This window comes from Chelonia mydas, chromosome 5, assembly GCF_015237465.2.
Source record: "Chelonia mydas isolate rCheMyd1 chromosome 5, rCheMyd1.pri.v2, whole genome shotgun sequence".
Taxonomy (NCBI): domain Eukaryota; kingdom Metazoa; phylum Chordata; order Testudines; family Cheloniidae; genus Chelonia; species Chelonia mydas.
The window spans coordinates 121,400,163-121,687,009 of NC_051245.2; the positions used below are offsets into that span (position 1 = coordinate 121,400,163).

A 286,847-nucleotide genomic window follows, 5' to 3' on the forward strand; every position below is an offset into this window, starting at 1 on the left:
TGCTGCCTGCCTGCTGCCCGCACCTAGCTGTGGGAGAGCTTCCCTGGCCAGCCGCCTCCTGCTCTTCCCAGCTAACTGCCCTCTCCTACTGCAGATCAGCCATGCCAAGCAGGCCGTAGATCAGAAGCTTCACAATGGCCAGGACCGTCTGTACCAGATGTGGCTCCAGTGCTGCAGGGGGAAGTTGGAAGGGCAGGAGGAACCAGACTCCGCAAAGGTATTCTCCTCCTTCTTGCCCTCACAGCCTTGCTCCAGCCAACTCTCCACATCTGTCGGGGTGTGTCATAAGTATAAAAGAAAGGGTAACCACCTTTCTGTATAGAGTGCTATAAAATCCCTCCTGGCCAGAGGTAAAACCTTTCACCTGTGAAGGGCTAAGAAGCTAAGGTAACCCCGCTGGCACCTGACCCAAAATCCCCAAGGAGGGGACAAGATTCCTTCAAATCTGGAGTGGGGGGCAGGGGAACAAAGGTCTTGGTCTGTCTGTGTGATGCTTTTGCTGGGAACGGATCAGGAATGCAGCCTTACAACTCCTGTTAGGTTAGTAAGTAAGCTAGCTAGAAAATGTGTTAGATTTTCTTTTGTTTAATGCCTTGTAAAATATGCTATGCTGGAGGGAATGTGTATTTATTTATTTTTTGTAACTTAATGTTTTGATAAGAGGGATTCTCCATGTTTTGAATCTGATTACTCTGTAAGGTATTTACCATCCTGATTTTACAGATGTGATTCTTTTACCTTTTCTTTAATTTAAAATTCTTCTTTTAAGAACCTGATTGGTTTTTTCTATTGTTCTCAAGATCCAAGGGTTTGGGTCTGTGCTCACCTGTACCAATTGGTGAGGATTATTCCCAAGCCTTCCCCAGGAAAGGGGGAGTAGGGCTTGGGGGGGATATTTTGGGGGAAGACTTCTCCAAGTGGTCTCTTTCCCTGTTCTTTGTTTAAAAGGCTTGGTGGTGGCAGCGTACGGTTGAAGGACAAGGCAAAGCCTGTACCTTGGGGAAGCTTTTAACCTAAGCTGGTAAGAATAAGTTTAGGGGGTCTTTCATGCAGGTCCCCACATCTGTACCCTAGAGTTCAGAGTGGGGAAGGAACCTTGACAGGGTGACTTTTGCAGATACTCCCATCTCTCGCTTTCTCCTTCCAGCAGGTTGAAGCTCAGGCTCTAGCCATGTCCCAGAGCCTCACCCAGCAACTGAAAACCACCTGCCTTACTCTCCTGGGCAGCATCCAGGGCCTTCCCAGCACTATCCAGGACAAGGGCCAGCAGGTCTCGAGCAGTATAGAAGAGCTCCAGGCCTCCTTCTCCAGTGCCAGCTGTTTCCAGGATCTCTCCAGCAGTGCCCTTGCCTGGAGTCGGGAGATGGTAACCAAGGCCCAGGAGTCCCTGGAGGAGCTGCTGGAATACATGACGCAGAACATTCCCCTAGACTGGATCGTGGGACCCTTCACTCCCGCTGGAGACTCCACACTGTGTCCTGATGAGATGGTGGAGGAAGGAAAGAAGGTGGAGGCCTGAAGGTTCCCCCTCCTGCTGGAAGGAATCCAGCTGAATTGCCTGCATAGCTAGTGTGGGGTCTCCTCACTAAGGCTGCAGTTCTGCTTTGTCAGATGGTGGACTGAGGTCAACTCTTTTGCAGAATGTGAATGTCCTTTCCCATGCACACTTCCCCAGAACAATGTATTACCAGTTACAGGGTGGCATCACTAGTCATGCAGGACTGCATCCCTTGCAGGGCTAGTCTGCTTCTGTCAGGACATACATACAGCTGTCTTCCCCTGTGTATATAGGAAGTGCTCCTGAGCTTGATCTTTTTCCTAGCTCTTTGTAATGTGTAAAACTAGGGTTTAATGTCACAATAAACTGCAACTGCATTCAAATTCCTGTCTGCTTAATGTGATTCCCTCCCTGGCTCATGCTCTGTAGAAACATATACTGTACAGGTGACCCCATGCCCATCTTCTTCATACACACAAACCCCCTCCACCCACTTTTTCTCTGGAAGGACTCCAGAATGGCTGAGCTTGTCTCCTGCGTGAAGGCATCTCTTCAGGTGCCTCCATTTGACACACTTCCATTGAGACTTTTCTCAGGTAGGAGGCAACAGCCCATTGAGAACACTCGTCTGGCTTCCAGTGTGTAGCAAGGCAACATTACAGACTCTGAGACCAACTAACAGAGGGAAAGACCCAGGTTGTTGAGATAGGGCACTATGGCCTTGAGAGGAAATGGGGTGTGTGGAGAACTGAGAACCTACTACTGGTAATGAGCGAAGTTAAAAGGGTCACATACAGTGGTGGGAGACTGCCGGGTCTTGTCTCTAGTCCAGTACAAGAAGCTGAACAGGTTAGAAGTGTCTCGGAAAAGATGGTGAATTGACAACCCCAGGCAACTGGGATTTAACAAAACGCACACGGGGAGACTAGCTGCAAGAGAGAGCAGTAGATAGTCTTGCTGAAGCATGGACATCAGCCAGCTTGTCCGTCCTTCCTGCCATTAGCCAAGCACCTGCCTAACCTTTCCTACTGCCTAGTGTAAACCTAGCCAGGCCAATAACACTACAGGCACATGGCTCAGGGTTGTGGGAGATCCATAATAGGACCAGTGCTGGGCTTGTAATGCATTTTCCTGAGAGCTTGTGTCTAGCCTTGAAGTCACAAGTGTGTAGTGTCATCTAGGCAGCTCCATCACTGTTGCTTATCCTAACTCGGGCTTGAGCTATTAAAAAGCTTCAGGCAAGGAAATGTCTCTCAGGTTCAGTACTGCAACAGGACCATGACCAGGAATGGGTGTGTAGCTCTCAAGGATGGAGACTAGTAATCAAAGTGGTGATGGAAGCAGCTCCCAGGGCTGGTTACTCCTGATCTCATTGGACAGGGCCTGTCTTGTACTCCAATGGACTGGGTATAAAAAAGGTTTTCATAGACTCCAAGAACATGGGGGTTGGAAGGGACATTAGGAGGTCATCTAATCCAACCCCCTGCTCAAAGCAGGACCAATCCCCAACTAAATCATCCCAGCCAGGGTTTTGTCAAACCCGACCTTAAAAACACCAAAGGAAGGAGATTCCACCACCTTCCTAGGTAACACATTCCAGTGCTTCACCACCTTCCTAGTAAAGATTTTCCTAATATCCAACCTAAACCTCCCCCGCTGCAACTTGAGATCATTGATCCTTGTTCTGCCCTGTGTACCATTGAGAACAGTCTAGATCCATCCTCTTTGGAACTCCCTCTCAGGTAGTTGAAAGCAGCTATCAAATTCCCACCCACCCACCCCCCCCTCAGTCTTCTCTTCTGCAGACTAAACAATTCCAGTTCCCTCAGCCTCTCCTCCATAAGTCCTGTGTTCCAGTCCCCTAAACATTTTTGCTGCCCTCTGCTGGACGCTTTCCAATTTTTTCACATTCTTTTTGTAGTGTAGGGCCCAAAACTGTACATAGTACTCCAGATGAGGCCTCACCAATGTTGAATAGAGGGGAACAATCATCTCTGTCGATTTGCTGGCAATGCACCTATTTACACAGCCCAAAATGTCACTGGCCATCTTGGCAACAAGGGCACCCTGTTGACTCATAGCCAGCTTCTTGTCCACTGTAACCTCGAGGTCCTTTTCTGCAGAAAAGTCAGAAACTCCTTAATTGACAGTGAGAGATCACTGTCACTAATTTGTCTGTGTAACTGGAAGTGTGTTACATACCCTGCTGTGTTCTGGATTAACAGAGGCCCCTCCAACACACTAGCTAGGTGGAGCCCTGCTGGGGTGAGTAAAGGTCCTAGCCTGCTCGTTTTAGGGATATGGAAGAGTCAGTGCAGACTTCAGGAGTGCTGGTCAGCTAACGTGACTTCTGTGTTCAAGCCCAGTGAAGCTCTTTCCTCTTTAGTCCAAGTCTAATAAAATGTGTGATGTCAATGAGTGGATTTCACATCAACAGATATTAGCTTCAAACTTGGAAAGAAGCTGAATTTTCTTTACACCATGAAGAGCATTGCAGCCTACATTTCCCCAGCACAGCCCCTACAGCTAATCTTTCCATAGGGAAGGAGTGGTTCTAACACATCCCCAAGCCAGGGTCAGACCTAAGAAACCCGATCGAAAATGTTGCTGGGCCAGTCTCAAGTTATATAAAGCAAACGCAGTGACTGATTAACCCACCGGGTGCAGTATTCATGGCACAAGGAGCAGTGAGTTATTTCAGCAAACCCCAAACCAACGGGCTGGAGTGTTTAATCCAAAGGCCTGTTGGAGGATCCAAGGTGTGAGCAAAGAGATCACACCAGCTACAACCCCAATGGTCTGAATATTAGAAGGAGGAATGGGAAAAGGAAAGAGATGCTTCCTGCCCCCAGCTGGCTTTCTCTCCTGGGTGGCACCCTCTGGATAATTAGTGATTGTAGCTGTAGATCCCAAGTAGGAAAACTTGTAGTGTGCTCTGAACATGGTTGGGCTTGCTGCTTCTGCTGGCTGCCTGTGTGGGAGGGCTATGGATGGGAAGGTGGTTGCTAAGCCCTGAGCATGCAATGGTCTCTCTGTGCTGGTGATACTTGCACCTGTGCAGAGCCCTCTGGAACTCAGCTACTCTTCCCAACTGCCTGTTGAAGTTACTGGGGTCTGAGTAGATGCAGGGGCTGGTTTGTGCAGGGCTCATTGTAGAATCAGGGCCTAAAACTGCCCCGCTCTGGCCCTGGCAGCCACTGAAGCTGAAGATCGTGTGTCTGGATGGAGGCCCACTCACATCCCTCTGTGGGACAGACACATGGGTATGAACATCTAGGCTTGCTTTAAAGGAGTGAGGTGAGCACATGCCTCAGCCCCAGGCCACTGTCACTCTGCTCAGCTGCTCCAGGCATTTGCACTCCCTGCTTTGATTTTACTCCCTGTGTGAAGGGTGATGGGGAGGTTATGGGACGAAGTTATGCCTGGTGTGATCTGCTGTCACTCTGGCTGGGAAGGACCCTGGCACTGAAGTAACTAGGCCAGGAATGATAATGGGGAGAGGGCAGAGCCGAGCATAGTGGCTATGACTGACCCCCCCAAACTGTTCCCTGAGCTTGTCTCCCCTCTTAGTCCTTCCCTTTGGCTGTGTCATCCCCGTCATTTCCCAAATGCTCCCCTGATTCCCCCTGAGCCTGGGGGTTCCACGTATCGAACTGACACTTATATTGGAACTGCTAACTGCACTCAGTCTTTAACCCCTTATTGCCCAGTGTGGGGCAACCTAACTCTCTTTGAGGTTCTGGGCCTAACTCACTTAGGTCTTGCAATGCTGAGAGGAGCAATAGCTAAATACCTTTAAAAATCTGTGCCACGTTCTCTTCCCTGGACAAGTCAACTAGCAGGAAAGCTATAAATGAACTGAGGAAGCAACTTGTACCAGCGGGGCCGGAGAAAGTGCCCCAGCCTCTTCTGGAGTGGGCAAGAAAGCAAAATAATACAACAGCTATCAGCACTCTCCTCTCTTAGATTGTTTTACTGACAAAAAACCTTCTACACTGAAAATGTTCCCAGGGAAAAGGAGCGTAAAGGCGCTTTTCAGAGAGAACAACTGGAGCACTCTTAGAATATGAAGCATTTTTATTATTTGTATGACCGTAACATTTCAAAGCCAAAATCAGAACTGGAATCCCATCATGCTAGGCACTGTCTTAACACAGAGTAAAAGGCCTGCCCCAAACAGCTCATAATCTGAAACTAGGTTTGCCAGCCCTCCAGGATCGTCCTGGAGTCTCCAGGAACTAAAGATTGTCATGTGATGAGACCTCCAGGAACACATCCAACCAAGATTGGCAACTCTGAAACCCTGTAACTTTTGAGAGGCTCACAGCCCTCACTGAGCAAAGTAGAGAATGCAGCTGTGTGATTGGTCTCCTGAGCTGTCTGTCAAGTGTATCCAGCCCCATGATGACATCATCACAGGAATATAATGGCTGAGGGGGGGTAGATTCTAGTACTGGCAAAGGATTAGCAGTGTGGAAGTTTGGTAAGATGTGTGTTTAACCTCTATGCTATGACTCTGGTTCCTGGATTCTGCGTGTGTTTAGATGGGGGCTCTTTTCTTACACAGAGTGTGACCCAATGTCTTGCCTGATGGCCAGTAGTGGCTAGGATTGAATGACCAGAAACTCTTAGCTACTTTCAGTGCTTGGTAGCTGTACTTGTGTAAAGCATTTTGAGTTGAGTCTTCTGAGCAAACGGTCCAGGGAAGGAAACTATCTGCCTTCCAGACTGGGAGGCCTTGATTTAATGGTATGTTCTAGGAGGTGGAGGCTTCCCTAGAGAAGAATAGAATATTTAACAAGGAGAATTAAATTAGGGTTTGGACTACAGGAAAACTCTCCACTCACCTCTCCACCTGAGCAAAGTTATGATGTTCCCACTCAGGAATGGGGATTGGGACTTCTGGCTGTGGTCTGAGTTCTGGCTTGTCTTAATGATCTGCAGGTGGAAACACTTGACTAAGGTGGCTGATTCAGCTGAGACTGGAGTACTGGGTAACCAATATGTATCTGAAACACTAAAAGAAAACAGGCCTGGTGCTTTCCCATAAGGGAAATGCTTCCTGGCCCTAGCTTTCTAGTTAGTGGTCTCACTCTTGCCTCCAGGGTGATGGTGTAAATGTACCTGAACTGGAATCTGTTTCTTTACCAGACCAGTCTTCAACTGACAATAGAAAATATTTGTGTTTTTACCAGCTTAATTGGCTTTAAAATAACCAGCCTGCCATAGTGGGCATCTCCTATGTAGACTCATAGATATTAAGGTCAGAAGGGACCATTATGATCATCTCCTATGTAATTCAATATCCAGGGAGACTCCAACACTAGTCACTCTAGAGGTCCCTTCTCAATTCTGTGTTTCGTGTGTGTAGTCAATGGCTACTATCTTCAGCAGGTTAACTTCTGTCAGTGATTGTACTCTGGGACAAATGGAATTAGCCCTGGTATTATCTGGGAAAAGACTAAACTAGGAGGGTGCCTCTAAGCTTTGCAGGTGTCCTGGTGCTCCCCTTGGGAGGCATTGTTGGGTCTAGAAGTCTGAGGAGAAGCTTTGGGAGTGTGTAACACCGACAGACCCTGGTGATCGGCAGGATCAAATCTGGGACCTCTGGAGCTAAATGCATGAGCCTCTGCTGCATGAGCTAAAAGCCATAAGGCTCTTTAGCTAAGACCGTAGAGCCGATGTGTTAATCTCTGTCTCTAACTGGTCCTGCTGCCACGAGATGGGACAGAAGAACACACCCACAAGGTGTGTGGATTACAAGTGCATCCCTGGGCTTGAGGAACTGGCTGTCTCTAAGCCTGCCTTAGATCAAAGGTTTAAGGCCCTGGCCTGTTCTCTGTAGAGAGACACACTTACTGCAGGGGACAACCTGGTCTCCATCTTAGAGAAAATGGACTGGGAGCAGCTCTCCTGGTGTTCCTACACAACATGGATTTCATTGTTTCCTGCTGTAGCCACTCAATATTCCTTTTTGGGTCTTGCAGGGACATCTCACTCCACCATGTCTGCTAAGGAAAATGAACCACAGGTGGAGATCCAGGCAGAGGAGCAACAGGTGGGTCTCTCCTGGGGAGGCAGGTGTGCTTGGCAGCTGGAAGGGCTGTTCTAGCTTGAATGTCCCCACTGCGGGAGACAGGGACTCGTAACCAAAACACTAGCTAATGCTCCAAGTTCTAGTTCTCAGATTGCCGCAGACACTGCCCACAAGTGCCTCCTGAAGCCAGGAGGAGCCCCAGCACTGGTGACCCTGTGAATGCTGTCTGCACTAGAACACCGGCAAATCCCGTTGATTGCAATGCCCAGTGGAGGCATTGTACCGGGTGCTGGACCGAGACATGGCTCCTGATCTGGAGTGACTGCACTTGGAAAGACAAAAGGTCTCTCCATTCCTACTCTCACTGACGGAACGAGATCGTGACACAGATCTGTTTTGTTGGTGGGCGTGCCAGGATGGAAATGGCGTTCCTGAGACCTTGCTGAATATAGGCAGCTGTTCCAATGGGACCAGGCTTCTGGGTGTGTAACAAATGTCACAGGCAGGCCACTGAACCCCTGCTGACAGGGACAGGAGACTGTCCCCAGAGCTAGGCAGTCTCCTACAGAATCAGTAGCTGCAGAAGGAAAGAGACAGGAGGGGCACCTTGACAAGCCAGGAACTCTTCCCCAGCTGACTCCTCTTTCCCTCCCTCAGACTGCAGGGGACAGGGTCACTGGCTTGCCCTTGGTCAGCTCTGCCTGTGAGATGGCCTCTGCCAGCTACGCTGCTACTGAAGAGACCCACCCAGCCATCAAAGGGGTCTGTGAGGTGGCAGAGACAGGGGTGAGGGCCATCACCTCTGCTGCCATCAACGGGGCACGGCCCCTCCTGGACCAGCTGGAGCCACAGCGTGAGTAAGAGAAGGGAGGCAGGAACGCTCCTGTGTGTGTGTGGCGGGGGAGGTGGGTCTGGGGGCAGGCTCAGCCTACAGTGGCTCTAGGCCCACTACTAAACTCGGCCGCAAACAGAATCCACAGACTCCCTTCTCCTGCTCCCCTGAACTTGGCTAGCTCCTGGATGTGATCTGGCCAAGGCATTGGCATTGTGCGGAGCGGCTCTGACGGCTGCAGCAGCTGCTGTTGGGGACTCTTGCTCAGGTACCAGCGGTGAGCTGGGCCAGCCTAGAGGCAGGCAGTGCCCAGTCACAATCCCTGGTGTGCGTGGCTGGCCCAGTTCCACACAGCCACATGCACTGTGTATGGCACCGAATGCCATGGAGCAATACCTGCTAGAGGGCACAGGAAGCAGCTCCAATGCTAAAAGGATCTGAGCCCATTGCAGGCACTGGAGACTCCTGAAACCCTCTAGGAGAAGCTGGGGGTGGATGAACAGATGACTGGCAGCCAGATCTCCTGAGTGCTAAACCTGCGCTGACCCAGACTGGCTCCATAGCCTTGGGGAAGCCAAGGAAGAGGGGTTGGGCAAGTTGCCCATCAGTAACCTGGGGACACTTGATTCGGAACACCAGTCCTCCAATGTATACGGATTAGCAGCCCCACGTGATCTGTGCACATGAAGGAATTAAGGGAACGAGTTCTGTGGTTGTTACAGTTGCAGCAGCCAATGAATATGCCTGTCGGGGTCTGGACAGACTGGAGGAGCAGCTGCCCATCCTGCAGCAGCCAATTGAGAAGGTAACCACACGAGTGTCACGGCTGGTCCTGGAGCAGGATGAGGCTGTGGGCCCTTCACTTCCGCTAGGTGTTCAGTGACCTCTCTTCTGACCCCTTTTCCTCTAGGTGGCTTTGGGTGACCAAGACCTCGTGGGTGCCACAATGGTGGGTGCCAAGGATGCCGTCTGCAGCACGGTCACTGAGGCCAAGGATGCAGTGACCAGCATGGTGGGCGTGGCTCAAGGGGCTGTCGAGGAGAGCGTGGAGGTGACCAAATCCGCCGTGACGAGCAGCATGAGCAGAGTGATGGGCTCCAGCATGGGGCAGATGGCTGCAAGTTTCATAGACACAGCATTGGGGAAATCTGAGCAGCTGGTGGACCACTACCTCCCCATGACTGAGGAGGAGCTCGGTAAGATCCCCTCTTCTGAATAAAAAACCAGTGTGATCCTGGTGTCTTGGGGTGTGGCTTTGAACAGCTGTGAGTCCGTGTTCACAGCTGAGCTTGCAAAAGAGCCACCTCTTCTTCAGGCTCCCTTGCAAACTTGATAGACTACTAGCCCTCCCCTTGTTCCTTCATGCTGGAACTCAGCTAGCCCTGTCGTCTGCTCTGACGCTGCTCCCTGTGCAGCTCCCCGCTGCCTTACTGGTCAGTGCTGCAGGGCATCCAAACGTGCCCTGGGAAAGATTGCATCAGTCACAAGCTTTGGGAGGGCTGAACGCATCCCTGCCTTGTATCCTGGCCCTGCCAACTGGTGGTGCAAGTAGATTTGAACTCTCTTACCAGTACGGCAACTCATGGGAGGGACCCAAAAGAGGGGGGCGGGGGCACATGACCCCCACATGTAACTCGACCCACCCAAACGACCCCACCCTGCCTTGTGTGGGGGGCTCTACAGACCCCGGACAGGAGATGCAACTACATGGAAGGGCTGGCAGAGGGCAGCTGGGGGTGGTACAGCCACACCGGAGGAGCTGCCAGCATTCTGCTCTTTTCACTACAATTCCTGAGAGCCCTGCAGTTTTCAGTGGATACCGAACGTCATTCCAGTACGTCATACAAATGTCTTAATGGTGCGGTGTACCTGACCTTACTGGCTTGTTTGCACCACTGTTGCCAACTGACCCATTCCCCCTTCCAGCTGAGCTTGCCACAACTCCCGTTGAGGGGCCTGGAGAGGCTCCCGCAGAGCAGCGGAGTTACTACGTGCGTCTGGGTTCCCTGTCGAGCACGCTGCGCCAGCGAGCCTACCAGCACGCCCTGGGCAAGATGAGACAAGCCAGGCAGAGCACCCTGGAGGCCCTCTCCCAGCTCCAGCAAATCATTGACCTGGTAGGAACACGACCCCTCTCCCCTGCCCTGTAGCTGCTGTGGGTCACTGTTTCTGCAGCTTCCCATGCTCAGTGCCATTGGCACTGTTTGTTCCTGGGCCCAGCTGTGTCGCTGCAGTAGTGCTGCCTGCCTGCTGCCCACACCTAGCTGTGGGAGAGCTTCCCTGGCCAGCCGCCTCCTGCTCTTCCCAGCTAACTGCCCTCTCTTCCTGCAGATCAAGGAGGCCGTAGATCAGAAGCTTCACAATGGCCAGGACCGTCTGTACCAGATGTGGCTCCAGTGCTGCAGGGGGAAGTTGGAAGGGCAGGAGGAACCAGACTCCGCAAAGGTATTCTCCTCCTTCTTGCCCTCACAGCCTTGCTCCAGCGAACTCCTCCCATCTGCAGGGGAAACTTGCAGATACTCCAGTCTCTTTCTTTCTCCTTCCAGCAGGTTGAAGCTCAGGCTCTAGCCATGTCCCAGAGCCTCACCCAGCAACTGAAAACCACCTGCCTTACTCTCCTGGGCAGCATGCGGGGCCTTCCCAGCACAATCCAGGACAAGGCCCAGCAGGTCTCGAGCAGTATAGAAGAGCTCCAGGCCTCCTTCTCCAGTGCCGGCTGTTTCCAGGATCTGTCCAGCAGTGCCCTTGCCCAGAGTTGGGAGATGGTGACCAAGGCCCAGAAGTCCTTGGATGAGCTGCTGGAATACGTGACACAGAACATTCCCCTGGACTGGATCGTGGGACCCTTCACTCCCGCTGGAGACTCCCCACCATGTCCTGATGGGCTGGTGGAGGAAGAAAAGAAGGTGGAGGCCTGAAGGGTTCCCCCTGCTGCTGGAAGGAATCCAGCTGAATTGCCTGCATAGCTAGTGTGGGGTCTCCTCACTGAGGCCATAGTTCTGCTTTGGCAGATGGTGGGCTGATGTCAGCTCATCCTTCTGCAGAATTAAAGAACCTGAATGTCCTTTCCCAGGCCCACTTCCCCAGAACCATTTGTTACAGGGTGGCATCACTAGTCATGCAGGACTGCGTCCCTTGCAGGGCTAGTCTGCTTCTCTCAGGACATACATACAGCTGTCTTCCTCTGTACATAGGAAGTGCTCCTCAGCTCGATATATTTCCTAGCTGTGTAATACTAGGGTTTAATGTCACAATAAACCTCAACTGCATTCAAATTCCTGTCTGCTTAATGTGATTCCCTCCCTGACTCATGCTCTGTACAAACATAGACTGTACAGATGACCCCATCCCCCTCTTCTTTACTTAAACACACACGCACACCCCTTGCACCCACTCTTTTTCTGGCAGGGCTCCAGAATGGCTGAGCTCGTCTCCTGGGTGAAAGCATCTCTTCAGGTGCCTCCATTTGACACTCTTCCATTGAGACTTTTCTCAGGTAGAAGGAGGCAACAGCCCATTGAGAACACTCGTCTGGCTTCCAGTGGGTAGTAAGGCAACATTACAGACTCGGAGACCAACTAACAGAGGGAAGAACCCAGGGTGTTAGGGCACTATGGCCTTGAGAGGAAATGGGGTGTGTGGAGAGCTGAGAACCTACTATTGGTAATGAGCGAAGTTAAAGGGGTCACATACAGTGGTGGGAGCCTGCCAGGCTTTGCCTCTAATCCAGTGCAAGAAGCTCAACAGGTTGGAAGTGTCCAGGAAAAGAGATGGTGAATTGTTAAATCCCAGTTGCCTGGAGTTGTCAAAATGCACCCCTGCACGCGCGCGCACACACAGGGAGACTAGCTTCAAGAAATAGAGCAGCAGATAGTCTTGCTGAAGCATGGACATTGGCAGGGAGGAAGGACGCAGGATGGCTATTAGCCAAGCACCTGCCTAACCTTTCCTACTGCCTAGTGTAAACCTAGCCAGGCCAATAACTGTACAGGCACGTGGCTCAGGACCAGTGCTGGGCTTGTAATGCATTTTCCTGAGAGCTTGTGTCTACACTTGGTCACAAGTGGGTAGTGTCATCTAGGCAGCTCCATCACTGTTGCTTATCCTAACTCGGGCTTGAGCTATTAAAAAGCTTTAGGCAAGACCATGTCTCTCGGGTTCAGCACTGCAACAGCACCAGGAGCAGGAATGGTTGTGTTGCTCTCCAAGATGGAGACCACTAACCATAGTGGTGACGTAAGCAGCTCCCATAGCTGGTTACTCCGGATCTCATTGGACAGGGCCTGGCTTGTACTCCAAAGGACTGGGGACAGCAAGCTCTTCCAAGTCAGAAACTGCCAAACTGACAGGCTAACCTGCCTGTAGAACTGGAGGTGTGTTAGAAACCCTGCTGTGTTCTGGATTAACAAAGGCCCCTACAACACACTCAGGGGGAAGAGTGAGTAAGAGCACTCGCTAGGTGGAGCCCTGCTGGGGCGAGTAAAGGTCCTAGCCTGCTCCTTTTAGGGACAGGGAAGAGTAAGTGCAGACTTCAGTAGTGCTGTTCAGCAAATGGGACTTCTGTGCTCAAGCCCAAGGAAGCTCTTTAGTCCAAGTCTAATAAAATGTGTGAGGTCAATGAGTGGATTTCACATCAGCAGATCTTAGCTTCAAACATGGATAGAAGTAGTAGCTGGATTTGTTTTACACCATGAAGAACATTGCAGCCCGCATTTCCCACGCGCAGCCCCTGCAACTAATCCTTCCGTGGACAAGGAGTGGTTCTAACATATCCCCAGCTAGGGTCAGACGTAAGATACCCTATAGCAACTGCTGCTGGACCAGTCTTAAATTATATAAAGCAAACGTAGTAACTGACTAACCCACTGGATGCAGTATATATGGCTCAAGGAGCAGTGAGTTATTTCAGCAAACCCCAGCATGATCCACCAACAGGCTCAGGTGTTTAATCCAAAGGCCTGTTGGAGGTTCCAGAGTGTGAGCATAGAGATCATACCAGCTACACCCGAATGCTCTGAATATTAGCAGGAGGAATGGGAAAAGGAAAGAGATGCTTCCTGCCCCTGGGTGGCGCTCTTTGGATAATTAGTGATTGTAGCTGTAGATCCCAGATAGGAAGACTTGTAGTGTGCTCTGAACATGGTTGGGCTTGCTTCTTCTGCTGGCTGCCTGTGTGGGAGGGCTATGGATGGGAAGGTGGTTTCTAAGCCCTGAGCATGCAGTGGTCTCTCTGTGCTGGTGTTACTTGCACCTGTGCAGAGCTCTCTGGAACCCAGCGACTCTTCCCAACTGCCTGTTGAAGTTACTGGGGGTCTGAGTATCATAGAATATCAGGGTTGGAAGGGACCTCAGGAGGTCATCTAGTCCAACCCCCTGCTCAAAGCAGGATCGATTTCCCTAGTTAAATCATCTCAGCCAGGGCCTTGTCAAGCCTGACCTTAAAAGCTTCTAAGGAAGGAGATTCCACCACCTCCTTAGGTAATGCATTCCAGTGTTTCACCACCCTCCTAGGGAAAAAGTTTTTCCTAATATCCAACCTAAATCTCCCCCACTGCAACTTAAGACCATTACTCCTTGTCCTGTCATCCTCTACCCCTGAGAATAGTCTAGATCCATCTTTTTTGGAACCACCTTTCAGGTACTTGAAAGCAGTTATCAAATCTCCCCTCATTCTTCTCTTCTGTAGACTAAACAATCCCACTTCCCTCAGCCTCTCCTCATAGTCATCTGTTCCAGTCCCCTAATCATTTTTGTTGCCCTCCGCTGGACTCTCTCCAATTTTTCCACATCCTTCTTGTAGTGTAGGGCCCAAAACTGGACACGCTACTCCAGATGAGGCCTCACCAATGTCGAATTGAGGGGAACAATCACATCCCTCAATCTGCTGGCAATGCCCCTACTTATATATCCCAAAATGCCATTGGCCTTCTTGGCTACAAGGGCACACTTTTGACTCATATCCATCTTCTCGTCCACTGTAACCCCTAGGGCCTTTTCTGCAGAACTGCTGCCTAGCCATTCGGTCCCTAGTCTGTAGCGGTGCCCTGGATTCTACCGTCCTAAGTGCAGGACTCTGCACTTGTCCTTGTTGAACCTCATCAGATTTCTTTTGGCCCAATCCTCCAATTTGTCTAGGTCCCTCTGTATCCTATCCCTACCCTCCAGCGTATCTACCACTCCTCCCAGTTTAGTGTCGTCTGCAAACTTGCTGAGTGTGCAATCCACACCATCCTCCAGATCATTAATGAAGATATTGAACAAAACCGGCCCCAGGACTGACCCTTGGGGCACTCCGCTTGATACCGGCTGCCAACTAGAAATGAAGCCATTGATCACTACCCGTTGAGCCCGACAATCTAGCCAATTTTCTACCCACCTTATAGTGCATTCATCCAGCCCATACTTCTTTAACTTGCTGACAAGAATACTGTGGGAGACAGCGTCAAAAGCTTTGCTAAATTCAAGGAACACCACGTCCACTGCTTTCCCTTCATCCACAGAGCCAGTTATCTCGTCATAGAAGGCAATTAGATTAGACAAGAATGACTTACCCTAGGTGAATCCATGCTGACTTTTCCTGATCACTTTCCTCTCCTCTAAGTGCTTCAGAATTGATTCCTTGTGGACCTGCTCCATGATTTTTCCGGGGACTGAGGTGAGGCTGACTGGCCTGTAGTTCCCAGGATCCTCCTTCTTCCCTTTTTTAAAGATGGGCACTACATTAGCCTTTTTCCAGTCGTCCGGGACTTCCCCGGATCGCCGTGAGTTTTCAAAGATAATGGCCAAAGGCTCCGCAATCACATCCGCCAACTCCTTTAGCAGTCTCAGATGCAACGCATCCGGCCCCATGGACTTGTGCACGTCCAGCTTTTCTCAATAGTCCCGAACCACTTCTTTCTCCACAGAGGGCTGGTCACCTCCTCCCCATACTGTGCTGCCCAGTGCAGTAGTCTGGAAGCTGACCTTGTTCGTGAAGACAGAGGCAAAAAAAGCATTGAGTACATTAGCTTTTTCCACATCCTCTGTCACTAGGTTGCCTCCCTCATTCAGTAAAGGGCCCACACTTTCCTTGACTTTCTTCTTTCTTCAACGTACCTGAAGAAACCCTTCTTGTTACTCTTAACATCTCTTGCTAGCTGCAACTCCAGGTGTGATTTGGCCTTCCTGATTTCACTCCTGCATTCCTGAGCAATATGTTCATACTCCTCCCTGGTCATTTGTCCAGTCTTCCATTTCTTGTAAGCTTCTTTTTTGTGTTTAAGATCAGCAAGGATTTCACTGTTAAGTCAAGCTGGTCGCCTGCCATATTTACTATTCTTTCTACGCATCGGGATGGTTTGTCCCTGTAACCTCAATAAGGATTCTTTAAAATAAAGCCAGCTCTCCTGGACGCCTTTCCCCCTCATGTTATTCTCCCAGGGGATCTTGCCCATCAGTTCCCTGAGGGAGTCAAAGTCTGCTTTTCTGAATCCAGGGTCCGTATTCTACTGCTTTCCTTTCCTCCTTGTGTCAGGATCCTGAACTCAACCATCTCATGGTCACTGCCTCCCAAGTTCCCATCCACTTTTGCTTCCCCTACTAATTCTTCCCGGTTTGTGAGCAGCAAGTCAAGAAGAGCTCTGCCCCTAGTTGGTTCCTCCAGCACTTGCACCAGGAAATTGTCCCCTACATTTTCCAAAAACTTCCTGGATTGTCTGTGCACCGCTGTATTGCTCTCCCAGCAGATATCAGGGTGATTGAAGTCTCCCATGAGAACCAGGGCGTGCAGGGAGTAAATGCAGGGACTGGTTTGTGCAGGGCTCACTGTAGAATCAGGGACTAAAACTGCCCCACTCTGGCCCTGGCAGCCACTGAAGCTGAAGTTTGTGTCTCTGGATGGAGGCCCACTCACATCCCTCTGTGGGACAGACACATGGGTATGAACATCTAGGCTTGCTTTAAAGGAGTGAGGTGAGCACCTGCCTCAGCCCCAAGCCACTGTCACTCTGCTCAGCTGCTCCAGGCATTTGCCCTCCCTGCTTTGATTTTACTCCCTGTGTGAAGGGTGATGGGGAGGTTACGGGAAGAAGTTATACATGGTGTGATCTGCTGTCACTCCGGCTGGGAAGGGCCTTGACGCTGGAGTAACTAGGCCAGGAATGATAATGGGGAGAGGGCAGAGCCGAGCATAGTGGCTATGACTGACACCCCCCCGCCCAAACTTTTCCCTGAGCTTGTCTCCCCACTTAGTCCTTCCCTTTGGCTGTGTCATCCCCGTCATTTCCCAAATGCTCCCCTGATTCCCCCTGAGCCTGGGGGTTCCACGTATCGAACTGACACTTATATTGGAACTGCTAACTGCACTCAGTCTTTAACCCCTTATTGCCCAGTGTGGGGCAACCTAACTCTCTTTGCGGTTCTGGGCCTAAGTCACTTAGGCCTTGCAATGCTGAGAGGAGTAATAGCTAAATACCTTTAAAAACCTGTGCCATGTTCTATTCCCTGGACAAGTCAACCAACAGGAAAGCTATAAATGAACTTAGGAAGCAACTTGTACCAGCTGGACCAGAATAACTTCCCCAGCCTCTTCTGGAGTGGGCAAGAAAGCAAAATAATGCAACAGCTATCAGCACTCTCCTCTCTTAGATTGTTTTACTGACAAAAAAACCTTCTACACTGAAAATGTTCCCAGGGAAATGGAGCGTAAAGGCGCTCTTCAGAGAGAAAACTGGAGCACTCTGAGAATATGAAGCATTCTTATTATTTGTATGACCGTAGCATTTCGAAGCCAAAATCAGAACTGGAATCCCATCATGCTAGGCACTGTCTTAACACAGAGTAAAAGGCCTGTGATGAGACCTCCAGGAACACATCCAACCAAGATTGGCAACTCTGAAACCCTGTAACTTTTCAGAGGCTCACAGCCCTCACTGAGCAAAGTAGAGAATGCAGCTGTGTGATTGGTCTCCTGAGCTGTCTGTCAAGTGTGTCCAGCCCCATGATGACATCATCAGAGGAATATAATGGCTGAGACTTGGGCAGAGGTCTGAGTATTGATGAAGGATTAGTAGTGTGGAAGTTTGGTAAGATGTGCGGTTAACCTCTGTGTTATGTCTCTGCTTCCTAGGTTCTGTATGTGTTTAGATGGGGGCTCTTTTCTTACACAGAGTGTGACTCAATGTCTTGCCTGGTGGCCAGTAGTGGCTAGGATTGAATGATCAGAAACTCTTAGCTACTTTCAATGCTTGGTAGCTGTACTTGTGTAAAACATTTCTAGCTGAGTCTTCTGAGCAAACAGTTTCCTTCCCTGGACTATCTGCCTTCCAGACTGGGAGGCCTGGATTAATGGTATCTTCCAGGAGATGGAAGCTTCCTTAGAGGAGAATAGAATATTTAACAAGGAGAACTAAATTAGAGCCTGGACTATGGGGGAAAAACTCTCCACTCAGCTCTCTACCTGAGCAAAGCTATGCTGTTCCCACTCAGGAATGGGGATTGGGACTTCTGGTTGTGGTCTGAGTTCTGGCTTGTCCTAATGTTCTGCAGGTGGAAACACTTGACTGAGGTGGCTGAGACTGGAGTGCTGGGTAACCAATATGTATCTGACACAGATAATGCAGGAAACGCTAAAAGAAAACAGGCCTGGTGCCTTCCCATAAGGGAAATGCTTCCCAGCCCTAGCTTTCTAGTTAGTGGTCTCTCTCTCGCCTCCAGGGGTGATGTAAATTTATCTGAACTGGAATCTGTTTCTTTACCAGACCAGTCTCTAGCTGACAATAGAAAATATTTGTATTTTTACCAGCTAAATCGGCTTTAAAATAACCAGCCTGCCATAGTGGGCGTCTCCTACGTAGACTCATATATATTAAGGTCAGAAGGGGCCATTATGATCATTTCCTATGTAATTCAGTATCCAGGGAGACTCCTACACTACTCACTCAAGAGGTCCCTGAAGGCTCCCCCGTGGTACCTTCTCAATTCAGTGTTCTGTGTGTGTAGTCAATAGCTACTACCTTCAGCAGGGTAGCTTCTGTCAGTGATTGTACTCTGGGACAAATGGAATTAGCCCCGGTACTATTTGGGAAAAGACTAAACTAGGAGGGTGCCTCTGATGAGCTGTGCAGGTGTCCTGGTGCTCCCCTTGGGAGGGATTGTTGGGTCTAGAAGTCTGAGGAGAAGCTTTGGGAGTGTGTAACACCGACAGACCCTGGTGATCGGCATGATCAAAACTGCGACCTCTGGAGCTAAATGCATAAGCCTCTACTGCATGAGCTAAAAGCCATAAGGCTCTTAGCTAAGACTGTAGAGCGGATGCGTTAATCTCTGTCTCTCTAACTGGTCCTGGTGCCACGAGATGGGACAGAAGAACATACCCACAAGGTGTGTGGATTACAAGTGCATCCCTGGGCTTGAGGAACTGGCTGTCTCTAAGCCTGCCTTAGATCAAAGGTTTAAGGCCCTGGCCTGTTCTCTGTAGAGAGAGACTTACTACAGGGGGACAACCTGGTCTCCATCTTAGAGAAAATGGACCGGGAGCAGCTCTCCTCATGTTCCTACACAACATTGATTTCACTGTTTCCTGCTGTAGCCACTCAATATTCCTTTTTGGGCCTTGCAGGGACATCTCACTCCACCATGTCTGCTAAGGAAAAGGAACCACAGGTGGAGATCCAGGCAGAGGAGCAACAGGTGGGTCTCTCCTGGGGAGGCAGGTGTGCTTGGCAGCTGGAAGGGCTGTTCTAGCTTGAATGTCTCCACTGCTGGAGACAGGGACTCGTAACCACAACACTAGCTAATGCTCCAAGTTCTAGTTCTCAGAGTGCCGTAGTCACTACCCAAAGTGCCTCCTGAATCCGGGAGGAGCACCAGCACTGGTGACCCTCTGAATGCTGTCTCCACTCGAACACCGGCAAATCCCGCTGATTGTAATGCCCAGTGCGGGCATTGTACCGGGTGCTGGACCGAGACATGGTTCCTGATCAGGAGAGGCTGCACTTGGAAAGACAAAAGGTCTCTCCATTCCTGCTCTCACTGACGGAACGAGATCATGACACAGTTCTGTTTTGTTGGTGGGCGTGCCAGGATGGAAATGGCGTTCCTGAGACCTTGCTGAATATTGGCAGCTGTTCCAATGGGACCAGGCTTCTGGGTCTGTAACTAATGTCACAGGCAGACCACTGAACCCCTGCTGACAGGAACAGGAGACTGCCTAGCTCTGGGGACAGTCTCCTACAGAATCAGTAGTTGCAGAGGGAAAGACAGGAGGGGCACCTCGAGAAGCCAGGAGCTCTTCCCCAGCTGACTCCTCTTTCCCTCCCCCAGACTGCAGTGGACAGGGTGGCTGGCCTGCCCTTGGTCAGCTCTGCCTGTGAGATGGCCTCTGCCAGCTATGCTGCCACCAAAGAGACCCACCCAGCCATCAAAGCGGTCTGTGAGGTGGCAGAGACAGGGGTGAGGGCCATCACCTCTGCTGCCATCACTGGGGCACGGCCCATCCTGGACCAGCTGGAGCCACAGCGTGAGTAAGGGAAGGGAGGCAGGAACACTCCTGTGTGTGTGGTGGGGGAGGTGGGTCTGGGGGCAGGCTCAGCCTACAGTGGCTCTAGGCCCACTACTGAACTCTGCCTCCAACTGGCCACAAACAGAATCCACAGACTCCCTTCTCCTGTTCCCCTGAACTCGGCTAGGTCCTAGACGTGATCTGGCCAAGGCATTGGCCTTGTGCGGAGCAGCTCTGATGGCTGCAGCAGCTGCTGTTGGGGACTCTTGCTCAGGTACCAGCGGTGAGCTGGGCCAGCCTAGAGGCAGGCAGTGCCCAGGCACAATCCCTGGTGTGTGTGGCTGGCCCAGTACCACACAGCCACATGCACTGTGTATGGCACCTAATGCCATGGAGCAATACCTGCTAGAGGGCACAGGAAGCAGCTCCAATGCTAAAAGGATCTGAGCCCATTGCAGGCACTGGAGACTCCTGAAACCCTCTAGGAGAAGGTGGGAGTGGATGAACAGATGACTGGCAGCAGGATCTCCTGAGTGCTAAACCTGCGCTGACCCAGACTGGCTCCATAGCCTTGGGCAACTTGCCCAACCCCTCTTCCTTGGCTTTCCCATCAGTAACCTGGGGACACTTGCTTAGGAACACCAGTCCTCCAATGTCACACGGATTAGCAGCCCCATGAGATCTGTGCACGTGAAGGAATTAAGGGAACGAGTTCTGTGGTTGTTACAGTTGCAGCAGCCAATGAATATGCCTGTCGGGGTCTGGACAGACTGGAGGAGCAGCTGCCCATCCTGCAGCAGCCGATTGAGAAGGTAACCACACGAGTGTCACGGCTGGTCCTGGAGCAGGATGAGGCTGTGGGCCCTTCACTTCTGCTTGGTGTTCAGTGACCTCTCTTCTGACCCCTTTTCCTCTAGGTGGCTTTGGATGCCCAAGACCTCGTGCGTGCCACAATGGTGGGTGCCAAGGATGCCGTCTGCAGCACGGTCACTGAGGCCAAGGATGCAGTGACCAGCATGGTGGGCGTGGCCCAAGGGGCTGTCCAGGAGAGCGCGGAGGTGACCAAATCCGCCGTGACCAGCAGCATGAGCACAGTGATGAGCTCCAGCATGGGGCAGATGGCTGCGAGTGGCATAGAAACAGCATTGGGGAAATGTGAGCAGCTGGTGGACCACTACCTCCCCATGACAGAGGAGGAGCTTGGTAAGAACCCCTCTGCTGAATAGAAACCAATGTGACCCTGGTGTCTTGGGGCATGGCTTGGACTCCCAGTGTTCACAGCTGATCTGCCAAAAGAGCCACCTCTCCTTCAGGCTCCCTTGCAACTTAGCTTGGCTACTAGCCCTCCCCTTGTTCCTTCATGCTGGGCCCTCTGCTCGCCCTGTCTGATGGCTCTGACGCTGCTCCCTGTGCAGCTACCCGCTGCCTTACTGGTCGGTGCTGCAGGGCATCCAAACGTGCCCTGGGAAAGTTTCCATAGGTCACAAGCTTTGGGAGGGCTGAATGCATCCCTGCCTTGTATCCTAGCCCTGCCAACTGGTGGTGCAAGTAGATTTTAACTCTTACCAGTACGGCGACTCATAGGAGGGACCCAAAAGCTGGGGGTACATGACCCCCCACATGTGACTTCCCCCAAATGACCCCACCCTGCCTTGTGTGGGGGGCTCTACAGACACCAGGCAGGAGATGCAACTACCTGGAAGGGCTGGGCGGGGGCAGCTGGGGGCAGTACAGCCACACCGGAGGAGCTGCCAGCGTTCTGCTCCTTTAACTACTAGATTCCTGAGAGCCCTGCAGTTTTCAGTGGATACCAAATGTCTTTCCAGTACGTCTTTCCAGCAATAAATGTTTTAATGGTGTGGCGTACCTGACCTTACTGCCTTACTTGCACCACTGCTGCCAACTGACCCCTGCCCCTTCCCCCTTCCAGCTGAGCTTGCAACAACTCCCGTTGAGGGGCCTGGAGAGGCTCCTGCAGATCAGCGGAGTTACTACATTCGTCTGGGTTCCCTTTCGAGCACGCTGCGCCAGCGAGCCTACCAGCACGCCCTGGGCAAGATGAGACAAGCCAGGCAGAGCACCCTGGAGGCCCTCTCCCAGCTCCAGCAAATTATTGACCTGGTAGGAACATGACCCCTCTCCCCTGCCCTGTAGCTGCTGTGGGTCACGGTCTCTGCAGCCTCCCGTGGTCAGTGCTGCAGTAGTGCTGCCTGCCTGCCTGCTGCCCACACCTAGCTGTGGGAGAGCTTCCCTGGCCAGCCACCTCCTGCTCTTCCCAGCTAACTGCCCTCTCCTCCTGCAGATCAGCCATGCCAAGCAGGCCATAGATCAGAAGCTTCACAATGGCCAGGACCGTCTGTACCAGATGTGGCTCCAGTGCTGCAGGGGGAAGTTGGAAGGGCAGGAGGAACCAGACTTCGCAAAGGTATTCTCCTCCTTCTCGCTCTAATAGCCTTGCTCCAGACAACTGACACACTCTGACAGAGTGTGTCATAAATATAAAGGGAAGGGTAGCCACGTTTCTGTATAGAGTGCTACAAAATCCCTCCTGGCCAGAGGTAAAATCCTTTCACCTGTGAAGGGCTAAGAAGCTAAGGTAACCCTGCTGGCACCTGACCCAAAATGGCCAAGGAGGGGACAAGATTCCTTCAAATCTGGAGTAGGGGGCGGGGGAACAAAGGGTTTGGTCTGTCTGTATGATGCTTTTGCTAGGAACAGATCAGGAATGCAGCCTTACAACTCCTGTTAAGTTAGTAAGTAAGCTAGCTAGAAAATGTTAAATTTTCTTTTGTTTAATGCCTTGTAAAATATGCTGTGCTGGAGAGAACGTGTATTTATTTATTTTTTGTAACTTAATGTTTTGACGAGAGGGATTCTCCATGTTTTGAATCTGATTACTCTGTAAGGTATTTACCATCCTGATTTTACTGATGTGATTCTTTTACCTTTTTCTTTAATTTAAAATTCTTCTTTTAAGAACCTGATTGTTTTTTTTTATTGTTCTCAAGATCCAAGGGTTTGGGTCTGTGCTCACCTGTACCAATTGGTGAGGATTATTCCCAAGCCTTCCCCAGGAAAGGGGGAGTAGGGCTTGGGGGGGATATTTTGGGGGAAGATGTCTCCAAGTGGTCTCTTTCCCTGTTCTTTGTTTAAAACGCTTGGTGGTGGCAGCATACGGTTGAAGGACAAGGCAAAGCCTGTACCTTGGGGAAGCTTTTAACCTAAGCTGGTTTAGGGGGTCTTTCATGCAGGTCCCCACATCTGTACCCTAGAGTTCAGAGTGGGGAAGGAACCTTGACAGGGTGACTTGCAGATACTCCCATCTCTCGCTTTCTCCTTCCAGCAGGTTGAAGCTCAGGCTCTAGCCATGTCCCAGAGCCTCACCCAGCAACTGAAAACCACCTGCCTTACTCTCCTGGGCAGCATGCGGGGCCTTCCCAGCACTATCCAGGACAAGGGCCAGCAGGTCTCGAGCAGTATAGAAGAGCTCCGGGCCTCCTTCTCCAGTGCCGGCTGTTTCCAGGATCTGTCCAGCCATGCCCTTGCCCAGAGTCGGGAGATGGTAACCAAGGCCCAGGAGTCCCTGGATGAGCTGCTGGAATACATGACGCAGAATGTTCCCCTGGACTGGATCGTGGGACCCTTCACTCCCGCTGGAGACTCCCCACCGTGTCCTGATGAGCTGGTGGAGGAAGGAAAGAAGCTGGAGGCCTGAAGGGTTCCCCCTCCTGCTGGAAGGAATCCAGCTGAATTGCCTGCATAGCTAGTGTGGGGTCTCCTCACTAAGGCTGCAGTTCTGCTTTGTCAGATCGTGGACTGAGGTCAGCTCTTTCTTCTGCAGAATTACAGAATGTGAATGTCCTTTCCCAGGCACGCTTCCCCAGAACCATGTATTACCGGTTACAGGGTGGCATCACTAGTCATGCAGGACTGCATCCCTTGTAGGGCTAGTCTGCTTCTGTCAGGATATACATACAGCTGTCTTCCTCTGTACATAGGAAGTGCTCCTGAGCTTGATATTTTTCCTAGATTTGTAATGTGTAAAACTAGGGTTTAATGTCACAATAAACCTCAACTGCATTCAAATTCCTGTCTGCTTAATGTGATTCCCTCCCTGGCTCGTGCTCTGTACAAATATATACTGTACAGGTGACCCCATTCCCCCTCTTCACACACCCCCACAACCCCTTTTTCTCTGGCAGGGCTCCAGAATGGCTGAGCTCGTCTCCTGGGTAAAGGCATCTCTTCAGGTGCCTCCATTTGACACTCTTCCATTGAGACTTTTCTCAAGTAGAAGGAGGCAACAGCCCGTTGAGAACACTCATCTGGCTTCCAGTGTGTAGCAAGGCAACATTACAGACTCTGAGACCAACTAACAGAGGGAAAGACCCAGGTTGTTGAGATAGGGCACTATGGCCTTGAGAGGAAATGGGGTGTGTGGAGAACTGAGGACCTGCTACTGGTAAGGAGCGAAGTTAAAAGGGTCACATACAGTGGTGGGAGACTGCCAGGCCTTGCCTCAAGCCCCATGCAAGAAGCTCAACAGGTTGGAAGTGTCTAGGAAAAGAGATGGTGAATTGACAACTCCAGGCAACTGGGATTTAACAAAACACACACACAGGGAGACTAGCTGCAAGAAATAGAGCAGCAGATAGTCTTGCTGAAGCATGGACATCAGCCAGCCTGCGTCCTTCCTCCCTGCCATTAGCCAAGCACCTGCCTAACCTTTCCTACTGCCTAGTGTAAACCTAGCCAGGCCAATAACTGTACAGGCACGTGGCTCAGGGTTGTGGGAGATCCATAATAGGACCAGTGCTGGGCTTGTAATGCATTTTCCTGAGAGCTCGGGTAGTGTCATCTAGGCAGCTCCGTCACTGTTGCTTATCCCAACTCGGGCTTGAGCTATTAAGCTTCAGGCAAAGAAATGTCTCTTGGGTTCGGTACTGCAACAGCACCATGACCAGGAATGGCTGTGTTGCTCTCAAAGATGGAGACTAGTAACCAAAGTGGTGATGTAAGTAGCTCACATGGCTGGTTACTCCTGATCTCATTGGAAAGGGCCTGCCTTGTACTCCAATCAACTGGGATAAAAACTCTTCATAGAATATCAGGGTTGGAAGGGACCTTAGGAGGTCATCTAGTCCAACCCCCTGCTCAAAGCAGGACCAATCCCCAACTAAATCATCCCAGCCAGGGCTTTGTCAAGCCTAACCTTAAGAACTTGTAAGGAAGGAGATGCCACCACCTCCCTAGGTAACCCATTCCAGTGCTTCACCACCCTCCTAGTGGAAAGTTTTTTCTAATATCCAACCTAAACCTCGCCCACTGCAGCTTGAGACCACTGATCCTTGTTCTGTCATCTGCCACCACTGAGAGCAGTCTAGATCCATCATCTTTGGAACCCCCTTTCAGGTAGTTGAAAGCTGCTATCAAATCCCCCCTCATTCTTCTCTTCTGCAGTCTAAATAATTCCAGTTCCCTAAGCCTCTCCTCATAAGTCATGTGTTCCAGTCCTCTAATCATTTTTGTTGCTCTCTGGATGCTTTCCAATTTTTTCACCTCCTTCTTGTAATGTGGGGACCAAAACTGGACACACTACTCCAGATGAGGTCTCACCAATGTCAAATAGAGGGGAACATTCACGTCCCTCGATCTGCTGGCAATGCCCCTACTTATACAACCCAAAATGCCATTGGCCTTCTTGGCAACAAGGGCACACTGTTGACTCCTATCCAGCTTCTTGTCCACTGTAACCCCTAGGTCCTTTTCTGTAGGAAAATCAGAAACTCCCTAACTGACAGGGAGCAATTACTGAAGCTAATCTGCCTGTGGAACTGGAGGTGTGTTATAAACCCTGCTGTGTTATGGATTAAAAATGGCCCCTCCAACACACTCAGGGGGAAGAGTGAGTAAAAGCACTAGCGAGGTGGAGCCCTGCTCCTTTTAGGGATATGGAAGAGTAAGTGCAGACTTCAGGAGTACTGGTCAGCTAATCTGACTTCTGTGTTCAAGCCCAGTGAAGCTCTTTTCTCTTTAGTCCAGGTCCAATAAAATGTGTGAGGTCAATGAGTGGATTTCACATCAGCAGATATTCGCGTCAAACTTGGAAAGAAGCTGGATTTTCTTTACACATGAAGAGCATTGCAGCCTACATTTCCCCAGCACAGCCCCTACAGCTAATCTTTCCATAGGGAAGGAGTGGTTCTAACACATCCTCAAGCCAGGTTCAGATGTAAGATACACCATCGAAAATGTTGCTGGATCAGTGTCAAGTTATACAAAGCAAATGCAGTAACTGACTAACCCACCGGATGCACTATTTATGGCACAAGGAGCAGTGAGTTATTTCAGCAAACCCCAGCATGATTCACCCATGGGCTCAAGTGTTTAATCGAAAGGCCTGTTGGAGGCTCCAAGGTGTGAGCATAGAGATCACACCAGCTACACCCCAATGGTCTGAATATTAGAAGGAGGAATGGGAAAAGGAAAGAGATGCTTCCTGCCCCCAGCTGGCTTTCTCTCCTGGGTGGCACCCTCTGGATAATTAGTGATTGTAGCTGTAGATCCCAGGTAGGAAGACTTGTAGTGTGCTCTGAACATGGTTGGGCTTGCTGCTTCTGCTGGCTGCCTGTGTGGGAGGGCTATGGATGGGAAGGTGGTTGCTAAGCCCTGAGCATGCAATGGTCTCTCTGTGCTGGTGATACTTGCACCTGTGCAGAGCTCTCTGGAACTCAGCTACTCTTCCTAACTGCCTGTTGAAGTTACTGGGGTCTGAGTAGATGCAGGGGCTGGTTTGTGCAGGGCTCATTGTAGAATCAGGGACTAACACTGCCCCACTCTGGCCCTGGCAGCCACTGAAGCTGAAGATCGTGTGTCTGGATGGAGGCCCACTCACATCCCTCTGTGGGACAGACACATGGGTATGAACATCTAGGCTTGCTTTAAAGGAGTGAGGTGAGCACCTGCCTCAGCCCCAGGCCTCCGTCATTCTCCTCAGCTGCTCCAGGCATTTGCACTCCCTGCTTTGATTTTACTCCCAGTGTGAAGGGCGATGGGGAAGTTATGGGAAGAAGTTATGTCTGGTGTGATCTGCTGTCACTCCGGCTGGGAAGGGCCCTGGCACTGGAGTAACTAGGCCAGGAATGATAATGGGAAGAGGGCAGAGCCGAGCATAGTGGCTATGACTGACCCCCCCAAACTTTGCCCTGAGCTTGTTTCCCCACTTAGTCCTTCCCTGTGGCTGTGTCATTCCCATCATTTCCCCAAATGATCCCCTGATACCCCCTGAGCCTGGGGGTTCCATGTATTGAACTGACACTTATGTTAGACTGAGGGCAGTTAGGGGAGATGGGAAATGCTATCAACAGCAAAGGTAAAAGGTTCCTAGGAGAGTCTGCTGAGGAAATGCCTGTTGCTGGTACAGTGCTCGTGATGGCATCAAGCATATAAGAGCCAGCCACCAAACCATGGCAGAGAGATTGTCAAACATTTCACAGGGCTCCCAGGAGAAAGCAAAACTCAGGTAACGATGCTGGATGGAGTTGTTAGTCTGATTTATTGTGTATGAATGGTACTGGGGTAAGGGCCAAAGGCCTCCCCCGGGACTGGAGCCCCACTCCGCTGAGCGCGACACAAAGTGCTCGCCCGCTTGGAGAAATACCACACAGCATGAGCCAGCCCTGGGACAGAGAACGCACCCAGCCTCTGCCAGAGTGGACGGGGAAGCAAACAGCTGCAGCAACCACCCTGCTGCCCACTGACCTGAATGACTGAATTGAAACATGCCAAGGAGCCGGGGTGGAATTCCCTGGCTAATGGGCACTTCCAAAGTGAGGGTGATATTCATTGGCAGCTTGGTGGGCCTGATGCAGGCATCTCACCTTGTCTATGCCGGGGGGATGCTAAAGACTTTAGCCCCCCAGCCCGCTCCAGGAGCAGCCTGGGTCCTCTCTCGGCTGACTGCAGAGGCGTATTACGCTGCTCGGCCAGCACTGGGAGCCAGAGGGTTTCCGAAGGAGAAGTGTCCACATGCAGTGTGTGAGGATGTCCCTAGTGATATAGACATACCATCCCAGGGGTAACCCCGCGGTCCCGATCCTACACTAGCTCTGTGCTTCTGTGACCCAGAGCCCCTGTGGTGGAGTTGCCCTGGAGCCCATGCTCCTTTCCTGAGGTCAGCAGATCTGCACACCGGCAGGGCCTGCCCCTGGGCAGTCAGGTGCTGGATGTGGCCTACCCTAGGAAATGTCCCCTCAGCACTCCACAGGCATCCCATCACCCTCTACGCCAGGGGTGGCCAACCTGAGCCTGAGAAGGAGCCAGAATTTACCAACGTACATCGCCAAAGAGCCCCAGTAATACGCCAGCAGCCCCCCCATCAGTACTCCCCTCCCCCTGCTCCCAGCGCTTCCCACCCACCAGCAGCCCCACTGATCAGCACCTCCCGCTTCTTCCCCACACCGCCTGATCAGCTGTTTAGTGGCGTGCAGGAGGTTCTGGCTGCGGAGGGGGAGGAGGAGTGACGGCACGGCAGGCTCAGGGGAGGGGGCGGGAAGGTGGAGTGGGGGCAGGGCCTGTGGCAGAGCCAGGGGATGAGCAGTGAGCACCCCCCGGCCCACTGGAAAGTTGGCCCCTGTAGCTCCAGCCCCGGAGCTGGTGCCTATACAAGGAGCCGCCTATTAACTTCTGAAGAGCCGCACGTGGCTCCGAAGTCACAGGTTGGCCACCCCTGGTCTACAGGAACCCAGGAGAACTCGGTGCTGGGGAAGCAGCTTCCCCTGTCTCAGATATCTTCGCAGTGGTCAAGGCCCCCGCCTGGAACAGCTGGGACGCTATATAGGCAAACACCCCCCATGTCAATTGTTACACTGCCATTTTCCAGGGCAACAAGCTCCACCCCGATTCCAGACCTCAGTGGTCAGGGTAGAGTACACCTTCCTGATTGCTTTGATGAGCTGTCTGTCAAGTGTCCCCGCCCTGTGCTGACATCATCACTGGGCTATAAAAGCTATGCAGGGGGTGGTTTGTGTATGGCTGAGGGAGCTGCAGGGTGCAGGCTTGGTGAGCAGTGGGCTGCGAGCTGCCAGCGCACTGTGGCTTTGGGGTCTGAAGTGTTGAGTTTGGAGGGGATTGTTTTGTTTGAGCTTGTCTGTCATTGGAATGGACCTTAAAGCTGTGTTTGCCTTGCAGTGTTTGGCTTTCAATTGTGAGAGTTGGAACCGCTTTCAGTTCTTGAGGGCTGTTAGTGTGGGAAGTTGTGGGGTTAGATGACTGGCCTGCTCTCCATTTCAGTTGGCTGCACTTGCATGTGCATCTAGCTCTGACCCAGATTAATATCTGGCAGGAAGGGAGACGGGGGGCAGAAAGACACTATCTCTGTTTAAAGAGAACAAAATCACTCTTGACCTTGGCTGCTGCCATGAGTTCAGTGGGAGCTTAGAACAAGCAACAGCCAAGATCCTGGCTCAGGAAGGAAGAGCTCTGCTCCCTCAAGAGGAAACCTCTTCTCTTGGGATCCTGGCTTCCCAGCTGGGCCTCCTATGCAGCTTCTCCCTGGCTGGCCATGACCACGCAGTGCTGGTGTTCAGGGGGCTGCTGGAGCTTGTCTCCTCGCACACCCTGATGCTAACTCCCCATCTGTTAGGGGTACTGTGCTTGGCAAAGAGGCTCCAGCCTGGCCTGGGGCATGTCTACCACACCTCAACCATAGACCTCTCCTCCCCTGCCCCCATGTCCAAGGAGGTGGGGCTCAGAGGAGCCCAGTCTGCTTGTGGGAAGGGAGGGGGGTCGGACCCTAGAAACACCCAGGGCTGCTCTGTTCTCCCATCTCCGCCTAGCCTGTATTGCTGAAGGGGCGCTGTCAGCCCCTTCCTACCGCTCTGCCAGGGCTCGGGTCCTGGCTTGTAGAGTGCATGGGGGAGAGGGGGAAGCTGACTCCTCCCTTGGTGCAGTTACTGCCCTGACCCTGCAGCCAGGCTGCAGCTCCCTGTCATGGCTCTGACTCCTGCTGGCAGGAGGAATTTCCCCTGCCTGGCCCTGTGTCCTGCTCACTGAGGTGTCCAAGACCTGCGATACATTTCCTTGGTCCCAGCCACCAGCGTAGCTAGGACGAGCCAGAAAAGAGAGCTGAAAAGAGCGCTCTTGCATTACCTGGTCCTGCAGCGTGGCTTCCCTCCCTGGGGAAGCACATGGGTGCACTACTGTAGCAGCTGTTAGAAATGAGTGAGAGGCTGCAATCTGTGGTGCAGCTGGAAGCCTGAGGCTTGCTGATCCCTTAAGGGTCCCTCCTGGTTCTTGCAGTGACATCTCCTTTCCGCATGTCTGGTAACGCGAGTGAAATCCAGGCTGCCTGCCCTGAGCCCCAGGGACAGGAGCAACAGGTAGGTCCATGCTGGGGAGCTGGCGTCCTGCTGTCCTTCTGACAGAACTTCACTGTGTCAGAAAATGCTGAGTGTGCGGGAGTGAAATGTTTTGCCAAATCTATTGCCCAGTCAACAAAACTTTTGATGAAAGGCAGGCAGGCTTCCCAGGGAAACCTGCCAGTCTGAGGGGGAGCCCCGTAGAGTCCTGGGAAGCCTGTCTGGAGCAGGGTATCTGAGGTCTTGGAGGCTCCCACTCCACAGAGCAGCTAAGTGAAATTGATGTTGTTTTCACTCTTGCAGTTGCTGTAACTGAAAAGGTCAATTCCCCAAAGCTTGTTTCAAAACCTCTTGGTGTTTCTGATTTGAACTGTTTGGCAATCTCCAGTTAGCAGAGAAGTTTTTGTTTGCTTTTGTTCCAAATTGGCTTTGGCGAGTGCTAACTAGAATAGTTCTGGAGCAGCCCGGCACTCGTCCCTGCTGTACTGATTGCAGATGCTAACCCTGGAGCACAAGGGGATTTGTGCAGAGGCACTCCTCAGGCAGGACTTTTCCCGTCCACTAGTTCTTGTGAAAGGAAGCCCAGGACTAGCTGTATTAACCCTGTCAGCAGCAAGGATGGGGTTAGAGCTTAGCTGTGGCATCCCAGCTGGGATATAATAGATGGATATAGCCCCCTACACTGCTGGGAGTGGAGCTCTGCCATGCCGTACGTGTGCAGAAGGAAGCAAGGATCATTCTGGGGGTGTCACTAACTATTAAGGCTGAGCTAGCTGGGTTATGGTGTGGAGGAGCTAAAATGGCCTGGGATGGGGGAGCGCTGAACTCTTTGGCACCCAGCTCTGTGGCTAGCTGGGTACAGAGTTACCCTCTTGGGAATGTTAACAGACCGAGGAGTCACTCAGTCCAGTCATGTGCCCCAGACAGCGAATGTTCCCCAGCTGACTCCTTCCCCTCCCTCAGACTGCAGCGGAGAGGGTGGCTGGCCTGCCCTTGGTCAGCTCTGCCTGTGAGATGGCCTCTGCCAGCTACGCTGCCACCAAAGAGACCCACCCAGCCATCAAAGCGGTCTGTGAGGTGGCAGAGACTGGGGTGAGGGCCATCACCTCTGCTGCCATCACCGGGGCACGGCCCATCCTGGACCAGCTGGAGTCTCAGAGTGAGTAAGGGAGGGGAGGCAGGAACACTTCTGTATGAACAGCTTGGGGTGGGTACCTGACAGATCTTGCCTGAGTTCACTCTCATGTCCTGGCAAATGAGTGTTTGTAGACAGTGCCCCCTTCCTGGTGTGTTGTCTGCTTGCAGCTGGACACAGGTCCTGGGACAAGACACTGGGCAGGTAACACTCCATGGGGACTAGTGCCGCTCTGCAGGGATTGCTGTGGGGCAGGGCACGGTTCCCCCTCTCCCAGGACTGGGAGAAGCCAGCTGAGAGCGAGCAGCGTCCAGCATCCAACCCTGATCTCTCCATCCCCATAAAGAGAATGGGGCACGAACCAGTCTAAAAACGCTGGCGTGAGGCTTGCAGGAGCCCATGGGAATCCCTGACAAGAGCTAGAGTGCAAGAGAACATTAATCTCAAGAGGTTCTGGTTGCTTCGGGGGGCTGTCTTGTTCTCCTGAGGGATCTTGGGGCCAGCACTCTGAACCCGGAACTGGTAGCCAGGACCTGAGTTCTTAGCCCCACACGACACATGGGGAGGCTATTTACATCAAAGGGACATCGGGGCTGGGGGTCCCCCTGCCCAAATGCTTGCTGTGATTGAACACCTAGGAAGGAGTTGAGGGAAACCACTCTGATCCTCTTGTAGTTGCAGCAGCAAATGAATGTGCCCGTAAGGGACTAGACACCCTGGAGGGGAAGCTTCCAGTGCTGCAACAGACTGTGCAGAAGGTAAGAACCCTTCACCCTGGTTACAAAAATCCCACTTCCTGGTTTGTGGGCAGACCACAGAATTACTGCCTCATCTACTCCATTGATGCTGCCAAGTAGCAACGAACACTTTCTTGAAATCCAGGTTTTGTCTGGGGCTTCCCACAGCTGTAACACCTGCACAAGGAGGCCAGGGGGTGGGGGGCATGTATGCTAGAAAGCTTCCACAGAAGAGCATTCTCCACTTGGAGGGAGAGATCCTGCTATGCTTCCCTCCTCTTCTCCCCCCCTGCCCCCCCCAAAAAAACCCACCCATCTTGTAGCTCTGGCATATGTGGCCATGACCTCTCCTCTGACACCTACCTCTAGGTGGTTTCAGATGCCCAAGACCTAGTGCGTGCCACAATGGTGGGTGCCAAGGATGCAGTCTGCAGCACGGTCACTGAGGCCAAGGATGCAGTGACCAGCATGGTGGGTGTGGCCAAAGGGGCTGTCCAGGAGAGCGTGGAGGTGACCAGATCCACAGTGACCAGCAGCATGAACATGGCTCTGGGGAAATCTGTGCAGTTGATGGATGACTACCTCCCCATGACAGAGGAGGAGCTCGGTAAGTATACTGGTGCTGCCTCTCCATGGCCCAATAGCACAATGGGGCTTTAACCTCTGTATCCTCCTAATATGCTCCCTCATGCTCTGTGGGGTAACGAGGGCCATGCAACCCACCTTGATCACATAGGCCTGCTGTCTCTTGCAACTTGAGAATCTGACTTGTGTTCTGCCCATTAGGTGGCAGCTAGTGGACATCCTGCAGCAAATGTTGGCAGCTGGAAACAGTTTACCAGAGATCCTTTCTTTACAGAAAATATGGTATTGGTGGGTGGAGGGGAATCTCCCATCTCATCTGGGAGGCAGGGCTGGAATGAATACTCGTGTCCATGTCTCTGCCTGCTCCCTCATTGTAGTGATCCTCACCTTGTGTGTTTGATACATCAGTGCCTGTAGCTAGGAGTCCATAGCCTGGAACAGAATACCAGACCTGGGGTCTGACTCTGCAGTTCAGGTCTCATCACAACTGACCATTTCTCCCTTGCTGTATTCCAGCTGAGCTGGCAACCCCTGTGGAGGGGTCTGGAGAGCAGAAGAGTTACTTTGTGCGTCTGGGTTCCCTTTCTATCAAACTCCGCCAGCGAGCCTACCAGCACGCCCTGGGCAAGATGAGACAAGCCAGACAGCACACCCTGGAGGCCCTGTCCCAGCTCCAGCAAACCATCGACCTGGTAGGACCTTTTGTCTTATTGTATTTTTCCCCTGTAGCGGCTCTGATCACTGAAGATCAGACAGTTGCTTGCCAAGCTCTGCATGTCTCTGAATGACCATGTGAGCGGGTCGGGGGGAGGCAGTCATGCAGTGTCTGCACAAAACTATAGCTCAAAGCCCAGCTGAGTGCCATGTAGTCCTGGGTGCATGATACCTGCATCCATGGGAGTGGGTGTACTGTGACACTGGTCTTTGGTGGCTGCAGAAGTCAACAGCTCCCTTCCAGGTGGAGGGTCTCCAGCCTAGTGGTATCACAAGTGTGGCACTGTCTGCTTCACTCAGCTTCTGCTGCTCCCCTGTACACACTGGGAGCAATATTGGGAGGAGCTCTTGTGCTCTGCTGTCCCACATAGTGACTGAATCCCTGTGTCCTAGATAGAACATGTCAAGCAGGCCATGATTCAGAAGGTTCATGATGGGCAGGAGAAGCTGCAGCAGATGTGGCTGGAGTGGCACAAGAGCCAGCTGGGAGGCAGTGAGGATGACCGCTCACCACAGCCAGAGGTATCTGATGGGGTTGTACCCCGGGAGCTGTTGGAACCACAGCTCCCAAACAACTCAGCTGGGTTGGCCTTTCTCACCTTGCTCTGCTGATACACAGCCTGACTCTCCAGGAACTGTTATCACCCAACACAACAGCAGGTGGCTCCACACACCCAACTGAGTTACCTGAGTGCTTTTATCTAAGCCACTCATGGACAAACAGGAGGCCCTCAGCCAATTTCCTAACTCCCCTGCCTTGCACCCCTACTGCAGCAAAAACCCAGAATTATACCATCTTGTGCTGCACAGGGATCTGTAAAACATAAGTTCATTAATAGTTTGCTTCTCCCCCCCACCCCCCGATGTAGGGAAGATATGCAACAGCTTCTGTTTAGAGCTAGGATTCCCAAACACTTCACTTAAAGACACACTGGTTAAGATAAAACATAAAACAAGTTTATTAACTACAGAAAGATAGACTTCAAGCAATTAGAAGTGATAGCAAGCAGATTACTTAGGCTTAGTTTGCCTTTATTTGCTAATATACTAGATATGGTTTGAATTAGCAATATCTCACCCTGGTTGATATGAGCAGTCCACCAGGCTTCCATACATAGGCTAAAAATCCATTTAGCCTGGGGCCAGAACTTCCCCCAGTTTAGTCTCTGCCCCTCGGGGGGAGGGGGGGGGGCATGTCCAGGAAACCTCTTGTGTGGGGAGTGAGGCCAAGAGATGTCTCTCAACATAGGTTGGAACAAAGGGTTCCTGGCAAGTTTCCAGCCCAGCTTGTGGGGGAAAAATATGGTGTCATGCCCTTGCGTGCCTTGCTAAGTCATAGCAGCCATGACTCATAGCCTTCCTGTAAAGGTTTCAGGTAGCCAAGCTCTTCCATGGGCCATTGTCTTGGCTGAAGGGCCATCAGCACTGTAGCTTCATTGTTCCTCAAAGGCTGCTTGTGGGTGTTTTCAACATCTTTCAGTAACCCATACTCAGCAAAACTTTAACTTCATATAAAACAATAGCGCACACAATCTGAGATATTAATGGTCAACAGATTAAGACTTTCAGAATGATACCTTACAAGGCATACTTTGTACAAAATGCCACATAACCATACTGCTGTTGTGAATGTGGGGTGCAGTCACAGTAGCATTGTCCTCTTGCAAAGACTCAATGTGACGGTGCTGTACAGCACATCCTGACAGTGAGCTTCACACACCTAGTCACTCTCCCTCCTATCTCTCTCTACAGGAGATGGTGTCCCAGGCTCTAGCCACTTCCCGTAACCTCATCCTGCAGGTGCAGACCACCTGCCATAGCCTCCTGCCCAACATCCAGGGGCTCCCTACCACTCTCCAGGAGAAGGTCCAGCAAGCCTACCAGAACATGGGAGAGCTCCAGACTTCCTTCTCCAATGTCCAATCCCTCCAGGAGTTGTCTGAGGGTATCCTGACCCAGACTCGGGAGAAGTTGACCAAAGCCCAGGAGTCCCTGGATGAGCTGCTGGAATACGTGGTGCAGAACACACCTCTCACGTGGATCGTGGGACCCTTCGCTCCTGCTGGAGACTCTGCTGGTTCTCCCACTGGCTCTGCAGAGGAGGCCATAGCCTGAATGTTTCATATCCATATCTGCTTCTCTTCCCCCACCCCACCATGCTGCAGTTGTTTGTGGTGAACAGCATGTCACAGGAGTTATTGCAATAACTCTCATGGAATGGAGGCAAATCTTTTCACCTTGAACTGCAAACCCAGCACAGGTGGGCTCATCTAATACCTTAGTTTTGTCACCTCCCCACTATAAGTGATGGACAGAATAATTTCTCATGAGTAGCCAACTGTCTAGAACACCCACCTATTAAATGGACCTTAGCTGGAAGCCTTCAGAAGGCATGTGTCTCATGGTGACTTGGCTTCTAAGACTGTTGATTGGTCCTACTGAGCTGGCTCTCCCCTTCCTGCAAGCCCAACTTCCAGGCTGGAGAAGGTTGGGTCAGAGATGGGACCCCCACTACCTTGGGAATCCTGAGGTGTTGAGCACATGCTGGTTACAGGGGGCTGACTCCAGTCCACCTAGAGGTTCTAAGGTATGATTTGTCCAGTGTGAGGGCTCCACCTGGCCTTCCTCCAAACAGCATTCAACCAATACTGCTAGTTCAGTTATGGGTGTTCCTCCCACCTCTCGTTCCTGTACTGGATTTCTCTAAGGTAACTGTAACTGAGCCTTGTTAAAGTGCATAGGGACTGGTAGATATAAAAGGTCTCTGCTGGTGACTAAGCACTTCTGTATGTTAACACAACTAGCCTCTTCCACAATAAACACGAGCTGCTTTCAGACAAGTCTCGTCCTTGTGTTCATCTGCAGATCTCTTCCTGTCTTGCTATCCCACCTTGAATATACCCGCTGACTGAGCCAGGTCCTGGAGACCAGCTCTCCCTGACTAGGGCAGCCTGACTTTGGTTCCTTTGTTTGCTTGCTGTCCTGGGCTGAACAGACTCAGTGCTAACAATGTCAGGAAATGCCATCTCTCATGGATGTTGTTCTGCCCCTCCACCCCACTGAAGACAATGCAGGGTGGGGAGTATTGCTCGGTCCCTGGCCATGGGAATGATGCTCTGCCCTGGACCACTCAGATTTCTGGGGCTTGCCATTCTGCCTTCTCTTCCCCATTTCTTAGCCTGACCAGTTACATGTTGCCTTCCCTGAGTCCTGCCCCTCAACCTCTCTCATTGGCTTTATAGTCTGACAAAGGAGATGCTTAAAGCCTTCATCAGAGAAGCTAATCTGGCACTGAAGTGTTTCTAGTCAGGCAGGGTTGGGGAACTTGATCTCATGCAGGATGATGCTAAAGAATCCTCACTGCTACAAGTACTGGTGTAAAATGTTTCCCCTGAAAGGTGATTGTAGTCTCACCTTCAACAGTCACCACCTGCCCAGGAACCAGACCAGCTTGTAGACAATGCTCAGATAACTAGGTCCTTTTGGTTTCTACTACACTCAACATCCCTGCTTGGATTTCAAAGAAAGCAGAACTTGTCCCAGTATATTAACACAGCTAGAAAAGACACTTGAGAAATGACACAAGGGAATTTGAGGGAACTCCTCTTCTCTTCCCTTCCCTTCCCTCAGAGTTGTCACTCTGACCAAAGTTACTTACAGAATTTCCCTAGCTCAAGTATTAGGTGTCTTTGCTGTGGATGATCAAAGGGGGTCAGCGTGGTTCCACTTGCAGCATTCCTTTTCCAGATTACAAGAATGCTATTAAGACTCTAGTCTTGTTTTAGAAGTTCCTGGGCTTCAAAGAAACCAAATCAGTCAGGCCTCAGTTAGTATAAACCACTCGTGAATATATGCTATGGCCTCCTTTAGCTCAAGATGTAGAAGCTTATACTTAAGCATCCCTGGTTCAGTTGCTAGAGTTTCATTGAATGTCAGTTCTGACTGAAAAAAATTCAATTAACCCCAGATGTGTGGCTTGCAAAATCCTCTGCAATGAACTAGTGAACCACTTATGTAAAGTTTTGTGAAAATGTCTCTCCTGTTCCACACCACTCACCTGTGAGTATGAGAGCGTAGAAAATACACCACATGCACAAGAAAATGAGAACTTTTTGTGCTATGCCAGTGTTTCTCCTCAGGAAGTCTGCACAGGTGCTTCCTGGTCCATGTCACACCAGGCAATCATGTAACTCTCAGTTTTCACCAAAGGGAAAATTGTCACAGCAGCTGCAGTACCAAAATGTAGCCAAGCTGCCAAGGAGTACCAGAGACCTGTGGAACACATTTAAAAGTATTCCTAGACAAGCTGGGGCTAGTGAAAATACAGGCTAAAATTATAAATGGAATCCACAAGGATAGCCAGAAATTAAATAAGGAGAGAGCTTGGCTGGTCCTGGACCAAAGAAAACATGCTGGCCTTTCCCAAAATAGAAAGTGAAGCAAACAACCACAGAAACACTGAACAACAGGGTCAGCACCCTCGTGTGGAATGGGGCTACAGCCTCAAGCTAAGCTTACTCTGGGGCCTCCTATGGGAGCCAGGGAGACCTGAAATGAGCTGATCGCTTTGTCCAAGTGCCATCTTTTAGCTATGCTGCCGTCTAGGAGCAGAATCCTGCTGTGCTGAAGTGGTCAGCTCTTCTGGGCAGGAATCATGAGTCCTAAGCATTCCCTGAGAGACACTGTCTCACTCAGTGGTTGTACTTCTCAGCCAATCACACTGATAAAACATCTAAAATTATGGCTCTTACTATTCCCCTGATAGCCCTGCTGCCTGCACTCCAGAGAAATCTCTGATTTATTTTAATATCCCTGTTAAAATGAGCTAGCTGATGGCATATGATTAAAAACTGGCTAACTGATAGGTCTCAAAATGTAATTGTAAACAGGGAATCACCATGGAGTTGATGTATTTCTAGTGGGGTCCCAGGGGGATCAGTTCTTGGCCCTATACTATTTTAACATTTTTATCAATGACATGGAAGAAAAAAAATAAAATCACTGATAAAGTTTGCACATGACAAAAAAATTGGGGAAGTGGTAAATAATAAAGAGGACAGGTTACTTGGTAAAAGCAAACAATATGCATTTTAACATGGCTCAATGTATATGCCTAGGAACAAAGAATGTAGGCCATGCTTACAGGATTGGGTTGGGGACAGAATCTACCCTGGGAAGCAGTGACTCTGAAAAATATTTGGGGGATAATCAACCAAACATGAGCTCCCAGTGTGATGTTATGGCAAAAAGCGTTAATGTGATCCTGGGATGCATAAACGGGAATCTTGAGTAGGAGGAGAGAGGTTATGTTATCTCTATTTGGCACTGATGTGACTGCTGCTGAAATGCTGTGTCCAGTTTTGGTGTCCACAATTCAAGAAGGATGTTGACAAATTGAGGAGTGTTCTGAGAAGAGCCAGAGAATGATTAGAAAACCAGCCTTATAGTGATAAACTCAAAGAGGTCAATTTATTTATCTTAACAAAGAGAAGGCCAAGGGATGACTTGATCACAGTTTGGAAGTACCTACATAGGGAACAAATATTTGAGAATAAGCTCTCCAATCTAGCAGTCAAAGGTGTAACACCATCCAATGGTTGGAAGTTGAAGCTAGACAAATTCAGATTGGAAACAAGGCATACATTTTTACAAGTGACAGTAATTAAGCATTGGAACAATTAACCAAAGGGTCATGGTGGATTCTCCATCACTGATCATTTTTAAATCAAGGCTGGATGTTTTTCTAAAAGCTCTGCTCTAGGAATTATTGGGGGTGGGGGCAGATCTCTGACCTGTGCTATACAGGAGGTCAGAGTAGATGATCACAATGGCCCCTTTTGCCTTGGAACCTATGAATCTATAATATCAGGGCTCCACTAATACCTGTTGTTTTGTTAAGATGGCTGAAGGGGAAAAGGTGTTTCCTACAAAGCTACTCATTGGTCAGGGTGGAGAGCTCTGATTTCTTTCTGGTGCTGTCTGTCTAGGCCTGCCCTCCGATGACATCAGCACTGGTATATAAAGCCTGAGCAGCATTTGTATACTGTACCAGTGCAGGATCTGAGAACTGACTGGAGAACCTTGCTGAGGTAGGCTGTGGTTTTTATTGAAATAACTATGCCTGCCTGCCTGCCTGCCTGTTGGAGAGAGGGGTTGTTTGGCCAGTTCTGAAGTGTTTGGTGGGGTTTTTTTTTTGTTTTGTTTTTTCAGCTGTGAAATGTGTGGTCTTAATTTAACCTATTTCAGTGTGTGGCATCTGCATTATTAAGAAACAAACTTCAGACCTTTCAGTACTGGCCTAGAAGGGAGATGCTTAGAGATGAAAGCTCTTGAGTTTGTCTTGTGATCTGTGAAACTCTGGATTAGTGAAGAGGAAGGAAGGGGGAGTTATGAGACTTTCTTGCCAATCCTGAATGTCAGGCTAGTCCTAGTGCTGCTCAGTCACCCTTCCTGGGTGAAACCCAAGAGTGTTTGGGGGCTGGGGATGAGTGGGTGGATTTTGTTTGTTTTTGTTGTGTGTTTTAAAGGTTTATGGCTTTGTTATGAGGTCTTGACTAATCAGCTGCAGATGGGAATTACCTGCCTTGGGAAGCTGAATCAATTAACCAGGTTTAATCAATGAGCTTAGTAAGGCAGGGCTAATGAGAAACAGGTGGAATATGATCATAGAAAAGACAAATCTGCTGCTTTAGGTGAAATTCTGATGGGGCTTTAAATCTCTGCATCAAGTGGTCTGACTCTCTAACCCCTGGTCAACAACTCTGGTGCCTCTAGCAAGGGGAGCTCTCATGCTGTGCAGATGGGAGTCCTTAACCACTTAGAAATGGTCCCATGATGATGGTCACAGGGTTGCCGTCTGTCTGCAGGGGGATGTTTACCTTCATTAGGCTTGTTTTCAAGCTTAGTAGCTAGTATCTCATGTACTTGAGGAAACTCCTCCCTTCAAGCTTCTCCTCCAACTCTAAACCTGTCTTTCTCTGAACCCCACATGAGGGGAAATGCTATAAACAAGGCAAACTGCTGGGTCCCCATTTTGACTATTTCTGTGTGCAGTGTAAGAATGAAATCCTAACCCTTGCTCTCCTAGCTGCTTGATGGTCGGATGGTGAGCTTGGTTGGCTGTATCCTCTCATTTCAATCTCTTTAATGATGCTGGACAAAGCAGTTATCAGCACCTGCTGAGGGAGCCGGGGGAAGGAACTGTGGGCTTCTTGCTGGTCGTGTGTTGCAGGAACACTCACTAGCAGTTGCTGGATTGTAAAGCAACTGTTGTCACTATAACCTACACAACCATCCCAGACCTGCCTGTGCCCCTGCCTCTGGGTTTGGCCACCCCTCTATGGCAAGCAAGTGGCATGACTGAGCTGCTGCATTGGTTGGCTCTAGTCTCTTGGCATAAACTAGAGTGGCTGAAAAGGTAATGGTTAAGATGACTCTGCCCTCAATAGAACTGCCTTGGGCACTTGAGGAATGATAAAACGCACTGTCTGCATTTAAGCTGTTAGTCTGGGCACCGCTTGCCTCTTGTTGTTAGGCTAACCTCTGTGACGATCTCTTCCCCAGCAGCATTTGGCTTCACCATGTCTTCTAACGAGAATGACGTTCAGGATGCTCCCTCAAAGAGAGGGGAGCAGGAGCAACAGGTGAGTGTGTGTGCTGGAAATCTGGCGGGTGAGAGCCTGGTTTTGGCTGCTCCGACTTCTAGCCAGTCATCCTATAGTGACTGCTGCCGTGGCTCTAGCCCCAGGCATATGGTGGTGGCAAACCAGCCTATTCCTAGACCTAGGTAGCAGAACAAGAAGCATCAGCCCTCCTGAGGAGTCCAGGTTCCAACGTGGCTGGTAAATCTAGATAGCTACCGTGACCTACAGTAGTAGCTAACCATCACTCTGTCTGTGATGGGAATACGGTGCGGCTCCTCAGCATGACTGAGCATGGTTGCACTGAGGCCTGCCCCATCCTAGGAAGTCACTACACCATTAAAGGGCTCTCTAAGAAGTGGCTGACAGACTTAATGCTCTGGTGTTACTGTGTCTGGCCTCCTTTGCCCAGGAGGCTGCAAGCCTTCAAATCTGAAGGGGGTGATGGAGAGTAAAGGTAGCTGGCCTACCCATAGTCCTTCATACTAACTAGCAAGCAATGGTGGTCATGACTCTCCTTTTCGTTCTCCTGTTAGAACTTGGTGAGCAGAGTAGCCGGTCTGCCCTTGGTCAGTGCTGCTTACGACATGGTCTCCACCACTTACACATCCATCAAAGAGACCCATCCCGTCATCAGATCCATCTGTGATGTGGCAGAGACTGGAGTGAGGACCATCACATCTGCCACAGTCAGTGGGACCCAGCCCATCCTGGACCAGCAAGAGCCTCAGGGTGAGTGAAGGAGGGGGGATGATCCCATATGCGGGGGAAGGGGAATGAATTGCCAAGTGAGTCCCAAGACGGAACTGTCCTCCCCGAGTGAGAAATGGAGCCTTCCTCTCCTGTGTAGGTGCATGACACTCCTTCATCCTGGGAGAAGGGCTCCCTGCTTCACCGGGTATCCCCACTGACTACATCATGGGTATTCTGCAGCACCCATCAACATAGCACATGAGTACCAAACACCACTCTGAACCATGGTCCGCATTATTCAGTTACATGGGGTCCACCATTTTATACGCCAAATACAAAGAACTGTGAACGAAGCTTCCTGATTGCTGGGGGTAGCACAGTTTGACACCACCAGGCCAAAGCAGTTACATGTCTTGGGCTTGACATGTCTCCATGATTTAATCTGCTTCATACACAGCCTTGTAATACTGCTATTGACTCCTCATATTGTTCCAGCTCCCCTGCTAGACCCTCTGGTACCAGCCACCAGAGACGTGTCCAGCAAAGCTTAGTGTCAAGCAGTGCTTAGCTGGAGCCTCCTACACAACTCCCTATGCCTGCTGCAGTTAGCCGACCCCATTCTCACAATCCCAACTCTGTCTCCAGGTAGTGCACTGGATGCCTTCTGTTTTATTCCACCCCAGCCTGCTGGTGAGCAACACAGTTTCCTGTGGGGTAAGGCTGAGCATTGCCAGCCAAAAAGACCTTCTCCAACAATCCACCCCTGGCCAGCCGCGTAACTCCACTGGGGTGCAAACAGCACCACGTTCTGGAGCAGTGCTGGTGTGGCAGCTAGAACAGGTGCTGGAATGAACTGTCTGGAGGAGAGGTTCTTTTTCACAAAGTGTTCTTCTCCCACCTGAGGGTCTCTCTCAGCAGAAGTAAAACCACTCCTTCACATGGGCAGCGTGGTCTAGTGATTTTGCTCACAAATAGGAACAAGAACCACTTCCTGAGGTCTAGTCTTACTCCAACACAAACTTACTCCAGCCTCTGACTAGTTCACCTCTCTACCCTCTCAAAGAGTACATGGGAGGTGACCTCCCATGTATAGAGGGTGCAAGGAACTCGGGGAACCCCCCTGAACATGCATGTCCTATTGAAATGGAAAGGCTTTTGGTATCTAATCCTAGAACTGTTAGTATCAGCCAGTGACTACGCCTGCGAGAGCCTGGACAAACTGGAGGAGAAGCTGCCCGTCCTCCAACAGCCAGATGACCAGGTAACTCTAGCCTTTGTTTCAGGGCTCCCTGTGGAGGGGAAGGGCTGCAGCGGTTTGAGACCTGGTACTGCCCTAGCTGAGGAAGGCTCTGACCGAGCACAGCTGCTAGATTGTAGAACCAAAGTGTTCCAGGGAGGGGAGAGGGGCGGTCCATGCAGTCTCCACTAGGAGCATTGCATCAGCCAACAGAAGGCTCTGTCAGGCAGAGGGAGTAGTGGAGTTTCAGGTGAGTCAATGCTTGAGTTATGGGGGTGTGGGGGGGGATTTCACCACCCCAATTTGGTGCCCAAGTGTAAGTGTCTATTGCTGTTTTGAGTGGACATAAACTGACCTTTCTTCTGCCTGCAGGTGGCCTCTGATGCCAAAGAGCTAGTATCATCCACACAGACGGATGCCAAGGATGCCGTCTGCAGCACGGTCACTGAGGCCAAGGATGCAGTGACCAGCATGGTGGGCGTGGCCAAAGGGGCTGTCCAGGAGAGCGTGGAGGTGACCAAATCCGCCGTGACCAGCAGCATGAGCACAGTGATGGGCTCCAGCATGGGGCAGATAATCACGAGTGGCGTTGACTTGGTACTTGAAACGTCTGAGTCGTTGGTGGATCACTACCTCCCAATGACGGATGAGGAACTTGGTTAGAATGCTCCTACACTCCTTCATAAACCTAAAGAAACGTGATCCCTGTCTCTGATACCCCTACAAAGGTTTTTGGTATGGCCCTAGGGGTAACTTGGATAACAAGAAGCTTCGTCTCCCCATATCACAGGTGTGCCCAGGTGTAACTTGCTCATCCTGTACCCATTGCTGGTATTTAGGAGTTCAGTGCATCATAACTTGCACTTGTCACATGGGGTTACTTTGTGGTCCCCCTGATGTGGCTTTGTAATGCTAAGAATGGCTCTCTCTCTTTAAACAGAGGCTGGAGGTGCATCATATGCTCAAAACCCAAGTGGTGGCTCTCAGATTCTGCCTAGGGCCAGCCTTGCGTGAGCGTCTGCTCCTGCACAAACTAGCTTTAATCTTGCTGTAGGTGGTTCCATCAAGCCAGGGAGCAGAGTGGTCAACTGCAGCCCCCATTCTGGAGTCTTAGGTGTCCCTGCAGGTATCCCAGATCCGCTCATGTGGTGCTTGTGAGATCTCCTGCTCAATGGCACTGTAGTGAGTGGGGTGGGCAAGACTTGTGCTCATGGTAGGCTGTTGCTGAAATTATGCACAGTAGCGGTTTTTGTAGCTTGGTGAGGCTTGTCTCTTGCACATATAGACAGTACAGCTGCTCAGTTGAGAGGCAATGCCGGCCAGGTCACTGTCCAGTTGAGATGCTGGATAGGAGACTGGAGTAGCGAGTGCTATGCAAGAGCTCGGTGTAAACTGGAATTGGGAACACTTCTACAATTGGAGTCAGTCACAATCTAGAAGTTCGAGTTACCTTCAGTTAACTTCCCCTATGGCAGATGTTTGAACTCTGATAAAGTTTGAAGGCAGAGGTAATATTGTGCTGGCTCCCTTTCTCCAGCTCTCTGCTCTAGTACAGCCCAAACTAAAATAATACAAGAGTGGCTTGCTGGCACACGGTCTGAAAGCATCCTGTGCCTGTCAGCTCCCTGCTGACTAGATCCTGGTTCTCCTGTTCCTTTCCAGCTAAACTCGCAGTATCCCTGGAGGGGCCTGGAGAGGCTCCTGCAGAGCAGCAGAGTTACTACGTGCGTCTGGGTTCCCTTTCGACCACGCTGCGCCAGCGAGCCTACCAGCACGCCCTGGGCAAGATGAGACAAGCCAGGCAGCGCACCCTGGAGGCCCTCTCCCAGCTCCAGCTAACCATTGACCTGGTAGGAACACTAAACCCCTCCCTCCAGGTCTGCTTTGGGTAAAGCCCTCTGTCTTGATAACTACATAACTTGCTGTGTGTCTGTAAGAAGGCTTTTCCTTCACCCTCTCCCTTGGTTCTTGTCATGCAGACAGAAAGCAGAAGTCTGAAGTGCAGGCAATGCAATGTTTATTGGGATTAGTTCCAAGCAAGCGTATTTACACCTCTACACGCTGGCAGTGTCTGTTCCCCAGTGTCCTGTTCCCAGCTTTGATGCTGCAGAGCCTCTTTTGTCCCCATTGCCTCCTTCTTAGCAGGCTCAAATAGACCTGTAGTGGACACCCCCAGCTACACCTCTTGCACGTTATGGTCATGTTCCGTTTTGGAGTGTCATAAGTCTGGAGTCTTCGTCCCACTTTTGTATCCCATGGGTAAGGAGCAAGGTTGTGCTCTAGCCAAGGCCAGGCTTTTCTTTGGCTTTTAGGTTTTTTATATGCCTCCACCTCCCTTTTTTTCTCCTTGCCCCTTCTAACTGGTTGCTTGACCATGGCTTAAAGGAGCTAGGCAGCCTTCAGTGTGTGCTCATATTCCATTCCCACTATACCCTGTAACACTTTAACTGTTCTTTCTTGTTCCCATTATACTAACAAACCCATCTGGCCAGGTAAAAGCAATGCAGTGTCTCTGTCCTTTATTCACACATTCTTATAGAAGACAAGAGTATCAAACTCAAACCCAAAATTCTATCCCAGGCTAACAAACTGGCCTATAGACTACAGTGTCTGCCTGGCCTGACCAGCCCCACTGTAGTGGTAGATGGTGAATTCTGTCCTGTGCACAAGCAGTTCCTCCAGCCACTGTTAGCTATGTAAGTGTGTGACTTGTTGCTGTGGAATCCTATGTTCCCTCTCCTAGATGGAACAGGCCCTGGGTCAGAAGGCTCATGATGGGCAGGAAAAACTGCAGGAGATATGGCTGGAGTGGCGCAAGGGCCAGCCAGGAGGCAGTGAGGACAATGGCTCACCGCAGCCAGAGGTATCCTTCCTCTCTTGCACTGTTGCACTGCACCTTGTGTCTACAGCATGTCATGACAGGAGTGAGCTTCACACGCACCTAGTCACTCTCCCTCCTATCTCTCTCTACAGGAGATGGTGTCCCAGGCTCTAGCCACTTCCCATAACCTCATCCTGCAGGTGTGGACCACCTGTCATAGCCTCCTGCCCAACATCCAGGGGCTCCCTGCCACTCTCCAGGAGAACGTCCAGCAAGCCTACCAGAACATGGGAGAGCTCCAGACTTCCTTCTCCAATGTCCAATCCTTCCAGGCGCTGTCTGAGGATATCCTGACCCAGACCCAGGAGAAGTTGACCAAAGCCCAGGAGTCCCTGGATGAGCTGCTGGAATATGTGGTGCAGAACACTCCCCTCACATGGATTGTGGGACCCTTTGCCCCTGCTGGAGACTCTACTGAGAAGGTGGAGGTACCAGCAGAGGCTGAGAAGGCAGAGGTGCCAGTGGAGGCCTGAAGTAGCGGCTGTATGGTGATCTAATGCAATACATCTCACTACTGCTCAAATGGAGCTTAATGTTCACAGCTAGAATAGCCCAGCCATAGTTGGCTTTGGGATAGGAGTCTGTTACTTTGCACACCGTATGTCCGGCTGTCTGCACATAATGACTCTGCAATGTATATAAGGCTGTCTATCTTGTATTCAAGTCCCTACTTGCTAGAATACCTCTGATGCTCTTCCTGGTGAGGTTTGAGTGGGAATACCACTCTTTGATGCAGGCCCTAAGATTTATGGCCTTAATGTCTCCCCCAAAGGGATTGGAGGTCTGCTCCCATTCCCTTATTTCAGAGACTCCTGTCTCTGATCTTTGGAAGCCCTGGTAGGGCTTCCTCTGGCCTGCCTGTTAAGGGTATAAAAGGAGTGAGGATGGGACCTGGTCTGCCTTCTGGTCTTCCTGCCCCTGCTGTGCAGACATCTGACCAGATATTGCAGAACCTCACTTTCCTAAAAACAAAAACCCACTTCCCTTTGGAGTACAGCCTTAAGCATGGAAACTCAAGACAGTGCATAGTAACTGTCTGTTCTGCAAGTACCATCTCCTGCTCCACTGCACATTGCCTTGTTGTGATGGCTGCTAGCTTTTGTCCTCTTAATAGCCTTGCATTGTTGAGGTATAGAGGCTGGTCTCATGCTGCTCCCCTGACAAAATCCAGTGTCTGCCTCTAGAAAGACCCCCGCCCCTCCCCGTGACTGACTTAAGAGTGGAACACAATGTAAAACAATTGGCTCTTCCACAATAAATACTCATCTGCATTCAGATAAGGGTCCTGGACTCATGGTTGGTTATTAATGAAACTGAGTGAGCGGCAGGCAGGTAGGTCTCTCCTGCCAGAGAAGTATTGACTGAAGCAGGAAGTGGAACTTCAACTGTCAAGTTCTGGAGTAAGGGGGTTATGGCTTCTCCCCTACCCAGATGCTCAGCAGGGCATGCTCCTGGCATACACAGAGCAGAGATGGAGGCAGAACCACCATGCGGTTTAAAACCCCTCTCTCTCTCTTATTTCTGCTGCGGCACTGGTGGGAGAATTCTTTTTGTGATCTGGGGGAAGCAGATGGGTGGCAAGAATCTCTTCCCTCCAACTAGGGAAGGAAGGCTCTTGTAACCATCTTTTCTCCCCCTCCCCTCCCCGCCCCCCCAACTTCCATGGCTTGTGCCCCCTAGAAAGGAAGGAGCTGACTCAGCCAGAGCATGCAAAGTCAAATATACCCTCATATGAATATTCAAACCTGCATCTGGCTGCTGCCTTGAGGCTCTTAGTAGGTGGTACTGGGCTAGAGGCTGAGTTGCAATGATGAGGCTTGTCTGTAAGTGGGATGTTACAGGAATCGTTCCCATTGGTCAGCTGAACTAATAAACTCTACACTGCAAACTCTCCTACCTTAGGTATAGTGGGATACACTTCCTACACAGGCTGATGGTGTCTCTTAAAGGCACAGCTCACCTGTGTGCTGGTGAGGGCCCCAGGAACCACAGAAGCTGGAGGGAGGTGTGGCAGGGAGAGTGGGTCTGCAGGGGCTAGACACTAAGCCGAGGGGGGGAGGTTGCTGGCTGTAGAGGCATCTTGCATATATTTAAGGCTTGATTGCAGGAGGTACTGTTAGAGGGGGCAGGATTCTGCTGCAGCTTGTCTGAGCGGGGCCTGATGTACTAAGTCTCTTCCCAACAAACGCTTGCTACAGCTTCTGGGGCTGTTCCCTGGTGAGAAGGGCCATGCAGAGGGCCCAAGGGAAGGGGCCAGCCCTCCAGCTGCTTTCAGCCCAGTAAGACTTCTGGCACACCACCCTCTTCCTCTGATCCATCAGCTGTCAATCCTTCAGTGCAAAGTGCCCAGCTCCTGCCCTTCACTGGGTCTGGCTGAGTCCTTGTGCTGGCCGGAGATGAGCTATTTACCCTGTACCTGTGGGCCTCGGGCAAGCTTGCTGATCATTTTCCTACCCCTGCAGTTGGAGCTTGCCCCCTGGGGCAGAGTCCAAGAGACAGTCAGGGTCTAGGCTGCCAAGGCAATTCAAGTTTGCAGTGTGGCTGAAGCGCTGTCGCTCCCAGGGGCGTAGAGAGACCAGGTGGGTGAGGTAACATCTCTTCTTGCACCAACTGCTGTGGGAGAGAGAGAGAGCTCGCTGCTGCTCCAAAGCTTGTTTTCAGGTGTGGGAAAGACCTGGATGGTCACTGAGTGCCTTTCCCAGCCCTGGGAAGCCTCTAACTAATGGAAGTTGGGCCAATAGGCAACGTAAGGGGACTGTTGCCCCTTACTAACATTCAGTGGGGGTGTTTTGGTTGCTAGTTCCCAGCACTAAAAGGGGAAGGGTTGATAGGAAATCAGGGCCTGAGACTGATAGGCCCCAGGTACAAGGGGGGGAGGCCAATGCTCCAGGTCAGCCTGAATGACAAGGCTGGCAGGCTAATCAGGGAGTCAGCAGGCCAGGGAGGTTCTGTCCTCTGTGTGAGCTGGGTTTGCCTGGGTCAGACAGAGTGGGGCTGAGCTAAGGAGAAAGCAGGGGCCCAAGCTGAGCTGTGCCAGATCCAGAGAGAGCAGACCCTGGGCTGGGAGCAGAGCTGCAGCCCCAAAGCCTGAGGCACAGCCCAGAGAGAGCAGACTTGCCCTGGGAGCAGAGCTGCAGCAACCAGAGCCAGAGGGGCCAGAAAAGCAGCCCAGGAAGCAGGTCAGTGCTGGGAGCAGAGTCACAGGAGCATCCTGCAGAGCAGACCTGTCCTGGCAGCGGAGCTGCAGCAATCAGAGGCAGAGGGGCCAAAGAAGCAGCCCAGGGAGCTGGAGGCAGAGCAGCAGCTATGCAGAGACCAAGTGGTGGAACTGGGGCTGGAGCAGTCCGGAGCTGGGTGCGGTGAGCAGCTGGGCAGAGCGAGGGGGACCCTGGGCAGTGGACCCAGCACAGGGAGATGCCTCAGGCAAGAGGCTCTGCAGGCCAGGCTTGGATCATAACCCCAACAGGGCAGGGGTGACACTGGGAAGAAGGGTCCTACCACTTAGAGCCTGAGAGCGTGTGGCCACCACCAGAGCACGTGTCCAACCCGCAGCATCCCTACAGCAAAGCCAGGGCCTGAGAAGGCGGCCTGGGACTCACAAGTAACAGACTGTGAACTGCCCTGACATTCCAGAGACACTGTTCGTGATGTTCCCTGCCTCAGAGTGGGGTGATGTTTTTCCTTTAACCTTTCCCATTTTTCCTTCTTTTTTTAAATTAATTGTTGATTAAACAACTTGCATTTGCTTTAAATTGTATGTAATGATCAGTGAGTCCAGGAAGTGCCCAGTGCAGAGAGCGTACCCCGGAGTGGGGACACTCTAGCCCCACAGCAGGGTTGGGGGTTGAGCCCCCCAGGAATCCTGGACCCAGCCTTGTTGGGGTTATGAGGACTCCGCCAGACAGGAGAGTGGAAGGGGAGTCCTCAAGGGCAGGGAGGCCACTGGGTAAAGGAAGTCGAAGCGAGGACCCAGATCCTTTCGCTAGCTCACTTCACCGGGGTAGTGCAGAAGCCAGGAAAGTTCCCCAGAATAGCAGGACTATTCCCCCTTACAGAAAGACTAAGTTACAGCATATGCCAAGTAGGAGCCCTGTGTTAGGGGTTCAAATACACGGGTCCCTGTCCACACTAAGAGGTGACTGCAGGTTAGCAATGTTCATTTCCCAAGGTAGCCCTGCCCCTTAAAAACAAATGGTGTGAGGCATCTTTGCCTTCAAACCACCTGTCTCCTCCCTGCTTAGGGGTAGAGGGCAGCATCTGCACTGGCCCTGGATGAAGAACTACTACATGTCACAATCATGTTAGGTGTTAGCAGGGAAAGCACTGGGGGCAGTGCATTCTCTGAACTATAACCCTGGAGGGTCTCCTGGTCTGGTGGGCAGCTTTGCCACATAGGTAACTCTCTGCCATTGCACTTTGTAGAGACAAGGCAGGCCTTGGGGCCCTCTCCCAGAGCAAAGCCCTACTGTGCCAGGAGCTGTGCAGACAGAAGAAAGTAGGTCCTTGCTCCAAAGCATATAGGATCTATGTATGAGACAAGTATCTGCCCACTTTCCATCATGCCTCCTTCCTTAGTGCCCACTCCCAGCCCCTCCTGCCCTGGAATGGGAATGGGGGGACCCCCTCCAGCAAACCGCCCAGCCTCTCAAAGACCAGTCACTTTTATGGCCTGGTGTTTGCATCCTGGCAGCACCTCCAGCTTGTGAGGCCCATGGTGCGTGGAGCTAGGTAAAGCAGAAGCGAAGAGCAGCTGGGATCTGGAGGAGGTGCCCTTTGACTGGGCACGCCCAGTACTACTAAGGCTCAGTCTGTTTGGGCCTCGCCCCTGGGCTGTGACCACTGTGGGGCAGGGCTGGTGTCTGGTTTTTGGGTTTTTTTTTTATAGAGGGTGAGGCCCGTGGGCTGTGCTGAGCAAATGATGAGCTGAGTACAGGGCTTAATTCATGCCAGGGCAGAGCTGCAGCACCTCTAGGCTTGGCAGTTCAGAGCCCCTGCACCTCTGGGTTTGTCACAGCTGTTATGAAAGTAAAAAAATTGCCTCTTTCATTACAAATTAGGCCCTGTCGGAGCACCTGTGAGCCCCTAGTGCCACAGCTGGGGTAGGGAGGGCGCATTGCTGTGAGACAGCTCCGGGATCCTGCTAGCAAAGTGGCCAGGGACGTTTGCATCTAGCTGATCCCATAATTAGTGGCGAGGGGAAAAGCTGTGCAGAGAGCATCCTGAGTGGGGAAACCCTGGGGGCCTATTCACAGTGTCCCCCCAGCACCCCCGGGAGGAGGCTGGGCACCTCGCCCCCCCCCCCCCCCCCCCCCCCCGGGATGTGCCTCAGTAACCTGCATGCCCCAAGCAGCCCAGCGAGTCTGTCAAACACACTCAGTGGCCGGCTGCTTTGGGGTGGGTGAGGTTTCAAGCAAGGAACTGAGCCGCAATGCACAGGTGAACCGAGCCCCACCAAGGCTGCTTCCTCACCTGCTGGAAACCGCTGGGCCTCGCCCCGCCCGGGCGGTGAAACAAAACCATGCAGTTAGCCCTGCCCAAGCAAACCAGGGCACGCCCGGCCCACGCACAGCGCCCGAGCACTGCTACCACAAGGTGGCTCAACCTCTCGGCTGCTGTAAAGGGGCTCAGCGCCATTGAAGCCACGCTGATTTACCCCACCTGGGGGCTTGGCCCGGTGCTGTTTGGCGCTTCCCCAATGAGGCTCATTGGCACCTTGGAGGGGATGAGCTGCGCCCTCTGGTCACCCATGGCCCGCTGGGGCAGCCAGGCATGCTTGGGGGAGCCATTTACTGGCACAGGCCCAGGCTTGGCAAGAATGGGACACCACAAGCATATGGGGGTTTTTTGGGTGGGTGGGTGGTTTTTTCCCCCCCGCCAGCTGCCTCTATGGAACTTCCCGGAGCCCCCCTTTGCTGTGTGCTTACAGCCGTGCTGCTGCCACCCCGATGGCTCCTGTAAATAACCCAAAGCCATGGGAGCCCTGAGGAAGCGTCACCTACCGGCCAGAGCCCGAGGCCAGGACTCAGGGGACCTGGGCTCTATCCCCTGCTGCTGCCAGTTGGGTGACCTTGGCTGACTCACTTCCCCACCCTGTGTCGCTGAGAAGGCATTATCGGGGCTGGTCTGTCCGTTTCTTTTTCCCTGTAGCTTTTGGTGGGTAGAGCTCAGGGCTCCCGCCTGGGCGTCACAGAGGGGGAGCTATTTGTGTTCTGACTTTGTGACTGTCCAGGGGTCCTGGCCCTCTTCTCCACTCACCCCGCTCTTCCTGGCCAGACAGGAGAGCAACTCTCTCTGGGGTGCCCTGCCATCATCAGAGGCTGAGCAACACTCCCCTGACCTAGAGTTCCTATGCCCCATTTTTGGAAGTGACTGGCTCTAACGTTTGAGCAAGCAGAGTTTTCCCATCCTGAAAGAGAGTGGCTGGTTTAACTGAGCTGAGCAGGACCCTGGTTCTGATGCCAATTGACAGTAGCAACGCAGGAGATACGAGTCTTGCACAAGGGAAAACACCTGATTCTGTCTCGGAAGAGCTGCCCTAGGGGGGTGGTCTCCTGGTGGCCAGCTGGTGCTGCTGCTAAGCTTGTCCTGCTGAATTGATGCTCCCCCTTCTCTCCCACCCCGCATCCACTCGCTACCTTGTCACGTCACACCGCTTTGGAGTTGGTGTCAAAGAACCAGCCCCAACCTCTTCATGTGGGTGGTTTCTGCCTTCAAGGAGCTCGTGTCTGCCAGCCACCAAAGATGGACTTAGCAGCAAACCATCAGCATAGCAAAGGATGCAGCGACTGGCAAAGTGATTGGAATAGGGAGGCTGCCCCAACCAGACCAACCTGCCAGTGAGCAAAGGCTAAGCTAAACGCCTGTCACAAATCCTCCCAGTGCCACTCACTCTCTCTACTCAGATACCATCCCCACTCTTCCTCATGCTTACGTCTGTCAGCAATGTGCTCCTGGGCCCAGGGCAAACCAGTCTTCCATCTGTAGCGGAGACGTTACAGCGCTTCTTGTTACATCTGTCACATTCCAAATGATTTTGTCATTTTCTTTCCAGGGCAGGAAAGCTGCATCCCTGAGTGACTATGGGCTACAGGGGACTCATGAAACTGCTTGCAGGAGGGTTAGGTCATCAATTCTAATTTGATGGCCTTGGAATAAAATGCCTGGCAGACTATAGCGATGAGCTTTTGTGTCTTCAGCAGAAGGTGCTGAATCATGCCCGGAAGGACAACACAGTTGTTTGGTTTTCAAAGCTGCATCCTTGCCAAGTCAGTATTTATACCTCCCTAGCTATGGGTGCGTGAAACTAACCTGACACAGCTGCTCATGCAGAATAGTTGCACACACACATTCGGCATGCAGACCTAGGCAGACAATCGCTGGGAAGACTTCATTTACCATGTATGGTGCAGAAGCCTTGAAAACTCTCAACTAAGGTGGTGCCTTATAGTAGATGACAGGCCCTGCCCCAGAGGGCTTAGCCCCAAATCCTCAAAACTACTTGGGGGCCTCCCTCTAGTGCTGAAACACCGCTCAGGAGCTGGGCCTTACAGGTTTAAGAAAGACGCCCTTAACTTTATTTGGTTTAACTGACGGCCATCTGGCCCTAGTCGTTACAAGAAAATCTTGGCTCATGACTGGCTGAAAAGCGCCATGGGAATCGTTGTGTTATTGTTACAACAGCGTGATACTGGTCCATGGGAACGCAGAGCAGCATCTGGCCCAGCAGCTGGGAAACAGAGCAGCATTAGCTTCTATTCCGTCTCGCATCACGATGAAGAGAAAGGGGCCAAGAAGTACTGTCAACCTCAGCCTACCGGCTAAAAGGGAACGCAGTGCAGAAATTGCTACTCTCAGCCAGCTGCCAAAGTACAAACTGAAGCCTGAATCATAGAATCATAGACTGTCAGGGTTGGAAGGGACCTCAGGAGGTCATCCAGACCAAACCCCTGCTCAAAGCAGGACCGATCCCCAGTTAAATCATCCCAGCCAGGGCTTCGTCAAGCCTGACCTTAAAAACTTCTAAGGAAGGAGATTCCACCACCTCCCTAGGTAATGCATTCCAGTGTTTCACCACCCTCCTAGGGAAAAAGTTTTTCCTAATATCCAATGTAAATCTCCCCCGCTGCAACTTGAGACCATTACTCCTTGTTCTGTCATCTGCTACCACTGAGAACAGTCTAGATCCATCCTCTTTGGAACCCCCTTTCAGGTAGTTGAAAGCAGCTATCAAATCCCCCCTCATTCTTCTCTTCCGTAGACTAAACATCCCCAGTTCCCTCAGCCTCTCCTCATAACTCATGTGTTCCAGTCCCCTAATCATTTTTGTTGCCCTCCGCTGGACTCTCTCCAATTTTTCCACATCCTTTTTGTAGTGTGGGGCCCAAAACTGGACACAGTACTCCAGATGAGGCCTGCCCTATTGAACGGGGGCGGGCCTGTCTTTGTGTTCTGTTTGTACAGCACCTGGCACAATGGAGGGCACAGCGAGGGCTCCTCGGTGCTACAAATAATAACGTAATAAACGTGTATGGCACAAACTCATCCTATTCCGGAGAGAGCCAGCTGTGATGGGAAACAAAAACAAAACAAACTGGTGATGTTTTCAATAAACAATTAGACCCTAATTTCCCCCACCTGAGTATGGGTCCAGTTCACATACTTCCACGTGACTCAGCATGAACATTTATAGCTATAGACACCCTGGGTTAACCTTGACCAACTACTTCAAGGTTAAAAGCTACAGGGTCTTGTCTCCATTAGGATTTTACATTGAGATTGTTATTGTGCCTTATCAATCTCAGTGCAAAACCACAGCGCCCTCTGCAGTGACCACAAAACCAATGTGATCAAACAGCAGGGAAAAGGCCTTGGCCGGCAAGACAGATGGGCTGGGCAAGGGCCAGAAAAAGAAAGGGGAAAGCGTGCGGGTGCAAGGGGACACCCAGGGAGAGAAGTGGATGAAAGTAAGTCAACAGCAAGGGAGTGAATGGGGTGGGCGGAGCGAAACAGAGATTCAGACACAGAAAATCAAGGAGCACCATAACAATGAAGGGCGCAGAGCGGAGGCTGTTTATCATTCGGGACTCAGGGATTTCCCCACGCCTCATTACCCCTCATAATGGTGCACTTGGGCAATGTGATCATCACACAGCTGACTGCCTCTGGAATAATAATGACCAGCGAGGCTAGTTTGTGGGGGGAAAGCAGAGTGTGGGCAGGCCGCCACTCACACAGGTCACTGCACCCAATTATCGCTGTGTACACAGCTAATAAAGAGAAAAGCACTGTCACCAGGCACGTGGGCTTTGACAGCAAACACTGTGTGTGACAGAGACAGCGGGAGGGCAGGAGAACAAGGATGGGGAGCTCAGCCTGATACGGACCTGTAGGAATTTAGAGTTTGAAGGGCTAAAATCACACTTAGGAACAGAGGAACTGCCAAATGGGCTCAGCCCCACCGGCCCTCTTGTTGTGACAATGGCTCACACCAGACGCTTCAAAGTAAGGTGCAGAAAATCCTGCAGTAGGTAGCTCTGGGCTAGTCTATCACAGGGCGAGCCTCTTCCTAACCCTGCGTAGGTCGGCTCATGCCCTGAAGCGGGGGGCGGGAAGAGCAGTTAGGTCCCTGCTAAAGCTCTTGATTATTTTTCAGTATGGCTATTGTAACTCCGGATAGTTTTGTCCAATCATTTTATGAAGTTCGCTCAGGTCTTGGCCTCAATGACCTCCTAGAATCATAGAAGATGAGGGTTGGAAGGGACCTCAGGAGGTCATCTAGTCCAAGCCCCTGCTTAAAGCAGGACCGACCCCAACTAAATCATCCCAGCCAGGGCTTTGTCAAGCCGGGCCTTAAAAACCTCTAAGGATGGAGATTCCACCACCTCCCTGGGGAACCCATTCCAGTGCTTCACCACCTCCTCGTGAAATAAGAAAAAGACGCTGTGTAGCTGAGGGCTGTAACAACTCATGCCCTCTGTACTGATCCACAGAGGAGAACCTCATGTGACAATGAGTTCCACTGGTCAATTGTGAGTTGCATGGGAAAGTTTTGCCTGGTATCTGCTGTATATTGGCTGCCAAGCCATGTCACTGAATGTCCCCTTGCTTGCAGATTGTGCCAGAGGGCAAATAGAAATGCCCCTTCTACTCTCTCTAAACCATTCGGATGGAGCCTGTAAAATGCTGGAATTGTACCTGTCTGTTGCTGAGGCAGGATAGTTGATAGCAAAAACCTCACAGGGCCTTTGGTTTCGCTGCCGTGTTAAACAACATGCCCTTGTAGCACATACCGTCCTGTGATCAAAGCCCTGCGTCCACGTCACCCTTCCCTGCCCTCTCCAGGCTCAGAGCTGGAATTCAATTCTCTTAATAGCCAAGGAACCTAAGTGCTCTGACAGCTTACCGACCAGCCACCGGGGCCTGGCTCTCCTCACCCTCCAACGCCCCAGGATGAACTCAAGTCCGTGAGTCACGGTGTCATTCCTGTCCTGCTGTGTGCGGAGCTGGGGGCTGACGACATGGCACGTCACATCACTTGCAAATAACGTCAGCTCCATGGTACAGTGGCACTCGGTCAAAGCCCTCAGTCTCCCCAGGAGAAATTCGGAGCACGGTGCTGGCTCGTCTGCGGGTAGGAAAGGTGCTTGCTTTTATCCCTCATTCCCAGCTGTCCAGCCTTCTTCTGCCTTGCACTCTGCCTGCCTCTTTTGCTTTCCCTGGGACATGCAATGTCTCTCTCTCTCCCGACCCAGACCACCTCTGCCCTAACACACCCCACGTGCTTCTCACTCCAGTCCTCCCTTCCCCGCAAAGGACCCGGGGAGCAGCTTCCTCCGTTGGGCCTTACAGCAGCTACCCCATGGCCTGCTCCAGCCTCCTCTGCCCATGGCTGCTAGGCTTGCTGTGAGCCTGAATGGCTGTTTGTGCTCAGTGCATCCGCCCTGCCCTGTCCTCCTTGGGGGGGTCACTGGCCAAAGCACCCTGTGTTTTAAGCGGAGCAGGAACAGGACCTTTGTCTCACCAGGTTTGCATCTCTTATGCACCCGACACCCCACCAGTGCATTTTGCCGGGCTCTCTGGGGCAGCGGCTGTGTGAGCACTGCCCCAGCTCAGCGCTGGGCACATCGTCACCTGGCATTTTCTGTGTGGGACGGATGATTTTGACAGACAAGGGGGCCTTGTGCTCCCCTGTTTATTTCCTGGTGTGCACCCAGCTCCAAAGCTAATGCCAGGGGCCCCCCTCCTCAGGGAGGGTTAACTGGTGGACTCCTGATCCCACTAAGCCAAACCTTTGTGAGCCTCCATGGGCTGAAGCTGCCAAGTAGGGTCCCATCAGTAACAAAACAGGGCAAGTCCCCATCCTCCAGCATAACTCAGTTCGAGGGAAGGGGCGGAAGGCTCTGGCTGGCAGAGCCAGTTTCAAGGGGATGGAACAGCTGGATTCTTGCACTTATACTAAGAACAGCAGCCTGGCTGAGAGCGGGTTTTTGCCATCTATTTGCAGGAGAGGGCAGTGCTGCATTCATCAGTGAAATAAAGCGAGCTTGGAGTGGGATGAAGCGGCAGACTGCAGTTTTCTAAAAGTGCCAGCAATACTCCACTCATTGCTCACACTGGGCTTTGCCTGGGACAGCCGGGTTAATGCCCTCGCCACACCTCACTGCAGCCATGGGGTCACTTTTAGAGCTAGGTCCAGCCCTAGTTAGTGCCTAAGATTGGCATCCCCTGCCCCTGCCTCCACCAGGGCTAAGAAATACCTCGAGGAGTTTATGAGAATCGTTACAACTGTCGCACTCCTGGAGATTCTCCCTTTGAAATGCTCCTGGCCTGATTTTCCCCAGTGTAATTACATCTGGGGCCGTATCTGCCCCTGGGGTGAGCCGAAGTCCCAGAGCTTCAGGCCAGAACCTGCCACTAGATCCCGTCAAAGGAGTGACACTGATCAGCAACAGCCGGGGGTCTGGCCCAGGAGATTTACTGCAACTATCGAAGGAAACCCCAAAGGCATTTGGCAGGGCACAGCGCTCAGTTCTCAGCCAGGGTGCCTGTCACTAGTCTAAAAGCACAGCCTCCTTCGATCACTGGTGCTCTCACTCCATACAGCACCACCCTGCCTGCAGCCACACCAGTCCTCGTCCAGGACCTAAAATAGCCACCTGCCCGCCCTGTGGACGGCCTGGGCATCCGAGTGCCCCACTCTCCGGTTTGCAAGGGGAAGAAGCCCCCTGTGCAATGTGCACCCTGGAGCCAGTCCCCTTCTCTGGCTTCCCCTTTGAAACACTGGATTGGAGCCCTTTGGTAAATTAGCCCTTCAACGGAGCTGCCCAGTAGGGTCCCCTTCCGAGGCACGGCTTGCTCAGATCCCCAGACCCAGAGTGCGACCCCTCCCTCGGATCTAGTCCCTTTCCCTCCCAAGATCTCCACACATTTTACATTTATCTCCACTTTACAGATGAGAAACTGAGGCAGCGAAAGAGCATGGTCACCTAGCAGGTCAGTCACGGAGCTGGGCTTCGAACCATGGATGCCGAGTCCCACTCCAGTGTCTGTAGCTAATGGAGAAGATGGAATCACCCCCATCTTACAGCCAGGGAGCTGAAACATAGGGTGAGTTCTCCAGCGTCACGCAGGAAGCCTGTAGCAGAACTGGGAATAAAACCCAGCTCTCCTGAGGGCCAGGCCAGTGCCTTTACCTTCAGCCCACCCTTCCTCTCACGTACAGCTCACACCAGCTTCCAGCCCCGCAGCCTGGGCATGCCACTGAATGAGCCTCCCTTACATTCCTAGAGACTGGTGGGTCTCAACCTACCTATTTACCATTGTGGGCAGCATATGCGGCTCGCTATGTGTTACATGGCTGCATCCACACAATAGATATACTACCGATATGGCCATGAGGATGTCATATGGACCGCAGCTGTGTGCTGACTGGGTTGCAAGTGGCCTGCAGGCTGAGAACCACTGATCCTTCTAGACCCCTACCCTGGCATGTCCTCACCCAGACAAGGAATGTGTCACTATTGAGCAACATAGAATCATAGACTATCAGGGTTGGAAGGGACCTCAGGAGGTCATCTAGTCCAACCCCCTACTGAAAGCAGGGCCAATCCCCAGTTTTTGCCCCAGATCCCTAAATGGGCCCCTCAAGGATTGAACTCACAACCCTGGGTTTAGCAGGCCAACGTTCAAACCACTGAGCTATCCCTCCCCCCATCCTGTTCTCCTCCGCTGCTGCTGCTGCTGCTGCTGGAGAAGCCACAGTTGTAGCCACATCATTGGCTCTGTGGCTGAAGGTAGCCACCTTGTGCCAAGTGCTCATAAAAAGTCCAGCCAGCTTCTGCACATTCGCAGCTGCCACACAATGGTGCAGAGCTCTCTTACGCCCTGGCTGGCTGACAGCAGCTCCAAAGAGGTGGTAGCTCACCCAGAGAGGAAGCATGGGATGGAGAGAGCAGAATCCAGGGATTTTTGGAGTTTGACCCTGTCATAAATATAAAGGGAAGGGTAATCACCTTTAAAATCCCTCCTGGCCAGAGGAAAAATCCTCTCACCTGTAAAGGGTTAAGAAGCTAAAGGTAACCTTGCTGGCACCTGACCAAAATGACCAATGAGGAGACAAGATACTTTCAAAAGCTGGGAGGAGGGAGAGAAACAAAGGGTCTGGGTCTGTCTGTGTGATGCTTTTGCCGGAGACAGAACAGGAATGGAGTCTTAGAATTTAGTAAGTAATCTAGCTAGGTATGTGTTAGATTATGATTTCTTTAAATGGCTGAGAAAATAGCTGTGCTGAGTAGAATGAATATTCCTGTCTGTGTGTCTTTTTTGTAAGTTAAGGTTTTGCCTAGAGGGATTCTCTATGTTTTGAATCTAATTACCCTGTAAGGTATTTACCATTCTGATTTTACAGAGGTGATTCTTTTTTACTTCTATTAAAAGTCTTCTTGTAAGAAAACTGAATGCTTTTTCATTGTTCTATGATCCAAGGGTTTGAGTCTGTGGTCACCTATGCAAATTGGTGAGGATTTTTACCACACCTTCCCCAAGAAGTGGGGTGCAAGGGTTGGGAGGATTTGGGGGGGAAAGACGTTTCCAAACAACGTTTTCCCAATAAACCCAGATAAAGTTTGGTGGTGGCAGTGGAAGTCCAAGGGCAAAGGGTAAAATAGTTTGTACCTTGGGGAAGTTTTAACCTAAGCTGGTAAAAGCTGGTAAGCTTAGGAGGTTTTCATGCAGGTCCCCACATCTGTACCCTAGAGTTCAGAGTGGGGAAAGAACCTTGACAGACCCTGTCAAGGCTGATTCCCCACTCTGGCACTTCAAGTACAGAAGGTGAAGCCCTGCAAGGATTCTAAAAATTAATACTGGCCACTCTAGGCTTGTATTAAACTCCCAAGGTTACAGCTTCTCTCTGACCTTGGATGGGTAGATCCTGCCACCACCAAAATGCAAAAAACCCCTTTGAAACCAGAAAGGTGCACTTGAGAATTCCTTCCTGTGGGGTACCCTCAAGCCCTTTCACCCTCCCTCTGAGGAAGAGCTGAGAAAGAAAACAAAGGAAATCAGCTGTTGCTACCAGCTAATTTAACAACATGGGCACAAACCTCTTGGGACACCAAAAATCCAATCCTGCTCTTTAAAAAGGTACATTTTCTTAAAAAACAAAAAGAAAAAAAAATACATCTGGAACTTCAGCTTTTGCTAGATTTAAAAAACCCATTTACAAAATGTAAACATCAAGATTAACCTTCTTGAGGTCCAGCGTAAAATAAATTACAAGCAAAATAAAAAGCATTTGGGGTTAGCACAGAGGAGTGCTCAAACCAATAAGAAATAAACAGAAATAAACCTAATCGTGTCTTTCTAGACATTCCCTAATTTACTTACTTTTCTGGGGTTTCAGGTAAGCAATCTCTAGGTATGATCTGATGGTTTTTCATATCTGGCTTAAGCTTCTCATAGCATAACTACTCCCTGTTCCCCTCTTTCCCGGAGAACCACAACACACCGAGAAAGGGAAGTTTTTTCCCAATTTTAAAAAGTTCTTACCCTCCCATTGGCTCTTTTGGTCAGGTGCCCACTCCCTTCCTTTTATCTGTGGCTTGTTAACCCTTTACAGGTAAAGCAAGTAGAGAACAACCACCAAGAGGGATACCATAGCCAACTGGCTGGCTGGGTGCCCCCTCTTATTTATCACCAACCCCAAATCCTAGAATTCCACTGGCTTCTGCTAAGCATCCCACAATGCACAGCAAGGGAAATCCCAGCATGCACACAGCTCAGCAGCAAAGCTAAGGACTATGGGATACCCACCCAAAATGCCACGTGTTTAGTGCACACCAAGCCCTGACCACATGTACACAGTGCAAAGGGTTCAGGTGTCCCCCGTGCATGCTATTACTGTGTATTGCACGCTAGTTAGTGGGCGTGAACTCAGTGCAAGCTAACCCCTCTGTGTAAACAAGCCTGACAGCGAGAGACCTGCTTGTCCAAACTAGTTCTGGAGCTGGCAGGCAGAGTCTTCAAAGCGAACAGTTCACGTATTGTCTCAGAACAACCCCACAACATTTACTGGGGTATGGTTTAGCTTGAGCTATTATTTCACTTCCGGCTTGTTTTTCCGGACAGCTCCTCCTGTTCAACTAACCCAACATAATCATACAGCAAACATCCCAATAACCAGGTCACCGGAGTGTTCCTCAGTTATCACAGAGCAGCTCCACCTCCATCACAATGCGCTAAGATCGCTAGGAATAAAACAGCCTTCATTTGTCCCTGGCACCTTTTATCCCAAAGGATCACAAACGCTCCACACATTAATACCAACCTAATGAATGATCATGCCACCAAAGCATGAGACGCACCAAGGGCAGCAGGACATAGCAACTGTCCCCAGTGCCCAGATGGGGAAGCTTGCGGAGAGCTGGGAAAATCCAGCTCTTGCAGAAAAGGGGAGAAAGAAAATCTCCATTCAAATAAGAACATAAGAACAGCCATACTGGGTCAGACCAAAGGGCCATCTAGCCCAGTATTCTGTCTGCCGACAGCGGCCAATGCCAGGTGGCCCAGAGGGAATGAACAGAACAGGGAATCATCAACTGATCCATCCTTTGCCCATTCCCAGCTTCTGGGATAAATCTTGATGAACAAAGGTCTACAAAGAAATTCTAGCTCCCTCTGGTTTTGTCACTTTCACTCAAGCCTTTGTGAGTCAGGACACTTAGCTGCCGTTACATGTGGGGCTAGATTGAGGCCATATTTCTAGCCCTCTACGTGCACAGCTGAGCTGTCCCTGGAGCAGCCAAGGGGAGAACTGTGGTCTGCCCACCCACTTGCCAGTGGACGCTGTGGTGTGGCTCTGCAGAGTCTGCTTTGTCCCCCCGTCCCAGGAGCAGTGGGGTGGTGCAGGTCTTGTGTCCTGAGAGCGGGTGTCACTGACAGACCTGGCTGTGCTGCTCACGTACACCTGGTGCGAGGTGATGACCCTCACGTGCTCCTCCCCAGCTCACGTGGACTTTTCCTTTTCTTTGGCATGTTGCGTGTTACAAATCCCTGCAGTCTCTAGCCCAGGCTGAAAGCTCAGTGCCATCAATCGCTGCACTGGCCATGGGCAGATCTGCGGTGCTTCAGTGCTACGCCCAATCCTCTTCCTGGCTGATTGCTTTCCAGGGCTGCTGAGGCATGTCCAGCCACTGTTAAGCAGAGCAGAGTTTAATTAGTGGTTTTAGATTGGATTTCAGACCCTCTCCAATGCAGACTGACAGGCAGATACCTGCACTGCACTGCTCCCCGATGCACCCTTTCCACCCTATCTGCTCTTGCCAGGCGGCAGTCGTGGTATTCGCCCCAGTAGTCTTTCTCCCACAACACTCGAGCAACGGTGGTGGCCCTCTGGTCATGTGTGGGATATGCCTGTGCATACCATGTAAAATGGTCAGTCACGACTAAAATGTTCCCAACATTCCTCCTGTCCACTTCTAAAGACAAGAAATCAATGCCTAGCAGCTCCAGAGGTTTGCTGCTGGTGACATTCTTCAGATGTGCAGCTCTAGTGGGCAGAGTTTTCCTTTGAACACACCGAGCACATTTCTTGCATACGTCGTTGGCCATCCGGGGCCAGCAGAACCTACTATGAATAAGTTCCAGGGTTCTCTCAATTCCCAAATGTCCAAAGCCATCCTGCAGGGCCCTCATGGCCAGGGCTCTGAACTCTTTTGGTAGCACGCGTTGTGTTTGTTGCTTTTGTAAAGGATCTAATGTGATCTGGTGCAGCACTCCCTGTATCAGTTTTAGCTTGCTTCATTCTCTCAATAGTAGTCTACCCTCGGGGGTACATGGAATAATTGCAGCAGGGTTCCCCCCTCTCTTTTTGCAAGTCGTGTGTCACGAATGTCAGTATCTTGCAGTTGGGCTTTTTCACAGTCAGCAGCATTGAGCATGGACAAGGGAGACTGGTCCAACACAGTATAGTTCACGGAGGCAGATGACACGCTTTCAGGGGGCAGACCCAGAGTTCCTGCAACACAACCATGAAGACTCTTGCGGGCCTCTGACTCTTGATCACTCCCATTGCAAATAGCTCTCACTCCATCCATAAGAATCACAGCAATTTCCAATGGCTGCAGATGCCGGGTCAGTGCATCTGCATCTACATTGCTTCTCCTTGATCGGTACTGAATGCTGAACTCGTAGCTCACCAAGGCGGCCACCCATCTCTGCCCTGTAGCATCCAGCTTAGCACTTGTCAACACCATAAGTCAGCGGATTGCTGTCTGTCCACACTTGAAACCTAGCACCATACAAGTAGTCACAAAACTTCTCAGTGATGGCCCATTTCAAGGCCAAGAAAAGACAGTTACCTTTTCCGTAACTGGTGTTCTTCGAGTTGTCCATTCCACAATAGGTGTGCGTGCTCGCCATGTTCACCGGTGCCGGAAGTTTTTCCCCTAGCAGTACCCAAAGGGGGGTGTGCCCCAGCGATCCCTGGAGTGGCGCCTGCATGGCGTGGTATAAGGGGAGCTGCGCGCTCCCCCCCACCCTCAGTTCCTTCTTGCTGGACAACTCTGACAGAGGAGAAGGAGGGCAGGGTGTGGAATAGACATGAGCAACACATCTCGAAGAACACCAGTTATGGAAAAGGGAACTGTCTTTTCTTCTTCGAGGGATTGCTCATGTGCATTCCACAATAGGTGATTCCAAGCTATATCCGTTGGAGGTGGGTAGGAGCCCTCAGACACTCGGGACAGAGTACAGCCCTGCCAAATCCGGCATCCTCCCTGGTTTGGGAGACGATCACATAATGCGAGGTGAACATGTGAACCGATGACTATGTGGCAGCCCTACAGATGTCCTGAATAGGGACATGGGCCAGAAAGGCAGCCGACGAGGCTTGTGCCCTGGTTGAGTGTGCCCTCACAATCGACGGCAGGGGGACTCCCGCCAGGTCGTAACAAGTACGGATACACGAGGTCATCCAGTTGGAGAGCTGCTGAGCGGAGATCGGCTGACCTCTCATGTATTCGGCCGAGGCGATGAACAGCTGCAAGGACTTCCTGAATGCTTTGTACATTTCAGGTAAACAGCCAGAGCCCGTCTCACATCCAGCATGTGGAGGCGGCGCTCCTCACTGGACTTGTGGGGTTTGGGACAGAGCAATGACAGGAAAATGTCCTGACCCATATGGCAGGCAGAGACCACCTTGGGGAGGAATGAAGGATGTGGTCAGAGCTGGACCTTATCCTTATGGCACACCATGTACGGGGGTTCAGAGGTCAGGGCCTGGCACGCCGAGACCCGTCTAGCAGACATGATCACCACCGGGAAGGCTACCTTCCACAAGAGGTGCGACCAGGAGCATGCAGCTAGCGGTTCAAATGGAGGTCCAGTTAACCTAGCCAGCACCAAGTTCAGGTCCCATTGTGGGACCGGGGGCCTAACACACGGGAAGAGGCAATCCAAGCCCTTAAGGAATCGGCCAGTCATGGCATGAGAGAATATCATGTGACCCTGCACTGGTGGGTGGAAGGCCGGTATGGCGCCAAGTGCACCTTGACGGACGAGGGAGCTAGGCCCTGGGCTCTAAGATGAAGGAGGTAGTCTAATATAAGCTGGATCGGAGCAGCCACAGGCGAGACGCCCCGACTAGCAGCCTACCGGGAAAACCACGACCATTTTGCCAGGTAGGCCTGACGCGCGGAGGGTCACCTGCTCTCAGGAGGACGCGCTGAACCCCTTCCCAGGAAGTCCTCTCCTCCCAACCTAACCATTGAGCAGCCACGCTGTGAAGTGAAGTGCCGCTAGGTTGGGGTGGAGGAGACGATCTTGGTCCTGGGAGAGCAGGTCTGGGCGGGACGGCAACAGCCACGGTGGGGTGACTGCCAAGCTCGTGAAAGTCCCATACCAATGTTGCCTGGGCCATGCTGGGGCGATCAGGAGGACCCAGGCCCTGTCCATTTTTATCTTTTCCAAGACCTTGCCGATCAGTGGAATCGGGGGAAAGGCATAGAGAAGTTGGCCTGACCAGGGCAGAAGGAAGGCGTCGGAGATCATGCCCATGCCAACCTCCCCTTGAGCAGAAGTGGGGACACCGGCAGTTCTGCCGGGTCACGAACAGGTCCACTTGGGGAGTGCCCCATGTTTGGAAAATCCTGTGCACCGCCTCTGGGTGCAGTGACCACTCGTGCTGAGAGGAGAAGTCCCGGCTCAGCCGGTCCGCCCAAGAGTTCTGGATGCCCAGTAAGTGGTGGGCTTCCAGGTAAATGTTGTGGGCTATGCAGGGCTTCCTGGCAGAGGGCTGAGGAATGGGCCCCGCCTTGCCTGTTGACGTAGAACATCGAGGCCGTGTTGTCCATGAGAACCCTGCCTGCCAGGTGCAAGCGGAAGGCTCTGCATTCCAGACTGACCTCCCTGAGCTACTTGACATTTATGTGCAGGGCAAAGTCCTGTGCAGACCACAGACCTTGGGTCTGGAGGTTTCCCACATGGCCTCCCCCCCACACGTCTGATGCATCGGACACCAATTCCACAGACGGGGGTTGGCCCCTGAATGGGACTCCTTGGAGCATGTTCCCCGGGGAGGACCACCATTGTAGGGAGGCAATCATGGTTTGGGCACAATGAGGACTTTGTCCATCCTGTCTCTGGACTGGGAGAACACCGAGGCCTACCAGAGCTGGAGGGACCACATCCTGAGTCTGGCGTGACGAACCACATATGTGCACGCCGACATATGACCCAGGAGTTGGAGACACGCTCCGGCTGTGGTCACGGGGAACCTCGTGACTGAGCTGCTGAGCTCCTTTAGGGTTTCGAATCTGTCCGGTAGGAGGGAGGCTCTGGCTGATGTCGCGTCCAGAATCGCCCCAAAGAACTCTATGCGCTGCACCGGAACTAATGTGGACTTGGTGTTGTTTACCAACAGGCCCCGTGTGGTGCATGGGGACAGGAGGAGTGATACGTGATCCTGTATCTGCGACCTGGGCCTTGACCAGCCAGTCATCAAGGTAGGGAAAGATCTGGACCCCTTTACGTCTGAGGTAGGCCGCTACCACAGACATACACTTTGTGAATACCCTGGGAGCCATGGACAGGCCAAATGGGGGGACAGTGAACTGGTAGTGCTCCTGCCCAACTGTGAAATGGAGGAAATGCTTGTGTCCCTCAAATATATGAAGGTGGAAGTACGCGTCCTGCAGATCGAGGGTGGCGTACCGGTCCCCGGGAATACAGGGAAGGGATGATGGAGGCCAGAGAGACCATGCGAAACTTGAGCTTTGCCATGTACTGGTTCAGGCCTCGTGGGTCCAGGATGGGCCTGAGCCCCCCCTTTGGCCTTCTGGATAAGGAAATAGCGAGAGTAGAACCCCTTGTATCTGAACTTGGCCAGCACCACCTCCACCGCTCCTAAGCCACCGCCTCACCTCCTGCTCGAGCAGGCTCTCGTGAGAGGGGTCCCTGAAGAGGGACGGGGATGGAGGGTAGGTGAGTGGGGTAGAGGTAAACTGGTGGGTGTAGCCCCGGGAGACGGTGTTGAGGACCCATAGGTCCAAGGTCAGCCATGACCACTCCGCGAGAAAAGCACACAACCAGTTGGAGAAGGGAAGTTTTATTGCGGGTGGAACTGGTAAGTCGCCCCCGGGCGTCCCGTCAAAACTGGTGCTTTCCCACCTGTTTACCCGTAGAGGGCCCAGGCTGGGGCGCAGGCCAGGATTGCCTCTGCAGGCGCTTTTGATAGTCCCTTGACTTTTTATAAGGGGGCTCATATCTGGAGTGGGTGGCCTGACTGGGAGCCTGGTGCAGTTTGAACTTGGTCCTGGCCGGAGCCGGGACATAGCGGCCAAGGGTCTTTAATGTCATGCGGGAGTCCTTCAGACAGTGTAACTTCACATCCATTTGTTCCGCAAACAGGGCCTTCCCATCAAACGGAAGGTCCTGTCAGGAGGTCTGTACCTCGCTGGACAACCCAGACAGCAGGAGCCATGACGCTCTCCTCATGAACACCACAGAGGCCATAGATCTTGCAGCAGTATCCACGGCATCCGAGGCTGCCTGCAGGGCCGCCCTGGTGGCAGCCATGCTCTCCTCAACCAGAGCCTTGAACTCTTTCTTATCACACTCCTGGAGAGAGTCTGCAAATTTGGGCAGGGAGCCCCACAAATTGCAATCCTATCTGCCCAGCAGGGCTTGGTGATTCACCACCTTCAGATGGAAGCTTGAGGATGAATAAACCTTTCTACCAAATAGATCTAGTCTCCTTGAGTCCTTATTCTTAGGAGTAGGAGCTGGTTGGCCTTGCCTCTCCCTGTGGTTGACCGACTCGACCACTAGGGAGTTGGGGGCAGGGTGGGTGTACAGGTATTCATGCCCCTTGGCAAGCATTAAATACTTCTGTTCAGCCCTCTTAGAGATGAGGGCAGGGAAACCGGGGTTTGCCACAAGGCGTTAGGGATCTTTGCCACCCCTTCATGGAGTGGGAGACCCACCCTGGCCGGTGCCAAAGCCAAGAGGACATTGAAGAGGGAGTCCAAGGATTCCTCCACCTCCTTGGCTTGTAGGTTGAGGCTTGATGCCACCCTTTTCAACAGCTCTTGGTGGGCGTTTGTGTCCTCTTGCGGGACAGAAGGAGGAGGGGCCGTGAGGATGGGGGTGGGGTACTCTGCGTTCCCACCAGAGCTGCAGGCCCCACCACTTGATCCCCTTCTGAGCTCGGGACCGGAGACGAATGCTCCACTGACTCCTTTCTGGGAGGCCGAGAAAGGGAGGCCAACGGTCTCTCCAAGGCTCCAGCCACCGAGCGAGCCACCACTATGCCAGCGGGCTGTCCAGCCTGACTGGCCTGGCCCATCGACTGGCGACTGCAAAGGGAGGCCGGGCTGGCATACAATCAGCCGCTATCCCGGGACTGGGGTGAGTGGCGGTGTTGGGAGCAGTGCCGACCGCGAGACCGTGGTCCCGGGGCGGAGGAGTGGGAGTACTGCTGGTGGTGGCTGCTCCGCAACCGGCTCCGATGGGCGGATCCACGACGGTGGGGTGCCGGCGATGGACGCCTGGGGCTGCCGGAGCGGTGCCATGGCAGGGACCTTGAGCGAGACGGAGAACGGGAACGGCGTCGATGCCCGTACTGCGAGGGGCTACGGTAGCTTCTCGGAGACAACAACCTCCGGGGCCATCTGTCCTGGTCTCGACAGGACACGCTCTCCTCGCGAGGTCTAAGGTCCCTGGAGGCAGAGCGGTGCCTGGAACCCCTGCCAGTCTGTACCCAGCCAGACAACCTGGTGGGGGTCGACGGGGACTGGCGTGGACTGCTCACGGGGCGGTTGCTGAGCGGGGAACGGTGTTGGGAACCTTCTCTCGACCGAGAGCGGTACCGTCCAGGCGGCGACTGCAGGGGTCCAAGCGGTGGCTTGCCTCTGGACCGGGGAGCTGACGACGGCGGTGCTGCTGGTACCGGCAGAGACATAACGTCTCAAGCCGCCTGCAGGGCCTCCAGTATGGAGGGCACCCAAATGTGGCCACTGGCGTCCGGGGAGGCCGGCTCAGAGTGGGCCGGGCGACTCCGCTCAACTTGAGTCAGAGGCCGCGAGGCCGATGGGGACCGAGAGCTGCCCAACAGGGGTCTAGACTCTCCCCCAGTCTTGCTTCAGTGTCTTGGCAGAGAAGACCTCTTCTTCGCCTTTCTGGAGTGTCCTGTGGACAGGGAGCGGTGCCGACTGGGGGAGGACACCGTTGGGTCGCCGCGCACTGATGCTCCGGTGCTCAGTGCCGACTCGCAGCAGTGAAGTGGCGTCGGGATTAGGGCCGACTCCATCAAAATGGCTCGGAGCCAAATGTCCCACTCCTCCTCGGTCCGAGGTGTGAAGGTTCTGGAAATCTTGCAGTGATCGCTGAGATGCTTTTCCCCCAGACAGCATAAACAGTCCGCGTGTGGATCACTCATGGGCATAGGCCATTTGCAAGTGTCGCATGTCTTAAAGCCCGGGGCATGCCCCGACCCGGGCGCACTTAACTAATTCTAACTACAGCTACTTTTTACTTCTTCTTTCCCCCGCCCCCGCTTTTTTTTTAGACTACAGGCACTGCTAACTGTGAACTAACAGAGTCCAAGAGGGAAGCTACAGCAGAGCTGGAGCAGAGCAATTCCGAAGCACCTTCACTGGCAGCAAGAAGGAACTGGGGGGTGGGGAAGGGGGAGCGTGCAGCGCCCCTTATGCCGCGCCATGGCAGTGCCACTCCAGGGGTGGCTAGCAGCAATCCCTTATGGGTACTGCTAAGGGGAAAACTTCCAGCACCGGTGCGTGTGGCGAGCACGCACACCTATTGTGGAACGCACACGAGCAATCACTCGCAGAAGAACTCCAGCTTGTGGATGGGGTTGGGAGTTTCTCTAGCAGACAGCCCTCGGCTGGCAAAGGCCATAGGTTTACATTTGCCTTCAACCTCCTGGCATAGGACCGCTCCTAAACCCTCCAAACTGGCATCTGTATGCAGGGATGAGCTGCCAAAATCTGAAGAACTGGTTCCTTCAGTCGCTCCGGGTCTTCGGCGGCACGTTCTTCACTCGCTCCGGGTCTTCGGCGGCACTGAGGGACTGGCCGCCGAAGTGCCGCCGAAGACCCAGAGCGCCGCCGGGTGAGTAAAAAGGGATTCTCACGGGAAGCCTCCCCAGCCGGGAGCTCAATGGTCCTGCGGGCCAGATGGGGCTCGCGGGCCGGAGTTTGCCCAACCCTTCAACAGCCGGTTCTAAACCGGCTTCTGAATTTAACAACCGGTTCACGCGAACCGGTGCGAACCGGCTCCAGCTCACCACTGCCTGTATGTAGGATCAATGGCACCTGGTAGCTTGGGGGTTTGGGTTCAGCACACAGCTTCAGGCCCGCGCAGAGGAAAAGCATATCGCAGGGATTTCTGTGCACAGTTTGGCCTCAGCCTCGGGCTGCAGAGACCCTTTGCTGTGATCTGGAATTCCCCCACGTGGTGGCAGCAATGGCCCACCATTGCTCGCCTGCCCCCTCCAATGGCAGCTGACCCTTGGCTCTCCCTTGTGCGTCTCACCCGTCCCCAGGAGCGGTTCTGGCTGAACTCAGGGGCATTTCTGCTGCCCCTAGCCCTCCTGCTCACTGCTGACCGTTCTCTTAGGAGCCAACACTCCACAGCCGCGCACAGGGCTGGGCCACGCACCAGGGCTCCTCGCCCAGATCACACAGCAGCAGGGTGAGGCCTGGGGCAGAGCCGAGGGTTAAAGGCATCCCAGGGGATTTGGGAGCCCAGTTCCCATGGAAGCTGCGTTGGCTGTGACTACCTGGGACTGGCCAGACCGGCCGCGGATCTCCGGTATAAATCTGGACCATCTCCCACTGGGCTCAAGGGGGTTAGCTGAGTGGAAACCGGTGACGGATCACCTGGCCTCACAGCAGGGAGAGGTACGGCGACTCGGGGGCCAGAGCTTGAAATGTCTGAGACCTGAGAGCGGCCGCCGTCTCCCCCTTCAGGCACGCTTCCATGAAATCAGCCAGACACAGACCTCAGTGTGGGGTGGTGCCTGCAGCTCCGAGAGTGCCCGGGAACTGCAGTGCTCATTGCGAGACCCCCTGAGCCTACCCCAACTTGGGGTGCAAGCAGAGAGACCTTGGGGGGACAGAGAGTGCCCCCAGCTCCCTTCAGCTCCACCTGGGGAGATCGGTACCGTGGCTGCTCAGTCCTGGGCCCTTTGGGAGTGTACTAGACAGCGAGTTAGCATTAGCGACGTGCCCGATCCCAAACAGGCAGCTGGGTGGTGTCCTTAAAAGAACTGGAAGAAAACACCACAGCAAGCTCCATGGGAGGGCAGGAGACCCTGACAGAGCGGTGTGGACTTGTTCCTGGACAGAACAGCAGCAGATGCTTTAATAACTCCTATGACAATGAGTTATTGTCAGGAATGCCTTGGGCGTGGGTGTCAGCTGTTGTCCACCCAGGCACGTGGCTTGTGATTCTGGGTGGTTATTTCCCCATGATAGGAACAGCTGACAAATTCTCCAGTCCTAGTTCCTGCCCACCTAGGAGTTCTGCCCGCTAGGACTGCCCAAGCGGACCCCAGGAGAAACTTGACCCTTAATTTCTGGGTCCGTAACTAATAATGCCGGGGGTTGAGAAATCGATCCTGGAGTGAAAGTCAGTACAGACAAAATCACCGACCCACACGCTCAGCAACAGGGTTAACTTCCAACCCACGAGCCGCAAGGCACATCAGCTGTTGGACACATCAGTGCACCTTGGGAAGCCGCTGGGCTGAGCCCTGTGCCAGAGAGAGCAGCGCTGCGTTCACACCCAGTTTATAGAGTAACCACCCTGGGGCGTGACAGCTGTTCCTGAACACAGCCCTCCAAGGGGCACCCTGCAACTGTGGGCGTGACATGGGCAGGGGGTGCAGATGGGGATACAGGAGAACTGAAGGGTTATGGCCCAGATCCTCAAAGGTATGTAGGCACCTAACCCCCAGGGGGCCTATCTGCCTCCCATTTCTTGTGTTCAGGAGAAGGTGACCGAACAGATCCCAAACCACTCCCCATCTGGGGAATTTAGATTATTTCCTTGTTACAAGGGATCATAACACTGCAGTGAGTAAGTTTCATTTCCAATCTCCTCAGCTGACCGCAGATGCTGTAAGTCAGTGGTTCTCAAGGAGGGGCCCGGGGCCCCTTCGGGGGGTGGCGAGCAGGTTTCAGGGGATCCGGCAAAATCTACTAGCTGTGCAGAAAACCAGTTGTTGGGGCACAGGTGGGCCGTGGAGTTTTTATAGCATGGGGTGGGGGGGAAGAGAAGGGAGGCTAAGAAAGAAGAAGGTTGAGAACCTCTGTGGTAAGCGAAACAAGTACAAATTAAACACTGGAAATTTCACATCATGAATATTACTAGTTTCAGGTAACACGCATCACAGCCCTGCACTGGGTCTCTCGGGTGTGAATCCAGGAGAACGTTCCACGTGTGAAAAACAATGTTCTCTAAATCCAGCAGAAGATAAACCAGCGCATCTGATTTAACTCTGCGAGGGCAGCACGTGCTGGGACCCAGCCGCCAGTGGGGTAAGGCTGGCCCACTCCAGTGCAATCAATAGCATTGCGTCTATGTAGGACAGCTATGAAATTGGCCCCTTCCGCCACCTGTGTATGTGTCATGTGACTCTGATCCCAGTTTGTGAAGAGCCCAGAGGGCCTCCACCAATCCTGATAGGCTGTGCTAATTGAAAAGCTAGCAGTGTTTAACCCTGTGTTTTGGGGCTGTACTAAAAGCCGAAGGAAGAGCCCCAGGTGCGGACACACACATGGATTGATTTGGGTATGCAGACACAGAAGCCAGCATCTGAAAATCTGGGGTTATATGTACAGAGACCAGGCACCTGAAATAATCTCTGTCTTTCTATTGGTAACTAGGACTCAAAGGCTTTGTCTAAACAATGCGTCCAATTAAACCCAGGCAAACAGGTGCATCTTTGATGTGTGGATCTCTGTTGGTTTAAGGCTGGTCATAGCTGTTTCGCTTGTGGCTGTGAGTTTGGAGGTAAGTTAAACTAGAATAACCTGCTTTAAACCGATCAGAGCGTCCATGCCCCAAGGGGACCGGTCTGGCTAAACCGGTACAGAATCAGACCTTCAGTGACAGGAGCACCACTCTGTGGGCAGACGAGGCCTTAATAAAATGTTCGTGGATTGTCGGTTGTCTTAATAGACTTTTAAGGCCAGAAGGGACCATTGCGATCATCTGTCTGACCTCCTGTATAGCACAGGCCAGGGACCTCACCCAGGGATTCCTGCTTCCGGCCCAGAACGTCTGGGTGTGCTACAGCCGATCCCTTAGAAAGAAAGAACCAATCTGGAGTTCAAATGATGATTCTTCCACTGGCCCCTTCCCTTCCCTCTTACGAATCTGCCCCCATCTCCAGTCCAAATGAGAACTGTGCTCTCCTTTGCTTTTTCCATCTCCCCCCGCCTCCCAAACTCATTGCAAACATTTCACTTTCAATAGACAGCAGCCCCCAGCCGAACCCTCAGGACCCGCTTTCCTTCTAGCCGGTGTCCAGCCCTGCGTGCTCGTGCTTCGGGAAGGCTCCAGCTGAAAAGCAGGTGCACTAAGCAGAGGTGTTTCCCTGCACTCGGGGCGGTGAGTGGGCCAGCTCTGGATGTACCAGCCGCAGGGCTCACGGAGCGCAGGTGCTAAAGATCTCCCCCGCAGGGTAGATTTCACAGCCATTTCCAGGGTGAATCAGCCTGCCAAGGGCAGTCGACACACCTGTTGCTCAGGATCGTCACACAATTCCGCCCGGACCTCTCCCCTTTTCCACAGGTGTGGCAGGCCCGCTCCATGGCTGATCTGCTCAGGGATGTGCCCGCTCCAGACAGCAGGGCACCGCTCCACAGGGTCAGGAAAGGTCCGTGCTGGGCCAGCGGCTGAGCTGTGCCCACACCGTGCAGCATGGGAGAGTTGGGGTGGTTTTCAGGCACTTTTGCCCTCCCCCAGTTCTGGGGCTCCCCCAGGTTTCCCCACATCAGGAGATACCAGAGCCTTTGGGATTCAGACAGCATTAACCGTTAACCCCCCCATCCTTTTCCACATCCCACGTCAGCGTCTCATGAGGGTTGTCTGCCCTTTAAAATACAAACCGTGCAGGACAACGCGAGCTCGGTGGCTGTATTGCCCTGGGAGGCTGGCTCCAATTCAGGCTGGAGGAAGTTGTTTCCATTAAAAGGTGGGTTTGGATCAAAAAAAAAAAGTTTAATCAAAAGTGAAAGTTTGTGGGGGGTTTTTAAATAATTGGCAGCAAAGAATTTCTAATAAACTCAAAATGCTTCATTTTTTAAATAGGAGAATTTGCACTTCCTCGCCGATTTTTTACTGTTCTCCCTTTCATCCTTACTAGAAAAAGATTCCCCTTCCCGCTCACTGCTCCCGCTTTACCAATGGAAACAACCAATGGTTTAAAAATCACACTTTTCTAGTGGAAGACAAAAAAGCAAGAGGGCGGGGGAGGGGGAGTGAACAATTTTGAATGAAAACAAAACTCTTAGTCGTTCTTCTGAAAACGTTCCCACCTCCACCTCCCCAAATAACGGTCAGCCAGCCCTTGTTGTGTGAGGTCTCTCGGTCAGTTACAGACAGTGCATGATCACCGTGGTCCAGGTGTGTGCGTTATACCTGCCGCCCGGAAGAGAGGGGTGATGCTCAGAATCCCCAGCCCTTGAACTAGTCCTGGGCCGGGAGGAGCCGGGACACCAGCTGGCAAACCCGCAGCGTGTCTGCCAGTCACCGATGGCCCGAGGACTCTGCACTTCCTCCAGCTCCACTCCCGACTGCCATTGCTGGGCCTATCCGCAGCGCAGGGCTCACCTGTCGCTGAGCAGGGGCAGCTCCGTGGCCAAAGCAGAAGGGCGCGATCGCCGTGCGGAGAAGGCAAAGACAGGTACACACACAACAGAGCCCAGAGCCAGGCACGCACTGGGGCTCCAGTAACCCATGCTGGAGCCATGGGGTGAGGCAATGCAACCCCGCCGCTCCCCAACCCAGTGGTTAGTCACACGCCAAGGGGCTAGGAGCTGGTGGCACCGGGTAGCCTCCTGCTGTCCATCACCGGCTGGCTGAGAACTGCCAGCTGCTGGGCACCCTCGGGTGAGGTACCAGAGCCCCATTCCCTGCCCTAAGAGCTCCAGGCCACCAGTGAGAAGCAAAGCGGGGATGGCCCAAGAGACAGGAGGAGGAGGAGGAGGAGGGTAGCGAAGGTCAGGCACTCTTGTCATGTGCCCAAGGAGACTCCAGTGCCCACTGTCCCCTCCTTCCCTGTCCTGTCCCAATCCGATTGGCAGCCACAGCTCTTCCACTCTGCTCCGGGACCTTGTCTGGGTCCTTCTCCCGCCGTTTGGTAGATGTCTTAAGCCACTAAAATCCCATACCCACCAAATTGCCTCTGCCCGCTCCAGCTGCCAGCTTGGGGGGCACTTCGCAGGCCGTTCCTTCTCTCCCTCTCATCGCAGCCAAGTCCCTCCTCCTGATTTACACCCCTGTGCGAGAGAGAATGCTGGGAGTGTGAAGAACTGCCTAACCTGCACCATCATGTGCTTTAACCAGCCAATGGTGGCCTCTTTTTCTATCCTCAGTCCAGAACACTCCCCTACAAGGAGCAATTCCCATCCACAGACCAGGCTCCCGACAGCGTATTCACCTATAGGAAAAAAAGTGAATTTTTAAAAGTGAAGGTTGTCAAGGTTCCTCCCCCACTCTGAACTCTAGGGTACAGATGTGGGGACCTGCATGAAAACCTCCTAAGCTTACTTTTACCAGCTTACGTTAAAACTTCCCCAAGGTACAAATTAATTTTATCCTTTGTCCTTGGAATATCCACTGCCACCACCAAACTCTAACTGGGTTTACTGGGAAACGTAGTTTGGACACGTCTTTCCCCCCAAAATCCTCCCAACCCTTGCACCCCACTTCCTGGGAAAGGTTTGGTAAAAATCCTCACCAATTTGCATAGGTGACCACAGACCCAAACCCTTGGATCTGAGAACAATGAAAAAGCATTCCGTTTTCTTACAAGAAGACTTTTAATAGAAATAGAAGTAAATAGAGGTAAAGGAATCACCTCTGTAAAATCAGGATGGTAGATACCTTACAGGGTAATTAGATTCAAAACATAGAGAATCCCTCTAGGCAAAACCTTAAGTTACAAAAAAGACACACAGACAGAAATAGTCATTCTATTCAGCACAATTCCTTTCTCAGCCATTTAAAGAAATCATAATCTAACACATACCTAGCTAGATTACTTACTAAAAGTTCTAAGACTCCATTCCTGTTCTATCCCCAGCAAAAGCAGCATATAGACGGACACAGACCCTTTGTTTCTCTCCCTCCTCCCAGCTTTTGTCTCCTCATTGGTCATTTTGGTCAGGTGCCAGCGAGGTTACCTTTAGCTTCTTAACCCTTTACAGGTGAGAGGATTTTTCCTCTGGCCAGGAGGGATTTTAAAGGGGTTTACCCTTCCCTTTAGATTTATGACAAGGTGTGATATGTTAATTAGTGATAATTATGGGTGAAATCCTGGCCCCACTGAAGTCAATGGCAGAACTCCCACAGACTAACACTGCCAAGAGTTTACCCCATCATCAAGCCTCATGTCCGGGATTTGATTTAGAACGTGCTTAGAAAGTTACAATCCACCGTTCTCTAACGGGACTTGCTGCCGTCAGGCCCACTTGTTCTCCTCGCTGCATTAACTCCAGTTCAGACGGTGCAGACAGCCAGGATGGGCCATTTCACTTCAAGCCCATTTTCACAGTGGGTTCCCGTGCACGAAAGGAAGCTACAGTGAGGAAATGGCAGCCTGCATTAAGAACCCCTAAGATCTGCATCTTGCTTGGTGGGGCTGCGTTCCTGGCAGCGACATCGGGGCCCATGAAAGGCATCATGGGCAGCACAGAAGGGGATGACCTGATTCTCCCCCACTAGAGCCATTGTTTGTGCCTGCGTGCAGAGACAGTCACACACCACCCACTGTGCGCTCCCTTTGCTCAGCAGTGGGCATCTGCTCCAGCCCCCGGGAAGTCAATGGAGTGGCCATTGGACCAGTCTCCAAGGCAGTAGGAATCTCTCAGTTAGCCCCCGTGGGCTTGCAGGCTCCTCGCACGGCCCTGCCATAAGCCTTGCCCCTTATTCTGCTGAGAAAGAGAAGTCAAGGTGCCGAAGCCCCGTTTCGGAACTGCTCTCTTATTTTGGGTGGCCCACTTTAAAGCATTGCTGAGTTCCCGCAGCCCCAACCACAGTCGCTGGGAGCTGGTGTGCTCAGCACCTCTGAAAGCAGCCACTCGTGGTCTAGATTGGGCAGCCAAAGTCATGACAATTGCTGGGAACTTGGGCCCATTCAGAACCTGCACCTTCTGGGACTGATTTCAGCAAAGGGGCCACGGGTACTGAGGTTCTTGGCATGGCTGGGTGGAGCCACAGCGAGAGCACCACCTCACGGGACACAGAAAGTCCCACTAGCCGCCAGATGGCAAGAACCTGCCTGAGTTCAGATTGAAATGAAGAACAACAACAAACAGGTAGGAATATTAATTGACTGAATTCAGTGCAGTTTCTTTTCTTTATATCAATGCCAAAGCAGACCCCTGCTGGGTAATTGATTCTGCTTTTGGTTCCTTCCAGAAGAACAAGCCTATCCATCCTTTCGCCCCAGAGGTATCTGATAATCATTTATTTTCATTTTAATCAGCTGCAAACTAAGGCAAATGCTGCACAATGTGGAAAAACCCTTCAGGAGCAACAGAGTGCAGGTTCTACAACCACAACCATCAACTCCACGCAAGCTGCACCACGATGGTCCGGAGTTCGATCACTTTTACCCTGCTGCTTTATACAGCGGAGAGTAACCGTGCTGAAGGGCAGTAACACAGGGAAGACAGTGTAACGAGAGAGAAGATTGGGTCTCCCAACACACACACTTACAGGGCATGGGTCTCCTTGCATGTACACCACGGGGTTAAAGTGATGCCTTGAGGAATCGAAATGATGCCCTAGACCGGTGGTCCCCAAACCGTGGGGTGCAACCTCCTGGGGGGGGCACGGAGGAATGTTGGAGGGGTGCATGGCAGGATCTGGGCCAGCCCCCATAGGGGGCAAGGAGGGAGCCCCAACCAGCCCCGCTTTGACCCCAGCTGCAGCTCCACTCTGCCCCCTGCTCCATCCTCCTTTCCTCTAGCCCCAGCACCTTCCCTGCCCCAGTTCTGCTCCCAGCTCAAGCTCCTCTGCTGAGCCAATGGGGGAAGGGGGGTCAAGGGCAGATTCCACTACTGGTAAGGGGGTGGGGGAGCGCACCATGAAAAGTTTGGGCACCACTTCCCTAGATCTTGTGCTGTACCCTCTGCAAAGGGGGGAATTTCTGGGGGTAATGAAACAACTGAAGGTAGTTGGCAAGGCAGAATATTGAATAGGGCTGAGATGCCTGGCAGAATGTGGACTAAATAGAATATGGCATAATAATTATTTTCACTGCACGCTGCAGACACGCCAGCCTTACAAAACCCAAGAAACCTGAATGCAAGTGGCTTTCCAAGAGAAGAATAGCTTCCATTGTTCACTGTTCATGAAAATCTGAATACATGCTGACAAAGAGGAAACCTCCACAATTAGAGGAAGAAAAGGGAGAGGTTTATAATTTTTTAAAATAAACTTTTAATGGACTTTACAGGCATGATTGCTACTTGTTCTCTCAGCCATAAGCAATATCACAAACTGCAACAGACCACATTTTCACTGTACGTTACAAAGGGTTTCTTTCTTTCTTTTTTTTTTTTTTAAACTGGAAAAATATCACACAATCACTTAAATAAACAAAGACAACATTACAGTGCAAACAAACTCCTGGTTTTATTTATGCCGCGGTTACTGAGCAATTTATTTTTTCAAAAGCTCCCCCCCCACCCCCGCCATTAGAAAACACTGGTTGGAGAGACTCTTTCCTTTCCCAAACTCAGGGCTTGTCTACACCTACATGCTCCAGGAGCACTTCAGTACAGCAATACCTACGCCAACAGGAGGGGCTCTCCCAGCAGCGTAGGTGACCCGCCTCTCAGAGCTGGCAGCGAGGTCAACCTAGCACTGCCTACATGGGGGCTAAGCTCAGCTTAACCATGCCGCTCCGGGGGGGTGGTTTACTCACACCCCGGGCTGATGTAGTTAAACCGACCTAATTTTCTAAGGTAGCCCAGGCCTCAGGTTGTTCCTCAGAGTTGTATTACGTGCTACACACATGGCTGTAGGGGTTTGATCTGACTGCCTTAATCACGTCGGCCCAGACCCACAGGTCATGGACGTCACTCCCACCGACGTCAATGGCATTTGGATCCGGCCCTTGTACAAAACCCTACTTGATAATTCCCCCCCGGCTCATAAAAGCCTGGCTAGGCTCTCCGTTAACTGACTCCTGGTCTTTGCACTTCATTGTGGTGAAGACATAGGGATCTAAAATGATTATTCCACCGCAAAACCACGGACAGACAAGTTACAGAATAAAAACAAAATGCACCTGAAGATGCGAAAAGGGCAGCTTGGAAGTTTGGATCACTGGGGAAGGCTAGGCTAAGGTTATGCCTTGGGGCTGGGGCAAGGGGGATTCAGACACACCCTTCCCAGGGTTCCTCCTTGCTCTGGAGGAACAGGGAGTGGGGGTTAGGAATTCACCTCTGGCCTGCTCCAGGGAGGAAGGAAGTGTCCTTATTTATATGCGCTGGGACCCATGTAGCCCAAGTCACAAGCTCTCTCCGGCCCCATCTGCCCCAATGTTAAACCAAAAGTGGCCCCCACATCCCCGTATCTGAGAAGTAACATCTGGGATCCCACTGCCTGCCTGTGTCCTGGGGGAGTCACTGAGGAGCAGATAAACACGGAACCTGTAGGGTAAGTTCAGCCATTTGTAAAGACCACCACACAACCCTCACTTCAAGGGTAAGGAAACCATAGCCACCCTCCTGCAATGCAGATTCAGCTGGAACATCCATGAGCTGACCACGGTATAATACAGAGCTATCCTTGGTATTAACAACCAGCTCACAGACTTGTTCGAACTAATGCTGGAATTCCCTATACCCAATTCATATCTGGAACAGACAGGGTTAAAAAAAACCAGGCAGCGAAATGCATACTATCAATCTGGAAACATCATTATGGAACATCCTGGAGGTTCTTTTCACATTATACAGTACAATGAAGCAGTATTTTACAGGCATTAGAGTAATGATTATCCCATTACACTTCTCAATCAGCACTTATTTCAAAGCATGTATGAGGGGGAGAGAGGTGGAGAGAAAGGTGAATTAAATAACAGACATTTTCACAGCCTTATTGCAGTCTGTAAAGTCTGTAAACTGCAAGTAACCACATCTCCGCGCCAGTCACTGACGTATAAATACACAGTGTTCTAGACGGCGAGGTGATGACAGACCAGGATCAGGACTACCTGGCTACTGGATTTCACCAGTTCCAGCATTCACGTGCAAACACAGTTTGTCAGTTATCCTATTCAGCAGGCGTACAAAGAGCGTGCCAGCCATCTCTTGAGTTGGGGAGGCCGCTGCGTTTGCACTGTGGAGGTAGTACATCTTCTGCATCTGACAGTAATGAGATACAGCTACGCACAGATGGGGTACGACAGGGTTGCTTGTGATGGCAGAGGTCAGGGCTCAACAGCCCTTGGGCTCACTTCCATCTTATGTCCCTAAAGCTCATGCTTCAGGGCTTCAGCTGGCCACCTGCAGCGGTCAGGAAGGGATTCCTCCCCCCACAGCGTATTCGGGATTGGGGGAGGTTTTTGGATCTCCTTCCTCTGAAGCATCAAGGATGGCCACAGCTGGAGATGGGACACTGGGCGGGGTGGACCAGGCTTGGAGGTGGCACCGAGCAATCTCTCTCTCAGGAGCTCAGCTGGCTGGTTCTTGCCCATGTGCTCAGGGTCTAACTGATCACCATGTGGGGACTCGGGCAGGAATTTCCCCCAGGTCAGATTGGCAGTGACCTTGGGGGGATTTTGCCTTCCTCTGCAGCGCGTGGGTGGGGGTCACGCGCCAGGCTCCTTTGGGTATCTCTCACTTAATAATTTCCCTCCCAGGAAACCGGTGCCCCTTGGTCCCTCCTGCACTGTGCCTGTAGCATGTAATAGTCTCGTTTCCAGGGGCGGGGGGGCTGCAAGACCTTGGTCTCATTTCCGTCTCTGGGTTTAGTGTGTAGGCGACCTGTGATGTACAGAAGCTTAGACAGGATGATCTGGTGGTCGCTTCTGGCCTCAGACTCCGTGACTCTGGATATTCTGCTGGGGGAGGAAATACCAGTGACCATAATATTTTCAGATGCAGGGGCACCAGGCTCTTCGCATGAAAGTTTCGAGAATTCCCTGTAACATGCAGTGCCGCATTCTCCTACACTGTGCATCTCTTGGAGAGCTGGAAAACCCATTCATCACATGCTCTTCCATGCCGGAGGTGGAAAGGATGTTGGATGCCGTGGGTCAGTTGCCCCAGTGGGACTATTATTTGCCCAGATAAAATGGACACAAGAAGCGTGGCCTCTGACAGCCTTTTAAGGTCTGAAACCCAGCACGTGGGCACATTCAGATGACGTACTCCCACGGCTGACACATCACCGCACGCTGCACTGGCAGAGCGGACAATGCGAATCAACTGCCTGCCTTGATCTCGGAATGACACTTGCAAAATGAACACAGTAACCCTCAGAGATTTATTAATGTACCAAAAAAGGATAAAAAATATATATTAAACCACTATTTTAATTACATACCCTATTCATAAATAATCAAGCACATTTTGCTATTGTAAAATTACTCATTAAGATCTCCTAGTCACACTGTGCGAGACAAAAGACTCCTGTGTTTGGATCATCCTGACAGACAGTGCATGAAGAGAGACACTAACATGGGGTGAGTGGGCAGAGCTATAAGGACTTGCATGTTAAGCCAGTCATGTGCCGATTTCTCCTTGAGCCCTGAAAGAATCTGCATCCATTTCATTGTCTGTTAAGGACAGCATGTCACCGGTGGAAGATTATTTGATCATACACCGGTATTAAGTCAGGAGAGTGAAAGAACAAATATCCTTAGAGTTTCCTGACCGAAGGAAGAGGTTTGCTTTATTCACCCTTGACAGCAGTTCTTTGGATTTGGAAACAATTTTTCATTCACAGAAACATCCCCCAGGAAGGCTCTCTGTTCTCCTCACATGGAAATAGAAACACAGTAGTGCAAGAGTACCATACACACAGGACTGTCTAACAGTTTTCAGACAGCCAGCACACATCAGAAATGAAAGGCAGGACATCTCCATTTCAACCTCGAGTTTCTGAGTTCTGGTCATCGATGCAGCAGTAATTCCTGCTTCGTTGCTTGCCCGTCACCTCCCATCCACAGGAAGGAGTGAGATTGGAGCGTTATAGGGTCCGGACAGCTACAGGGTAAAGCAGGGACAAGTGTTCTGCGCCCTTGATGGGCAGTTTTTTGGTGGTATAGTAGTGGATGACTTCCGGAACGCTGTCAAACGGGGGGCTGTTCTGACCCAGGATGTATTTCTCTTTGGTTTTTGCCAGTTTCATGTGCATAAAGCCTTGACTGCTCCTGTGAAGGAAACAAAGGAGAGGGTGTTAGAACCTGCACAACCCCCACCCGCGGACACAATTAAAGGGTCGGCATCCAAATGCGGCTCCTCTTTGCTGGCGACATGCCGCTGGCTGCGTAAGAACAGCGAGACAAAAGCCCACCCGCACAGACCGGTCAGGCCAGCCTTTCGTCCCGTGCTAGCAGCTCACGGCGGCGAGCGAGGTCTTCCCTGCACCAGCACAGACAGCCGGTCCATGCCAGCAGGGACCCCTGGCTCTGTGCTGACGCTCGCCCACATGGAGCGGTGCCCGGCAGGCCCCAGAGATAACGGGCCCTTTCAATGGCTTTGAGCCTTCATTCCCAGAAACTTCTGGGGTTTGAGCCCTTTCCTTCCCCAGGGATCCCAGCAAGGCCATGGTCTGGTCTTTGGGGTGCCGAAGCTGCACTGGGGCGGGGCAGCCCGAGAACAGCTGGTGGCCCCTTCCAGGGCAGCTAAGCATCGCCAGCTCCCTGCTGCGACTAGCTAGGGACTCGGGCCGGGAAAAGCCAAGGGCCCTGGCCTGGAGAAGTGACACATTTCAGCCTTTTAAATGAACGCGAGGCCCTGCTCAGTCAGCCCCTGCAAGAGGGCTGGGGAGGTCGCTGAACTCTCCCTGGGGCAGTACCTGGGGGTCTCAGGTGCTGCAGAGGAGTCGGGCTGCAGCTTTCCGGCTCCCAACCCCATGCAGCCCCCACCCCCACCAGCAGGTAACAGGCACCTGTGCAAAACCCCTTCCGAGAGGGGTCCAGCAATATCCTTCGAATCAGCAGGCGGCTGGATTCCTGCTGCTGAGGGCCCAAAGCCCCACGGAGTCCAACCCTCGGAGCACCTGCACAGGGACTGCTGCAGACAGAGCAAGCCCCTCTGCTCCTGAGCCCAGCCGGATCCTCCCAGCACGGCAGGGCCCCGCCTTTCCCTCAGCCTTGACAAGGACAGAGGCGAGTTACGGGCTGGACCAGGGCTTTCTGGCCACAGCCCTGCACAGGGGGTGGTGTGGGACTGCCTTCCCCACCAGGTGACTGTCTCCGGCAGCTAATGTGGCAAGAGGGGTAGGACAAGGAGCCAGAATTCTGCCAGTGCAGCTCCTTGGGCACGGTCGAGGGATGGGAACAGCACCCCCACTTGTGTGCCAGCCAGGATGGGGCGGTGCCGCTGTGGCCCTGCCTCTCCTGGCCCTCTCTTCACAGCTGGCTCCTGGGAGGGGCAGCAGTGAGTCCTGGCAGCGGTGCATGGGCAGGCAGCTTCTCCTGTGCCCCTGCGCTCCTGCCCAAAGCCATCTCGCCACCCGGCCCTGAGCGAGCCCAAGGAGTGCAGGGATTTGCTTTGGAGGTGCCGTATAAAGTGTTTTCTGGCCCTGGCTTCCTGCTCGGGCTCCCAGCTGTATCGATGAGCCTTAATTCCCCTTCTTGAGGGGAGGGGCACAGTGGGGGGAGGAATCAAACTGCAACATCCCCTCTGGTGAATAGGGAGGGGGGCACATCTCAGAGCTGCCCTGGCTAGTCTGCCTGGCGCATTGTCCCAGAAGGGCAGGGGTGGCCTAACTGCACAGGACACAGTGGCTGTATGTAGCGAGCCGCGTCCCTCGTTTCCACGGGCATCAAACTACAGGCAAATGCAATGACCCGGAGGCCGTCCATGCAAGAGGCAAGTCAGTTCCACGGCAACTGCTCGAGCTGCTAAGCATCAAGAGCAGCCGCCAACCCACACCCCACCCGCCTGGCGCAGAGCTGCCGTGCTAGGGACACAAACCCGGAGGAGCCACCCCTGGACTCCAGGCCCTGGGCACCACAGGGCTCTGTTCTGCTCTGAACAGCAGCAAGGGCAGGACAGGGCCACAGGCCTCACCACCTGGCACACAGGGCAGCGGCTGTCATCACCACCTGCGGACTCCAGGACTGAGAACAAAGCACTGCACACGCCCACTCAGCGTATCTTGGATCCCTGCGGGGAGTGGGGGTCGGGGACGACATAAAAACAACAGGCACTGGCTGCGAGACATGGTGCAAAAGGAATCAAGTGGTGGCGTGGCTAGCATTGCTTCCTTAGGACCATCTTGCCACAGCGGCTTCCACTAGGATGCAGCATTACTTTACGAGTAAGATCGACGTTTAATTTATAGCAAAAAACAACCTGTCACCCTTCTGTGAAAACAGCGTTTGGAAAAGCTCTCTCTTTCCATGTGCTAGAAACAGCATCTCCTAGGGAAGAGACGAAAGCTCAGCTTTTCCAGATTTGTTGAGGCAATTCTCTGATTAAATGACCCTTCTCTGTTGAGCAGAAATCACTGCAGGCCCTGTAATTACAGCTTTGCAAGCTTCAAATCTTGATTTAAATTTCCATTTTTTACAGGAATGATTCTCTTTTGAAATTTAATTGCTCTCTAAATGATTTCCTGCAAGCCAAGGGTAACATCTCTAAATACGTTCTTATGAGGAGATATATTGTTCCCTTCCCTTCAGCTCATTGTGGATTTCCTTTGCTGGTAAATGGCTTACAAGTCTGCCATTAAATTAGCAGGATCAGAGAAATTTGTGCATATGAATTTAAAGAATCTGGCCTGAACTGGAGAGCAGGCTGTTAAATGTCTTCAGGTCTATTGCTCAGGCAAGAAAAGTGGAGTGATGTGCTACTTTTAATAATATTAAGGAAGAAAGAGGTGTTAATATTATTCTTCATGTTCCCAGCAGAATGCTCAATACTCTGAAGTCACCCCAGAACAGTTAGTGTCCTCACAGCAACCAACTGACCCTATTCACAAGACAATTTGCTTCTGCACTAGGACAACACATTACCGCATTTTCAAAATCCCAGGCTGGGACACTTCTGGGGGACCTTTTTGAGGCTAGCAGGGTACTCCTAAGACAGCCAATAATTGTTCTCTTTCTCAGTGTGCTGGTGTCTGCAGCCGGCATCTGGCTCACAGGGACATGGCTGGACTGCTCGGAGCAAAGGGTTTATCCAGTCCCTTAGCGCCCGCATGAGTCGATGGTGACACACTGAACGAGCGTCCTTAACATTTGCTCAGAGCAAAGGAGCGGCCCAACAGCGACACTCCTTTCCTCTCCATGCCCTGCCTAGCGCTCACTCCATGGGACGCTGAGCAAGTGCCATGCCACACAGCAGTGCACTGGGGATAAGGCAGATAAACAGGCAGAGAGCTCTCCACACCCACCCCACGGGAGAGGGAGCAGCGGGGAAAGCGCTGTCCTCCCTCCCCATTTTCTTGACATTTCACCTTGAATGAACTCGGTCGTTATAACAGACCCAATGCAATGACTGGTGAAACAAAGCCAGGTCCTTTCAGAGAGCCCGAGAGATGGGAGACGCCGAGGCTGTATGGAACATGCTGGCTAGACAATTCACTGCCCAGCTCCAAGCACCCAGCCACGCATTTGGTGTGATGGAGCCTGTTCTCTGGCGCGTACACACTCTTCTCCGTGCCCTGCTCCAGCGGCACGAGCCTGCCCGAGCCAGTTCACACCAGGGGCCAGAAAGTCACAAGAGGAGTGTAATGAACCAAGGAGCTCAATGGAGCTGGCTGCCAGATTGCTAACTGGCAGCACTGGCCTCCATTAAACCGGAATCTGCATACCTGCACCCAGCTCCGGCCCCGCACCCAGCGACGGGAGGGCAATGGCCCTGCAGATCCATTCAGGGAGGGCGACGCTGGGCAGGGGGTAGCGCAGGGACCTCTGCAGGTTGAGGGTCTGGGGCGCGTGTCCCCGGTGGACTGGAGATGGGGGTTATGCCATGGGATACTGTGGCAGGAGCAGAGCTGGGAGAGCCTTAAAAGCCAGAACAAAGATTGGGTGTGAGGTACTGAGCTAATGGAGGGCTTCCAAGAGCAGCTTACGTGGTCAGAGCACCCCTAAGAGTGGCATTTAAAGTGGAGCGGAGAGGGGGCCTGCCATGGCATAGGGGGTACGAACCGGCCAGCAGTAAATACAGACTGGAAATGAGAAGCAGGTGTCTAACCACCAGAGCGGCGAAGCTCTGGAACGATGGGGGGCAGGCAATCTCACTAGCTTTAAGGTGGAGCTGGATATGTTTGTTGTGGGGATTATATGAGGGGCTGCCTGCGATAGCAGGGATTGGACCCGATGACCCAGGAGATCTTGTCCAGTCTTATGTCCCTATGGAGTCGGTGGGAGATGGGAAGACCCTGGATGCGTGTGAACTCTCGCATTGGGGGGAGGCAGCAGCAGCAGTGGGTTTGAGTTGTGTGGGTCGAGGGAGGAGACAGGCCTCAGCCTGTGTGTGTCCGTGACAGGGTGGCTCTGGAGGAGGATGGAGAACAGAAAGAGCTGGGCCAAGCACACATGACAGGGTGTCGACCAAGTGGCCATGCGATAGCCACAGGGGTCAGGAAATACAGGACTCAGATTGACAACTTCCCTTACTGCTTCCACTTCGAGCCCTCCAGGGCCTCAGCACAGCACAGTGGGGTCCAAGGCACGGGCTGGAGAGTCTGGCAATGAACCGCTTTTCCTCCTGTGCAAAAGGAGGAAGGATGTCCATGAACTGCTGGGTGTGCATCCGCTCCAAAGGAGCAGGCCCCCAAGCAGCCTCTCGCGGTGCCTATGCTTAAGGCCCAGCCTGACCCCAAAGACAATGCTCAGCGAAGGACCACATCTACTTTGGGCTCATTGCAGACCTTCTGCTAATTTTTCATGGTTGTTACATTTCCTGTCAACTACAGACCAGCCGGTCAGACCAGGCCTGGACCAGCAGGGTCTGGCTGGCTGGGGAACGGGACAGAAGGCTGGGAGAGAGCTACCAGGCAGACGGCAGCAGAGGTGAGCTGTGCCACGGGCCATGGCGTCAGAAAGATTTACTTCTGACTGGCACCTGCTGCCAATCTTTTGTTCAGAAGGAGACCAATTGCGGCATAATGGTGGCATTCTCCGGTACCACCCTACATACCAGGGACCCTCACTTGAGGGCAAAGTCAGATTTCTGCAGCTGGTTTTTCCCTTGATTACAAACCCACGGAAACATAGCTTCTTTTAATAGCACTGTAATGACACCATCAGTTTACAACAATGCTAAAGAAGCCAGAAACAGCAACCCTGTTTCTCCAAAAGAGCAGAGTGCTTAGGTCATTTTCTTCTTCTTTGATAAAACAAGCTGAAGGAGCAAGCCACAAATACACAGCCCTCCCAGCAGGTGACTTGCCTAATTAATGCACCAAAGCTTTCAAATAATACAGAATGCCATTCATATCTATGCTAACACTGTTCATTAGCATAACAAAAAGCAATTTCGGATCTAGAGGATTATTAAATACTATTGCCTAGACAGACCCTAATAATAGGAACGGTCCCCCTCCTAATAATCAAGGTATTTAATAATACATTACACGTCTTTGCAGCTGCTGGGACACATTGCCTGCAGCAAGTATGCCTGCCCTATCCCTCTTCCTTTCAGCTGTAATTGCTTAATGCATATTTCATGAAGAATGCAGAGTAACTTATGTTAAATCGCTTCTCTTCAGGATAAAATGACTTAAAAACACTTGCATACAGTACGTGTGTGATTGCAGGCGGAGCAGCTGCCCGCGTGTGCTGGTGATTGTGACCCTATTACGGGAATCCCGGCACTGTCAGCCTCTGCTCCTCTGACCGGGAGAACACGGAGAATCAGCACCACCAATTTCCAAGCCAAGTGGAATAGAACAGATTTCCGCATCAAATCATGGCTCCCAGGCCTCTGCTGAACACACGCCTTTCCTCAGTTTGTACCGTAATTCTGAGGAGCCTGGTCCTGCACTCAGTGACAGACCTTACCGACAGCAGGATCGGGCCCTGAAGGCTCAATCATTGCCCTCATCACATCCTCACTGGATGGCCCCTCCTCCTTGCAACAGGTAGCATGGACAAATCCGTTCTAGTGGGAGGGAAACGCAGCCCATGCTCACCACTGGCTCCATCGAACTGCCCACAGACGGCTGCCTGCATGAGACTAATGCACAGTTTGTGAATGCTTGACTCCACCACGCCTAGCAAATTACAACCAGTCCTGAAATCCCTAACAGCATTGTCCACAGAGCACCCCATGTTACTAGGCAGAGAGACAGGACCAAAAAACTTTCATTAGCAACAGGCTACCCAGGTGAGGAATTGCTTCTGGGCCACCTTTGCTCTCACTGGTATCAGCGTGATTGTTCTGAGACACCCCATCACCAAAACATCTGGTTACCTTCACAATAGACAATAGACTTCAAAACAATAGACTTCCATCTTGGGAAAAGTGCTGGAAATCAGCAGCTCTCCTAACCCATTTCCCACCTGTCTCCACGTTGACACTTCCGTCTCCTCAATCCATTTATTACCCTGAATTTACATTTCTTCAGCAACGCTGTGCTTAGCATAAGGACACAGCGAAGGCCCTGAAAAGAACGGCCTTCAATTAGCTGAAAGAAGAGAGACCGTCCTGACTTTAAATGTGCTATCGTTTGTTTTACCGCTGGTTTATGAAGAGTATCGGAGCAGAGTGGTGGGAGATACACTTCATCACACAGCTCCGCCACTGACCCTCAACCCTGATCTGCAACCCCCCCCCCCCCCCCCCATGTCTGTCCCCAGTCTCCTGTGAAGATCCTGCCACGTGTACAAAGCTGCATGGTGATATACAACATGGAGACAGATTCACTAGGAACTCTGATGAAATTGCTAAACACCCACTCCACCTGAAAGCCCAAGTTGTAACTTAAATCCAGGTCTTTGTAGCTGGAAGGCGACTACATTAACTCATTGCGCCACTGAGCAACCGCTGGGGAATATTTAAAATTAAGAGCGGGCATCACTTTGTTAGTTCCATTTCACTGACTATTTGTAGCCAACTGCAGTGACCGCATCCTTACGGCTGGGTTCAACATTCCATTCCAGCCCACTTTTTTCACTTGTTCATAATTCTCTCCAATTTTTTGGGTCTGGACGTTGTTCTGGGCTCAAATGCAGCCGCAAGGCAAAAGGTTTTGGAAAGCTGGAGATAAGTTGGTTTAAGCATTTTTTCCCTGTAACGTCAGCATGAGAGCCTGACTCCTCCCCAGCCCCTTCCCACTTTGTCTGTGCTCCAGTCACAATAATTGTGCTCATGCTGGCTGCAACTAGAAATACTGGATGACGTTTTTCACCATCCTGCATAAGGGTGAGAAAACAATCAGTGTGGTACAGGGAATGGCGATCTTTGGCACGCGGCCCGCCAGGGTAAGCCCCCTGGCGGGCCGGGCCGGTTTGTTTACCTGCTGCGTCCGCAGGTTCGGCTGATCGCAGCTCCCACTGGCCGCGGTTCACCGCTCCAGGCCAATGGTGGCTGCAGGAAGCGGCGCGGGCCGAGGGACGTGCTGACTGCCAGGGGGCTTACCCTGGTAGGCAGCGTGCCAAAGATTGCCAATCCCTGGTGTAGTACTTTGAAAGCTATGGCTGTTTAAATGCAGCACCCTCAAGCACGTTTGATGGGAGTTTGTTCCCCCTCCCAGCCCCATAATGTTCAGGGCCTCTTGACACATTTGTTACCGAGGTCTTTGCTAAGTAGCTACAGATCCCGAGCCTGCTCCTGCCAGGCCGCGTGGTTTTACAGTCACTTTTTAAGTTTCTCTCCCCCATTGTGCTGTGCCCAAAAATCAAAGAGGGGCAAGTGACTAAGACCCAGATCCTCAACAGGTTTTCAGGCACTTAACTCCCAAAGAAATCAGTGACAATTAGGCAGATAACAACAGAGGTGGGCAGAATGCATGTAGTCAATTGCACACAGTGCTGTTATCCGAGGCCAGCAGATCGAGGGATGTGATCATTCCCCTCTATTCAGCATTGGTGAGGCCTCATCTGGAGTATTGTGTTCAGTTTTGGGTCCCACACCACAGGAAGGATGTGGAAAAATTGGAAAGTGTCCAGCGGAGGGCAACAAAAATGATTAGGGGCTGGAGCACATGACTTATGAGGAGAGGCTGGGGGAACTGGGATTATTTAGTCTGCAGAAGAGAAGAGTGAGGGGGGATTTGATAGCAGCCTTCGACTACCTGAAAGGGGGTTCCAGAGAGGATGGTTCTAGACTGTTCTCAGTGGTGGCAGATGACAGAACAAGGAGCAATGGTCTCAAGTTGCAGTGGGGGAGGTCTAGGTGTATTTCACGAGGAGGGTGGTGAAGCACTGGAATGCATTACCTAGGGAGGTGGTGGAATCTCCATCCTTACAGGTTTTTAAAGCCCAGCTTGACCAAGCCCTGGCTGGGATGATTTAGTTGGGGTTGGTCCTGCTTTGAGCAGGGGGTTGGACTAGATGACCTCGGGGGGGGAGGGGGCAGCATGCCCAGAGTAGAGCGCGGGGTGCAGCCCACGCAACCCCACCACGGCTGCTGCTGCAGGAGCAGCTACAGCTCACAGCGGCACAGCTCACAGCCAGTGGATCCACCCAGCATACAGCTGCTGTGGAGCCGTATGCTATGGTTTACAGTGTGTGTGCATGGCCTCTCTGCCCCATGCCCACCCGCCACAGCAATGGTACCATTACATAGGCGTCCTCGTGCTGGTCTTGCACTCATGGAGCATTCGTAGAATACATACAGGCTATATAATGTGGCTGCAATAACCTGGGCCCCACGTCCTGCTTTGGGTTACTCAGGTGCCATTGGACCAAACAGGAATTCATAGATGACAAGGCCAGAAGGGACTATTGTGACCATCTAGTTTGATCTCCTGCATTGCACAGGCTAGAGACCTGCCCCACAATAACTCCTAGAGCAGAGCTTTTAGAAAAACATCCCACCTTGATTTAAAAACGGTCAGGGATGGAGAATCTGCCACAACCCTTGGTAAATTGTTCCAGTGGTTAATTACCCTCATTCCTAAAAAATGATGCCTTATTTCCATTCTGAATTTGTCAAGCTTCAATTTCCAGCCATTGGTTCGTGTTAGACCTTTCTCTGCCAGATTGAAGAGTCCAGCTTGATGATGATTCCCCTTTTACAGTTACATTTCAAGACCTATCAGTTAGCCAGTTTTTAATCCATTTAATGTGTGCCAGGGTAATTTTACATTGTTCTAGTTTGTTTTTTTTTTTAATTCAAAATGTTGTGCAGTACCAAATCAAATGCCTTCCGCAAGTCTAAGTATATTACAGAGGTGGCCAAACTTACTGACCCTCTGAGCCGCATACAATAATCTTCAGAAGTTTGAGAGCCACAAGACACAAACAACCTTTACACATGCATCTTTAAAAATATTAACATCCTACTTACTGTATCATGGCTAATTACTGCTAGAGCTAGAGGCTTTGCGGGTCTCCATCCTGGTCGTAAATCTTTGGAAATCTGGTTGATATGTTGTCAAGGCAGTATGGAGGAGTTCAGTCAGCTATTGATTTGAAAGGACTGCACGATGTTTCGATTTTACAAATTTTATCATGGACTACAGTGATTCACAGCAGTATGTTGTGCCAAAAATTGAAATGAGTCGCATGCTAGTCTTTTTGAGTTGAGGATACTTCATTCCTGGCATTTGCTTCCAGAACTCGCTTATAGACTGTGATTTATGCATCATCTTTAGAGCCTGATCCTCCTGGAGTTCCAATAGTTCCATTTCTACAGTAGAAGTTTCTGTACCCACAGTTTTGGGAATTGGACAGCCATCACTGGTCACATCAACTATGAATGGGTTTACAAGAAAGTGAAGGAGGATCTCAGCTTCTACAAGCCTTCAAACCTGGCCTGAAAGTCATCCATCAGTCCTTATAATTTACCTCTGTATTCTTCAAGTTAGTGATCTTCTACTTAGATTTCAGGGAAATGTGTTTACCCTACTCTTGACATGGGAAAAGTGGTTCAAGTCTCTTGACACAATGCCTCTTTGCAGAAGCTTTAACTTGTTCTGGAAGCTGAAGGCTATCTGAGTAAGGTCAGAAATAATCTTACCTTGGAGTGCCAAGTTGAGCGTTTGCAGATGCTGCATAAGATCAGTGAAAAACATCAGATCCAGCATCCATTGCTCATTTTTCAGTTGTGGATAGGACTTTTCCTTTTCTTCAAGGAAAGCATTGATAGGCTCCAACAGTTCCACAAACCTACTTAAGACATTGCTGGTTGAGAACTGCCTCACAATATAGTAGAAAGAGACGTCGTTACATTTGGCTTCAAGATCCAGCTCTTCAATGAAACTTTTGAACTATCGATGAGTCTTCCCATTCAAGCGGATGAAATTGACAATTTCCAGGACTGTTTTCGTATCATTTTCCATACTTGAAGTATCTGCCTGTGAGATACTCACGATGGATGATGCAGTGAACAGGGAGAAACTCCAGAAATTTGGGATCGCTTTTCAAAAGTTCGATAAGGCCTACTTTCCCCCCCACCATTGCAGGTGCTCCATCCGTTGCAACACTGACAAGTTTATCCAGTGATACATCGGCATTTGTCAATGCTTTGTCACGTGCGTTCTTCATGTCAACACCGCGGGTTGTTTTTTTTAGTGCCACTAAGTCCAACATTTCTTCTTTCACAATTACATCCACGGACACATAGCAAACAAATATTGCTAGTTGTGGCTTATCTTGTATATCTGTGGATTTGTTGACAGCTTAGGCTGAAAGCTAGAGAATTCTCTAGATAATTTTGCATCTTTCTTGCAACATCAGCACTGATCTGCGAAATCTGCCTCACTGTAGCATGGCGTGAAATTAGAATTTTCTGTATTAGGTTTTGAAATGTTGTGTTATTTGGATCTAAAATGGCAACCACTTCTGCAATATTCTTCTTAACAAATTCACCATCACAATATGGACATTTTGCATGAGCGATATTCCATGCCATAAAAAACTAGCTTCAGTTGTTGTGTCAGCTTCCTTGCTGAACACCAAAAGTACTGTCTGTTGACTGTTGAGGTGTAATTTTAATGTGGTTAGCTTGTTTTTCCTTAATTCTGATGCAGGAGGGTACTGTAGAAGGGCAATGCCAGATGGCTTTAGTAAAGTAATGGGAGAGATATATTAGCCACAGGCTAAACAAATCCCTGTTACCAGAATAAGCAAATGGCAGCTGCTCCAGGTCAATTAAGACTTTTGGGGCCAATTAAGATCTTTCCAGAAGGCAGGGAGGATGCTAGGTTGATTGGGACACCTGAAGCCAATCAGGGGCTGGCTGAAACTAGTTAAAAGCCTCCCAGTTAGTCAGGTGGGCGTGCGCATGTCAGGAGCTGTAGGAGGAAGCTGTGCTGTTGGAGAGACTGAGCAGTACACACCATATTAGGCACAAGGAAAGAGGCCCTGAGGTAAGGGTAAAGTGGATCTTGAGGAAGTGGGGGCTGCTGTGGGGAAGTAGCCCAGGGAATTGTACACATCCTGTTTCTAAAAAGTCAGCTACCATAGCTGATACTATTAGGGTCCCTGGGCTGGAGCCCAGACTAGAGGGCGGGCCCGGGCTCCTCCCTCCCCCCCCGATTAATCACTGAGACTGGGAGACAACAGAGACTGTGCAAGGGAGGATAGCTTTTCCTCACCTCCCTCGCTGGCTTAAGATGAAAATGGCTCAGTAGGCGGTGACCCTTGCCTCTAGATAGAGAAGGGCTACATGGAGGATCACAGTGAGCCTCTGAGGCTAGCAAAATCTGCCAGGAAATGTGGGACCCACGGAGACAAGGACAGGGCTTTGTCACAGTATGTAGAGGAAAAGTTACTGTGATTTGTTGTGTAGTGTCGTTTCAAGTTGCTCGCTTTGTAGCGAGAGTGTGATGCATTGCAGATAAGGCACAGGGGTTTGCCATCTTTACTAGTGAATGCAAAATCTTCCTCTCATTCTGGCTGAAAACTTCAGTTTTCTTCTTCATACTTGCGTTTCTTACATCTTCTTGAAGATGTCACTGTCATCCACAAAATTAACGTAGGGTTAACATTTAAATCTAAAACTATTCAAGTGTGACTTATGAACAGTAAACACCGCCTGTAGTGTGCAGCATGCAAGGAGATCACAGCACTAAAGTGACTCAATTTCCTATTATAATGAGGATGTGCCGCTGAAGCCCCAAGCGCCGGCTCACCCTCTCCTGTGGGGGTGAAGCAGTGAGCCATGGGGCCCCTCTGTGGGGCTGGAGCCGTGACTGCCAGCTCGCTTCCTCTCTCCCACCCCCGGGGGTGAAGTCCCAAGCTTCGCAAGCAGCAATTGACCCCTTGAAGAGCCGCACGTGGCTCGCAAGCCGCAGCTCGGCCCCGCCTGGTATATTACATCAATACTATTACCTTTATCAACCAACCTTGCAATCGCATCAAAAAAAATATTGACTTGCAAAAGCAAGAGCAGAATTTATCCCTAAGTTTTAGTATGTTTTTAGTATTTTTAATATTTCTGGATTTTTCATTCCCAATATTGCTACTTGCCAAGTTGACATCCGCTATACCTAAGAAATTCAAAAACAGGGCTAGGGTCTAGGCATAATCTCTTAAAACCACACTTTTGAAAATCAGACCATCTGCCTAAGTGTTGAACACCCAGCAATGCCTACTGATAACCACAGAAGTTGCTGGGTCTTTGTGAAAATCTTGGCCTACGTACAATAAGGGACTTCTAAAAATACGATCACATTTTGCTGACTGTCTATTAGCACAATTATTCTTCGCCAAGGTCCTGTTTTACTGAAGCAAACCAAAAGCTTCACTGAATACAGCATTTACCTCTTTCTCCTTTTCTTACTTCATTCATCTCCCTGGGCTTTGAATGCAGAGCGTCAATATTTGTAGACACTAATCATTGCCATAAATGCCTTTTAAACACTTTCAGACCCAAACTGTTTACATTGATGTAATGGTTTTTGTGATACAGTTACGCTGCACTGAGGGAAATATGTTGCAGCAAAACTACTGTCATGAAACTGAACCTTTGAATTAAAAGTTTCCTAGGCATTTTTCTTAGACTGAGTTAACTAATTGTGGCGAGAGGGTGCCTGTGGGTGTGGCAGTGGTTGGGGGGAGGATTCTTTATAGGCAACTTCTCAAACTACACTTCATCTTACTTTGCTTTGGCATTGCTCAAAGTGGCAGCACGTGACAGATGTCAGAGTTGTTTCTCTCTCTCTCTCTTTTTCTCTCATTTTTTTTTTTAAAAAAGGAAAAAATAATTTAAAAAATTCTTATTCAAGTTATGGTGACTGGTCAAAAGAGCTGGTCAAAAATTCTGTCCATTTATTTTTAAATCAGAAGATACCATTTAATCAAAACTGGAACTTTCCATGGGATGTGCTGATTTTGATGAAGTCTCGTTTAAAAAATGAAGTGTTCAATTATGTCAAAACATTCCATTTCAGCATTTAAGGACTATTTCCATTTTTCATTTTGAAAAAACTTTCCGCATATTATACAGACAACTGAAACAAAACCTTTTTTTTTTTTTTTTTTAAACCACTTTGTTTCACGGGAGATTTCAAAATTGCAGAATTTCCTGAGAAACTGAAATTCCAGTCCACGGATGGTTCTAGCAACTGGTGTGCCGAATCCTCAAATAGAAGCGTACAGAAATCAACCTTCTGGTATGTGGGGTGGTTTTTTTTGTTTTTGGCTCAGCTGTGTTCTCCAAGAAGAGATGACACAGTGATAGATCATTCTGTACCTGACAGTGACTATCTCTACAGAGCAATTAACAGCATCTCTTCTAGCGCTGGCTGATAACATGTCCCTCAGCAACATTATCAAACAGGTGGGAAAGCTATAGCAGTGTCAGCCTCAGCTCTCCATAAAGGATTTCCATTAGCTGCTTTGAAAGAGGGGCCAGATTGTTAGCCTGTTGGATAACTTCAAATGACAGGGTACTCTGAGGAAAGCCAGTCTGCAAACAGCAGGGGCCCTGTCACTTCTGTTTAGATCGTAAGTGGAGTAGGAACACATTAAGAAACCACTCTGGATAAAATGTTTATTTGAAGAACCATAAAAAATGCCCTAGCTCTTCCCAAAACGTACAGGGAAAAGGAACTAAGATTTTCTTTTGCTATCCGAGTTACATTGCAAGGGCTTAGGAAATGTTTTAACGAGATTTAAGATTTCCAAAACCCAGCTCTGGTCTCACTACTTTCACAGATACACATAAGGTTTCTGGATTCCAAAAATCTGGGCTCTTCTATCCTACAAGCCGAGTCCTGAAAACCCTTAAGCATGTGTGTAACTCAGCTCACATTGATCGTCTCAGCCTACTCGCGCCCGGGGAGTTACATGCATGCTTCTGAGAGTGCATGATCAGGCCCTCAGTAAATATTTTTCTACATGTTGGTAGAAGATGCCAGAGGTATCTTCTGTTCTCACCCAGACTTACACGGATGTGACTCATGACGTCAAGTGGAATTACTCCCTGTGTACACCAGACAGAGCAGTCTGGCCCTGGTTTGACACATTTTTGCAATGTTTAGACGACTTGTAAACTAATCTCCAGCTAAAATAAGCGCATTGCTATAAGCTTGAAATCCAAACGAGCCAGGAAGCTTGGGGCAAAGGCTGAATTCTCCATGCTTGACCGAGGCCAGTGCAGTGTCTCAGGGAGGGTGGGAGGTGGGGAGGCCCCAACTGCAACTGCTTGAAAGGCATATCAGCCTAAACCCTGAATAGCCTGGCTTCTGACAAGTTATCAAAGCTTATACTGACTCCAGGGTGAATATGGATTTAGGGCTAGGTGTTACCAAGGGACTCCCACTCCCAAGACTGTCAGAAACAGACCACCGAGCAAGCAAGGAATATAGATACAATAGTTATGGATCTGAATATGGACTTTTAGATCAAGCTGAAGATTGGAGAAGCAAGTGCGCGGACGAGGTTAAGGCCTGGTTGGGCTGCCATTCTCTTCTGGGCGTCAGGCTGGAAACCTGTAGAACACTAGATGAGCATGTGTTCTGGCATAGTACTAATTCTGAAAATACCTCCCATCCACCCCAGGGACATGGAGCCATCTATCAAGCAAGCATATACTTTAGGCACTTGCACAAGAGATTTTCTTTTTTACAAACTTACTGAGCATCTTGATATGTGAGTCTGAGTTCATGAATTAGCACCCTGCTAGATGGTAATTGCTCCCGTCATGTAAACCTGACTGCTGCTCAGACACACACTAAATTCCACGGGCTGAAGGACTTTGCATTAGAGTTTGTACATATGGACAGATAACTGTGGCTCTTACTAAAATAGAACTTGTACGCTGGGTGTTAAGAGATCTCCTACACCCTCCGAATAGTCACTTCTCATCTGTATTGTGGACTAAACCGCCTGAACGATTTCTTTGAAGTTCATACCCATTGCGGGCCAGGTCCTCTCTTGGAAATTGTACCTAAGTGTTACCACCATGTTACCAAAACATAACAGCATTCAACAGAGTTTTAAAGGCTTATTCTCTAATTAGAAGTGTGGTATTGCTCTCCTCCTTCAGCCACGACTTTACGACTTGGCTCAAATGTAAATATAGACCATTCATCGAGATGCTGTTCAGCTACTGGATTCGGGAGATGGAGCCCAGATGAGCCAGATGCATAAAGAAGGCAAACCTAAGCAACTTCACGCCCTATTATCTGGATATATTTCATAAACCTGCGTGTTAATAAATGAAAGACCCTGTCACAAGGGGCTTACAATCGAGCTGTATGTACAGCACCTTGCATGGTGCGGCCCTGGCCTGGTAGGTGCTATCACAATGTAACGAACTGGAGCGTGGGTCCCCCCTGACCTCATGGAGTCTGCAATCTGTGCTTCAGGAGGGAGTGCAACAGGTGTTCTCCCTGCATTATTCCCTCCCACCACCCTACCAGGAGCCTGCTGCTGAGTGCCAAGCACTGGAGGTGTTACCAACCGGGGAGTGGAGCCCCCTTTCACTGCTGGCCCCAGCAGCATCAGTGGGGCCAGAGCTGGACGAGTGGGTCCTGGGACTGCTTGAGAAGCGCTGACGGCTCTGGCGGATCCCCTGAAATGTCTGTCCTGGGGGGTGGTTCCTTTGAATTCCTCCCCCCTCCAAACACTCTGGTGAGAGCTGCAAAGGGATTCCTCATCTTTGCTACTCCCCCGGGCCCTGCGTGCCAGCAGGACCGGCCCATCTAGCCTTGTGCATTTGTCACTGACCAGACCAGTTCTTGTTCCAAATGGGTCAATCAATAAATAGCAAAGCGCTCACATGAGAGCGGAGACCCTTGCTCAAGCGTCAGCCTACAGTGAACTGAAAGTGCAAATCATGCTGGAGATCACAGGGGCTGACCTGATTACGTGTAGCTGCCTTGACATGTCCTTGCACCTGGAGAAGGCGAGTTTTACGGTGCTGCCCTGTGCAAGGGCCCTAGTCCTGTCTGTGTTTGAGTGAGTGTTCTTGGCTGCCCTGTCGAGCTTCACTTGATGCTGTAGATGTGGAGAGAAGGAAGCCAGGACAGCAACACGATTCTGCTTTATTTCACTCTGCTGAGGAAAACCCAGAAGGGCGGGTTCTCTGCTGTATCCCCGGGGGCAAGGACAGATGTTGGGGAGCTGGTGTCTAGGGAGCTCTAATGCACACCCGCTGGCTATGGCTCCCAAAGAGCCAACCACCATTCAGGGACCTGCAGTGCATTCCAGGCCCAGCCCCCACTGGGCTGGGAGCTGCTGGCAGCATGGTGAAGGAGCTGGCTCAAAGCTTGCTACGGATTCCTCCCCCAAGAGGGAGGACAATAAAAAGTCCAAATCCCCCCCAACACTGGCTAAATATCCTCCCCCACTCCAAACCGATTGGACATGGACGACTTTCCTGTGGCACAAAAGAGAGACACTGGGGGTGGGGGGCAGTTTATGGTGTCATTACTCAATGACATTTGAGTGAAGTTAGGATGACAAGACTGGTTTTCATCACATTTCATGTTCACTTGGCAACGACAGAGAGAGTAGTTTGCAGATTGTTCTTGCCAAATATGGAAACATTATTGGAACTTGTAGGCATAGAGCCAGAGTCTCCCGGTACAGTGCACCCAATGCAATTTTAAAATTCAATAAATAAAAACGAGATGTTGTGAAATAAACAAAATCACCAAGCGATGCCACACACAACTCGCCACACACAACTAGCTTCAGAACCCCATGTCAATGTTTAATTAAAAAACCCAACCCGACATTAGCCCTTTAAAAAAGCAGCCATGTGACATTAAAGAATAGACCTTTCAATCCTAGACACCTAATCTTGATGTATAATCTGGGTGTCATTTTTCCTTTTTCCTGGAATCTGAACACAGTGCACCAAACAGAGAAAATAAATGCAAGCACATTGGGGAAGGTCTCAGAATGGCACAAACGCACAATTTAAAACCCCGCCAAGCCTCACAGACAGTGGTGCATGTTTCATTGAATAGGAAATGCTCAGGAATCTACGCAACATTCAGATGAAAACGAACACCGGTTTTAAATGCATACGGTTGTGCAGTTACTAACTGTTATTTCACCTTCAGAATTCCCCTTGCCCCTTTGAGAGTTCCAACTGCAGGATGACCTAAAGTTCAGCATTTCTCCCTTCCGTAACTATGTATGAGACATTTGTGCCAAAGCAATATAAATGCTAGTCACAAACAGAGTGATGTAACAGCTGGGGACAAAAGCAACTCATTACACTTCAATCCCAATTGAAACAGACAGAAGCAGCACCATTTTAATGAACAAAAATGGGAAAGGTAGCACTCCTAAATGTATTAATATGCAAAGCACCTTCAGCTTCAACAACACTTAAGAAGACTTGGAAATGCAATTTAGAAAGGTCAGTTTCATCTCTTTGTAATTTGGACTTTGGATAGCAAATCCACTCCTGGCTGGTATTCTATCAATTTCTTGACAACCTGTTTCCACAGGGTGAAAAATTTTCTCTAAATTAAATCTCCATCTCTGTGCCCTCTAATGTAATTGATTTATGCACTGATACACAACAAAGATTTGGTTTTATTCTTTGGCCCAGAATGTGCCTACGTTAATTACAGTGTTTTGCAGCATGACTGCTAGTAATACAGTTCCAAAAATTTACTTAATCTCAGAGCTGATTGCCTTTTTTTTTTTTTTAATTCAACACACACATACATCAACACAAATCATCAACATTTATAGAGAGAGTTCATTCACTAGAGTGCATTTGTGAGGAGCTGAATTTTTTACACTGTGCAATACCTATGAAACTGGAGGGGGAGGGATACGGTGGGGTAAAATCCATTTTTATGAAGATTATCTGCCTTTGGATGCCACGGCTTTCCCAGTATCTCCTCTACAGGTTTTGTACCACAATGCAGTCACATCCGTAACTACAACGATGTACTGCTGGAATCCTTCAAATCAGCCATTAGCGGACAACTGCCCCTGGAAGAGCTGAAGGGAACAGCTGCTCCTAGGAGTTCTGGGCAGGAGGCCTGCCAAGTCAGTGGGCAACAGTCTCCTGCTCTTAAGACACGCACTGGGTCCGCCCCCCACCCTCAGGTCCTGCAAACATTATGCTCTTTGGGGCCACTTGTATGGGTCTCAGGTGTTCCTCACTGCCCCCAACCCCCCTCCCACTGGCTTTAGCAGACTTCTCAGCCCCTGATCAGCCCGAACAGGCAGCTGGAGGCCAACAAGCCGCCTACGGTTGCAGGGGGTCATGGGTGGCCCTTAATGAGCCTTTCTGGCTCAGGGGCTGTCACTCTGTAGTGGCCAGAGTGTAGTCTAGTGGCCAGGACACGAGATTGCAGGTCAGAACGCCTGGATTCTATTCCTGACCCACTGTGTGACCTCCAGCAGCTCAAGCGCGTAAAAAGCCATCTCCTTTGTACAGAGCTCCGGGATGGCTGCAGGAAAGCCCTGAGCGTTATGATGGCTACCACATCAGACGGACAGAGAAAAAGGAGCCATGGGAAATCCACTACTGAGTTTGGAAAAGGGACACTTCTAAAAAATCCTCCTTCCATTAATAAACAAAAGATGAACCCTCCTAGTGAGGAGTGTGTCCATGAACGGCCTGAAAAGTGTAAATATTAATTACAGTCCAAACTGGCTATAATTACACAAGTGAATTAAATATGTATATTATGGCAATACCCAGCGGCGCAGAGCAGGTTTTCGGACACACCGGGTGAGCGTAAGATAACCCGCATCAGGCGTCTGCCAGACTCCTCTATGTTCAACGGGATCACGGTAGGAGGAAAATGCTACCGATAAACAGCTTAGTGCTGTACAGAGCATAGTAATTAAAAAATGAAAAGGAATTGCAGTAATTTAAACGCCGTTTCGTTAACAGCATCTCCGTACAGCTGCGTTTATTACGGATATTTCTATCTGGAGAAGTAATCACGTCTCAAATCTATTACACTTAGAAGAAATAACAGCGAAGTGTGACGCAATTAGATAACAGAGAAGAAATTCAATAACTGCCCCCTTGAGAGCTTATTCTAAGGCACTGACAGAGAGAGCCTGTCTGGCCTGCGACTGCAGCCTGGCCTCAAGGGGCTTCAGCCCTGGGTTACTTTTAGAATCACAAGGATACTCTGAAGTTGCATCAAAGGCGTGCAGTCACTGATCTTAGGGCATACAAATCTGGAAAGAGATGGCAGAACGCTGCTAATGACTCAGCGTTAGCGTCAAGAGGATAATTAACCAAAGAGGAAATGAAATAACCACTAATGTCGGCTCTGGAAGAGACGTTCTCGTTAGCTTGGAGCCAAACTGCAACTGGGCCTTGGGGAGTGCGCAGGGGGGGTGCTAGGAGCCTTTCAGAGCCCGCTGTGCTTTGGGGAGCTGTAATCTCTTTGGGTGGCTGGCTTACTGCTTCACGCCTTCCCAAGCACGCAAGGCACCATCTAAAGAGGGGCCGAGCTACCGCCTCAGCTTGCCTGGAAATTCGGCTGCGACACCCAGAACCAGGGCTGCGCTCTCAGGGCGACGATCCAGCCTGTTCGTTTTAATCTCAGGCTGATCTAGCAGCCTGTGTGTGACCACACCGCCTACGTTCTTATGGACAGATTCCATCACTTGTGCGTGGAGTATTAGCAGAAACCACCACTTAGTGATGTGCATAAACAGCCAGGTGCCGCATCAGTGGCCCTTGGTGCTTCCCATCTTTATAGTTGCAGTACTGGCTACTAGTTGCAGACTTTGTCTCAAAATAATGGAGGAACAAGAAAGAACAAGCTATATACAGCAGCTAAAGCTGCTACCTTAGAACAAAGGCCTATGAAGATGAGATGTAAGGCCAGAAATATTTGTGGGATGTTATGTTACAAAGACTGAGCGGATCTTTCCATCTCAGCTCTCACCTTGGAAAATATTCACTTGTGCATTCTCTTATTCCATTGCAGGAATGCGGTGAGGAACCGTACGCCTACTCATCGAGGGTGATTTACGAGTCATGGAGGTTTCCTTGCCTCGAGAGCCTGGACAGGCCGTCTTACCTCAAGGCTACAGTGGAACAGCAGCAGCACTAAATCACAGCCATTTCCTCCTGCTTTAAATGGAAGTTGGCAAAAGACTCTGGATCTGCAGGGTTTTTTATTTTACTTTTATCTATTAAAACCTCAAGCCGTGGCTGAACGTGCATGGTTCAGTATCCATTACCATCTTAGTTACCTTCACCAGGGGCTCCCGGCACCCTGATAAATGGCCCGGCAGACTGATGGCCTGGACTGGTGTCTCTGCCAGTGCCTTTGGGGAAGTGTTGTTTTGTAACTCTGTATAGCAAACATGGGGAGGAATAAATATCCCTCTGCTTCTCCCAGCCTGCTGGCTTCTAGAGCAGTGGGCGTAGGTCTCTGCATTCCCCATTCACCCACTCCTCTTCTCCAAGCTGGCTCCCCCTGGGCCAGGCGGGGAAACGGGCTAGAGAGAGCGGCTGGGCTCCCGCTCTCAGTCGCAGCAAGCGGGTGTATGCACCAGCTGTTACTGCCAATGACCCCACGTCCACGTTACACACCCTTGTCCATGCGACACAGCCCTTTGTGCTAACTGCTCCAGGGCTCGGCGTGCCCACGGCCACCAAGCCAGGTCGGTGGCTAGTGCCGTGGTGCTGCAGTTCACAGACAGCAGCTTCCGGAGGCGTTTTGCCTGCAGGACCCCTCAGGCAGACAAAGGCAGCACGACGCCTGCTAACCCCCAGCCCCGGATAGAGCGCAGAACAGGCCCAGTCTGATGGCCGGCGTGGAGGGGGAGCATGAAACACCCCTTCCCAAGGGGGTGCTAGTGATCATAGATGGCAGGCGTGGCTGGCCCCGGCGTGAGGGAAGCCGATTTCACACCCTGACCCTGCAGTGAGAACGAGCTGTGCTGACTCAGAGCTCCCTTTCTAATGAAGATCACACAACACAGCAACTTCACCACATTGGCGGGGTCTATTCTGTAAAGCAAAACGTTGCATTCTCCATGTCCTGGAAATGGGACTCGACACTAGCCGTGGGACAGCAATCTGCACTTGAGAGCCAACGTTTACAATACATTCCCCGAGAGGAGCTCTGACCATCTGAAGCTGGGATGGGACGACAGGGGATGGATCACCCAGTAATTGCCCTGTTCTGTTCATTCCCTCCGAAGCACCTGGCATTGGCCACTGTCGGCAGACAGGACACTGGGCTGGATGGACCATTAGTCCGACTCAGTGTGGCTGTTCTTATGTTATGTGCTCGGTCTGTAAGAAGAATCAATACCTTATGCAGTGGGGCACAGCTCCCAGAGTGTCTGTGTGCCCTGCAAGTGACCAAAAGCATTTCTGTTGCTGCCCAACTGGAGCATGGGAGGGAAGCACACTGCCCGCTGTGAAAGTACGCGGGAATCAGCCAGCACAGAATTACAGCCATTCTGACGCTAGCTACCCCGTCTCCAGGAAAGGAGAGGACACGTTTCTGCAGCGGACCCCGTTTTCTGACATGACCACCACTGCCTGGCAGGGAACATTGTGGCCCGACACCAGTGCTGGAGTCTCTCACCGGTCTGCGATTGCCTATCAGCTTTGCTGCCCCATATTCATGCAGCTGGGACACTCACTCAGAGCGTGTTGGCACTGGAGAGCTTCCCTGGCCTCTCCCCACCAGCTGACAAACACAGGCTATTTGCATCATAGAAACAAACCCAGAGGTGTTCAACAGGGCCTGCTGCTGTGGCAATCAGGCAGAGCAGCTCTCCCCACAGCCCCTCCCCCATCTTCACTGTGCCCCACTCATTGGGGACAGTGATCATAAGCCCCACTGTTTATGCTCAGGCCAGCACCTAGAGGTTCTGTCCCGACACCCCTGGACAAGTCAGCCAACAGTGATTAGCCTCAAGCCAAGCTGTCCGTCACGGAAGCAGGTCTGAGTGACAAATCACAGCACTAAGACAAGTTACCTTCACCAGGTAACACCCATTCTCTGGGTCAAGCCGGAGAGGCAGCTTTGCTAGGGAAGCCTAAGTATTAATAATATTCCTCAGAACTCTTACATGACAGGAAAAAGCCCTTCCCTCCCCCAGCCTGTCAGCCACGCAGCCCTCCCAGAGGCATCCGGGTTAGGCCCTAGAGAGCACCCCCTTCCCTGGGGTGTGGAGAGAAGGCTTCGCAGCTCACCGCACCGAAGTGGGATGACACCGTAGAGTGACCTAGGAACAATGATACCATGCGTTTCTTTCTGGCACACAGCTACCTGGCTGAGATTGGCTTTCCTAGCTCTATGGAAATGGATTTTCTTCCTTACCGCTTATTGGTTTAACGTCAAATTCTCATCACTCCTTGTTTTAGGTGTTAAATACCCAAAATCCCATTGGTTTCATTGCTCAGCGCCTCTGACAATCAGGTCCTACCCCTTTCCATGCTATTAGTGAATTCTGGATTGCATTTAAATGCATAGAAGTGTTTCCCTGACTTTCAGCATATCGTTTGATCACAGGATGCGTTCATTTGCAGGATGTTTGCATTTACTCATTAGCCCTGTCAACAGCTTCGGAGACATTACCATGCTAACTGATTTCAGAGTGGTAGCCCTGTTAGTCTGTATCAGCAAAAAGAAAAGGAGGACTTGTGGCACCTTAGAGATTAACAAATTTGAGCATAAGCTTTCGTGGGCTAAAACCTACTTCATCGGATGCATGCAGTGGAAAATACAGTAGGAAAATTATATATATATATATACACACACATACATATACACATATATATATATATATATACACACACACACACACACACACACACACAGAGAACATAAAAAAATGGGTGTTGCCATACACAGTATAACGAGAGTGACCAATTTAAGGTGAGCGATTATCAGCAGGAGGAAAAAAACTTTTTTTTCTAACTGAGAAAGTGCCTTCACGGGTAGCCTCTAGCAACATCCGTTCCAGGAAGCCCATCCAGGGAGCACCACAGTGAAGGTGGCCCGTATCATCACAGCAGGTACAAACCCTGTCAGGCGGACTGGCGACACTGTCACCGATGCGGCACGATACATCAGTGATACAGTGTTAACATCACACTAACGATGGAGCGTGTTTATGAATCAGCACTTGACTTAGCTGCTCTCGTGGCTCATGCTTTACTGGAAAGGGCGAACACCCAACTAATCCGCAGGCTGCAACAGGAGGATGTTCTGGAACACCCCAGCCACTGGAGCAGCCGTTGCCCCCCTCAGCACTGGGGGAAGGAAACCCCAGCACCGGGCTGCTGAGAGCGGAAGAGCTCAGGGTCTGCTCTCCTATGCAGTCACTGGCAGGTAAAAGGAGGAAACAGAGGGCGGGGAGCAGAGCACCCAGCGGCAAGGAGGCAGACAGTATGCTGTGGGAAAGGGAGCTGGGGGGACAAGAACCTGCAGTTGAGGCAGGGAGAGCGCCCCCAGGGGAACAAGGAACTGCACCGAGAAAAGGTGAAAGCTGGGAATGATCACAGGAAGTTCGTACCACGGTATCCTATCTCCTTTCTTATAGCAACTGCTGTGTGCACGCGTAGGCTGAGCTACTGCGGAGCTGCCTATGGGGAAGGCAGAAAGCGTCACCCTGCTCCCACAGGAATCGGGGGCAGAATCATCTGTGCCGCCAGCTCGCTGAATGAGACATTGCGACAGGTGCAAACACCCCACCCCACCCGAGAACATAAATACAGCCACATTCCCAGCGCCAGGGTAGCGGGGACAGGCATGCGGTCTGGCTGGAAACAGTTTTCCCCTAACTTTCACAACTTCGGACAATGCTCTGGAATCAGCCAGTGTGGACGTGTCACATGCTAGCATCCCGAGCTGCATATCTCAGCAAATACTTGGTAATGCCATCGAAGGACGCTGTCATCTGCACTGCTCTTTTCATCTGTTTAGAAGAGTTAATCCTTTCAGCCTTGGAGATGTATACACATTTTCAAGCTAATCTTTGTGGTTATGTACTGAATTACGGCTTATTTCCGAATCTACTGTGAACATGTTCCCCCTCCGCACGCTGAACAAAACAGCAGAGAGTCCTAACAGAGCCATCTTTGTATAAACACCCAAACTGAACTGTTTCAGCAAGCAAGCGTGCTAGAATAACGGAGGGCTCTTCACATGCACAGCAAAGGCACCATTTTTGTCTTCACGACTACGTGTAAAATGGCGTTGGCCTAACACTGAATTCGGTTTCACCCCCATTGCACACCTATGTCAGACTGCAAACAGAGAAGTCCCAGTGGAAGCACTGCCTCCCACCGTGAACTCTAGAAGATGTTCTAAAACCCTGCCACTAAGCCACAGACAACAGATCCTCGGGGGGATTTCCTGCCCCTGGGATTCCAAAGACACCACCACGTGCCTGTTCCCACTAAGGGACCCCTGGAGCAAGTAATGGGGAGACAGGCCCTGGTATGCTGCCCTGGCAGAGGCGTGCACCGTTCCTTCCCCGCTCATGGGCTGACTACCAACAGCCCAGTGTAACAGCTAGTGAACAGCAGAGGGCAGAGAAGCCTTGGGCATGACCCGTCTCCCCTCCCATGCCCCCTGCTGGCAGCAGAAAGAGGTGCACATGTGGAGTTCCACGGTACTTCCTTTGATCACTCCACATCTGGGTGACCCTCCTGCGCCTGGATACAGGGGCGCAGAGCAGTGGCAAATGATACCAGCTGTAATATTAATTCTCAGGCACTGTTCCAAGGGGACCTCTAGCTCTGGATGCTCCTCCTTGTGCCCGCCTGACTTTCAGAAGGGCTGCCCCCCCCGTCCCCCGTCGCTCCTCCTGAAGTAAGTGGGAACTTTGGGACTGGGGTGCCCCAAGTTATGCAACAAATAAAGCACCGAAGCCAACGGCCACTTCTGCAAACACTGACCAGAGCCCTTGGATCCAGGCGTCCCCCAATCGCTACAACAGGATATTGCATTTCTACAGGGTCACGGCGGGAAGATTTAGAAATCCCCATTTGGAGACTGGGTAAATAACAGCAACCTGACATGAGTCAAGTGCTTTTCCCAAGTTGCGAGCCGCTCTGGGGGCATTTAGGGAAGGGTACCATGCTGACTTGCTAGATAGCCTCCAGCTTCACACTAGCACTAGACTGGTTCACCCAGAGACTGTTTAAAACCACGATTTACCCCCCTCCCCCATTTTATGAGACGAGACCCGTGCCGCCGTGGTAGGTTTTCTCAAAGCATCAGATACCACCTTGTAATACCTGGTACTTGCACAGCACCTTCTGTCAGACGGTCTCAAAGCACTTTGCCAACATTAACGGAGTAAGCCTCACAGTAGCTCCAGAAGATAGCGATGTATCAATGTCCCATTTTACAGATGGGGAAACTGAAGCAAGAAGAAGTTATGTGCGTTGCCCAAGGTCACACAGAAGTTTGTAGCAGAACCAGAAATAAACGTTTATCACCTGATTCCCAGTTGTGTAGTTTGAAATACAAGACTGTCATTGTCCTCTTAACAAAAGTGTCCATCTCTCCACAATCTCACAGAACCCTGTCAAACACTCTCCCTAGTTGGGCACAGCTGCCTTCTCAAGTCGTTTTCCAACAATTTACTCTTATTCCTGACCACCAACTAGCCACTGGCTCTCACTGCATGCGAGTAAGACAAGTGATGCAGACGGGCAGAGGGAAGCACTTGGAAGAGTTCGCAGCCATGGTGCAGTCTCCTGTCACACCCATTATTGGTCAATTCAGGCCCCTGGCTCAGGAGAGCTGCTCATGGATTCGTCACTGACCCTGAGCTCTCACACAGCAGCATCTGTGAGCAACACTTTCTATCACCTCTGCTTGGCCAGGAGAGATTGTCCCATCCTGGCACACAACGACCTGGCCTGTTATTCTTGGCTGGACTACAGCAATGGGCACGAAGCTTTCAGAGGAAACTCCACCTAGTACAGAACGCGGCAGTGCATCTCCTCAGCAGCACAGACTACCACGAGCACATCCTCCCCTACACACTGACCTCCCAAAGAATAGGGAATCTAGCTCCAAGCTTCAGTCCTTATCTAAAAGGCGCGCCAGGGCCTGGGCCCAGGGCACGTCAAACAGCTTAAAGCTCTGGGATGAAGACCATGGTCAACAACTCTGGTCTCATGGCACAACGGCACTCTCGCTAATAGGGGCAAAGCTCATCTGTGCAGGATATGGGACTTTCTCAGGGCTGGTCTGAGACTCTGGAACGAATCCCCCAGAAGGAACGAACATCACAAATCTCCCCATGTTTCCACTCCAAGGGGTGGACACATTTCTTTGATTTGCCTTCTTTAATATAAATACAGAGCTAAATACGTATTAAAAACCACACTCCAAAAGCAAGACACTCAACTGCACCTACTTCTCTTCTGTGGGAGAGGAGGAGAGAATTAATACCACATGGCAGATGCTACTTATATTGCTTAATGCACTACTGGAAGGAGCTCAGATATTACAGCAATGAGCACAGAAAAAACTTAGAGAGAATAGACTTGAAGAATAAAACAACTCATGCTTCCTCAGATCCCTAGGTCTGTCCAAAACAAAACGGAAGAACATTTTTCTGCCTTGCTCCAGCAGTGATTATATACAGACCAACATCCATCGTTAGCCTCTATGCGCAAACCTTTCGATGCAAAACCAACTATACACTGCAGTTGTTCAAGTTGACATTCTATCTAAAAGGGGTGTCAGAAAACTGAAAGCATCTATTTAATATAGCGCAAAAGAAGTGAGACCTGGAAATGGCTCTCTGGTCCCATATTTATTAACAAGGACAAGGTTTATTCTGTAAAACAAATAAAGGGCTACCGGGTTTTTACAAAGAAACTCTTGTTTCTTGCGCTCAAGAGGGCAGTAGCTACAAACCAAGATTTATAGCTGACTGTCCATAACTGAATGGAACATGCCTACTGTACCCCTTGGAAAATTGTCTGGTCACCGCATAAATCAATGAGGAAGCCATTGCTGGACTACCTTTGAATTCCTGTTGTTGCTCCTTTCTCCCTGAAGCCATACAGCAAATTAGCGAACAGTGGGTGGGGTGGGGATGGGTGGGAAAGGTATCCGAAGATGTCCTTCTAGCATTCCATTGCAATTAAATTGTGAGGTATCAGTAATGAAAAGCACACCTAAGACTGACCAGTCTGAAAACCGTTGTGCCTTGAAAGAGATTTCTTTTTTTTAAATCTTATTTGAAGGGCGTCAGGCCATATTCTTTGTCAAAGTGGAGTATTTCTCAGGGCCAGTATTTTAAGCCAATAACACCAAAGGCAAAACTAGCTCGTTGAGATTAAAGAGACATGTGACTAAATGGCAGTGAAACTATGATGGAGATGTTTGTTTACTGTCAGTTTCACAGTTTGTTACCAATTTAGTACAAAATGAAGCTCACGACTGACAGATGCACACCAAGTCTGCTTTCTTTGATTCTTCCAGGCCAGTAAAATCACTCCCCCTGTAATTCCTGTTCTCTCGCAGTGAGAATCAGGCTCTTACTAGCTATTCTGTGAACTAACAGACAAGAACTTCACCCCACCTCTGAAAGCAGATGGGTGGCCAAGTGTGAATCTGTAACGGTCTACTCTCTGAAGGCAAAAAAAAAAACAAAACAAAACAAAAAAAAACCCCAACAACACGGGCTCCAGACAGCTCAAAGGAGGTCTTTGTAAAATAACATTTAAATTCACCAACTATTACTTTGCAAGCAGAGCTATGACGTGTCTCAGGAGACCTTCCCAAGGACATCCTGATAAGAATTACATGTGCAAGATGTGCCAAAGTAGTGGGCAGGGATGGGTCTCAATTTAGCTGGAAGCCAGAATACAGTCTTAAAACAGAGACTCTGATCGCAGGTACACTAATTACTCTGACAGTAAGCTGCTCCCTGATCAGAGACTCTCTCTTTCCCAGCTAATTATGACCTACCGCAGAGTTGGGCAAACTACGGACCGCAGGCCACATCTGGCCCACAGGACCGTCCTGCCCGGCCCTTGAGCTCCCTGCCAGGGAGGTTAGTCCCTGGACCCTCCCCTGATGTCCCCCCTCCCTCGCAGCCTCACCTCGCTGCTCCTCCCGGGCAGCGCGGCAGGCTCCGGCTGGGCGGCGGGGCTGTGAGCTCCTGCTGCTCTGAGCAGCATGGTAAGGGGGCGGGGAGCGAGGCGTTGGATAAGGAGCAGGGGGTCCCGGGAGGCAGTCGGGGACAGGAAGCAGGGGGCAGTTGGATGGGGCGGATGGATAGGCATGGGAGTCCTGCGGGGATCTGTCAGGGAGCAGGGGTGTGGGGCGGGCAGTCAGGGGACAGGAAGCAGGGGAGGTTGGATAGCGGGTGGAGTCCGGGGGGAGGGGGGGGAGGAGGAGGGGAAGGCGCAGTTAGGGGACAAGGAGCGGGGAGGGGGGGTTGGATGGATTGGGGTTCTGAGGGGGCAGAGGCCAGGCTGTTTGGGGAGGCACAGCCTTCCGTACCCAGCCCTCCATACAGTTTCAAACCCCGATGTGGCCCTCAGGCCAAAAAGTTTGCCCACCCCTGACCTACCAGGTCAACAAACACGGAGCAAGGGCTACACTCGGATGCAACTGATGTACAGAAGAGCTTTTTATTATTAATTATTATTAATAATAATAACTATTTTGGACATCTCACTAATGACAGCAATAAATTAGGCATGGCTTTCGGGAACTAATAATGTACACTGAAGTTGTTTTTCATAAATGGAATATCATCACTAATTACCATGTTTGTTTATACTAGGCTACCAAATGCACTAAAACAAACACGGTAGTAGCTGACAGTTCCTAATTTAGATCTTTATAATTGCAACATTAAAATAATTTACGAAGTGGAGAGGCTCAGCACTGAATCTTATTTGTATATTGTACACATTTAACATTTATTTTACAGTAGCATTCAAGAGCCTCGAACAGTATATTCTGTTTTATCTTATTTTACAACCCCCCACCCCCACCCCACACACCTCCAAGAATGCCTGTGTCTGTCTACCAGGGGGAAACTGAGCATCCTTCCGAATCCAGGGCTGGTTTCTGCAACGGTTGTCCTTACACTGTAACTGCTGATTGCACTCCTGTGGGTCAGCGGGGTATTGAAGTTGTGCAGTGAAGCACTCTGAAACTTTTGGTTTGTATGTGTGGGGTGGGGTGGAGGGGAATGAGCAGCAGGCTGAACTTTATGAAGAAAGGTCTGACTCAGCTGGGGTCAGGGAATGTCCATACAGAGGGTCACTGTGACCACCATCCAGGAACCAGATGGCTGCACTTCATTTACACGTCTTAGAAAAGGAAGGGGAGAGAAAACTCTGATATGATCTTGGTCTTTTATGGTCTCTGACTGAGAAAACAGCTTGTTGACGGTGCTAAGGGCGGCCCCTTCCAGACCAGCTGTCAATTAGTTCTGAACTCACCGCAGGCCCCAGTCTACAAATATTTTTACATGTGACTAACTTTACTCACAGGAGTAACCCTCCTTGGGACCATAACTGTGAGTTACGGTACTTGCATGTGTAAGGATATGCAGGATTGGGGCCCACACCGTTCAAGGGAGAAGGTGGCTGGGACTGGGTTTTAGCAGCCTAGCTCCTTCACCCTTCTTTGAACACCCCAGTATAAAATGTTAGAACCTATAAAAGAGATAACGAGGGAGGAAAAATCAATGGGGTCTAGTATTTCATCTTCTTTACATCAGTCTCAGGGTCCAGATAATTGCACTAAGAGCCACACAGTTGGTCCCCTGCACTCATGCAGTGCCCCACTGAAGTCAAAGGGGCTCTAGGTGAGTGCATGGGTGGGGTCATGTGGTTCGCAATACTGGATCAGGGTCTAAGAGTAACAGCAAAAGTCTACTGGTGGGCATTGGACAAGGAAGGCAAGGCAGTTACGCTAGATGCATGCTACACATCAAACCCATGTGAAAAACAACAACCTATGCCAGGAACACAGAGCAACAAAGTCGCCAGGACTCATACTCCCCAGGGATTCTAAACTACTCAGATATTTATTGGAAAGTAGGAACTGGAAGGCACACAGGACAGCCACACCAAGATTACACAACCAGAACTATAATAGATGAGCGTGCAATTGCAGTGAAGCTTGGTAGGAGTAAAACTGAAAGGAAGCTGCCAAATGAAGCTAAAAATGACCAAACTAAAAGCACAGAATTAGTGTGAGGTTTTAAAACCTGCATTGGGACAGCAACAAATACTAAAGGGAAATACAGAGCTACTGCCAAATACAGAGGAAGTTCAATAATAGAGATGGAAAAGGGCGAAATACTCAGAACACATGCACTTTGTTTCATTCTCCAACAAAAAGAATGAAGGAAGCAGGCGGCACCACAAGATAAACGGTAATGAGGATCTGGGAAGGAGCAGCAGTGAAGTCAATGAGGCAGGTAGGAGATTACTCACTGAACTTGAAGCGAGTGGGCTGTCGAGGTGTAAGTGATCATGATGAACTGGTTACATTTGTTTTGAGCACACAGAATTAAACCAAACAGCCATATATGTTTGGCCCCTGAAAAGGGCCAATTTCCAAAAGCTAAAAATAATTATGGGAAAAAACTCAATGGGAGGAAATAATTCAACAGAGACAGGTGACTAATGCCTGGGAACGGTCCAGAAGAACATCTTACTTCAGGCTCAAAGAGAGACAGTTCCTCACCAGCCAAAGGGCTATTAAGGAGGGAGGGAGCGATAGCTCAGTGGTTTGAGCATTGGCCTGCTAAACCCAGGGTTGTGAGTTCAATCCTTGAGGGGGCCATTCAGGGATCTGGGGCAAAAATTGGGGATCGGTCCTGCTTTGAGCAGGGGGTTGAACTAGATGACCTCCTGAGGTCCCTTCCAACCCTGATATTCTATGATTTTGTTAAACAGCCCTCTTCATTAGGAGGGGATATGAAAGCAGCAATGCAATACAATGAAAGAACACATTAATACCTGGAAAACCAGGGAGGCAGCTGGCAGCGAATAGGAATCCGATGTTAAAGAAATGCAGGCGATTTATTTCAGAAGCTAAAAGGTATCAAACTTTTCCATGGCTAACGGGGCTAAGGACAAAAAGAAGGAATGTTTCTAAATACAATATGTCAGGACAAAAGGAACCCATTCAAACATATAGGTCCCCTCCTAGATGGAGATGTGAAAAGTGACAATGAGGACAAGGCAGAAGCAGCATTCAATAAGGATTTCTGTTCTGTATTTGGGAAGAAGCTGGGTGATGCAGTCTCACCATATAACGATGATGAAATACTTTCCAGTCCAACAGTAGCCAAGGAGGATGTTAAAACCCCGTCTGCTAACGACAAACATTTTTAAAACCAGTTTTTTGCACCCAAGAATTTTAAAGGAGCATTCCAGAGCACTGATGTTAATCTTGGAGAACTGGAGATATTCCAAAGGCCTGGAAGAACGTTGGTGCTTTGCCAATATTTAGAAAGGGCAATTGATATGAACCAGGTAACCTCTGGTATGCTTACATTGCATTTAGACACCCGTGGCTGGCCCCTGGCCGCTGACTGGGGCTCACAGGGCTGTTTAATTGCAGTGTAGACATTTGGGCTTCGGGCAGCACAAGCTCTGGGACTCTCCTACCTTGCAGGACCATAGAGCCAGGGCTCCAGCCCGAGCCTGAATGTCTATACTGCAATTAAACAGCCCCTTAGCCTGAGCCCTGCCAGCCACGGGTTTTCAATTGCTGTGTAGACATAACCTAAAGGCCTGTTTGCCCAGGATCCAATATCAGGCTAAGTCATGGAATGGCAGCTACAGGATCACCATGGAAGAGTTGAAAGGATGATAATACAATTAACCACCACCAATGTGGGTTCCTGGAAAAAACAGTTCTGTTAAAAGAATGTTATTGTTCTCTGACATGAATACAAGTGTGGCTGACAACAGGACCTGTGCTGAGGGAATATCCTGGGACAGCTGACTTAGCACCATGCAACATTCTCCTTGAAAAGGGAGAACTATCTAAAAATCAGCGCGACCCAGATTAAAGGGATTTACAAGGGTTAACTGATCAGCCTCAAACCGCAGTTGTTAATGGGGAACTCTCTCTAGAGGGGGCCAATTCTCAGCCTAAGGCTATTGTGAAGGACTAGGGAGGTGGTATTACCTTGCTAGAGTGTATATTGCGCTACTGAGACCACTGCTGTATTCCCATGTTGGGAAGGGTTTGGAGAATAGCTACAAAAAATTTCCGTGGTCTGGAAAACGTACTTGATCATGACAGATTAAAGGAACGCGAGCTATTTAGTTTATCAAAGAGTAGGTTACGGGGTGATTTAAAACACAGACTAAATACCCACACAGGGAGTTACTCGTAGCAGACAGCTCACTAATGTAGCAAACGAAGGCATAGCAAGATGCAACGACTGGAAGTTCAGTCAGCAAAATTCAAACTGGAAACAAAAATGCAAAATTTTAACAGCGAGGGTAATTAATCTGTGGAACAGTTTCCCACGTGACATGGTGGATTCTCCATCATCTGGAGGCTACCACGGGATTAGTTGTCTTTCTAAAAGCTATGCTCTAGTTCGACCACAAATCATTGGGCTGAAATTCTCTGTCCTGTGTCATACAGAAAAACAGACTAGATGATCCTGGCGTTCCCTTCTAGCCTTAACATCTATTAAATGTATAATTTAAACGTACTTAAATCAGCAAAGCCAGGTGTCATTCATTCCAAGGTTCTCAGAGAACCAGAGGAATCGTTACAGCTGACAACCCACAGAAGACAAGTGAGGATCAGAGAAGGACATCATCTACACAGAAACTGCATTCTAGCTATTCTGGGTGGGTCTCTGCACACGACAGCAAAAAGCCACAGTGCAAGCCTGTGTGTGACAGGAGTGTTGACACACATACAAAGAGGAATTTGAATTTTGATATTCTTGTACAGCATATTTTTAACCTGTAGGGCAGACCCTCAGCCTGTGCACATTGGCACACATCTGCTGAAGGCAACGGAAGTATAAAACCAAATCTAAGAACATGAAGTCAATGGACTTTGCTGAGTATTTGGCCTGTAGCTTTAAGGATAGGAGGTTTGAAACGGGCTAACTGCTAGAGTTGTGTATAAGTGTGAAGTCCTTGTGACACTTTAGGTGCCCCTCCCCCCCAATGGAGTAGGAATGGTCCTACTGCACCATCCCAGAACTTGCCCTAGGAAGCATCACAAATCGGGGTATGCCTACACTGCACTTAAACCCCTGAGGCTGGCACGGGCTTGGGGACTGTTTGAGGCTAGAGACCGGGTCGGGCTAAAGCCTGGGCTCTGGGACCCTGCAAGGTGGGAGGATCCCAAAGCCCAGGCTGCAGCCAGAACCTGAACACCTAGAGCACAGTCAAACAGCCCCTCGCCCGAGCGCCGTGAGCCCGAGTCAGCTGGCACAGGCCAGCCGCGGGGATCTCACTGCAGTGCTGACGTATCCTCCGACGGAGGCATAGTCGTTTACAACCTGCCCATATCACAGACCTGTTTCCCACCGCACCCGTCCCAGGGAGGGTGTAAATAAGCCTCCTTACGCCTGCGTGCCCAGACCCAAGGGCTGAGTAGCCCATGCAGGGGCTTCTTCCTGCCGTACGCAGGCACAAAGGGTTTGGTTGTGACTTTGGTTAACACAGCATTTCCTTAGCTGCTGGAACAGTGACATGAACGCTCAAACCAGGTGAGCCTATGATGAGCAGATATGCACAACTTGAGCATGCTCTGAAGGAGCCAAGCCAGGAAGGGAAGAATTGTTAAGTGAAAGTATGGAAGAGACCAGCACAAAGATAATTACTTAATCTGGGAGTTCCCTGGGCCTTGAGTGTGACCCTTTAGCTGTTAGGAATCTCCTCCCATCTCTCACTCAGTACTGCAATCTACACACCAGCTTCCCCCAACCGTACATTTCACAAGAACATAAGACTGGCCCTACTAGGTCAGGCCAAAGGTCCATCTAGCCCAGTATCCTGTCTGCCGACTGTGGCCAGTGTCCTTCCATCCAGAAAGACAGTCTTTGTGAAAACGGAAAACAAGCAAGAAATGGGTGTCTACTAAAAAGCTGAAACAAAACTGAAAGACCATGAACGTTTTAATCAGAAGCTGGAAAAGATCAAGTGTATTTTGTTAAGAGCACGCCAAGCAAAGACTAAAAATCCCTTAACACCCCAGAAGCGCAATGCCAAATCTAGGAACTGTCACCAGACACAACACAAGCTGACAGTCAGCATTCTACAGTGCCTTTGGGTACATTATCCAGCCTCACTAGCGCCACAAAAGTGACTGAATTCTGATGCGCCAAAGGAAGCCCTGTTTATAAGTTTGTGCCCATCACGTTTTACGGAACTGTACTTACTTTAAGGAAAGAGAATAGTCATGCTTGCTTGTTTGACTATTCCTTACAAGGTAGCTACATTCTTTACACAATCGTAACAGGTTTTCTGCATCTGTCCGACTGATTGCGCCATGATACCATCTAGGAAAAAGGAAAAGCAATGAAGACATAAGTAAACAAATATTCAACTAACAGAACATTTAGCCACATAAGTGCTTTAATTTGAATCAGTGGTTAACAGCTTGAGGATCATTCCAATAAAATACATTGGTTATGTTCTAGAAGGCTGTCATTACAATTTGAGAGAGACAGGGGGAGTGAAGTCATACCTTTTATTGGACCAGCTTCTGTCGGTGAAAAGGACAGAGCTCCCTGTCAGCTTGAAAGCCGGTCTCTCACCAACAGAAGTTGGTCCAATAAAAGGTGTTACCTTACCCACCCTGTCTCTCCATTATCCTGGGATCAAGCTGGCCAAAACAACACTGCAAGTTACAATTTAAGATGATGCTTCCTGGGAGCGTCCGAGAAGGCTGAAACGTAAATCAGGATGTATATACCAGCAGAGTTTATATGAACCTTTTCATGCAATGTTTGGTAACAATCTGAGGACACTGTAAGAAAATGATGGCACAATCTGAGGACATGGTAAGAAAATGATGGCCACAATCCTAGGATAGGAGAGAAGTGTGAAAATCTCTGGTCTCCAACCCACACAAGCTTCCTGCCGCCCACAGAATGGAGCGTATCAGTAGTTTAAATAATTGAAATTATCCAATTGTATAAATCTAACTGGGGGGTAAAAACTGAACAAAACGGAACATCAGGATTGCTATATAATAGAAATGCTATATTTGAAATATGAGAAAACATGAAAGAATAAGAGAAATGAGAAATAGGTGTGCCCGTTTCCTTAACAGACACGCTAAACCAAAGGCACTCTTTCTAAATGCACCTGTTAACAATGCAGAATGTTTTTATTCAACCCCCTGGATAAGTCTATTGGGCTAGTTCGTTTAAGGAGAGATTAAGTAGTCAGGCATTCTGAAAGCTCGTTAATTACATCATGAGGGCGGGGGAGGGAGAAATTAACCCTTCCTCATCTGCAAGCATGTCTGCAAATTAAAGGTTGTGGGGGCATGGTTTCCCTAGGATTTGCCATAGAGGATCCGGTTGCACTAGTCCCATAATGCACAAGCTAAGGCGTTAGAGGAAAGCAGACCTCCCCGCTTGCACCAGACACATGATATGCCTGGTCAGTGGTGCAATGATGTGCACGCGCGGGGAGAATCTCTTCCTTACTTCTGTAGTGCGCAGCTGACACCCTGATGCAGAAAATTTGATCCCTCCCTCCCTCCATCCTCCCACCCTTATCAAGCATAACTACAAAATATTACAGGCCTTGAACGCCATGAATTGCTGCGTGCTGTGTGAAAAAGCATTTCCTTTTATTTGTTTTAAATTTACTACCCCAATAACTTCCTCGGAGAAGGGAGCGGCACTCACTACCACTGAACAAAGTCATTGCCGGAGAGATTCCCTGGAGGGCAATCCGTTATGCTCCTCAACATCTGTGTGGTAACGTTAGCCCTATGAAAAATCCTGCTAGCGAAATCTGGTGTAAGGCACTAAACCAAGCTTGGTGCTAGTATTAAATAGTCATCACGTCATCCTCTCTTGTTACACCCAGAGTCTCCACCAGAAATGAAATATCTCAACTGATGGAGGGATTAGGACAGAGAGCAGAGTAAAGACCCTGAATAGCCTATACTAACCGTGAAATGAAGTCACAAGTATTGAGAAAGGAGGATGAAAATGAGCAGACAAGGCTTTTCCCCATCAGATATTTACAGGTAGGGGATATTTCTCAGTAAGAATTTTAGAGGTTATCCTGATAGGGTTCTGAGAACTGAATTGAAAGAAGTGTTATCAAATGGATGAGGTGATCTGAGCCTGGAAGAAAACACGAACATTATCAGATTTCACAAAGCGACAGAACAATGGAATTGGGAAGGGTGCTCTGAAAAAATACTGCCATTCATGCAAAAAAATTAATAATCCTCAAAAACAAAACATCTAAGCCAACAACAGGACAATGCCCATTAAGAAGAGATTGAAATCCACAAACTTCAGCTATACCCATAGGGCTTAATGCATGCCTCCTGGCCCAGGGCAGCTGCATTAGAGGTGTGTGAATGTGCAAGCCAGAGTGTGTGCACAAGCGAGCAAGGTTTGTGCTACGGCTTCATGTGTGGGTTGCAACAGAGAATTTGGGCTTTAAAATGTGATGGGAGAAAACAGCAGTCTGATCCGACATGGGGCAACTGCTGATGGCGATTATGTTTCTGTTTCAGAGATAAATATTGCTAATGGGGCTTTGGGGAGTCAGTGTATTACTTTGCATAGCATAGCCATATAAACTAGACACCCAATACCGCAGAGATTTCCAAAGCCAACTACAGGTTAGGCTTTAGCAGTGTGTCCTTAGGCAGCATTAGAATCTCAATGGATAAGTTTATTTTGTTTGCACTGGGGCTGTCTATTCTTCAAATGTCTAAAACACCCCGTCCCCCAACCCCCTCACACACGTCAAGACTCAGCTGCCAATGACATGACCAAGAAGCAGTGAAATAGCCCCAGCAAGTATGCTTGCATAAACACGTAAAACAGAAGAAGCTCTAGAGTTCCAAGTCTCATGAGGATGCGAATAAGAGACCCAGCAAAAATGTATGGCAAAAACACTAAAACTTGTCCGCATCATTCAAATGTGATCATGTATTTCTACCCGAGTAGGGCCTGTTCCAGCTCCCAGTGAAGTCAATAGAGAGACTCCCGTTGATTGCAAAGTGCAGTAGATCAGGCCTTTAATGCTGTGCCTTTTCACTTTGCACAATTGAATCTGCTTGTCTGCACATGGCATGGTTCCTGATTAACGTAGCTAAACGGCTATTAGCTAAACAGGATCAAGGAACTCTAGTTCTGGAATAACAGCATCCAGCCATGGAGTTAATCGGGAACACCACCATATGTAAACATGCCCGTAGAGTGAGGGCCAAATTCAGCCCTGGTGTAAGCAGCTATAACACCACTGAAGCCCAGGTAGTTGCATCACTTACTCATCCTGTCATGTCCATGTATTGCAGCTCACCTGCTATGCAGCATTACATTCCTCACAGTTCTGAGCTGGGCACTGGAGGATTAGAGTAGCCGCAATGGACCTTATTTACACGGTGGGGAGGGAGGAAGGAAGATCTCATCTCCAGTGAGAGGCAGGAAGTACAGAAGAGACATCATCATCTTCACTGTCTCGTTTTTTGCCTTGTATATGGGAGAAGTGGAGCAGTTCCACTCATTTCTTCAGGTCTCTGACTTGCCATGTGCTTAGAGGTTTGTTTTTCCCTTAACCCCAGGCATCTAAAAGTAACTTCCTGATTCTTAGCTGGATCGGACATGTGTGTCTTGCCAACATACCCTGCACTAATCCACTCACTTTATAATCTGCGCGTGCGCGCGCGCACACACACACGCACACACCCCCTGTCTTTCTCCACTTCTCAGCAAAAATTTAGTAGCAGATGCTGCAGAAAGGTGTCATATTTACTAAGACTCAATTTAAACCAATCATTTACGCTTGTATTTCAAGATGTACTGCAGCATATTTTGTAAAAAACAGAAAAACTACCTGCTCACCTATTTTGTGATACGTTACTGTTGCTTTTAAAAAATGATTTGTTCATTTCAGGCTTGATCCTGGAGATGCAGTTATGGGAACTGAGGTTTCTCAGCACCTCACAGCTTCAGACCTTTACATTTGCAAATTCACAAAATCCAGAAAGTTGCAAAGGGTCTCCCAGTTATTGGTGCAAATTAGCAAGGTGCTACTATATTCCCAAAGTCAGAAGCTGCTCCTTTGCAGGGATTCAAATCTTGGATTTCACGTCAAGCTGATGAACCAGGAGTCTGGTGTAAATATCTGACCATCACCCAATGAACTGAAGACAGAAGTACAGCCAGATCTCTGGTTTTTACTTTCTATTTTAACACAGTTGTTGCATTTCAAATTATCCACTAAATCTTGACCTCAAATCATGTCCTGTTTTACTCGCCCACCAAATGTTCCGAGTTACACTACCATCCCCACCCTACTAAACTTCGTGTTCTTTAAAGAGTCCAAACTACTTAACTCATTCTTATCTAACTTTGTCACATGAAATTGATGGTAGTTTCTTGGCTAAAACCATTTAAATCCCAGAGGGAATTTTTATAGCCAAAGTTATAGTCCTGTAAAAGCCAGGGGTTTATAGCAGAGGTGTTGACTGACCCTTGACGGTTGCAGTTTCCTAGATTAGAGATTTCTGCATTTTCAGTGTGTAGCCACTTGAAAGCTTTGGGTGACGCCAAAGGGGTAACACGACTGTGCGGATGGGTTGGAGAACTTGAGATGCAAATCCCACTTGCAGAACGTGCTGCCACATGGCTGAGTAGTATCTGCAGCAATAGGTATGGTACCAGATCACTCTACCACTCATAACCACACATGCAGCTCTGCTCAGTCATCCACTGGGTGACATGGAAGCACAGGGAACACAAGAGGCACCCCCGTAGTGGGGAGAGAGAGATTCTGGAGACTCTTCCCAGAGTGCCCTATTAGTGTGGAGCTAATAAACCCATAGCTGATTATCACCATTGCTCTGATGACTTCTCCTTATCCTGGTATTGTAACAGGTCCAGCCAGGTTAACCCAGAGACTGCTCTCACCGATAGGTGGAAGGGGATGAATATCGGAAACAGTATGACTACTTTCTATATAAACAAGATCTTCAATTAGAGAGACTTTAAAGCAGGGCTTTTATTATTGTATTTCAAGCCTATCAGGTATGATCAATACGGATAAAAATTTAAACACAAAAATGAGCCACTCACAATTCACACAGGTCATGAAGATTACAGCTCCAGAGCATCATTCAGACAGAGTTCTATTGTTTCCCCCCTGGCACCTATCAGCATAATATATACACATTGTACAACAATTAGAGATAACCTGAAGTGAACCCTCAGTGGTGGTGACATTCTTGTTCCTTGTGTGCATGCTTAGGGGTTTGTAACAGCATGAAACAACGGGAAGTACAGGGGACAACAGGACCGGAATGCTAACAGGCCTCATTCCCTCCAGCCGCCTGCCACTCACTTAGGCAGATACAGAGCTGTGTACACGCAGTGTTTTCCGTGTTAACTCACATTTGTTTTTCCAGTGGCACAGTTGGATCTACTCTCTCTCCCAGGATCCCACAGAATTCTGGGCTGCCATGCTTGATGGGTTTGAAGCCACCTCCTGGCGCTCGGAGCTGTCGACGCCTGTCACTTGAAGGTGAAGGAGAAGACTGCCTTTTCTCATTCCCGTTAAACTGGGCTGCAAGAGATTTGTAAGAGACAACAGTTACCTCTCCAGAATCTACTGACAAAAAGAATTCTAACAATGGCGACCAGAACTGCAGCATTTTAGAGGGCTTTATTCTTTAGAAGGAGGATAAATATGCATCTCTGACATGGGAGTTAGTGGTTTACCCAAGATGCTTAACTTAATATGGAGCCTGATAGTTCACATTACAGTCCTAAAATACCGCATCAGATAACTTAGTCCAGTTGTTAGACAACCATCAATAGTGCTTGTTTTCAACATTTGACTTGCATCTCCATCACAACATTGAACTGCTCAGTGTGGAGCAATTTGCATTATACTGAAGAGACTTAATTTTGCTTGTTTTAGGGATGTGATTCAAACATAAATCAGGTTAGAGAAGATGCAAGAACCCAGTTCCTCTGAAGGTATATGGAATTCCTTGGACAATGATCCAGGCGAAAACATGGACAGTACATAGTTATATGAATATATCAAATGCATTGACTGATCAGCAATTATTTAAAAACGCAGCCAGCCAGGCAATGTTTGGCAAGACTGTCTTGAAATAATGGGGTAAAATGAGTGACAAAACCAAAAACGTTATCCGCCAGTCCCTCCAGCCAAAGCAGAGCGTCAGTTCTGGAAACCTGTGATTTCTCATGGCACTGCAACATCAGTAACAGAAACCATGCTGAAATAAGTGCTCATAAAAACAACACTTAAGAGGCTTATTAGGGAGCACCATACCGTCGTAATTTTTATCCAACCCCATGTCTTGATAGCTGTGGTCCTCCAAGGAAGAGGGCACAGATGTGGTCACAGAGGTTTTAATATCGACTTTCCCCGCTCTAAGTTCCTGGGTCACCTTCTCTGGGTCATTCATCTTCCCCATAAAAAGGGAGAGCGCGGACTCTGCTGCTCCAGAGAGATTTCTCAAACAGCAGCAGCAGCCGCATGAAGCTGACATGTTTCACTGCCGGCAACAGCTTTCTGAATAGCAGCTGCAAAACGGTCCAGTCTTGACAGGCTCATGCTGCTGTTGCTGGACAACAGGCTGAGCAGCAGCAGAGGCCCTGGAGCTGCCTGGCTCCAGATTCAGGATGACCGCACTGCACTGGTTTACAAGTCAGCTCACGTTTTTTGATTTTCTCCTGGCAACAAAATGGATTAAAAAGCTTAATTAAAAAGCACACCTCAAGTGCAATAGAAATTGATGTCATAGGGCCCCATGTTTACCAGAGAGCTGCCCACTCACCTCTGGAAGAGGATTTTTTCTTCTCTACTGAAGATCATGAATTATTGATTCTCAGCAGATCTGTGGATCCAGTGCAACACAAACCAGTCTTTCCAAGGGTTTGGAATAGGCAACCATTGTAAATTAAGAGGCAAGGATTGCAAATGAAGATCAATGGTTACCTGCTGAGAATTTCAACAGCAACCATAGGGAAACAGTCATATCAAGAATGTTCCTGGACATGCTTGGTCAGTGCCAGATGCTAAACACCCATCTAGTGCTCCAGGGCAATGGTATTACCATGGCATAAGTTTCAAGTGACTAACAGAGAGTTTGGAATGGTTTGTACACACCCTGCAGCTTTGCATCCAGGATACTTTGTTAAAGCGAGCCTGGATGACCAGCTTAGTCACCATTTAATTGACAGGACAGGAATCAGCATGACCCAGCACAGCCAGAATTTCAGCTCACTAGGATACATAGCATGCCAGACGTATATTTGGTACAAATCACAATTGCTGATCTGAGCCAAACCATTTACATATTCCGTGCTTAGGGGCTCTAGCCAAAGTGTCCTAGGTGTTATGCAAATCCCAAAAGATTCCACTTAACGAAACACAGTGAATGTGGGAAAAGGGAAACAACATTTTTTTTAAAATATAATTTGCAATTTTAAAAGGTTTGTCTTAATTCTCGAGTGCCCCTCTACCTCAACATTATAAATTAGGGGCAGAAGTGGGTCAAACATAGCCATACATATTCCATGACCTATACAACAGGAAGATCTATTTCCTTCTCACACTGGAAAACGTACCATAGTTACTGAAGAATGAGTTACTCTGCAAATCAAGATGAAATAGCGTGTGCGCATATGCCACAGAGCGCCAACACATAATCAGTTATTATTTCTACTAGGAAAGAAACAAAACACACGAAGCTGCGGTAAAATGGATATTTTCTCTCTACTGGGACTCTGTGAATGATAATGAACAAGTTTTATGCCTCCAGCCAATGAGAAATATCCTTAAATAAATATTTTATTTATCCTAGCCAAAAAGAGAGACAACCTACCACTAAACGGTAATATTGTTATAGCAATGCGGTATTTAAAATCAGTGTCTATATACATTCCTTGTGCAAAAATCCCGTTTAAATTCCAGAGGAACTTGCATATTCTGTTTCTGGCTGGAGGCCTTAGGCATCTGATTCGGGCACATGGCCAGCGTGTGTCTGTGTGCGTGGAGGCAGTACAAGCTTCCCGGCTAGAGCGGCTTGAAAGTTTTAATTTCTGTTTCGCAGGAAATTTGGGGGGTGGAGGGGAAGGAGAGCATTAATGGATGTGTTATTAATATGTAAGAATATTCTAACCTATACAGTAAGCGTAGATTCATGGACTTTAAGGTCAGAAGGGACCATTATGATCATCTAGTCCGACCTCCTGCACAACGCAGGACACAGAATCTCACCCACCCACTCCTGCGAAAAACCTCTCACCTATGTCTGAGCTATTGAAGTCCTCAAATCGTGGTTTACAGACTTCAAGGAGCAGAGAATCCTCCAGCAAGTGACCCGTGCCTCATGCTACAGAGGAAGGTGAAAAACCTCCAGGGCCTCTTCCAATCTGCCCTGGAGGAAAAGACTTATCTGGATGAGGAAATAAGATTTGCGCATGGAAGTTTGGGCACCGATATGAATACTCAGGATAGTGCCATGACCCTATAGGAGGGCGAACCACCATGTGGAGAGGATTCTTTTTCCTTTTCTTTACCCTTAAGGACTCTCTTGTTTTGGCGATCAGCTCAGCTTTTGCAATACAGTTTAATGACTAAACACCCGATCCTGATCGCCACCATCTCAGGAGTGGAGGAACCTGGACCATCAAACGCATTGGGCATGCCAGAGACCAGGCTGGTCCTGTCTCCCACTACCAGGTCCCCAAGGAAGGGCGTGAGTATACTAGTTTAAGTGGCTTTGTAAAGGGATGATATCACAAGGATCTATAGTACTGTACCACTACTTTGTGGCTCTGCGGTTTGGGGTGTTGATAACTCTCTCCTTTATTTTCATAAAAATCTCTAAAGCCTGGCTTTGTGCACAGTCTGATGTCTTTGCCACATACCCCGAGGGTCCGGACAAAGTATTGAACTCTTTACATTCTCTCATTCTGTATCATGATTTTGGGACAAGAACCTAAGTCTTCTGGTCAGATCATTGGCGAGCCTATAATAAATCAGCCCTACAAAAATCAGGTAAACAACAGATAGCTAGGCTTCTAGGCTCCTCGCTTTCTGCTAAGGCTGATGGGGCGCAGGACCGGAGATTGAGCCGGGAGCCTCGGAGCTTGGACTTCCAGGCTCAAGTTCATTTTAAATGTTAAAAGTGAAACATTTTGATTATTTCAAACTATTTTCTCCTTCGTCTCTGCTGGGGTAGGGAACAAGAGAGGAGGCTGGATGGTTTTGCTTCCTAGTAGCTCCTTCTCCCCTCTCCTTCACAAATAGAAGGGAGACAACAGAGGTCAGTTTAAAGTGAGCTGCACAGGAAGACGAGTTGGGCTTGAAACCTTTTTGCAGTTTTTCGAAGTATCAGGCTAGTAAACCAAACATTTCCTTAAAAACACATCTGGCTTCGTTTTCAAATTTCAAAATGTTGTTGATGTTTTGAAAGTTTCAGCCAGTTCTGTTGCTGACACTTTTAAGATGAAGAGAAAACTCACCTAAGCGTTCTTTGTGCAGCAGAGGGCAGCAATAAAAGGGCAGCAATATATTTTTAAAAAATCATTTGCAAGTCACTGTCCCAGGCTCGCTGCACCTGTTGCCTCTCTGGTTTGTCTGAGCACACCCTCGGGTACTGGGGCTCACGCTCCCCCCCTCCTATAGAGTGAGTGAGTGAGTGTGAGTGTGTGTGTGTGAGTGAGAGAGAGAATTTTCCATCTTAGAGCTCTATTTACCGCTTAGGAAACTAACCACTGCTTAAAATGAAACAAAATCCCATGTACCATTCAATAGCCGTGCAGACTTCGGTAATTGACAAAGTGCTCTAGTTCAAACAGGAATTCATTGGGGCGAGTCCTATCGTCTGCATTCTGCAAGAGGGCAGACTATTTGTATTATTTATATGACCACAGAGCCTAGACACCCCAAACCTGGACCGGGGCCCAACAGTGCTGGGTGCTGCCCCCCTGCGAAACAAAAAGATGGGCCCCAGCCCCAAAGAGCGACAGTCTAAGCAGATGATCACAATGCCCCCTCTGGGCTTACCCTCTGTGAATGAGTGCTTGAAGGAGATTTTCTATCCCAATGAAGTGGACAGAACAGTTACCCCGTGGGCCATCTCTACAGAGTTACAGTTGAGAGCTCCTGTTTTTAGTTCACCTATATAAATATTTATTCTTCACAGAAACTAAATGTGGTACAATATAAGGAAAGCGTGTTAGACAACAGCTTGAAGCTACGCTCAATGACAATACTGACACATTCACTTGCAACAAATAATCATAACCACATATTTTAAAGACAGCAAGTGGCAGGGACTGACAAGTATAATTACAGAAATCTCATCCACCTAAATAAAAGAACTGCCATTCATAACACTATAATCCAGAAGTAAAAATGCTGATAGGAACCAACAAAAAATTCAAATGTATTGTAATACTTTTTAATTAAATTTCTTTTTTGTAGTATGTAATTTTAAGCTGGCAATATTTTTAATTTAGTGGATCTTCATAAAAGATAACTGTTGTAATCCCTTAAAAGAATATTTACATTTAGATAAATCGTAAAACCAAACAGTAGTGGCTGAATGTAATTAATTTACAGCCACATGCAGCAAATTAAAAATTAATCTTAATCTAACACATTACAGAACAAAGAAATAATTGGTGCAAAACAAAAGCTGTGATTTTTTTTAAAAAAAAATTTATTCAAGGTTCAAACAGTTAATACAATATCAGAGAGCACCAAAGAGTGCATTAAAAACATCAATATTACTCAAGAACCAGTCTTCCCATGAGTGTGCGAGGGGCCTGAGGGGAAAGAGGTAATATGTTAAAGAGACCAACTATTTGTTGTTTTTGGTCAAATACAAGTCATTCATTTTATACTATATGCATAGAATATAAAGAGCATTGTCTAGTTTGACACACACACACGTGCACAAACACACGTAAACTCAAGATTATTTTTGAATAAAGCCAGGGATATTGTATTTTCTAGGTATTTTGTAGTCCTAGTTCAAAAAGGTTTCAGTTTGTCCAAGTGTACTCAGGTGTGATCTCACTTTACATGGAAGTGGTGCGGTACTGTACACTCACACAGTAAGTATTTGATTTGCATTCTCAGTGTTGCACAAACAATGAAGTCTCTGTTTTAACATTTCACAGACTGCCTCAAAGGAAAACAGTGTTTGGGCAGCACACGAACAGCACCCTAGTGTGGGAAGCTCACTAAATGTTGGTTATGTAAGTGTATCTGTCATTTACTTGACACTAACACCATCTTTTCACACCGTCACAGCATTTCCTTTGTTTAGAAAGGACTTTAGCACAGACAACACATCACACAGGCAGAGGGGCATGTCCAGCCCTGCCTATGGCTTGGGTACAGCAGAAGGTCTGACCGGATGATTACATTTGGCCTTAAAAATCTATGTCCATGGAATTTTGCGACTCAGCTCTCATCTCTGCTAAGCTCCTGTGTGGCCCTGCAGAACTTCTTCCGAAGTCTCCTAGCTAAATGAACGCTAACGCTCGAAAATGGGTCACCCGCGTGATCCTCGCTCAGCTGACTCCTCTATACTCCAGTTCTTGCTCACCCCTGGATTAACTGCCACTGGTGTAACCCAGGGCACAAGCGGGTCAAGTCTGCCAAGAGAAGGGCTGCAGCAGCTCCAGGCTCCTGGAACACTTTCTCCACCAGAGGCAGACAGCAGGCCAGGACTGACCCAAGTGTGGCTGGAATGGCTGGGCAATATGCCGAGGCATGGCCCTCCAGGAGCACTGAGGAGAGACTCCCAAATGAGAATTAGAACTGTCCTCGCTACGCAGCCAGACCCCTAGGGTTGGGGTCTATGGTGCAAATGCCACCAACCTTTTGCACCAGCAGGAGTGGATCAAACCCCGCTAGTGCTGGCAGTGTTGGGTGAACTGACACACAAGCTCAGTGGGGCAATACTGCTCCAACTCCCTGCCACTCCCCCACGCAGGGGGTATGTCTGGGTAACTGGTTGGAACTAACTGAGGGCTTGTCTACACTTACATTTTAGAGCGCTCTAACTTGCTGGCTCAGGAGGGGTGAAAAATCACGCCCCCCCCCCCCCCGAGCGCAGCAAGTCTGAGCGCTTTAAAGCGCTAGTGTGGACAGGCTCAAGTCTTTGGAAGGTGGCAGGTGCATTCTGCAGCCTAAAAAGGAGCACATTAAATTCATACAGCCCAACATGGGTGGTGAAGGCTGACCCTTCCTTGGCGCATTCATCTAGCGGTACCTGCCAGTACCCCTTGGTTAAGTCCAAGGTAGAGATGAACTGGGCCCGTCCCAGTTTCTCCAACAGTTCATCTGTGCGTGGCATTGGATAGTTGTCTGGGCGAGTTACAGCATTTAGCTGATGGTAGTCCACACAAAAACGTACCTCCCCATCTGGTTTGGGAACTAGAACCACTGGAGATGCCCACGCACTGCCAGAGGGGCGGATTACACCCATCTGTAGCATATCCTGGATCTCCTGCTCTATAGCAGTTTTAGCTTGAGGAGACACCCGGTAAGGTTGGGCTCTAATTGGGTGAGCATTACCAGTGTCAATGGAGTGGTATGTGGAGGTGGATTACCAGGAGCGCTGGGAGAGCTGTCTCCCAGCGCTCACATGTGACCACACTCACACTTCAAAGGGCTGCCGTGGGAGCATTCCCGCGGCAGCGCTGTGAAGTTTCTAGGGTAGACGTAGCCTTACTGCTCACAACGTGCACAGGAGTAACAGCAGAACAATGAGTCTCTAGAGCGTCAGGAAGCTGCATGATTTACTGATTTGCGGTCTCCTTCTTCCTAGTTAATCTTTAACACCTCTTAAGTCTGTTATGGAAATGTGCCCACCTCGCCTACAGTGCAATAAAACCAATAAACCTGCCATTCAGTAATGCGTGGCAGAGAGTCCAGATCCCAGCAAGGATCCTGAAGCCAGCCACTCTGTTGGCATCACAAAACCCTGCAACTGTTCTATCAGGCCAAGTGAAAACAACCCTTCTGATCTTCTAGCATGAACGACAGCCTGCTTAAAACATTAGCAAAGCAAAACCAGTACCTAGGTCCCGCCTAATCAAAGACCTGCTGAAGAAGACACTGTAAATTACAACCATTTGGTAGTCTCTACGTAAGCCTGTTTGTTGCGTTCGATATTTTAATCCATATATTATCTTAGAACGAGACTGTAAGCTCCTGGGGCGGGGACCATCTGTGTGTTCTTTGTTCGTACAGCGCCTGGCAGAAACGGGTCCATTACCGGGGCCTCTACATGCTACCGCAATACAAATAAATGACAAAAGTAGAGTTCAATGAAACCAGGGTAGGGTAACCAGATGTCCCGATTTTATAGGGACAGTCCCGATATTCGGGGCTTTTTCTTATATGGACACATATTACCCACCACACACTGTCTCGATTTTTCATACTTGCTGTCTGGTCACCCTAAACCAGGGCCTAAGCCACATCCCACTGAAGTCAATGGAAAGACTCCGAGATTTCAAAGGGCTTTGGATCAGGCCCTAAATAAAAAGCTTGCCCTAGTCCAGGACATTCCTTAAAGCGGAATAATGAAGAAGCCACTATAAATAACCAGGCAACTCCGTGGATACTTATTTATTTGCTCTCAATGACTCCGATCTAATTTAGTCTATTGACAAGTTAAAAAATTCCCAACCCCACCCCAGCAACGCACAATCTGGCCTGTACAAATCAGGAACTGTTCATGCCTCTTATCTCACCCCTGAGATAGAGCCTGCCGTCAGAACTGTTCTGACAGTTCTATTAATAGCATACGCACCAGAACGCAACCCGGCTTGCTCTCCAACAGCCACGCTGACTCCACACTGCTAACGAGGGGGAAACAGTAGTTCCTCTCCTCCCCGCTCTGTGCGGCGGAAGAACAAATGCATTGGAGGAGCGGCTTGGTTTTTCAAGCCATCTTTGTGTTTGTGTGAGCCAGACAGACGGATGCACACACATTTCCGAGGTTGTACACTACCACTGAGGGTGTACATTACAGCCAGTCATTAGGCTTGAAAAACACAGATCAGATAGAAAAACAACTAAGTACAGAAAAGCGGCAAAGAGGCAGAAGCGCGGTGTCTGCTCACCGAACCTGGCGCTGACAATCCCAGACAGCCAAACAGCACCATGCTACGGCACAGGACAGCTCATGCCGTGTGCTTCTCCACGTATTCATTACAATGCAAGTGTGACGTCTGACGTACTCTTCCACCATCCTGTGACATGCGGAAGAGGGGCAGTCATGATCTTTTTAGGGAAAGGTACTGAAGTAACAGCCCCTGGAGGCTGAATGTCTATTAAGCCACAGAAAAACTTCCCCAAGATTGAGACACTTGGTGGAGGTGATGTGGTGGATTGTCAGTTGCCTCTTTAAAATTCATCTAGCCTTTACTAGTGCCCAGCTGAATGGTCTTCCTCCTCCTCCAGAGCACAGGATGGTTCTCACAGGTCGAACTGCATTCCACGCCTTGGCTGGCTCTGCAATGTGAATTGCAAGCACATTGCAGAACCCACCTGGTGATGCAAGTCTGGACAGACCGTACCGTTCACTACCTCGACTTCGTGAGTTTTACAGTCTGGTAGGAATGGATGTGGAAATGGCTGACATGCAAGACCCCTGCTGATTGGAGCCAAGGTGGCCCGTAAGGCTGATTAAACCCACAATAGCCTTCTGTTCCTATTGCGATGCTATGTCATTTCACTTCACAAGCAGCGCAGGCTGCAGCTCTGTGAAATCAGACCCATAGGGTCTCTCTCTGTTGCTGATACTCGCCAAAAGCCAAATGCTCCTAATCTTTTATGGCATCCTGGGAATTTAAACAAGTGACTGCACTCGCATAGCCATCCAGGGAATTACACTGATGGTCAAGGTTACTGGAGAGCCTGTTCACAAACCCAACACCCTCCTGCTCAGCCGCCAAACGAACAGCATGTCAAAAGAAAAGGAGTGAGTCAGCACACCAAGCGTACCACTGAGCAGCCACACAAAGGGACAGAAATAGCACAGATTGCAGGGAATGCCAATTATATGTTTAGATCCTGAAAGCACCTATTGCCACGTACTGTGCAACTGAAGCTAACGGAGCTACACCTGGTCAGAAGCATTAACCCCAAGAGCGCTGGCAGAATATTGCCTTTAATTTGGAAAGTGATGTCAATGTATTCTTAACGAAGCAGGTCATATAAAGTGAAGATTCCCTTACAGAGGCCAGAAGGTTCATTCCGGAGCCTTAGTACAGTGTTCCTCTAGCAATGCATCTGATTAACAAGGAACTTTCTTGATGAACTCCTGTTGCCAGGTACTTCGAAAGCTTTCCCAAAGTAGAGCTCTTTGGTCTTCCCTCTCTCAGGACTGTTCCCAGCTCAGAGGGAGCTTTGATTTGGGAAGCTGAATAAAGCTCCCCTTGGTCACTGGTGTGTTACTCAAACATGAAATGAAAATGGAGACACTTGCACCCTGGTAACACCAATGCTTGATCATGTGAGTTTGCATTCACACGTATGCGTCAGTTTCACACAAGAGGGAAGCTGAACGCAAACTTTCTTGTATGTTTAAGTGTCAACAGAGCCAGAGAACAAGTCGTCATTTCCCCACTAGCTTTTACATTTTTCAGCTCCTAGTATACAATAGACATGGTCTAGGAAGAGCGCGAGCAGAGCTGACGCGCAATCCCAGAGCGATCATCATACATGACACAGATAAAAACTACACTTTAAAGAGCTGAAACACAGCGTCCGCTAGTCAACAGTGGTCTCTGGTTTGGCAGAGCAGCTGTCACTCCTACACTCCTGCCACTGCGATGCCTAGCGCAATCTGACCTGCGAGTACATAACTCACATAACTACACTTACAAAAAACTGACCTGCCGGGCAGTCTCTAGGGTCCCCAACAGACTCTTTCCAGGTACTTATAAAGGGGACTCCAAGCGGCCATCCAAACACACTTCTTTGAACTTCAGACTTGTCCTGGCTTAAAACCCCAGTGGGGGCCAGCAGTGCCTTTGACAGCTTGGACAATATTGGGCTGGGAAATAACGAGGTGACGGTCCTTTGCCAGTGAAGATAAGCTGCTCCCGTATTGGGCAGTGCGCTCACTGCCCATCTCCTTCATGCATTGCCCGCTTTGTAATGGCCTGAAAAGAAAAAGGTCATCAAGAGCTCTCTCCCAACCCTGAGGGCTGGCTAGAAGCTACACAGTGGTGATTCACTGAACCCTATGGAAGGATTCAAAGACCCTGGCTGTGGGGGACACCTCCATAGATAAACAGGTATGCCAGATGCCAATATTTCAAATGCCCCATCGGGCAAAGCACCAAGTCTCTCGTTGATGGTCCCTCAGTGCATTTTCAGTTCCATTTCAAAAAGATGGAAAACCTTTGGGACAGGTCACAACCATGGGGCTAAGTGAGTAAATTCACCGCTAGAAAGGAAGAGAGGACGGAGCCGCGCGTGTGTGTACTACGTCTCGATCTGCTCACCCGCCTTTCCAAATGGCTGATGCAAGGATCATGGGACTGAAGTAGTGAATTGTACACAGTCATAGAAAGAGGGAACCAATGCTCCTTGTGCCTCCTTTGTTTTAAAAAAATCATATTTGTTTACGTATAAGATGTGTGTGAAGTGGTTCTCTCTTTCCGTACATTAAAGCAACTATTAACAAATTTAGCTCAATATCACCTCCTCCCACCCCATATACCGCTATTAGCTTAGTCAAATAGCAGAACAATAGTTTTCTCATGGCATATTTCAACTCCTACCCTAAGCTAGAATATTGTTGCCACTCTGCTGAACAGAGGTTGGTGTTTTGCAGGGGCGTTTCCCATCGGAGGAAAAGTCACTGATGGAGAGGAGGTTTTTTTAAGTGTAACTTGTTTTATTTTCACCCCTCTTCTCAAAGAGAGGTAGTCACAAACAGCAAGCAGGCAAGTCCCTCTTCTCAGAAATCTCAGCCCCAGCACCAATGGTGAGTCCTCAGGAAGCCGCTCTGCCTCAAGAATGGGCATTCATTAGAGGGATTAAAGCAAAGAGCAAAAATTCTCCATGTTTGCAACAGCTCTCCCAAAGAGAAACAGCATCACAAAACACACAGCATTTATTCAAAGACTGTACCCTGCCTACACGAGAAAAGAGATGAATGACTAAGTAGCAGAGTCACCTGATAATCCCACTACAGTATGTACAGCCCTGAAAAATCACTACCTTGTCAACCCCCAATTCCTATTCCAGCTCCACTGTGTCCATTTAACCTCAACAGAAAACACTGGATTTTTGTGGCTATATATTATTCTAGAGAATCAGCAATGCTATAGCCGGCATTACAATACTCAAAACAGGTGCTGGAAACTCACCTTACTCCAGAACAGTAAAAGCTTCCTTCAATGAGTCAGATCTTCAAGCGTTAATTTCTCCCCGACTCAGAACCCTCCACCACCTTTCCGTTTGGATGTGGAGGCTCGAGAGACCTCAGCACAGAGGATTAAAGCATCATTGTGGCCCATCCCCGACCCTGGGAGCAGTGAGAGGGAGGCAGTTAGCCGGTCTGAAGCAGAGTACTGCCACCGGCTCTGCGTGGACACCCAGCCTGGAGCACTGGAAATGGATGTACAGGCGTGACTGTCTGGATACAACGTTTGAGTGAACAGTGAGTTTTGAGGTGGGCTAATTTAATAGTGCAAGGGGGTGAATTTAAGACCAACTATGCAGGTTAGTCATGTGTGTATCAACAGGCTTGACTCAAACAAACACATTTATTCACTGTAACAACTACTGAAAAGTTGTTTTAATACAACGTGTTAGGGAAGGCATGAGCTTTTCCGCTTGCCATGCACATCTAAGTAGCTAGCTTTATGGAGCCATCCGAAGGGTATCTTAAGGAACACTATTTCTCAGCAGTTCTAGTGCTGCAACGTGTTATTCACCTCAAGCATCTGAGACGATTAGTATGCCAGAGACTGGACCCATCGTGGAGTTTCTTTGCCAGATCTACGCTGGAATACTGACAAGTCAGATATTGTTTCTTATACCGATGGAAGGAAAAATCTCAAAATGACTTAATTTTTTCTTTAAAAAGCCCTCAAAAATGGACAAAGCTCAGGGCACTGAGCCCTCCTCACTCTGGGCACGAGCGTTGGTGTGGACCAGACCCATGGTTGACCAATGGTGTGGACCAGACCCAGGATTCCTACCTGCCAAGGCTGGGATTGTGACTTTGTTCCACTCCCAGGGCTGATCGTATTCATCTGCGGGCCTGTCGTCATCCTGTGGCAGCTTGCTCTCTCGCAAGCGCTGGCTCACCAAGCTGTCAGTGTCTGACTCCACACCATTGCCTTCTGGTTCATAGGGCGTGTCATAGAGCTGAATGCCTTTCTGCTGGGACTTCACGCTTTCTTGCCTTTGAAATTCTGTAGCAAAGAGAGAAAATAATTGTGTTAGGCTGACCACTGACTATACCTATATATTGAACAATTGTATAGCATTAAACACAGGTGAAAACGTGGCTGCAGACAGCAAGCTGTTTAAAAGCTTCCAAATTTATTTCTCTACTAGGTAACTGACATGAAACAGACCCAGGTCTCTGTCAATAATATTTTGCATGAACTAAAGATAGCCACAACAATAGGATTTCTCCTATTGCCCAGATGATGATAAAAATACTGGAGGGGAGATAAGTGGCGACTAGATCACAGGAACCGTGTAGCACTTTGATGAGTAGCACTTCAAATGGGTCTGGTTGTCTCAGCACATTTGAGCTCGCCATTATTCCCCATGTCATTTTGATACATGGCAGCACCCATAAGCAGTCACAGAAACAGAGAGAGGTCTTCATGATCACAGAAAGATGTACAGAGAGGCATTTGGGAGGCTACGTCGGATGGATGCCAATGTGTCTGTTTTATTTGTTGGATCACTACCAAAAAAAGAAACATGCCGATACTATACAGAAAAATAGTCATGCTGATATAAATCGTGGGCCTGGGTCTCTACTGCGCTAGTCCAGTTTCAGCAGGGTATAATCAAGGCGTTAACACCGCAATGGACCTGGAGTAACAGTGGTGAATCACACCCCTAATGTTATAATACCTCGCTCCCACCTTGCACTTTCCATCAGTAGGTCTCCAAGCACTCTACAAAGGAGATCACGTATCATTAACTCCATTTTACAGCTGGGGAAATGGAAGGCCAGGAAAGGAAAGTGTCTTGTCCCGGGGCCCCCCGCAGCAGCAGAGCCAGGGTCAGAACCCAGTCCAGGTTCTCTCCATTGGGCCACACTGCCAAGATACAGCCTACAAGTTACAGACATTACTACTTAGCAGCAGCATTACAATAGTATTTCTTTAAAGGAGGAAACATCAGTTGAAGGACTCAAATACACAAGGCCCATCCCTGCCTATTACTCTACAGAACATTCCCAGATGAAATTGATGGCTGCTGTTTTCCATCAGTGCCGCCATTATAGTCAAGAGATGAAATCCGGGACAGACTAGGATGGCTACACTATTTCCTCTCTCTGAGGAAAAAGCATATCAGCCCCATGCAGCAGTGGTTCAAAGGGAGAGCTTTGAAGGCTCCAATGGGAATTCGGCACCTTACTCCCCTGGAAAGCCAATGAGAGTTGGACACATGACACCCATTTCTGCCTGTCAATGTCTCCCCCGAAGTCCTTCTGCGAGATTCATTTTAGAGGGAAAAAAACCTCTCCAGAGAAGTCTGACTAGGGCAAACAGTGCTGTCAATTACAGTGCACGGCTTACAGCAGAAAGCAGCGCAGGCCGAGGGACGTGCTGGCCGCCCTTCCCGCAGCCCCCACTGGCCTGGAGCGGCGATCTGCGGGCAGCAGGAGCCGCGATCGGCCGCACCTGCGGACATGGCAGGTAAACAAACCAGCCCAGCCCACCAGGGGCTTTCCCTGAACAAGCGGCGCAGAACCCACTGGCTAGGCTTCTTGCAAAGGGCACCCCTGGGCCACCTGAGCATTCGCAGTATGGGCTGTGGGAGCACGCAGTGTGCCTCAGATCTTCCAAATGTAAGATAACTGACAGTCTTTACAGTTGGCTTTTCCTGTAGTACACGGACAACAACAGTCAGCTCTACTGCAGTGAAAAGAAAGGGCACATTGGGAAACAGCTTTTGGAAATGGAAAGACCAATCTCACACCGAAATCCCCTCCTGCCTGAGTACAAAGACGGCTCGTAGGGGAAGTATTCTGATCTGGGTATTTTATTGCACATACCCTTTAAAATGTCCCTGCGGCCCCCAACACATCTGGCTCCCAGCTTGCCAAGGCTCTGATCTAAAGCTATGTGTACTGCAGGGAGAGCAGGGTCCTGCACCGAGGCGAGGAGGGGTCTCCTCTGCCCTGCCTGGGATTCAAGAGTTTAACTGCAGCTGTGGGCCCCATCTCTGCTGGGCCAGACTTCATTGGAAAAGGGAAAGGTCAGAGCAGAGGCCCCAAGACGCTCTGCAGAGCCAGCTCCTGTACAGCAGCAGTAGCCATCAGGTTCAAAGCCGGACATTCACTTTCCTCCTAGACCACACAGACCTCAAGTACTTGGTAAAGGCCACAATACCCTGAGCAGGAATCACAACGAGCAAACATGGCAACAAACAGAAGAGCCCAGTAGAGTTACTCATTTGGAAAAGGTTACTCTGGCCTCTCCAAGAGAGCCTAATAGTGAGAGGAATTAACTGCTGAAACAATTTACCCAAGGTGATGGTAGATTCTCCATGACTGGCAAGTTGTAAATAGAGGTGGGATGTTTTTCTAAGAGCTCTGTGCTGGGAACGATTGTGGGGCAGGTCTCTGGCCTGTGCTATACAGGAGGTCAGGCTAACTCAGGGGCTCTTAACCTTTTACTTTGAGGGCCCCCCCCCCGCAACACGCTACAACTCCTCCACGGCCCACCCATGCCACAACAACTGGTTTTCTGCATATAAAAGCCAGGGCCTGCATTAGGGGGTAGCAAGCAGGGCATTTGCCTGGGGCCCTGTAGCACAGGGGCCTCCACAAAGCTAAGTCGCTCAGGCTTAGACTTCAGTCCCAGGTGGCAGGGCTCGGAGCCCCGGGCTTCAGCCCCACACAGCGGGGCTTCAGCTTTCTGCCCTGGGCCGCAATGAGTCCAACACTGGCCCTGCTTGGCGGACCCGCGAAACCTGCTTGTGGCCTCCCAGGGGCCCCGGACTAGCTGATCACAATGGTGCCTTCTGGCCGTGGAATCCAGGGACATGTAAAACACAATCATGAACCCACATTAATCACAATCCGGCGTCACAGAATTCCATTTTTATTTATTATCTGTAAAAATCTACATATAATGGATGCTTATTTCAAAGCGTTTTTCTCAGTTGCAGAACACCACAGGGGCAGGGCTGGTCAGACAATTATTTAATGACAGGGGATGCTGAGATTCAAAAAGTTAAAGCTTTCGAATTGTAAAACACAAGTTATTAACATTGGCTCAAAATAGAGAGCATAAATATCCTTACATCAAACTCTCAAACAGCAGTTTTCTGACTTTGCCTATCTGTAAATTATAATGGTTATTCATGGATGTGCGTGTGCGCGCGTGTGGGGAAATCAATGCTTATCAACATCACTGATAAAAATTTACTCCTCCAAAGCCCAGTCATAATTTTGGACTTCACTACAGAAAAGTGATTATTTTTAATAGATCAACAAAGACTTGCAAACATCACCACCCCAACTGCATAATCCAACTTTCCTCCATACAAAAAGAAAACTGATTAAGAGTTTATTGTTAAAAACAATAAATCATCAGAACTACCTATGGAAGAACAACGTCACTGCTGGGCAGAAGCATTTCCAATGTTAACTCATACAGTCAAGATGCAAATAAGCGTGAAGGAAATCATACTGAAACCCAGTGATGCATCTAAACTACACAGTTCCAGATAATGCACAGCCGTGGATTTCAGACTACACTCCCACCTTTGTAACAGTAACAAAGCCGAGAAAACAGTTATCTGACTAGTTCTTCTACAGCATCTTAAGTGTATGAGAAAAGTGTCGTTCCACATCATTAGCACTTTCACATAGTGAAACACAGCGACTCTTCAGTGCCTATATTGAAAGTGTGTCTTTGTAAAAGACTTTTGCTCAAGGGCAGAATTCTACATTAAGAAAACTCGCCCTGTCAAAGATCACATAGGCTGCACTCAGCTGTACACTATTAATACACTCCTGACCCTTGCTGGATCAGAACCACAAGCGTCTCATCCCCTTTAAAATCACAGCCATATTTAGCGTCTCTGGCAGTTTACTAAAATGTGAAATGTGTTTTGTATTCAAAGAATACAAAGGACAATCTTCCTAAAACCAAGAGTCCAGAGCGAACAATGATCTCTACCTGCATTTGTGCTGCAGACACCATTAACCCCATAGGAACCCATGAAAGGCAGCAGCTAGCAGTCATATGTTTTAAGTCACAAGTTATTTTTACAAAGCACCAGCAAATTCATAGAAAAATGACCTTATTAAAGGATTTGGCAGGTTGCTATTTCATGCCTTCTACTCAGAGAACACGAGTATTAAACAGACAAGTGTCTGAACCCTGACGCAGAAAGGTTTTCCACGTGAAGCCAGGCACTAATGCAAGCAGAGAAATATTAAGATCCCTTTAATTTGTTTGAATTTCAGTCTTCATTAACATGTCAAATGACTATTTACACAAGAATGTGATTTGTCTCAAAGTTAAATCACACGCACTTTCCCCGTCAGCAGCAAGCTGAACGGAGAAGCTGCTGCAAAAGCAGTGACAAGTGTGATGCACACTGACAGCGCAGCCAGGACTGGAATACTTAAGTATTCGTTATTTGTAGGAGGCAGAACATTTGTGCTGGGGCACTTCTTATGGATTTTCATGAAAGCTGTAATCACTACAGCTCTAAGCGCTAAAATAATTCTTGGAATGACCAAGGAATCTGAAAGTGTGTTAATTCCGCTTTCTCGAAGTGTGGCTTTGAGGATTACAAGGCCACGGATCTTTTCATTCAAATAGAAGCAAGAGCAATCAAGAATGCATTGAACAAAAGGCTGCTAAAGCTTTATATAGACTATTTTCTGCTTTCTTTGAAGACCAAATTTTAATGCCCTGATTTTCTCATTTATTAATTTTATCCTTTGATCTCAATACTGAAGTGCACTTTTCTAGAATTATGCTTATTAAGCTAATAAAATTCAACAGCAGTACAAGGAATTGAAGTTTCAATGGAAGAAACTTACTGTCACTTTTGTTGCTAGCAGGTTGAAAGTCACCACAATGGGAAGAATAAACTTACCTGCAATTCTTATTCTCTGCAGTTAGTGGTTCTAGCAGAGCCATGCTCCAGGTTTTCAGGCTCCTGTGTGAAATTCAGAGGCTGACTAGCAAGCTAAAAGAATTCAGAACTTTCAGGAGTGTCAGATTATGTGACCTACAGGCTGAGCTAAAAGGGTTATGGCTTCCAACTGCCAAACTCCTCTTTGACAAAGAAACATGCATACAATATAGAGAGCTACGACTATCAACAGGAAGCAGATAACTGCTGTAGCAGATACACTAGCGCTAAAGTTGCTCTTAAACTTTTCAATAGCCTAAATTACTAAACAACTTAAGTATTTGCAGCATTCCCATGGTACCCTCTTACTTGAGGGAATACCTTTGGAGTTAAATAGGGAAGCAGCAAAAACCCTGCAAACAGAGAAGTAACATTATCTAAAGAAAACTGGAAAGTGTTTTGTTTTGGAGACCGGCACTGTGCCTTCCGAGAACAAGACTGATTGACTAACATTTTCTCCTCCTCCAAAGTAAATGGAGTAGATAACAAAGCTATTTTTCCGGAATCTATACAGCTCCTTACTCACGCTGAAAATAAGAGATCAGGAAACTGAAAGAGAGCGGATCAAAAAAATGTAGCCCCATCCCTAACCCTAAACACATTCGTTTCCGGTTGGGGGAGAAGGGAAGTTGTTTCCTCTATCCATGAGCCAAATATTTCCATGACGTAACTACTAAATAGTTATAGCTCAATCTAGCCTGATACACTGCTGCAAAACATTAATTAAAACCCTTGGAAATATTCCAAGTTTACGTCTGATTGAAACACGAGTCCAGGAAACTTTTCTTTTTATATTTCTAACACAATGAAATACAGATTAAGGCACAATTCAGTATTTTATGTAAATATTTGTACTAGGCACAGTATATAAGGTACCCTGAAGTCAAGGAAATGCTTATCAGCATTTAATTGGCAAAAGAAGAACAGCTGTCTCCGAGTACCAGCATCTGCACTGAGTGGTACTATGCAATAAACATCCTGTCGTATCTTTAATGAATCTTGATGCCTTAAAAATATCACATCTGGACTACGGTTGCAGCAAAGGATGGACCTGCCAGGACTGCGAACTGTCTGATCCATGTGGCACACTGTGCCACATTTAGACTGAAGCTGTATCTCCATGCACCACGTGTTGGTGTCCTGATGATACGACACCTATGCCACAAAGGCCTATTATACTGGTGCTTCAATGTTATTCCCATTGGTCACAACAGACATTGACAGCATTCTGACACATCACCCTGAAGGCCCCCAAGTGAAACTGATGTTATAGTCAGTCTGGCAGGTCCAGTACTGTGATTTGTGTTTCATAGGGAACACACTTACCCATTGGAGGGGAGGGGGGGGAGGGAAGGGAAGGGAAGGGAATGTACACATACCCAATGGGGGGGTGGGGGGGGAGAGGGGAGGGGGAAACAACAACAAGTAGTGGTTAGGTGTCTTACCACCTTTGGCACAGCTGACTAATGGGGAACATACAAAACCCACCAAGCATTTCTGCTTCCGAACAGCGTGAGCAGCCGGTCCGCCAGCCCCACAGTGAGATACAGCCACAACAGCACCGTCAACCAAAGAGCTGCACCAAAGACCAAATTTGGAACTCTGAACGGCCAAGGCAGCTGCTCTCTTCTGGGCCCCTGCACATCCTACAACCCCGAGCGAAGCGTGGAAGAGCTGGGGACAAAAAGGCATTCTCAGCCAAGAGGAACCCAGACTAGAACAAGCTTCCAGAGGAGAAAAAGGCAGACTCTGGCTGCCCCTAGGAAACACTGCAGATCTTTCCTCTTCGCAAAGGCCTTTCCAAACTAGGAAAAGCACGGAGTTACACGGGCTCTCCTTCTGCCCAAAAAGCCCAGCCAACCTAGCTCTCAGAACAAGTCAACCCCAAAAGCTCAACACAATCAAACACAATTTAAAGAAAACCGCACACACCCTATCCCAAGTAGAGATTTACTGCAAAAAGGGAGAAGTGCCAGACACTCCATGGAGTCCACTAGGGACTTCGCTATTGCTCCTGATTTTACACAGAAGGGGCTTAGATACCGCGGTGATGGGCAGCAGCAGCAAACGCCTTGGCCGGTTATAAACATTCTCCAGCTCAGACAGGGCTACTCAGATACCTACTGGGCTACCCCAAAGGCTGCGCTCTCCCCCTGTCCCTGCCTCCTGTGTGCTTACATTACAGCCTTTCAGCCAGCTCAGGACAGGAGTAAGCCCGCTGGTGCTGTGCCCGTTAGCTAAAGGCTTTGCATAGCTCTTTTCCAGTCTGGGTGAAAAGAGGCCAGGGCCCAGAGGTGGAACCCTCCCTCCGACCTTACCTTACTTACACTGCCCAGCAGGCTCGCAGGCCCTGGCAGAGGGAGTGGGGGGAACATCTAATATATTTAAGCAGACACTTGGTCGTGCCACCTAAGGAGGCTACAAACTAATGTACTGGTTTGAGATGCTTCTATTTCCTCAAGAAAATGCTTTCACTGGAGCACAGTACCACATTGGCGAGTGCTCCACAATGTTAGCTGATCAGCCAAGCGCTCCTCAGTGAAAGCTTCAACACACATATTCCACGACACTAAATGTTTATTTAAGAGAGAGGCTAATTGCTCCATCAAAGCTGTTAGGGTTTGCGAGGTAAAACTCTTCCCCCTCTCCGTGTATTTATTTTGCAGCGATCATTACAAGAAAAGAAGATAAGACACTTCAGGCAAAAGCTGTGTTATATCCAACAGCAAGCAAAGGGGCAGTCTTTACAAGGGGTGTGGCAAGGCATGGGGGCTGCAGAGGCTACTGGGCTCTATTCTACCTTCAGTGCCCATGCATCACATCAACAACAGTAGAGGGCCCATGCACAGCACGGGAGGAAAGACACCAGAGCGTTTCGCTTCAAATGCCAAACATTGGAAAGTGCAACACGGCGAATTAAAATATATTTAAACAATCACCAAACCACAAGTGCAAGTGGCTAGACTTCAGGGTAAAGAATGCTCTGGAACTTTGCATCCAGAATTCTCCCCAGGGCCAAGATTTCCATGGGGAAAAGGCGGGGGGGGGGGAGAAGGTGAGGGCAGACTGCCAAAGAGCCAGTGATGCCTCTCTGACGGTCTGGGTCAATCTATACCAGGCCTGACAGCTGACTCCAGGGGAGTGCACCAGGCTCCAGCCATGGCACACTTCTAAACTGGAGGTGCTGGTGGGAGGGGTGGGGAATGTCTGCTGTGGCAGTTTAAACCTGCCAGGGACCCCTACATACACGGGGCAATGACTCCCCTATTGAGGAGACGTGGACGCTTCTCACTCCCTTTGCACTGTAGGTGCCCCAGAGTTTGTCTATTTCGAGAGCTGTTGGAGCTGAGTCGGTCCCAGGATATTAGAGGGACAAAGTGGGTGAGGGAATGCCTTATATTGGACCAACTTCTGCTGGTGAAAGAGACAAGCTTTCAGGCCACACACACAGCTCTTCTTCAGCTCCTACACGTCCAGGCTTCTGCCACAGCCTCAGCGTTAAGTATGTTTGTAATCTGTGTAAAAAAGTAATCAATCATGTGGCTAGCTCTAGTCCTGCTACCCCACGTTGCTATAATGTGTTTTTCAACATTTTATATGCTGAGACTCCCCAACATCCCTGATGGAAATGCCTGCCTAAGACACTGCTTTATCAATCAGACAGCACACAGTCACTTTTGCATGCATCACTGAGAAATTAGAGATAGAGGGTAATGAAACACAGACACATTAACCAGCAGACTAATCAGCTGTGACATGACAAATCTGCTCTGACTCAACAGTTGTGTCAGATTCTAAAGCGTACTGACCCAAATAGATCAGCTGTAAGTAAGACAAATAGACCCATTCATTTCCTGCCACAGATTCCCACATTAGTGCATAGTTTAAAGCCTAACCTTATCTGTTCTATTGCAATTATTCAACTGGTTTCCCAAAAACCCTGGTTAGCCAGCTTTTGTTCAACTAGATCAGACAGTGCAGATAACACATTGGAAATGAAACTGCTACAAAGTACAAGTTCCTGAACAGCTAACCTCGGAAATAATTTCCTAAATAACGCAGGACTGACGGCTATTTACGGCTTTGGTGCTGCTAATAAACAAGAGAAACAAAAGCTCTAGATGAGCATGAAAAATACACATCAAGAATTACGTTACGAGGATCAAATCTAATACTGCTTTATAAATATTAGTTGTCCCCATGAATGGCAATGAACTACCACGTAAGTGACAGGTTCATGGCCGGAGCATTTTGTGAGGTGGCTGGAGGGAAGCAGTTAGTTTAAACTAACCACACCCTGTTTACTGAGCTGCTTGCTGAAAATACTTCGCAATGATTTTATGGTTCTTTCACGTGAAGACTGCTACCAGTGCCTCTTAAGCGAGAGCAAAGGGCTGGATCCAGCAAAGTACCTATACATCTGCCTAACTTTAAGCACCTGAATAGACCTCACGAGGGGACTGCAACAGAAGTATTCGCCATACGCTTGACTAAAAGCACTCTGCTGGATCAGTCCCACAGAGAGCAGCGATTAGAATTCAGGAAGTCTTGTCTCCCAGTTCCGAGTTCAGAGTACACCACTCCTCTAGACTGTGGACCTATATGAAGAACGAAGAGAAAGGAAGGCGGTCCTGGGGAGAACTGAAGGCCACTTACCAAAACACTATCCTTAACAGAATTTCCTCCCAGGAGAACTGGATCGAGCTTTTTTGCCTCCTGGATATTTATTAGTAGGAAGAGGGAAATCTGCCTGTACCTGCTGCATAATATGTAAAATCTTATCCATCCGAGACTGAATACCAATGTAATACTGTCCTCACCAGTTAAACATTAATATTTAAGTACCTCTAGCTGCAGGATTCTTGGCATCAAAGACAAAGAAGACAGCTTTATCATCCAAAAGTTAGACGTATTTCTGTGAGCAAATTTTCAAAGCAGACAGATGAACTATATATAAAGATGTTTACTATTGGAAGTCTCTGAACGATTAAGGGTGAATTAAATAGGCAATGAGTGACCAATAATAAACTGCGATAGATATGAACTTGTGCTCTAGCCCTGCTGGTCATCTGGATCCACTGTCCCGTCAATAAACCCCATGTTAAAATCATGTTCCTGAACAAGGGGAGTCCCATGGCCCCCTGGAAAGCACTTGTTGGGGAAGGGGCTCATCTTCAGTCGGACATGCAGAAGAGTGCAGCTGATGCATCCATTGTGACAGTGCAGCTTTTGAAATGTCCATTCACATTTCAAATGAATAAGCCCCAGAAGAAGAGAGTCTAAACAGCAACAAACACTGGACAAGATGTTGCTCCACTAAAGCAACATAGTGACAAAGACCAGTGCAGCCTCTGCCTCTACTTCCATTTTGTGTTGGTCCGTCTCAACTCTCTTGAGCCCCACCTACCAGAGACAAGTCTCCCAACGGCAGCTGGGATCATGATCCTGTTTCAGAAAGGTGGTTGCTCAGATAATTGAGGACGCCCACTTACAGACAAGGGGTCAATCCAGTTCTCACTGAAAGACTCAATGGGGGACAGCGGGAGCTGGATCAGGCCCGGGAAGAGGGGTTCTTTGCTCCTGTGGACTCAGGCCTTGTCTACCTGGGGAATCTGCCCAGACTCAGCAGCCAATGACAAGCCACTGATAAAGCTGCACTAGCATGGACAAAGAAAGCCAAGATTTACACCCCTGTTTGAAACCAGATTCTGGCACACTGGTGCAAGTCACAGCATTTCTTGTATATGCTTGAGATCTGGCAACTTCTGTGACCAGCCATCAACTCCTGGAACTGGTGCAGTTTCCCATTCCTGAGAGCAGAGACTGTTGCTGTTTTTTGTACACTTCCGTGCACATTCATGAAACTTACGCCCAACCCAGACTAGATTTAAACCAGTAATTTAGAGGTGAAACTTTCTGTGTCACATCACTCGTCACTTGAGCCTTACAGCCCAACCTCAAATATAAAAACCTATTTCTAACCCCATATATAAAAGCTTGCTTCACTGGTGTGGTGCGGCCATCTGCTCAGTGGATGGACAGACGGACGCATTTCCAAAATACAGACCGCAATGGAGACCTCTACCCAATAGGTAGGTTTTAATCTAAGCAAAGCAAATTGCTTTCCAATCCATGCAGAATGCCTAGGACTGGAGGGAAAGACATATGGGAATGCAGCCCCCCGTCCTTCTTATTAGTGAGTCTTATTCCGAAAGAGAAAGCACTGGGAAGCATAACGAAGTTCTGAAGGGATGATCGGTGGGTGCCTCAGGATTTAACAGGAAGCCCAACTAAAAATAAGCCACCAAACCAACCTACAACACCCTACCAAAGCATACCCAGACCCCAACAGTGTCTTTACAGCCGCCCAAAGAGGGAGGAAAAGCCAGAGACTTCATGTGACTTTGTTATTGCTATTGATTTTTCATGGAAGGCACTCAGATACTGTGATGATGGTAAGCATCATAAAACCTTACGAGATAAGAACATAAGAATGGCCACAGTGGGCCAGACAATTGATCCATCTAGCCCAGTAACCAGTCTTCCGACAGTGGCCAATGCCAGGCGTTTCAAAGGGAACAGAACAGGGCAATTATCAAGTGACCAATCCCATCATCCAGTCCCAGCATCTGGCAGTCTGAAGCTCAGGCACACCCAGAGCATGGGGTTGTCTCCCTGACCTTTTTGGCTAATACTCATTGATGGACCTATCCTCCAGGAACTTCTCTCATTCTTTTCTGAACCCAGCTATCCTTTTGGCCTTCAGAACATCCCCTGGCAACAAGTTCCACAGATTGACTGTGTGATGTGTGAAGAAATACTTCCTTTTGTTTGTTTTAAACCTTCAGCCTATTAACGTCATTGGGTGACCCCGTAGTTCTTGGTAAATAACACTTCCCTCTTCACTTTCTCCACACCAGGCATGTCCCCCCTTCGTCGTCTCTTTTCCAAGCTGAACAGTCCCGATGTGCATTAACTTGGCATTTATCAATATTGAATTTCATCTGCCATTTTGTTGCCCAGTCCCCATTTTGTGAGATGCCTTTGAAACTCAAGTATCTTGAGTAATTTTGTCATATCTGCAAACTTGGCCACCTCAGAGTCTACTCCTTTCCCCAGATCATGTATGACTATGTTGAACAGCACTGGGCCCAATACAGACCCCTGGGGAAACCTGCTATTTACCTTCTCTCCACTGTAAAAGCTGACCATTTATTCCTACCCCTTGGTTCCTATCTTTTAACCAGTTACTGATCCATGAGAGGACCTTCCTTCTTACTCCAGGACAGCTTACTTTGCTTAAGAGCCTTCAATGAGGACCTTGTCAAAGACTTCCTGAAGGTCCAAGTACACTTTACCCACTGGATCATTGTTATACATGTTTGTTGATTCCCTCAAATAATTTAACAGATTAGTAAGGCATGATTTCCCTTTACAAAAGCCACATTGACTCTTCTCCAACAAATCGTGTTCATCTATGTTTCCCGCACCTCGGTCTGGGACAGTTCCTCAGATCGGTCACCTAAAAAGAATGGCTCAGGTTTGGGAATCTCCCTCACATCCCTGCAGTGTAGACTGATGCAGAGAATTCGTTTAGCTTTTTCGCAATGGTTTTGTCTTCTTTGAGCACTCCTTTAGCACCTCAATCGCCCAGTGGCCCCACTGGTTGATTAGCAGGCTTCCTGCTTCTGATGCACTTAAAATATTTTTTCTATTAATTTTTGAGTCTTTGGCTAGTAGTTCTTCAAATTATTTTTTGGCCTAATTATAGTTTTACGTTTAACTTGCCAGAGTGTATGTTCCTTTCTTTTTTCCTCACTAAGGGTTGAGTTCCAATTTTTAAAGAATGCCTTTGTCTCTATCTGCCTCTTTTACTCTGTTGGTTAGCCATGGAGGAATTTTTTTGGTCTTTTTTTTTATTTTGGGGTATACATATAGTTTGATCCTCTATTATGATGATTTTAAAAAGTTTCCATGCAGTTGGCAGGCATTTCGCTTGTGAGTGTTCCTTTTAATTTCTGTTTAACTAGCCTTCTCATTTTTGTGTAGTTCCTCTTTCTGAAGTTAAATGCTACTGTGGTGGGCATCTTCAGTATTTCCCACCCCCCTCATCTCCAGGATGTTAAACTTAATTATATTATGGTTGCTATTACTGAGTGGTTCAGCTATATTCACCTCTAGGACCAGACCCTGTGCGCCGCTGAGGATTAAATCAAGAATTGCCTCCCCTTGTGGGTTCCAGGACTAGCTGCTCCAAGAAGCAGTCATTAATGGTGTCCAGATTACTTGGGGGGAAGCTGAAAGCACTGAGGAAAGAGGATATTTTCAAAGCACAAAGGGCAGCTAGAAGTGGGGAATCTAACTCCCATTTGTGCCTTTGAGAGCCTCCCCGAAACCTACTAGTGCATGGGCAATCTATAATATCACGGACTGTCGGCAACTGCAGTGAAGCCCATGGGTCCTGTCCAGATTTTCTCTCTTTAACTGTATGCCAGTTGTCACTGATTCTTCTATCAAATCCTTCAATTATGAGCCTCTCTCTTAGTACCGTCTTCTCCCATCCCCCTCCTCTTTCTTTATTGCAACATCACATTGACAAGACCCTCCTCCCCCCGCAGTGCTTCAGGAGTTGATTCGCACCAGAGTCAAAGAATAGGAGAGAGCACAGACATCTGGAAGGCTCAGCTGGCCTCAGCCCTTTTCGGTAGGCCTGCACAACCACTGTCCCCTGCCCTGCTCACCCTCAAGTGCAATTCCTGACCCTTATCACCCAAATGCACAGGGCCAACCTATAGGCGTAGAGAAGGTTAAGAGGAGGATTCTTTAGGAGACACCCCAAATATAAAGAGTTGGGGTCCAGGGAAGGGAAGTGTTTAGGTCTCTCCTGCTGGAGAAGGGGAACATAACTGCTTGTTTCTCCCAAACTTAGCCTGGAAAGGAGCCTTAGGACTATCTTCACAAGATGAAGGGTTAGCCACTCTGCAGGGACCAAAGACCAGGTTCTGCTCCAAGGGGCATCATTCATTCTAACTCAGCCCACCCAGCTGAGCTGCTTCCTGCTCTGGTATGGGCTTGAGCCAGCCATCTGTGTCTGCTGTGAAGCGTGCGTCACGACAGCACACCACTCAGGCAAAGTGCTCAGAGTGGAGTGATGGTGATGCCCAGGACTGCGACCCAGGAGAATTCCTTTCGCTGGGGAGGGAGGAGCTGGGGGCAGAGGATTTTTTACTGAATTCTTTTGCCTCCCACACGCCTAGTTTTGAAAGCAAAATGGGAATTCCTTTCGTTTTTGCAGTGATCTGAAGCCAGACATTTATTCCATATTCTCCCTTTCCCCCCCAGTATCCTCTTTTCCATTAGATGAGTGCTGGATCAGAAGTTTTAATTGCCACCATAAAACTGGTATAATCTCTGCAGACTTCCGCTCTTCAGAATGAATTAATGCCAGTCAATTAGGCAGCTACTCCAGACAGGTCCCCTATCCATTCCCCGAGTGAGGAAAGGGAGAGGAGAAGGAATCCTTCCTTCATGTGAAGTGTCTGGTTTAAGAACGGCTGGTGACGCTTGGCCAGCGACCAGCTCTCTGGACTCCGTGGTAGCCTGTTGCATCATTACAGTACCAAACCCAGTTTGTCCCTAGACTCGCTTGTATTTTATTGTCTGGAGCCATGCAAGATAATAAACTAATGCTTCCCCTGGATACCCCACATCAGGGATAGGATGATGCAGCAATTCCACTGACAATGTCATGCAACCAACACTGAGTACATCTATCTACACTGCAAATAAAAACACAACAAAACCAAAAACCAAAACCACGGCAGCAAATCTCAGAGCCCAGGTCAAGAGACTCAGACTCACTCCATGGGGCTAAAAATAGCAGCATAAATGTTCCCTCCTGGGCTGGTGCCCAGGCTCTGAAACCTGGTGAGAGAGTAGGTCTCAGAGCCGGAGCAGAACATCTACTCTGCTATTTTTAGCTGCATAACACATGCCCAAGTCAGTTGGGCTCAGGCTTGTCACCACTGGGGGTTTTGGTTTTTTCCCCCCCCTTGCAGTGTAGACCTACCCTGTAAGGACCCAGGGTCAATCTACACTTTGGTTTCCATTCCCAAACTCAAGTCTAGTTTATTGAAAAGCCCAGCCTCTGCAAAACTCATTCTTTACCAGATCAGAGGAGCAGCAACCTGGGTGTTGGATCAAAGCTTGTGTCTCCCACGATGTGGGTGAGGGAACTAATTTTTGATTTACTGAAGGTGTTTTCAGATACCTGCTAATAGTTTAACATTTCATGTACATCTCCATAACCCATCCTGGAGCTGAGCTCTGTGTGTCCTTTTAAGCAATGAATTTTGTTCCAGAAACTCCTCTACGATTGGCACAGTCAGGCATCAAGACTAAAATTGGGCCTTCTTTAAAACAGGTGTTGAAAAATGCAAAGAAGTTGAGAAGTGTGTGGTGTATGCAGGAGCTACTCAAACCCAACCATTGCCTTCCTCTGCTTTCCCCTACAGCAGCAATTAGTCAAAATACTGAGAGCCGCACGAATACTGATTGCATATAAACAAAAAAGAAAAGCCATGTTTTCTCATTAGGCCTCCTTAGGAACACAGGACAACACCTTTGCCAAATGGACATAATATCAAACGGAAACAGAAAGAGGAGCAGTAAGGAGGATACTATATATCAAGCAAAAGGAGATTTTGAAAACAAATGCAGTTTTGTCCGTTCATGTGAGGGACATTATTTTGTTTAGCCCTGTTTACTTTTCAGTGTCTTGTGCCTTTTTTCCCCATTTTTACTCAAAAGCTTCACACAAATCCAGGACAGACTGCCCACATACCTATTTTAAAGAACAAGTCAAAATAATTGTCTATCTACCCATGTCCATATGAATAAAGGCAGGGCAAGAAACAGCTGAATATGAGTGATGATCATTTTACAACAATCCGGAAAGAGGGCTATATCATTTTTCACTAGAGCCAGGGTTTGACTTCTGTAGGAATTACTGAGGAGAAAATGCTAATCCTCCTTTAGTCGCAAGGAAGCTGCCCTTTGAACAATCTGTACAAGGCGTGCTGGTGGTCACAGTACTTCGGCGGTCATGGTAACATTGACAACTGTGTTATAACAATTCCCATCTCGAGTTTAACAAGCTAGAGTTTGAGATGAACTCTTATGTCATGATTCTATACAGCATTCGCAGAGGAAGAGACTTTGGTAGTGAAGAGACAGGTGCTGCTCAAGAATATTTTCAAGGGTCTCTTTCCTGTAAACACCATTAATGAGCTGCAGTCCATGACAACATACCAATGTGAATAAGGGTTTAGAAGGAAACGTCCAGCAAAGCAACGTATGACAAAAATGTCTTCAAATATGAACTTCCAGTGAGGTAACAGCTACAGGGGGACTCTGCCCAGTTGAACAGCCCTGAATGTCACTTCTCCTCTATCCCTCAATTAAAAAAAACCCATTATGTATAATTTCTTTAATTACCTGATCTTAGAAAAAATTACTATGTACTTATCAAATTAATGGAAGATCAGATCAATCTGTGTCACCGCTTTGGAATTCACCATTTTAATTTAGTTCACGTCAAAGCCAGGATACAATTGACAAGAGGTTTCTCTCTGAGCACCACATTCTTCCTCCTTCAGGGATCCCTTTTGCTTTATTTACAAGGCCTAATGGAAAAAGCAGCCACATCCGAACGCATGCTCACAGCTTAGTGGACACTTGAGTTTCTTGTTAAGAGGTGCAGACCAAGTGTCAGAGCATGCGGGTTCAAATCGCTGAAGGAGTTTTCCTGTAAAGCCTCAAGGCCATGTACCAGATGGGGTGGGTATAGCATCACTTTCAGCTCTCTGGGTTTATCCATTTACTGTATTTTTAACTTTGTTCACGTCCCTGGAAGCAAACAGAAACTCCCCTTTCCTGCCCCCCTCACATTTGTGTGTCAGTACAAGGAATGCAACAAACCACCAGGCCAAACTCTCTTCAGGTCAGGGAGCTCTTGCACTTTGGGCTCCTGGCACATGAAGAGCTGAGGAAAAGAGGGCTTTTTAATTTCCAAAAAACCCATGGCTGGAAAATGAACCCAGACAAATTCCAATTAGAAATGAGGCACACGTTTTCAACTGGGAGGGTGATTAACCTCTGAACAAACTACCAAACGGTGGTGGGAGGCCTACATCTCTCGTCTTCAAATCAAGATCAGTTGTCTCTCTGGAAGATCTCCTTTAGCCACACACACAAGTGGGCCCGATACAAGGGTAACAGGGTAAAATTCTACCGCCTGCATTCCACAGGAGGCCAGACTACAGGCGCACGCTGGTCCCTCCTCGCTTTAAAAACCCATGGCCCTTATACAGACCGCTTGGAACCAGGTGCACCGAGCTTGTCGAGCTGGGGTCCTTGAGGAAAGTTGACTTGTTTACGACCTTTCCACCCTGGGATTCTGAGGCTGTTGTCCAAATCCAAGCCCCTTGTGTGGTGAAGCAGCCGCTGCAAAAAGTGAAACCTCCCCCAAGAGCGAGTGCTGAGATACCAGCTCTAGCACGGTGGCTCTCCAACTTTTTTGGACCAGGACCCATTTGTAAACATCGACGGCCAGTCCCGACCCGGAATATAGCTGAAGTGAAAACACACAAGTATTTTGGTCCCAAAATACTTATTAGCCACCACGCAGCACCATCACCCCCCTTGCGCCCGCAGGCATGACCCTGTCACGGACCCTGTCAGCGTTGTAGCCTCCCCATTTACTTCCTCACCCACCGCTTGGCGCTCCGTGCAGCCTCCCCAAGAGCGTGGTACCAGCACGCAGTGGGGCACAGTCCCAGAGCGTCTGCCTTTGCCCCCTATCACCCCCACGCTCTGCAGGGCACTGCACCCGGCTGCCCAGCTCTGCCAACTTCTCAGGAAATGCCAAACATGCATGCCCGGCCCCTGGCACTGAAGCGAGCCCTGTGGCACTACCATCAGGGATGGCAGGGCCACAGTGTGTACAGCCAGCCCCGGCCCCACCACGAGTGCCCAGAATGCCGGGCGAAGCATGGGCACATGCAGGGCTCTGTGAGGCCCAGCTGCTTGTGGAGCGCCAGGTGCATTGGCTGCAAAGGTGCCCCACAGGGACTCTCCCCTTCCCACCGCTCCTCTGGGACTCCATCCCCTGCGATTCTGGTATCCCCCACTGCTTTGCAAGGCAGGAATAATCCCCCTTCCTGCCCCCCAGTGCTCACCAGCTGTGCCGGGTCAGAAGGGGCTGCTCCAGCCCAAGGCAGGGGATGAACCCAGGGTGCTGAAAGTTGCCCAGTTTTCACCCAGGGACTGTGCTGGGGCTGAGTAGGGGACCCAGGCAGCTCCCTTCTGCTGGGCTGCACTTGCTTTCTTCTTTTACTCTCTCAACCTGCCTCCCCCTCCCAGAGCCGCTACATGTCCGCCAAGCAGCGCGGTGGGCCACTCGCAAGGCAGATGGGCGCCAGCAGAAGCTGCCACCCGCAAGGCAGAAATAGGCAGGCGGGCCAATAGGCCCCAGCACGTCCCTTCCTGAGGCAGCCAGCGGGGGGGCTGGGACACGAGACCCCCACGCCCCAGAGCAGTCTTTCCCATAACCCTTGGCGCGTTGCATTAAATTGGTTAATCGGTGGCACCTACTTGTTGGAATAGCTTTATGGGTATGCAAGGTGTTAACACACAGGGAAGCACAGTGGCATCTATTTAAACCCACTTTTCGGTTGCGACCCCGGGGCTGAAACGCTGCCCGAGCAGACTCGCTATACAGCCCAGACTGTCCTGCACGTGGATGCGGTTAGAGTAATTAATGCCAGCTTCCTCCCTCCCGCTCAGTACGGGAATACTGGAGCGAGCTACTTTGTTTTGAGCACCCAGATGGTCTGCAGGGAGACTTCTCTCAAACCTAGCCAATGACAGCAAGGAGAAGGACTCTGACACAATCTCTACTTGACCCTTCCCCAGCTCTCGCGAGGGAATTGTCTGTCTGGCAGAAGGTGGCTGTCCTCTTGTGGAAGACAGGCTGTGATTTTAGTAATGGGAAAGCGTTCCCATCCATCCCCCGGCCTACGGACTTTCCTGTTCACTTGGGGAGCTTGGCAGAGAATCTATTGGTGTGGAGGGTTGGCATGCCGAATCTCAGAAAACACCACTTGCAAGGGGTCAAAACAAGAGAGTTACTCTGCAAACCTGAAGTTTAAACATTCCGTACGGCATTTGTTTACAAGGCTTTTTTGTCATCTGTCTGCACATCCGAACTTCATGGGTTTCTTACTTCGAAACCCAGCTTCAATTCAAGACCATTTCAGTGACTGCCTGACTGCTGTTGGCTCAAGTACAGCAGCACTTGATAATAATGTGGCTATTCGCAACATATTGGGCTATTTAGACAGGTGTACTACTCACTTCTATACAGAATATTTGTCAACATGAAGCAAGATTTGAATACAAGTATTTTTTTGTTTTTAATATTCTTGAGTAAAACTAATTCCGATCGTTTCCGTATTTAACGTGACAATCAAGCAAGCTCTTGCTTTTTGTCCTTCAGAGAGCAACCGCATTAGAACAAAAGCCAACGACAATTCAACATCCATAATAGCTCAAGGCTATAAAACAGATTTGCCTCTTTCAAAGCCCTTCTTTTTAATAGCCATATTTTCTTAGATATTGTTTGTGGGTTAAACGTGGATATTTTTCCTTTATGACATGACCTATCTGACTGGCATAAAAGATTAATTCCGGTCAGGATCTTGCTGAGTCAGCACTTCCTGGCAGCATTTCCAGACAGCACCTTTGTTTTCCAATCCCCTCCTCTCAAACCACCAGAGCAGAGGGATCACAACCATTTTCACAGCATGAACCACATCTAAAAGGTGATTGCAAGAGAGTTTTTATTTTCTTTGGCATTTCTACAGAGGGCCTGAAAGGGGCGGGTGACCGGGTGGTTTCTTGCTTTATTTCAGTTTGTTTTATCTGTTCTTGTTTTGTACGTTCCAGTTCTCAGGCACGTCAAGTGGGGTCTGCCCAGGTTTTGCTGGAAGACTCCTGGGAGGAGCTCAGGAAGGTTGACTGAGATCCCCAATATATTAGCTGAAGTACTGAAGCTTTAATGGAGGCATGTTGGACAGACGTTTGTTCTTGTAAACTAAAAAACAGTTACACATTTTGAGTAAAAACCCTCCCACCCTCCGTGAGTTCAATCCTTCAGGAGGCCATTTAGGGATCTGGGGCAAAAATTGGGGATTGGTCCTGCTTTGAGCAGGGGATTGGACTAGATGATCTCCTGAGGTCCCTTCCAACCCTGATATTCTAAGATTCTATGAAATAAGGGGAAGGCGCAAGTCCCACCATCGCGGCTGCCACCCTCAGCATTTCCTGCCAGCCAGGATTTACTGTGGCACCATTGGGCCTTCCCTGAAAGATGTCCAGATCAGACTTGGCCAGAGAGAGGGACCCAGCTGGCTCCGCCACCTCCACTGACTTCAGCTAACTCCCAACCACCACCTGGGATGTGAGACTTTGCCTACTTTGCCATCAACCCTGTGTGTCCTTTTCCTTCCTTCACCTTCTTTCTTTCTTTCCTGTCTCTCTTCTTTTGCCTTGTAAGAGTCTGGCTTAGCCAGCCAACACTTCTATTTCACAACCAGGCTGTAAGCCTGTGACCAGGAAGAGGCACCTGAAAGCAATGCCCTAAACAGCCTGGCGCTGGTACAAAAGTTTGCCCCGTCTCAGAGCAGCTAATAAGGGCACTTGCTGCGCCTGTGTCTATCCAGCAACAAGGCTGAAAGTCAAAGTCAACATCAGAGACCGAAGGTACATTTTCTCCCTTTGCTGTTCTTCGCTCTCCCCTCGTGTGTCTGTCTTTGTTGTGTCCGTTAGGAAACGGAACTGGACGTCAACAGGTCCAGCCCATCTCAGCAAACTTCTTCTCTTTTCTCTGTATGCCAAACCATGTTTAACACTGTGAGGTTGGACAGTTTCAGGGTCATGGTAACACCTTTGACCCTCTGGACCCGTATATTCCATTTCAATTCACAAGTCTCCTCCCGCCCCCCAAAAACAGCTACTTCAAGCAGCTTTTTTTGAGCCATCCTAGCCAGAGACAAGAGAAAGGCATGAGAGTGTATGGTGATCCTGTTTTGCTAGGTGGGAGATGCTCAGATAATATGGTGATGAGAGCTCAAGATTGAAAACCTGAAGGTTGGCATAAGTGAGTAGTAAGCTGGACATTGAGGCAGACAGTCTGACTAAGACACTGCTGCTGCTTCCCATTTCCAGGAAGGGGACGTGAAGTGTAGCCACCAATCTTTCAGAGTTGTTTTTTTTTTTTTTTTTTTTTTTTTTTTAAGTACAGTACAAAAAATGTTGGTTTTAGGCTATTCCATAGATCCAGAAGCTAAATGAACTGATGCTGGTTGACAGCTCAGCCAGTATCTCTAGGACAGCTCACTGGTTTAAAAAAAAAAAAAAAACAACAAAAAACCGGGGAGCAGCAGCTGTCAAATTACAGCTGATATAAAAAAACCACGAGGCATTCGCTTCAGATTTCACTCCCGACTCCCTGCCAGAGGCTTCTGGCGTTTGGATGCAAAACGAAAGGCAATATTAACCACATTCACCGTCAGCTCAGCATGACAAAGATGGCATAACAACTAATATAAAGATCTTTTTACCTCTATGCAGCATTTTTAGTTTGTTTTATCATGACAAACTAATATTTAGTGTGACTGTTTGATCCAATATATTGTTCAAAGTATCACTTTGATACACCAATTCTAAGCAGCAGTTTAATTATTCTATACCCACAGCATACATATTTCATTCTGTTAAATGGTGGCAGACTTTTTAATTAGCTAATCATCGTATTTGATTTCGAGTCTCCTTGAAAGCCTTCTGTGCTCAGCTACCTAAAGGTGTGGCTTTTTCCAGATTTGTCTAGATCTATTTTAGAGAGAGAATTCAAATAATGCAATATTAATGAGAGAAAGAGCAATCATAAGATTACAATAGATAAATACAGGTAAGCCATACATCCACATGGAGGTGGTTAAGAGGAATTGCCATTGGACAACTGGTAACCTGCTATAAAATATTTTAATCTTAACTTCAGTTGGATGGAGGAGGAAGAGAGTTGAATCTGGTTTCACGATAGGAGGCATCATATTCGGTCATTTATGACCATGTTGGACTGGAATATTTTTTGGAAAGAGGGATGTTTAAAAATTATAGAGCAGTACATGTTTATGCAACCAGCCAGCAACAAAAAGTTGAAGTTGACCTAAAATGTTTGAGGGCAGTATTTTAGTTAATGCTTCATAGGTCAGGATGCTACCAGATTTCCCTTTGTTGAAAGCCCTCGCCTAAAGGAGTAAAAAAGCAAGGGTGAGTAAGAAGAACACAAAACTAATCTGAGGGAGGAGAGAGGAAAGAAGGAAGATGGATAGAACAACAAATAGGGAGATAAAACAGCAGGAGTGATGGGGCAGAGTCAGGGAGGAAAGCTACATACTGAAAACTTTAAAGACTTTTTAGCACCGCAGTACAGAGTAATTTTTGCTCTCCCCACCAGCTACCATCACCTTGGGCTGCGAGCCTCAGATCCCATTAGAACTCACCAGCGGAGCAGGCTGGGGCTGGTTAGTTCTTGGAAAGGAGACTGAGCACTTTGGGTGAGATACCGTCTTCTTTGTTCTGAATCCGAACAGCATCCATCTGCACAGGCGTTTGTGCCATTATTTTAACCGACTGAATCATTACAGTGGCCTTACATTTTCCCTGAAATTTCAGCTGAACAGTATCATTCGTCACTTCCTGTCCCAAACTGCTATGCACGATTCAGCTGCTCCTGCCTTCATCACAGAAGTCCTTCCATTTCAGAGTGGCCAAATTCTGCCCTCATTTACAACTGTGCAACCCTTAAAGGAAAAGGCCATTTAACATCCTTGGAAGAGGCCTTTAAATAAACGCTCCATTATGCCCACATGCACGGTTCGCATGACTGAAACTGCCTGAAATATTAATGTTAATTTAAAACAATACATTTCAAACGTTAACTTTTTAAAAAACCTAAGTGTGAAAGAAGGTTCATCCACCAGACAATGCAGGAGCTCTACCTTCCCATGCCAGAGTCTTAAATGGCTGACAGCGTCCCCTCAGATCAACAGAGATGGGAGTAATTTCTCACGATCTACAATGCTGATTCCTTCTCTTAACAGTGCGAAGCTCTCAATACCAAGCACTCTTGAATGTATTGTGCTTTTGGAATATTCGAGATCTCCTTGCGCACAAGTTTATTTTTAAGGGCACCTCTCTCAGCGGGAGAGCCATGCACACCTACCAGTGAGATTTCTGTACGTGCCTGTAAGTACAATGTGGTTTTGGTACCTCTCACTGAGAAAGCTGAAGTTTACTCATTTGCATAACACACGGTGGGGGGCATGAAGTGGGGAAGGAGACACAAACCACACCCCGGTTACCTGATTTTGCCTGGAATTCAGTGATAAAAGTAACATTCTTTCTTGCGCTTCTTCGCTGTGTTGCTCCAAGAAAGATATGAAGTAGAGCGGAAATGATTCGTTGCATTATCCACGTACTCCAGTTATTTGGAGTCACTCAAAGCTCGTCTGTACTAGGGACCAGCTCCGATTCAGCTGCTGGGGTAGCTACCCAGTGCAAGCCCCAGGTGAAGACACGGAAAGCTGCAATTTGCACATCTGAGGCTTTTTCTGGGTTCAGCTAGGACAAACTGTCTTCCTTGTCCATACTTGGGGCAGAGCTGCTACTGGCAGTGCCTGGCCACCGATGGCTGAATACCCAAGGTCTACAGTAGAATCAAAGATGGCTCATGCATCTGGAAATTCAGTGAATAAGCTGAATGTCTAGAATAATGTTCTCTCCCCTGGATGGCATCCCATGTCAACCCAGAGATCTCTTCCCCAACTCTCAGCACCCTCAAGGGCATCACATTGGGCATCCCTTCAGATGCCATACAGTCAGCGGGCAGCTACAGAGCAATGCAAGCTGCTCTCCCCTTCCCCTCTGGGTTATACTTTCAGCCCCTGCTAATTGAAAAACAAGAGACCAAGTTGAAGATCTACTCCAGAACCCTGGGGATTTAAAGGACAAGCAGATACACCTTAGCTAGTTCTGGAAACAAATCCATTTAATCAACTATCAGCTGTATAGAAAAATCAAACCTAGAGCATGTTAGAACTCAAGGGCTACACATTGTTATAAGTATTGAAACCAACATTCCTCAGCTTCTGATTTTAGCATGTATGTTTCTTTCAACAGAGGTGTAAGAAAATCCCTCTCTCTGTCCCCAGTGTTTCTGTGGCCCGCTGCCTGAAAAGTGTCCTACTCGCTTCAGTTCCTGATAGGTCTGCAGCCTTCCCGACACATGGTCTCTGAATGAGGGGAGTGCTGTATTTGCTAAGGCAATTGCGACAGCTAGCAACCTACACACCTTGTGCTTCCTCCTCTACTTCTTTCTTGATCTTGCTATAAATTCAGAGTTATTTTAACTTCTTTAAACAGAGGCATCAGTTGAAGAAAGTGACTTTGGAGAACAAGTCGTGGCTTGTGTCTAAAGAAAAAAATACATTGAGTGCTTTACAGAAGATGTGAAATTGTGGGAATTTGCACTACTGCAGCTCACATGGGAAGGTCACCTTAACATACTCCACTAAATGCTTTTTAGGCCACAATTTAGCAAAGCACTTAAGAGCTAATAATCTTTAGCTCTTATCCAGGACTTTTTAATCAGCAGATTTGAAAGCACTTTACAAAGGAGGTGAGTATCATTATCCCCATTGTACAGATGGGGAAACTGAGGCACAGGGAGGGGAAGTCACTTGCTCAAGGTTCCCCAGTAGGTCAGTGGCAGAGACGGGGATAGACCCCAGGTCTGTCGAGTCTCACACCAGTGCCCTATCCATGAGGCCAGCCAGGGGCTTTAGAGGAACTATTCACAAGTTTAAGCGTTTGTACCATTGTACCAATCGCGTCCGTATGTCTGTTGCAGCTGATACATTGTTAGCATCTATACAATTTCTTCTCTTACTTGAAGATATTGTTCGATTCTTGGAAGTAGCCTGTACTCTTAAAAACCACAGGTAAAGTGACCTTGGATGGGCGCCGGCAAGTTTTTTAATCCCCCAAGACGCAAGCATCAGAACAGGAAACTAAGCAGCTATTTCGTCTCTGCCTCTGAAGATTTTCAAGATCCGCAGCTACAGTGCATTACACTCCTCCTGCTGTAGAGCTGGCAGATAAATCTGACTTCCCAGTGCCTCGCACGGAAGCATCAAAGGGCCAGATTCTGTTCTACTACAAGGGTCTGTACAACAAGTGACTGTAGTACGACCTCACACGGCCACCAGCAAGGTCCCTGTCATATGAAATAAACGGAAAGAGGGGGCACAACAAAAGGATTGTTACACTATTGTTTAGGAGAAGCCAAATGGAAAGTGCAATTCTTTTTTTCAGTGTAAATAAAAATCAGGTCTGTGACAACTGATTTGAACAGATACCAAATTAAAGAAATGTTACTTAAAGTAAGGTACAAAAATAAAGAACCAGTAAATTCACAGCACTATGCTTGACCAGCCAACACTCTACAATCAGTAGGGTTTGGTTTTTTTATTATTTTATTTTAATATTTTGTTTTGTACTATTATTTCAGTGAAAAGTGATTTAGTGTTAAAGGTTTTTAAATCTGCCTCATGTAAGACTCTCCCAGTCTGCAAAGGTTATTTTAACTACATGCATATTGAGCTCTACGATATTACACAGTGATTCAAGAATACAGATATTTCCTCCTCCTTTTCAAGATGTTGTACGAACATTGGGCCAGATGCTGCAGACACCAACAGTCTACTAACTATGCTCACACGAGTTGAGTTATCTGCATGTGTATTTGCTGGTCTGGCCATATTAAGGCCCCAATCTGCACATGCTGGGTGGGATTTTTCAAAGTTCTGGATACCCTGTTCCTATTCATTTGAATGAGAACAGTTTCCAGATCCCTTAGGCGGCTTTGAAAAATCTCAGCAACTACAGAGATGCTCAATTTAAAGCGCAGTCACACTGAGGTCAACAAGACTGCTCAGATGCTTAAAGAGCTTACAAGAATCATTGTGCTTTGTTATTTAAGTTTGGTTTGACTGCTGAATCAGGGCCTAAAGGGCAAGGAAAAAAAAGTTTTGAACCAAGTGATACGTGAGACACATAGGACCACTGGTGGTTCACTACTCTGCCTCATCAATTTTTGTCAGGCCTGGCACACTCCTTACACCTAGCGCTGTCAATCTGTATCTGTACGGTGTCATGTAAGATATTATACTATCTGGTAACATGCTGGTTCTGAAAATCATCATGTAGTATACGTGCAGGGTGTACAGGAAGAATTACAAATGTGTGCTACAATTATGTTCTTAAAATGGGGTTTGGCAACGCGTGAGCCAGTCTGCCCTAGACAAAGGAATGTGTATTTACTTGTCTGACCAGCCTGGTCATCAGGCAGAGACAATGAAGATACATTTACATGCAAGGTAAACAAAGCCATCAGGAGAGCAAGTGAGGAAAGATGACCAATCCACGGAGAGATGGAGACTGTGCCCCAGGAAGCAGAGTCAATGCACTTTTTGGGAAGCTACAAGGAGAGAGGAAAAAGCCATTTTGGCATCTTTCACCTGAAAAGGACAAAGGAACGGAGCACTTTGAGATCAGTGAAGGGTCCTGGCCAGACAGTCTGGTCAGCCAGGCTGGAAAAGAGACGTGCTGAGAACCCCTTCTTTGAAGAAGAAACTCTCGTTTGTTAAATCATCAGGTTTTAGCTTTAGAAGCATATTTTTACTTTTGTTTGCTCCTTTCCATCTTTACTCCTTATCCTCGGTATCACTTACTCCTATGTACTTCTGTTTTACTTTTACTATGAACCAGTTCAGTGCACTGATTGAAGGGAAGGAGATGTTAACCCCAGTTAAGCTAACAGGCTGCCACATATTGTCTCTTTAAAGGAGCAACAAGCTTAATAACGTCTTTAAGTGTTCAATGATAGGGCTAAACATTGCAGGTAGACGGGGAACTTGGGCGTTGGGGTTCACGGTTACCTGCAAGGCAAGGTTTGGACTGGCAGAGTCCTGAAGAGTTTGCTGGCCAGGCAGACAGGCTGGTGCATCAAGGGATTATCACACACAGTTTAGCACAGTAAAACTCATTTGCTGCGGCTGAGAGGGGTTACACAGTAACTCACAATTCTGGGAACCCCAGCAGATTGTCACAACATCAAACTATGCCAAAATATTTTGTAAACTACAATTAGCTACCCAAAAGTGGGTTTATTTTAGGACCCTGGAACAAGTGTAATATGATCAAGGATCTGAGTGTATCTTCTCTCAAGTTTAATTTATGGCCTCATTTCAGCAAACTGACAAACATGTATTTAAGTCCCACTGACTTCAGAGTTGAGTACACATAAAAGTGCTTTGCTAAATCGGGTTTATCAGGCCATGATTTAAAAAGCAGAGCAGGGCATATAGGAAAGCTTTCACTGGAGCAAGAGACTTAGTTTTTAAATAAGCCTTAGCAAAAGTGAAAGTTAATTCCAAGCTTCTAGAGCAAGTAGACAAACTGCATTCTTAAAATAAAAACCATTTTTAACCGCTAGTGAGCTGTATGGACGGAATTATGAAAATAAAAAGATACAGCACTGAAACCATTTTATCTAAAATTAATAAACTGGCAAGTGTCAACCAAAGCAGCAGCAGTATCCGAAAGCATTAGAAGAGAAAGTCCCTGACCTGTAACTGAAGCTTCTTCATTGGTGTGGCCCTTCTCTGTATCCCACGGGGGATTCTGCATACGCACCATCTGCTCAAAGCAGGGAAATTTGAAAGTAGCATCTGTTGATCTGCACCCATGCCCTGACTGACTCATGCCTCCATCCAAGGGGATAAAGGGCAGGGTGGACTGACCACCTTTCCAGTTCCTTCTCCACTGCGAATCAGAGATGCTCCAAAGGCGAAGGAGTGTGGGTAGCAGAATACAGAGAGGGACCACCCTGCTCAGAGAGCCTCCAGTTACAGGTCAATAACCTCCTTTTCTTCTCCAAGAGATGGTCCCTATTGTATTCCTGTGGGTGACCAACAAGTAGCACCGAAGTAGGAGGCGGGTGCGAGGATTTAGAGTCGAGCGGAGGCACCAACAGAGGAGTCCTGTACCTAAGCTTCCTGCCTCACAAAAGTGTGAGGAACTCCACATGGACTCTTTACAGATACCCAGGAGGGGCAGCTCCTGAAGTGATGCTGTATTTCTCACGCTCTTGTGGAATGAGCTCTCACTCCATGGGAGGGTGGCAGGGTTGGGTTCAATAGTTGATAGAGTAGAATGCAGCCAGAGACCCATTTGGAAATTCTCTGAGTGGAGATGGCATGCCCCCTAATTCTTTCTGCTATAGTGACCAGTGGTCTCAGGGATTTCTTGACCGATTTTGTTCTTTGCAGGTAAAGGGACAAGGCCTGTCAAACATAAAGGAAGAGGAGTCTTCTTTCTCCTGTGGAAGTGTGAGGTTTTGGGAAGAACACAGGTAAGTGAATCGACTGGTTACGGTGAAATTCTGAAACTACTCTGGGGGTGAATTTGAGGTGTAGACATAAAGAAATCATATCCTCATGGAATATAGAATAAGAAGAATCTGCCGTAATCGTTCCATGCTCGCCAACCCATCTAGCTGAAGTGATGGCTATGAGAAAAGTTACCTTTATGGGGGGGGGGGGGGGGAGAAGAGACATGGAGCAAGAAACTAAAGGTTCAAAGAGGGGGGCATTGTGAGCACTGAGAAAACAAGGTTCAGGCCCCACTGGGGAGTACCGGGAAGGCTTTCCAGATTCGGATTCTCAGTGGATGCATGAAAACCGAGTAGCCCTGAGAAGGTGGATGGTACGCACTGATTACCAGCAAGTGGACTAGCAAGGAGCTAATGGACAGGCTTGGATGTCTTCAGAGAGAGGATACAGTCCAACATGAAAGGAATATCTGCAGTTTCTGGGAGAATGTTCCTTTGCTGTGCCTAAGAAGAAAAGCACTTCTATTTAGCTCCTATTAGAAAGGATGTCTCACATGGCCCTGGAGCGTGAATGCTCTAAGGACGATGCCAATCCAAATACCAAACCTTAAGGTGAAACAGATGTCTATTGGGGTGCTTGATCTTACCATTTCACTGGGTCAGGAGATCAGGAAACGTTGGGAGGATGATTGGTAGTCAGGGATATCATGCATAGGAGGTTGGGAAAGCAGAACTGTCTAGGCCAGCAGAGGGTGATCAGGAGGATCGATGCCCCGTGCTGCTGGATTTTGCATAGAACTTGTGGCAGAAGTGGAGGGAAGGCATAGTTGAACTGGTCTGACCAAGGAAAAAGCAGAGTGTCACCCAGAAATGTGACCTAAAGCTCCTCTAGAGTAACATGGGATGCATTTCCTGTTCATTTGAGAGGTGAACAGACCCCTGATTGAGGTTCCCCAGAGACTGAAGATATAGCACAGTACTAAGTTGTGGAGCTCCCATGTGTGGTTGACTGTGAAATGTCTGCTGAGGAAGTCTGCAAGCACATTTTGCTTCCCCGGAAGTTAGGCTGCCAATAGGAAGTTTTGATTGCTGACACATCAGTTCCACAGGCTGACTGTTTCTGCACACAGGGAGGCAGATCTCGCTCCTCCCTAATCACTGATGTAGAAGACAGCTGTAACGTCATCCGACATTATAAGGACCTGGTGAGAAAGGCCTCGCATGTCTTCCAGACTGCTAGCAACTCCAGGATATCGATGTGCATCCTGGACTCTCAAGACATCCAGGTACCTTGTGCTGTGCGGCTGTTCACGTGGGTTCCACAACCGAATAGGTATGCTTCTGTAATAATGATCCCATCCGGTGAGGAAGGGGATCCTATGCATACCTGATGAGGTTTTGCCTACCATAGCAGGGAAGACACTACCTTGGCGGGAACTCTTACCAGGAGGTTCATGGGATGGTGGTTTGCAGAATAGAGTGATTGCAGCCACTTTTGAAGGCAACCAAGGTGGAGTCTTGGGAGCTGGGTGATGTAGGTGTACGAAGCTCTATGACCTATGAGAGACAGGCATGTCCTGCCCTGCACTGGAGATTGTCTGTGATCAAACTACGATATTGTTCATGGCCTACATCTGCCCTTGGGTAAATATGCTCTTGTGGTGATAACATTCAAGGTGGCTTCAATGAGTCCAGAGATTGCATGGGGGTGAGAACAGATTATTTTTCAGCATTTATGCCAACTCCCAGTGAGGAGAGGAGGTGCAGCATCATAGAAGTTGACACATAGGCTTCCTGGTGGGACTTGGCGACAAGAAGCCAGTCACTGAGGTAGGGGAAGACAATGAGGCTGCGACATCTGATGTGAGCGCTACTACCAGGAGTACCTTGGTAAAGACCCTGGGGGCAGTCACTATGCCAGAAGGGATCACCCTGTACTGAAAACGGTTGGAGCCCACTGTGAATCTGAGGAAGCATCTGTGACCGGGATGAATGTCTAGGTAAAAGTAGGCACCCTTCATATCAAGGGCCATAAACCATGTGCCCTTTTCTAAAGATGGGATTATGGATGTCCATGAGAAATCTGAGCTTGCGATGGAAGCAGTTGAGATGGTGGAGGTCGAAGATTGGTCTTCCAGCACTCTTCTTTTTGGGTACCAGAACGTCGAATAAAACCTGCTCCCCTGGTATTGAGGGGGGGACGTGTTCTATCACTCCTTACTCCAATAGGGAGTCCACCTCTTGTCTGAGAACACACTCATTTTTTGGAAGAAATAGGGATGCAATCTCTGTCATGCGGACAGGTGGATGACGTTCAGTACCCACTTGTCCATTGTTATTGCACTCCAGGTGTGGAAGGAGTGCTCAGTGACCCCCAAACAGCATGTGGGAGTTAGGAGAGGTTGGGCTAATTAATTTTTGATGAGCGCTTGAGAGCCGCAAATAACATCAAGCCAGGGACTGAGATGCAGAGCCCGTTGCAGAGGGTGTGAGGAAGAGGGTCTTTGAACCCTCTGCTTCTTGCAGGGTGCTTCATAGGGCCTCTGGTGGAAAAACTGCTGAGCCATTCGTCTAGGTCTAAACAATGGGCAGTTCAACATTCTCTTAGGCGCAGGCGTGTATATCCCCAGTGAGCGGAGGGTAGCCATAGAGTCCTCCAGGGTAGGGAGGGACTCGTCTGTCTTTTTGTTGAAGAACTGCGATTCATCCAAGGGGAGGTCCTCAATGATATACTGGACCTCATTAGGGATCCCTGATGCATGGAGCCAGGACTCCCCCGCACACGATGACTGCAGTAGCCACAGCTCTAGAGAAGGTATCAGTGGCATCGACCACAGATTGGAGAGGGATCTTGGCCATCAGTCTGCCTTCATCTACCAGAGCTTGGAAACGAGCTCTGCCCTGTTGTGGAAGGTTGTCAGTAAACTCCACAAACCTGGCATAATTCAGGAAGTCTTATTTAACCAGTAGTGTCTGATAACTAGGTATCCTGAACTGGAGGCTATATGATGAAAAGATCTTTCTCCCCACAGGTCCAGGCATTTGCCCTCTTTATTGATAGAAGCAGACCGGGGATGTTGCTATCTAGCCCTTTAAGATGCAGCCTGAACCACCAGTGAGTTGGGAGTGAGGTGTTCCCCTGCTTGGGTCCGATGAGGCCTCATGGACTTCTCCATGAGGAATTTGCACAAAATTCCCGCCCTTCTCGGTGTGGTTGGGGAATGATTGGCAGATACCGCACCTCGCCTTGCTGTGGGCTTCCCCAAGGCAGTACAGCCAGTGCTGAGGGTTCTGCTGATTGAGAAGCATGGTGGGCAGAAAGTGCAGGTTTTGAAGCCCAGAGTCCTGAGCACAGTCCGGTACCTAAACATGGTATGGGGGGCCCTAGGGCTTCCCCCGAAAAGACTAAATCTAAACACTAAGATCTATAAAGCACTAAATTGTAAAAACTGCTAGAACTATTTACAAAGCGAAATCTAATTCCTATTTTGTAGGCCGAAGCTATGGACCTGGACCCTGTGGCGGTGAGAAGGAACTGGAGACACCGTCACTCTGCCCTACACTTTTCCCCCCTTTCCCCCCCACTTTTCATACAGAGGCACGAGGAGAGCCCAAACACATGACCAGACCAACAGACACTAGTTTCAATTTCTCTGGCTCCAGGCGCATGATGAGCATGCATAACCCACAGTGGAATACAGTAGGAATCACCTGAAGAAGAAAAGCACAGTATAATCGTATAGAAAAAACAGTGCAAATTGCTGACTGAAAAACTCAACTTTCTACAAAAATTATAAAGCGTTTCTCATCATCTGTGTTTCGAGTGGCACTTGCCACAACTAAGCATCAGTAAATTGCTGTCTGATATGCTCCATTTTGTTGATACGAGTATGAAGAGTATGCTCACCCCTCATTTTGACCCTGCCTACACGGGAAAGTTATAGGGTTAGAACTCAGGTTAACTCACATGATCTTAAGCACTCAGCATAGACAAAGGCACCGTTTTGTCAGCTGCCTGTAATTTCACATCAGACACAAGGTCTTTGTAGCTATAGTTAAAGAGAAGGGCAGGGTTTGCTTCGATGCAGCCCTGGAATCCTTTCAGTCATGTCTTACCTTGCATGCATACGAGGTAATAAAAAGGAAGGGATCCTGTTTTGTTAGCCTTCCCTTTCTATTTCGCAACAGCGGGGGAATAGTGTAGTAAGGCCTGATTTCTCCAGCACATGTTTTTCCCCTTTTTCAAACCATTTCCAAATGAAAGCTGTAGCCAGATTTCTAAAATGGAGCAAGGACCAACAAAAAAGCAGGGTCAGAAGGACTTTGTCCAATAGTTCTGAGCTGCTGTCTCTCCTCCGTCAATCCAAGTCCCCAAACATGCAACTGCTGAACGTGTGCATCAGAGCGGACATCTCCACGACATCTCTGCCGACATCTTTGAATGGCTTTCCAGACCTCACGTAGCCAGCGTGACTACTATACAGCCTATTTACATTGGCTATGTAATTGCTGTCCTATAGGCAATTCATGCTAGTCAGGAATATTAGATATCCAAAATGTCCAAATATTAGATATCCAAACGTCACACGTCACCATTATCTCCCAGGGCTTGATCCTTCCCATTGATTTCTGTGGGCTCTGGATCTGCCCCGAAATGCTCTTTAAATCTGGCCTCTATTCTAAAGGCTAGCATCTGAATTGAGGAAGTTTGAAATCTGCCCCAAAATTTTGCTGCTTCTTCCCACAATAAAGGGTCAATCCTGCAGTCCTTACTCAGGACAGAGTCCCACTGGACTGATTAGCCCAAGTAAGGATTACAAAATTGGGCCAAAAATGTTTAAAATGTAGTGCCTGCTATCCAAACTTTAAGGGGCAACGTGGCTCTTCATTCTCCACCCCAGGCAGCTATTTCCCTCTTCTCAGAGAAGATTCAGCTAGCAAGCATACCTCAAATGGATCGACTTCCAGCCGCAGATAGCTGTTAATGTGAAGTGTCTATAGATTACAGATTTGTTTTGCTAGGTCCACTATCCTCATTTCTGAATGTGTCTTCATGAAACAGACCCGGTCACAAACCACCACCAGTAAGGACTGAGACCTAATAAATAGGAAAGCAATTACACCCCATCATTTCTTCTTTACCAGCAGCAGCAGAGATGTGCCAGAAACCACCTGCTAAAAGGATTAAGTATTTTGCAAGAACTGACTCACCGTGATCTGAAATGCCTACAGTCGCTGCACGGCATGAAGTTACATGCTCAAACAAAAAACGTCCTCTAGCGTTACAAGGGGAACTGGCGTCCAGGGGTTGGTTTCCAGCAGGTACAGGTCCATGGGAATGTTGCTTTCTCAGCACTTTCAAGCTAATCTTGCAGAGTGATGCGGCTAGTACTCCTCCACGGGGAGAGGGGACAACAGCAGCACCAGTCCAAAACTACTGTAATCTCAGTTAGCTTTATGTTGCCGCCCCTGGTAGGTGGATGGCGGGGCATTTGGTGCTAGTGTGACATGCAAGCAGTCTGCTTCTGCAGATAATACAAGGGAGTGGGGAAGGGCGAAGGGAAGTACAGTCGAACCTTGGAGTTACGAACAACTCGGGAACGGGGCTGTTCATAACTCTGAACAAAAACATTGCGGTTGTTCTTTAAAGGTTTACAACTAAACGTTGGCTTAATACAACTCTGAAACTTGACTATGCGGAAGAAAAATGCTGCTTTTAACCTTCTTAATTTAAATGAAAAAGTTTCCTTACACTGTCAAATCTTTATCTGTCCCTATATTTTTGAGTAGTTTATGTTTAACACAGTATTGTACTGTATTTGCTTTTTTTGGTCTCTGCTGCTGCCTGCTTGCATACTTCCAGTTCCAAATGAGGTGTGTAGTTGACCGGTCAGTTCGTAACTCTGGTGGTTGAGATTCTACAGTAGAAAAAAAGACGACAACCCCACCTTCTGCTCCTGGACACACAACTTCCCCCAGCCCAGCCACCAAGATCGGAGCTGAACAATCCCCCCCCAGAACTGAGCTACTTTAACTCTCCTACTGCTCTCCGTGCTCAGGGAAGCAGCGGGTACAGGGCTAGGGGGAAGAGGACCAGACTGCGAAGGAAAGGGGAAATGCATACGGAAGGGAGAGAGAAAGGACAACTGAGGAAACATGGAGGGAGTTTCACAGCTGATCAGGAGTCAGGACATTCGTTGGGAATCAGATTTGCTTGGCGGGGGGGAACAGAAGGCTGCAGTCTGCACTGGGGGGGGGAGGCAGCGCTGCACACCGCTCCTTAGGGACTCCCTCTGGTCAGTGAATTCACAGCAAGCACTGGCTGTGAAGGGAGTCGAGCTCCACCACCTGCGGCCAGAGGGGACGTGAAGGAGGCACGAGAGAGCCGAGGATCCTGGGAGAAAACCCCCTACCACAACAAGAAGTGAGGTCTCAAGCAGACCTACCTACAGGACAAACACAGACAAAGGGAACAGCAACAGTGAGAGCCGGGGGGGTGGGGGCGAGGCAGCACAAGTGGCAAGCAGGAGGATGCGAACGAAACCCCTCGAAGGGGAGGTCCAGGAAAGGAAGAAATGAAAGGGAATGGCTTCATGTTAGTAAGCCTAGGGGAGCAGTTCTTGGAGGGCAGTTTTAGCTCTGAGACTAATTCTTAGGAACCAAAAGGCACTCCGCAATCCCTTGGAAGTATCTTTGTGATGGGGAGCAGGGGCGGGAGAGAAGGCAAACCACACCCTACACAGCAATTACATTCTCCACTCCATTACACAGAGCCACAAAGTGCTCAAAATATTACATACCAAAATCACTCCACCCTCCAAACAGCAGCCTTGAGTGAGGTGTGCCAGCCTGTCTGCACCAGCCACACCGGGCAGGGCAAGAGCAGAACAACGTATGGCAACAAAGCCAGCGGTGGGAAGAAAATACTAATTTCCTAGGGTTTCGCTGAGGCCGGTCACTTGCGCTAAGCTTTCCCACTATCCCAAACAGCCCCCTGGATGCCAAGAACCCCCCAAGTGCTCAGGACTGCATTCAGCGAGCCCCAGGGCCCTGCTGGGGCACCCCGTGGGTCCGGACTCAGAGGGAAGCGTGCCTCCAGCTGAATCAGCCCCTCTTTCTGCAGACGCTGCCGAGACCCAACCCTGCTTAGCTAGGAGATCCAAGAAGAGCCAAGCGCAAGGAGCTGACTTTGGGCACCCTGCTTGACTGATGTGTTGGGCGGTAGATTTGGACACTGGATGGACTTCCTGCCTTGCTGAACTTTGACTCCCTGCCTAACCCGGTCCTCCCAGAGCTGTTCCTAGGCTAGAAAGCTTCTCACTGGCAACAGGTCCAAGCTTTTCCTGAGCTGAAGAGAGACGTACGGTAGATGTTGTACTAGGACATCTATTTTGAGTCGCCTAAGCTGGAAGTGCCTGTCGCAGTACTGCAGTCCCCAATCCAGGCAAATAATGTTACAGGCCACAGTAAGGGAAGACATTGGCTATGCCGAGACTCTCCCATCCACAAGGAATTTTGCAGAAGGTTGAAACAAAGGAATCGCTTTTCTAGAAGCCCACTCTGTGTTGTGGCCGTGTTTAGGAGCTCTGGTCATGGTCCAGGACCCACTGCGCTAGGAGCTGTACAAACCTGGCAGCAGCACAGATCACAGAATGCTAGATGTGCATCCAGAGCACCGTGCAATGCAAAACCCGCCAGCATTAGCTTCCCTGTCCAGACAGTCACTGCCCATTCTATGCCCACTGTACTACGGCAAACCTCTCTTTCCCGGTGGCAAGGGTGGCCCCCAGGACTAGCACCGTCCTGCCCCTGCTCGGACTTTAACGCCCTGAATTCCAGGGAGAAACAGAAGCTCCCCAGGAGGCAGCTCTCTGTTCACACATCTTCCAATTTCTAGTTTGGAGGAGAAAATTAGCGGAAAGGCTAAATGAAAAGCTGCCAGCCCTCAGGACGAACAGCAATTCAAACCAGCGCCCTGAATCGCTGCTTCACATCTCCTCCGTGCGCCCAGGCTTTGCTTTGCCAATCTTCCCCAGCAACACCTACCTGCAGGGCATGCTGGCTGCCCAGCCAGATTGGCCCCTGGCTGATCACACAAACAGCTAGGGCAGACACACCGGAGAAGTGCGGCGCATATGAAGGGAATCCCTGGCTGTCAGAGTTTTGAAGGAGATGACAGAGTGGATGCTGAATGGAAAAGGTTCGGGTCTGGCCTGACAGGTGAGGGCAAAGCCCAGCATGTCCTGTCGCAGGAGAGGGGTGGGTTGCAGAACCGCCACAGAGAAACACAATGTGTTTCACAGTGTTGCAAGAGGGGACAGTCAGAACAGTACTCGACGGACTGGCAAATGGGAAGTCAGCAGCCTGCCAAAAGGTTTATTGAGCTCTTTGGGGCAGAGAGTGTCCCTTTGCTCTGTGTCTAAGCTCCTGGCACAGTGAGGCCCAGGCCGATGACCGGGGCTCTGCGGCAGGTGACAAAAGTATCACGCTTCCTGAGTACTAGGGAGGAGGGTGGGAACAGCATGGAAGGGATCCTGTTGTACCTCAAAGAGTTAATCCTCCCCCCCCCACCCCCCTTGCTCTTCCATTGAGGGCATGCGTCTGCGGGAGAGAAGAACAATTATCTGGTCTGTCCCCACACCCCGCCCCTGTCACACACCACCATCCCACTCAATGTCCCCATTGCTCAGCTCCCCTGTGGCCCAGGCTTTGGAAGAGATGAATGCGTGAACATGGGTGTAAGTTTAGTACTAAGACGTCCTTTGCTTATTAAACAATCCTAGATCTCAAGGCAAGAGGGACCATCAGGATCACCTAGTCTGGCCTCTGGCATAGCACAGGCCAGCCGCCAGAGAAATTCCCCGCCTGCTTCCTGCATCAGGCCCAGAACGTCGGGCTGCGCTAGCTCTTCTCTTTCAGAAAGTCGTCCACTTCTGGTGTAAAGGCTCCTTGGTGCAGGAGAACTCACCCCATGACCTGGGAAGCCATGTCGATGGTTAATTACCATCTCACTGATTAAAAAAAATTGCACCTTAGTTCCAGTTTGAATTAGTCAAGCAAACAGATGATACATGGAAAAAGTGCGATACATTCTGGGTACAACGCACACCTCGCTCATTAGCGTTCCAAGGGCTGACAGAACACGCTTTGGAAATGAAGTAACATCAGAAAGAGATGTGTGTGTAGTTAAAACAAAAGCATTTTTATTAATTATGGTTTTGCATATTCTTAAAGATAGACCACAGCTGTATTAAGAGAAATTGAGAGGAATGGGAAAGTATATGGCTTAACTAGGAAAGGCTGAACGGTAGAGTGAAACCTACGCAGAAGCAGACTGAAACCTTTCTAGAGAAGGAACACGTCTGGGGACAGTACAGGGCTGCATTTTACATACAGCCAAATGGGATTTTTTTTAAACACATGCAGCACGTGAAAAATGACCGCAACTTGGCCTCTGTGCAACCTTCAAACAACAGACACGCATTCTGCGTATTGGAGTCACTCTGCAATTTGAAAGACACACGGACTATATTAATGGCATAGCAGAGAGCTCAGCTTGTGTAATGTGAAATGGGCTTTGGGGGAGGTGGAGAATACCCTTCCCACAGACGAGTTTGAAAACAGTCATCTCCCGGCACAATCTGATCCATTCCAAAGGCCAAAACGTTTGCCTTTCAGCACTAGATTCTGGGGATAAGTCATCTCCGGCAGGGATGTTGATTACCCAGCCTCTGGAGAGGGGGTGAAGTACACTGCAGACAGAAGTCACCCCAAGCTTTCCTTCACTTGGCAGGCTGAATTTTAACAAGGAGACCAGGACAGCGCTGGATCAGACACAGAGCTGCGGGATGGTGCGATGTGCAAACATCAGCAATGGCACACGTGCCCAATAGTGCACTGTCCGGGGCAAAGAAGACTCACGCCCCAGCACCCTCTGCTTTGCCAGCTGATGTTTGGAGGGATGGGCATTCATTTTTGTTCTTTCGGGAGAGCATGAATTGTTCAGACATTTTGCAGTGTAGTTCGGTTTGGGACATAAAATTAGACCCAATCAAAGATTACATCATCTTTCAAACTGATCTTTGTTTAATCAATTGTGTGTCATCTTGAGTCCCTGTTAACTGAAATCAGAAGTTGAAATAGAGACTAATTCAATTTGGTGCTCAAAAAAAAAAAATACTGTCACAACAGACGTAACTGGACAGAGTCTCAGAGTAGATTAGATTAACGTTGTAATTAGTGTTCATTTATCCCTCTGATAAAGTGACACACACACGCTCCTCTGCATGCTGTCCTTGTATAACTGCATTCGCGAGCTGTCCGAGTCATGGTCCACACTTGGACCCTCTCCGCTGGGCTCTGTAAGAGTCCTGCTTTGTCGAGTGTAGTGAGCAGTCTGCTGAGTACATTGTTTCACTCAGCTGCTAGAGATGGGTCACCCCGCCCAAGGGATCAGCTCACTGCTCCCGAGGGCCCAGCTGCAAAGAAGGAGATGCACGGCACTGCTCAGGTGCCTCTGAAGCACTGGGGAGGAGGACGACGACGACGACAGCACAGAATGGGCCTTGCTGCAGTTTTCAGAAAAAGCATGATACTGCCAAGCACAGCCACCCCCAGCTGCAGGGGGACAGCAGCCCCCACAAACCCTTCCCCACCTCCCACCCGGCCCAGAGCACCCGCCCCAAGTGGGGTGATACTCAGTGCTAAGAGCCCAGGTGCAGACACTAGGTGTACACTTATAAAAGCATGTTAACAACGATACCCAGGCCTGACAGATCCATTCAGCCATTTGCCCCTGCAAGGGCACACAGGCCTCAGCCACCAATTCCTGCCGCCGGGTAGCCCTTCAGGAGAGGCACAGAACCTGGTGGATGAGACGCCAGGCTGCCCTCAGACAGCCCCCAGCACAGATCAGTGAAACCACCAAAATGGGGGTGAGTCCCTCTGCGGCTACCCAGACCGACAGCAACCATGTCCGTTTCACTCTGCTGCCTCTTGGCAAAGCTCTGAGCAGCAGCAGGCGCTGGGCCGACGCGTGGGAGAAGAGCGAGGCTGGGAGAGGTAAAGCAGTAGAGACGCCCCACTCGCAACAGCTAGAAGAACAGGCCAGGGGCCCCGCAGCAGGGAGGGCCCCTTTCCGTGCCAAGAAGAGCACAGATCCTTCCCCCCCTCCACCTCTCCCCAGCCAGAAAGAAGGTCCTTAGATGGTTGTGGGGTGAGGAAGGACAGAGGTGGCGTTCTGCCTTCTAGCAGCCAGTGATTACACAGAGATTGTGGGGGAAGCTTCAGCACGCACCGGACATCTACTACCCAGAATCGGACATGACCCATGGAGCCCCTGAGCAGCACCTGGGGACAGCAGCCTAGCAGCAATCCCAGTAGTTGCCTCTTTTCCAAACAGCAGGGGCCAGACACCAGGTTTCTCACTCGTATTCCTCCCCCGAGTCCTTCCTACCGGGCTCTGGCTAGGGAGTGTCCTGCAGCCATGACAACACCGTGATACTGAACTCTCCTTTATAAAGCTGCCTTCCAGCCCTCTGCTAAGGACCGAACGGGACACGCTGACCGAGCAACTTTTACCAACGTGTTCTGCCAGAAACTGGATCCCCCCCCCCCCCCCCCCCCCCTTCTTTAACTAATTGCTTAGCCCTGATCCTGCAAAATCTGATGCACCCAGCAGGGTCATGGCTTCAAGCAAGTCACTGGCAGGATTTGAGCCTTTCAACATTTTATTGCATTGTGAAGTTTTCCATTTTGAGCCATTAACAGTCCTATGCAAGTTCAGACCCAGACTGTGCCCAGCCCTTATATAGGAGCACAGGGAACTCCCCCGTTACACCCCATCCCTTGCATGCCCTGCTAAGAGTCAGGCACAACTGCAGTCCCTACTCAAGAGAGTGCAAGGGCTGGTCCTCTGTACTGGTATGAGGATGCCCAGCACCTCAAAAAGGGGTCGAGAGGCAGCCATCCTTCTACCTTTCCCTCCCTCCATCTTTCTTCCCACCAGCCCGAAGGGCAGATCTGCCCCTGGAAGAGCGCGCTGTACCCCAGGAAGCAATGTAGAGCAGATGCACTCCCTCCTATACATCAAAGAGCTTCACAGAGCAGAGCAGATCCCACTGCTCCTCTGGACTGCTGCACCTCACAATGATCCCAGCACACAGCTGGCTGGCCCTTCGTTTCTGAGGGCTGCATTGTGCCTTTATGGATCTTCTCTTTAGAAACTGTCCACCGACACTAATACCACGTCATAGCTGCCACGGACCAAACGCACTCCAAACGCCAACCACTAACAGACATTATAATCTGACGTCTGGACTTTTAGTAACTGCATTGTAATTCTTCCCTTTTATGAAGCTATCTTCCCCGAAGTATTTGACAGAGATCCCATGACACTCCCTGACCCAACATCTTATTATGAGTGTCCATGAAATGCATTAGAAGGGTCTTCAAAGTAAAGCACTGTATCCATTAAACTGCACATCCCTGGGGAAGTGAAAGCAAATCTAGAGTAAGTAAAGGGCATAAATGCAGAACAAGCAGGATCACTGAATGCATTTAGGGCTTTGCTGCCCAAGAAGGTCTTTGTTCAGTCTTAACCACAGATCTGACCATAAGACAACAAATGAAGAATCAATTATATAGTTCTGTCCTGCTGTTTAACACGTTAAATGATGCTATCAAGGCTATTGCCTACCCACTTGTGACATAATTAAAACAGCAGGCTCATTCCACAAGAATAAAGGAAGACAATGCTGGGGTTTTATTAAACCTTGCTTTTATCCCTGGCAATGGAAAGGAATACAATTATGCCTTGGATAACAAATCTAGCCAATTTGTTCATCCAAAACATGCAGCGCCCACAGCTTTAACAGCTGAAGGCTGAATTTTTGGTTGAAATCTCAGGCGAACATTGACATGAAATGTTTTTCAAATAGAGCCAGAATTAATCATGTGACACTAACAGAGAAAACGGTGATTTGCCAAGAAGAAAAGTAGCTAACGCCACGAGCACGTCCACAGCTAACCTTTGCACGGTTCAGGACAGCAATTCTGAACAATGGCAGGACCTCAGTTTCCTTTTAAAGTCTGACAAGTGGCTTATGTTCAAGGTATTATCAGAAAGAGAATAGTAGTTTGGAGTGGAAGAACCACGGTGGTGTAGCTATAAGGAAGCCCAAACTCCAAGGCAAGCCGGGCAATATTTCAGCAAGGGAATATTTTAAAAAGCTTTCCTCTCTAAAAACTAGTAAATATTTTTCATGGAAAATATCAGTTATCCTTTTTGCCAAATTTCGACACTAAATTCAGTCACTGAAGTGTGAAAACAGGGATCTCAATGTAACTGGAACTGTGGAATCACCTCCAACACCTCACAAAGCTTATTATTCATTTTACAGTGGTTCCGGGAGGCCCCAGTCAGGACCAGCGCCTCCTAGTGCTAGGTGCTGAAAGAAACCTCTTCTAAAATGAAGATTAGCTAGGCCACCACAAGGAACGGAGTCCAAAAAGTGGCTTAGGTTTCCTGAGGAACTGCGTAGCCAAGGTCCCACCCTAGAACATGGAAGAGAGCCCACAGGGCCCCGAGTCAGAAGAACATTCACTGAAGACAGCCCATAACCATTTCTCTCCGATCCGAGCGGCTGGGAACTAACATCAGTTGCTGCCAGGAGAACAAGCAAATTTGCTCCGTAACAGGAACATTTTGTTTTCCGCAGCATCAGTCTTAAAACTCGGGCCACAAAGGCATTTTCTCCCCATTTACAGACGTTAGCACGAAGACTGAGCTAAACAACAAGCCTGGCAAAGAATGTGCTTTTTGGGACGCTATCTGGAAAGCAAATGTTGAACCAGATGAGAGCTGCGTCTACCCTGGACAGCGCGTTGGATCGGGCAAACTAGTGATGGCTAAGGTTCACTGTCTTATCTCGCTGCTGTTGCAGACTAAGTGCTTGGAGGACTACGCGGTACTGTAAGGAAAATTCGCTTGTTTACAACCAAACTAAGTTTGTCAGGTACGTGATCAAAGTTATTGTCACTAAAGAACATAATCATTCTCCTGCCTGAGCTCTGGCGCTACTTAATACAATTAAAGCAGTTAACTTATTTCTGACAGAAGGCTGGGACTCTGGGGGAAAACTTATTTCTCCAGATAAGCTGTCTTTCTTTCAGTCTATTTAAGAACTGGGGCTCCATTCTGAGAAGCTAAGGTTACAAGAAGTCTCTGCTCATTACTAACCCACGTGTCGTCTCTTCCCTATCTTGAGCAGCATAAAACCCAAAGATTTTAGGTCCCTGCCTGGCAAGGTGCTCTGCTTGAATAGACCTGTGCCCACAAAGAGCCTTCCTTAACTACAGCCAGGGTCCATGCAGGACTGGTACCTTCGTTAACAGTAGTTAGATACACTCGGTTGGTCACACACCTATCACTCATGGACATGGGAAACACACATAACGTTAAGATTTCCATTTCATCTGTTTTACATTGTTCAGAATCTTTTTATCCATGAATTTCCATCTTTTGTTTGTGGTTTTTTTAAGCAAGTAGCTCTGAAATATCTTTAAAGCCTGGGAAGGTAACTCGGATACTTGGGAGAAGTCGACGGATGTGTTTGGGACAGGTAAAGGAAATAAATGGCAGGTCTTGCCTCAGTTTGCAGACTTCCGCGATCTGGGATCAAGCAGTGCTTGAAACAAATCAGAGTACTTTTCGTTTTAAGCCAGTTCTCTGTATCAGCTGAAATCTCATTCATCTCTGTCAATTGTAACATGCTCTTTCACCTGTCAGTCACCACAGCCAACCTAACAACTTCACGGAGGAATTCAACACTGAACATTTCACAAACAACAACAAAGACTGGAGTAAGAACGCGCTGTTTAACACGATACATTACAGCAGTTGCATAGTATCAGTAACAGATCCTTGCATGCCGACACAGGACTCCAAAGCGAAATCTCTGAAAGCTTCCAACAAATAAGCCTTCTGGTTTTCCTCTAGGAATAAAGCATCAAGAAGCACGATGCTTAGATATTAAAGGGACATAATCCAACTGCAGTCAAAAGTCAGCGGAAGGGCTCCCACTGGCTTTCATAGGAGTTGAACCATTCCCTTAGGTAGCAGACAACAAATCAATGGTCCAATCCTGAAAGGTGCTGGGCAAGTCCTAAGAGATGCTGAGCATCTGCTACTCCCACTGAATTTAATGGGAGCAGAGAGAGCTCAGCATTCACTTTGCTTGATTGGACTCCTGATTTGCAAGTATTTTTAACATCCTTGCAGTGTTCTAAACATCAACCCTATATACACCTCTATCCCGATATAACGAGGGTTCGCATACAACGTGGTAAAGCTCTGATACACTGCTGAGAGCAGTGTATTAAGGGTGCCGGGCCAGGGCCAAGGGGTTGGATAAGGGGCAGAGGGGGCGGTCAGGGGCTCCCCCCAGGATCTGGGAGGCAGGAGATGTGGGGGGGCACTTTTGGGGGCCCCGTAGTCCCAGAGTGGCCCAGGGGATTAGCGGGGGGCCAGGAGCAGCCCGCTCCGCTTCCCTCGCCCCGGCCCCAGCCGTGTCGCTCGCGGGAGGGGGTTTGGGGGAAGGGGTCCCCCGCGCACTCACTGGGTGGCGGGAAGCGGAGCGCCATGGCTGGGAGGTGGCGGAGTGGAGCAGGCTGGGGCCACGTTGCTCCGCTTCCCGCCGCTGCCGGTGAGTGCCTGTCAGGGGGCGGGGGGTGTGGATGGGGGCGGGGTAGTCAGGGTACTGGGGGGTTGGGTAGAGGGTGGGGTCCTGGGGGTGATTAGGGATGGAGGCCTCTGGAGGGGGCGGTCAGGGAACAAGGAGGGCCAAAGCAAGTTCAATATAACGCCGTCTCATCTACAATGCGGTGAGATTTTTTGTCTCCCGAGGACCGCGTTATATCGGGGTAGAGGGATATATGAACAGAATTGGCCTGCCAGTGCATCCACTACAGCAAACGCTATTTGGACCAAGACTACTGTAAAACACTCACTCTCTCTCTCTCTCTCTCTCTCATGAATTAGTAGCACATCCACACAAACTCATCGCCTGTTATCTCAGCTAATGCGCTCTACAACACTGATGTAACAGTCTTGTCTTTTTCATGGATTATTTAAAACACAAAGTTTCTACGTAGGGCAAACATTTATATTTGTGAAGAAGTGAAAGCACTGTAAACATGAAAGGGGGAAAAAAAAAAAACGTACAAAACCCCCATGACATTTACACTGAAATTAAATGACCATTTATTCAATAGCAGTGAAAGCAAGAATGCATTCTACCCAATTCATCTAGAAAGCCTCCTAAGAAGATGGCTGAATAGATTTACAACAAAAACAAGAAGGGCCCATGACACCTTGACAGGACACTGAAAGCATTCTGCTTATAAACAACGCAATCACAGGTGATTTTCTGCACCTCTCTTCAAGTGTGCTATTTAAAAAAACAGGAGTATGGCCGTTTATACGAAAACAAGATGGCTGCTTCGTATGGCTTTGGCTTCTCCTGCTGCTTCATTTCCCCAGGTGTTATAATCCTGCTTGGACTGCAGCCAATGCCCACTGTGGAAATGAGAAGATCCCCATTGATTGCACTGGCATTGGATAGGGCCCTTTGTGACATTTGTTTAATGTACCGGTGAACTTATTGTACAAGACAGCATCTTAGCAACATGCCATAGGTCTCCATGCAAAAAGCCACTGAGATCAGAATTAAAGCTTCACCAGCCGGAGCCCAAGGATTGTCCGTCTGTCTGTGCTTTTATACTAAACTCGTTGCCATGGTATCATGGTGGTATCTCAACACCCACGAGGCATACGGGCCACCCACCAAAGTCTCAGACAGACAGCAGATTGTGAATTCAGGTGGTCATTTATCTGTGTGTGCTTCAGATTATCCAAATATCCCAGGAGACAAGGATTTTATTCAGATAATCAGGAATTTAGGTAATCTAGAGGCACCAAGCAGCAGAGTGCCTCCCCTCCCCGGCAGTGGCCAGGGCTTTCCTATACGCAGAATTTGCACTCGTTAACCTAAAGTCGCTTTAGTTAAACAAGTTATGAAACTTGTGCGATTTCATGTCGGGATAGTTAGACCAAGACAACCTTGTGTGTGGACACTTACCTGTAAATCTACTGATCCAAGCCAACCTGATCTAAGCCCGTTTTAAACCACCACAAGAGCACCCCACACAAAGTTCACTGGCCTTGTCTGAGTTCTCTCCTGCAGGAAGAGCTGCAAGTTGCAACCTTCCTTCACTCACTCACTTTATTCCTGAAGGTCTTAAATGTAGTTTCAAATACCTACACAAGACTCAGTTTGATCTTCATACTTGCTCCAATGTGTTACGCAGCTGAAGGACCTTGGCTCAGCTAGGTTGAAGACCAGAGTAGTCATGTGTCAGACACCCCATATCAAATATCGATCTCACGGACACCTGCCTAGTGCCCATGTTCTTACCGCTCATTATCCTCTGGGCTTCGTAAGGTTCCATATAGCCAGTGTTTTCTCCTTTCACCGCTTTGTTCAGCTCACTCTTGGCATCAAACGGATCCGAGTAGTCATCTGCTATTAAGACCTGAAATGAAGAAAATTATACTTTTATTGGAGAAGGAGTTTATTTGGTTTTGTTTTGTTTTTTAATCTGGGACTCACAAGCTAAAACTAAGCGAAACTAAATCAGCAACAAGTGCTGGAAAGGGTGACATCTGCACAGTGAAAGTGAGCACAAAAGCTTCACAAGAGGCCTTAGCCAACCCCTTTTAGCATTGGAAGTAAGGCCCCGATTCAACAAAGCTCTTAAACAGCTGGTTAACAGAAAGCACTTGCTTTAAGTGCTCTCCTCAAATCAAGGGGTCAGCACTTGTATCTCTTCATTCAATCATGGACCTCTCACCAAAGCGGCTCTCCTCGGAGGAGTCCGACTCTCAGATCACCACACAAGGAATAATGGGACAGTAGCAAATTAATGAGATCTGAATGCTTAGCACAACTGAATCTACCACGGGGCTCCAATTTATCACAATACCTTCTCGGATTTTCCAGAATGCCTCTCTCCTTGTCACACATTTTCAGTACCTAAGATCATTTTTATGTGCTTTGTTAACTCTTGTGTTTATTTACTCAGCTGTAAACCACAAAACTGGTAAGGTACCTTATAATACCATCAAGCTACTTCCTAGGAAAAACACACACATCATCTTCTCATCACATTAAATAAAACCTAAGCATAGTCCAGGCTTTGTTTCTAATTTGCCATTAAAAAAAAAAAAGACCGTGAGGCCAAGCCCCTTCCTTGAGGCGGAGTTTCTCCGCCTGACCCATAATTTTTATTCTTTATAAATACTGTAGAAGGCCACTCAATTTCCTGTCATAAATGCATGCGAAATTAGATGGCAAGAAAGTAAACTGAAATTAAGCAAACGCAAGCATCACCTCTTTCTTCCTTGATGGATGGGCGCAGGTGTAATTGGGTACGGTGTTACCTAGGTCCTGCTGCCTTTCCACCCATTCCCACCCCTTGCTGGCTGCCTCCAACATAGCCATCTGCTAAACGGGGGCTGGAGGCCGCAGCAGCCATTCAGCTGCGGGCAGCTGGTGGCCACAGGACGAGGACAGGAGCCCATAGATTAATTAAAAAGTCTACAGTGCTGTAACTTTGCACAGCGCTTTACAGAGACAAGGGGAAAGGCCCACGCTGCCCCAAAGAGCTTCCCATCTACATCAGCCTGATGCTGAAAAGGGAGGGAGCGGACAAGGCAGGCAGAGAGAAGGAAAGTCCAAGGATGAAGAACTAAAGAGAAGGCAAGCTGCATTGTACCGCAGACACACTTGCATTCCCCAGTAGCTTGGACACTGGGAACAGGGCAGGGCGGAGCAGACAGGGCGTAGAAAAGCAGCAGAGATTGAAGTGAGGATGAAGCCAGCGATGAGTGGAAATGAATGCGTCTGGCACCAGGTGAGCTGGATTTAAAGTTCCAGGCTTCAGACGCCACCTGGGTGAAACCACCCAGGCAAGGGCGGAGTCAGAGACAGCAGTCACCACAGCAGGGGGACTGATGGGCAGGGACTGAGCCACACGCAGGCCCAGAGGGTGAGGGTGAGGAGGCTGAAGGGAGGGAGTGTGGCACGTGGCAAAAAGACCAATTTTAGTTCTCAGGGACTGAGGAGGAGATGGTTACAAACAGTACTCCACGCAAGAGCGCCATTGCGAACGGCTGCGTGAACTTCCCCATTTAACGTAAGGAGTCCCATTATGGCCAAAGGGGCACCTCATCTGCTTAAGCACTTTGCCAGATTAGGACCTGTGCATGAATCCAGCACAAGCACCCGCACTCCCGTCTCTCCGTGTGAGAGGTGGCCGATGGCAACTGGGTCGCCATCGTTTTTTCCAGTTAGTCTTTGAATCCTGCCCTCATATGCTCAATGAGCTTGAGGAAACCCAAAGCATCCTCTGACAGATCCTACCAAAAGCCCTACAGCCTAGCAATCGTATGGGTTTGTTTTGTGTGTGTCTGTGCGCACACGCAGGGGGGATTCACAATGCATTAATGCATAGCACTCCCATGGTCAAGAATCATGGCCTGAGTCCCTGCATGTCACACGGGAGAGAGAGAGAGAGAGAGTCGCTTACAATAAAGGAGAGGAGTCGCTATCTGACAAATACCCTGGCTTATAGTGTGTGCTGTAACTCGTACTTTTAAAAAAGAGCATTTGCCTGGTGTCATCCCTCCAGGCACAAAGTTAATTATTGCAATTCTAAATTACTTCTCTTGGCTGTTTTAAGTATAAACCTACGGTGCCCGCTTTCCACCTATAAATTAAAGATATTTGAGGGTCTGGGTAAACTGAAAACCACTAAGATGACAAGGCAAATCAGGAGGGAGAAAGAGCAATCTTTTGTTTCACCTAACAATGAAATGAACGGCTTGTTATTGCAGATACAGTTAACTCAATGAAAAATGCGACATCTTCAGTAATGTATGCATGAGCTGTAATCAGCAGGGCTGTCAGAGCAGTGTCAGCGGCTGCGTGCGCTCAACACAAAGACAACAATGTGCATCATGCAGCAGTAATTCCTCCCAGTAACAAGGGCATATTTATCTGTAAAAGCCCTACAGCTGAAACACCATCCATTTACTTTCCCTGACACCACTTTGTCAAGAGCTGATGGATAGTATCTCGGGCTCCCTGCTGTCCCCCTATTCCAGATACTGACACTGTAATAGCTGCCTTTCTTTAAAATAACTGAACTAAAATGACATGAAACAGAAAAATAGCCTCACAAGGACAATGTGCTTTATTTGCTATTTCTTCTTCTCTATTTGCCGAAAAGCATTAAGGGAAAAATTAGACATATAATGCTGTCCAACGGGAGAATGTCAAATGTTGATTTGGTTTAAAAGCATGACGGTAACATATTCAAGTGCTCCAGGTACCAGACACCACCACAGGGACTGAAAAGATGAACCTGCTTTATAGGACGAGACCTAATCAAAGATGCAGCAAACAAATCTGAATGTACAGAGCCTTATTCCCATGTGTATCCTTGCAGAGATTCACACAGGCACATGGGCCCCTGTATGTGGATTTGTCTGCAGGATCAAGCTCATGATTTGTTAACAGTTCTGTCTCCAGCATTCTGCAAGCAGGGGAAAACCCTGTATGAGATCCGTGGACTTTTCCCCCTCAAGCGGAAAAATGATTATGTCGTCTGGATGGTGGAAGTGCTGGGCTATTCATCATAATCTAGAAATCAATACGTGAAATAAAACATGGCGTATAAAATGCGTAAACGCAGAGGGCTGCAGAAGTAACAAGCTAATGCAGTGTTCACTTGGACAGACACAGGGACCAGCTCTTTCTAAAACACTATCTGTATTTTCTTATTAAAATTAGCTCTCTAGCTCCGTGCTGTCAGAGAGCCCCCAGCTGCCCGCATTACTATTTCAGTTTAAATTAGAATTTACAAATTCTCAGCCTAGATAAAGCAGCTGGCCTATGCTGACATATGGTTTCTTTTATACTTGCTGACAGTTGCAAATCCTCACAGTTTCTAAGAAGTTTGGAGATTTTTTTAAAGCAGTTTGTTAAAGCCCTACGTTGCTTTTATTTGGAACCTTTTTCCAGATTAAGGCCAAAAGGAGAAGAATTCTCTAACGCTTCCAAATGCTTAATTATTTTTACATAAATGCATTTAAGTAATTTACATAGCACACCTATCAGACCCATCCCCCCCCCCCCCCCAGTGCCATTGTAATGGAAATAACTTTGACAACAGGAGCGGTTTGCAGTGGGATAGCATCCAGCAGCCCCAGCCAGTTACCGGCCCCCCACCGTGCTAGCCACTGTGCACACAATGGCCACTGTCGAAAGACAGGATACAGCGCTAGATGGACCTTTGGTCTGACCCAATGTGGCTGTTCTTATGATCTAAAAAATGCTTCTTGCCGCAGGCAAAGTAAGTAACTTTCCCTCCTTGCCCATCACATGCCTCCAGACCCTCCTCAGGGGGTGGGTTGACTGAGGGACAGCCCAAGAGGGTAAGCTCTGTAGCATGGCCAACCAGATCCCAGAGAGTCAGCATCCCGCCCTGCCAGTTGTCTCCTGATACACAAAAATCTAGGGGCCCATCAGCCCTAGCATCCAAGCAGATCTCCACTAAGAGAAGGCAGGCTCAGCTACAAAGCCACCCCCTCCATTTATAGGCTGAATCCAACAGCTAGCCATTGCTATCTAAAGTGAACTGGAAGCCAGTGCAGACTGCAGGACACAGGTGTCAGATACTGCACGCATAAACCACTAAGAAAGCGAACAGCAGCACTCAGGACTAGCTGCAGTTTCCCTCCAATCTTCTGCACGGCACTAGTCCAACCTAAAAACCGCAAAGGGATAGGGAGCTGGACACAACCATTGCCACAGCAGCAATCACAGTCCCCTGACTAACCACTGCCATCTGAATCGCCAGAGGTAGCGGCGGGGTCAACAGACCCCTGAACTGGAAGCCTTAAAAAAGAGACAGACCAGGCTTCTGCCTTCTGGGGTCAGTCTGGTTCCTCTCACAGGAGATACTTTCAGCTTACAGTGTAAGTCACCCAGGGAACAATGAGAAGCAACAGCCCACAAGGACTGTGGGGAGAAGGTAGGAGAGAGTCATCACTAACACATAACAAAATCCACCCTTAATCGTATTTATCCTCATGCTTTGTAATAAGGCTTCAGCATTCATCTTCCAGGAATATATTCTTTTCCATCTTCAGTTCCTCAGTAAGGAGGTTAGCTAGAGACTGGCCTAGGGCAGCTGACCTAGGGCAGCAGTTCGCAATCTGTGGGTCGAGAACCACTGGTGATTAATGAATCGCTTGCTTATGGGCCTGCAGAGAACTGGCTGGTTCCATGTTTCAAGCTATTACATTATAGTAAAAAGACAGCTAAATTCACACTAACACCTTCCATATTAGCAATGACTAATCACAAATGGGGGGGAATGTTGTCCACATGACTGGGGAATGAGAGAATAGAGGTGGCTCATGAGACAATCCCTCTGTTAACAGAGGGACGGTTGATTCCACACTACAAAAAGTTGAAAGCCCCTGGTCTAAATAAACTAGCACTGTTTAGTGCTCTGTTCTGCGTGTGTCCAACCATTTGCTATGTGTAACCATCAAGAAGGGATTCAGCAAGGGAGAATAACTGTACCATAGACAGTGCTGTGTTTAACATGCTCACTGAAGAAAACGATTTTCTGCTCTCCGTGCATCTAGTGATGCTAGCCAGAAAATAAATCAGGAGGGAGCACACTCAAAAGAAACATAGTCAGGTCTCAATGCATAAAAGGCTGCAAAAGGACCGTCAAAGACGCCAACAACATAAAGGGATCATGAAGTTTAATTAGCTCTCCCAGCAGAACTCCGACCACTCAACCTACCAAGAACATCAGTTGCCCTATGGGTCGGTCAGTTGATTGTCACCATCTCAGTTTCAGACAGCATCAGCTTAAGAGCAACTCACAGAGGTAAGTAACTTTACCAGCATGTGCCAGATGCTCCTCATAACCTGGTACAATGCTGGTGACATCACAGCTTTCATGGAACCCCAAGGGAGCTGGCCTAGAGGGTTCTAGTATGTGTCTTAATATGACGTACTCTTCCCACCCAGTTTTTCTATTTTTTGAAGAACTCAGAGGCAGCTTACAGAATTTTGGGGGAGGAAAGGAATGATGGGCCAGTAGCTGGAGCACTAGACTAGGCTCTAAGAGACCCTGGTTCAATTCCTGCTCTGCTACAAACACCCTTTGTGACTTTGGGCAAGTAACAGTCTCTCTGGGCTCAGTTCCCTTTATCTATAAAATGGCCACAACAGCTCTTCCCTCCCTCACTGGGGCCTTACGAAAGTAAATGCATTAAAGATTGTGAAGCACTCACACACTAGAGTGAGTGGGTCAGAGAAGTACCTGAGACAGACATTTTACACGGTTACAGAATAGTTCTGAGCACAAAGAAAGCAGCTTGAGACCAGAGATTTCCGCAATGCTACGAAAACAAAGAGGTGTAAACGTACATCCCCTGCACACTAAGGACAAGTCATCCTCACTCTAAGAAAGTGTGGCTAACACAGCTATTTCCACTGTTTCTTGTTGCTGCATTTTCTTTGCAAGGATTTAATTTCAGTGGGATGATCAGCATTTCATGCACATTAATTGGAGTCTTTCTGCATTTCAAGCAGTGCCTATTTCATATAAAAGCCTTGTAGGCGTGAATGCTCTCCTGTTCTATATGGCAAAAACTCCACACATGCCCTGTCACATTGTTACCTTACACAGCTCTTTATCTACTTATGGAATAACATACCCAATCACTTTGTTTGGGTGCGGGAGGATAGCTACTATCATGTTTTCCAGGTGCGTCGCCTAGTCAAGAGAAGCAAGACTCTCATTCTGAGTGCCTCCAAGAGTTCCGAGTGCCAGACAGGACCTGAGACATTTTCTGAAGTTCCACAAAATACCTTTTCTCTTTAAAACACTAGCAGGAGATCATCTGCATGTTACAGAGCTCGCTAACCAATGCCTCCCTCTCCTCCTCCCCACACACACACACAAATGTGTCTAACTTCTAACAGATGCTTGCTTTATTCTGGTGCTCTGAGTAAGACAGCAGGGCCTCAGTTTCCACAAACTGGTAAAATGTATCCTCTCCCCCTTCCAAATAACTGAATTTTGTTGATTACACTAATATCCCCAACTTTACTGAGAACCCACTTTAAATGGTTTTACAGGCATTTTTGTGAGGAACATCTAAAAATATCTGAAAAAAAATACGTAGGCCACTGAGCAATTTAGGAGAGTTGAATATAGATTTCTAATTTTAAAGCAGTTTACTGTACTATAGATTTTAGAAAAATATGAAACTTGTAGTAAGTGTTTATATTTTGGATAATATAGTTTAAGAGAGGTTTCAGAGTAGCAAAAAGAAAAGGAGTACTTGTGGCACCTTAGAGACTAACAAATTTATTTGAGCATAAGCTTTCCACTTCATCAGATGCAGCAAATCAATTTCTATCATGTGTGAAATTCAGCCAACCTGCCTCCAATTAACAGCATTTACACCAAAAAACAATATACTCATTACACTTACATAGAAGTTAAAAAATGCCAAATTTTGTTTTGCTTTCATTTGAAAACACTGAGTTGGCAGCAGAAGCTTTTGTGGGCTTTTTTTGTTTGTTTGTTTGGCAAGGCCCTCAGAGTCAAAACCAAAATTAAACCCAGTTGTTTCCAGCTGTGTTTCAACTGCTTCTCCAGCCACTGCAAAAAAGAGAGCATGTTCCTAATGCAGTTTCTCATTGAAAGTCAAGATGTCCAAGGTAAGTCCAGCTGCAGTGGACAACTGCAGTAGCTATGGTACCCTGCACGGTACTCCGCAGTGAAGCAAGAAACTACATGGGCGTTTAGATGGTCATATATTTAAGCATGATGCATAAGGAGCATTGACACCTCTCTGCTCTCAGTTTGTCTGGCTGCAAACTCAACAGGACAGAAGTACATTGGACTATCACTGCCATCTTCATTGCCAGAAGAGCTAGAAACTTTAGAATGTATGCGTGCATGCAGCAGAGATTACAGCAAACTCAGCAGGCTGAACCCAATCCTGTGGGATCTTTGAAAGTTTTATGCTTCTGGATTCCTCTTCTCTGGCAGAGAGGGAACTAACCAGAGGTCAGAGAAGGGGAGAGGAGTTTGAAATTGTCAGTCGGGTGGCTTATCCCCACAGCAGCTACCAATATTACCACCAGATATTCTGCTCTCCAACCAGTGGTTGTTTACGCCCACTTTCCATACAACTTCTTTGGTCCTGTCCACATGAGCCCTGCCTTTGTTCAGAAATAGATTTTAAAGCTAGTTTTTAAATGGTTTCTGTAAACACGGTTATGCTAGCCAATGCCGATGGGGATCTCGTCAAAATCAATTTTTAGGAACTGTTCCAGGCTAGGTCACTATCTAGCCTTGAGAATGGATTTTTCAAGCATTATGCCCCAAGCAAACCAGACCAGCATCACGAGAGCTTGCAGAAATCGCTTTTAAGAGCTATGTTTAAAAGTCTGCAAACGCAGGGGGAAACTGCAACATAAGACAAGCCTTGTTTTCTTCCGAGAATATACTGAATCCATTTTGTACAGAATTGTATTTCTAGTTACACCACCTTTTCTTTACGGCGGTTTGTTTTATTGATAAATTTTTTTTGCTATCAGAAGCCATGGCACGCTTGTTTCATCAGGTGGTGTTTATTCAAATGGCTGACAAATACAAAAGACCTTGCTTGAAGTCGATTAGTGAAAACTGATGACTGATTGCTGTGTGGCTAATACAGGCTTTAATCCAGACGCCACCGAGAATACATTTAACTTACAGGGAACAGGCTCTCTGACTGTATACTAGCCTTCCCCCATCTTCAAATTCTTGTTTACTAATACTCCAGTTGTAACTTTTGTAAACTAGGGATGGGGCCAATTCTCTTCATACCTTCAATTGTAAAGGGAACAATAAAAATGGTTAATTTGAAAAGAAGGAGGAGGAGAAAATAATAATGGCTACTAAAAACCAAACAAACATGGCCCAATGTTCAAAGCAAGATGCCTTCAACTATTTACAGTCTTTTGATTAGCAAAGCAAACATCCCACCCAAAGTATATGAATAAGTCTGGCCTCGCATTTACTGCTTAATGGAAAGAAGCTGAATTTGCAAACCATCACAGAAGTTGGAGTACTAGACAATGAAAGTTTAAAGGGTGATTTAATTCTGCAGAATTCATTTAAATTTAGTTTATATATAAGTGATTCACGTTCTCTTTTAACTATTAATCTTGTCATCTGCCAGAGGTAGTTTTAACAAGAAGCTCCCGGGTCTTAGTGCTAATCATGAAAGAATCTGAAAGATTCAATATAGTCAATATCAGTAAGGAATAGGGTGACCAGATGTCCCGATTTTATAGGGACAGTCCCGATATTTGAGACTTTCTTTTATGTAGGTACCTATTACCCCCCACCCTCTGTCCCGATTTTTCCACACTTTTTATCCGGTCACCCTAGTAAGGAAGCAATTCCACATCCCTCTCGCCCAGTATAGCCAGTGCAGGAACTTCTACCTCTTTCTCACTGCAACGGGAGACTTTGATGAGACGTGCAAAATAATTACTGGGCTGTTGACTCTCGCTGACCTAGTTTTTCCAATTCAAAACCTTCATCTTATATTTTCTTACAATAACGTATTTACTAGTCTAGTTTGCCGTTAAAGGCAAGCCAAATATAGTACTAATGGAGTGGAATTTGGCCCAGTGCTGGTGAAAGTATACCAGACCTTTTTCATAAACTGAGGTTACAATGCTTAATAAGGCAGCAGTCCATGAGCAACAGCAACTCTACATCTTTGCATTATTATTTACCGGGCCTAATCCTGCAACCGCTGAAATCAGTGGCAAAATTCCCATTCACTTCTATGGTGCAGGATCAGTGCTTTAGTGAGGTTCAAGCTGACAGAAAAACAAGAGGATACAATGCATAACAATTTGAATGCAAGTCTAAAATTATGGGTCTAATAGTCAGTGCTCCATTACCATGGAGCTCTCTTACTGGTAAGTGGGGAAGGATTTTTGTCAAAGGCCCATTATGACCACTTATAAAAAAACACGTTATACAATCTGTAGGACGACCAAAATGGAAAATTATTCTAGGAGTTCTTAGCAAGTGGGTCTTATTCTAAAATTATCCATTTTTTCTGAAAGCCACAAAATCTGAAACTATCCATTTGGCTCGCTAACGTTTCATCCAGCACATTTTATTAAGGAAAGAGCACAAAACATTCAGCCCTTCAAGTGTATCTAATTGCTTTGCAATGAGGAAATTTACAAGAGGTGCAGAAAGTAGCATCCTAACAATAACAGGAATTGTTTACAGCGGCTCTAATGCACAGCTGAGCTTTTCCTTTCTCCAAAGACCATCAAGGTCAGAAACCTGGAGGAGTTTCCTACCGATGCAGTTTCCTCGAACTGAAGTTTATCACAGTGCCCTGCATAAAAAAGGCATGTCACATGCAATGCCAGCTTCTGCCCCAGTCACAGAAGTACAAACAGGGCAGCGAAAGAGGGCGTGGCTGTGGATTTTGCTGCATTCTGCAGAATCTAATTATTATTTTTAAAGAGATGTTTGTAGCCATATTATGGAAGTGAAAAAAAGCAATGAAGTGTTTTGTTGCCTTCCCAGAGACTAAGAGACCCACCAAGATCCATGTGGCACCTAGTGCAGAGTCCTACAGACCACAGCCTGTCCTGCAGACAACTTCCCGGAGAAGCTGTGCTGCCGACGGCTCTCCTCCCTTTGCCATCCCTGGTGAAGGCGGCAGAGGAAGAAGCAGAGAAGTTACTACTGTTCCATGCACCAGTAATTCCAAAAGGGATTGCCACTGGAAATCCAAGCTGCTTGAAGAGGTGGCCTGAGGAAAACCCTGTTTTCCCATCTCAAGAGTCTCTGAATCCCAATGTATCTTCTCAAGACGACTCTCTCTAGGAGACCCACTGAAAATACCTCTTCATCCTCCTCAGAAGCAAACAGCCAGATGAGATCCCAACCTTTCAGAAGACAGAAAAATCTAACTGCTTAGCAAGAAGAATAGAGAAGAAGGTACTTGCTCCCACCTCTGAAAGCTTTGCCTTCCTAGGGTCTCCAAACACAATTTCTGTTGTCTTGTATTTAAATGAATCCATGCACACAGGGAAGGACAGTGCCAACTCAGCATGACTCTGCCTTAGGACTGGTGTTCCTTAGTGATGGCATATTGGTATACAGCAAACCGGGCAGAACCATTTTTCATTTTGGCGAGTCACCCCAAGAGCAGCCCATTTTAAGGAAGGGTGTGAGGTGTTCTCAGCAAAGCACTAGCTTCTTACTTCAATGGAACAACCCATGTACTCAAAGTTAAGTATGCCTGCAAGTGTTTTATTGGACCAGGGCCTTGAGGCCAACGAGAAATGGAAAACAGAAAAACAACTGAAGCAAACAATCGCCCCAGGTCTGTCCCTTCACTGCAGCCCAAGGGGAACTTCCTCTCCAAGCGTTCTCAAGAGAGGAACCACCAAATTCCGATTCCAGCTTTACTGTCCACCACGTTATCTTGGAATTTCTCTGTCTCAACAAGTTGCCCTCATCTATGAAATAGGAACAAGGCTTGCTTTGCCTCCTTACAGGGGGGCTGAGAGAGTCCGCTATAGGGTGCGGGGCATTCCCCTACTGCTAGGTCTGGTTCTGCCCCCAAGCTGCAAGCAGGCTAGCGTACCCACTGTAACCGATCTTTTGATGTTAGCAAGCTGAGGACAAGTCACATTTAGTCACATGAATGAAAACTCAGATTCTTTCCTTACAAAACCTGGGGGAGCTTTCCATTCTAGATTACAGCAAGTGGATTAGTTTTAGCATGTAAGTCATTTAGACAAGTGTTTCAGATATCCTATCAGATTAGATCTGGAATAATCCTATCATCATTAATTACTGGATATCAGGTGGATTACAAAGGTTTATTACAGACTACGCTTCACATAATCCACCCTTCTGGTAAACTATGCCAAAAAAAAAAAAAAAAAAAAAAAAAAGGTATTTGCTTTTAATCATTCACAGAGTATTTTTTCCACTAAATACTCTTCCCATGTAACCTATCTAAATGCATTTATTCACTTGCAATAAAGCTCCCTTTTCAGGAGTTTATAAACAAAATCAATTAGTCTTGGCTGTAGCAGAATAGCACATGGAAAAAACCCACTGAATATGGGGGTTTAAAAAAGTGAAACCACCTATAAATTCATCAACCAGTTTTGACTCAATAGTAGTTCGCTACTATGATTTAATGTTCCCTTTACAGTAATTTTAAGTGATAATTTCATATGTTCAAAGTATTTCTACAAAAAAAAAAATCACAATTTCTGTTACTACATAGGTAACATGCATACTACGTAGGCTCAAATAAATTTGTTAGTCTCCAAGGTGTCACAAGTCCTCCTGTTCTTTTTGCGGATACAGACTAACACGGCTGCTACTCTGAAACCTGTCATTATGCAAGGCACTGAATTTAGCCGTATGGAGTGGAAATCATCAACTTCATGAAAAAACTCGTACAGATACAGACAGACATCATCTTCCTTTCCAAATGCAAGCAGATGGACATCATACCAAAAGGACTGAAGGTAAAAAATCCATTACAATCTACATACCACACAGACTATGCTGACAGCTTGTGCCACACGCTCTCAAAGAAACTGCGGAACCACCTGATCAACATCCTCTATAGCAAACAGGGAAAGATAAAGAATGAGCTCTCAAAACTGGATACTCTCATAAAAAACCAACCTTCCACACAAACTTCCTCGTGGCTAGACTTTACAAACACACACACTTTGCTTCTCTACAAAAGAAAAAGGACACTAAACTATCTAAACTACTACATGCCACAAGGGGTCACAACAGTGGTTCCCTTAACCCACCCAGCAATATTGTTAATCTATCCAGCTATACTCTTAGCCCAGCAGAAGAATCTGTCCTATCTCGGGGCCTCTCCTTCTGTCCCTCCACCCCCACGAACATGATGCCGTTCTGTGGTGACCTAGAATGCTATTTTCGACGTCTCTGACTCAAGGAATATTTCCAACACACCTCTGAACAGCATACTAACCCACAGAGACCTCCCTACCAACACTACAAAAAAAAGGATTTGGGTGGACTCCTCCTGAAGGTTGAAACAGACCGGACTTCTACATAGCCTGTGCACGTCGGCGGAAGCACTCTGAAATTGTGGAAAAGCAGCATCACTTGCCCCATAACCTCAGCCGTGCAGAACACAATGCCATCCACAGCCTCAGAAACAACTCTGACATCATAATCAAAAAGGCTGACAAAGGAGGTGCTGGCGTCATCATAAATAGGTCGGAATACGAACTGCTAGGCAACTCTCCAACACCACTTTCTACAAGCCATTACCCTCTGATCCCACTGAGGGTTACCAAAAGAAACTACACCATCTGCTCAAGAAACTCCCTGAAAAAGCACAAGAACAAATCCACACAGACACACCCCTAGAACCCCGAGCAGGGGTATTCTATCTGCTACCCAAGATCCATAAACCTGGAAATCCTGGGTGCCCCATCATCTCAGGCATTGGCACCCTGACAGCAGGATTGTCTGGCTACGTAGACTCCCTCCTCAGGCCCTACGCTACCAGCACTCCCAGCTATCTTCGAGACACCATTGACTTCCTGAGGAAACCACAATCCAGAGGTGATCTTCCTGAAAACACCATCCTGGCCACTATGGATGTAGAAGCCCTCTACACCAACATTCCACACAAAGATGGACTACAAGCCGTCAGGAACAGTATCCTCGATAATGTCACAGCAACCCTGGTGGCTGAACTTTGTGACTTTGTCCTTACCCATAACTACTTCACATTTAGGGACAATGTATACCTTCAAATCAGCGGCACTGCTATGGGTACCCGCATGGCCCCACAATATGCCAACATTTTTGTGGCAGACTTAGAACAATGCTTCCTCAGCTCTTGTCCCCTAATGTCCCTACTCTACTTGCACTACATTGATGACATCATCTGGACCCATGGAAAAGAAGCCTTGAGGAATTTCACCATGATTTCAACAATTTCCATCCCACCACCAACCTTAGCCAGGACCAGTCCACAAAAGAGAGCCACTTCCTGGACACTACAGTACTAATAAGCGATGGTCACATAAACATCACTCTATACCGGAAACCTACTGACCGCTATTCCTACCTACATGCCTCCAGCTTTCATCCAGACCACACCACATGATCCATTGTCTACAGCCAAACTCTACAACCGCATTTGCTCCAACACCTCAGACAGAGACAAACACCTACAAGATCTCTATCAAGCGTTCTTACAACTACAATACCCACCTGCTGAAATGAAGAAACAGTTTGACAGAGCCAGAAGAGTACCCAGAAGTCACCTACTACAGGACAGGCCCAACAAAGAAAGTAACAGAATGTCACTAGCCATCACCGTCAGCCCCCAACTAAAACCTCTCCAACGCATCATCCAGGATCTACAACCTATCCTGAAGGATGACCCATCAGTCTCACAGATCTTGGGAGACAGGCCAGTCCTCGCTTACAGACAGCCCCCCAACCTGAAGCAAATACTCACCAGCAACCACACACCACACAACAAAAACACTAACCCAGGAACCTATCCTTGCAACAAAGCCCGTTGCCAACTGTGTCCACATATCTATTCAGGGGACACCATCATAGGGCCTAATCACATCAGCCACACTATCAGAGGCTTGTTCACCTGCGCATCTACCAATGTGATATATGCCATCATGTGCCAGCAATGCCCCTCTGCCATGTACATTGGTCAAACTGGACTGTCTCTACGTAAAAGAATAAATGGACACAAATCAGACGTCAAGAATTATAACGTTCAAAAACCAGTCAGAGAACACTTCAATCTCTTTGGTCACTCGATTACAGACCTAAAAGTCGCAATTCTTCAACAAAAAAACTTCAGAAACAGACTCCAACGAGAGACTGCTGAACTGGAATTAATTTGCAAACTGGACATCATTAAATTAGGCTTGAATAAAGACTGGGAGTGGATGGGTCATTACACAAACTATTTCCCCATGTTTATTTTTCCCCCCTACTGTTCCTCACACATTCTTGTCAACTGCTGGAAATGGCCCACCTTGATTATCACTACAAAAGGTTTTTTTCCCCTCTCCTGCTGGTAATAGCTCACCTTACCTGATCACTCTCGTTACAGTGTGTATGGTAACACCCATTGTTTCATGTTCTGTGTATATAAAATCATCCTACTGTATTTTCCACTCAATGCATCCGACGAAATGAGCTGTAGCCCACGAAAGCTTACGCTCAAATAAATTTGTTAGTCTCTAAGGTGCCACAAGTCCTCCTGTTCTTTTTATTAAAAGCTAAGACTGATTACAAGGGGGGAAATTTTCAGCATATCTAGAGCAGAGTAACTAATGTGCTATAGTGAAGATAGAGGCAGGAACAACTCTGCCAGGAGCGGCGCTTATGAGATGGCAGAGAGGCAAGCGAAGGTGTCAAACCCTCTGACGTCACTGACGGTGCATAAGGCCCGTCAGTGGCACCCTTATACAATTCCGCCTTGTAAGGGTAAAGCAGCAGGTAGGGCTCACTGAAGGCAGAAGAGAGAGATTCTTCTTTTAAAAAGGAGAAATATATGAACATAAGCTAGCTTTGAAGAAGTGCATGTTAAACAAAGTCTGATTTCCACAACGTAATGTGAATTCCTCATTTTTCCAAACGTGTAGGCTTACAAGGAAGCGGTCACAAGTCACAGCGGAAATCAGTGTTTGTAAAATGCCCATCTATGCACCAACATTTATTGCCCACTTTTTACAATGATGCAAAATTTCAACAAGTACCAAATTTCCCTCCTCAGCACCCAAGGGGTCTTCCTGTCTCGCTTCCCAAACAAACCTACAGGCAGCTGTTTCCTTTAAAACAGCCTGTCAATGTAACGCCATTAAGCCCAGCTGCCTATGTAAAAATGCATCAGAAAGGTCTCCAGAATACAAGCACTGTTTTTCCAGCTTATAAAGGGGCCGTCAAGTTTTTAATTTAGGTGCTAAACTCAAACCCCTCATTTAGGCCAACCACCACATTGCCCCAGGTAGTGTTTTTCAAACCAGTATTTCCCCCAACTGCAAGACAGGAGACAAAAAGTTGATTCTAGATCTCAGAAACCAAAGCAATGGGCCAATACAACCCCCATTCAAGCCAATGGAAAGACTCCCATTAAGGGCGGTGGGATTGTGACTGGGCCCTCTGATGGCAGATGCAGGTTATTTGGTTAAAGAATCATACATGGGCCAAATGTTGCAAGCACTCTACATTGGCAGATCCAAATGGAGGCTCCAAACTGAGCCCAAGCGATGAGCCCCCGCTTCATGGGGGTTACATGGGTTCTGCCAGAGCAGTGCTGCTGGCAGGGTTGAAAATACTGTTGTTTGTGAGGGGCAGGAGATAATTTCCATTTGCTAGGCCATGTGAGATAGAAGCACCTTGAGGGAATGGGGAAATTAAACTCCCCATGAAAAATTCTTCTTGGGGTTCTTCAGCAGCCTCTGAAGCTTGCTACGCAGCTGCTGATTGACAGAGCCATAGTCGTACCAGTTTCACCATAGGGCAGTGAAGTGGGAGCACTGAAGAAGGTTGAAGAATATCAGATTTTCGATCATCAGCTTCATCAGCTGCTCCCTAATAAGTGGCAGGACAAGACCAACAGGGAGGATATTCACAGCCAAACTCGCAGCCACTTCCATGAGCAATGGTATTATTAGCGTGGAAGACCAACCACCTATGAAACGTGTCTAACAAGGAATGCCACTACATGACTTGGGGGGGGGGGGGGGTGTCAATGGTCACCAAAAGCTTTGATGACCAATCAGATCACCAGTGATGGACAAACTGAATATCCAGCCAAACCACCCTTAATGCCACAGCTAGAAATTGATCCAGATGGGGCTCTGTCTCCAAGGAGACTACATCCCTTTGACAGTTGCACTGATTATTTTTATAATCATCAAGTACAGAGATTTAAATGATAGTAGGGGTTTGGGGATAGGAAATCTTGATGGGAAACTTATAACAATAACTTTACTCTAAACTTAAGAATTTCAGAGGCTGTCTGCTGGACAAGCTTTAATTCTAAAGGAAGAGCTGGATTCATGTTTGTAGACTCCCAAGATTTAAGTGAACCCAACAGGTTATATTAATTTTACCATCCAGAATAGCAGACTCACCCAACTCTATTTTATATTATATATCCTTATATTCCCTGCTTTACAATACGATGCCTGCCACCACCCTACTGTCTGTAGAGGCCACATCATATGTAAGTTTCCATGGTCTGGATCACTGGAGTTTATTTTATGAAATTTATGGAAACCGTGATTTGGCCCCAATGCTTTGGAGTGTATTCTTCTTCTTCCCATTCTACCACCAAAATGTGTCTCTTGATACCAGGTTCTGCAGCTCCAGCTGTCAGCTTTATGCTACCCTGGTCAATTACACACGTAACTGGCATCAGGTTGATAGCCAAGGTCCCATATTTCAGAAGCTGAACAAATACCCACATATAATTGCCAAAAACTGACAGAATGTGGAACTGCAGTGTTGGTTTGTCTAGAGAAGAAAAAACAAAACTGAAGCCAGAAAGCCCAAGAAAAGTAGAGAGTGAAACAAAATGAAAGTTAGCTCATCTATTCATTCCCTTTAAGATGTGCAAATAATCTTTTGGTTGCAATTTAAATGAACTTGTTGCAAAAGAAATAGGTTAATAAAGTGTTATTAAAACTTCAACAAGTCTGGCAACTATGGGTTTGATCCTCTGAGATGCCAGGCACCCTCTACTCCTGTTAATTCCAGAGGAAGCGGACACCACTCAGGACCATTGTCCTTTATCAGGTGTGATGCCCTTTTGTTTAGGCAAGCAGCTGACTAAATTTTAGTAACCTTACAGAATGGGATGCTTTAGTGAGCAGGAGGCTTTCATTTTAATTTGCAATTAACCTCTTGTTGATGTCAGACTCCCAGCTGCTTTGGCAATGTTCACCAACAACCATTTCTAACACAAGTCCGTATTGTGTGCGACAATGTGCTAGTCAATGTGCATTTTAGTAAACATGTGCAATGTAGCCAAGTTACAGCTATTACAGGGATAATAATTTAAAATATTCTGAAATGAGAAAACGGAAAAAGGAATCTGGATGCTAACAAAGAACGGAGATATACAAGCCAAGTACTGTTCCCAGCATCCCAACAATTAAGTGTCAACATCCTTTACACCTCCATTCCCATCTGAACTAACTACACCAAACAACGCAGGCAATCAATAACCAAGGAAAAACACCGGTGTGTTCTGTGTGTGTGTTGGCGTGTGTTCTGTGTGTGTCGGCGTGTCGTGTGTGCGCTTTGTCGGTGGGAGAGCTCTCCCACTGACAAAGCTACTGCCGCTTGTGGGGGTGGGGGGGGAAGTTTGGTCAACAGGAGAGCTCTCTCCCGCCAACAAAGAGCAGCTACACAGCGCACCTTTTAGCGGCACGTCGTAGTGGCACAACTGTGTCGCTAAAAGGTGCGTAGTGTAGACATAGCCTAAATAAAATCCCCCTCCATACACTACTGTCAGCCCTGCAAACTCGGCCTGGATGCTGCAAAAATCAAGCCGGGCTCTTTTCTGTTTGATCACGAAATGCCAGTATTAGAGGGTCTGCAGCCCAAGTCAAACCCGCAACAACACATGTACAGTCCCACTTCCTTCAGTGGATTTCCACAAGTGTGCTCAACTGGAACTTAGTGAGTAAATCTGCTGATGTTGCACACACGAGTCAGAAAATCCCACTCACTCCCTCTCAAACCTGCAGAGCCAACAGAGCTAAAAGGGTGTAAAAAGCAATTGACATTTTATTTTTGTCACTGAAGTCAGATGATGTGGCTCTAAATGCATGAAGCAAGAAGATCCAGGGATACACTGAAAAAACAGTAGATGAGAACTGCACTTCAAAAGACTGTAGGTACAATCCCAAATGACAATGCCTTAACTCTGTCCTGAACTTTCTGTCAAGCCCACCGGCAACGTCAATGCTTCTTGTTAGCTGCAAGACAGGAGAAGAGAGTTCAGAAGTTACACTGATCTAAACTGAAGCATCACAAATAAAAACATTATATAATGCTGTGTGTGCGGAAGTTATTTCAGTAAGACTTCAATGTCATCGGTAATAGGAAATAACCCTAGAATTTAGCAACTAACCTACTACCAGAGTAGAACTACAGCACCAATTACACCGTAGCCACGGGATAATATGTAGCAATATTCTTAAAGACCAAAAGCCACCAAAGAGTCAGCCTTTCTAGAAGTCTGGCTACACAAGGTGCATGATGTGAAAACACACACACACACACACACACAAACTTGCTTTCTTTGCAATATTTTTTACTCTCAAATAGCTTTATCAAGTGCACCTGAAGGCTTAAATTTCCAACGAAAGAGCGATTACATTTCTTATTTCAACATGCTCCTCTCTGTGATGCCTATTACATTAAACAAGGGAAGTGCAGTCACCCCTGTGCTTCCTTCTTAGACAGGGCACAGTGCAAGTTAGTGAACACAAAATGCGTCCAATGGTTTTTAAAACAGCGTTTGGACTTTTCTCCAGCTACAACATATGAAGCCACGCACACCCCATTTTTGCCTCAACCTGTTTTTGCACATTCCCTGGGAAAATTTCAGCATTTAATTTACTTCACCTGGATCCCCGTTTGCTCGAACTTCTGAACTCCGTAACAAGTGTTTCTAACTGCATGCACACAGCACTACTGCAATTTGGACTGAAATGCCGTCATTTCTCTCTCTCTTAATTTTCTTCGTGCCTGAGCTGGCTTATGAAGTTAAATAACGGGTTGGCCCCACACAAAGCAGCACGGCATAAAGTCTTTAAGCCATGGAGACACATCTCTGTATTATTAGACATTCTTTAAAATATCCCTGGCCAGCTTACAGCTGTCCCTCAGTGCAGGCTCTGCCCCAGGCTTCCAGCGTCAGTGACGGTTAAATGACCGGGGAACGAGCCAGCAGGGATTATGGCTGTGGTGTGCAGCACGCTTTTCCTGTGCGAGGCTAGTGAGCGAAACAGGGCCAGAGCCAGCACTACTGGGTCAGTGTAACATAGCACAGCGGCCGATTTCATTCCCTCCTCTCCTTGCTGGACCCTCCTCTTGGAGGATTCCTGGAGTGAGAAACTGAACATTACAAAGCAGAGACAAAGGTCAGGAAAAAAACCAAGGGTGTGTACAACACCAGTAACGAGAGCTCCAGTAAGCAGCCATCCTGAGGTGCCAGCAGCAAGGCAGCCGGCCGGCAGAAGCCATCCCAGCACCACAAGCCAGGCTGTCACAGCCCGCATGCCCTGGGTTCAAGGAGTGGCACTGAGGATTACTGAGCTAACAGCATAGCTCATAGCACTGTCGAGATCATCCCAGTCCTGAGCAATTCTACATCTACTGGGGGCTTCGGCAAGGGAAAGTAACAGTGGGGGTCTGGGAGGCAGAGCTTCTCTAGTGCTGCCTGCACAAAGGTGAATGGGTTCCTGGTTCTCTTCGGAGCTGGAGGAACATAGGCTAACAGGTGTTGTGTAAGGACCGAGCCTCCCTGCCAGCCCAGAACACACCAGCCTTCCAGCCACACTCCCAGTTCCCTGGCCCGAGGACCCTGGTGTCCTGCAGGCTGAACTCTGTGCCTCAGCATCAGCCCCAAGCACCAACCAATTAATGCCCCACTGCTCTCCTCCCTACACGCCCCCCCGGGCCGCCGCCCTCCACACCCAGACAGATAGCTGGCCCTACACACAGGCCTCTACAGGGAAGGTGGAGCGCTCCCTTTTCCTGGGGCCGACCCCAGCCCTCCCAGAAAACAGGGAGCAGCCTGCTGAGGAGCTGTGGGGCCCCAGCCAGCTGGAAGACCAGCACCAGCAGCCCCCTGCCTGTCACCCTAGCTGAGGACCCACATATGGGGGTCTCCCCTGCTGACACAACCCAAGCACGTAGAGACCCTCTTACAAGGCCGAGAGGGCCCAGTGTGCGGTGCCCCTCCTGCCACCTTACCAAAGGGCTGTGGGAGAGGAAGGGAGCGGCACCATGATCCCACCGCCCTGTCAGGGGCTCTCACACCCTTCCCCCAGAGTCAGGATGGCAACCCACACGGGCACCCTAACAGCGCCAGGCTCGTTCTCACCTCACAGCAGCAGCTGCTCTGCCCCACCCCACCGGGCAGTGGTACTGCTCCAGTCACACATCACAGCGGCCACAGGAGGAAGGCCAGTTTCACAACCCAGAGATTTCACAAAAGCCCTGTATCAGAGGGGTAGCCGTGTTAGTCTGTATCCACAGAAACAACGAGGAGTCCGGTGGAACCTTAAAGAATTACAGATTGATTGGGTCATAAGCTTTCGTGGGTAAAAAAAAAAAAAACCCCACTTCTTCAGATGCATGGAGTGAAAATTACAGATACAGGCATAAATATCCTGGCACATGAAGAGAAGGGAATTACCTCACAAGTGGAGAGCCAGTGTTGACACGGCCAATTCAGTCAGGGTGGATGTGGTCCACTCCCAATAATTGGGGAGGAGGTGTCAATACCAAGAGAGGGAAAATTGCTTTTGTAGTGAGCCAGCTACTCCCAGTCCCTATTCAAGCCCAAATTAATGGTGTGAAGTTTGCAAATGAATTGTAGCTCTGCAGTTTCTCTTTGAGGTCTGTTTTCGACTTTTTTTTGTTCCAGGACGGCTACTTTTAAATCTGTTACTGAATGTCCAGGGAGATTGAAGTGTTCTCCTACTGGCTTTTGTATGTTACCGTTCCTGATGTCTGATTTGTGACCATTTATTCTTTTACGTAGAGACTGTCCGGTTTGGCCAATGTACTTGGCAGAGGGGCATTGCTGGCACATGATGGCATATATCACATTGGTAGATGTGCAGGTGAACGAGCCCCTGATGGTGTGGCTGATGTGGTTGGGTCCTATGATGGGGTAGCTAGAGTAGATATGGGGACAGAGTAGGCAACGGGCTTTGTTGCAAGGATAGGTTCCTGGGTTAGTGTTTCTGTGGTGTGGTGTGTAGTTGCTGGTGAGTATTTGCTTCAGGTTGGGGGGCTGTCTGTAAGCGAGGACTGGCCTGTCTCCCAAGGTCTGTGAGAGTGAGGGATTGTTTTCCAGGATAGGTTGTAGATCGTTGATGATGTGCTGGAGAGGTTTTAGCTGGGGGCTGTATGTGATGGCCAGTGTTGTTCTGTTATTTTCCTTGTTGGGCCTGTCCTGGAGTAGGTGACTTCTGGGTACCCGTCTCAATCTGTTTCCTCACTTCCCCAGGTGGGTAATGTAGTTTTAAGAATGCTTGATAAAGACCTTGTAGGGGTCTGTCTTTGTCTGAGGGACTGGAGCAAATGCGGTTGTATCTTAGGCTTGGCTGGAGACAATGGATCGTGTGATGTGTCCTGGATGGAAGCTGGAGGCATGTAGGTAAGTATAGCGGTCACTAGGTTTCCGGTATAGGGTGGTGTTCATGTGACCATCGCTTATTAGCACTGTCGTGTCCAGGAAGCGGATCTCGTGTGGATTGGTCCAGGCTGAAGTTGATGGTGGGGTGGAAATTGTTGAAATCAAAAGCCTTGATTCTCCAGAAGCTCGGAGCAAGTCCTCCCCCACCCCCCTTAGTTATCTCCCGCACTTCTGCCCCCTTCACACAGCTGCAGCTCCTGATACCCCAGGAGGAGGAGCTCCTGGAACAGCTGACTCAGGCAGATTGATTATTTCTTTAGGAGAGCACACCAGGCCTAGGTCAGGCTTGGGACAGCGAAACTGACTAACAGTGCTAGCAGGAGCAGATCCTGGGCGAACTTCCCCAGGCAGCTCAGACCAGGAACTTGGGTTCTGACCCACAATACCCTGCTGTTTCAGTCCATGGCCCCTGGAGCAGGCACTAGCAAGCATGCGTGTCAGTTTCCCAGCATACGAGCAAAGGTTTGCTAGGGAATAAGACTAGAGCACCTATCTCATTTTCACGGGTGAGCCAAGGAAGAATTTGTACCGAGGTCTCCTAAAGTGCAGTGGCGGCACCTAGTCCCTGTGCAACTTTGCCTCTGGCAACATCTTAACGAGCAAACTGTCTCTTACAGATTCATTTTCAACTCCCACCCTTAAAGAAGTCAAGTCAGGACACTTCACTGTATTACTCAGCCTCGGCAGCTCAGAGCTTAGCTCGCTGTTCTGGCTTAGTGGAAAGGCTCCACTAGGACTCCCCAGTTAGACTCTTCACCCCGAAACCCACTCCTGCACCTTGCTAACAGGCATGGGTGGCAGGTATCATAGCCTGGGGGAGGCTGTGCCTCCCCAAACAGCCTGGCATGGCCCTGCCCATGCTCCACCCCCAGAACTCCTCCTGCAGTTCCCGGCGCTCTGCCCTGGCGCAGGCTGGTTGGGGCTGGCCTCCTGCAGGGACTCGGGGCGGCTGGTGCTGGGGCCGCGATGGAGGTGCTCTGGGCTCCTGCGCAGGAGGGGAATGGGAGGGGACAGGGGCTAGTCTCCCACCCAATGGCCAGATCACCAGCTGCCCATGCTAACAGGGGATTTCTTTCCACTGTGCTGGGCCAGATGGGACTCTCTGGAGCCCTGGAACCAGTAGTTTTAGTTTTTGGGGAGGTGGGGGTGGGAAGTCACAAGATGGCCTCATCCCAGGCTAACCCAGGGCCCTCAGCAAAGAGCTTGGGACCAAACTCAGATCATACACACCTTCATTTCTTAATTGCTCATGGTGTCCCTAGCCTCTGTTTGCCAGAAGCTGGGAATGGGCGACAGGGGATGGATCATTTGATGATTGCTGTTCTATTCATTCCCGCTGGGGCACCTGGCATTGGCCACTGTCGGCAGACAGGATACTGGGCTAGATGGGCCTTTGGTCTTATCCAGTATGGCCATTCTTAGGTTCTTATGGATGGACCAGTGGCCAGGGCACTAGCCTAGACTTAGAAGACCTCGATCCAAGTCCCTGCTCTGCCACCGACTTCCAGTGTCACCCTGGGCAAGTCGCTTGGCCTCTCTATGCCTCGGGTCCCAGCTGTCCAATGTAGATGTCGGCCCTGCCCTGCCCCTAGGGTGCTGCGAGGAGAAATACAATAAAGATCCTGAGGCTCCGCGATAGTGCAGTGATGGGGGGCAGATGAGTACCGGAGATAAACAAATCTCTTCCTGAAGCAGAGCTCTGCAGACCCAGAGCCCGTCTCAGAAACTTTTTGCTAAGATGCCAAAGGAGAACAGTCTCCAGCAGGTTCCAGTCACTAATTCGGATCCTTCATTTCATCTTCTCCACGGAGAAGAATCAGTCTCAGTTATTTGAACTTCACATACTTTTTAAAGCCGTTTCCTTTGGCAGTTCTGGGGAGAAGGGATTAGAAAGGCCTGCAAGGTTCCGCTAACTTATTTTCTTTGTTACTACTGAGAACTCACTAAACCTAGCGGTTCATACATAGCTGCCAGCTGCAGCAAATCCCCACAGAGCAGATTTAGGATTTAAACTGCTTGCAAAGTGACTATTTCTTAGAGACCTGCTGCAGGAGATCTCTGGCTCGACTCCAGCTCATCTGCCCAGCATCAGCTATAGCCAAGTCCCTCCTTTGCAGGGGGACTTGGCAAGGAGATAGGAGCACAGAGGGTGTTGGCAAACTTTCACTTACCATCCCCTCTTCGCTGTATCTGATCTCCGGTTGCCTCCCAATGGCACAGAGGATTTACTGAGTAGCCACAAGGTGTGAAAGCCATGTCAGCACACCAAGGTGCCCTCACCACACCGCATGCTAGAGCAGGGCAAGCAGACCCCACTTTCACAAGCACTTCTCCCCGTGACACAGAGATTCTTGTTCAAAAGGCAGCATTTTCAAAAAGCAAACATTGATTTCCCACCAGTGCACATTGCACTGGGAGTCTCAGAGCAGATGTGGGCAGAACTTCAACTGGAATTTCTTTCCTATACCTGTAGAAAGTAGAGACAGGCTAATTAACAAATGTGCATGCTTGGAGGGTATGCATTCCTTTAAAGTGCTCTCTGAACATTGTTTTGCCAGGATCAATTGAGATGCTTTGCAAGAGAAGTTACATTTTCACCTACAGCCATGCCACCATGGGCTGTGATCTTCTCAGATCTCACAAGCTTGGCAAGGTCAGGCCTGGTTAGTCCTCAGATCGGAGAACTGCTGCAGTAGCATTGTAAGCTCACTAGCAAGCGCTCTTCCTGCCGAGCGAGAGTTACACACCAGTACCTCCAGCATGCCTGGGGTGTGTTAGGCTTTGGGTTACTGGTAGTACTGTATTTTCAATGAGAATCAGAGCTTAGTTCCTGTCTATACAAGATCTTAATACATCAGGGCACTTCTTGTAAGAGCAAGCAGTTACCTATTTTGAACCCGAATAATATATTATGTCTACACACATTCTCCCTTCACTTTTCCCCATCAGGAATTCTGTCATGGTGCTGTGAGCGGTTATACATCATACATCAGAGGAGATGGAATACAGCAGGGGGCAACATGACCCCAGTATACGTAGTTAGTGACATGCTTTGCATCCTTAAGTTTAGAAGCACCATATGAAAAGGCAAGCGATTAAAGTCACCCTGACGAAATTTCAGAGTGCAAGTGAATGCAACTTAGAGATACAAGGAAAATGCATCCGAAAGCAAGAGAAGTCTCAGAGCTGAAAACCTGTTGTCACCAACCAAACGTTGCACTTCCTGACAGCTATATCAAAGGGACAATGGTTTACTGTTATTTCTGACTACAAATATTCAGAAAAACCCAAGAGTGACTCACAATAGTAATTTAAAAAGAAATTAAGATGAAAATCCACAAAAACCATTTGAAGCACTCGGAGCCCAACCGTGGCTCTTGGCAATTTAATTGTTGGGTAACAGTGGTTTGTTGGCTTTCCAGCTAAAATTTAAAGGGCTATTCTAAAAACCTGCCGTCAGCAAGCTCCCTGTTGTGGAGGCTAAACCGCTGGCTGCAGTTTTCATCATTACCGAATTCCTTTGAGGACTCTTTCAGAATGTGGCTCTGTTAGAGGTAGAAGGAAGAAACAAAAGCCAGTCGTAACAAGGCCAAATTGATTTTGCTCCAAACCTATATCTAAAGCCTGCTTAGGGCATAAGATGCATTTTGAGCATTTAACACAGTCAGAGACTGCTGAAAACATAAGTTACTGAATAACCTAGGCACAGGACACTGCATATTAAAGGCAGCGTTAATGTATCTACAAGTAGAACTGCAGCCGCATAAGGATTTTAGTATTGCTGTCCGGGAAGAAGCACCAGGAATGAAAATGGGGTAGATTTTGTCCTTCCTCCCCAACCTCAAACAATGTTGTCACCTGCACCCATCAGCCTGAGTGTGCAGAATTTCATCAGGACTTACCCATTAATACTGTAGAGCGCACCTCTGCATTCATCCTTTACTCCCGAGAGAATGGGTACTACCTAGCACAAATCCATCCGAGAGCGAGCAAGAAGTGCCCAAGAACGTCAGAATGCACGTAGCAATAAGGAGCTATTTGTTCTCTGCAGTCAGAGCCTGCTCGTTAATCCATTGCTGGCTAACGAATTTCAGCTGTGCTACCAAACAGACAAATCCTAGGGCAGAGCAAAGGTTGTGTGGAGGAGACTGAACGAGAATGAGGATACAAAGACATGGTGGCCAATACCCGATATTACAGAGCACGCTTATCTGGGCCAGTAAGTTTGGTTCCTTAATGCTAGGTAAATAGGCAGAAGAGCGCATTACTAGCCTTTCCTTGTGACAATTCCCTGGGAAGGAGAGTCATTAAGGATAGAAGTTTATCATTAGCTGGGATATTCAGAGCCAGCCCCCCTCCCGGACCTCGGATCTGAGAAGCTAGGAGCCAAGCTTAGAGAGTTTTGGAAGAATTCTAGACCAGTCTACGGCGGCAGAGGCAGGACCACAGGCTGCTGCATTCTCCCTACCAGCCCAATGCTCTGCTGAGCCACCGCTGGGATCCCTGGTCACGGAGAGGGGCAGCTGCATAGCCTGATCCACACAATGGTCTAGTGGGCAAGCACAAGAGAGATCCAAGCCATTATCAAATAAATCAGTTAAAACAATAACTAGGGCAGGCTACGCACACATTCACTGTGTGATAGGGACAGGCCAGCACAGCTTCCAGGGGCAAACTGACCCGCTGCAACCCATTCCAACGGAGGGAGGTCCTCAGCGAGAAGGATCCAGGAGACCGACCCAGCAGATAGTTATGAGCACCACACATCTACTCTTGGCTGAACAGTGTCATCCCAGGAGCTCTGAAGGACTTACACCCTGCTCCTGAAGTACGGCATTTGTAGGGAAACCTTACTGCCATACCAGGGGAGCAGTCTGGCAGCAGGAACAGGAGACACACAGTCACATACGGTACCCTTATTACAACAGTTAGCAGCATCCACAAGCAAGGCACTCACACCAGACCCTTAAGAGAGAATCACACAAAAGAGGCTAGTCACAGACTGGTTTGCAGTACATAAGATAGCATTAAAAGCCATGGGTCAAGCAATCTCCAGCAACATGTACGCTCCGTGAGCACAAGTCTAAATGATCTCCTCCAATGGCCCACAACATCACCATTCAGACTGCAGCCAGATCACCACCATGTGACCCAACATTCCCCCTCTGCCCCCATTGCATTCTTTAATCTCATGTCACAAAAATGGTTTGGGGCTGCTTCATCCTTTTCACTTGTGACAAAACATCACCCATGAAAGACAAAGCACTGCCTCGCTGTTCGGAGATGGAACCCGGTCACGTTCTCTGCAAACACAGATTAGTTCACACACACTCACACCAAAAGGTCCTTTTCTCCTCCACAAGCTGAAGCTCAGACTTACTGGTTGTTCTGAATCCATCAGACATAGCTTAGGGCACAAACAAGGCTCCACCAATGTTGTCTGGCCTGTGTCACCCTCTGTGTTGTTGAAGCCCAAAACTTTTCCCTCTCTAAATACTGTTTGGTGGAGGGATTATTTTGGTAGGCCCCTTGTCCATGTTTTTCCAGCTGCCCAATGGCATGCCTGCTATAGCAGATGCTTGGGCCTCATTCTTAACACCTGTCTTTACCTTCTTTTCTGCATAACTTTGGAGATAAGTAGTTGTTAAATGCTAACAAATCTCAGTATCGGTTACAAATTCATTCCATTTAATAGCTAGCATTTTACATAGCTGTTTGCTTTGTAAAATTAACAGTCCAGCCAGCTGCTCAGCCAGTTCTTTTAAAAATCTTGGCTGCAAGTTATCTGTACTTGCTCATTTAAAAATATTAAAAAGTTTTGTAGCTACTGTTTAACATCCTCCTGACACATTACTAAAATAGCAGATTGTCTGTACACCCAATCTTGTGTAAGCTGGGGAATGCGGTTGCCACGTTGCCAATTCATGACATTATTCCCTTCCAGATATTCCCATTGGCTTACACTTTACTGCCAAGGTACATGAAGATTCCTCTCTACTATTCCTTTGCCTTCTCAAGTAAAGCTTGAATGGGGAGTTGCTGGGGTTCTCATTAGATATATTTTTTCATAACGAATTAACCCCATTGTTTTTGCGATGCAGCATGCACAGAAAGTACACGCAGGCTTGAGGGAATGGTTCACCCTAGACACTGGTGCCAAACTAGAATATAATCTCACCTCTCCTGTTCGACATCGCCACTGACTTCATCATGAGAAAAAGCACAGATAGATACAACACAGGAATTGTACGGCTCAACAAGAGAGCACTGGAAGATCTAGATTTTGCTCACCACATCGCTCTAAGTGACGACTCAACCAATTGGGGTTGAATCAAGTTTATTTTTTGGAGGTTTTTCCTGTAACACTTATCACTGCACGATCGGAGCACGTCACAGACATTAATGCATTACGCTCACCACTACGGGCTGGTGTGCCCTACAGACCTATGTCGGTACAACTACATCACTCAGCAGTGTGAAAAATCCACATCCCTGAGCAACGTCATTATACCAGCCTAGCCTCCCGCGTAGACAGCGCTATGTTGAAGGGAGAGCTTCTCCCATCCAGACAGCTACTGCCTCTCGGGGAGGTGGATTAACTATGGCAACGGGAGAGCTCTCTCCTGTCGGTGTCGAGCATCTTCATTAAAGCGCTGGAGCTGTGCCAATGCAGTGTTAAGTGTAAAGTAGTGAACAAAAAATAGAATCACCCTTGTTATGGGGGTTTAGGAGGTTGGCCGGTGTCTTACTGCCAGGGAAGGGTGGACACACCTAGGTTCAGCTCAGTCTTTTTGATAGAAAAAGCACCACCTTCAGAACATAAACTTGACCTTACAATAGGGTGACCAGATAGCAACTGTGAAAAAACGGGACCTGGGGTAAGGAGTAATAGGCGCCTATATAAGAAAAAGTCCCAAAAAAAGGGGACTGTCCCTTTAAAAACAGGACATCTGGTCACCCGACCTTACAAGAACACTGGTGCCCAAAAAGCAAGAAGCACTCAGGAGAAGTTGGGCCTCTTCCCAATCTGACCCTGACTTCTTCTGACCTCTCTGCAGCTCTGTTCCCAGCCTGGAAAAATAGAGATAATATTCCCATACCACACAGGCTGTTGTGAGATGCTCAGATACTGCGGTGATGAAATGTGCAATGCTCAAGCCACAAACTTTCCAGTTTTACCCTTCACTGCTAAGGAAACTGCTTCAGACCTAACAGCTGTTCTGGTTTTAAAACAGCAGTCAAGAGACTGTCAAAAGTTATTTCCAAAAAAAACCGCTTTATGATGACCCAGAGCGCGAGAGCTCTTGATCAAAAGAGCCAAGCAACTGGCTTTCAGGTCATGCTCACCGATGGGGAAGTCACCATTTCTTGAGACAAAATAGGTGCAGACAGAATGAGGGACCGGAAAGAGGAAAAGATGCATGATGTGAAATAATCTATTCTTACAATTATTAAGGAAGGAAGGAAATCAGTGTCACAAGACATCAAATACAAGCAGTTAGAAGTAATTAACAGGCCTGGTGGTCAGGGACACTGAAGATGCACTATCCGTGGCATTTATTACTCTAACTTCTCAAGTAATTCATTTGATTCTCAGGTTACTGGTACCCTCAATTATTTATGGAAGAGAGTTTGCTCATGTGCGCAGGGCTATATTGAAGATATTTGACTGGAAACTTTCCATGAGTAGTGAGTGCTTACAACATGGTATTTCGTAATCGGAGAAAAACGGAGGATACTGGAATGCTGAAGGAAAACGGATGCATACCAACCTACAAATTCTCCTCTTCCTTTCCTATGCTAGCCTCCCCTGATACTGTCCACTGACCTTATCCTCCTAGCTGTAATCTGAACAGATCTCACAAGCCAAGCAGTCAGGGTGGGCCAATGTTTGGAGGGGAGATCTCAGAGGACTAGCTAGATGATGGTTATTTCATGGGTGGCATTTTACTGAGTCAGCATTGAATAGGGGTTCCATGATGGTCCAGCGTGCAGTCTGTCAATAGGAATGTATAGTATAACCCCTCAACATATCATCCTATGGCATGGCACTTCTTCCCAGGGTAAGTCCACGGCAGATACTTACATTCTGCCTATCGATAGCCCCTTACCATTCTAAGTGGAGATACTTCTCACTTGGACTGTTGCAGGATTGCTGACCAATGCTAGACAGTTGCTGTACTTGACCTGCCACTAAAATAATCACACCTGTGTGTGTACACATGCTCAAACAAGTGTTACAATTCAACATTTGTGAAGTGCTTACAGATCTTCAGATAAGAGGCTCTGTAGAAGAACATACTCGTATTTTGTCCTTCAAAATCTACATGCCTCTTGTGCACAGCAATCCTACAACTTTCAAGCCTGTTTAAATGCTAGTATCAATTACACCACTTCATCACCATGTACATTAGACCCATTTTTGGTTGTTTTAATTTCTTATGTGCAATGAGTCCACAAAAGACAGATTGATACTTTACACAGCAAGGAAGAAACCGGAAATATTTAAGAACGTGTCAAAGAAATCTCAACTAAAAAAATATCACCACTCTGAACAGGAATGTTATATTAGGATCACTAATTCCAGATTAAAGGCTCAGACAGAATATCCCCATCTTGCTTGAAATATATGAAACTGTCCTGGTCAAAACAACAAAGCCATCTTGCACATAACTTTTAGCCTGTGCGTCCGGTGTTCTTTAGAACGAAATAAAACGTTTTTCTTCATGCTGCAAGATGTTGTTGGCCACATGAAGCAGCATGGGTGCAAATGAACAGAGAGACATACCTTCCTCAAAACTTGGGAGAGAATGCAGCCAACTGTGCCAGCGAGGCTCTGGCATTCAGATACAGAGCCCTGCCACCCAGCAGCTGCCATGTGGCGTTTGTGCGCCCCGCCTGCATTTCTGCTCTGCCCCCTCAGACTAAGAGTATTTATTATGCCATCAAATACACCCACTTCTTTGGCAGCAAGTCTTGCACCTGCTATGTGTCACTGCATTCCATGGCTAATGCAGAGGAGACTGTGCAGGAAGTTATTTGTTACGAAACGAGAACAGTGATTAAAACAAACATTTTTTCCACAGTCTGAAACCTGAGATGATCTTAGGGAGGAAAACCACTCAGACCTTTAAAAGGAAGAGGAGCGCTTTTGGCTTAGTCGCTTTAAACAATCTGTACTCAAAAGTTTAATTAATGCAACCAAACATAAGCTTTTAACAAAAGCCCGCCTTAAATAGAAGCAGACATTCTGGGCCCGATTCTCTCTTGCATGGTACCTTGCACTGTCCTTCACACCTGTGGAAGAGGGTGAAGGCGACGGTGTGTGCAAGTTCCCACCAGGGGAGGATGCTACTGATATGCTTCATCCCCATTTTGCACACATCTACCTGAATACACAAAGTGCAAGATGGAGATGAATCAGGCCCTCTCAATTCCACCTCAAAGAGTTCTAGGAAATAAGTACCATGGCAACTACCGCTTTGAGCAAAAAAGCCCAGTACGTACATAAGCTCTTTGGGCCCAGTTTTGTCCTGAAATACCCAGATGGAATTCCCACAGAAGTAACTAGATGTGAGAGTCTCTGGAGCACGCAGGTTTGCACACCCACAATGCATTTACTAGATATTTTAACAGTTGATTCCCACGGTTTCACTTCCATGATGTTTTTCCTTGTAAGACTCTCTTTCCCCAAATTCACCACCTTCGATTCTTCAGATACCTCTGAATCACAGACTGTCGCCAGTCACAACATCAAACATGCGCATGCAACTTTGACAGCCAGTGAGGGATCAGCTTGATTTTGTGTTAACTAAATCATGTCAGATATTCCTGCAGGAACTGATTTTTTGACTGCATCAGCACCTAATGGATTTGCTTTTACGAGCTTTATGTAGGGGAGGAGTCTCAAGTTCAAAAAGAAAAAACCCACCACTATTTCCAAAAGTTACAGTCACAGCCTAGTAACCTTCTTAGGTTCCTAAGTACCTCTCCATCTGCAGTGCAAGACAGATACTGAACAGTTAGGAAGCAAACAAGGCACTTCACAGCACAAGAGGCTCCAGCTGACTACAGTATTTAGGTTTCATTTTTGCCCCACCGTTGCTCTGGGCCAGATCAGCGGGTTTTCCATTGGTTTAAACATATTTCATAAGGCTCACGAACAGGCCATCACACAGTAAGCTTTGCCACATGCTGTCAGGGCCAGAACTCCACAATGGCACTGGGTTCCTGGGGTGCGTTTACATTCATTTTAAAGCTCTGTTCTATACCTACTGCACAGCTCAATTACTGACGTCTAATGTATGAGACTGTTTAACACATGGGCAGATTTATGACACTTTGTGTTACTGTTAAAGCAAAAAGCGTAAAGTAAAGCCATATGTTCGGTTGGAGCTATGCGGAATGCCGCTTTTTCTTGGTTATCTGGGAATATTGCAAGTTTGTTGGGGCAGAGAATCATGTCTCCTGAGTGCTTGTACTTTAGTGCTTAGCAAATTATTTGTATTACAGTAGCGCTTAGAGGCCTCAGCCAAGATCAGAGCCCCATTGTGCTACCTGCTATAAACACATAACGAGAGGCAGTTCCTGCCCCAAAGAGCTGACAATCTAAACAGACAAGACAGACAGAGCAGGCAAGAAAACAGTGGCCCAGAGAGGTGAACTAACCAGCCCTCGGTCCCACAACACAACAGTGCCAGAGTTGGAAAGAGAACCTAGGTTCCGCAACTCCCATGGCCCAGTGCCTTACTCACTGATTAGATCACACTGTCACCCATGGGGCCCCAGCACTGACTAGGATCTTTAGACACTGAAACATAAATATTAGTAAAGTCAACCAATACCTGTGAGAATCTTGTGCTGAACTTAAGATTCTAAAGAGTATTTCATAGAAAGAGTGACTCCCTGTCCTTTGGGCCAACTTTCCAGGCCCTTCCACTGCTTGTCAGAGTAATGGAAAAGCCAGAGTTTTCTCATTTCCACAACTGAGGGGAAGCAAGTAATTCAGCTGGAAAGTTATGTAGTTCCTCTTTGTTCTATAGCTGAGAAAGTCAGTGTTCAGGAAATTAACGCCTCCCACGAAAGTTAACAGAAATATCATCTGATGTTACCAAACAGGAAAGCTTCATTGTTTGGGTTGAGTCCACAGTCTATAGCTGGATTTCTTGGAACACTGAAAAGTCAGTAATAACCTCCAAATCCTATTATGTGGAATATTCGCCTGGTACCATGTATGTGTATATACCGTCTGAGCACACACTTAAGAGTCAGAGGAAGTCGGACAACTCATATCTGGCACTTTTCTTTTCCCCCCCGTGAGACCAGGTACATTACTGTTCATGACTGAGATGAGCCATCACAGCAGGAAACAAGACCAACACTAGCTCAGGCAAAAATAGTCAAGTATATATGGCTTTCACACTACAGCCATGGTCTGGTTCCAGTTTTGTTTTTCAAAATGCTAAGTAGAGTTTGTGTTCTCTGTCTCTCTCTCACACACTTATATAAAGCAGAAAAGTGATAACGGAGATTTGGGAAGAGTCCATCCAACAATCAAGTCACTTTTGGCATTATGCTACTTTAAGAGCCTTCAACTGCTTATCCAAACTATTTTTAACCAACGATGGTTGGGTTTTTGTTTTGTTTAACAAAGCATGTAGCCTCAAAACAAGTAGAGACCTGAAAAGAGCAGTTCCCTGAGTTGTTCCAATCTAATGGGTAAATACTGTACATGTTTTCTAACAGGCTGCCATGGCTGCAGATTTAGAAGCTGCTATTTTAAAAAAAAAAAAAAAAATTGCTCCAGTAGGGTTTAAAATTGAGTAAAATGATTTTGCTTGTGACGGTCACGTGATTTTTAGAAATTCATGCCCAATGAGCAACTATTATGCATTGCATATGCCCTAGTAGGCAGGTACTTTCTGAATATACATGCCCCAGAGGAGGAGATGCCTGGGGCATGCCACTTTCAAATACAGATCTCAAGCCATGCGGCCTATGGAGAAGTGAAATAAGAATTAATAACTTTAAATCACTCACTTCCTTGAAAAGAAGTGTTTCCAGTCAGTGACTACATATGACTGACTGACAATACAATAAATATCTTGGAGTTTTAATCTTATTTTATCCTGACAACTTGATTTATTTGGAATTAGGTTAGGACAGAATATCATTTATTCATTTAAATCATCATGGAAATGTGTTACTATTCAATTCAACCAGGTCATATGCCTAAACATGCACACACTTACCCAATTTAAATTGATAATATCCAGCAAATATTTAGATTATATGAACCTACTGTTACATTAATCTCTCCTGTACGCTCCAGAGTATGCTACCGTTGAATTAAAAAACTAGTCACTACTGCACTAAGGGAAAACTAGACTGTGGTTATCAGGATAATAAAAGCAGGGATACCTGCTTCACTTTTAAATGATTTATACTACTTCCCTGTACAAAGGCCACCATGATTTCTCCATAGATGGTCTAGTGTTTGCAGTGCTTGGTACATACCTGTAGAGCAGTGGGTCCAAAACTGGGGTTCGTGAAATGTTACAGGGGGTTCTCGGGGAAAAAATTCCCTAATGATGGACAGAGCTTTCCCTAGGGACGGGCAGCCCGGAGCCCCTGGACTGCCAAGAGCTAAGCAGATCAAAGCAAGCCTATCTATCACACTGAGGAGATTTAAACTTCAAGACTCCTTATAAGAAATGGAAAGGGAAGTGGATATGTTTTGCTGTTTTTAAAATTAAATAGGCAGCTATTACTGTTTTTAAAATTATTATGAAGAACAAGTTTAAGCTTTGTTGTAACGTGCGTTGTTTGCCTGGACTGCTCAAGACCTGAATGCTTGTGTGGGAGGAACTCATTGAGTTGGCTTCTTAAATACCTTGATGCTGTTTTACACCTGATACTCCTTGATGAAACATAGGAGCCTTGTCTTATAAACAGGCTTAACTCAAAATGATACAAACTACGAAAGTGAGATCTTGGAAGTGTGTTGCCATTTTCACAATGTAATAAAAATACTGTAATGATAAATAATAAATAGTGTGTAATAAGCATGTCAAAAACAAATTTTATATTTCCAAGATCACTGCTTTTATCATTTATACACAGGTAAAAGAGAAAATCCCTGGAAATATTCATTTTTAGGAGGGGGTTCACGAGACTTGACATTTTAGTGAAAGGAGTTCAGAGGTTGTCAAAGTTTGGGAACCACTGCTGTGAGAAGAAAGCAAACTATTTACAGTTGAGCCTCAAGCACTGAAGTCTGTTTCAGTATTGTGCCGTCTCTTGCACAAACCACCAATAGATATGGCGTAATCAATGGGACTTTACTCAACCTTAATCTCTGCTTCACCTTTGTCACTGAACTTCCCCTCCCCTTCATTTACTGGCACTTCTATGGTGCTCATCACCATAGAGTGTCTATTTACATTTTGACATAAGTGACTAAAAGCAGCCCTTCCATAAAGTTCATCGCAGTCAGTGACAGACATACGGAGCGAACCTCATGTGCTGAATCACATCTTGGTCAGGTATTCTTATATTCTAGCACCCACGTCAGAAGTCAGTAGTGACCAGCGAAATAATTCAGTTGTATGGAAGAGAATGTATATTTTTAAAAAGCCTCTCCAAACACTGGGCACAAGTTTCCCTTAAATAAACAGTCTCAAAAGCAATCTCACTACCATTTGCCTTACTCTTAAAATCAACTTTTGTAATTTGTTCAGTACGACTGCCTACAGAAAGATCAGCAATACATGCAGAAGGAAGCAGGTGATGTACACTGTTTTCCCTATGAACAGATGCCAAAAAGTTACGTCGTCAGCACCCATAACTTAAATCACAAAATTATTTCCACAGAGCATCTTCAGGGAAAATGCAAATGAGTGAACCCAAGAAATCTCCTGCTTCTAGCACATAAATCACTTTCATATCTGAAGACAAAATAATGAGATGGATTGAATATCAGGAAAAGTAGGTCACAGCCAAACCTGTAAAAAGCTTCACTAGCTTTCTGATGTTTGATGCATTGGTGACATAAAATCACAGACAGTAACAGAACAGGTGGGGATGTACCCTCAGCATTCCTAGCAACCTGGCTAACACATGCCAGCTCCGAGTGCCAGCACCAAGTCGCTGGTGTTACACTCCTTTGACTACTCTGGTTATTGGACTGCCTGACCCACAGTTCTTTTTCTCTTTTCCAAATCTTATTTCCTGCAATGCCGAGATTAAAAATCTCTCCCCCTTTACTGACCTGGACACCTCTCCTTTCTCTTTTCCTTCCCCCCGTCTGACACATGATGGCATCAGACCTTGTTCTTTGATTTGGTCAGAGAAAGCAGTTGAGTCACCCTCTACACGCACCAAGTCGGAGCCTAGCGGTGCCCAGGGAGGCCAGACCCCTGGCCAAGAAACAACCTGCCCCCCTAGCCGGTCTCCCCTCAAGCACTTCGCACCCTGCGTCTCCGAGATTCCCGGCAGGTGTGTGCAGAACCGGTGTCACTCCGGATCCCGCAGACAGGGCAGCTGGGTGCCCACTGCACGCTGCCCAGCACCGGCGCGGGTCCCAGCCCTGCCAAGCCTCGGGCTTCGGGGACCGCTGGCCTTTCTGCCCCGAGACCCAGCACGCCCGCAGGCCGCCCGGTCCCTTAGGCGCTGTCCCGCCCGCCCTGGGCTGCTAACTCCCTGCCCACGCCCAGCGGCTCGCTCACCTTCTCCGGCTTGGCGGAGGGCGCGCTGCTCTCCGGCGGCTCCGGGCACTTGCCCCCCTTCTTGGCGGCGCCGCCGGGCGGGCTCCAGGTGATGGCCGCGGCGGTGCCGCCCTCGCAGCCGCTGTCGATCTTGATGAGCCGGTGCTTGGGGGAGAGGTAGCGGCCGTCGGGCGGGGTGGGCGGCCGGCGCTCGCTCTGGCTGCGGAAGAGGTGCGGCGAGCCGGCGGCCGAGGGGGGCTTGGCGGCCGGCTCCTCGGGCGCGCAGGGCTCCGGGCGGCACAGGGCGCGCAGCTTGCGCAGGGACGAGCCGGGCCCGCTGTAGGGGTCCTCGAAGTCGCGCTCCTTCTGGGCGCGGTAGGCGCGCAGCAGCTCGCCGGGGTCGTCGCACAGGTGGCGGGGCGCCAGGCGGGGCGAGGTGTGGCGGTGCGCGGCCAGCAGCTCGGCCCCGGGGCGCCGGTCCCGGTAGTCGGGCCGCGGCGGCTGCGGGGGGCTCTTGGCCTTGTTGTTGCCCAGGCTGAAGTACTTGGTCAGCCACTTGGCCATGATCCGGCGCTAGGGCGCAGCGCCCATGGGGAGGGCGCACGGGGGGCCGGGCCGGGGCGCTGCCCGGCGCTCAGGGGTGCTGCCCGCCGCCGCGCCCGGCCCGCGGCAGCCCCTGCCCCGCCATGGGGGCCGCCTCCTGCCCCGCGCGCAACTTTCCCGGCGCCGGGGGCTCCCTGCGGGCACCGCCGCGCCGCTTCCCCGGCTCCCGCTCCGGGCAGCGAGCGAGCCTCCTGCTCCGCTCCGGCTGCTGCCCCACTGCCAGCCGCCCCAGCCCGGCTCTGCTGCGCCGCGCTCCCCGCCCGGCCTGACCTCAGCACGCACCGGGGAGGCGGGGACGCGGCTGTTCGGAGACTCCCCCGCCCCCGGCAAGGGGGTCCCTGCCTATCCCGGGCCGGGGGAGGGGCCGGCCCAGGTGCCGGGGAGGCGGGGAACTTGCTCCGTGCCCCGGCCCTGGCTCGGCCCGGGGACTAGCTGCGCCTCCTGCCCCAGCCGCTCGCCGAGCGCCCTGCGCTCCTGCCGCTCAGCCTCCCCGCGGCGCCGGCGCCGGCTCTGCCCCAGCCCTCACCGGCTCCCGGGCTCCGCTCGCCGAGCCTGGGCGCCCCGGTGGCGGGACGGGTCCTGGTGCTTCCCGCTGGGGAAAGGCTGTGACGGCTCCGATCTACCCCAGCCGCAGCGCACCCCGCCGAGCCCATGGACAATGCGCCCGGCTGCCGCAGGGAGGGCTCCCTGCTTCAACACGTGTCCCAGCGCCTCCGACACGCACCATTGAACGCGTGTCCCGCTTACACGTGCTCGGCGCTTTCGTTACAGTTCGGGCTGGTCTGTAGGGCTAAGGTCACCCAGGCGCCAGGAGACCCACTTTCCTACACGCCCCGGACTTTCACGGGCCTCTCCTCCTCGGTGAGTGTGCGGAGAAGGACCCGGGAAATCCGCTCCCGGTGAAATAAAGACAGTGCCGTGGAGAGCTTTTTATGTAATTGAGCTCTGATTGTGCCAAACTGTGCCAAACATAAAGGCAGACAGCGACCCTGCCCTCAATGCACTCGCAGGCCAAACTCAGACACAAGCAAACAATTTGGGCACCAAACATGGGCTGAAGCAAAATGATGAAAACCAGGAGGAGAGAGCAGTGAGCTCTATGGAATAGATCTCCTGAGGGAAACAGTAAGAAGCCACGTTAGGTTGGGACGTTTAAAGCAAGACTGGGAAAGGTTCTTCAAAGTGTGCTGTGGGGAGAAAGCTTGCTCTAGCCGGGTGGACGGATGAGCCTCTTCCCTCCCTCTAGCCTGTGGTTGTATTACTCTGACACTGACACATGTAGCTTAAGCCATGCAGTGTTCAGGCTGGCCACTGGGCGGGAGCAGATGGCACATTTGGCTCTGCGGGCACTGTCTTGGCAGAGCCAGTTAGTTCTGTTCCTTTCAGGCCCTGTAAGAATTGAACTGATTGTAGATTTGTTTTAAAATGAGAGTCTGTCTTTGGGAAGCATATTTCTAGGGATGTCTTTTAACTGTGTCCCCAGCGGTCTGCTGCTTTGTAAAGATCCGTCCTCAGCAAGAAATGGCAGACAATGTCAACAGAATGTGTTTGCAACACCCTGTTGGTGTGGAGGAGGATTTGGAGACAGTCCCTAAAATCTTTAAGGTCACTGGAAGAGAGGCAACCACACAGGCCCAAAAGGCCTCTTGCACGGAGGGCTTTGCCTTTGGGAGAGCCACCTTGAACAGTAGGGAGCCAGTGCAGAGCACTGGGGTGTTGTGTTCCTGGTGACCTGTGTTGCTAAGCAGACAGGATATTGTGTTTTGTATCAGTTGAAGTTTTTTCAGGGCATGTGGCTTCATTTATAGATAACAACCGCAATAACTCAGACGTGGAGGGGAGATTTGTGTGAATCAATGCGGTTGCAGCTGTCCCTGTGAGAAGGGTGAGCAGTCTTTGGTCTCTGGCAGTTGGGACTGGGCAGGTTTGGCTGTCATTGCTGTTTGGGACCCCAGCAGCACTGAGGAGCCCGAAAGGTCCCCCTGGTTTCTGAGAGGACAGGCCCTCACTAGGGAAGGTTGTGGTTCTATAGGAGGCCAGTTCTTCAGAGTGCTGCCTGCCGGTCTCACCTCAGTCTTACTAGCAGTTCTTCAGCCAGGTGCTGATTTAGGGTAGGCAGGGAGAAAGCTGGGAGATGCCATTACTTATGTGTGATGGAAAGGAGATGTGCATCTGGGTGTCATTGGCATATTGCTGGCAGCAGTCTGTATGGTCTCCCCAGTTCTCCCAACATATATATATATATATATAAAATCACCCTCACTGAATAGAGGAGAGGAGTGAGCTCTGTAGGACTGCAGAGGTGGGAGACGCAGAGGTGGAGAGACAATAGCCTATAGTGACTCTCTCGGTTTGATCTCAGAGGAAGGACATGAAGAGTCGTGGTGTTTTTGTTCACCCCTGCAGCAGGTTAGTTAGAATTATCTGGCAATGAAGGAATCAACACCCTCCCTTCCATTAAGGACTGAGAGCACTCCCAATTCACATCTGTGTGTCCCTTAGGAAGAGCTCTGCAATGAACCAGGAAAGGCTAGACTTGATGTGTGAAGCTCTGCCCTGTCGAAATCAATGACAAAATGCCAATTGACTTCAGTGGGGCCAGGATTTCACCCCAAAACTGATATTTCTAATGTTAAAAAAAGCAGACTTAACCCTCCCCCCTGCCCAAACTTTTGGGCATCTTTCCATCCTATAGACACACAAACAATACAGTCCATCTTTTTTGTCTCCCTCTGCAGGTCACCTTTTCTAAGAGAAAACACTTCTATTCAGATCAGTTAAAATACGACCAGGAAGGTTTTAGATCCCTGCTGATTATTGCCCTTATTGTTTTCATTTTAAATCCCTGAACGTTAATAGCTGGATGATATTTTCATCAGTAAGCTCTTTGGGACAGGAGTTGTCTTATTTTGTGTTGGTACAACCCTTGCCACCTGGAGTTCCAGTCCTGGTTGGGGCTTAGGGTGCTAATGTGGTACAAATAATAACTACAGAGAGATGAAGAGCCTAGGAAACTCATCAAGGGCAAAGTTGGGCTGAAAGAACAACTGATACTCAACTACTTCATTAAAGCTCAGCAAGTGATAAAGATGCCAAGAGCTAATCACTGTGTGCACTGTGATTTTTAATCTTTGTTCAGAAAAGGGGGGAAAGCCGTATCTATACGTCCATTATATGCTCATGCTTTGGGGGGTCTTCTGTGATGCACAAGTTGGTATTTAATTTATATTCTGAGGTCACTACCACCCGACCACAGTGAAACGCACACTGTAACTGTCCTCCCTTCTTGTGCTCTTCCATCTGGAACCATGTTCTCCTTTAAAAGTTAATTACAGATGTGTTACCTTTTTGTATGAAGTCTGCTGCCTGTACAGATAAACTTGGCCTGGCTTTTGGTCACACCTTTTCTCTGGAAAATCATGGATAGGACGTGGTAGGAAAGGTGGTTTTTGTTTTGTTTTTTGTTTTTTTTTTTGGTTGTGCAACTGGCACAAGCTGAACCCTTCTTTATGTTGCAATGACCTCATCAGAGCACAGCCTCTCCCTTGTGACCATAGGGTTCAATTATCATTCCTTCCCAAGACAACTTCCTCTGGTGTTCCTTCATCTCTTGTCATCTAGGTAGCACGAAGTGGAATGCTTGCATTTCTGGTTTGAGCAACTGTAGCCAGGTTATATCCATCCTGGAGTCTCTGCACTGTCTGCCAAATACAGATCAAGATTCTGCCCCCTTATGCATGCTAGCAGCCTCCACTGTCTCCAATCTCAAGATAACCTTCTGAGGAGCAATGCAATTGCCAAAGTGGATCAGCCCTGGGGTCCATGTAGTCCAGGTTCCTGTCTCAAGAATGGCCAGGGACAGATGCTTTAAAGGAAGGTGCAAGGCTCCCAGCACCAGCAGCAGCAGCTATGAGATAACCTTCCCCCAGGGAGAGTCTTCTCCTCACTCCCATAGCCAGAGGTTTGTTTATGCCCTAGAACAGGAGAGTTTAGCTTCTTCCAAAGACCTGGGGACAGCCTTGGCTCCAGTCTGTTCCTTCTCAGAACCTGCCCCATTCTCAGCCTTCCACCTCCATATTGGCCTGTTGCCAGCTGGGGGAGGTGAGGCGGGGGGGGGCGGGGGGCAGGGGACTATGTTTTGTGCCCACAGGCCTGTGAGCTGAGTAACAGGGTTGCCACGAGTTTCACGGGAGATGCTGGAGGCTTGGCAGCCTTGATCCCGCCAGCATATCACAGCTGATAGCATTAGAGGTGTTTTCCAAAGATTCATTTAATCCACACAGTTAGTAATTTCAAGGGTCAATGGTTTGGCTGTAGCTAAAGCTTGGTGGTCGATTGGGAGGGGCTGGGGACCGTATGGGGATTTTTATATAACCCTAGGAAAAAATCCTTGACTCTTGTGAATGCACAGTGGCAGAAGTAATGACTCTTTAAAAATGAGTTGGGAAATAGTGAACAATCTTCTCCTCCTATAACGCAACGACCTGAAAAGCAAGGTCTCTGCGCACCTCCTGCAATAGTCATATTAGGACAGGGTTTGCAACTTGTTAAAACTTAGATAATACATGATGCAAAAAATATTTTATCTGCACTAAGGACAGATAATAGCTGGCAATTGATGTGTTTCTTAACACACTTGACTACTTGTTGGGTTGTGCTGACTAAGAGTATGCACAAGTAATTATATCATTAAATTTAATTAAATAGAAAAGTTACATAGCATCTTCTTTTGAGTTTGTGGGACATTGTTTCCTCTTGTAGTTCTGGTTTGCATGCTTAATAAGTCTTGAAATAAATTTTAATGGCATTTATCATTAAGATAATAAGAAAAAGAGTAGATGATATTCCATGGAGACAGTGCTATGGATTGATAGGCAGGGATGCCCTCATTTCCAAACCTGGAGTTGGTCTATTGTATCAGACTGGGGGCTGGGAGGAGGACAGATCTGTTGGTTAATATGGCCCTGGGCAGGCTGAGCAAAGGATCGTATACATTCTGCATATTAAGAACTGCCATAGACAAATGTTCTACCTTTTCTGATCCCCACTCTAAGAGTGGCTAATGCCAAGTACTGCAGAGGGAGGTGTATAATATCCAAATGCCCTTAGTTTCATCCTATGGTGGCATCTGAAATCATTTTCTGATCCCAGGTAGTCACCAGTTTGTGACAGTCGGTTTTCTGTGTGTGGCTGCAGGTGTTATCGCTAGCAATGCGAATCACTAAGCACCCAGGTGGCATCCCACTCCGCTAATTGTACCTTGTGTAAAAAAAAAATAAATAAAAAAGTCATTTCTGGTATCCATTCGGCATCCTTCTGTGTTCTCCTAGTATGGGGAAAGGTGCACAGGTGTCTTCACACTCTGCTTTGTATGTAAACCTCTTTCTCCTCTCACATCCGCCGCTGCCCCGCCATCGAGTGCTGCTAGTCAGGTTTGCCACCTTTCTGAGGTGTTGGTCTATTGTAGCTGTATTGGCCTGAACAGCAAGGATCAGATTTCTAAAGGTATTTAGGTGCCTGAAGGGGCAGGCTGGCAGCCGGTAGGATTTTCAAGGCACCTAATTCTCACTGAAGTCAGTAGGAGCTCAGAGCCTAGGCACTTTTGGACTGTTCACTTGATGCCTGTCTGAACCTTCAGGTGTCTTGTAAAAAACAAGCCCCAAGTGCCCAAACAGGTCTCAGCCTTGGCTGTACCCAAGCCTGGGCAGCATGCCACTGCCTTGCCCCAAGAGCAGACCAAAAGGCAGAGCGGCTCTGAGTCATGCTCTGCCTCTGGGGCTTCCCCTGCTCTGCGTGAGCACACGCCTGGTAGAGCGGACTCCCCCCCACCACACTGGCACCACTAGGCTCCCCCGCTCCCATCCCATCCTGCACCTAAGGGCACGAGTGGGGGACAGAGCTCCTCCCTGGAGGCTGCTCTCCTCTCTGCGCTGCTATCCACAGTCTGGACAGGGGGTGCAAGGCAGTCAGGCACAGTGTACACCTCCTACTTCCTTGCGCTGTTCTGCAAACCGGGACGTCCTCTGCCCCAGAGTGCTCTGCTGGCCAACCATCAAACACACCAGTCCCCCAGCTGGACCTGGAGCTCTGCATGGCTCTGCCTGCTCCTAGCCAGCTACAGGATGTGTAATGGGGTTATCACATTGTCCAATTCTCTGTCCTTTTCTTAACGTAGCTTTGTTCCTTATTCACCTAGCCCCTTGTTTGCAGGGTTGACTGCACTTCACATTAAGCAGATGCCTTCGCTGAGCTGCCGGTGCTGTTGCCAAGATCTTTTCTTGAGAAGTTACTATTCATTCTAAACCCTGCGGCATTGATCTAGTTCAAATTGTCTTTCCTTTATATATTATGTTGTGTGTGTGTGTGTGTGTGTGAATTTCTTTTGTCAGTGTCGCCTGCTTACCTAGTTTTCTTAGATCCTCTGGAGAGATCCTCAAAATCTTCCCTAGTTTTAACTAACCTAAATAATTTTCTGTCATCAGCATATTTTGCTGGCTCTCTCTTCATCCTGTCTTCCAGGTAATTATTACTGAACATCAGCAATCCTAGTACTGATCCCACAGGCATCTCATTATAAACCTCTTTCCAGGCTCAGAATTGGCCATTTAGTCCTTCCCTTTGCTTCCAATCTCTTAACCAGTTTAAATCAGTTTTAATCCCTCATAGGACTTCAACTCCCACTCCTTAGTTACCTCATTTCCTTAATAGCCTCTTGTGAGGAACTTTATCAAAAGCCTTTTGAAAGTCTAAATAAATTATATCCACCAGTTATTTTTATCGACTGCTTTAACTCTTTCAAAGAATTCTGACCATCAGAGAAGCATGGTTTGCCCTTACAGAAGCTATGCAGATTTATCCTGATCATTGGCTTCATCCAGGTGCTCTATAAACATTTACATTCTATTATATTATTCAATACTTTACATCTCAAAGTGTAACTTAAAACCCTGCTGTTTAGTGGAGGAGACGTGACTGAATCACTAAGGGTGTGTCTACATTGCAATTAAACACCCGCGGCTGGCCCGTGCCGGCTGACTCTGGCGAGAGGCTGTTTAACTGAGATGTAGATGTTTGACCTCCGGCTGCAGCCCAAGCCCAGATGTCTGCATTGCAGTTAAACAGCCTCTTACCCTGAGCCCCGAGAGCCCGAATCTGTGGCTGGCTTGTGTCAGCTGGTCTCTAATTGCAGTGTAGACGTAGCCTAAGGGTCTGCTGCACTGTCTGTGGAATCTGAGTGCATATGTCTATACGGCAGTGTAAGCCCAGGGGTAGTAGAACTCAGTTAGCAGACCCTGGGTTTGTTAACCTAGGGCTTGAGTGTCTACACTTATTTGTAAACCCAGGTTAGGAACTGTTGAACACTGGCTTTAGCAGGTTGGAACTACACTGCATTATATGGGCCCAAGTCCAACTACCCATATCCCAGACTTCCTAGCCCCCTCCCAAAATGTGGCTGTTCTAGCCCTCTGTTTGTGGTGCAGTGTGGGAAAATTTGGCTGTCCGCAAAACTTCATTGTCCAGAGGACAAAGAAAGTTGGCCTGTGGGATACTTTTGGCAGATTCCCAGAGCACGAGTCTGGTGGGGCTGTGTCTACACTACAAAGCAACAGGGCTTGAATCCGACTCGGACCCTTGACCCCTGTGGGGTCCTGGAACCCTGGGTCTGAGTCCGAAGGTAGCGTGATTTGTGTGTAGACAGAAGGAGGGTGAGGCTTGAGCCTGAGTTCAAACCCTTGGCTTACATTGCAGTGCAGACATACCCAGTGACAACTGATCTCACATCGCCACTAGCCAAACAGTGTGATGCCAAGGGAGCTAAAAAGAAAAGAAATATGTTGAGAATAATATACGGAGTGCCCCTCTCTCTCACACTCCAGGGAGCATGCAGCACAGATCTACAGGGTTAATGCCTCCCAAAACTTAGCAGTCACCTTTAAAGAGAACTCTGGTTTATGTAACGTTTGGGGGAGTTTATACAGAAAATATTTTCATTTGACAGATTAATTCCTTTGACAGGTCATTACTCTAGTGTACTTTGCCTTTTGGTGCACTGGGAGTTTATTCTTTTAATGGGATTTTCTCTGTAATATAAAATACATGTCGCAATACTGTAACAAATTCCACTCATGAAGGATAGGTCCATCAATGGCTATTAGCCAAGATGGTCAGGGACGTAACTCCATGTTCTGGGTGTCCCTAGCCTCTGACTGCCAGATGCTGGGAATGGGAGACGGGATGGGTCACTCGATAATTACCTGTTCTGTTTATTCACTCTAAAGCAGCTGGCATTGGGCCCTGTCAGAAGACAGGATACTGGGCTAGATGGACCATTAGTCTGGCGCCGTATAGCCAGGGTGTCACTGAGTACTGTGCTACCCCAGTCCCTCCCTCCTCCATATCTGGGAGCATGCCCTGGCTACTGCAAACTTGGAGGCGCGTGCTCGCTGCTGCTGACTAGCTCCTGGTGGGCTGTCATTGGTACTCTGAACGAAGGAGGACCCTTTACTAGGCAGACAGAAAATGAGAGTTCAGGTACCCTGATGCTATTGCAACACTTGATCAATCCTGTACTTCCTAACTCTTCCCCGCGGGAATAAAGATGAGCAAAGGAATTTCACCTCCTGGGGCCTCTCAGGCCTAGATCCCCTTCAGGTCCATTCCTGTACTGGAGGGCCAGGGAGCACTGATCTGTAGGGCCCTCTGACCAGAGAACCGCGTCCCACTGCAGTGGTGATAGGGGGTTACTCTGCATTTTCCTTGTGTCCTCCAGCTCCAGCGGTTGTTTTGATTCCCTGCTTGCAGGCTGCTCCCCCTGCATCCTGCTCCCCCTGCATCCTGCTGCCGCTGCTGTGAAAGACACACACCGTATTTCTGGGGACCATATCGTATTCAATTTATTTCTGGCTGTTCTATGGATTGTTACGGCCTACGGATTGGGTTCTGCTCCATGGGGGACGGTGACCACAGCTCCTCCAGGAATTGCAAACAGTGGGGTGCGATTACAGCCATCCCTGGGCCTGTAAACCCCTCCAGAGAAGTACCACCCTCGGGGTGGCTCACATAGACTGGTTCAGGCAAGTACCGGAGTTCCTAGGAGACAAAGAAAGGGCTTTGGGTATAAAAGGCTGAGCTTAACCTGACAGAGGGGCCTTCTTTTTGATTCAACAGATGGACGTGAGCTTTGGTCCAAGGGCACACCCCACCGTGGGGGAGGCTTGGAAGGACTTGTATCCACTGTGCGGGTAATGGGCGACTTCGGGGGTGGTTAGTATGTGTTTGGACCTTTTTATTGTTCGGTGTGTTTTCCATAAATCGGCATACTCTGCTTTGGAAGAGCTTTTGGGTTCCTGGAAAATCAGAGGCAACATTGTCCCTGGAGAGAGAGCAAAGCACAGGGGCTGGACGCGAGTCAGGCCTACTTGGGATACTCACAGCGGGTTGCAGGGGAGCTGTAGCGTGGCTAGAAGCCTGAGCGGGCATTCCTGGAGCAGACCCTGGAGGGGGGCTAAAGGGGCAGTTACCCTGGGACTGTCATAGTCTGTTTCCCAGCTTCTCCATCAGTCTCCTAGCCCCAGCTTTCAAGTCTGCCTTCTGCCTGGCCTTCCTCTCACAGCCAGCTCCCAGGCTATGGCTCCCAGGCTGCCTCCAGCCCCAGCATTTCCCCTGCTCTTTACCTGTGACAATTCCTTGGCAAGTGCAGAATCGGTACCTGGGCCTTTCCTCCCTGTAGTCACCTACAGCTGCTGGCTGCTCCTCAGAGCTCCTCTCTCTCACGGGGCTGAGCCTGGGCCCATCACTGCCCCATTGCCAACCAGCCTGCAGGGGTATTGTCACGGGCACAGCACTAGAAGGGTTACAGGCCCTGGGACTGACTAACGCCCTTCTTCCCTGGAGCCCCATCCTTCTGAAGAATCAATGGCCTTTGGAGAGCCCCGGGCCAGGCCCGTGTTGGTCCGGAGAGAAGTGTGGGAGCAGGGAAGGGTAATGTGGTTGTTCTGCTCGTTTCCACGTTCTCCAGGAGAACCCTTGGTGAGAGGGGAATGTAGAGGGGTTTGGCCCCGGGCAGTTTTCTAGCTAGGCTCAACCCCAGGCCTCCAGGAGAACAACGTTGTTATGATTTATTTTCATATTTAAAGTGTGCTCAGCCTGAGGACACGTACCAATGTTATAATTATAGAATGACTCATCCCTAGTCCCTCCGTAGACCCTACAAACTTTGTCCCGCCCAACTGCTTGTCTCCCTCAACTCTCTCCCACTCCTCCAGGAAAAAAAAAAAAGAGCTGAGAGGGGAAAAAACCTAAGATTTTCAATTGACCCATGGATAAGGTGGAGAAAAGGAGGGAAGCGTTCGTGATCATTCCCCTCTATTCGACATTGGTGATGCCTCATCTGGAGTACTGTGTCCAGTTTTGGGCCCCACACTACAAGAAGGATGTGGAAAAATTGGAAAGAGTCCAGCGGAGAGCAACAAAAATGATTAGGGGACTGGAACACATGACTTATGAGGAAAGGCTGAGGGAACTGGGGATGTTTAGTCTACGGAAGAGAAGAATGAGGGGGGATTTGATAGCAGCTTTCAACTACCTGAAAGGGGGTTCCAAAGAGGATGGATCTAGACTGTTCTCAGTGGTAGCTGATGACAGAACAAGGAGTAATGGTCTCAAGTTGCAGTGGGGGAAGTTTAGATTGGATATTAGGAAAAACTTTTTCACTAGGAGGGTGGTGAAACACTGTAATGCGTTACCTAGGGAGGTGGTGGAATCTCCTTCCTTAGATATTTTTAAGGTCAGGCTTGACAAAGCCCTGGCTGGGATGATTTAGTTGGGGATTGGTCCTGCTTTGAGCAGGAGGTTGGACTAGATGACCTCCTGAGGTCCCTTCCAACTCTGATATTCTAGGATTCTAGGATTCTAAGTGAATTCTACATCCCAGAACCCCGCACTGAGAAAACCCTGGCCAGAGCCCCACCACAGTGAAATGATGGAGCAGCAGGGATAAGTGTTAGCTAGGACACCTCGGGATATGTCCACTGGCATGGTATCACGCAGAGGCGGGGCAAGCCTAGGGAAGCAGTACCCTAATAACGCAATTTGTCGTCATTTGCATGGCATTAAATTCTTTCTTGGCGACAGGTGTTACTAATGGAAATGGATTATTTTATTTCTCTGTAATTTATATTCATTATTACGCCAGTCCAATCTCGGCTCTGTCAGAAAAAAATATATATATAATTTTATGAAGTTGGTGAATTTGCATATTCCTGCGTTCAGTTTAATGAATAGCGCTGGCTTGTGACCTCTGGTTTCTGGTGCTTGCAGCTAGTATAGAATTAATATCCAGAGTTGGGTGACATTTTGTCAGCCCCTGAAGGAGAGGAGAAGGGTGTCTGCATTGTTGGTGTAAAGCCGGGCTGTCAAACCTATGGCCCACCGGCCAGACTCAGCCCTTGGAGTAGTTTCATCTGGCTAACAGACTTCCCATAAATATCTAGGCTTGTCCACATGACCCTGCAGTCTGCACTACGGGGGTGTGAATTGTATGGCAGACCAGCATGCTGGACTCTAACTCCCGCATCTGGAGTGCTTTGAAGTATTCTGTGTCAAACAGGACTAGATCAATGCACACTAAGAACAGTCCGTGCATACCTGCAAGGTCCACACAGGTGAGTTAGAGAGCAGCATGCTGATGAGCTCTCCAGATCACAGCCCTGCAGGCCGGACTCCAGTGCAGCAATCCCTCATGTACAGGTGTAGAACTGCTTGGCCATGTTCACGAGACGCTGGCGTGGCAAAGTCTGGTGGAAGCTGGCACATGTCCAGGTGAGGGGAAAGGGCACTGAAGAGTGCTAAGAGAAGCTAAGTACTGAGGAACGACGGTAGCAGTCACTAAAATCAAAAGTAAATGAGTCTAATTACCAGCCTGGTTTAACTTTAGTTATTTCTATTTTAAGGACTTCTGCTGAACTTCGTGGCCCAGGCGAAATGGCTGGGTATTGGCTCAGGGCTGCCCGATGAAATGACTTTGACACCCCTGCTCAAAAGCACCAGAGGTGAATAATCCAGCCGGTGAATGAGAGCACTGAAAGGGATCCAGCAGAAGAAACAGGCCAGGAATCCTGGTAGGTGGCTCAAGAAGCTGGTCCAGCTAAAGAAAGCAAGACATCATGCTGCTTCCGCTCAGTGCCAGGGCAAAGCAAAGCACAAGAACAGGGCTGGGAATCCTGACGCATGCCTGGGAATTCCCATGGACTGCAGCTCACGGGGGCAGGGGAGAGCCAGCACTGACAGGGAGATTCAATATAATTGACAATTTCGGATAATGGAGCCGAGAACAGGTACTCGTCTCTGGAGCCATATTACAAGGTGGTCATAATAACAACCCCGGCTACTATATCACAGATGGGGAAACTGAGGCACAGATAGGGGCAATGACTTGCCCAAGGTCACTCAGCAGGCCAAGAGCAGGGCCAGGATTAGAATCCAGCCCTCCTGAGTCCCAGTCCAAGTCCATACTGCCTCCTTGAATAAGTGTTTACACATATAGAAAGGTTAAAAGAAGTACAAGCGAGACTGCAGACCCCTGAATAAATTAAATGAGGCAAATAAATTAATTACTTGACTGTCTGAGATTCAACCTCTTCTAAAAATCTGTCCATAAGGTTAAGCGAAAAGGAAAGAAGTCTGGACAATGAGGAAGTCAAGAAGCCTTGTAACAACAGCTACTCTAGCGACAAGAGCAGGGAGGGATATGTGGAAAACCTGCACGGATAGGGCCAAATGCATTGCTGGTGTAACTCCATTGAAGTCAATGATCCAACTTCCATTGAAATCAATGGGGTTACACAGGGACAAGAAATCTCTCCTACAGGGTTTGGTACAATTGCTGAAGTGAAGGGGAGTCTTTCCATGGACCAGGATCTGGCCCGTGCCAATCAGGGAAGGGAGGCAGATGATTCCGTGTTTGCAGGAGTGGGGCCCAATACCGTCCTTGGGAGGAACAATATTCAGAGCCCGATGTTCAGTGCCCAGGCATGCCGGAAAGCAGGAATGCAGGAAGACGCTTTGGGGAGGCAGAGGGCAGCAAGCTAGACATGAGTCTGCAATGCTGTCTTCAAAGGCAGGCTGAGCTGTGCTGTTGTGGTCGTTCTTTGGTGCAAACACCACGGCACACTGTGGTCCATTCTCGTGCACCATGCTAACAACTCATGCGATGTTGGGGTTGAAATCTGGCTCCATTGAAGTCAATGGGGTTTTGCAGTTGTTGCCTGGGGATGGGGAGTGGGTGGCATTATGACTAGACATATCTTCCAGGGGAGATCTGGCCTTGTGGTAGGAGCTGGGCTGAAAGTCAGGTGGCTCTGGTCCCTTGTGAGGCACCGCTCCTGTCTCCAGTCAGATGTGAACAGCTGCTCCAGCATGGGTGGGTCGGGAAAGAGCTGGAGAAGTAAGTGGCAGAAAGCAGAGGTGAGTAACCTGGGCAGGGGGGAGCCTCGAGTTAATAGTGTGTTAACGTACTGCTTATTTTTGGGGGGCGGGACAGGAGACTCTGCCTGTGCTAGGGCACCATCTGACCGATGTCTGGCCACCCTGCTAATGACAGAAGGGGTAAGTGAAAACTCCACGAGCCCCCAACTCACCGGGGTAGCACACCTGGCCGGGCTCATCTGCGGCTATGGTGTACATCTCGTCCAGGGCAGGGCCTGAACGGGGATCAGCAGTCAGCAAAAAAGCATAAATTAGAATCTGAACCTAAACCTCATGAATACTGCGGAGGGAAGGAGCCCGTGCGACAGGCTGTCTTCACCTGGAAAAGAAGCTGTCAGCTACGATTAACTGTGTCGGAGTAGGAAGCTGGTGAACCCAGCCTAAAAGAGGCCTGACCAGCTACTAGCACTCCCCTGCCTCGGGACGTCCCCTCCTCCCCGCTTTAGCAGTGGACCCTGCCCAGCATTGCACAGGGTGGAATGTAAACATGGCCCTTTCTGGCTCAGCCGCTCTGCTCTGGGTGGGTGTGTTCAGGGCTGTCTCTGCTGAGGTTAGTGTCTGCAATAAAGCCATACTAGCCTTGCACAGTGGAGAGAGGGAGCAGGGCTCTGTTTCTCCCAGACCAACCGAGCTGAGGCAATGGAATTGCCTAGGTGTGATTGAGAGCATCATTTGAAGATAATGGGGCTGTAGCTGAGGCTAATTTGAAGTGCAGACGTTTAATTCCTGGGGATAATATACGAGAAGGAAGAAATTCAGCTCAACTCTCGCAGTCCCGGAAGTGTTTGCAGGGCAGGCAGTTAGCAAAACTCCCATTAATTTCAGTGGGGCCAGAATTTCACCCACTGTGATTTTACGTGTAAATTGAGCAGAATTGATAGAGCCACGTGTGAAGGATGCCCATGATGCCATTTTTAGGGTCGTTCTCCAGAGTAGGGCCAGGAAAATGGATTCTTTTTAAAATAACGTGTCATGTAAAACGATTGGGTCTCTCTCTTCCCTTTCCCCACCTGGTCTGATCCTTGGAGCGCACTCCTTCCTTCCCACAGTCAAGTGCTGTCTTCATTGCAAGTGGTACGTTGTCAACATTTTGGAAATACAGCCATTTTGGGTGGGAGTGGGGCTGTGACTTGTATTGTGTTTCACTACATTTCCCAGGCCTGGGCGTTTGCTCAGAGGCTGGGCTGGGAAGAGAAGGGGCCAGAGATCTAGGTCACTTGCACAGTCTTGGGTTTGTTCATTTTGATACGGATCACAGTCTCCTTTATTAAAGCCACTAAAGGTTCAATACCCTCATTTTTCCTTGTGAGATTTGTTAAAAGTGTGTCTACAAAGCATTAATATCATTCACAGCTGCAAATAGAAAAGGGCTAATAAATTATCTGAAGACTCCAGAGTTTGCAACGAAACAGAACGTGCACCCCATCAATACAGACTTCCAGCTATTATAGCCTCGTCTTTCTTTGAGACAACAATTTGATTTTCTTTGTGGCTTGCATGCAGATGTAGCCCTTGGAAACAGAAAGGCTCACATCTGAATAGGAAGATAAAGTGTGAAGTTAGCCATGTGCAAAACAAGATGCTGAATGAGCTATTTTTAAAATTATAGCCCCCCAAAAAGAGACTGCCTCAGACCCCCACAGCTCATCAGTAAAACATGGGCTCGCTACTGTAAGTTGTTTTCCAGCTCAGCATTTCCAGAGGAGCAAGGTAGCTGTGATGTAGTCCTCTTTCTGAAAAATGCATATTTAAAAGAATTACCTGCCACAGGAAGCATGCTAGAGCTAGATATTGCCCTCTGTGAAACACTGCGATTAAATCTCTGGAAATAAGAAACAAAATGTCTGGCTTAATTACTGGATTAGTTTTAGCTGAAGGGAGGGAAATATAGGCAGGCACTCTTTACAGAAGGGGAGGGCTCCAGCCCCGTGGAGGAGCCGTCTGGACTACAGTTACATTCTTTGGCCTGTGCTAGGCAAGAGGTGAGACAAGATACTCATAATGGTCCCGTCTGGCCCTGCAATCTGTGAATGAAATGGGGCTACGTGTGGGTATGTGGGTCTGCGTATGCAAAGCAGCTTGCAGGACTGGGTCACGTTTAAATCCCATTGAAGTAAATGGGATCTGTCTACTGTGTTACATAGTACGTACTAGATCTGGGCATAGCTCGGGGGAAACTTTGGACCTCAATTTTTGCCTTTATCATTGAGTATAATAATTGTATTGATTAAAAAACTCCCTAGTTCCCAACCAATCTTGTCCCCACTGACCCAAAAGGTTCCAAATACGGAGTTATATTCACGGAGCCAAGGTTTCAGATGTTTAAAAAGTGTGGAGGGGAGGGCTGAGAGAAATGTCAAGGGGAAGTGAGTGACATAGCTGGCCAATGGCCACAAATTCTGAATGGTCTGTGACCTCAGACAGAACAGTGGCATCCCTGAGAGGTGTAAAAGATTGCCACTGGGGCTGGTCAAAAACTTTCCACTAAAACTGTTTTTTGAGAGAAAATTGGGTTTTCAATTAAACTCTTTTCCCCCAGAAAAGTCTCCTCCTTCCTCAGAAAATTTTGACTTTTTGTCAAAAAACCAAACACCAAATTTGATTTATAAATACTGGATTACATCCCCCATGGGATGCACCACCTCAATCCATGGGACCCTCAGGATGCACCGCCTCAATCCATGGGACTCTCGGGCTGCCCTGAGGTGGCTCAGCAGGAGGGGAGATCCTGGTGTCTCATGGGAGATGTAGGCCAGTCGGGAGAGGAGAATGGGGAGGGTGAGGGGAGTACAAGGTACTAGAACTACAACTGCCATGATGCACAGTGGTAGCGTTTCTGAATCAAAAGTTTTCACCTGAAAATTTTCAGGTTTTCACAGTTAAGTTGCAAATTTCCATGGAAAATGTGGATGGAAATGTTTTGTTCTGTTTGTTGTTGTGGAGATTTTCCACCAGACCCTTCTCCCCATTTTCTGACCACCCGGTTGGGAGATCTGAGCTCTGGACGCTACCCCGTTCAGGACAAAGCTCAAGAAGATGATTTCATGAAGCCAGGGCCTACACCCTTCAACATTTTAAAGCCCATCAGGGACCGGTTAAAGTCATGAGCAACCCACGTAAGGAATGCAGAGTACGTGTAATATGAGCACAGTGGCTCAAAGCACTGAGCAAAGGGGGCCATTGCGTTCTGAACAAGACGCTAGCAATAAAGAATTCGTGCTGAAAGGCCTGCTAGCTGGAAGTGCAGTAAACAACCTTCATGGTCTCAGGGACATGTGCTGCTGTCGTGAGGGTGTCAGAAGACACACAAAGACTCAGCCTGAAAAAAATTGTACCACAAAAAATAAACCCCTGCTCTTTTCACGTGATAAGTGGCTTTCTGCAGAGGAAAGCATAGTCACAAATGATTACAGCTTGCTGAAAATTTGGAATGTCTGTCCCATGGGAAATTCCAATATTTTGACATCTTTTTTCCCCTAAAGTTGGGAGGAAAAGTTGAAATAGCTAAAGTTTTCCAGAACCCCTGAAAGTTCCAAAACATGTCCATTCGGAAACATCGAAACATTTAATTTTACCTCAGTTCAGACTTGAACTACATCTGTCTGCGCTCTGACTTCCCTGGTGCACGGTGGCAGTTCAGCCAGAGGGGAGACCATGGTGCTTCATGGGAGATGTAGTCCAGCCACGGACCCCAGCCCAGGGCGGAGAATGGTTGCACTGATTTTGCAGAAACTGCTTTTTTGTTGAAAAATCATTTGGATGGAAAATTCCCAGCTAGCTCTACAAACGACACCAAGGATCTGAGCCAGACTCCCTCCCTCTGATCACCTCCACACAGATCAGAGTCTCCTCTTACCAGTGGACTGCTATGAGATTTCTGTTCTGCTGTGGCCGAAGTAGCTGCTATTCATCCAGCTGGCCACGGCATCCCACATTCTTCCACGTCCAAGACCAAACTTGCACGATCACAGTCCAAGAGGTGTAATTGTAAAAGCATTAAAATGAAATCTCTGAGGTGTCTGACAACAATAAAGGAATGAAAAAAACATTCCCCTTGTTCTCATCCTATTTCCAAGTTTTTACGGAACAAACAGCCTGGTTAATGAGGAAACACCGTGGGAAGTAAGGGCCTTATTTTCAGACCTGCAGTCCTTGGGGGCTGAGGTTGCTCAGCCTCAGAGAACCAGGTCCAAATTCTGTTCCTAGCAGCATGAATCCCCGCGGTGTGAACCTTTTCTTCTGCAGGGGGAGTGACGTGGAGCCAGGCCAGGTGATTGCCACAAGGCTCCAATAAGCATAAGCCTCCCTGCCCTGCCCTGCCCCGCAATCCCTGCCGCTCATGGAGCTCAGTCTGTCTGCAGCATCGGAGAACCACTGCGCTCACCCTGCAAGCAGGCACACCCCATTCCTCCCCCTGGTGAGTCTCTCTGAGCTTCCCACTGGTGGAGTTTTCCCAGCTGACTTTACCTGCACACGAGGGACACGATCTAGCTTTGGTCTATACTCCAGCTCCAACATAATGAGACTGGTCTGTCTTAAAGTTTCAGCTCTCTGGGGCAGGGGCTGCTCTTTTTAGTCTGCGTTCGTACAGCACCTAGCACAGTGGAGCCCTGCTCCATGACCGCAGCTCCTCAGCACGGCCACAATAAAATAAATCCTGCAAACAGAGAAAGAGGCGCCTGCACGTGGGCACTGTCCCGTCTGCAAAGAGTGTAACTGAACAGTCACTGTGTCCAGCCACAGTGTTTCAAAGCTGAAATCGTTTGACTACCTTGTCCATTTAGAACAACGGGAATTAAAGAAAACCAGATTGCTTCTCTTTTTTAATCCCTTAAAAATCACAGTTTAATTCCAGCTCACCAGGCAACAGATGGACCTGCAACTGTTTCCCACAAGTACCGTGAAAGCTGCAACTTGTTAGTCTCACAGCAACACCTCTTGCTTACGAACGCTGGTGTCCCTGCATAGCTAACTTGAATCGAATTGAAAACCTCATACGGCAGCATGGGTGCTTGGAGATGAATCATGGTTAGTTACATATTTCCAGCAAAGACATGTTTTGGTTTGTTGTGACCTGAGAAAACTGGTTATTTCCAAGGTAAACGCTGATATTTAATTTTGCCGTATACCATGCCGTGCAGCACACATCAAAATCGTTCCTCCAACGCGCTCCCTACTAAACAGCAAGCCTGAGTCAGTCTGGCTTTGGCTACTGCCTCAATTCCTAGTTTGGGTTAGTTTTAAGAAGCCTGTCAGCACGGCGGCCGTTTGCTTTGCCCACTAGGAGATGGTAAGGGCCCAATTCTGTCTTACTCCAAGCCAATGACTCCGTGTAAACTTGGACAAGTCATCTGCCTCTGCGTGCTGCAGACCTTCCGACCGTTAAATAAAACAAAGGCAGGTCTCCTCTGGAAACTACACGCTGCAGCAGGCCTGAGCTTGCTTAGGTATATAAATTGCAGATTGGGAAATGTAAATGCCTGCTGATTTACACCTGTACAGCTTCCATTGATTTCAGCATGAGGTGATGTCTGCACAGGGTAGCTCGCTGTAGAAGGCAATTCTGGGGGAAGAGTACTGCAGCCAGGAACTGGTGGCTTCCAGGAACCCTGCCTCTACCCTTACCACAATGAGGGCAGGTGTTCTCCAGTGTGGGAATGCTACCGATCAGGTAAGTTCTTCAGAGTGCTCCCCCTTGCCGAACTGCATCGCCTCGGTCTTTGTGGGCTCAGCTCTATCCAGCTGTTCTCCACCCGGGTGCTGCTCTCCGCCGGTCACTGAGCCAGCGGGGAGGTGGTGCTGTTTGTGTTTGAGGGAAAGGGGCTGCTGTTATCTGTGTGCGGCGGGCGTGGCAGCCCAGGTCTTCTCACCAGCTTCCTACAGACGGGTGAACAACACTGGGAGAGGACTGAGCCTTGTGGGCTGCGTAGCGGGAGACGCAGTTACCCAGAGGGTCATTCTAGGACTGGCCTGAGAAGAAGGAGCTGAGCAATGCCAGGGTCTTTCCGTTCGCCTCCGCAGCTCCAGGGAGGCATCTGCCACGCGGGTTTCCTTCGCCGCTCCTCTCCCAGTGGAGAAATTCAATCCAGCCTTTTAAAACTCCCCGTTGTGAAGTGCCCTGTGCAGCGGAGGCAGGTGGAAGGAGTGTACCTGCTCCGGGAATGGGCACGGGGCTGGTCTGCGGCGGCTCGGACAGCCTGTGGGGGTTCCCCAGAGAGAGCTCTGTGCGCTGCACCCAGCCGCCTCGCCCCTGGGGTAGACTGTGGATTTGGTGGCAGCTGTCATGGCTCTGAGCGTGAGGCAAACCCAGGTCCAAGTCCAGGCTGCGATCTTGAACTTCATGTGGTATCCTGGGGGGCGGGAGCCGGGGGGTGTTGTTAGCAGAAGCCAGGTCTGATGTGCTTGCAGTCATAGGTGAGAGGTTTTTCGCAGGAGTGGGTGGGTGAGATTCTGTGGCCTGCGTTGTGCAGGAGGTCGGACTAGATGATCGTAATGGTCCCTTCTGACCTTAGTATCTATGAATCTATAGGCCGAGGAGCCAGGGATGGGGGGCACCAGGCCATGGCCCAACCACTTTAACTAGCAACCGTGCGCATCACAGCTGGGAGCCTGTCATGGCTGGCACCCAGGTTCCTCTCCGCGGGCGCACATTGCAGCGTGCTGGGTCCTCACCTGCCGGCTGCTGAAACCGCGGTGGCTCCTCCAGCGCTGGGGACCGGCCAGGAAGTGGGACAGACCCATCAGCTGAGGGCAAGTCTTGCTAGCAGGGAGGGGTAAGGGAAGGAGTGTGGTGAGGAGGCACCTGGGACGGATGGTAGGGGGTCCCTCCAGAGCTGAGGCTCCAGGGATGAGGCGGGTGTAGGGGCCCCTGGTTCAGGCTGCTGGTGTGTGAGGGCACGTGAGAGGGGATGAGGAGGACCCTGAAGTGGCCACTTCCTCCTCAGCTCACCTCGGTTCTCGGCTGGGCTGGGCCAGAGAAAGCAGGCAGGAAAGAAATGGGAGCACTGGTGCGGGAGAGCACCCTGCTACAGACAGACTCGGCTTTCTCTCCCGTCTCATTCCGCATCTACCCGTGCAGCCACTCCCCGCCTCCAGTGCGGTTTGCACTCCGTGTCCAGGGCTCGGTCTGGATTGTGTGTGCGTGTGTGTGGCGGAGGGGTGTCTCGCCTATTGCCTTCAGCTAGATGACCCCGACGTGCTTCTGACTGTCCTTGCTCAGGATCAGCAGGTTTGATACTGGGCAGTAGTTCGTAGGTTCTGTGCTCCAGGAGCGGTTTCTTCAGAGCTGGCAGGACAAGTGCTTGTTCCAAGGAGAGAGGTAGTGATCAAACTTGCATTCCGCCCTCTTTCACCGGCACAAAGAAAAGTCAGTGATAAGAAAATTGGGTTGGTAAGTGGCTGGGGCTCAGTGCGTTGCTACTCTCTGACCCCCACCGCTGGTCTCCAACCAAGCCACCATTCAGACCGGTCCAACGCTCACTGAAATCAATGGCAAAGCTCTCATTAGCTTCGATGGCAGCAGGAAAGGGCCCACTGTAGAACCTCAAGCAGGGGAACAGAGCTTACTGAAACCAGTTGGAAAACTGGTCATGAAGCGTAGATTCAGAGATGCACAGAATTTAAGGCCAGAAGGGACGATTATGATTGTCTAGTCTGACCTTCTGCATAGCACAGGGGATAAAATTTCACCAAGCAATTCCTGCATCAAGCCCCTATCTTATGGATGAGCTAAAGCATATAGTTTAGAAACAGATACCAATCTTGATTTAAAGACTCCAAGTGATCAAGAATCCACCACATCGCTAGGTAAGTTGTTCCTGTGGTTAATTCCCCTGATTGTTAAAAATGTCCACCATATTTCTAGTCTGAAACTCGTCTAGCTTCCAATTCCAGCCACAGGATTTTGTTCTGCCTTTATCTGCTAGACTAAAGAGCCCTCTTCTCCCAAAACTCTTCCCCATGTAGGTACTGTAGGCTGATCCAGTCACCCCTAATTCTTCTCTTGGATAAACAAATAGATTGAGCTTCTTTAGTCTCTTGCTGTAAGGCAGCTTTTCCAGAACTCAACTTATTCCTGTTGCTCTTCTCTGAACCCTTCCCAATGTGTCACCCTCTTTTCTGAAGAGTGGATACCATAGCTGGACACAGTATCCAGCAGTGGTCTCTGCAATGCTCACCTAAGCAGGATCTGTCAAATAGCCCAATGCTAGAAGTAAGTTGATCTTCCTTGGGCAAACAAACTGCCAAACGAGTGAAGTGGAAAGAGAAAACCAGGGGACAGAACATCACAAAGTAATGGGATGTGGGGAAGGTCCATATACAGGCAGCAAAGTGATTCCAGAGCCCTTCTCCACCCTACTAGGAGAGACGATGGGGCCCCTGCTCCGGCCCCTTTGGGCTGATCCGCACAGCAGGGATGGGAGCTGCCCTCCAAGGGCGTATGACGCCAGCATACCCAGCTCTAAGCCAGGCCCACGTTCACTGTGTAAGAAGGCAGAGCCAGACCACACTCTGTTCCAGCTAGTCCCTGCCAGCGGAGCCGACCAAGGTGACTGTGCTAGCTGGTGTCACTTAGCGCTGCCCTTAGGCACGGCCCCAGTGCGGCTGAGGCTCAGAGCCACCTTTCCCACGCTCCAAATGCAGCTGGGCTGGCCCCAGGGATCTGGGCCAATTTGTCAAGTGGCGTCTAATCTGAGCATTAGGTAGGAAGAAACTATCAGTTTTCGTCATGGAAATAGGAAAATTCTTGACAAGCCTGGTCCCATGCATGCCGCGAGGCATAGGCAGATAGCATCAGTGCATTCTGCAGGATGCCAGTGCCCGGGCGAGGGCAGCATTCCACACCTCTCTGGGCTGGGAAAACAAGCCCAGGGTTGAAAGCAGAGCGTGGGGGTGGAAGGGATGGGGAGAATGCGAGCCCCCATAACTTCACCTTCCCCTGAGCCCGTCAGTACACCCAAGCCCTCCTCCTCCTCCTGGGAGTTCCAGACCACTGTTCTCCATCAAACGGGCCCAGCGCCAGACCCCTTCTCCCACAATTCACAGGGAAAGCCCCGGGAAAGGGAGCAACAGTCAGCAAATACATATAAACCCCAAGACAGTTTCCTCCTCGGTTCAGCAGGCTTCCCTATTGCATGGCCAGACATGGAAACCCCGGAATGAGGGAATAAGAAGGAAACTAAATGGTGAAGAAAAATGGACCATAGCCAGGCTGCGTCCACCAGAGTCCAAAGATCAAATAAATGGATCCTCAGCTGTATATTGGTGTGCTCCACTGATTTCAATGGAGCAAGAGCCAATTTACACCCGCTGGGCATCTGGCCCCACAGACTGCAATGGAGAGAGGTACATTTACACCCCTGGGGATCTGGCCCCACAGACTGCAATGGAGAGAGGTAGATTTACACCCGCTGGGGATCTGGCCCCACAGACTGCAATGGAGAGAGGTACATTTACACCCGTGGGGGTCTGGCCCCACTGACTGCAATGGAGAGAGGTAGATTTACACCCGCTGGGGATCTGGCCCCACAGACTGCAATGGAGAGAGGTACATTTACACCCGTGGGGGTCTGGCCCCACTGACTGCAATGGAGAGAGGTGGATTTACACCCGCTGCGGATCTGGCCCTGTGTTTCTATATAACCACAAAACAAAAAGGCGCCACTGGGAGTAAAACAGAGCCATGTCTCTGGGCTTTCCTCCTGCCCCCGGTGCACTGGCTCACTGCTGTTCGTTGTTGTCTCCCATGCTATACCAGGGAGCTCCTTCAGTGCACATGCTGATTGAACCCTGCAGCTCCTGCTTGGACGCTCTTTAGCAGGGTGTTAAGGTGTTGCTTGCTGATGCTAGTGTGGGTTTCTTCTCCCACCACAATAAGAGCCATTTGGCATTTGCTTACACTTACCAGGAAATGTCTAATATGCAGTACACATGGCAGAAGAAGTGTATGCCTCCAAAGAGTGGAAAGAGATTTCACCCACAGGCATCAATGGGCCCCCAGCAAAGAAGCAGAGGTGACGGACAGTGTGGATCCAGAAATTCTAGACACCAGGGGAGAAAGAGACACACCAGAAGTCTGTGTGATTTGGTCTGCTGAGGAATTCACAATCCTAGTTTTGTTTATCGGCCATCAGCCTGACACTGAAGTTGCTTCTTGTCTTTAATTAGGCCATTAATACATCTTGAGACAAAGGTGTACTTTCTGAGTGGACCTTGCTATCAGATGTTTCATTCCATCCGTGTCAATGAGAGGTTCATTGCTCCCCATTTAGGCAAAGTCCACCAGCATTTAGCAATCGTATCTTTTCAGTGTGGCATGTCCGAACCTGGTCACGTTGGGAGGATTTTGCAATGGGCTGGCCACTATCGTTAGCCTAGGTCCAGGGAAGTTTAAATGAACCTTGACTAGAGGGGATCTAGGTTTGCACATGCTTGGAGCTGATTATAAGCACAGAAGGAACGTATAAACTCAAAACTTGGTGAAAAGGTCAACTTCTCCAAAATGAGATGAAAAGTGTGTAACAGATCTGGAAGCCCTAGGTCCCGAGCCCGCAAACACTCACATGCTTAATTTGCATAGTACCACTGGAGCAACTCACAGATGTAAAATAAAGCCTGGGTGTAATGAGTCTTTGAAGCATCACAGCGTTAGTGAATCAGCTTCCGTAAAACAAAGCAGTTTAAGATTTGATCTCCCAGTACAACATACTTTACGCATTCAAACAGAAGATGGGTTGGCCTGTTAACATATAATAGAACTGTCATAATCCCCAGGACCAGCCTTGACGGTGAATGTTAACAGAGAGAGATGAAAGCAAGTCCCTGTGAGATAGAGATATTTAAGAAGGTCATGTATTTTTCCCAGGAAAATGTAAATGCTATCTTTACACAGTACTTTGTTCTTTATCTCAAGTCAGCCTGAGTGATGGATCCTGTAATTGACCAAGGCAACAAAGATGTTACTGCCAAGTCTCTTGAGAAGATTTGTATAATGATGCATTAAATATCCTACTCACTTATATTAAAAAATTGCCTAATGAATAATCATTGAAGGTCTAATTTTTCTTTGATAACTTTTGTGATCCAGCTGCACCCCTATCCAAATTCCAGCTGCATGTACTAATACTGTACTCTGCTCAGACATGACAGGCCTCACTATGGTTTGCTTAAAAGGAAAGTTAAAGCATATGCAGATGGGGCATGTTTTTCCTCCGGTTTGGATGCCCAGATGCTGCAATGGCAACTTCATGAGAGGCTAGGAATATTTACTGCCCAATGACAGGAAGCATGCTGTTCTGTTTTTCATCTTTAATTCTTTGCGCCCAGACACCACCTTCGCACTCAAAGTGCTTTGCAGCACATTAAAGGCTTCAAGCTCCCACTGGGAAGACGGTAAGTATAGGCTCTGATTTTCAGAGGTGCTGTATGCCTGCCACTCCCCTTGCCTTCTAGGCACCAAACAGTGGGAACTCCTGGGTACTGAGTGCTTTTGAAAATCTGGCCCTACCTAGGTGTCAAAAGTTGGATGTTCCCAATGCAGGTACCCAAAGTTAATGGACACTTTTGAAAATTCTGTCTTAACTTCCTAGGTCATGCAAGAAATGTCTGGACTAGCCAGGAACAGAACATGGGTCTCCTGATGCCCAGGCCTGGGCCAAAACCATAGGACTGCCCTTCAGTATCTTTAACAGCTTTGTCATGAAAATCAAGGAAGTGGTTACCAATATTATACTACACTAAACTCTTCATGAAAAGCTGCTAGTCTACAAATGGACAGTGACTTAGCCATATTAATCGGCAATAATCTGCCAACTATAAAGGGACAAATCCACCTCTCTTTGCAGGAAACTCAGGGTTGGATCACAAGCTCTCCCCAGATCGACTCTGTTAGTGAGTGCTGTGAATGAGGCAGGGCCACACATTGAACAGAGCGGATAACAAAGAAATAATGAACTACTGCCTTGTTCCCTGAGCACCGTACAGGCTGCACCCTGAGTGAGGCAGGATGTGATGGGGCAGCTGCCCCTTACTGGTTGGCAAAGGGTTAATAGCAGCCGTTAGAGCAGCTATGCAGAACACAGCCAATCAGAGGAAGGCTTAGAAGCACCCAATCAGGGCCAGGCTTGGCCTATAAGAAGGGCTCCAGGGCAGAGAGGAGCACAGTCTCTCCATGGAGCTTGAGAGATAAGTATCTGGGGGCTTGATTCAGGGGCCAAGTAGGTGCTGGGGCTATAGGGAAGTGGCTCAGGGAAAGCAGTTAGCAGCAGAGGGGAAGGAGAGGCTGCCAGCTATAGGGTCCCTGGGTTGGGGTTCAGAGTAGTGGGTGGGCCTTGGCCCCGCACTGGCTGCCGAGGGAAGTGGCCAGCCATTTGCCCCTGAGTGAAGGGCTGGACTAGGGGCTGCAGTTTGCCACTGCAGCGAGAGGCTGGGCGAAGGACTGCCGGTTTCCCCAGAAGGGGGGAGACACCTGAGTTGGGGCACAGCTGGAGGGCCATGCCCTGGAGAGGATGCCGTGGTCTGGGAGCGATGCAGGTCTCCGGAGATGGTGGAGAAATAGCGATGGAGAGTGAGACACCACAAGAGGGGGGTGTCCGGCTGATGGACAGAGCTAATTCCCAGAGCAACCAGCAGGAGGCGCCACCGTGGTGCACACCACCCGTTACACAGGGGTTCTGTGAAAAAAATACCATGTGATCGTCTTTAAAAAGCTGCATCGTAAGGCAGGATCACAAGGGGGCTGACTGAGAGTTTTCCAAGCATTTTCTAAGTTTTTAGTGCTTCACGGAGCAAGCTTAACATTTATTTAAGGTGGGGAGTTTTCATAGGGGATTTCCTTCATAAATGGATAAAACAAAGACATTTCATCATATGCTGTTATTTAAGACGCTCTGTCCTGTAAAATGGGGGCACGCTTTGATGCACGTGCCTGTCTCACTGAGTGCACAAAGATCATCAGAGTTTCCTCCAGAAACTGAGAAAGCAGGAAACTCCAAGTACATTAAAAATAGAGTTTGATGCTGTGGAAATGCCTCAGTTTATGAAGAGAGCTACAGTTTTGGAGTGGAGGTCACGGTGTTCAGTCATCTTGAATCTGAATAAAGTCCAGGACCTCTGCAGTGGTGGTTCCTTTCCGCTGTGGGCATTACGACCTGGCTCATGATCTCCCCTTGGTTTTGGCATGTCTGGTCCTCTGCCTCCATCTGTGGCGGGGTGGATGCTCCAAACCTGAGCAGCACTGCGACCAGGTGGGCTAGGTCACAAGGCAGGGAGCCGGGCTGAGCCCTGCAGGACAGCAACTGCTGCTGTGGGGTGAGGGTAGATTGGGCTGGCTCTCCAGTCCTCCTCCCCAGCCTGGGGCAGGCTCCTCAGCCCCTTGCTGGCCCCCTTTGTGTGACATAGCCTTGTTTTCCCACACCTCTGCTCTGAAACGGAGGACGAGTTTTCAGGAAAAAACCTGCAGCCGTGTTGATGAAGCCCAGACAGTGGTTTATTCCAGAGCCCAAAGGGAGTAACCACATATGATGATTCTTGTGATGCTGTATGGGCGCCCACCCTTTCACCCCAGGCTCACCCTAGTTGCTATAAACCCCCTGCGCTTCTTTGTTACTGCATGTAGCACTTCCAGTCACAATGAACAGAACACCTAGGGCTCCCTCCCTGCACTGTCCCCTCACCTAACCCTTCTCATGGCTCCTCCTGGCCATTGCTTGGAGCCGGCAATGTCGGCCCTCGGTCAGCGCAGAGGGGGTGTGCAGTGACTGGGAAATACGCCTATGTTGTCTATGGCTATTAGAGGGCAGGGATTTGCAAAAGAGACAAAAGTGGCCAAAGACGGCCCAGCTTCCCCGGCTGCCATTGGCCAGGGCAATTCCATTTCACTTGAATAGGAGATGAATCTAGCAAGCGCCATCTCTGAGTACAACCGGCCCTTGGCAGCTTCAGCAATTTTAAGGGAGCTGAGTCCTAAAGGAAGAGGAAGGCCCCAGGAAAGAGCAGAGTTAATCTTCCTCTTTTCCTTTGTGTGAGCCCCCTCCGAGCTTTACATTCTCCTCTCTGATCTTTGCCAGAAGCTGAGTAACTGACACAGATTCCAGAAAACATAACGTCTCATTTTTGCTCATCCCTTCCCCTAGTTTGGAACAACTCAGGAAAGCTGCCTTCCCTCCCTCATCTCCACAGCATTTTGCTCGATGGGCAAAAGGTTCTTTCTTCCCTGTTGAAGAGCAAAGATTGTGGTTTTCCTGCCTGTTTGCTTTCCGGGCTTGGGTCTCTCACAGCTCTTGTAACACCACTTCCAGATCCTTGAGAGCTGTGAGTCTTTAATGTTTTCCCAGGCACAAAGTGTCATCCCCAACACTTAGATCTGAGAGTTTGACAAGGAAAGTTTCCACAAGTTCAAAACTATCCATCTCTCTCCCCAGCGTAACCCCAGCAAACTCTGTGGTTGCCATCGGATTGGTTTCTGGAGGAATACTGCGCCCCAGGGGGAGGGTTGTGTTGGAATGGTTCCCTTTCTTGCCTGGGAAGAGAGGGAAGGTGACCTCAGGGTGCAAGCGCTGAGGTGGGATCTAGGAGTCCTGCGTTCAGTTCCCGGCTCCATCACAGACCCCCTGGGTGAGCTTGGCCGTGTCAGTAAGGGCCAGATTTTCACCGGTCTGTAGCTGCCCAAAGAGGCAGACAGGCACCTCGTGAGATTTACAAAGTGCCTGAGCAGGTTGGGTTTGCTCACGTAGGCACCGCTGAAAATTCCCCTGGGTGAAGCTGGTGGGAGCTGTGGCTGGAGAAGCCAGGGCCTGTGCACGTAAGCTCATCGGAGGTGCGCCAGGCCAGCGTAAGACAATCCAGGCCTCTTGGGGCCTGCTGCAAAACTCCCATTGGCTTGGGGCCTGGAGCCCTGTATACCTGGGCTGTGCAGCGAACCAGGGGTGGCCCTCAGAAGAGCAGCACAGCCGTGGAAGGACTAGCCATGCCCCCCTTGCATAGCTGGCGTGGCCACTGGCCCCCCTACCACCCACAGAAGACAGTGGGTCTACGACTGCTATCACTGTATAGAAGGCAGGCTGCATTGTGGCCTCACGCCCGCACAGCATGGACTGGACCTCCCCAGCCTAGCTGTGACTTTCCTGCACAGAGCTGTTTATCTCTCACAAAGGGAGAGAAGGGGATTTCCCCTTTGCTCCTGCACGTCATCCATAAAGCAGAGTGTGTCTGAATCGATTGGCTGTGCTACAGAAAGCCTCTCGCCATCGCTGCAAGATGCTTTGTTGGTCACACAGACAACATCTGGCTTGGCACAGCCCTACTAGTCCGCCTGGCGAGCAGAGGCGCCCATGGCTGTGTTGCTGTTACCTTGGATGGCTGCAGGGGGGAGGCCTGGGAAAGCACAGATTACTGTGGCAATAACCAGGAATCACAATGCAAGAAAGGGGAACTGAATGTAGGGGGTTGGGAGGGATTTGTTCCCCTAATGGTGAGAGAATATAGCAGGAAACAGCCCAGGGATTATAATAATAACCCCTAGCTCTTGTATAGCACTTTCTAGCTATTGATTTCAAAGTGTGTCACAAAGGCAGTCAGTATCATAGCCCAGTTTTACAGATGGGGAAACTGAGGCACGGAGTGGCAGAGTGACTTGCCTAAGGTCACCTGGGATGCCAGTGGCAGTGGCTAGGACCCAGGTCTCCTGAAACCCAGTCCAGTGCACTATCCACTAGGCCCCACTTCTTTCAAGGTGTATAACATGGTAAGAGTACTGGGGCAAACCCCGATGGAGCTTGTGGGTGAGTGAGCACTGCAGGCTCTGTCCCATTGGCACACAGCACCACGCATAGGTTCCTATTGTTGCCGGATGCTTTTATCTGGCATTGCGGTCAGACATTTGCCTACAAAGCAACAAGTGTTTGGTTCACATGGCAGTCATGCTTCTTCCCGGGAGGATGTGGTGCGAATTCAGATGCGGTCCACATGCTGCAGTTAATGTGCCAATGAACGAGGCATAAAAGGCTCCTCACCACCCTAACGACAATCAAAACCATCCTCGGTCGCAAGGGATGGAACATGAACAGCTCCTTGTGATCCAGCCCCTTGAGCTGGCAGGGTGAGCTGACAATCTTTTTTCTCCCCAGAGGGCTGATCCAAAACAGACTCAGACCCTAAGGACACCTGGCGGTGTACGATTGAACTTCTAGCTCAAGGACACATACCCATCCTAGCGCCATCGGAAGTGTAGCCCAGCGGGGGGGGTTAGCCACCCCGAGTGTGATGCTAGGCACGTCTTTTAGTGGCGAGCTTCTCCCTCTGCTCATGCCACTGTGGCTGCGTTGCTATTTTTAGTGTGCTGGCTTGACCTGAGTTGTGACGATTCTCAGGGCACCCAGGACTGTGAGTCACCCTCCAGCCAGAGGGAAGTAGATAAAGACGTTTAAAAAACCCATGTGGGGACATAATGGGGCTGTGCTGGCTTGCACCATCTAGGGATCTGGCCCAGGATTTTTAACTAATCATTAATCTTGCTGAGGTTTTAGAATTCAGCCAGTTTATACATCAGCTACTCTTTCTTTATTGTATTTCAGTGTGGGCTGACAAGGTAATGCAGTTTCCCTGACTGCTAACATAGACGTGCATAACAAAGATTAAATTGCGTAACAAGTCTTTAACTAAGTTGTCAATATAATTTAATCTATAAGGAATTATCACAAATCTTCTTGTAAATTGACTCAAGGGCCCCGGGAGGTCCAGGGGTTTTTTACTTCTTTCCCAGAGTGGAAATGACAAAACATCGGTGGGAAATTCTTTCCCATTCCATTGGACTGGATCATACGTCATGGGTCAGTAAATCAGGTTAAGACAGAATAGTTCTTATTAGGAGCCCATGACGAAGCCCCCCGCGTCCCCCAGGTTAGAGATGTGGGGCTGCCAACCACTGTACCCACGTGTCAGAGATGACGCTGCTCGCTGACACTACCTCCATTTACTGACTCTTTCTTTAATTTAAGGTAGAGAGTTTTCTTTCTTCCCTCTTCACCTGAGCAGTTTTGCTTTGTCTGGATTCTTACTGGAAATGGCCTGGATCCTGCTAAAAGACCCCATGGGAGGTAGTAGCGCTTACTACTATGAGTAAAAAATCTTCTTCGTGTCTCTGGGACTACTCCTGGTAGTAAGCACTACACACAATAGGGCATGATTGCAGGACTGGGCCCTCAGTAATTGATAACACAGAGTTTCTTCATCTCTTATAAAGGAGTGGATGAGAATCTCCCTGATGTACTCTGGGTCCATTACATCTGTCTCAGTATTTATCCCATGCCTGCCCTCCTATGGGAACCTGCTTCCAAGCCGGGAACGCTGATCCTTCTTGAGACTCTTGGTCTGGTTCTGAGATCTGCCTACCTGTGTTAGGAGACTGGACACAGAGGGAGGGATCGTTGGACACTGACGTGAATGGGAGTGCAGGACCAAGCCATTAGGCCTCGATCCTGCTCCCATTATGAAGTCAATATGAGTTTTCCCCTGTGTTCAGTGGAAGCGCCCTTGGGGAAAACCCAGTCCCTAGCCAGGGAGACAGAGCCAGAGCAGTTCCAATGTGTGGCTGGGAGGTGGGACTGGATGCAGAATGACTGCAGAGAGGGTATTCATGCCCAGCACTGCAGAGCTCAGACCTGTGGGCTGCCATGCGTGCCAGGGCACTGGTGTGGGTAGCGGGAGGGGGGGCACAGAGACAGGGCAGCAGAACTGCTGCTATGCAGAGCCGTTCCCTTACGTCTAGTGGGGGAGTGGCTGCACACTGGAGTGACTCCACTGGTGAGCTGCAGCTCACGGAGCGGGGCAGGATTCCTTCCCCTTGCCAAGGGGCCCAGCACAAAGCCCATCATTGGGGGACACCCCTGAAGTCACTGGGTCAGGGCATCGCTCCACCTTACCGGGCCCTCCGGCTTTGCCTCCTGTGGGTGGTTCACAGAGTTGCCTCTTCTCTCTGTGATGGGAGCATTTGCATTCAGCCTCCTGAGACCGATTGAAGGTATATGCCGCCGAAATGTGCAGGAAAACATACTGGCACATTTCCCTTTCAATGCGATAGGTCAGGAGACCCAAAGGCCAGCAAGCACATTCCTTTAGGGCCGCTTCATAATTGACTTACCCCTAAAATGCCACTCCATCGAGCTGGGACACGGACCCAGCAGAAGACTATTATCCCAGCGGTTGGGGCCCAGCATTCCTGTGAACTCCTGATTCTAGTCCCTGGTCTGTGGTCTGAGAATTACAGCTCATGTCCTCTCTAACATTTCTCCCCGAGAAGCATGTTCCATGAAGCTACTTGAATCAAAGTATGGAGTGAGCTGTAGCTCACGAAAGCTTATGCTCAAATAAATTGGTTAGTCTCTAAGGTGCCACAAGTACTCCTTTTCTTTTTGCGAATACAGACTAACACGGCTGTTACTCTGAAAAGTATGGAGCTGTCATTATGATGCTTAACTAGCATTGATTTTTCACCAATAACACTGGTGACCAAATATTTATGCTCACATAGAATGCCAATAGCCAGGAGACAATTCTGTCTCTCTCATCAGTTCGGACATGCAGCTGCAGCTTCCCTACCATGAATTATTGACATCCAAAAGGGAAGCGCTCTCTCCAGGGAAGTATTAGATTATGAGATTTTTTTCTTTCACAGGAAATTCAGGTATTTCAAAATTACTTTCTGCTCCAAATCATAGTGAACAGTCAAAATATTCCAAGAAGTTTTGAACCGGAATAGAAAATGTCAACATTGTTTGGATGGAACTGAAAGGATTCAAAAGGTCAAAATGAACTTTCTGCTCTCAAATGATCAATTTGAAATGAAATCTTTTGTTTTGAAGTGCCAAGCCAAGCCAAAAAGTGATATTCTCCCAATCAGAAAATAAATAAATAAAAAGTTAGTCTAAATCAACATTTTCCCATGAAAGGTTTCTATTTCAAAACAATCACATTTTCTGATGGGAAATTTTTTTTAGTCAAGAAATTTCTCTCAGCTCTGAAAAGTACCGGTAGTCTCTTTTGATATGTTTCAAAGTAGCAGCCGTGTTAGTCTGTATTCGCAAAAAGAAAAGGAGGACTTGTGGCACCTTAGAGACTAACACATTTATTTATTTATTTGATGGGCTATTACCAGCAGGAGAGTGAGTTTGGGGTGGGGGGGCGGAGGGTGAGAAAACCTGGATTTGTGCTGGAAATGGCCCAGCTTGATTATCGTACACATTGTAAGGAGAGTGATCACTTTAGATAAGCTATTACCAGCAGGAGAGTGGGATGGGAGGAGGTATTGTTTCATGGTCTCTGTGTATATAATGTCTTCTGCAGTTTCCACAGTATGCATCCGATGAAGTGGGCTGTAGCTCACGAAAGCTTATGCTCAAATAAATTGGTTAGTCTCTAAGGTGCCACAAGTCCTCCTGTTCTTTTTGCGGATACAGACTAACACGGCTGCTACTCTGAAATATATCATTTCTGAGTCCTCTGTGAGCAGAACTGCATTTAGGTGTGTGGCCTCCAGTAGAACTCCAGACTAAGCAGTATGGGAAGGATTGAAACCTCTTCTGACGCTTATTTAAGCTAAAAGCCCCTACAAATAGAAAAGGTGACGAAAGGTTTTTTACCCCAGGTATTAAAACACAAGAAAGCAGGAGGAGAAGATGCTGATTCATGAGACCTTGTGAAAACTAGATAAGATGGTGAGAAGATTGTGTTGACCAAAGACATGAAAGAGGCATGAGTCATAGAAGAGGTGAGAAGCTGTTTGAGTTATACACCCTGCTCCTCCATTGCCAAAGATAACAGCAGGGTTTGTTAATAAAGCTGATTTATTAGAGATCAGGTCATTTCTTCCCCTCTGCCTCACTGAGATCCATGCCAAGGCTGGGGGTGAAGATTTATGGGTAGTATTTGCAGTCTGGTTATATGACCGTCTTTCTCCTGCACTCTATTTATTGCACCTATTTGTCCATCTTGCTAGCTGAAGGACACTCCTGCCAGAAGTGATGGCCAGCCACAACTTTAAAAGTTACACAGGGGGTATCTAAAGTCGCTCATAAGGGGTGGGTGTTTGTCAAGGTTCCTCCCCCACTCTGAACTCTAGGGTACAGATGTGGGGACCTGCATGAAAAAAACCTCCTAAGCTTATCTTTACCAGCTTAGGTCAAAACTTCCCCAAGGTACAAAATATTCCACCCTTTGTCCTTGGATTGGCCGCTACCACCACCAAACAAATACTGGTTACTGGGGAAGAGCTGTTTGGACACGTCTTTCCCCCCAAAATACTTCCCAAAACCTTGCACCCCACTTCCTGGACAAGGTTTGGTAAAAAGCCTCACCAATTTGCCTAGGTGACTACAGACCCAGACCCTTGGATCTTAAGAACAATGAACAATCCTCCCAACACTTGCACCCCCCCTTTCCAGGGAAATGTTGGATAAAAAGCCTCACCAATTTGCATAGGTGACCACAGACCCAAACCCTTGGATCTGAGAACAATGAAAAAACATTCAGTTTTCTTACAAAAAGACTTTTAATAGAAATAGAAGTAAATAGAAATAAAAAAAAAAGATCCCCCCTGTAAAGTCAGGATAGTAGATACCTTACAGGGTAATTAGATTCAAAACATAGAGAATCCCTCTAGGCAAAAAACCTTAAGTTACAAAAAAGATACACAGACAGAAATAGTTATTCTATTCAGCACAATTCTTTTCTCAGCCATTTAAAGAAATCATAATCTAACGCATACCTAGCTAGATTACTTACTAAAAGTTCTAAGGCTTCATTCCTGGTCTATCCCCGGCAAAGACAAAATATAGACAGACACACATACCCTTTGTTTCTCTCCCTCCTCCCAGCTTTTGAAATTATCTTGTCTCCTCATTGGTCATTTTGGTCAGGTGCCAGCGAGGTTACCTTTAGCTTCTTAACCCTTTACAGGTGAGAGGAGATTTCCTCTGGCCAGGAGGGATTTTACAGGGGTTTACCCTTCCCTTTATATTTATGACACGCCCCCCAAATCTCAGCTAGGGTGAAACACTGGCTGGGATTTCTTCCTGGAGCTCTAGGAAAAACAGAGTTAATAAGACACATGCATCTCTAAATATACTACCAAGTACATAAAGACTAACAATATTTTCTACATCTCAAGGACGATTTTAACCAGTTGATTCTGGGAAACTTTCACGGGAGAGTGCATCAGCCACTTTGTTAGAAGCTCCTGAGATGTGTTGGATGTCAAAATCAAAATCTTGGAGAGCTAAACTCCACCGAAGAAGTTTTTTGCTATTTTCTTTGACCGTGTGAAGCCACTTCAGTGCAGCATGGTCGGTTTGCAGGTGGAAACGCCGTCCCCAAACATATGGGCGTAGCTTTTCCAGAGCGTAGACAATGGCGTAACATTCTTTTTCAGTGACTGACCAGTGGCTTTCCCTCTCAGACAGTTTTTTGCTGAGAAACACTACAGGGTGGAATTCTTGATCAGGTCCTTTCTGCATTAAAACTGCTCCCACACCACGCTCGGACGCATCTGTGGTTACTAGGAACGGTTTGTCAAAGTCTGGGGCCCTTAGTACAGGGTCAGACATGAGTGTCGCTTTAAGCTTGTTAAAGGCCTTCTGACACTTTTCGGTCCACTGAACCGCATTTGGCTGTTTCTTTTTGGTTAGGTCTGTCAGTGGGGCGGCGATTTGGCTGTAGTGCGGTACAAATCGTCTGTAATAACCGGCCAAGCCTAAGAAGGATTGAACCTGTTTCTTTGACTTTGGGACAGGCCACTTTTGGATAGCATCCACTTTGGCCTGTAGGGGGCTGATAGTTCCTTGACCCACCTGGTGTCCAAGGTAAGTCACTCTGTTTAGGCCTATTTGACACTTCTTAGCCTTAACAGTTAGTCCTGCCTCCCTTATGCGCTCAAGGACTTTTTGTAGATGTTCCAGGTGGTCTGCCCAGGAATCCGAAAATATGGCCACATCGTCAAGGTAGGCGACTGCATATTCTCCTAATCCTGCTAGGAGACCATCTACAAGTCTTTGGAAGGTGGCGGGTGCATTTCGCAGCCCGAAAGGGAGTACATTAAATTCATACAGCCCGAGATGTGTGGTGAAGGCTGACCTTTCCTTGGCAGATTCATCTAGCGGTACCTGCCAGTACCCCTTGGTTAAGTCCAAGGTAGAGATGAACTGGGCCCGTCCCAGTTTCTCTAATAGTTCATCTGTGCGTGGCATTGGATAGTTGTCTGGGCGAGTTACAGCATTTAGCTTACGGTAGTCCACGCAAAAACGTATTTCCCCATCTGGTTTGGGAACTAGAACCACTGGAGATGCCCATGCACTTTCAGAGGGGCGGATTACACCCATCTGTAACATATCCCGGATCTCCCGTTCTATAGCAGTTTTAGCTTGAGGAGACACCCGGTAAGGTTGGACTCTAATTGGGCGAGCATTACCTGTGTCAATGGAGTGGTATGCCCGTTCAGTCAGTCCTGGGGTGGCTGAGAACGTTGGCGCGTAGCTAGTGCACAGCTCCTGGATCTGCTGTCGCTGCATACGCCCAAGGGTCATGGAGAGGTTCACCTCTTCCACACCACCAGCACATTTCCCTTCGTAGTAGACACCTTCAGGCCACTCAGCGTCGTCTCCTCCCTGGGCTGTAAACTGACAAACCTTTAATTCTCTGGAATAAAAGGGCTTTAGAGAATTAATATGGTACACCTTAGGCTTTCGGTTGGAGGTGGGGAATGCTATGAGATAATTAACAGCTCCCAGGCGCTCCTGGACCGTGAATGGCCCTTCCCACGACGCTTCCATTTTATGGGCCTGGAGCGCCTTTAAGACCATGACCTGGTCCCCTACTTTGAAGGAACGCTCTCTGGCATGTTTATCATACCAGGCTTTTTGCTCTTTTTGAGCATCCTGTAAGTTTTCTTTAGCAAGGGCTAAAGAGGTTCGGAGGGTGTTTTGTAGGTTGGTTACAAAGTCCAGAATGTTAGTTCCTGGAGAAGGTGTAAATCCCTCCCATTGCTGCTTCACCAACTGCAATGGCCCCTTAACCTCACGGCCATATACAAGTTCAAATGGGGAAAACCCTAAACTGGGGTGTGGTACAGCTCTGTAGGCAAAGAGCAACTGCTGCAACACTAGGTCCCAATCATTGGAGTGCTCATTTACGAATTTACGTATCATGGCCCCCAAAGTTCCATTAAACTTCTCCACCATGCCATTTGTTTGATGGTGGTAAGGAGTGGCAACCAAGTGATTTACCCCATGAGCTTCCCAAAGGTTTTTCATAGTTCCTGCCAGGAAATTAGTCCCTGCATCTGTGAGGATGTCGGAGGGCCAACCTACCCTGGCAAAAATGTCTGCTAGTGCCTGGCACACACTTTTAGCCCTGGTGTTGCTTAGAGCTACTGCTTCCGGCCATCGGGTGGCAAAATCCATGAAAGTCAGTATGTACTGCTTTCCTCTGGGTGTCTTTTTCGGAAAAGGACCCAGAATATCCACAGCTACTCGCTGAAATGGAACTTCAATGATGGGGAGTGGCTGGAGAGGGGCTTTGACCTGGTCTTGGGGCTTTCCCACTCTTTGGCACACCTCACAAGACTGGACATAGGTAGAAACATCCTTGCCCATTCCCTCCCAGTGGAATGACCCCCCCAAACGGTCTTTGGTCCTGTTCACCCCAGCATGGCCACTAGGGTGATCATGGGCTAAGCTCAAGAGCTTGGCCCGGTATTTAGTTGGAACTACCAACTGTCTCTGAGGATGCCAGTCTTCCTGGTGTCCACCAGAAAGAGTTTCCTTGTATAAAAGTCCTCTTTCTACAACAAACCTGGATCGATTAGAAGAGCTGAGAGGCGGGGGGTTGCTCCGTGCCGCCGTCCAAGCTCTCTGGAGGCTTTCATCTGCTTCCTGTTCGGTCTGGAACTGTTCCCTTGATGCTGGAGACATCAGTTCCTTATTGGATTGTGGACCTAGGCTTGGTCCCTCTGGAAGCGATATAGGGGATGGGGCTGTTTCTGTTGACTGTGAACCGCTCTCCGCTGGTGAACTATGTTGGGATTCAGGCTCCGGCTGAGCCTCTTGTGTCGGGTTATCGGCTGCTGTCGGTTCAGGGTCGGTGGGGCCCTCTGGTGTTGAGGTTGCAAGTACTGGATTCAGTGCTGGCAATGGGTCTGGTGTTGGTTGTTCGGCTGGTTCCGGTTCTGGGACTGGTTCCGTCTGGGTCTCTGGGACTGGATCCACTACTGCTGTTGCAGACATTGGTCTGGGGTCCGGATCCATCACCTCTGACCGGGTCCTGATAGAAGTTTCCGGAACAGAGCTAGGCCTCACGGCTTGGTTAGCCTGGCTGCGGGTGACCGTTCCCACCCTCTTGGCCTGCTTCACATGATTGGCCAAGTCTTCCCCCAACAGCATGGGGATGGGATAATCATCATAGACTGCAAAAGTCCACGTTCCGGACCAGCCCTTGTACTGGACAGGCAACTTGGCTGTAGGCAAATCGAAAGAGTTGGACTTGAAGGGTTGAATCGTCACTTGGATCTCTGGGTTGATTAAATTGGGGTCCACTAAGGAAGCATGGATAGCTGACACTTGTGCTCCGGTGTCCCTCCACGCGGTGACCTTCTTCCCGCCCACACTCACAGTTTCCCTCCGCTCCAAGGGTATCTGGGAGGTATCTGGGCCTGTGGACCTCTGGTGCGATTCCGGTGCAATGAACTGTAATCTGTTGGGGTTCTTGGGGCAGTTGGCCTTTACATGCCCCAGCTCGTTACATTTAAAACATCGTCCAGCTGACTGGTCACTGGGGCGAGGAGGGTTGCTGGAGAACGGGGTGGAGGGACGATAAGGGGTCTGGAGGGTTCTTTGGGAGGTAGGTGGGGCTTTGGGCGGCCCCCGGTAATAGGGTGTGGTCTGGGGTTGTCCCTTCTGGTCTCCGCTCCAACTGCGACCAGTTTTCTTCTTCTCTGCCACCTCCACCCATCTGGCTCCAATCTCTCCTGCCTCGATTACAGTTTTGGGCTTCCCATCTAGGATGTACCTTTCTATTTCTTCAGGAACACCCTCTAAGAATTGTTCCATTTGCATTAGGAAGGGCAAATTTACTGGAGATTCAACACTTGCTCCGGATATCCAGGCATCCCAATGTTTCACAATGTGGTAGGCATGTCGGGTAAATGACACGTCTGGTTTCCACCTTAGGGCTCTGAACCTCCGACGAGACTGCTCGGGTGTTATCCCCATTCTGACTCTCGCCTTGGATTTAACAGTTCATACTTGTTCATGTGTTCTTTAGGCATTTCAGCCCGCCACCTCAGCTAAGGGTCCACTGAGCTGCGGCCTCAGCCTCTACCATGTATTGGTCAGTAGAGATGTTGTACCCAAGGCAGGCCCTTTCGAAGTTTTCTAAGAAGGCCTCAGTATCATCACCTGCCTTGTAGGTGGGGAACTTTCTGGGATGGGAAGTGGTACCTGGAGAAGGATTGCTAGGGTTTGTTGGTATATTCTGCTGAGCCTTTATCTTCTCCACCTCCTCCACATGCTTCCTCTCTTTTTCCTTCTCCTCCTCCACATGCTTCCTCTCTTTTTCCCTCTCCTCCTCCACATGCTTCCTCTCTTGTTCCTTCTCCTCCTTCTTCAGCCGCATGAGTTCTATCTGTCTTTCATGTTCCCTTTGTCTTTCCTCAGCCTGAAATCTGGCTAATTCCAGCTGTAGTCGAGCTGCAGATTTTGTCATTCTAACCTCTCTGTTTTTAACTAACTTTACACCCGAGGTTTAGAAATAAACAAACAAAACTTGGCTGTAAAATTTTGCTGTGCTGGAATAGAATACCTATTCTCTGATAGTGATTGTCAGCCTACAGAAAAAGACAATTCCCTTGTCTCTGCTCTGGGCCCAAATCAAAGCAAAAACTTCCAGCTACTTTGAAACCTGTTTACCCAGCCCAAAGAAAAAAACAAGTTTCCTTTTTAAACTTGTGCTCCTTGTAAAAACTCAAAATCCAAAAAAAAAAAAAAACCCTGCCCCTTTTGTCTCCAGGCAAATGGGTAGAACACCCCCCCTTCTATTTACTTTTAGGGAAGAAAAAAAAAAAAAACCTCTGGGTTGGAAGACTGTGAATTTCCCTGCAGGAGTTAAGTACCCTGCCTCCAGGCAAAGAAAACCTGCAATTCACAAAGATAGTCTCCTTTTGTCTCTGCTTGGCCACAAAGCAGAGAAAAAACAAGCTGCTTTCAGTTTCAGCTGCTTCTGGACTTCCTTTCCAAAGGAAAGACAATTTCCTTTTTAAAATCTGTATTTCTAGTTCAAAAAATCTCAACTGGATCTCAAAATGATTTCAGGTTAATCCACCGCTGCCACCATGTCAAGGTTCCTCCCCCACTCTGAACTCTAGGGTACAGATGTGGGGACCTGCATGAAAAAACCTCCTAAGCTTATCTTTACCAGCTTAGGTCAAAACTTCCCCAAGGTACAAAATATTCCACCCTTTGTCCTTGGATTGGCCGCTACCACCACCAAACAAATACTGGTTACTGGGGAAGAGCTGTTTGGACACGTCTTTCCCCCCAAAATACTTCCCAAAACCTTGCACCCCACTTCCTGGACAAGGTTTGGTAAAAAGCCTCACCAATTTGCCTAGGTGACTACAGACCCAGACCCTTGGATCTTAAGAACAATGAACAATCCTCCCAACACTTGCACCCCCCCTTTCCAGGGAAATGTTGGATAAAAAGCCTCACCAATTTGCATAGGTGACCACAGACCCAAACCCTTGGATCTGAGAACAATGAAAAACATTCAGTTTTCTTACAAAAAGGACTTTTAATAGAAATAGAAGTAAATAGAAATAAAAAAAAAAGATCCCCCTGTAAGTCAGGATAGTAGATACCTTACAGGGTAATTAGATTCAAAACATAGAGAATCCCTCTAGGCAAAAACCTTAAGTTACAAAAAAGATACACAGACAGAAATAGTTATTCTATTCAGCACAATTCTTTTCTCAGCCATTTAAAGAAATCATAATCTAACGCATACCTAGCTAGATTACTTACTAAAAGTTCTAAGGCTTCATTCCTGGTCTATCCCCGGCAAAGACAAAATATAGACAGACACACATACCCTTTGTTTCTCTCCCTCCTCCCAGCTTTTGAAATTATCTTGTCTCCTCATTGGTCATTTTGGTCAGGTGCCAGCGAGGTTACCTTTAGCTTCTTAACCCTTTACAGGTGAGAGGAGATTTCCTCTGGCCAGGAGGGATTTTACAGGGGTTTACCCTTCCCTTTATATTTATGACAGTGTTGGAATACAAAATAAAAACCTGCAGAATGGGAGAAACCCCTACTAGAATCAGAGTGAGGTAGGTTTAGCTTATGGAAATCTTTCCTTAGTGGCCCATAGAGAGTGGCCATGTGGTGCATTCCCCTAAACCCGTGGCTATCCTGTGACCCACAAGGGTCTCTGATTATCCACAGACACAGGAGCCTAGATTCCTACAGTTCACACTGAAGTCCCAGTTTTAGGCTCCACTATGACTCACAAAACAGCCCCTGAATCTTGCCGGTGCCTAAACTCCTGCGGCTCTGACGTTTTTGCAGTAAAATTCCCCAGGTGTCTATGTTTCTACCTCTGGGCATGTGCACCACTCCCTCCCTCTAGGGGCCTGGGTTCTGCTCCCCCACCTGAGGGCCGGGACGAGGTATGATCCGGGGAGGATGGGCCAATGGCACTCATGTGCGGGGCACAATCCAGTAGGCGTGCTCAGATAGGGACCTGCACGTCAGCTCACCCCAAACAGCTGGGGGAGGAGCTCCCTCATAACTTTTAGCCCAGTGGTTAGCCCCCCTTGGGAGGTGGGAGACTCTTGGTTCAAGTTCCCCCTCCTCCTGATGGGAAGGGGATTGAACAGGGGTCTGGTCCCTCCCAGGTGAGTGCCTGAGCCATGGTGCTAGGCCAGGGATAGTCTGCTGGGGGCCTCCTTCAGTCTCTCCTGCTGAAGCTGCTGGACGAGGGCTATAGAATTTAAGAGTTAGTGGTGCACAGAGACTGAATCCTGTGTCTGCCAGGTGAGTTCTTTAACCAGCAGGCTACAGAGTCCCTCCCTCCCCCAGTCACTCTTTCAACAATTAGTAACAGGGGCACAGCTTCACCAGGAGAGACTGAGGGGCCCCTGCTCACCAGAATGTCCCACTGCCCAATGGTTAGAGTGCTCACTAGCGAGGTGGAAGACCCCCTAGTCAAATCCCTTTTCCCCCTCAGGTGGGGCTCTTAAACCAGAGGGCTCTCAAGTAAGTACCCTGACCAGAGGACTGAAAGTGAGGAGGGAAGTCCTCCTCTGCCTCCCGCTCCTCCTCAGGTGCCGAGCTCCCACAAGCAGTCGCGGCTAAACATCGCCACCAGAGAAAGGCACCGACCTCTGTGGGAGGCATAGGTGCTGGACCCTGGGGTGCTGGGGTGCTGCAGGACCCTCTGGCTTGAGGTGGTTTCCATCCTGTAGAATCATAGAAGATTAGGGTTGGAAAAAACCTCAGGAGGTCGCCTAGTCCAACCCCCTGCTCAAAGCAGGACCAACCCCAATTAAATCATCCCAGCTAGGACTTGGTCAAGCCAGGCCTTAAAAACCTCTAAGGATGGAGATTCCACCACCTCCCTAGATAACCCATTCCAGCGCTTCACCACCCTCCTAGTGAAACAGTTCTTCCTAATATCCAACCTAGATCTCCCCCACTGCAACGTGAGACCATTACTCCTTGTTCTGTCATCTGCCTCCACTGAGAACAGTCAAGCTCCATCCTCTTTGGAATCCCCCTTCAGGTAGCTGAAGGCTGCTATCAAATTCCCCCCTCACTCTTCTCTTCTGCAGACTAAATAATCCCAGTTCCCTCAGCCTCTCCTCATAAGCCATGTGTTCCAGACCCCTAATCATTTTCATTGCCCTCTGCTGGACTCTCTCCAATTTGTCCAAATCCTTTCTGTAGTGGGGGCCCCAAAACTGGACACAATACTCCAGATGTGGCCTCACCAGTACCGAATAGAGGGGAATAATCACTTCCCTCGATCTACTGGCAATGCTCCTACTAATGCAGCCCAATATGCCATTAGCCTTCTTGGCAACAAGGGCACACTGCTGACTCATATCCAGCTTCTCGTCCACTTTAATCCCCAGGTCCTTTTCTGCAGAACTGCCGCTTAGCCAATCGGTCCCCAGCCTGTAGCGGTGCATGGGATTCTTCCGTCCTAAGTGCAGGACTCTGCACTTGTCCTTGTTGAACCTCATCAGATTTCTTTTGGCCAATCCTCCAATTTGTCTAGGTCACTCTGGACCCTATCCCTACCCTCCCATGTATCTACCTCTCCTCGCAGCTTAGTGTCATCCGCGAACTTGCTGAGGGTGCAAACCATCCCATTATTCACATCATTAATGAAGATGTTGAACAAAACCGTCCCCAGGACCAACCCCCTGGGGCACTCCGCTTGATACGGGCTGCCAACTAGACGTTGAGCCATTGATCAATAGCTGGCTTATAGTCCACTTCCCCACTTACCTCAGGGCTTAGGTCTTCATCCCCCAGCAAACCTAGTTTAAAGCCCTCTTCACTAGATTAGCAAGCCTGCCTGTGAAGATGCACTTCCCTGTCTTTGTTAGGTGGATCCCATCTCCTGCTAGCAATCCTTCTTCCTGGAACAACATCCCATGGTCGAAGAATCCAAAGCCCTCTCTCTGACACCATCTGTGCAACCACGCATTTACCTCCACAATTCGATGATCCCTACCAGGGCCGTTTCCTTCAATGGGGAGGATGGACGAGAACACGACTTGTGCCTCAAACTCCTTTATCCTTCTTCCCAGAGCCACGTAGCCTGCAGTGACCCGCTCAAGGTCATTCTTGGCAGTATCATTGAAGCCCACGTGGGGAAGTAGGCAGGGGTAGCGGTCTGAGGGCTTGATCAGTCTCGGCAGACACTCCGTCACATCCTGAATTCTAACTCCTGGCAAGCAGCACACTTTTCGAGTTACCTGGACTGGTCTGCAGATGGATGACTTCGTCCCCCTGAGGAGGGAGTCCACGACCACCACCACCCATCTCCTCCTCTTGGGAGTGGTGTTCGTGGAACCCCCATCCCTAGGACAATGCATCCCAGGCCTTCCGATTGATGGGGTCTCCCTCTGATTCCTTCCCTCAGATAACACTTCCAAACCATTCTCCACCATAGTACCTGTGCAGAGAGCCCAAAATCGGTTTCTTACCTCTATGTGCATTGGGGGTACATGGGCTCTCCTCTTTCTTCTTCTGGAGGTCACATGCTGCCAGTTTTCTTCCCCGTTCTGTACTGCCCTCTCTGATTCTTCAGCATGCTGTGCCTGCAGTACCAAATGCTGGCTTCTGTCCAGAAAGAATTCATTTTCTCTGATGCAGCACAGGGTTGATATTTGGGTCTCTAGTCCTTTAAGCTTCTCTTCCAATATGGAGACCAGTTTGCACTTACAGGGTTTACAGTTTGGTTCAATGACTCTCAGCACCCCTTCTACACAGATTTATTCCAACACCCCTGGTGGGCTGCCGCGTGAGGGCCAGAAGCGGGACCCTGAATGAGGGGCCGGGAGCAGAGCCGGGGCAGCAGCTAGACCCTGCATGGGGTGCCGGGAGCAGAACCCAGGGCACCCCATGTGCTCCCTGCTGTTTCATGTGCTCCCTGCTGTTACATACCCCCATGCCGCCCTCAAAGAAGGGAATTCCACTGGCATCAGCACAATCTGTCGTGGGCAAGCCTGGCTGCGTTGGTGTAGGCCTATCCCAGCCTCGGGCCACCTCCTTCTCTGTCCAAGGAGCCCATGAGACTGCTGCACTATTGGAGGAGCTGGTGAGAAGAAGCTCAAAGACCAGTGGGATTCCCTCTCTCTGACAGAGGGAGCTGCTGGGACAGAGAGGTTCTGGCGGGGAAATTCATAGGAACAACCCTGACTGGCATGCAAACTGTGTTTAACTGGGTTTGAATTACCAGTAAAGCCAGACCCCAGGAAGAGGGGAAGGCAGGTCTCCACAGAAAGTGAACATCATTTATTAGGAGCAGCTATAAAACACTGGCCCTGACAAAGCAAGTTCATTTGTTTCAGCTAACAAATCAGATCTTTTAGCTAGAGGAGCCCGCCCCTTACTTCAGATGAGCTCACAATGCGAGGGGTGGATATTTGGACTGGATAGCTTCACGATTGCTCATGTGAGCTGCCTTTTTGCATTATACCACCAGTGTGGGTTTTCTTTGCATTAATGCAACTGATATGTCTAAGCATGCAGACAAGCTTTTGAGTTATTAAAGAATGTGGCTTCCAGAACGCCCTGAGTAATTGGAGCGGTGAATTATTGGAGTTACTGGATAGGCAAATCCCCCTGTGTTGCATCTCAGGGAATTCTTTTAAATGTTAATCTGCACCTGCTGCGGGCAGAGGGAAGAGAGGTGATGGATATGCGTGGGAAGAGAATCGATAGGCCATGGGGACCTAGGCAAGAGGCATATTCTGGTTTCATGTCTGTGTGAACCAGGAGCAGCCCCACTAGATCCAACGGACTAATGCTGGTGTATGCGAGAAGAAAATCAAGCCCCTAGTGACATTTCCGTCTAATCCCGCTAGATATTTATTCCATGTTCATTGCCATGGTATCTAAGCCCCTGTGCAGTACGTGAGTTTGAGGATCGCTTAGGCTGCGTCCTTGTCAGATTGGAGCTGACTTGGCCCATGCGTGTGAGTTTGAGTTCTTCAGATATGTTGGAGAATAACACATACAGTATGGCCACAGAGTTGCTCATACATTTCCCTTCGGATTCCCAGCGTTGGTTCGTTTCTTGCTCAGGATATGAGAGAACTCAGGACTGTTCATTTGTCTCTTCGCCCCAGTGACATGTCTGCACAGTAGCACGAAGAGACCTTGCTTTGCAGTTTTAGAGCTCGCGCGCAAACGCTGTGTTCCAGCTTTAGAACAAAACCACAAGAATTTGAGGCGTGGAAAAATGTGAGCTGCGATTTCCTTCCCATTGATGTCACTGCGAAGAGAGTGGAGCCCACATTTTGAAACTGTATTTCTGTTGAGAAAGAGAAGGGTTTAATTAAGGGGAAAGACTGAAAATAACCAGCATAACCCAAACTAGGTGTTAGAGACGTCCCAGAGCAAAGCACCCCAACGGGGTTCCATGCCTGAGCGAAGCACTTGCACCCCAGTAGTATGTAGCATTTGGGTTCAAGTAGCCCCCAGAGACACCAGCAGAGATCAGGGCCCCACTGGAACAGCAGGAGGCTGGAGCCATCGCAGCTCTGGACTGCATAGGGCGTCATCCCCCACCAGCCAGCCACAGCGGCATGGAACTTTTGCTGGGGTCTGTGTGCAGGGTTTTTCTCCATTAGGTTGATTTTTCCATGGGGGCCCAACAGGGAGTCTCTGCACCCCCTCTTGGCTGGGTGTGGCCTAGCAGCTTTCCTCCTCTTTTGGCAATGGCCCATGTTAGCCATGCAGTGGTCTGCCTCTTCCTAAGACTCGGCCCTCTGGCCAGGTCACTTTTAGTCCGGCCCCTTCTGGGGACAACTGAGTTCCCACACCACTGGTCTGGCAGTGTCACGCCAGAGCTTAGGCCCAACTTCAGGCTTTTGGACCTGCCAGTCCTTGGCCCTGGGGCCTTCACGCCCTGCCATAGGTGGGCCGGTGGGTTCCAGCCCAGGTACCCTCTGTGGAATATATGAGAGACCTTCTGCTGTATCCCCAGGCTGCTTCCTACTGGGCCCTCAGAGGCTGTCCCCCAGCTGCCTGTCTGGAGGGCCCCCAAAAGAGGAACCAAATTAGTTATGCGGGGTAAAAGAGAAAAGACACAAGCAGATCCCGCACCAGGCCCATGTGCTCAAAGTGGGCTCTGACATCTAGGAGTCTCTGCTTAGGTCCTGTCCCCAGCTGGGCCTTCTTTCACAGTGCTGAGCTGGGCTTTCCCTCGTCTAACTCCCCTTCCAGGCGTGGCTCCTCTCCCAGGTGGGATGACTGGGCCCACAGGCGCTCGTTAACCCCTTCCTGGCCAGGGTGGGGTCTGTGCAGCCCATCACAGACACCTCACTGTCATGGCCAGGTCAGGAGGAGCCTTCGGCTTGGATGCAGGCCCTGAGCCTGTGAGCGATGCCGATGTCCCCGCAGGCATCGGTGCCATCTGGAAGCTGGCACCGGGGGCTAAATGGCGTATCTTGCTGTGGTGCTTGGAACCCGCACTGCTGCCTCTGGGTTTCCAGGGGGAGTGTGAGGAGCTGGGTTTGCCCTTTCAAGCTCTCGGTGGCTTTGGCCCTGCATACCTGCGAGGTGCCTCTCTCCCCAGGGACACCCCACAGCTGGGATCAGCAGGGGGGCTGCGGCGGGAGCTGCACCGGCAGAATGCGAGGGGGTTGGGGGCTGGCTGGGAGGGCCCTGTGGGGTGGGACTTCACTCCCAGCCCCAATCTGAAATATCCCTGGTCCGACACCCATTGGGACTCACTGCCACATTCCTCTTTCCCGCAGCCCTTTGGAAATGGAGGATCATGGGGGGGGGGCAGCTGAAGCTCACTGGTGGGGGTCCCAAGCTGCTGTGCTGTAGTTATGTCAGGGTGTTTGTGAGGTATTGGTTGGTTATGTGCACGGCACCTGGCTAGCTGCTCGCCGTCAGTGTGTCTACACATCTCGGGTAAACACATAGGAAAGACACTGTGCTGGGAATGTCCAAACGCAGCTGGCAGCCAGTCAGTCCCTGCCCCAAAGAGCATGCAGTCTGGGACCTCCGACCCTGCCATGGCACCCAATGGGAGGGGACCTAGATAGCAGCAAGGCACTATCTCAGAGTCACTGCACTGCTGGGTCAGTGTGCATGGCACACTGGGGTGGGTCCTGGCGGGCGTGGCTCTGCCCAGACAGGAAGGAGGCAGGAAATTCCCCTGAGAGGAGGATCAGGGTGGGAGTGCGCTGGCAGGGGAGGGCAGGTGAAAGCACCTTGAAGTCAGCAGCAACAAAGGCAGGACGGGAGCTTCCTCTGTCCCCTCTTCCAGTGATTAACACCCGTTCTGTTGCGTACCGAGCTCTCTGTCACTCTGTGTCGTCACTCTGGGGATGCTGCCTGCTTGTGCTGACCCACCAAGAAGTAGCACACAAGGCCACGTAACCGGACAGTCGGTGGGTGTAGAGCACAACGGCATGGGGTAAGGGGGAGCACGGGGTCAGGTCTAGGAACATGCAGTCGCTATATTACCTACTTGTAAAATTTAGAGGCCTCCTGGCTTTGTGGGGCCAGTCAATGCTATTAGAGATGGTATTTGTTTTTGAGGACAGGTCACTTTGGATGTACACGGCCCCCAAAGGTTTTGTACTTCGCTCTCTGGGAAAGCACCTTCATCGCTCCATTGTGTCTAAGGCCCAAAGGGACCACGAGATCATTGAGTTTGACGTCCTCTATAGCACAGGCCAGAGAACTTTACCCGCTTAGCCCTGTGATGCCCTCATATCCTCTGGCTTAAAGGGTATCTTCCAGAAAGGGAGCCAGACTTGAGTTGCTGACACCAGGAGATGGGGAGTCCACCACTTCCCTTGGTGACTTCTCACTGTGAGCAACACTAGCACGGTGGTGGTGAGCAGAAGCACCCTCGCTATTGTAGCACACCCATCACCCAGTATCGAGCACCCAGCACAAATACATACAGATGGAGAATTGAAAAGGAAAGTGGCTGTTGGCAAGGTATTTCCTGTGAGAGATCCTCAGCTTTGGAGCTCACTTCACCCCTGGGTCTGCTAGAGCTTGTTCACCTTCTGGGCAGGCTATGCCTGCCTTTGTATTTCAGGTGTGCAGGGAGGAAGGTGGGCAGAAAGGGATGTAAATCATCAAATGTGGGGCTGTTATTATGGTGAGCAAGTATTAATGTCCTGTGGGTGGGCACCTCGACGTGGAACTTGTGTAATGTATAGTTTAATTATTATAAAGCCTGAAGGGCAGGATAGGTGCAAAAGAGAGCAGGAGGAGGAGAAGAGGAAGAAGAAGAAACAAATTAAAGGAAACCGTGTATTTTCCCAACAACTCTACGGGCTTCTGCTTGGCAACCCAGTGAAGCCAGCTCCAGGTGGTGTCTGAGCGATAGCTCTGACTGTATTTACAGAGCCTCATCATATACATTCTGTACATGAACGTCTCCCATCTTCTGTGTAGGGCCAGAGCTTCTGTGGCCTCCAGAGCTATTTTAGAAGTCAGCGATGGAAGAGCGCTCATTGATTCTCCCGGCCCATTTCCTGCCAGTGCAGAATGGCCATTCCCGGGATATTGTCTAGGATTTGGTTTGTTCTAATGTAAAGTCACCAAGCCATGGGCCTGCCATGAATTCCCTAAGGGAGAGTCTTTCCCTAAGACATTTGGGATTTGCAGCAGCAGTGCACAGAACCTCAGACAAGCACCACTTCCACTTCTGTACAATTCCAAAGAACATAACTAATTTTGCTACCAGGACGTGGTCATAGAATCATAGAATATCAGGGTTGGAAGGGACCTCAGGAGGTCATCTAGTCCAACCCCCAGCTCAAAGCAGGACCAACCCCAACTAAATCATCCCAGCCAGGGCTTTGTCAAGCCTGACCTTAAAAATGTCTAAGGAAGGAGATTCCACCATCTCCCTAGGTAACCCATTCCAGTGCTTCACCACCCTCTGATACTCTGTCTTTATTTCCCCATCTTAGTTCCATCCCATTTGTTCTAGTTATTACCCAAGTAGCACACTAATTAAGTAATTAGTCAAGTTTGTCACTGCAGTGCCTAAGGGCCACTCAAGAATGGAGTCTCATGGTGCTAGGGGCGGTACAGACCAGACTGACACAGGATCGGGGAAGGGCTGGGACACACAAGCAGAGCGAATAGTGTGACAGTGGCAAATGGCATGTTAGTGCCACCATTTTGTTTTGTTTTGGTTGCGTTTAGTTCTGTGGGGATCAGCTCAATAGAAAGGGAAGGGACGGGGCATGAGAGGTATAGGGCAGGGGGGAAGAGAGGCAGGTGTGGAGTGAAGAGACTGACGGGGAGTGGGAAGGCTCAAGGTTGGAGCAAACAACCAATCAGCAGCGGGCAGAGAAAGTCCAGTCAAAACTGTAAGAAGTTCTCTGAAAGTCTAGAGAAGGGGAGGATCCATGGGGGTCCCAGTGCCCCCAGGGTGTGCATGGGGTCTTCCTTGCTGTCCTCCTTGGCTGTTAACATCCTTCAAATACTGGTACCATGTGGTTGTGCCCCCCCCCCACACACACACCATTGCTCAGCCAAGCTATGCATATTTAGGTGAAAATGAATGAAATCCAGGAGCACAAGGGGCTTTTGCAATCACAGCCACACACTGCTACCTCCAACACAATTATCATTGTTAGGATCCACCCATCTCATGAACTGTGCACATTTCTTCTCAGTGGAATCCACCCTTCTCTGTGAGATATCAATGGCCTAGTGAGCCGCAGTCCTGATGCCCTCTTGGAGTTACTTGTGAGCTGTATCACTGCAGGAGGCCATCAGCTGGGGGAGCTCTTGGCAATGAAGGTACTTAAAAGACTCACATGTAGAGTGGGCCCCCACCAGTGCTGCTCATTCATGAGTTTCCTTGCGTGGTATGTTTAGCTCATCTTGAATTTTAAACTCCTAACTCCTTGCATATAAATAAGGGTCCTTTTTTTCTGCTGTACAAACGCTACCCACACTGGGTACATACATCTGGGAAAATACAGATGAGATTGAGGATATCCTTGCTAGTCCATTAAGCTTTTAATGAAATCTGAAGTATGAGCATGTTTAATCCAACAGGAGTACTATTATGACATCATCTCCAGTGCATTTGGTTAGCTTCTGTTACATGTGGGCCAACAGGGCCAACGGCCACGTTTCATTAAACGTTGGCACACTATATTCTGAGTGGGTTCAACAGCCACGTTTTTTCAAAGGGAGGCCCTATGTCAAAATGAAACACAGTTCCATCGGAACCACCATGAATCACTGAATCTCCTAGCAGACTCCAGTGCCCTCTTTGCACGGCATCCATTCTGGTTAGCCAAGAGCTGGAAGCCTGGAATGAGAACCCTGGCGGGGCTAGAGAAAAATTAGCCTGTGCTGGCATGAAGTGATGTGGCTAAACCGTCCAAGGATGTTACACAAAGGCGATGTAACCAAAGTGCAGCTAGGCAGGCACTTGGAGGACACTAAAAGCATCTGCAATTGCTTTGTTCTCTACGTGTTGGCGCTTCTCAGATGGCGGCTGTATACATGCTATTATTGTATTAACTGGCACTCTCTCAGAAAAGCCCACAACACAACCCTATTGGAATTAGACGTGGTTACTCATAAACAAGCAGGGTCCAATGTCCTCTTTGCAGACGGAATGAATGGCACACTTTGCTAAATCCACCTTGTCTTTCCCCCCACGTCATGTTCTTTCTCATCTAAAGGTGTTTACTGCTGGTTGGAGACAAGAGGAGCAGTCTGTCCACCAGGACCTCACAGGCCGTTTGCACCCCCGTTTGCACACACAGAGTTCTAGTCCAGAAGAGACATTTCAGAACAAGCATCTTCGGATTCATTTCCACAAGTGGGCTTTTCAGGCGGAGACTCAGGGAGTTGCTAATTGGATACCCTGCTGCCTCTCATGATTTCATTGCAAGTTGGGTGCTTTTTCTGAAGCTCCAGCTCCTGGAGGCGGGAGATTAGGTAAGAGGCCTAGATTTTGTTTTAAAAAGGAACTTTCTAGCCCACGTGGTTGCAGAGAAACATTTGAAAATGCAACTCAAGTGTACCCGAAAGACTCAGAAACCAGAAGGCAAATATAAAGCACACCAAGTATATTCCTTTTTTAAAGATTGCATGATTTTTAAACCCCCTCATGATTTTGCTGAGGCCTGATTCACGAGCTTTGAGCTCCTGGCATTGGTGACACTGCCAAGGCTTTCCCCTCCACCCTGCCAGTCCCAATCCATCTCAGGCTGGATGTCCGTGCTCGACCGGGTCGAACATTTTTTGTGGAAAAAACTCACAATTTTTCACTGCAAAAATGATCCGCATTCAAAGAGTTAGCTCTGTCCTGCCAGCACATTTTAAACATGGCAGTCCCTGTCCACACTAAGAACACAGTCATGCTTAGCATCATGCAAGTTACAACATGGTATTAACATCGTTTGTCCCATGACGCACTTCCTGGCATCACTCAGAATGTTGGTGGATGGAGGCAAATGGGGGAGAACCCCTTGTTCTGTAAATCACTGGAGACCTTCTAGGTTCTGAGCCATCAGCCTGGTGCCAAATCCACAACGAGAATTCAAAAAGAAAGAAGTGGGATTTTATAAGAATGAACGGATAATGTTGGGACAGTTGGATCAGCCTCTCTGTGCTGGAGCTGTCCTTCAGACAGAGCCAAGTGGATTAGGAAGGAAGTAACTAGCTCTCCCAGACCATCCTGCTCTATCAGGCTGCTTGGCAAATAACAGCTCTCATAGCCTGGTCAAGGGAAAAACACCTGCCAAAGATCACAGCCTTGCAGAATACAATAAATAAGTAGCTGTTCCCAGGAGATAAGTGCCTAGAGGATGTCAGAGTGAGGGATCTGACCCCTGTCATCTTACGTTTCTCTGTCATGGACTATACCAAAACAATTATTTTTCCTGGAATGTTACAAAAATTGCATGCACACATTTTAATTGTAGTCACCTGTGCATTATAGAGACAATTGTGCTCAATAAAGGTTAAATGTCTAGTGCATTAGTTTAGAGACCATTTGTTTGGCTGCTGTTGGAGCTCACGTAACTTCCTTTTATACAACTTGAAAGATTTAGGAAGAAACCTGGCAATGGCGTCAAATTAAGCAAAGGGGCTAATAAGTATGTGTGTGTTTGCTAGTGGGATTGAGGTACCCATGGAGTGCTTGACATAAGCAAGCAGGTGATGTTATTAACACATGATTGAGCTTCCACAATTCTAGCATCTGGCCAGTGTATTTTATGATGCCTGTTTGTATCTGTCTGACCATATAGAAGAAGACTATTCAGACAGCGGATGGTGCTAATGTTGTCTTTGAATGGGGCAGAGGAAGTTGCTGTCAGCTGTAGCTTACTGTATAATCAAAGTGAGATACTGTATGTTTTAAAATAGTGTACGAAAGACAACGTATAATATGATCCCAAAGAAAATAATGACTCCCACTCTCTAGCAGCTGGCTCTTCTCTATTTCATCCCCAGCTTTGATGACACCCAGAAGTATATTTTGTTAACGTTCAAAGTAATCAAAATAATTTCTAATATGAAAATCATTATCCAGAATTGCTGCTACCCTTAATTGCCCAATACGCTGTATAACTCTACCTCCGTCTAATGTGTGAGATGTTCTTGTCTGTCAGATCTCAAAATACAAAATTCAAAACAAGAACTCCCTTGACAAAAGCAGTGCAGAACATTCGACTTCCGCCCACCCTTTGTATTCTCTGCAGCTCGGCCCCCACCATCTGCTTTATGAATGTGCATGACTCTGGTGACGGTTTCTCAGTATGTAGATGAAGGAACAGAGGATTTTACATTCAAATAATGGAAGGTGGTCTCATTTAAACTCAGAGAAACAAAGCAATCAGTCCATCTGTACACTACCCTGTCGCATAATTCAGTGTTTTCCTTCATTGCTTTGAATACCTTGCTGTCCACCCAATCCACTGTTATTGGCCCCAGCTGAAATCAGGGCCTCACTGGGTTATGCACATAAATAATAAGAGCTTAACCCCGCCCCAGAGAGCTTATGATCTACACAGACAAGACAGACGAGTGTAGGGAAAGGGAAAATCATAATTCACTTTGTATGGATGGGGGAAGGAGAGGTCAAGTGGTTTGCCCAGGGTCACACAAGAAGTCACAAGACTGGGAACTGGCGCCAGGTCTCCTGATTCCTGGCCCAGTGCCTTCATGACAAGAGTTTTTCATGTGTTTTTCTGCCCACAGCTTCGTCACTCATGGATAAGGCTGCGAGTCTGTCATGGAGGTTGCGGAACTCACGGAGTCCGTGACTTTCCGCGACCTCCGTGACTTCTGCAGCAGCCAGTGCGGCTGACACCAGGGCCGCCTAACCAAATGGCCCCGAGACCACCTGCACCATCCGCTGCTGGAGTGGCCCCAGAGCCAGCCGCACTAGGCACTGCTCGGTGGCCCCCGGTTGTTGTCCCCAGGGACCGCCCGAGCAGCAGCTGGTGCTGCTGGCTGCGCAGATGGCCCAAACAGCGGCTACTGTTGCTGGACCCGTGGACGGCCTGAGCAGCAGCCAGAGGGGCTGTTCCTCGGGGCCTCCCAGAGCAGCGGCGCCCTGGAGATCCCCCCAGCTAAGATTTAGTCAGGGATATTTATAGTAAAGGTCATGGACAGGTCACGGGCCATGAATTTGTGTTTATTGCCCGTGACTTGTCCATGACTTTTACTAAAAATACCCGTGACTAAATTGTAGCCTTAGTCATGGATTGCTTTATACCAGAGTGATCTTCAATCTAGCAAAGAGATAACTGTATCCAAGGGCTGGAAGCTCAAGTAAAAAGAATTCAAAATGAGATCAAATGTCTACCAATGAGGGCGATCAACGGGAGCAGATTCCTGAGGCATGTGGTGCATTCTCCATCATTTGCAGCTTTAAATCGAGACTTGGAGTCTTTCTGAACAACCTGCTCTGTCACGACCATTAGTTTTGGCTCTGATGCCAGAATCACTGGGTAAAAATCCCTGGCCTGTGCTATGCAGGAGGTCAGACGAGGTGATCACAGTAGTCCCTTCTGGCCTTAAAACCTATGCATACATGTAAGTCAGGTATGCTTCTAATATTCCACTAAAATGAATATTCCATATGTGTCAGCAGCTGCCATTTCTTCTGTCAAGTGTCTGGAGTGGCTCATGACCATGAGTGCTCAGGGCAGACTGTCAAGAAGCAGGCAGAGACCCCAAATTCATGGTATGCTCTATGATTAGATTTCACCAACCCAATAGCAAATGTAAACTCCTAAAGAACTATAACAGTCTTATCATGGAGTCCCAGACAGCCCCTCTGGGCATTCCAGTCTGTCTTGCCACCCAGGCAAGCTGGTCTTAGTGACAGTTGGTTGCTATACAGCAAAGACCACAAAATATTCAGGTTGCTTCCAGTCCCAAGAGACGAGTCACTTAACCCAGATCAATGTATACCTTAGGTCTCTCGCCCAAGACAATGCTCATAGCCAATCCTGTAGTAAACTAACTAAAGGTTTATTAACTAGGAAAAAGAAATGAGAGTTATTCCAAGGTTAAAGTAGGCATACACACAAATGAGTTGCAGTGTATAGTTTTAAAAGGTGACAAAGCTGTAGCAATCTGTCAGCTCTGAATGTCTTTGAGGGCTAACCCAGGTTGACCCTGGGGATCTCTGCTTCTGGTTCGTAGCTCTGGCCCTGTGAGAGTCCAAACAGCAAAAGAGGTTTGTTTGGTTTTTTTTGCTCAGCTATTTTTAGTTCCTTCTTCCAGAATTCAAGCTGATGGGATGAGCCCTTTGCACGTAGCCTCTTCATGGGTGCAGGGGGGCAATTAGCAATGTCTTTGTATTGTGATTTAATTTTGATGGGCTTCTTGATGGGCAGGAGATGATCCCTCCTGACTGGGTTCACAGTTTCAGAGCAAACGCTTTCTACAATCATAAAGCAAAATCTTCAATATAACTTTATAGCCTGTGATACAAATGCTATAAGCGAGATTAATGCATGCAGTGACTTACAAGCATTTCATAAAGTCTAAACACTAAACACACTGTTACAAGTTCAATACCCATCTTAGCCAGACTAACACACAGGGGACACAGACTAGACCAGCAATCAATTTGGCCAGAGCTGGTACTTGATCTGCCGGCGTCATACCTTCCTTTTAGATTGCACTTCTAACCTGAAAAGTGACCTAGTATCAAGAGAATGACATGGTCCATATTAACTGAGTCAAATTCACTGAGTGAGAAAGTGAGCAGATACATTTTCCTGGCTCCCAGTCCTGTAAAGTCACGCACACTGGCCAGCCAAGCTGGGTTCTTCTCATCTCACAAGGCCTAACCAGCGCTAACGTTTCTACAGGCCAAATTATGCTCTGGGCGACACCTAAACTACCCGCCCCCATCTTCCAATAATGTCTTCGGTGATGCCTATGAAATGCCCGGGTTACATATGTGAAGGCTAATGAGGGTAGCACCGGTGTCAGCGAGGGCATAACATGGCCTGGAGAAACTTTATTGCCAGTTAAGATGCGTGAGGTGGGATGAACCAGCTGGACTGTCCGAGCCCAGGGTGAGCTCCTCAGAATAACATCAGGCGCAGCAGTTCACGGACCTTCCCCTCCCGGCCCACACCCCGTCGGTCTGTTTCAGCCACGAGGAGCAGCCTGCCCTCATTCTAGACTGGGAGCTCTCTGTGGCAGGGGCCTTCCCTGGTGTGCACAGTGCCCAGCACAACGCGGGCCGGATCCACGACAGGACCTCTCGGTGCTACTACAATACACATGGTAGATAACAGCCAGAAAGCGATGCTCTGATACTTGAAAGCCTGATGCAGCCGGTATTTCAGGGATATCGATTTAACCTCATCCTAGCAAAATCTCTGGGTGTACAACTACCTACAGCCCCCAAATTCCTCTTGCTGGGATGTGGGAATATTCTGATTTATAGCAATTAAAGAACCTGGATTAGGGCCTATGTGGCTTGCAGCCAGGAATGACTTTTAGCCCTAGAGCTGCAAAACCAAATATTTTTCTATTTTAAAGGAAGCTGTTGATCCCAAGCTCTGGTATAAACACGGATAACTCAGTTTTATCACCTAACTGCCAGAGGACAAGGCCTTCCATTAGAACAGCCACACAAAATATATTCTGCTCATAAACCCCCAATGGCCCAGTGCTTCAGAGCATGGCATTTTAGTGTGGAAGAGGGAGATATGTTATTAAGACCGTTACCCACCTGGCGAGGACTCTTATAAATTCAGCTGCTGCTAGAAGTATTATCGCAGGACTCTGCTGGCTTCTGCTTTCTAACCAGAGCTGCCACTCTCCTGTTTTCAGCCCAGCAAAACACTTCGGGTGAAATGCTGGCACAAGCAAAGTCAATGACAAAACTCCCAGCGACGTCAATAGGAGCAGGATTTCAGCCGTAGGGGCTGACCCGGCACGCTGGGCTGTCTGTAGAAATTTGACCACTGCCATCTCTCCCTTGTCTGTTTTCATGTATCCACTTCAGTCACATCTACATGAAAGAAGGGAAGTGGGTTTCTGCCTTGACTCTGAATGTTCCTGATGCTGTAGTTTTAAATTCGATGCTTAACAATACTAGCTGGTTGGAGGGCTGAAGTCAGGGATTTCAGCCCAGGTGTGGAAGATGTAGAGTCCTTAGAAAAACAGCTTCCAATCCCTGGAGTGGTTTGTCAGCTCTTTTCAGGAGGGAGGATACAGTGAGGGTTATGCACCTTAGCATGAGGAGCTCTCTTTTATAAGCTTCTGCAAAACTCTTAAAGATGCCCTGGCATTTTTTGCTAAATTAAGGCATATGACCCAACGTACTTTGCCAACTCCTCACCCCTCCAGTCCAGTGGGGATTAGATATTGCAAGTTGAGATTGTGTCCTCTCAAAGAACTCCCTGGTTTCTACAGTCACAGGCAGTTTGGGTGGAATCTGAGTGATTTTCTCCACAACACATCTAGAAATTTTCCTCAATAGGAGGAATTCTAATCAACTATCGAGTGGAGACCACCACCCAGAACAAATCCACTGATTTCAGATTGCATGGATGATGTGGCAAGCCAGAGACCCTCCTCTTTGTCTCTCGCAAATCGCAGCATAGGAGCTCAGAAACAGACGTGACCAACTGCAGGTGGAGACTTGCACCCCACATGCTCCAGCTATCTCCTCTCTCACATCACCCATCACACGTCACCTGGCAACCAATCCCAGGAATGGGACTTCTGGTATCTATAAGAAAGAACAAAGGACTGTGGTAAAAACCTTCTGAACTACGGACCGACTGGCCTCCCAGAGTAAGAGTCCTCTCCCTCAGAAACATTCCCGTTCTCCTAAACAGATCATGCAAGAAGGAAAGGTTTGCCTGACCTCCATCCACAGGAGGGAACACCCAGATATCCAGCTCATATAATGGCCTACTTGCCCCTCTTCCAGCTCCATCTCAAATTCTAGATCAGCAGTATGGCCAACTGCATCTGTTCAGCGTCATAGACTGTGAAGCCAGAAGGGACCATTCTGACCTCCTGCATAACACAGCCCAGAGAACCTCACCAGATTCTTGAATCAAACCCACAGCTTTTTGCTGAGCTGGTGCAGATCTTCAATACCAGTAGCCAGTGGTCCCACGGCAGTCATGAAATCCTGAACTAACTTAGAAGAGTTGTCATCAATATGCAGGTTTTAGTCACCAAGTACTATCAGCCTCAACTCTCCAACTTCATCAGCTGAGCCGGGACATTGCAGTGCTTCAGTGCAACTTTATCCACTCTGAGCAGTCCCATATTCACTCTATATGGGACTTACACAGACACACGGTATTCAGTCCAGTTTTGAGATGAGAAACTACAGGAGAACAGCTAAAGAAGAGAGACAACCAAACAATCAAACACAGAAGAACAGGGAGTTTTCTTTGGGAGGTCTGGAAGTGAAACTTCTGGCCATATGCTGTGGAAAATGTGCTTGGTGAAATACATTTGAACAAAGATCCAGGGAGTATGAGCAGATTTTCACAGTTTGAAGGACAGACAATGACCAGCCGTTTGTATTTGCAGGGTGGGTGGGTTGAGAGAAGAACCAAGCTGCAGAATCCTCTTTCCTGTTCCATGCTGGGAACTTCGCAAAACGCCAGCAGGCTTTGTGGGAGCAGAGTGAGCCCTGAGCAGTTTCTCCCCTGACACTCAGAATGGGTGTTCACTGAATGATTTACGGAAGCTGACAGCACAATGCTGCAGGACTTCTTGGCTGTAGAACTTCTGAAGGTGATTAAGCTCTCACCTTCAGACAAGCAAGCCTGGTTTAATACAATTGTGATAAGCAGAACACGGTGTAATTTGATTCATCTCACTTCTGATTATATGAGTTTCTGCTTAAGTGACTAATGAACATCGATAGCACAGGGGGAGATGTATTAAATGACAGAGGCCTAGTCAATCAGAGAGGAAGAATGGCCTTGTGCTTAATCACGGAACCATAAAAATGTAGGGCTGGAAGGGACCTCGAGAAGTCATCAAGTCCAGCCCCTGCGTGGAGGCAGCAACAAGTAACCCTAGACCATCCCTGACAAGGATTTGCCCAATTTGTTTTTAAAAGCGTCCAGTGATGGGGACTCCACAACTGCCCCTGGAAGCCTGTTCCAGAGCTTAACTCCCCTGAGAGACAGAAAGTTTTCCTAATATCTAACCTAAATCTCCCTGCTGCCGATTAAGCCCAGGACTTCTTGTCCTACCTTCAGTGGACACAGAGAACAGTTGATCACAGTTCTCTTACGAACAGCCCTGAACATATTGGAAGACTGTTGTCAGGTCCCCTCTCAATCTTGTTTTCTCAGGATAAAACCGGCCCAGGTTTTTACCCTTCCCTTGTAGGTCAGGCTTTCTAAACTTTTGATCATTTTTGCTGCTTGCCTCTGCACTCTCCAATGTATCTACATCTTTCCTCAAGTGTGGTGCCCAGGATTGGACACAGTATTCCAAATCCATCTTGCCCATCTTTAATGAAGGGAAGAAGGAGAATCTGGGGAACTACAGACTGGTCAGCTTCACCTCAGTCCCTAGGAAAAGCATGGAGCAGTCCTCAAGGAATCCATTTTGAAGCACTTGGAGGAGAGGAAGGTGATCAGGAACCGTCAACATGGATTCACCAAGGGCAAGTCATGCCTGACCAACCTGATCGCCTTCTATGACAAGATAACTGGCTCTGCGGATATGGAGAAAGCAGTGGACATGATATATCTTGACTTTAGCCAGGGGTGAAAGTAAGTCAAGTGACTTACCGGTACGCTGGGGCAGCGCTGGCCCCTGGAAGGGGCGGGGCCTAGTGCAGAAGGGGCGGGGCTGAGGGGGTCAGAGCCAGCCCCAGCCCACCCTGTAAGGTAAGTGCCCCCCCTTCTCCTCCGCAGTAGTAGCAGCCGCCCAGGGCTCCGGGGGCTATTTAAAGGGCCCGGGGCTCCCCTGATTCTACTGCTCCGGTTCTTTAATTAGCCTCCGGAGCCCTGGGGAAGCGGCGGGCTCCAGTGGCTATTTAAAGGACCAGGGCGGCAGAGGCAGCTGGAGCCCCGGCCCTTTAAATAGCCCCTGGAGCCCCCGCTACCTCAGGGCTCTGGAGGCTATTTAAAGGGCCTGCGGGTCCCCTGCTTCTACCACCCCGGTCCTTTAAGTAGCTCCCGGAGCTCTGGGGTAGTGGTGGTGGGGCTCCAGTGTCTATTTAAAGGGCCAGGGCGGTAGAAGCAGGGGAGCCCCGGGCTCTTTAAATAGCCACCGGAGCCCCGCAGCCGCTACCCCAGGGCTCCAGCAGCGGGGCTCTGGAGGCAATTTAAAGGGCCTGGGGTTCCAGTCACTGCTGGGAGCCCCAGGCCCTTTAAATTGCCCCCGGGGAAGCCGGGCTGCCCCAGTACAGTGCACCGGCTCTTGCCGGTAGGCCGTACCAGGGCGTACCGGCTTACTGTCACCTCTGACTTTAGCAAAGCTTTAGTACCGTCTCCCACAGTATTCTTGCCAGCAAGTTAAAAAATTGGATTGGATGAATGGACTATAAGGTGGATACAAAGCTGGCTAGACCAGTTCTCCAATTCGTCAAGGTCATATTGAATTTGAAACCTGTCCTCCCAAGTGCTTGCAACCCTTCCCAGGTCATCCACACATTTTATTAGCATACTCACCATTCCATTATCCAAGTCATTAATGAAAATATTGAATAGTATTGAATGTTCTAAACTGGGACTAACGAGACCTGGGTGCCGTGCCTGGCTCTGGTGCAGATTCCCCAAATGACCTTAGTCAAGTCATTTAATCTCTGTGGGCCTCAGTTTGCCATCTGTAAAATGGAGATAATAATACTTTGCCAGTTCACAACTGTGCAACACGAGCTCTTGAAGGCCAGGGCTTCGATGGGGCCATGCTCTTGATTGGAACCTGCAGGTGCTACTGTCATATCAATAATCATAAATAATCATAAATCCAGGGCTTTTCATGAAGTAGGCAAAAAAAGAATAGTGGGGAAGGAGCCTGTCCCTTTTTGCAGGGATAGTAAACCTCCTGCTTCAGGGTTCAACCCAATCTCTAACTATAAGAGACTAGGATGAGACCTAATGTGCAGGCAGATTATCCACATGTGTGTTATAGAGTTCTTACACCTTTCTCTGAACCATCTGGCACTGGCCACTGCCAGAGACAGCCCTGGCTCTGATCCTCTCTAGTGACTCCTATGTGCCCAACTGCTTTCATATAAGAAACTCATCTCAGCTAGATTACACCGATTCGCCCCCCAACGGTAACAGACTTCGGTCTCAGTTTTATAGTCCTTACTTTGGGCAAAATTCCCATTTGAAATCAATTGGAGATTTACCTGAGTAAGAATTGCAAGAACGGGTCTATGGTCTGACTCACAGTTTTAAACAACTTTGAACCAATGTTTATAATCATGTAACAGAAGAACAGAAGAACAGAAGAATGGCCCTACTGGGTCAGACCAAAGGTCCATCTAGCCCAGTATCCTGTCTTCCGAAAGTGGCCAGTGCCAGGTGCCCCAGAGGGAATGAACAGAACAGGGAATCATCAAGTGATCCATCCCCTGTGGCCCATTCCTAGCTTCTGGCAAACAGAGGCTAGAGACACCATCCCTGCCCATCCTGGCTAATAGCCATTGATGGACCTAGCCTCCATGAATTTATCCAGTTCTTTTTTGAATCCTGTTATGGTCTTGGCTTTCACAACATCTTCTGGCAAGGAGTTCCACAGGCTGACTGTGCGTTGTGTGAAGAAATATTTCCTTTTGTTTGTTTTAAATCTGCTGCCTATTAATTTCATTTGGTGACCCCTGGTTCTTGTGTTATGAGAAGTAGTAAACAACACTTCCTTATCTACTTTCTCTACACCAGTCATGTAGAAAAGGAACGCTGTATCACTGGCTAAGATAAGGAATTGCCAAAACAAAGCAAACCAGCTAGTCTAGCATCCCATCTCTGACACTAGCCCCACATCCGTCAGAGGAATGTGAAAAATCCCCTGCACCTGGACAATTGTGCAATTCTGTCCCACCCGGTATACTTCTCCTTCGCCTCAGCTGGCAAAGACATTGTGCCCTGAGGCAGGAAGTCTCATCATATTTATTACTACTCTTTTAACTGCTGCCATATAAGACTATCTTTTGACTACAGTGGAGAAAAATCTAACCCATTAGGCATTGCAGCAGGGTATTTTACAATGTCGTCTGGGCTTCAAATAATGCATACAATGGGAACTGGTAGAGGGCTCACTGAGGCCCTCTAAAATACAGTTCCTGTATATTCCATACAAGTATTGTTTTAGAATTCAAATCGCATTTTACATGAGATTAAAAGTATAATTCTAAAAAAATGTAATAAACCCCTCTGAGGTTCAGTGGAGAGCAGAACTACAAGAAGGGATGAAATAAAGCTTTTTCTTAGCAGGATTATGAACATTCCTTGAAAAAATAGTGTTAATTCTTTCCATTGTAAGCTCCTCAGGGCAGTGAGCTTATCTGCCAATGTATTTGTACAGCACCTACCACTGCGGGGCCCTTATCCTGAATTGGGAGCTTCCACGCTGCGGATAACAAATAATGAATACAATAGTAAGTTTTGCAAAATCAGGCTCTACCATGATAGAACTAAGGATGAAAGCTCAACCTTCAATCTCCTCCTTTCCACAAATGCCTTAAAATGTCTCTCTTTATAAGATGTCAGTAAGTAGTAGAATACAAGCAGGAATTTCTTATACAGCCTTCCGCACAGCAAGTTACTGTACATGATGTACCGTGAGAGCTCAGTGAGACCGTAACTGCACCTTTGCATCTGTGTTGCACTACTAGGTATGTGCATGCCCTGGTATTGCACGTCCACAAGGCTAGCTAGACAGGTGCCGACAGCCCTTCTCAAAGTCAGGCCACAGACCGGACTCGCCATCCCATTGCCAAGTAAAGCCAAGTCTGATGAAAAGCAACTGAATCATTTTAAAGGTACAAGCTGCAAAAGCTGAAGAGGCCCGTGCTGGAGAATAGATCTCCAGGTCAGCATGAGCTCTGCGCAATCTGGGACGCCCCGGCGGCTGGGACGGCACATCATCCTCAGCCACAGGGGCTCTGAACCCATCTCACAAAGAGGCGGAAAGTTTCCACGTGCAGTCAAAGGTTTGCTTGGTTATAACTATGGACCCAATTGCCTTAGAGCCCGTAGTGCTGCCCAGCGCCAGGGCCGGTGTGTAGCTAAACTGCTGCAGAAGGAGCGTGGCTTAGAGAGGCACAGCTCCTGTCCTGCTACCCTCTCATCCCGGGGCCAGTCATTTCCTGCAGCCCTGAAAGGGGGCCGGCTTATCACCCTTTTTGTACCCAGCCTGCTGCACTGGTGGGGAGCTGCCTGCTCTGGGGATGGGGCCCTGGCTCCTCTCACACCCGCGCTCAGGAGACCCAGAGCTGGGCTATAATGGCTCCAATGGGGCAGGGCCTTACCTCCCTTCACAGCTGTCAGTGCTAGAGACAATCCCGCCAGTAGCTGGGAGAGGTGCCTTAACATGGAGGTGTCCCCCGAGGCATTGCAAGCACTTCCCAGTATAGTGACTCGAGATGGACCATATTCCCATGAGCTAGGTAAGGATGAGCCCCCCTCCTTTACAGATGGCAGAACTGAGTCACAGACGGGTCAAGTGACTTGACCGAGGCCATGTAGACAAGCTTGTGCCAGCCCCAGGATCAGAACCCCAGTTCTGCGCTTTAACCACAGTCTCGTTCTTAGCCGCCACAGAAAGAAGCCCAATCTCTAGCTACTCCAGCCATGCTGCTTCCCAGCCTGCCCCCCTCACCTTTCAGGAATCCCATGCAGGCCCACAGCTCAGGCTGAGCAACCTGCCTTCTGTGCATGCTTGGCCCATCTTTCCGTTTATCAATCCGAGCTGTAAGAATCTGGGTTATGTTCACCTTGCAAAGGGACACCGCTTGCCTCTTACAGGCTGCTAAGAGCGAGGGCCTTGAAGAAATGACTTCTGAAAGCATATTCCCAGGAGGCCCCTTCCCCTGCCCCCGCATTGAATAGAAAGAATGTTTGTTTGTTTGTTTTCCCCTCTTCTGTATCAAAGGCACCTATGCCCTGAACAGGATCCCTGCAAGGCAGACACATCTCCATTAAACAACTCAGACAGTATAAAGTCACCTGCTTTCTTATTATGGAAAGGGTTGGAAAGCTGAACACCTCACAAGCAAGGGTGTGAGCACTTGAAATGTTATCCACTGAGGCCATAGGTCAGCCAGGAATCCCGGGGTCTCAGTAACTGGAGTATGCTTCAGGCTCAGGGTTTTTACTTATAAAAGCATAATCGCCCTCTCTCTTCTTTCAGGCTGGCATTTCCATCTTCAAAAGGCACGTAACGGGCACTGAGGTCTGGATGGGCTAGGGATAGCCAGAGAAAAGGGGACAGGATCTTCCTTACTGAAAGCCCTTTTCTTTTTAGTGTCGTTAGTCCCCCTGCAACTGGGACTGGGTAGCTAAATGGCCAGATTTCTCCCCTTTCCTGGGACTACAGCTGGGCAAAAAAGAAAACGGATTATTTGGTTCATTGAAAACTTTGAAAAGTTGGAAAAACAATTATTTCGGATCGGCCAAAAAATGAAAAGGCTCGACATTTTTGGTGGCTCAAAAACTGGAAAGAAAAGCTGGGTTGGGCTGAATGAAATGTTTTGTTTTGACAAGACCATTTCGAGATTGAGCATTCTGAAACCTCTTTGGATTTAAAAAATAAATAAATAAAAGGAGAGGAAATGTTGAAACAAAAAGTTGTTTCATACTGAAAACGAAATGTTTCGTTTCAAAAATGTAGAAACCGCCCATTTGGAATTGTTCAGGGTTTTGTGTGTGTGGGGGGGGGGGGGGGGGGGGGTTAAGTTTTTTCCTAACTGAAAAATTTTCAAAATTGACACATATTGTTAAAGCATTTTTGTGTCACTAAATTTGCACTTTTTTTGTGTGAAGAATTTCAGCCAGACCTCCTTGGGAGACCACTGACCTCTGCTCTTCCTCTGGCCTTCCCTATGCTCACACTGGCCCCTCAGAGAGTCATAGAATATCAGGGTTGGAAGGGACCTCAGGAGGTCACCTAGTCCAACCCCCTGTTCAAAGCAGGACCCATCCCCAATGTTTGCCCCAGATCTCTAAACGGCCCCCTCAAGGATTAAACTCACAACCCTGGGTTTAGCAGGCCAATGAGGAAACCACTGAACGATCCCTCCCCCGCAAGAGTCTTTCCTCTTGTCTGGGGAGAACATACACAAAGGGACAAGCTGCATGTCCCTGGTGAATATGTGGCCTGTGTAGAGCCCCACTCAACAGCTCTCTGTGATAGATTGACTGGGAGTGAGAATGTCTCTGCAGGTGGGATGAGCAGTGTTCTTGCCGGGAATGCTCTTCCAGGCTCTTCCAGAACAGAGCTGGCCTCTGAGCTGGGGGACATTCTGAGCTAGCTGGGCCTATTGTATGAGCCCTGACTCCTTCTCTGTGGTGGAAATTTGCTCCTATGTGGAGCCAGCACAAAGCCTAGAACCACTGAAGTCCTATTTCAGTGACAGCTCATGCTGACCCTCCTCATAGGGCCGGTATGCTTTGCAATTGAATACTACCAGACCTCACCCTCAATCTGAGTCTCTCTCAGCATTCGGCAGTAATTCTGCTAGGGGGTTGGAGTCCCAGAATATGAACTGTTGAATTCAAAATTTCACTGGCAACAATAAAGGCCCATCCATGTATCTGCATCCCTCTTGGAGAAATCTTGTTTCACTGCCCAGAAAGCCTGTCTCTCTGTGCTTGTTTATTAGGGCCAGAATAGGGAACTGTACAGCGTAAACTTATGAAATTTGCCCCCTCCCTCAACGTGGAGAGGAATATGCAACAGCCTTTTGCCCCTGAGCTGAGATTCCCACACACTTCATTTGAACTCGCTGGTTTAGATAAAGCAAAAACAAGTTTATTAACTACAGAAAGATAGATTTTAAGTGATTATAAGTGATAGCAAACAGAACAAAGCGGATTACCTAGCAAATAAACAAAAAATGCAAACTAAGCATAATATACTAAATAAATTGGATATGAATTAGCATATTCTCACCCTAAGAGATGATACAAACAGGCTGCAGATTCTTAAGGGGCAAGCTGCATTTGCTTTATACCAGGGCCTGATGAAATGCATCCTAGAATACTCAAGGAGCTGACTGAGGAGATACCTGAGCCATTAGCAATTATCTTTGAAAAGTCGTGGAAGACTGGAGACATTCCAGAAGACTGGAAAAGGGCAAATATAGTGCCCATCTATAAAAAAGGAAATAAGGACAACCTGTGGAATTACAGACCAGTCAGCTTAGCTGGATAATCATATTCAGCAAATTATAACTTTCCCGTGACACCTCACGTGACTTATCTTGCATAAAATACATCATAATTGTGTCAATCGTATCATAATAATATCACTGTGAAGAATATGGGGTCCGGTGTCACACACTTCCTGTGCCACATACATTTTTTCACCTGGTTCCCGTAATGCTGTATGTAGCTGCATCAGCAGGAATGCAAACTTTTTTTGCAATGTTTGCATGGCCTGGGTTCCGACTGCATCTCTGCAAGTACATTTTACTTACCAACAGAATTGTTTTTATCACTGACAGAATTGCTGGCAGTTCAATTTATTTTCTGGCCTGGGTATTAAAAGAGAGTGATAGATATAAAAGATCAGGAATAGCTACTGCGGAATGCAGGCTATGAATTAAGGCGAATTTGCATATTGCTATTACAGTAAGTTATAGCAACGATTTTATTTAATCATTTCATCTCATTCGACCCATCTTTCCTCAACTAGTGCAGCTGTTAATCCAGCACATTAGGTCATTTCATTTCCCTGCCTGCTTTTATTCTAGGTAACTATATTTTTATGGCTGGTATTTGTTTTTGCAGCCTTCCTGATGAAACCCAGGCTTGACAGTAGGCTCAGTGATTCAAAGCAGGACTCAATATTTGTCTAATTGCGGCAGAGGGAAAAGGGAAGTCTTGTTTGCTTTTGCCAACAACGGTTGAGAAGATGAAGATACAATATCTTATACTCACCCTCAGGTGGCAAAGCTCTACAAATGCTGAGAGACAACACAGCAGTGCAGCTCTGGTGGAGAACCAGCTGTCTCTGCCAAGCAGGTAGATCTGACTGGTCATTACATTAGAGGCAACGAGAAGAGAGTGAAATTAACTGTGTGGGTGACTGCAGGCTGGCTTAGCACGGTGCTTAGGGCAGCTCTGATCTCCGAGCCAGACCTGAGAACAGGGCTTTGTCCCTCAGGCACCCTCCCCCTGCACTCCTCCTTTAGCACATTTAATAAAGCTGTCACTCAACACTGGCTCCAGCAACTTCCCTTCCTCGAAGAGAGAGCCAAGGTCACATCTTCATTTAAACAGGCTGCACGGCCGACCAGAGGGGACTGCTCAGGCAGGGGGACGCCCCACAATCAGTCAATGAACACTTCAGCCGCACCTCTGCTCTGCAGAGCTGTTCAGGGCATCTTTCATGCTCAGCTTCGGCCTTGGGGAAGTAGCCTTCCCTCCATCGGTAGAGGTGTCTTACCATCGACTGTGCAGGAATCAGAGGAACTGCCATTCTGGATCAGCGGCACAATCCATCCAGCTCAGTGCCCTGTCACAGACAGCGGCGGTACCAGCTGCTGCAGAGAAAAGTGCAAGGAGTCCTGCAGCAGGCATTTATGGCTTAATCTGCCCATATGGGAACTTTCTTCCTATTCTCCTTTGTAAGGACATGAAAGTGGAAGACAGGAGACTTGTGTTCTCAGGGCAGCTGTGCCACTGACCCACTGTGCTACTTTAGTCAAGTTACTTACTGCTCCCTGCCTCACTTTCCCCACCTGTGAAATGGGGATAACAACACTCACCTATTTTTACTGAGTGCTTTGAGACCTGTGGGTGAAAAAGACTAAATATGCTGGACTATTTCTTCCATTGTTCCTCCCTGTAGCACAGTAAAGCCATACATAGGCCACTCCCTCTCCAGGGTGTCTTTCAAAGAGAAGAACGACAGACGCTTTCCCTTCCCTCCTGGGAATTTTAGCTGTTTCCCCTGGCATGAATATTTACACACATTGGCAAGGGAAGCCTGAATGC

At 48.8% G+C, this 286,847-nt stretch overlaps 5 protein-coding genes and 1 long non-coding RNA gene across 25 annotated transcripts in view; 5 read left to right on the forward strand and 1 right to left on the reverse strand.

Moving 5' to 3' along the window:
- LOC119566724 (perilipin-3-like) overlaps positions 1 to 11,601 on the forward strand; it is a 57,721-nt gene extending 46,120 nt beyond the window's left edge. For 2 of the 14 annotated variants that reach the window (XM_043547462.1, XM_043547459.1), the window contains exons 3-8: positions 8,193 to 8,388; positions 9,090 to 9,172; positions 9,278 to 9,563; positions 10,294 to 10,484; positions 10,699 to 10,812; positions 10,914 to 11,601. In XM_043547462.1, coding sequence (XP_043403397.1) covers positions 8,193 to 8,388; positions 9,090 to 9,172; positions 9,278 to 9,563; positions 10,294 to 10,484; positions 10,699 to 10,812; positions 10,914 to 11,285 — 1,242 coding nt within the window. In that variant the 3' untranslated portion in view covers positions 11,286 to 11,601. Of the gene's footprint in view, positions 1 to 94; positions 218 to 1,147; positions 1,882 to 5,912; positions 5,982 to 6,382; positions 6,493 to 7,485; positions 7,557 to 8,192; positions 8,389 to 9,089; positions 9,173 to 9,277; positions 9,564 to 10,293; positions 10,485 to 10,698; positions 10,813 to 10,892 lie in introns of those variants that run through there. The other 12 variants (XM_043547454.1, XM_037903123.2, XM_043547449.1 and 9 more) reach the window with 11 other exon arrangements.
- A 5,741-nt stretch (positions 11,602 to 17,342) lies between these two features.
- Positions 17,343 to 23,932, forward strand: LOC119566726 (perilipin-3-like). Of its 2 annotated transcripts, none has more exons than XM_037903125.2 (8): positions 17,343 to 17,429; positions 18,965 to 19,035; positions 19,669 to 19,864; positions 20,576 to 20,658; positions 20,764 to 21,049; positions 21,777 to 21,967; positions 22,149 to 22,271; positions 23,190 to 23,932. In XM_037903125.2, exons 2-8 carry the CDS (start codon positions 18,982 to 18,984, stop codon positions 23,559 to 23,561), a joined length of 1,305 nt encoding a protein of 434 aa, XP_037759053.1. In that variant the 5' UTR covers positions 17,343 to 17,429; positions 18,965 to 18,981; the 3' UTR covers positions 23,562 to 23,932. The 2 variants fall into 2 exon arrangements, with proteins under 2 accessions (XP_037759053.1, XP_043403427.1); XM_043547492.1 differs by having other exon boundaries at positions 23,193 to 23,932.
- LOC102945017 (perilipin-3) lies at positions 23,121 to 47,101 on the forward strand. Of its 5 annotated transcripts, none has more exons than XM_043547486.1 (8): positions 23,121 to 23,126; positions 37,092 to 37,095; positions 41,590 to 41,747; positions 42,881 to 42,969; positions 43,318 to 43,603; positions 44,608 to 44,795; positions 45,689 to 45,808; positions 45,919 to 47,101. In XM_043547486.1, exons 3-8 carry the CDS (start codon positions 41,603 to 41,605, stop codon positions 46,297 to 46,299), a joined length of 1,209 nt encoding a protein of 402 aa, XP_043403421.1. In that variant the 5' UTR covers positions 23,121 to 23,126; positions 37,092 to 37,095; positions 41,590 to 41,602; the 3' UTR covers positions 46,300 to 47,101. The 5 variants fall into 5 exon arrangements, with proteins under 5 accessions (XP_043403421.1, XP_043403420.1, XP_043403419.1 ...); XM_043547485.1 differs by lacking the exons at positions 23,121 to 23,126; positions 37,092 to 37,095 and adding exons at positions 39,124 to 39,464; positions 40,942 to 41,018 and having other exon boundaries at positions 41,552 to 41,747; XM_043547484.1 differs by lacking the exons at positions 23,121 to 23,126; positions 37,092 to 37,095 and adding exons at positions 39,372 to 39,464; positions 40,939 to 41,018 and having other exon boundaries at positions 41,552 to 41,747.
- LOC102945236 (perilipin-3-like) lies at positions 28,879 to 36,215 on the forward strand. Of its 2 annotated transcripts, none has more exons than XM_043547490.1 (8): positions 28,879 to 29,051; positions 30,146 to 30,225; positions 31,168 to 31,363; positions 32,015 to 32,097; positions 32,446 to 32,683; positions 33,178 to 33,353; positions 33,769 to 33,897; positions 35,128 to 36,215. In XM_043547490.1, exons 1-8 carry the CDS (start codon positions 29,006 to 29,008, stop codon positions 35,488 to 35,490), a joined length of 1,311 nt encoding a protein of 436 aa, XP_043403425.1. In that variant the 5' UTR covers positions 28,879 to 29,005; the 3' UTR covers positions 35,491 to 36,215. The 2 variants fall into 2 exon arrangements, with proteins under 2 accessions (XP_043403425.1, XP_007052776.2); XM_007052714.3 differs by having other exon boundaries at positions 28,882 to 28,906.
- A 31,396-nt stretch (positions 47,102 to 78,497) lies between the features above and the next one.
- On the reverse strand, positions 78,498 to 219,229 carry SHB (SH2 domain containing adaptor protein B). The gene is made up of 6 exons (XM_037902176.2): positions 218,357 to 219,229; positions 181,414 to 181,531; positions 135,216 to 135,431; positions 122,379 to 122,550; positions 117,165 to 117,284; positions 78,498 to 82,463 (listed from the first exon to the last, which is right to left on the reverse strand). Exons 1-6 carry the CDS (start codon positions 218,897 to 218,899, stop codon positions 82,280 to 82,282), a joined length of 1,353 nt encoding a protein of 450 aa, XP_037758104.1. The 5' UTR covers positions 218,900 to 219,229; the 3' UTR covers positions 78,498 to 82,279.
- LOC122465903 lies at positions 125,080 to 165,282 on the forward strand. Its single transcript, XR_006291041.1, has 3 exons — positions 125,080 to 125,722; positions 163,878 to 163,960; positions 165,070 to 165,282. It is a non-coding gene; the product is annotated as an uncharacterized LOC122465903 (long non-coding RNA).
- Positions 219,230 to 286,847: the final 67,618 nt, after the last annotated feature.

Coding starts and splice junctions, on each gene's coding strand:
- LOC102945017 (XM_043547485.1), top strand. CDS start 40,956: ATGTCTTCTAACGAGAATGACGTTCAGGATGCTCCCTCAAAGAGAGGG. Junction 41,019..41,551: donor GAGGGGAGCAGGAGCAACAG/GTGAGTGTGTGT, acceptor TTCTCCTGTTAG/AACTTGGTGAGCAGAGTAGC. Junction 42,970..43,317: donor TCCAACAGCCAGATGACCAG/GTAACTCTAGCC, acceptor TTCTGCCTGCAG/GTGGCCTCTGATGCCAAAGA.
- LOC119566726 (XM_037903125.2), top strand. CDS start 18,982: ATGTCTGCTAAGGAAAAGGAACCACAGGTGGAGATCCAGGCAGAGGAG. Junction 20,659..20,763: donor TGCAGCAGCCGATTGAGAAG/GTAACCACACGA, acceptor CTTTTCCTCTAG/GTGGCTTTGGATGCCCAAGA. Junction 22,272..23,189: donor AGGAACCAGACTTCGCAAAG/GTATTCTCCTCC, acceptor TTCTCCTTCCAG/CAGGTTGAAGCTCAGGCTCT.
- SHB (XM_037902176.2), bottom strand. CDS start 218,899: ATGGCCAAGTGGCTGACCAAGTACTTCAGCCTGGGCAACAACAAGGCC. Junction 181,532..218,356: donor CCTCCGCCAAGCCGGAGAAG/GTGAGCGAGCCG, acceptor TCTTCATTTCAG/GTCTTAATAGCAGATGACTA. Junction 82,464..117,164: donor GACTATTCTCTTTCCTTAAA/GTAAGTACAGTT, acceptor TTTCCTTCACAG/GAGCAGTCAAGGCTTTATGC.
- LOC102945236 (XM_043547490.1), top strand. CDS start 29,006: ATGGACCTTAAAGCTGTGTTTGCCTTGCAGTGTTTGGCTTTCAATT. Junction 30,226..31,167: donor CCCAGGGACAGGAGCAACAG/GTAGGTCCATGC, acceptor CCCCTCCCTCAG/ACTGCAGCGGAGAGGGTGGC. Junction 33,354..33,768: donor TCCAGCAAACCATCGACCTG/GTAGGACCTTTT, acceptor CCTGTGTCCTAG/ATAGAACATGTCAAGCAGGC.